We start from the raw sequence: 255,798 nt of genomic DNA, 5'->3' as shown, positions 1-255,798 counted from the left end.
ACCCCATGTGACCACATACAGTCCATGGAATTCTCCAGGCCAGAATACTGGAGTGGGTGGCCTTTCCCTTCTCCAGGGGATCTTCCCAACCCAGGGGTTGAACCCAGTTCTCCTGAATTGCAGGTGGATTCTTTACCAACTGAGCTATCTGGGAAGCCCATACAACAGAAGGGAACAGGACTAATACTTGGACTGTAGATCTCTCGCTCTCATACACTGGTGCTGTGATGTGGGGGAAAAAACAAAGCCAGTCTGTGGTTTGGTTAGAGTGAATCAACTCATCAGATCCTGATGACTCTTGGCTAAAATGAAAGCAAACAAACAAACAAACAAAAAAATAGAGTTATCAAAACCACAGGGCTGAGACCTGGACCCCAGCTCTGCAAGATTTGGTGGAGACGCAATCCCTCTCAGGCAAAGAGCCAAGCAGCCTGACTCATGATCTGTTTGGTGGTTGGCTTCTGGCCGGTATTATCACCACTCTCCTGTCTTTATTCTCTCTGCAGTTCCCAGAGGTTGAAGATGCTGTCTTTCAGGTCAGTTTACTAGAGAACTTTGGGCTCCCCAGGCGGCACTAGTGGTGAAGAACCCACCTGCCGATGTAAAGGACATGAGAGATACGGGTTTGATCCCTGGGTTGGGAAGATCCCCTGGAGGAGGGCATAGCAACTCACTCCAGTATTCGAATTAAAACATTTATAGCCATGCAGGTGGTTATGCTTCATGAATTCCATGAAGCAAATTTGGTTAGCTGGGATGTGGAACAGTGAGAAGGGTCAGGCACCTTGTCTGCTTAGACAGTCATAGGAGCTGAGCTTGCTCTGAGCCAGGCCTTTGTCTACTAAGGCCAAGTCTGCTGCGAAGGATGAATGAGGGAGGAGAGAAAGGCTTACTCTCACTCCTCTCCTCCAAAAGAAATGTCTCAAGAAATGTACTTTTTAAGTCATAAGCACCACTTGGTATTATCTGAGGTTCAGACAGGGGCTTCCCAGGTGGTGCTAGTGGTAAAGAACCTGCCTGCCAGTTCAGGAGATATAAGAGATGCAGTTTCAATCCCTGGGTCAGGTAGCTCCCCTGGAGGAGGGCAAGGCAACCTCCTCTAGTGTTCTTGCCTGGAGAGTCCCATGGACAGAGGAGGCTGGTGGGCTACAGTCCACAGGGTCATCAAGTCGGACACGACTGGAGTGACTTAGCACACACGCATGAGGTGCAGATAAGAGGCCATTAATAGGAAACAGGCAAAATGGTAATGGAAGAGAGGACCGATGTGTGTTTGATGTGACGTCATCTGACCTACACCAGGAAGGCCAATGTGGGCTATTTGCCAATAGCCTGCCAGATTCATGGCTAACTAGGATCACCAGTTCTACACATGCAATCGAGTGGTTATCTATCAGGTGAGTGGCATAAATTAAAACTTCATGAGGCGGAAAAATAGCATAAAACATCTCGGTATGTATCCTATTTGTCACTGGTACATTTTAAAAGTATTTGTTGAACATCTACAATGTGTCAGACATTGCTTTAGCACATGGCATCAATCAGTGAACACCTCTTACAATCTTGTAGTGCTAGGCAGAAGAGAAACCCAGAAGAAATGAACAAACAAATAGTATCCAGGCAGCATGTGATACTGGCCAAATGAAAGATTCATATTATAAATTCTATTGACTTTTAGGGGATGGGAAGATCACAGTCTGCTGAAATAGTCAAGAAAAGCTTAAATTTTGAGCCAGACATTTAGGGATGGATTTGATTTAGAAAGGCAGAGAAGAAAAGGAAACATATTTCACATAAGTTGGGGCAGCATAATAGCAGGAACTATGGTTTGCAGGGCATTTTCTCATCCATGCTATAGAGTGGAAAATGAGCAAAGTGTTTCAGAGCCAAGAGCTGAGATTAAGCTGGCTTAACAGAAGGGAACCCATCCCTCCTTTCGCCTCCACACTTTCTTCCAGGTCAGGGTTCATGGTTTCACATGGACTTGCTAATCTAGAGCTCTTCTACAGGGGAATTTCTCCCCACAGATGTGGCAAAGGGAACCAGGAAGCTATATTCTTCTGGGTATCACTCACGAGTGTGTGTGTGTGTGTGTGTGTGTGCGCGCACGCGTGCAAACTGACAGTTGGCATGGGGCACTGTATTTGGGGTGAATAAGACATTTTGCCAGAGAAGGCAATGGCACCCCACTCCAGTACTCTTGCCTGGAAAATCCCATGGATGGAGGAGCCTGGTGGGCTGCAGTCCATGGGGTCGCTAAGAGTCAGACACGACTGAGCGACTTCACTTTCACTTTTCACTTTCATGCATTGGAGAGGAACTGGCAGCCCACTCCAGTGTTCTTGCCTGGAGAATCCCAGGGACGGGGGAGCTGGTGGGCTGCCATCTATGGGGTCCCACAGAGTTGGATACGATTGAGGCAACTTAGCAACAGCAGTAGCAGACCTTTTGCAGCTTATAATTTCAAATTAAGTGACTGCTGGACTTTGAAGGATTTCTCTTTCTTAGCCAACCTTACCTCTCATCGCTTCCTGGTTCAGATCTGTTCTTCCTCCCCATTGCACAGCCCCCGCCCCTGCCCCCAGCTTTCCCCCTTGTGCTCTTGCAATGTACTGCTTGCTCCACCAAAACAGGTCCTACCGTCACCTTTCAGTTTTCAGGTCAAGCCCTAACCCATCACTAACTCCTTTCCATCTGTCTGTGCCATAGTGATTGTTTGCACCCAGTTCAGTTCAGTTCAGTCGCTCAGTCATGTCCGACTGTTTGTGACCCCATGAATTTCAGCACACCAGGCCTCCCTATTCATCACCATCTCCTGGAGTTCACTCAGACTCATGTCCATCGAGTCCGTGATGCCATCCAGCCATCTCATCCTCGGTTGTCCCCTTCTCCTACTGCCCCCAATCCCTCCCAGCATCAGAGTCCTTTCCAATGAGTCAACTCTTCGCATGAGGTGGCCAAAGTACTGGAGTTTCAGCTTCAGCATCATTTCCTCCAAAGAAATCCCAGGGTTGATCTCCTTCAGAAAGGACTGGTTGGATCTCCTTGCAGTCCAAGGGACTCTCAAGAGTCTTCTTCAACACCCTCCTCATCTCTATAATCGTTCTTACTATTAGGTGGAGGTGTGACATATCCTTTTGAAAATCCAATGAATGCTTTGGACACTGGACGCATATATGAAAAAAAAAAGTGTCTAATTTCAAGAGACTTATGTTTCCTTGAGAACTTCACTCTCATAGCACACATTTCTTTGATGCAAACCATATACTTCAATGCTTTCAAATATACTTTTCTATTATTTTGTCTAACATATATTTTAATGTCACAATTAGAAGTAACCTTGAAAATAAAGCTATTTCAGAATATTTGGTAGCCCTCATAGAATTAGGTAGAATACAGAGTACATGGGGGGTATACAATAATAGAAAAAAAGAATGGATAAACAAACTGTGGTACATCCGTACAATGGAATATCATTCAGTGATGAAAACAAATGAGCTATGAAACCACAGAAAGATGTGCAAAAACCTTAAATGCATCGTGCCAAATGAAAGAAGCCAGTCTGAAAAGGCCAGATGCTATGTAATCCTAACTGCGACATTCTTGAGTAGGCAAGCCCGTGGAGACATTAAGAAGCTCATTGGTTTCCAGAGATCCCGGGGGGAGGGCAGGATAACAGAGACGATCTCAGGGGATCTGGGGGGCAGTGAAACCATTCTCTCTGATACTGTAATGGTAGATACATGTCACTGCACATTTGTCAAAACCACAGAACTTATAACACCAAGAGTGAACCCTAGTGTGCACTGTGGACTTCAGTCAATAATATATCAATACTGGCTTATTAATTGTACAAATGTGCTATACTAAGGTTTGCAGTTGTTCTTTAGTCGCTAAGTTGTGTCCAACTCTTTCTAGTCGCTAAGTTGTGTCCAACTCTTTTGTGACCTCCGTGAACTATAGCCTGCCAGCTTCCTCTCTCCCTGCAATACCCCAGGCAAGAACACTGGAGAGGGTTGCCATGCCCTCCTCCAGGGAATCTTCCCCACTCGGGTATCGAACCCGTGTCTCCCATGTCTCCGGCACTGGCAGGTGGGTTCTTTACCACTGAGCCACTGAGGGAAGTCAACTAAGTTAAGATGTTAATAACAGAGGAAACTGGGGAGGGGTAATAATGGGAATTTCTGCTTCCTTTTTCTATGAAATTTCTGAACTTCTAAAACTGTCCTAAAAATACAGTCTATGAGTGTTTGACTATGAGTCTATGACTATTGGGATAGAGCATATGCAACTCCTAGCTGCGATGCAAGTGTTTTAGCTTTTCAGAGGCTGTATCTGTTGGTTTTAATGTCAATTAAACTTGCTGTTGGACATCATGGTGACATAATATCCAGGATTTTTAAATGAACTAACTGAATTATTAATATTAAGATATGTTCTCATGATATGCTGCGGCTGCTAAGTTGCTTCAGTCTTGTCCAACCCTGTGCGACCCTATAGACAGCAGCCAACCAGACTCCTCTGTCCCTGGGATTCTCCAGGCAAGAATACTGGAGTGGGTTGCCATTTCCTTCTCCAATGCATGAAAGTGAAAAGTGAAAGTGAAGTCGCTCAGTCGTGTCCGACTCCTAGCGACCCCATGGACTGTAGCCCACCAGGCTCCACCATCCATGGGATTTTCCAGGCAAGAGTACTGGAGTGGGGTGCCATTACCTTCTCCAGTTCTCATGATATAGGCTCAGTCCAATCCTAATGTCAATGAAGGATTCAACATGATTATTATCATTATTATTATTTTATCTGTACCATGCAGCAGGTGGAATCTTAGTTCCAGGACCAGAGATCCAACCTGGGCCCCTGCAGTGAAAGTGGAGAATCTTAACCACTGGATTGCCCGGGAAGTGCAATGATTCAACATTTAATACACATTTCAACGTGAAAAATCCCATTAGCATGTAATTAGTGAGTCAGACATAAACAGAAAGAAGGCCTACCAAGACATGGTAGTTGCTTAAGAGAGTTCTTTCTTGGTTTCCATCTATACTCCTAACAGAAGCTTGGAGGAAAAGCCTCATCTCTCTGGAACAAAATGAGTATTTGGGGGCACATAATATCAGTTTAGTGAGTAAAGGGCCAATACGGAGTCTTGTTCTCAACTTCGAAGGAACATAGTTAGAGGTGACTGACCCAGGAAACTTCTCCCCCAAGGTTATTTTTGCCTGAATTGATTACTCTGAGGTCAACCAAGGATTTTGGCCACAGTATTAGCCATTTGCCCCACATTGATTCTTACGTAATATCATCTTGTTTGGTTTTTTAAAAGCCTGAATTGATAGAGTGACCATTCCAAAGTCCTAGGATTTGGTTCCTCTTAACAAGTAAAGCTAATCGTGCAGTGATTCAGCTGGTTGAGTGGAAAGTGATCCAGTATGAGACGAGAAAAAAGGAAAGCTTTCCCTCTACTCAACCATCCTTTTCAATCCCAAACAAATGTCCCAACTCTCTTAGCTTCCTGTTTGCTTTTTGGCTTTGGGGAGAAGAGAGGGAAAGAGAGAAGTGTTAAGTCAAGGGTCAGCAAATGAAGGTTCCCAGGAGATCCCTGGGCCGCTCTGCTGTCCCCTGGGTCCACTCACACAGGACACAGAGGACGCAATATTCCAGCTTCCCAAGGAGAGCCATGCTGCCCTCTCAGTGACTTTTGACCTCAACCGCTGTTCTGGCCATGCAAAGTATTAATTTGATTCTGTTTATTATCTTCTTCAATAATTACAAAAATAATGTTTTCCAGATAAAAAAAGGACACTGCTTGCTTCGACTCTTCTCCTTGATGATTCGTGATATTCATTCAAGGTACATAGCCTGGGGGTCACCATTGTATACACGTAATAAATCTTAGTTTATCTGGAATCCAGGCAGTCATGAAGCTTGGATGACAAGGATTTTTCTTTCTTTCTTTCTTTTTTTAACAGACAGAAGTCAGGGAGGGCAGTCACTGCTCAGACAAGTGTTGTTCTGAATCTCTGAGCTCTGTAGGGGAGAAGTTGGGTGAGCAGGCAAACTGAGACAGACGACAAGTGAGCCAGAGGGAAAGAAAGAAGTTGTTGAAGCAGGAAGAGAAAAAGGCATTTAAGGGAAGGAAGATAAAACATGGAAGCTAGGAGGGAAGAAGGGGATTGTCAGCAGAGGGGGATTGGGGAGACTGAGTGGGTGGAGCAAGTTTTTGCTGTGCTATGAACAGAGGCAGCCAGGTATATTGTTCTGCAAACCACATTATTAGCTGCCTACCATATGGCTTCTGAGATAGGTGGGGAAAGCAAAGACAGAAAATAAAAGGTTAGTCAGCTGTGCTAACACTGAAAAAGAACGTGTAAATTTTGAGAAGGGAGAGAACAGGAGCCCTCTAAGGTAGAGATCAGTGTCTTTGTACATTTCATCTATCAAGGTTCAAAGAGGACGTTTTCCCAAACCACGTTAGTTCTACCTCAAAGTTTCAAACCAACCATAACTCATGTTCTTAATGGTGACCCTGAAGCATGGTAAGAACCTAGAGGAAACTTCTGAATTTTCAGAGATTAGTTATGTTGAGTATGGTTTGACTAGCAAATGCAGATTGAATGTTAAGTGAATGTTGGTGAATGTTAAGTGAATGTTGGTATCTTCACATTTTTGGAAGATTGTGAATCCACGTGTGAAAGAGAAAATCACCATGCAGTTCATTTGACAACCAGTTTAGACATCAGATCTGATGCCATTAACTGTGTTTATTGGCTGATGGACATTTCCGTCTGGGAGTCCTGTCATCATTTTAAAACATTATCGGAAATTGCCTCATCTCTCCACCTGTCCTTTTCTGGAACATTGGTATCATGCATCTTTCATTTCACCTTTGATTCTCTTTTCTTTATCTCCAAGGGCTGCCAACTATTTCTTCCAAATTTTTCAGTCACTCCTCAACATCCTCACCGCCCTAAATTTTGCCCCGGTGGGCTTCCGTGGTAGCTCAGCTGGTAAAGATCTGCCCTCATGGAGGGGACCCTGGTTCAACTCCTGGGAGAGAAAGATCCCCTGAAGAAGGGATAGGCTACTCACTCCAGTATTCGTGGACTTCCCTGGTAGCTCAGCTGGTAAAGAATCTGCTTGCAACGTGGGAGACCTGGATTAGATCCCTGGGTTGGGAAGATCCCCTGGAGGAGGGAGGCTACCCACTCCAGTATTTCTGGCCTGGAGAATTCCACTGTATAGAGGGGAAGGTGAAAGTGTTAGTCACTCAGCTGTGTCCGACTCTTGGACTGTAGCCCACCTGGCTCCTCTGTCCATGGGATTCTCCAGGTAAGAATACTGGAGTGGGTTGCCATTTCCTTCTCCAGGTGATACGAGGTTGCAAAGAGTGGGACACGACCGAGTGACTTTCCCTTTCATTTTCCTTACTTACTGGCTTGCCTCTCCACTCTTTTTATTCATGGCGCACTCATCCTAGAACAACGTTCTCAACATCGCTTTCATCCGGATCCAATCTCAGAGCCCAGAAGGTCTTTGTGTTACCCTGGCAGCCAGCCTTAGCCTGCCCTGCCTGACTTATTATCAAGTCTTATCTGTTCATTTCTGGGCACCCTCCAACCACATCTCTTCCTGCGGGGAGCAAGTTTTCACACTGGAAACTTGTGGATCACCCTGTACTCCTCCCTTTCTTTTATCCACCGCTATGCTCTGTGGGCTTCCCTGGAGGCTCAGCGGCAAAGAGTGTGCCTGCAATGCAGGAGACATGGGTTCCATCCCTGGATGGGGAAGATCCCCTGGAGAAGGAAATGGTAACCTACTCCAGTATTCTTGCCTGGAGACAAATGTGCCAGTCTGGTGGTACCAGCTCACCCGTGCCTTCTCACTGCACTTCAGATAAAAATTCAAAACCCTGCTGTCACCTCCAAGGTCCTACATGACTGCCTCCCTGCCTCCTTCCCCCAGACCTCACGTCACCTGATCACACTGGCCTCACCGAGCTGTCTCACCTCACCCAGGGTCTCCGCCCACTGCCCGTTTGGACCACGCTTCTCTCTGCTTGAACGGCAGGTGCCTTCTCACCTCTGGGCTCTTGGCTTCAACATCATATCTTCAGGGAAGACCTTCTGGGCCTCCCTAAACACTGTCATTGCTTCTTTCCACCATTATTCCTGTTGCCATGTTCATTTCCTCCAAATGTTTCATCCTAATTTGCAGTTATTTTGTGTATTTGCCTTTTGTCTGTCTGCCCTCTGGACTGTAAGTTCCAAGAGGGTCTAGACCATGTCTGTCTTGTTGACCATCATTTCTCCAGCTTCAGCGCAATGCTCAACCTACTAGGTTTGCATCAATTGAATACACTAGCTGTTATAATACTATTTTACTGTTTATGTTATTATGAATTTGTATATTATTATTATTATTAAATTTTTATTTATGTTTCTTCATGATTCCAGACTTTGTGGATAGGAACATCCTCTCTTCTTGTTAGAGATGTCTGTGCCTTTTCCTACCTCCCCTTGTCTCCTCTGGCGCATTCTCCCATGGGCATTCTCACTCTCCTAAATTTACAGTCTTTTCCCATCGACTGTTTAACTTTTTCTTTCACCTTAAAAAACTCTCATATGACTCAATCACACCTTTCTTCTTTTTATACAAACCTGCCATAGGAATAGTCTAAGGCATACATGCTAAGTCACTTCAGTCGTGTCCAACTCTTTGCAACCCTATGGACTATAGCCCACCAGGCTTCTGTGCCCATGGGATTCTCCAGGCAAGAATACTGGAGTGGGTAGCCATGCCCTCTTCCAGGGGATCTTAGTGCCTCAGGGAGCAAACCCATGTCTCTCCATCTCCTGTGTTAGCAGGCCAGGTCTTTACCACATCACCTGAGAAGCCCAGGAATAGCCTATACCCAACTATAGACTCTCATTTATTTCCTCACTCTCATCTGTTTCTTCCCTGTATTCAACGTCTTCCTATCAAGTGTTTTTAATTACTTCCAATTAATTTCAGAAGCACTTTTTAGAAAACTTGGAAAATAATCCCACTGGTATTTTACTTAGGATCACATTAACTTTGGTTAGCTTTGTTAGTTTGAGGGGAATTAATATCTTTGTAATACGGAATTCCTTCTAATCAAGGACCCAATACATTTTTCCATTCATGTATTTTTAAATTAAATGATGTTTTCTTTGTGTTGGTCCTTTCATATTATTGTTTAGTTTCCCCTCAATATTCAACAGTTTCAATAGAGTATGTCTAATCTTGGACTCTTCTTTATTAATTTTGCCTGACACATAATGAGCTTTGATCCATGATTGTAGGTCTTGCTTCAACTTAAAAAGATTTTCTTTTCTAATAGCCTTATATTATCATATATTATCCTTATAATATTATTTAAAAACTAGATTTCTGTTGTTTATCCTCTAATTCCAGACCTGGTTTCAGATAATTTTGACCTATTTGTCCTTTTCTCTATTGTGAAATAAGGCCCTAAGCTAGTCTTTCTTTTCATGGCTTGAATTTTATTTTGTGTCAGTTCTAACCACAGTTTATGCTAAATTCCTTCAAAATTCCACTGGCATTAAATGCTTGCTTTCATTATTTTCTTAATTCTGACAGCTCCCTTATATTACAAAGTTGACTCATCTCATTTTTTACCTTTTATTTCATGGAGCCTATACTTTTTATTTTGCTTTCTAGCAAATGTAACTTAAATTTACTTCTATTTTCTATGGTAGTTTTTTCTTTCAATATGTAATTTTAACATTTCTTGAGTGTTGTGTTTATCTTCATTCAAGTTACAGAATTATTTCATAGGTCACGTGTTTTTTTTTTTTTTTTCCTCTTCATTTATTTTAGAGTGAAGAAAGATCTGTCTTGACTAAACATTTGCTCCAGGTCTCTCCCTCCTTCTTCCTTTTTTCTCTCTCTCTCCTTCCTCTTGAAACCCTCTTCTTGGCCTTCTCTCTTGCTTCATTCTCAAAAGTGAGTCTCTGAATGAGCCTCTCCGTCCACCCCTTTTCCCTCATCGCCTTGCTTCTCCCCTTTACTCCATCCTCTGTCTGCTATTCTTTCCACTCTAGACACTCTCCTTGGCAGCCTCACATGCCCTAACATTTTCACTGCCATCCCTACACCGATGGTGTCCAGTCCAGGGCCCCAGCCCAGCTGCCTTTGAAGCTTCCTTTAAGCCACCAGTTGTCTGCAGGATATTCTTTCCCAGTACTCATGGACCAGACACCGAAAATTCAGTACCCTGGGCTCACAGAATACACCTCCCCCATGGTGAGCGAGTCCATCTAGCCCAGCAGGTGTCCCTGACCTCTAGTTCAGCCACTCTCCAGGTGGGTGATGCTCCCCGCTTCTGTGAGGATGATCACCCCTCTTAAACTTCCTTGACGTCTCCAGCCCCAGCTCCTCAAGGTGGCTGCAAGTTCATGTGGGGTCTGGCCTCCTATACCTTCCTCCTGCTGGGTTCTCTCCCCAGCTCTCCACTCAACTTGGAGGGCCCACCTCCCACCTTTATTTTTTGTGGTCTTGTCCTCGCCCGCTGTTAAATTACCTTCTGGGGAGGAAATAACCCCTGATCTGTAGCCCTTGTGTCTTTTCTGGTGTAAACATGGCCATCACAGTCAATTTCAGTCTAACCTGATGTGAGTTAATGTGGAGCTGGGAAGAGTAGCCTCCATTAGACAGTATTTCCATCATACACATATTAATACATTAGCCCTAAAAACCCTCGAGGCATAGATAATAGTAAAATGTAATACAGTAATTAGGAAGTAATACATTTTCAGTATTTGTTATCTTTGCTTTTCATATTATCTAATTGTAAATGAATATAATTCAATTGTTAATAATGACCATGTTTTACAACCAGCTTGCAAGATTCCTAAATATTTAATGATCAGTCCTAGCGAACTGGTTCGAACCAGCTCCAGGGTACCACTGACCCCTTTCCCAGAGCTCCCTCCTCCCCACTGACATCCAGGCAATGCATGTCCTTTTAGGGGTTAGCACTGCTTAGGCAGGGAAACCTGAGTCTCATTTGTCTCAACCATTGTTCTTACCACATTGAGTCTATTTATATACCCATCTCTCCTCCTATTCCATGAGCTTCTTGAGGGCAGAGGCTGTGTCTTTGTGATCCCAGTACAGTGCCTGGTACAAAGTGGACACTCAGTAAACCATAGTTCAAAGAATGGATGATGCCTTCCTGGTTGGTACCATCCTTTCCTCATCCATATCCCTTCCCATCCACTACAGGAAGGGCCTTTGGCTGCATGATGAAACAGTGTTCTGGGTCTCAATGAAAACAATGCTTGCTGATTGGATTAACTGACCAAGTGAACTAGACCATTTGCAGGTGAGAACAGTTTACCCACATACATTAGAGGTAGGAAAGGGTGTACTCTCCCAACAAGTCTCCAGACATGGGGCTCCCATGCCTATCACAGCTCATGTCTATAGGATGCAAATTCATCACTCATGGGTAAGTGGCCATTCAAAGAAAGCACTTGTACACATTTGATGTCCTGCAGCCTTTGAAGCTCAGACTTAGTCTTTTTTATAGAATGAAAATTACCATGCTAAAGCATCATTCTGACTGATAAACAAAATCAGACCACAGGGCTTCCCTGGTGGCTCAGTGGTAAAGAATCTGCCTGCCAATGCAGGAGACATGGGTTCAGTCCCTGACTGGGGAAGATCCCACAAGCTGTGGAGCAGTTAAGCCCATTTGCCACAACTGTTGAGCCTATGCTCCAGGGCCTGGCAGCCACAGCCGTGGAGCCCATGCCCCGCAGCTATTGAAGCCCACACACCCTGGAGCCTGTGCTTTGCAGCAAGAGAAGCCCCTGAAATGAGAAGCCTGAGCGCCGCGATCGGAGAGTAGCCCCCACTGGCCGCAGCGGGAGAAAAGCTCTTGCGGCAGTGAAGCTCCGGCACAGCCAAAAGATAAATAAATAAAAATTAAAAAAAGAGAAATCAGACCAGTCCACCAGGAAGACGGAACAGTGACTGAGCATTTCTGCATAACAAATACTGTACTAGCCACGGAGATGGATCAATGGAAAAGGAATCAGGAAATGTCCTGATGAGGTTTTTTCAGGTTTTCAACTGAATGCTTGTCGTCTTAATGACATAGACTCTAATTTCTCAGCATTTGCAGTCACTCACTTTTTTTTGTAGCTGATGGACCACATAGACTATGGTCTAGAGTGATATATCTGTAGATGTGAAGGGGTAGAAGTGCATTTTCTAGAACTGTTATTTCATACTTCCCTAGGATGATGTGTTTATACAAGGCATCTTTCTGTTTTCCAAGAAGATTCAACTGTTCCATTAAGCAGCAGCAAAAGCAAGAGTCACTTCTCTCTCACAGATTTCAATCTCAGCAAGATTTATATTTCACAAATAAATATTTAAAAGCAAATCATAACAGACTGACAACCAACATCACCACACATGCCCAAACTACGCCAGTTAGTCTGGGTCCCCTTCTCCTAGGAATTAGGTGTTTTTGAAACCTATGCCAATTTCACTGTCAGCTGAAAGAAAAGTCTATGTGTCTTTATGGCTCTGTCTACACACACACACACACACACACACACACACACACACACACATGTCTGAAAAGCAAAATCAGAAGACTGAGGTTACTCTGCTTTAACTCATTCAAGCAAATAGAATTTGAAAGAACTTGCTTTTTTGATTTGATCAGCCTAAACATTTGATATTTCTTGATATCTCCTTTTATCAACCCTGAATATTCATTGGAAGGACTGATGCTGAAGCTCCAGTACTTTGGCCACCTGATTCGAGGAGCCTACTCATCGGAAAAGATTGAGGGCAGGAGGAGAAGGGGGTGACATAGGATGAGATGGTTAAATGGCATCATTGACTCAATGGACATAAATTTGAGCAAGCTCCAGGAGATAGTGAAGGACGGGGAAGCCTGGCACGCTGCAGTTCATGGAGTCAAAAAGAGTTGGACACAACTTAGGGACTGAACAACAATATCTCCTTTTACAGGGGATATTATATCTTACCTATGAGGGGCACAAATCTATATATACTCTGCACATGAAGTCACTCTTTGTCACCTTGGATAACGGGCCCCCTCTGTGCTGGACAGATAGTACCCAAGAGTCTAAGGTTCACGAGCAAAGACATGTTGTGGGTGACAGCGGTGCCTCTTCTAGCTGGATGTGGCAAAAGAGAGCTGTGCCCACAGTTCATCTGGCAGCCAAGGGAGTTCATTGGAAGCAGACAGAATGGCATGGGTGGGCTGTTTTGCTTGTCTTTGGAAAGCGATATCTTTGGAGGATTGAATATCTCTGTTTCAGATGATTCTGGACTAGAAATGATTCCCTGGCATGACTGGGGCTCTGGAAAAGGGACTCTGCAGCACTTACTTCTAGAAGAAAGATCTAGACATGGTCTGCAGACTCAAGAATTAACCGTTAAAAGAAAAAATAAGGAAAGGAAGAAAAAAGGAAAAGGACCTTTTCATTCTGACAAGAACCTCAGGAGTAGTTAACCCTGAAGATGGAAATAGCAAATGACCTTTGGTGAGGGATATTCTCTGAGCTTTTCAAGCAGGATTGACTGCTTTATAATACTTCACAAGGCATGGAAAGTTCCCTTATCATGGATGAGAAATATCCCCTTTAAAATGAGCAAAGCCTTAAATTACTCCATACAACAGTGTCTGGCCAGGTGGAATATTTCAACCCTGCATTCCCAGGCCTGTACCCTTCAGAGCAATTGTGTTTCATAAATTAAAAGGAATGTGCCTGGAGAAGGTGGTTGAGACACGGAAACGGTCATAAATCTGGGGTTCAAGGGCTTCTAGCCCCCCAGATCAAGGCTCTCAAGTGCTGGCCTTGGCACAACTGAATTCCTGCCATAGGACAGTCTTATGGAAGGTGGAAGTTCAGTATCTTATGTGTATTTCTGATCATCATTCTTGAAAAGCTGCAGTGTATAGGAATGTTAAAAGACCTCTCTTTTTCCATTACACCATAAAAGGTTAGATGGAACCTCTTTCCACAGCAAAGATAAGTAGGTTGAAATGTTCTACACTCTGTGGCCAAGGCTGAATTCCTACTGAGCAAATAATACATGAGCACACAGAGGTGATGTTGACCCCACATTGTTGGAGTGAACTTCTCAGAGAGACTCAGACGGAACTAACACCTTCTCCCATGAACTTATGCAGCCCAAATCAAAAGTTTTCCCAGAAGTTTTTCTTTTCCATTACAAAAATAATACATATTCCAGCTAGATTTTTTAAAGAACTCCAGACAAACCTAAGGAAGAAAATTTCCCTTGCTTTCTCTTTGCCAAAACATGACGTTTGCCCTGTCTTGCATTTTGTGGATTAGGTCTTAAGAAAGACAGCACTCTTCCTAAAGACAGGTTTCAAAACGAGTAGGAGGGGCAGGAAAGGAGGAGCGGAGGTATAATACAACATTTCTCCACATTTCTGTTTCCTTTTTGGGAGGAAGGAATGGAGATCCTCAATGTTCCTGCATGAATAACGCGGCACTCGATCAGCTTCCCATGTAAAATCGAAGGCCAGGATGTGGTGTTCAGACATCTCCCAACATTGGGCCAATGATGTCCTTTTGCCCACCTTGGAGGTATCTTATCTTTCCCCTCTTGTGTAAGTCATTTCATGCCACCACAGGACTGTCTGCCAAGAAAAAACACTGCTAGTGAAGGGGCTGAGGAAAACTTACTGCCCACCGGGCTGTTTATAGCTTCCAGAAAAGTGTTCAAGATAAAAGAATGTCAGGGTTCCTTAGGTTTGTCCAAATGTTTAGCTATTTTGCATCTTCTTCTTTTGAATAATAACACCCATGACTAATGAACTATGTCCTCAGACCCTGGATTGGGTACCCAAATCCCATCATAACTACTTCTAATTATGTAAATTGAAGCCAAATCCATCTTAGCTGTGTCAGGAACCCTAGAACTCAAACTCTGGATTTTTACAGATCTTATAGCTGTGTTGTTTAGTTGCTAAGTCATGTCTGACTCTTTTCTGACCCCCTAGACTGTAGCCCACCAAGCTCCTCTGTCCATGGGATTTTCCAGGCGAGGATACTAGAGTGAGTTGCCATTTCCTTCTCCAGAAGCATCTTCCTGACCCAGGGAAAAATTGTGCTAAATGTTAGCAAATGCTAGGCTCATTGATGATAGACACAGAATGTACTTCATTTTTCTGCCAAAAGCAGGTGTAAATTGGAGTTATGACCTTTGGAACCCTATCTCCAAAGTAGCTGGGATGCATGAGGGGAGGGTATAATGGGAGCTTCCAAGTCCTATGCTCACTCTCTCTGCTCTTCAGGAGCGAAGTCTTCACTGCCTGTCTGTTGGTGCATCTTTCTTTCTTTTTAATATTTATTTATTGTTATTAATATTTTTTCTTTTTAATATTTGTTTATTTGTTTAATGAGACTTCCCTGGTGGCTCAGATGGTAAAGCGTCTGCCTACAATGCAGGAGACCCAGGTTCAATGCCTAGGTCGGGAAGATCTCCTGGAGAAGGAAATGGTGACCCACTCCAGTATTCTTGCCTGGAAAATCCCACTGACAGAGGAGCCTGGTAGGCTACAGTCCATGGGGTCACAAAGAGTCGAACACATATTTGTTTAATTCTTGTTTATACGTTCTGCACATGGGATCTTCAGTCTTCATGGCCACAGGCAGGATCTTGAGTTGGGGCATGCAAACTCTTAGCTGCAGCAGGTGGGATCTAGTTCCCTGACCAGGGACCGAATCCAGGCCCCCCTGCGTGGCGAGCGCCGAGTCTCAGCCACTGGAGCCCCCAGGGAAGTCCCTGGATGGTATTTCTTTTCTTTTTTTTTTTTAGAAATCTGGGATTACAATTTTACTAAAGGGAAAGTCGCTCAGTCGTGTCTGACTCTTTGCAACCCCATGGACTGTAGCCTACCAGGCTTCTCAGTCCATGGGATTTTCCAGGCAAGAGTACTGGAGTGGGTTGCCATTTCCTTCTCCATGGATGGTATTTCTATTGGACTATTCATGTGGCTTACGTGCCTCCCCTGGCATCACTGTCTCCCTTGTCTGCCCTGAATGGAACACTGCAATGTGAGGGTGTATCATCCCCTCAGTACAGACAAATCATCAGAGAGCGAGGTAGCCTGAGTCCACCTCCCTGCATAGCACTGTGAGGAGCAGGCTTCCCTCTGACCCTCAGCTTACTTCTCCATCTGCTCAGGCCACCACCTGGGCAACCACTCTTGTTCTCCATGAAGAGGAAACCCTGGAGCCCAGGGTTTCAGTCCTCACCCTGGCACACAGGCTCACTGGGGAGGTTGGCTGGTGGGTCCATGTCAGATTCAGGAAGCTGGACTCTGACCGCTCTCTGCTCGGTGCAGCACGTGATGAAAGTGCTGCCGGGTCAGCGGGCGAGCAGCCCGAGTTCTAGTCTTGTCTTTGTCAAAGTTCACTGAACCTGACCGAGCTGGAGTGTAACCGCTTGGTCAAGCAGGCACCCTCTGGCCCTGCCTAAACCTGAGGCCGCTTGTCACTGCATGCTCAGTCGTTTCAGTCGGGTCTGACGCTTTGCAACCCCATGGACTGTATGTAGCCTGTCAGGCCCATGGGATTCTCCAGGCAAGAATACTGAAGTAGGTAGCCTTTCCCTTCTCCAGGGGATCGTCCCAATCTAGGGACTGAACTCCGGTCTCCTGTATTGCAGGCAAATTCTTTACTGTCTGAGCCATCAGGGAGGCCCTAGGAATCTGAGCACAGGTGGGGAATTAGACGCAAGTTCTGACACTGTATAACAAGAGAAGGGCAGCTTTACCGAACTGTGCTCCCCAGAATTAGGGGAATTCAAGCAGAGATCCCGCGGACTAGCTTCCAGGGATGCTCTGAAGGTGGAAGGCTAGAGGAGGTGCCTGGAGTCTCTGCCTGGTTTTCCAAAGATTGTGATTCTCCAAACTTTCCCAAAGATGGTGATATGGGACTGAAAGAGGACTGACCCAGAGTCCTCATATAGACGCCGCCTCCTGTGGTCTTGACTGGGGTCTGATGTCCTGGGTCACCCAGTGGTGAGCTCCTTCCTTGGGACCTTTCTCATCCTTCTTCCTCTCCCAGACCCTGACCCTAAGTCTCTCACCTCGTGGGTGATCCAGAGTGTTCGCTAAAGGACGATACCACGCTTGGCTCCTCTGACCTCAGCTTGGAGCCCAAGTCCTGTTTCAAATTCAAACTGGCTTGGCCAGTTTACAAAACTTGTTGGGAGAAGGACGGCTTGCATGATATCGACAGTGAGCATGATTTGAATCTCAGTGTTGCCATCCAAGTGTTTTAGGTAAGGAAATGTGAATTTGAGGCAGACCTTAGCCTGGCTGGTCTGTATTGTACTGGCCTTGCTGTACTATTGCTGTGGAAGTGGCGTAGGGAGCAGGACAAATCGGAGGACAGGGCAGATATGAAAAAGAGACAGACAGATGGGAAGATGTTCAGTGAAGCAATCCATGGGCATAGGGCTTACCCTGCAGCTCCCAGGCTTCTTCTGGCAATTTTCCTAGCTTCCAGGTAGCTTGACCAAGCAGACAGAATAATGTGGCCACTTCCATGAAGAGGGTACCTCTTTCCCTACGTACGTGGGTAATCCGTGGCTCACTCAACAAAGCAAAAGCAGCGACTGACACACCCCAGCTGATTTTGTTGGTAAACATCATCCAACTGTTTTCTTATTAATTTACCTTGGCAATACCTCTCGATTATGTAATTATGTGGAATTTCAGACCCATATTTACTTCTATCCCACACACACCTTCTGTTCCTTCATCTTCCTGCCACCATATTGAGAGAAAGGACACACATCTTGTCTCAGCTCCTGCAGAACCTCAAATAGTCCTATTGGGAGAGAAGACAGATGTCATCCAAAGAGTGGGGTGAAACCAGGGCTGTGGCAGGAAGTGGTGACTGGAATGGGGGGATAGCGGTGCACACCTGCTCAGCAGGTGAGCTGGCCTGCCCGGAGCAGGCAGGATCCACCTACAGGAAATGCCAAATAGATACTGGGAACAAGAGCTAGAAAAGCAAAGTGACAAGTGCCTACTGTGAAACAACCTAGTTTGAAATAGTTCATGTTGATCATTAGGGAGGACTAGAGAATTCTGGCCAGTTGAGTACAACTGTCAGGGGAAGAGGGGAAGCTGAGATCTTTCCTGAGGCAAAGAGGAGGGCTTGAGAGACAAAACAGGGGATAACTCATAAACAGAAATCAAAGAATTGCTGATGCACTGCTGCTCAAACCCAGCAGCATCTTCAGAGCTTCAGCACCCAGAGGTGCTGTCTTCGAAGCCACTGTGTAGGTGGAGGAAATCCCTCTGAGAGAGTCTTTTCAGCCAGATCAGATTCTGGTGGTTTGAGTAAAGCGTCTGCCTACAATTTGGGAGACCCAGGTTCGATCCCCGGGCTTGGGAAGATCTCCTGGAGAAGGGAAAGGCTACTGAATACCTTCAGTAGTCTGGCCTGGAGAATTCCATGGATTGTATAGCCCATGGGGTGGCAGAGTCAGACACAACTGATTGACTTCCACTTTCAGGGGCCAGAAGGAAGCTCTGTTCTCTAGGGGCAGGCCAGACCTCCAGCATCAGAGTCACCTGGGAATTTGATAGACATGCAGATTCTCAGGCCCCAGCCCTACAGAATCAGAAACTGAAGGGGGTGGGGTGGGGGGTGCCCAGAAGTCTGTGTTTTAAAATCCCTCCCACGTGTATCTGATGTCCCATATTGTTTGAAAAGCACTGCGCTAGTGACATAGACACCTGGGGATGCTCCTGCACTCAAAAATGGCTCTCCCTCTATCTTTCTCATCTCTCTAGAACCACCATCCCTGTCTCTCTCATCCAGGCTGGGGACCTTGGTGTGTGTCCCACAGGGCTGCTGTGGAGGGGGGCAGCACGGAATAACTGAGTCAAGGGGTGCTGGTCACCCAGGAACTTGCTAGACAAGACAAATTATCCAGCAGGCGGAAGTGTCCTGGGGAAGGCAGGCCTTAATGCTAAGTTGTACAAAGTCAGGGTTTAGTTGCATGGTGGGGTTCCATCCCAGGCTCTCTTCACTCTCTTCTTCCCAATCCGTCATCGAATCCTCCAGGGGTTCTACCTATGGAGCATCTCCTGAATCCGCCCACCACCACCACCATCCTTCTCAACACCATCTGATACCTGTCCCTCTCTCCCCATTCCACTGCCCTTTCACGCAGGCACACACATGTGCATGCCCGCCTTCACATACATGCACAACACAGGAATCTCTGCCAGTAACTCTTGCCTGTGGGGTAAAGTTCATGCTCATCCTGGTATCCAGAGGTCTCCTGCCAGCCACCCCTGACTGCTGCCATGTTATCTCCTAGCCTTCTTCATGAACCCTCTGATCCAGCCAAACTGGTCTACTGGTAAACCCTGATAAGATAAGCTAGTCAAATTAGAGCCAGTGAACCCGGGACAGGTACAGGCAGCCACGAGGGTGTCTCGGTGGTACGGCTGCAGAAGCTTGAAGTACCTAGGAGTCCAGGTGGACGCTCTTTGATAAACAGTCCCACACTTAGATCAAGTGGAGAATGGTACTCACTTGAGTGGAAAGGGACTCACTCCATGGTGCTTTCTCTGTACCTCTTCCTTTCTTTTGTTATATCTTTCTTAGAAAGTCTAGCTTGAGAAATGGTTTTGTGGCTGTTTTTCAACAAGCAATATATTTTGTAGAAAATTAATCAAGTACTTGGATTATGGGAGCAAATCTCAGTTGATTTCAGTGTTCCTGCAGAAAGAACGTGACCGCCTATCTTCATGACCCAAAGAGCACTATCGCCATCTGGTGGCTGCTACCTGAAACACAGGCAGAAGTGCATTCATTCATTCGACAAACATTCCGTGAGTACCTATTGAGTGACAGACAGGCTTTCTACTGGCCTCTGAGAATACACTGTTGAATCAGAAAAGGTCTCTGTTCCCCAAACATTTACATCTACAGGGTAGACACGCAATTAGTCAGGCAACTTCAGTGGAGAAAGCTTGGGGACCTGTGGTAGGCCAGGGAACTCATCATCATGGGTGGTCCTGGAGGACTTCCTTGATGAGGTGGAGTCCAGCCCAAGTGTCTTGAAAATGCACAGGAAGGAGTTTGGCCTGTTAGAGGAGGGTGAGGATATAAGATGACACAGGGCTTGCCGTGACTCAGCTGGGCACAGGTACAAGGCTGGCTGGGACTTCAGTACACAGACCAGTGTAGCTGGGACCAGTACAGGCAGAAACTGGACAAAGAGTTCAAGGTACAAGGTTGACTTCTTCAGGCAGACTAAATGGTTTTGATTCACAGCGTCCACTGGGGCGTGGAGAACTGAGGCTTGACTCAAGCAGCACTAGAGTCTGGGAGGGTCGAGTTGGGCAGATTAGTCTTGTCTAGTTGGGTCTAGATGAGCATCACATGTAGGGGGATGGCATCAGTGGCCTCATGGAGCTGCAGGCAGGCTCCTGGCAGTGAATTAGCACAGAAACCTAGCTAGCAGCTGGGGCTTGGGTGGTAGGCTCAGTCTCCTGGAGAGAAGTGCAGAAACTTGGTCAGATGTCAGCACTCCATCACTGTGGAGGCCAGACCCACTTTCTCTCTGAACCCTGAACTGACTACAAGCTTTGACTCTTAGTGTAAGTGTTAGTCTCTAAGTTGTGTCCAACTCTTGAGATCCCATGGACTACACTAGAGCCTGCCAGGCTCCTCTGTCCATGGGATTCTCCAGGCAAGGATACTGGAGTAGGTTGCCATCCTCTTCTCCAGGGGATCTTCCCAACCCAGGGACTGAACTCACGTCTCCTGCATCCCAGACAGATTCTTTACCATCTGAGCCACCAGGGAGGCCCTTCGCTTTAGGGGGGCCTCAGTTACCGTTTCTCACCCTGTTCTGGCAGCCTGTTTCCTACGTAGGGGTTGTTGGGTGGGGAGCATGCCCGGGATGGGATCTGTCTGTGGCAGGAACGCTGTGTGTCTGCCAGCCTTGTTTCTCTCTCTTCCCAGGTCCGCTGCGTTTCTCAGCCCTTTTCACAGGCAGGTATGGCCCATGTCTGGATTCTGTCCAAGGAAATAAAGGTGGGCGTGTCGGTGCCACTTCGGAGTCTGACCTGTGAAGACCTTCCTCCCATCTTTTTCCTTTTGCCCATCTGTCAGCTGGTGTAGATGATCCAGCATCTGAGGGTCAGTAGGTGGGGGTGGGGTAGGGTCACAAGATCAGAAGAGCCTGCATTCCAGAGTCCCTGCCTGGAAGGCTGGCTACCAAATGCCCACTTTCAGATTGCTCAAGGTGAGCAAGAAGTAGACTTCTTGGAGATCTAGAGGGCTAGATCTTGTCTAGCCCTCTTGTCTATATCTTGTCTAGATCTTGTCTTCAAGCCCTTGAGATCTCCTTGTGTCTGTGTGTGTGTTAGTTGCTCAGTCGCGTCCGACTCTCTGTAACCCCATAGACTGTAGCCCACCAGGCCCCTCCGTCCATGGGATTCTCCAGGCAAGAACACAGGAGTGGGTTGCCATTTCCTTCTCCAAAAGGAACTATAGAAAGAAAGAAAGTGAAGTCGCTCAGTCGAGTCCGACTGTTTGTGACCCCATGGACTGTAGCCTACCAGGCTCCTCCATCCATGGAATTTCCCAGGCAAGAGTACTGGAGGGGGTTGCCATGTCCTTCTCCATGAGATCTCCTCATTCAACACTTATTCTATCCATTCCTCCCCTCCAGGAACCAATTCTTCTTTCTATATTGCTGTTCTGGGGTCTGGGGGGGTCCTACTATCTGCTGATGGGTGTATTTCCTTGAAGGCAGCTCCTGCTGAAATTTCTAATTATCTTCTGTTTGGGGGACTCCTCATTTGGGGGCCTGTGTCGTAGTGCTCTCTTTCCTCTATGCCGGGAGTTGGTGGTGCCAACTCGTTGCCTGGAATAGCACTGAGATCTGCTATCAAACTCTGTACACGCTGGATTCTACTTTCTGGGTGTGTCTCCACCATGCCTGCTTTACCTTCTGTGGCTAAGAGGTGAAAAATGGCTGTTCCAGACATTCACTTGCTAGAAACCTCCAAGACTTGCTTTAAGGCAGTCAAGCTGTCTGCTGACCTTCCATTTGCAAGCAGAAGGATGCTCGGAGTGACCACACTCTGCCATGAGAAGTGCCAAGAGAGATTTGACGACAGTTTAGGACGTATGAGCCTCTAACAAGCTGAGATCGTGGGTGACGTACATTGACAGGCTGAGATGTGAAGGAAACGGGATGGGCCATACCATTCCTGCCTGACAAATCCCATGAACAGAGGAGCCTGGTGGGTGATAGTCCATGGGGTCACAAGAGTTCAACACGACTTAGTGACTAACCCACCAGGATGTGTGATTAGCAATATGAAGAGCAGCTTGTGACTTTCCTTGTGGTCCTGTGGCTGAGACTCTATGCTCCCAATGCAGGGGGACTCGGTTCAATCCCTGGTGGGGGAACTAGATCCCACAAGCCACAGCTAAGACTCGGCTCAGCCAAATAAATACATATTTTTTAAAAAGAGCAGCTTGTAGTCAACAACTTCCAGTGATGATACAGTCAAGGTCTGGACGGTGGCACTGCTTCAGGATCCCCACTGTGTGACTGGGGACTTGAGCGATGTTGACATGCAGAGGTTAGACTATAATCTGATGAGCTCCATACTCATTTTAATAATGAAGCCAGAGGAGAAACTGTTGACCTACATAGAATCACATTACTCTCCTGCTTACAGGCCTTTCTTCAGTGGTTCCCCTTTTCTCTGGGAAGGAAAGAGTACATTTTACACACCACAAACCAGGTCTTGGGTGTTCTGACGCTCACTTTTCCTTCTCCACCAACCAATCTCATGTTTCCCTCACTCAGTGTTTCCCAGGCCTGTGTGCCAGTGTTGTCACAGGCACCGAGCACAAACCCAGCAAATAAATGTTGATGAATGGATGAGAAACAGGGAGGCTGTTAGGAGGCGGGGACCGCAGTGCCGCGATTTGGGTCTCGGTCTAGGTATTATACAAGCACTCTCTTTCTCTTTTTTCATATTGACTGTACTGGGTCTTCTTCGTGCCATGTGGGTTTAGTTGCCCTGATGCATGTGGGATCTTAGTTCCCTGACTAGCGATCAAACCCACATCCTCTGCATTGGAAGGCAGATTCTTAACCACTAGACCACCAGGGTACAAGCTAGACCACCCTAGACACAAGCTATCTGAGATCAGAAACTTCACCCGTTTGCTGCCCCAGTGGATTCCTCTTGCCTAGAACAGTAGCTAGCAGGGAGTAGAGGCCGATACATTTATTGAGCAAGTGAGATGAAGTGGAATGATTGAAAGAATGAATGGCTAAAGGGAGCAGTGGCCAGAAATGGGAGAGACTTAGTCGGCAAAAGCAATAGGTTTTGGTGATGAGCTAGGTGCAGAGGTGGCGGGCTGAGAGAGAAGGAGGAGGCAAGGATGAGCCCAAACTCTTGACTTGGGAGCCGAGGGGAGGGAGGTATGATTCACGGAGGTGAGGGACGTGGGATGAGGGAGAGGTTAGTGGAGGAAGGAGGCTGCCCTGATGGTCTAGATTTTAGACATTTGGAGTCTGTAACCTCTGTAGGGGATCTGAGAAGAGGTCCAGTGGGAAGCTGGATATATTAATCTGAACTCAGGAATGAGAACTGGGGGGAGAGAGCAGACTGCAGAGTGATCAGCCTGTGGGTGTTAATTAAAGCCAAGCCAGTGTTTAAGACAGCAATATGACAGGCAGCGTGGCAGCATGATGATATATAAAATATGGTCCCTGCCCTCATAACCAATACAAAATCAAGATTTGACACAGACCTTTAAACTGTTTACAAACTCATTCCTGTCTCCATAGCAACCTGGAGGAGAAGAGATAGTTCTGTCCTTATCTCAGGAGGGAAAGACACACAGATGGCGGCCGCGTCTTAACGCAGGAGACGTTCTGGTTTCACGTGGGTTCCTCAAACAGTGGCACCTGGAAATTCTACGCTAGCTGATCCAGACCTGTGCGTTCCCCCACATATCAGCCACAGGGCCAGAGAGATGGACGGAGAAGTCTGAATCAGTCCTTTCCAAAATGCCTTTTCTCTCCCTCTCTTTCTCTATACCCACCGTTCCACCAAAGCCATTCTGGGGGTGGCAGCAATGATCAAATTGCTGAATCCAAATGAGGATGCTTCAGGAACCGCCTCACCTGGTTTTTCAGTAACGTTCACACCCTTGGCCTTTTCCGGCTTCTTAAAACTGCCCCCCTGTGGCTTTGGTGGGACGATCGCAGACCATGTGCACAAGCGCTTCCCACGCGTCAGGGCTCCGCTGAGCGTGCTCCACGGGCACCTCGTCTTCCTCACAAGAGCCCTGGGCAGTATGTACGGGCATCCCCACTTTCCAGATGAGAAAGAGTATCTAAGAGATTAAGTAGCCTCCCTAGAACATCCAAGCTAGAGAGCTGAAGGGGTTGGGTTTGATTGAATCCAGGACTTGAAAGCAAAAAGCAATGTTTTAAGCACTAGAGAGAAAGTGTCCCTCGGGCACTTCCATTGCTCGCTCTCCGACCGACCTTCCTCTGCTTCTTTTCAGGCCTCTCTCTGCCCCTTCCCCGGCAAGGCTGCTCTTGTTAGTGTCCTTCCCATGGCCCACTTCTCAGCACTCTACCTGTTCTCTGTGGCCAATTTTGCCCTTATGGCTTTGCTCCATCTCTATACAATTGGCTCTCAAAAACTCCTTCTCTACTTCAGATTTCTCTCCCGATCTCTCCAGGGTCTGGGGCCTCCTGAGCATCCTTACCTGTCTGCCCACCAGGGACCTTGTGCTCAGCTTGGTCACCGTGGAAGCTGCAATAAATCCCCTCCACTTATTCCTTCCCCAAGCCCTTATCGTGTTACATGGGACCACAGGGGCTCCATCAGTGGAGCCAGAAATTGGAAGGTTATCTTCAGCAACGCTTCACCACCACACTCAAAGACCAAGAACTGTTGGTTCTGCCCTCCCCGTAATCTCAAAACCCAGCCCCCTCCTTCCCATTTCCACATCTACTGCTCCATTCAGACCATCCTCTCTTACTTAGCTGATCAGTGTCTCTTCACTGGTCTCCCATCTCAGCTGTAGCCCGATCTGCCTTCCGAGAAGTATTTCTGTTTAGAAATAATAATAATAATGTTGGTGCTCAATTTTTGGTCCTGCCCTGGCTTTTCACTGATCCTAAGATAAACTCTGGTGTGGCCCAACTGCTTTGCCTCACCTGATCCCCTCCACTCACCCCCAGCATCTGATGCCCGCAGGTAAGCCTTAGCTGTGTGCCGCTTGCTGACTCCGTTGGTCCAGTCTAAGCTCAGGTGTCATTTGTTTAAAGCCTTGACTAAGGAATCCCCTGGTGGTCTAGTGCTTAGGACTTCAATCCCTGGTCGAGGAACTAGGATCCTGCAAGCTGTGCAGTGTGGCCAGAACTTTAAAAAAAATAAATACAGCCTTTACCAATCTCCTTCCTCCTGATTTTGCCCCTTCTGTGCCCTGTCTGTCTATATGTCACAGTCTCTAGAACATAGACGGCAGGTAGGTGTTTACGTGTCTGCTTCCCTATCCTGGGAGCTGAGCTCCTTGGAGGCAAGACCTGCAACGTGGGGCCTAATATGCAAGGATTCTGTTCCCCAGTGCCAAGTGCATACAGACAGTCCAGTGCTTGTGAGCTGATTGAAGGAGTGACAAATGGAGGAACCTGCGAATCTGACCCCTGTTCTCAGAAGCTGGACAGAGAGCTTGTAATACGCTGGACGTTGTTGAGGAGACTGGACTGGATTGGAGCTAGCTGAGGTTTTCTGCCTTCCACAGAGTCCCAGCCTCTTCTCCATGGAGATAAAGCAGCTGCTGCACCCCCTCTGTCTTTAACTGCAGCAACTCTGCACCCCAGGGGCAGAAACACAGAATAAACTGTATCATACCAGGCTCTGGCTGGGTGAACTATGAATATTTAAATCAATATGTGATTTTAGATTTAGGGAACAAAACTTGGATTTTAAAGCCAGAAGATTGGGGTTTGAGCCTGACCTCTAGGATTTATGAAAAGTATGATATCAGACGGACTTCCTCAGTGGCTCAGCTGTCAAGAATCCTCCTGTAATATAGGAGATGTGGATTCAATCCCTGGGTCAGGAAGCTCCCCTGAAGGAGGGCATGGCTACTCACCCCAGTATTCTTGCCTGAAGAATCCCATGGACAGAGGAGCCTGGCAGGCTACAGTCCATAGGGTCTCAAAGAGCTGGGCACGGCTGAAGTGACGGAACACGCACGCACACGATCTCAGAAAGTCTTGTAACATTGCTGAGCTCCAGGTTTTCCCTCTGGGAACCCAGGAATGAAAAATCCTGCTCACCTACTGCCCCAGTTTGCTATGAGGCTAAAATGAGGTTACAGGTCAGTGTATGACCTGGTTACAGGTTACTTGATCAGTTATGATGCTGAGGACACCCCGCTGTCCTTCCCCTCAGGGTCCCATAGGGCACGTTCTGAGGCTTCAAACCTTGTCAGAGACATTGGGCTTCACGCAGGCCAGCTGGGAAGCTTCGGCAGAGGAGGAAGGCATTTGCACAGGCAGTTTTTAAACACAGGGAACATGGAGGAAATACCACACAATTTATGGATGAAAGCTTTAAAAAGAAACACAAGACTTAAGTCAAAACAGTTGACTCAACTCTGGGGGAGGCATCTGCCTAGATGTAGGAGACAAAAAAGCTAGAATTGGAGTGGGTTGAGACAGAGGGGTGTCCCACTGAGTCGGGTAAACGGACACGTTGATACACAGCAGGGGGCAGGTAGCCAACTGCCTCTCTAGAGGGTATCACCTACTAGCATTTTTGAAATTCCACTTCTGAGACTGTCGCTTGGGTTATCCTCACAGTGATATGTGTAAGGATGTTCACCAAAGACTCATTTGTAGTTGGAAAAACTCGAAAACAGCTTGAATGCCATTTAACAGAGGATGGACCTGTATGAATTACGACGCAGCCATCCAGGGAAATTCCAAGGAGCAAATGGTGCACATGTCTGTTGCTGCTGTTTAGCTGTTGTGTCTGATTCTTTTTGAGACCCCAGAGACTGTAGCCCACCAGGCTCCTCTGTCCATGGGATTTCCCAGGCAAGAATACTGGCGTGGGTGGCCATTTCCTCCTCCAGGGGATCTTCCCGACCCAGAACTCGAGTTCCTGCATTAAAGGCAGATTCTTTACCGTTGAGCCGCCAGGGAAGCCCCATATGTCTGAGTATGAACGTGGAAAGATATTTACCATAAGGTGAACGAGAAAGGCCAGTTGCACATGGCAAGGATATGATGATCTTGTTTTCATAAAACTAAAAATATACCAATGTTTGCATATGTGTAGAAAAAGATAGTGGGGGACATAGACAAGTTGGTTCACAGAGTTTACCTCTGGGAGTTGGGATTGTAGACTATTTTTTATACAGTTATGTAGAGTTGGCTGTTTTTATTTTCTATTTTGGCTGCACTGGGTCTTTGTTGCAGTGCTCAGGCTTAGTAGCCCTGAGGCTACTTAGTTCCCTGACCAAGGATCAAACCTGAGTCTCCAGCATCGGAAGGCAGGTTCTCAATCAGTGGACCACCAGGTGAGCCCTAAGTTGGTTTTAATAGACATGTATTGAAAAGAAAACATTTAGAGAATCGGTTCAGTTCAGTAGCTCAGCCATGTCTGACTCTTTGCGAGAATAAACAATCTAGAGAATAAAGGCCTAATATTTAATGATGGTATTTATTACAGCAACAGTCTCCTCCTCATTCTGGAAAAATCTCAACCAGCATGTCTCTGCATTGCATCACAGATACCCAAGCTGTAATACATCCTTAATCATGTTACTCTACTGATGCAAAGCCTAAAACCTCTCATGTTTGACCCTTCTGTTCCATCTGGATTAATTACTGTCCACAATTCACTGAATATTATCTCTGCTCTGAGGCGAGTGTTGAAAGGGGGTGATGATCTCTCTACGGCATTTAAAGCTTCCAAAAATCACACACAAAGGGCTCCAAAAATACTAGTTGAGGAACTCGTTGGGGTTCCCTCATGGCTTAGATGGTAAAGAATCCACCTGCAATGTGGGAGGCCTGGGTTCGATCCCTGGGCTGGGATGATCCCCTGGAGGAGGGCATGGCAACCCATTCCAGTATTCCTGCCTGGAGAATCCCCATGGGCAGAGGTGCCTGACAGGCTGCAGACCATGGGGTCACAAAGGGTCAGACAAGACTGAGCGAATAAACTCAGCGCATGAATAAGAGGAACTGGTGTCTCTAGGGGAAGTGACCACCCCTCGGGACATCCCTGAGCTGACTGCCAACAGCAAAGCCATCTCCGTAAACCGGGCAGGGCCTGTGACAGGTCCATCAAAGCCATCCCCATGGGAAGGGCAGGGCCTGTGACAGTCCCACAGCCCCATAGCAGGATGGGAGGCATGTCTTCAAGATGCAAAGTCTGAGAAGAGATGAGGGTCCACCCTGGTCTCTGTCCCCAGGTACCGTCACTTTCTCTTTCTGGATTTCCGTTTTTCTCTCCGTAAGTAAGAGCCCGGCTTGGTCAATATTTCTCCAAGCGCATTCCTAAGATTACAACATCCAGACTGTGTTCATACATGTCCTTTAAGAGGGATTCTGTGGTCTAATGCATTCAAGGAATGCCACTCTCTGTACCCCACTGTTGGAGAGTCACCGTGCATGTCGGTAGGTTCGAGTCTCCAAGAGGTCTTACGTAAATAAACTTATGTATCAACTCACTCCAATATTCTTGCCTGGAAAATTCTATGGACAGAGGAGCCTGGCAGGCTACAGTCCACAGGGTTGCAGAGTCAGACACAACTGAGTGACTGAGCATACACGCATACAGTACTGGTCACATGGGATGAGAGACATAGAGTACGGAGAGAGGACAGGACATCCCAAAGGGCTTGGCAGGGACATGGGGCACTGGTCCAGATAGGTGTAGCCATTGGAGGACACCCAAGTAGGGATGCAAAACAAGCAGGCAGGTCAAATTGTTAGAGAATAGGAAAGATGCTTGGAAGGAAGCTATTTGGTATTTGCATGGCTCACTCTCTTATTCGGGGCTGTCGCTCATCAGTGCATCTGGATTTAACTACCATTTGCATATTGGTGCCTTGAATGATGGACTATCACCTTTTGATAAAGAGTATGGGCTTTGGAGTCATACCCCCCATGCCTCAGTTTCTACTTCTCTAAAGTAGGATTAATAATAAGCATTGCCTCCTAGAGTAGCTTATGAGGATTAAGTGAGCTAATATGTCTGGATGTTCTTAGACTAGTATCTAGCACATAGTAAGTACTCCATAAATGGTACTGTCAGTAGTAAGGATTATTATTTGTATCTGCAGCCGAGATTCCTCTCTGACTTGACAGCTCCACTCCAGTGTCTCCTAGACATCTCAACAGCACCAAAACCCAACTTTTGACCCCAACAGTACCCCATCTTTTCCCAGCCTTCTTCATCTCTGTGAAGGGCTCTCCCTCAAGTCAGGAACATGGGGATCAGACATGCCGCCTCGCTCCCCTTCTGTCTTCCTCCAGTCCACCAGGAAATTCTGCAGAGTCTGTCCCCAGAATAGATTTCAAACTCATCTCCTTTTCTCCTCCTCTCATCCCTACTCTAGTCTGAGCAGCCTCGTCTCACAAAATCATCTTCCAAGCGGCTCCCTGCTTCTCTTTCCATGAATTCTTCACGCACAGCCAGAACAACTCTTACAAACAGAAATATGACCCCACTAAACTGCTAAGTGGCACATAAAATGAAGCCCTGGCTGCTTGCTGCGGCTCTGAGCTGTCTGGCCTCTGTGGAGTCTCCTCCTTTCCCAGCTGCTCCTCCAGCTGGCCCGCTGGCCTCTCTCCAGTTCCCACAACAAGGGGAGTTTGCTTCCACCTGAGAGCCTTTATCGGGTCACCTTTTGGCCCAAAGGCTTTGCCCATGGCGCTTTACCTGATGTCTCCCCCTCACCTGAGCCTCTTGGCTTCGAGTTGTCCTCCCCAGATTTCCCTCCACACTCTCCTAATGGGTTATCCCAGTTATTCCCAGTCACAGCCCTGTGTTCATGGCCTTCTCAATGCTGTTCTCAACATGCAATTTATCTACTTGTTTATTGTCTGTCTGTCCCCAGAGAAAATTCTCCAGAGCCCAGTGCTTCTTTCCAAGCACCGTAAACTCAGCATACAGCCTGGCCCCTCGACCCACGATGAATGAACAAAAGACTGTCATGATGAGTGAATGGTTTCCTCTCTGATACACCCTTCCTGTTACTAAAGGTGTCACCAGCTGATTAATAAGCAAAAAATAATCCAGTCCACCTTAGTCAGATAAGCTCAGAGATAGAACAAAGGGCCTTTACACAAACCTACAGGTACACTTTTAGACATTTAAGAAATCCTCCAACTCATGATGAGAGGGCTGACACGAGGCAAGATCCTTAGGATTCGAGCAGGGATCCCACTGAATCCCTAGGGGCCAGGGGACCCCATGGATGAAATGACCTTGAAAAGTGAAAGCACAAATTGCTCAGTTGTATCCGAATCTTTGTGACCCCATGGACTTTACAGTCCATGGAACTCTCCAGGCCAGAATACAGGAGTGGGTAGCTTTCCCTTCTCCAGGAAACCCAGGGATCTTCCCAACCCAGGGATCAACCCAGGTCTCCCACATTGCAGGCAGATTCTTTACCAGCTGAGCCACAAGGGAAGCCTGAGAATACTGGAGTGGGTAGCCTATCCCTTCTCCAGGGGATCTTCCTGACCCAGGAATTGAACCGGGGTCTCCTGCATTGCAGGTGGATTCTCTACCAATTAAACTATTAGGGAATCCCAAACGACCTTAGTGGGATGGATGTCCTCAGTGCAGCTGGCATTTTTCATCAGTCTGATGTCTGGCCTTGAATTTTTCTGGGACATTCAGTTTCCTGACCCATATGAGCATTTAATAACAAATTAATTTTTTTTTAAAGCATGTTCTTTCTTTAAGGAGTACTTGTCACGATAGAATTCTACGGTTGCAGCCATTCTCTTTCCCAGCAGACCTTGGGTCAGGTCTGCTGCTGCTTCTTCCAAGGGAAGTTAGCGTAAATGTTTATTGGCAGTACAGTCATCAAGAAAATAAAGTTGCTGATTCATTGCCTCACAATGAAACCCTTTGTTTTTCCCTCCTCTTCCTTCCTCTTTATAAGGAGACACTTCTGAGAAAGGGTACACTTCGGGGACCCATATCTTGGGATATTTTCTTGGTTGCCTATGTCTTCTGTCTGCAGACTGTGGGTTCCTGTAACAGCTGGGGGATCAGCCTTCCTCTTTCCTCGGCAGTATCACCCCTCTAGGGTCTCTGAGGAACAATGGAAGTCTTAGGGTTCTTCAGGCTGGAAGTGAGTGGCCCCATGGTGACGGTGGCCCTGTCCGTGGTCTTCTTGGCCCTCCTGAAATGGTAAGTGCAGCCAGTATGTCCCAACCATGGTGACATTGTCAGAAATAGCAGTCACAGAGCCGTGCTGGAACCAGGGTGGGGTCTGTGGGAGTGTGTTTTTCTTCCCCTTTAATCTGCAGGGAGTTGAGTATTAACACAGCTTCAGAATTAAAAGCAAACAGCCAGGTTAATCTTTTGCTCTAATGCATGTGATGGAGGTGTCAGGAAAGGCTGGTGATTCAGTGACTGAGAACGCTACACATGATTAACTTTGAAAGAGAGGGAGAAAGCAACAGATTGGCAAGGTTTGGGCAGAAGTATTTCCTTGCATCCCCGTCCTATCTCCCCAGGCTGGATTTACAGCAGATTCAGCCTCTTGGTTCTGATGACGTTAAAAGCAAAAAAAAAAAAAAAAAAAAAACAGATAAAGGAGCTGTCCGGCGATGTGGTCTGGCGACGTGCATGGGAAAGTCACTGCAAAGGGATTTCTGTAGGCTTAAAGATAAAGAGGTGGAACTAATTTCCTTGTTTTCTAATGTTTGATAGAAAGGGATGAATGTAGTGTGTGCAGTGCCACCAAGTCTGAGACCTGGGAGGATCTCAAATTTAAACTGGAAATAACTCCCCGTGATCTTGTTAATTCAACAGGTTTTCTGAAGTCTGACTTAATCAGAGACTGGATGTGAGGCCCCACAATATGCTTCATTTATGCATATTCACCTTGTCAGTGAAAGTTATTAAAATTACCCACTCCATCAAAAGCACCTGGATTTAGGCAGCTCTGGCTTTTGAAGGGAAACTGGAAAAAATAATGGAGAGTTTGAGTTTGAACAGAATTTCAATTTACGTTTCTGGTAGTAATAAAGCCTCCTCTCGATTAATAACTGGGAAAGCACTTTGAAAAGCATCAAGCATTATGCAAATGTGAGGTATTATTCTTTTGGAATTTGCATAGCTGAAAATGGAATTCACGTTTGATGTTCTATGATGATGAAATTACTTCTTGGAAATTGGCTCTGAAACCCAGCTTCAGTCCCAGTGCTGTTTTGCTTTCTAACTGGTTTAATTATCTTTTGAACTTTTCTCAGTGTGGCTTATCTTGCCTCGAAACCAGCCACGTGCAAACCCAGGAGCAAGTGGTATGCTCCCTCCCCGACCCTCTCCATCCTTCCATCCATCTCAGTGTGTTTCTGCTCAGAGATGGACTTAACACAGTGCCTGATGTGTTCTGGGTGCTTAGTAGATATCAGCCAGTATCATTAACTATCATTTAATGTGACCTAAACACAGAGGGAAATAAGTCTTTTGTGCTTCAGGTATATTTAAATTTTCTCATTAATATGCTTATTAATATTAATTTCTCATCAACAGTTGTGCACTGACTGTAATTCTCAAAGTGTGTTCTGTCTGAGGCCCCCATGGTCTCACAGCATCCATGTTTCTATTGTACACTTCACTTCACTTCCCTTGTTTCTGTCGTTATTGGGTCTTTTCAGTTTCCATAGTCTTAATTTCCAGCTCAGTGCCTGATATATATAGCATGGCTCCGATAAATGTCTGATGAATGGGTGAGTGAACTGCATACATTAATGCTGTGCCTCTCCTGGAAAGGGGCATGTGTCCTGAGTGATAAGCTGCTGTAACTGGGTGTTTCTAATCAGTGTAGATCAGAGTCACGGCTAGTAACACCATACTGTTCAGCAAGGCAGTTGTGCATTTGTAATCTGTTCTGGGGCCATGCTAATAACCTGGGTCAAAGACACTGAGATTAGAGAGAGGCATGAAGCAGAGGTGGTGAATAGGAAGCCAGAGCCGACTTCTATTTGTTCTTGCGAAAATATTTATCGATTTGTTCATGTGCGCCAGGCGTGGCGGGAGGCCCTGGTACAAGGTCAGAAAACAAGAGGTCTAGATCAGATGCCCAAGGTGGGGGAGATGTGAAGGTTGTGGCTGAGCTGGGTGTCTGGGGAGGATGATGCTGAAGAGGAGGAGCCTTGAGGGGCCGTGGATGTGGTTCCTATATCCTGAGTCTATCCCGGGATCAGCTCAAGGTCACCATCCCTGAGCTCTCAACACTCGTTTTCCAGGCAAGAGTCCTGAGTAAAGTGAAGTGAAAGTCGCTCAGTCATGTGTGACCCCTTGAACTATACAGTCCATGGAGTCCTCCAGGCCAGAATACTGGAGTGGGTGGCCTTGCCCTTCTCCAGGGGATCTTCCCAACCCAGGGATTGAACCCAGGTCTCCTGCATTGAGGTGGATTCTTTACCAGCTGAGCCACAAGGGAAGCCCAAGAATACTGGAGTGGGTAGCCTATCCCTTCTCCAGGGGATCTTCCTGACCCAAGGATCGAACTGGGGTCTCCTGCACTGCAGGCAGATTCTTTGCCAAGTGAGCTATCAGGGAATCCCCAAGACTCCTGAGCAACAGACATTGGCTTGAATGAGGCAGGGCCTCCCTCCCGCTTCATTTTCTTGACAAGAGGCATATGGGAAAGAGAAGGGCACTCAGAGAGAGCTGGGGGCAGAGAGACCCTCACAGCATCTGCCCCCAAGGAAGTCTTGTGCAGGGTGCAGTTTTGAAGGTTTAAACTCCATAGTCTTGCCTGTTAAGAGTTCCGCCTGCCTCTGGACCAGGAGAGCGTGCGATAAGAGCCTCAACTCTGGGAAGGTAACACGAGGAGGACTGCTTCTTGCTGGTCCACCAGCCTGGGGGTTCATTCAAGTCAGGGGCGAGGTCCCGTATCTCACTGCAGTTCTGGAAACCTCCGTCCATGACTTGCCTGTTCTAGTGTCTGGTTCAATGCAGGCAAAGTGAAGAAGTCCACATGTGTCAGCTCGGCCCCCGGGGTGTAGGCTTCGGTTCTCGCCTCCTTCAGCAGCTTCATCCCCCAGACCCTGACTCCATCCTGTGGGCTTGGCAGTTCCATGAATGGTCACATGCTCCACACACCCAGGCCTCTGTTCTTGCTGCTCTGCATGCATGGAATCCCCTTTCTCTCCTCTTTCCTTTGAGGAGCTCAGGGGCACCTCCTCATTGAATGTTCTGCTTGCCCACGGCACTGACCAGTCCCACTCACTGTGGCTTTCCTTGTTGTTCTCACCTCTATCCCCCGCTCCTCCACAATGCATGCATGCAGTTGGTGCCTAATGAATGTTGGCTCTAATCTCCACTGGTATTTTCTTGCTGGCTCTTCCCTTAGGCGTCACAGCTCAATACAAGTCTTAATTCTTCTGCCTACATGCATCATGCTTTTCCTATGGCCTTTTCCGTCTGAACCAGCTTGGGGTCCATGTTCTAATTGGACCCCAACAGGTGTGCTGTTTTTGGATCTCCACTCACCTTGCAGAGCAAGACTGTGGCATCTACTTAAACATTTCATGAAGAAGTAGATGTATGAATTTAGAAAGCAGAAAAGAATCAATTTCATTTTAAAAGAGACTATAATAGTATATTTTGATAGTTTTTCCCCAAATGGTATTTGATACAATTTTTTTGATGACAGTCACTAAAATTGATAGTTATGAGGCTGAACAGTGTGCACTGGGGTCTAAGGGGATCAGGGCTACTTCCCTGGGGGTTGGAGCTGGGGATGTAGGATGCACTAGCAAGAAGCCCATGAAGCTTGTGATCAAAACACGTGACAAAACATCGTAAAAACTCATTTTTCTGTATAAAGTTGTTTGAAATCCTGACTTTTGGAAGAGATTTATGTCCAAGAAGTAAGTGGTGTGAGTTGAATAGTGCTAGAGGCAATCTAAAGTACAATGTAATTAAATCTTGAAGAGCGCCTATGAGCTGGCAGCTTTTGGTAAGACGAGGATTTCTTTATTAAGAAAGAGTGTAAAGTGAAGTGAAAGTGAAAGTTGCTCAGTCATATCTGACTCTTTGTGACCCCGTGGACTATACAGTCCATAGAATTCTCCAGGCCAGAATACTGGAGTGGGTAGCCTTTCCCTTCTCCAGGGGATGGATATTCTCAACCCAGGTATCAAACCCAGGTCCCCTGCAATGTGGGCAGATTCTTTACCAGCTGAGCCACAAGGGAAGACCAGGAATACTGGAGTGGGTAGCCTATCCCTTCTCCAGTAGATCTTCCCAACCCAGGAACTGAACCAGGGTCTCCTGCATTTCAGGTGGATTTTTTACCAGCTGAGCTATCAGGGAAGGCCTAAGAAAGAGCGTAAGGATTCCCTATTTAATAATGTGCAAATTTACTTGCCCCATCCATACAGACACAAAGTAGATTAGTGGTTGTCAGGAGCTGGAGGAGGGGAGATGGGAGTGGTTGCTGGTAGGTGTGGAGTTTCTTTTGGGGGTGATGAAAATGTTCTGAAATTAGATAATGCTGATGGTTGCACAACTCAGTGAATATACTAAAACCACTGAATCACATACTTTAACAGGATGAATTTTATGACATATGAATTATATCACAATAAAAAAATTCATCTGTACAGGGGAAAAAAAAAGAAAGCGAGAGAAAGAATGTAAGGAAATAGCCCAAATATTAATGGTGGTGGTTTAATTGCTAAGTCATGTATGATTCTTGTGATCCCATGGACTGTAGCCTGTCAGGCTCCTCTGTCCATAGGATTCTCCAGGCAAGAATACTGGAGTGGGTTGCCATTTCCTTCACCAGGGGATCTTTACCACCCAGGAATCAAACCTGGGTCTCTTGCACTGCAGGAAGATTCTTTACCAACTGAGTTATGAGGAATAGTGGTAGGATTGTGGGTTTTTTTCTTCCTTTGCTCTTTCTGCATCTTCCATATTTTTAAAACAAATATCAATTACTGAGCAAAACTACAACAAAAAAGGTTTTGCTAAAAAGAGTAGGGAATTCCTCCTCTGTAGCAATGAAGAGGAAAGCAGTCTTATGCTTTGAACATGGAGGTTTCAAGACGTACTCTCCAATAGCAGAGTAGAACATACAGGAGAATTTGGAATAATCGGGAAACTTCCTGGCTGATGAAGCAGTGAGAAAAGTAAACTGTGGTTGGTGCGATAAGTGGCTAAAGAGAGAAGAGTTGTCTTGGGAAGGTGGAAGGGCTCTTAATGCCAAGCTGCATTTAAGTCTGAGGAGCCTGAGACCCAGAAGTATAAACTAAATGGACATTAAAATAGGAACAGGGTAAGTTAGGGTTCTGATCAAGTCTCATTCTCAGTTTAGTTCAGTTCAGTCTCTTAGTCGTGTCCGAGTCTTTGTGATCCCATGGACTGCAGCACACCAGGCTTCCCTGTCCATCACCAACTCCCGGAGCTTGCTCAAACTCATGCCCATCGAGTCAGTGATGCCATCCAGTCATCTCATCTTTTGTCATCCCCTTCCCTTCCTGCCTTCAATATTTCCCAGCATCAGGGTCTGTTCCAGTGAGTTAGTTCTTCGCATCAGGTGGCCAAAGGATTGGAGCTTCAGCTTCAGCATCAGTCCTTCCAATGAATATTCAGGACTGATTTCCTTTAGGATTGACTAGTTTGATTTCCTTGCTGTCCAAGAGACTCTCAAGAGTCTTCTCCAACACCACAGTTCAAAAGCATCAATTCTTTGGTGCTCAGCTTTCTCATTCTAAGTCTCATTCTAAGATCAGGTTAAATTAAGTTGTGAATAGTGATTATTTAGACAAGACGACAATGAAAGGTCCATCCCTGTCTGTACCTGGAAGTTTCTTTCTCACAGAGCTTGCTTTACATGTAGAAAAACTAGATTCTAATTCTAGATCTAAATCTAATTTCAGACATATTTAAAAGAAAACACTGGGACTTCCCTGGTGGTTCAGTACTAAGACTCTGAGCTCCCAGTGCAGAAGGCCCATGTTTAATCCCCGATCAAGGAACCAGATCCCACATGCCACAACTAAGAGTTTGCATGCCGCAACTAAAAATCCTGCGTGCCACAACTAAAGATTTCACATGCTGCAGCTACAGATCCCACATCCCTCAACTAAGACCTGGCACAGTCAAATAAATATTTAAAAAAGAGAAGAAACCACTGCTCCCAGGGCGCAAGTTGGTTCAATGTATGCAAATCAATAAACGTGATACACCACATTAACAGAATGAAGATACACCACATTAACAGCTAATCTACAATTATCTCAATAGATGCAGGAAATGCATTTGACAACATTTGACTTCCTTTCATGATAAAAACTCTCAACAAATTAGGAAGGAAAGTACCCAAACACAACAAAGGCCATAGTTCAGGACAAACTCACAGCTAACATCATACTCAAGAGTGAGAAGCTGAAAGTCTTTTCTCTAAGGTCAGAAACAAGACAAGAATGCCCACTTTTGTCATTCGGCATAATGCTAGAAATCCTAGCAGAGCAATTAGATAAGAAAAGGAAAACACTGATATCTAAATTAGAAAGAAAGAAGTAAAACTCTCTGTTTGCAGAGCACATGCTCTCATACCTGCAATATCCTAGACTCCCCCCGCAACCAAAACCCATCAGAAATAATGAATGAACTCATTAAAGTTGCAGGATACAAAATCAACACTAAAAAGTCAGTTGCATTTCTACAGACTGACAACAAACTTTCTGAAAAAGAAATCAATCCCACTGACAATAGCATCAAAGAGAATGAAATACTTAAGGATAACTTTAATCAAGGAAGTGAAAAGATCTGTATGCTGAAAATTTCATCAATAGGACATTGATGAAAGAAATGGAAAAAGCCACAAAATACATGGAAAAAATCCCATGTTTATATGTGGGAAGAATTAATAGTGTTAAAATGTTCATAGTACCCAAAGTGATCTATGGAGTCAATGTAATACCTATCGAAATTCCAATGGCATTTTCCACAGAAATAGGGAAAAAAAATCTTAAAATTTGCATAGATCCACAAAAGACTGAATTGTAAAGTCACTGTTGAGGAAGAAGAACAAGTTTGGAGGCATCACAATTCCTGATTTCAAACTATGTTACAGAGCTATAATAGTCAAAACTTGTGGTTCTGGAATAAAAACAGACACATAAGCCAATGGAATAGAATAAAATATCCAGAAACAAACAGTCAACTAATTTTGACAAAGAAGTCAAAATAGACAATGGGGAAAAGATAGTCTCTTTAATAAACGATGCTGGGAAAATTAGATAATCGTATGCAAAAGAGTGAAATTGGACCTTTATACCATAAATAAGGAGAAGGCAATGGCAACCCACTCCAGTACTCTTGCCTGGAAAATCCCATGGATGCAGAAGGTCCATGGTAGGCTGCAGTCCATGGGGTCGCTAAGAGTTGGACACGACTGAGTGACTTCACTTTCACTTTTCACTTTCATGCACTGGAGAAGGAAATGGCAACCCACTCAGTGTTCTTGCCTGGAGAATCCCAGGGACGGGGGAGCCTGGTGGCTGCCGTCTATGGGGTCACACAGATTCGGACATGACTGACGCGACTTAGCAGCAACAGCAGCAACCATAAATAAAAATAAACCCAAATCAGATTAACAACTTAAATGTAAGACCTGCAACTGAAAAACTCCTAGAAGAAAACATAGAGAAAAAGCCCCTTGACATTGGTCTTGACAATGATTTTTTTGGCTATGACACTAAAAACACAGGCAACGACATCACAAATAAGCTAGTGGGACTACATCAAACTAAAATCTTCTACATAGCAAAGGAAACAATGGACAAAATGAAAGGCCACCCAGTACCTTCTAGATTTACTCCATGACTGCTTCATCTGCTGACGGTCTTGCTTGGGCTGATCTGTACTGGATCTAGCTGCTACTTGTGCTGGTGAGAAACAAGTTGGATAAGACCCAAGGGGTCCGCCGGGACTGCTCCCTCTCCTGCCTGGACACCCTACTCTTCCTCCTTGGCAGTTCTTATGGTGCTGAGTGACCCAGGGCTCAGGAAATACCCTCAGGAGGCAGCTTTCGGGGGCCTCCTTGTAGCTTCATGCATGATTCTTGCGTCTCATCTTCCTGTCTTATTCCTTCAGCCTTTCTGGGTCACCAGCCAGGCACAGGCAGCTTTGGGAAGCAGGAAGGTATTGAGCTGGATCTTGAGATGCAGGGAAGCACTAGCAGAGAAGAGGAGGGTGGACACTTCAGGTGGGATGGTGTCAGAAGTGAGGGTGACATCGGGCTTTGTAACATTTAGTGGAACAGACCACTCAGAGTGTGATTAATGGACACATTTGAGAAATACATTTTAGAGGCCGTGGATAATTTCTGGTGCCCTAGAGCATCATAGAAAAGGATGCCTGCTGTTTCCTTATTTTTTTGTGCTTTTGTCTAGGATATGATGGGTACTTTGGTTTAATAATTCAGTGATGAGCTTGGAGATAAAATTGAGCCTGCTTATGAAACCTAGGTCTGTATTTCCTTGAGGACCATTTTCACAGAATATTATTTTTTGTTTTCTCTCTTTTAAATAGTTGTGCACAATATCCCCAGCCTTCTTCTTGCTTTATTGATTTTCCTGAACGAGAGGACGAGGTATGACTATAAAGTAACGTGACTGATTATTTTAGCATACGCACCAGAACTTATACAGCCAAATGAATTTTATGACCTTCAAAGGCATTTTCCTGATAGGCTGAAACCTATGGCGGATCTGCCATATCAGAAGACACATTCTCAGCACTTTTCTCTGGAAACGGTCCTCGGTGCGTGAATGCAGTCTTTTGACCACCCTCAAGGCGCAAATCATTGTCTTTGTTGAGAATGGATTGATTTTTTAAAAAACAGCCCACATTTTGGCAACTAGGCGATTAGACTGGGTAATATTATTTTTAATCCCAAGCAAAATGTGATTATAAAATAATAAGTCTTGCTGTCCTTTACCGAGAAGTTTATGAGCCATTTCTGGAAGCCGGGGGATTCTGTTGGGCCATACTCATTGGACATATGAGTTGCTCTTAGTCAAGCTTAGTTTCACTTTAAAGACAACAGCAGCAATCATTTTAACACTTATGGTCATACATCCTTTTATCTTGTAAGGAATTCAGGCTTCTGGAATTGGTAGCATCAGCTCTTTGGGCAGAGATGAAAGAAGCAGCTCATTCACTCTATGAACAAAGCAGACCATCCGATTTGTGTTTGTGCCTTACTGAGCTGTTTGCTGCTCCCCCCCTGGGAGGGCAGTGGTTCTTCCAGAAATAAAACTACTGCACAGACCCTCCCCTTCACCCCCGAACGTCATGATCACAACCAACCACACAGGCTGCCGTTTGCCTTTGAAGGCAAGGGCCTCACCTTTGGGAACCTGAACTGTGTTCAGGGACTTGTTTCTGCTGGCCAAAATGACACACATCTCCATAAGAGGGCAAGACTTTGGGGAGAGCGGGGATGGGGGCAGGTATCATGCAGGTAATGGATTGGCACTTCAGGGAGGAAGGGCCACCTTGTCCCTGGTTTGCCAGAAATACGTGATGCTGCACAGTGCCTGGGGGCTGGGGGACAGGAGGCACATCAGCTGAGAGGGGGGACCCCCGGAGCCCTGCTGTCTCACAGTCCCCACCCCCACCCCATCCCGGAAAGAGTCGAGAGCTGGGTGACCCTGCAGAGCCACCTTAAGGCCCCAGGTGGTCTCACAAAGATGTGTTAGCTTTCACCTCAGCACACGGCAGTTCCTGAGCTTGGCCCCAGAAAAAGGATGGCCCCCTCTTTTTTTGGCTCAAAGATTTCTGGGAAAATGGTGTCAGAGAATGAAGGCAAGGCTAACCACTACTGATGGCGGCTTCAACCAAAACCCTGTTTCCCAAGCTCCACCCAGACCCCCAGCAAGAGCCAGCATGGGGCACCAAACTCCGTGGCTGCCTCTGCCCTCTGAGCTGGGAGGTATGCCAAGATCCTCCCGAATCGCCTTCCTCCACATACGATCTGCCCCTTCTCGCCACACTCCGCACACCTCAGTCCCCGCTGCCTGATGCCTTGCCTCTCTGTTAAAGGAAATCCAACCCATCCCTCAAAACCTTGTCTAAACATTGCCTTCCTGAAGGTCTCTTAGCCAGGCCAGCCCTCAGCGGGCCTGGCTTCCTCTGAATTCTGCTGTCTCTACTGCGGTCTTGGCACTTGCTGTACTATTCTATCGTTCACGCCTGTGTCCTGTTTCCTGGCCTGATGATAAGGCCCTGAGGGCAGGGGATGAATCTTAAACCCATGAGTGCCTTGTGCAGAGGAGCTGCTCAGTAAACTTTAATGACCACATGCATGGCATGGCTTCTAAATGATCGCTGTCGTGTGTGTGTGTGTGAGCATCTGGGTGTGCTCTGATGGATACATTAGTGGCAGCATGACCTCAACATCTGGAAGAATGCCTTGCACACGCGTCATTGAAAGAGTAAATTCCTTCTTTGTTCATACGCTCACTGACTGCTGAAGGCTTTCCAGGCTGCGTGCTGGTTCTGCCTCATCGATGGGCTATGGATCACATGACTGTGAACTCAGATAAAGTAATTATCACATTAGAAATAGAGAAGCAAAGCTCTGATGCAAAAGTAGGAGATGGGATAGAAGGCAGGACCCAGCCATTTAGAAGATGAGGTATGTGGGCAGCACAGAACACCTGCTGTGCGGGTATCCTGACCACAGTGTCGGGGAGGGGAGGTCCAGCCTCCAGGAGAGGCATAAAGGACAAACCCTTCATCCTTCACTGTTTTATTAACCGCTAATCCCCATAGTACAAAGCAACGCTATCTAAACTCTTCACCAGCATCTCTGTTTATACTATTTCCCCAAAGGTCTCGAGTTCTATTGTCCAAACAACGATGTGTATTTATGTAATGATTGATTTATTTTCTCATTTTAATTACTCGAAGACAGGCTGATGGAAACCCTGCCAATGAGTATAGCGATCAATGAGAGAACCGGCATTCGTATACCCAGTTATAATTCTACTCCAAAGCAAAGAAACTTGACATTTTTGTTAACCTGCACAATCTGATTGTCAATAGAGGCACAATTTCCACTGAGGCTCTTTGAAATGTTGGAAATATCTCATGTACCCTCTTCCTATCTCTACAAATCAATAGGCATCTGGGAACCCCAGGCTGTAAGCATTGTGAAGGATAGTCATCTATACATTAGATGGTTTGAGTGCTATCTGTACACAGAGTGACTGAACTTGGTAGCATCGTCTCATGATGTAAGGGACGATAGAAGGAGGTAATTTGGCAGTTCTCAGGAGAAATATGGCACAGTGTGAGTCAGCAAGGCCTTTCTAGTTGAGGGCAGGTACACTTTCCCCCTAGAGGAGCTTGGGTACATCCATCTTTGGGAACTCCATCCTTGCCAGATTTTTCACTGATAAGAGAGAGCTGACTGTCCAAGGCTCTCCGAATATGGCATCTTCTCCACCCAAACCCCCAGGCCAGCTCTCCCTCACCTGGATAGTCAACCGACTCTTGTTTCCTAAGTGGTCCTTGAATCATTCTTTTCCCTGTATCTGCTCTTCTACTCCTGGAGTTGTGGATTTCAAGAACATCTGGAAATAAGCACCCATCTTGTTTCCCTGCCTCCTGTCTTGTGCCCCTCAAAATTGTCCTTTACATCTGCAGCCCGAAGAACAACCAGCCTCTCACTGCTGGGGCAGAAAGCCCTCCCATGGCCCTTCCTGCGTGCAGAATTGGTCTCCTCGGCTGGCACAGGAGGCCTGTCCCACCTGGTCCCCTCTTCACCTGCCGCTTTGCTCTCTGGTCCCTCCATTCCGTCCACACACCGTGTTGGATGCCATTCATTTCCTCCCCTCTCCTGGGATGCTCTTGATTCCTTCATTCTGGTGAGAGCCCTGCATCCCTGTGATCTTTGCCCCACCACACCTGGTGCCTTCTCTCTCTCAAACCACTTCCCTGGCTCCCCTGTTAGAAGGTAGGCAGGACTGGATCTTAAGTGCCCAGCACTGTGCTTGTACATTTCTTTTGGGTAATAAACAGTTATTTGCTGACAAAGTTGAATTAAGAGGGACAGTATATAGGATTTTGTGTGGCACATGCTTGGCATATATAGACACAAATTCAAGTTCTTCTTTGCAGCTATGAATATCCTCATAGAGAATTTCCATTTATTTCTAAATGCATATCACTGCAACCAAGCTGCCACCCTCACTTGTTATATAACAGAATTTCACTGCATTGAACTCTGGTTCTCAGTGAAGGATTTCATCTTTATAATTCAGGTGTCACTGTGCTGTGGGTTGAAGTTCATCTCTGTACAGTGTATGAAGGAAGGATTGCGAAAAAAACCTTACTGCAAAGGTGACTTTTGAACCTCTTTAGGAAAATAAACTATTCTCAAGCACTTTCACTGATGTTAGTTCATCAACACTGCTTTTAAAAACACACTAAAAATACTTCACTCTTGGCTGCCTTTCCCCCATGTATGTAATGTCCCAGAGCTTGGACTTTGAAATCTGATTGCCTGGGTTCAAGTCTTGGTTAGCTTTGTGATCTTAAGGAAGTTGGTAAGGTCACTGTGCCTCGGATTCCCCCACTGTTAAATAGGGATAATAACAGTACTCACCTCATAGCATGTTGGAAGGATTATTTGAGTAGACTTGGAGCAGTGCTGGGCACGGTTAGTGTTCAGTAAGTGTCAGCTATTGTTGCTGCTGTTTAGTTGCTAAGTCGTGTCCAACTCTTGCAACCCCATGGACTGTAGCCCACCAGGATCCTCTAACCTTAGAATTCTCCAGGCAAGAATACTGGAGTTGGCTGCCATTCCCTCCTCCAGGGGATCTTCCTGACCCAGGGATCAAACCAGGATCTCCTGCTTGGCAGGTGGATTCTTTACCACTGGGAAGGTTAATATTAGTCAGCATGTGTTAAATGAATGACCCCAAACTTAGCAAACAGAACACAGGAAGATGTGGATTAACTGTTTGTGTTTACAAAGCACTACTTCCCTGGTGGCTCAGACGGTAAAGTGTCTGTCTACAATGCGGGAGACCTGGGTTCGATCCCTGGGTTGGGAAAATTCCCTGGAGGAGGAAATGGCAACCCACTCCAGTACTCTTGCCTAGAAAATCCCATGGACTGAGGAACTTGGTGCAGGCTACTGCCCATGAGGTCGCAAAGAGTCGGACACGACTGAGCGACTTCACTTTCACTTTACTGCATACTTCAAAGAATTCACTGCCAGGATTAGCCAGGTGACGCTGGCGGTAAAGAGCCGCCTGCCAGTGCAGGAGGCCTAAGAGACACGGGTTCAATCCCTGGGTCGGGAAGATCCCCTGGAGAAGAAAATGGCAACCCACTCCAGTATTCTTGCCTGGAGAATCCAATGGACAGAGGAGCCTGGTGGGCTACAGTCTATAGGGTTGCACAGAGTTGGACACGATGGAAGCAACTTAACACACATGCACACACCCCATTATTAATTGCAGGCTTGTACTCAATAATAATTGCATAGGTCCTAGGTTTTTATTTATTTTATTTATTTTTTTAAAACACTATTTGGAATTCTCATATGATCTTGAGGACTGCATTGAAGTGAAAAGTAAACAGAAGTAAAGTTCAACCAGTTGGCCTCATTTTGAATGGTCCTGGGCTTATACCATTAGGGAGCTTCTGATCTTGAGCAAGGTAGATGAGGTTTAAAAAATAAGTACTGGATTTAGCAGCTAAGAAGTTTTAGGTGATGTTGGAATTGAGGGTGGTGAGAACAGAAGCCAGAATGCAGCAGGTTTAGAAGTGATTGGGAAAGAAGGTCGTCAAGGAGGAGGGGGTGCCCTTTATCTCAAGAAGAAGGTCTGGAACATCAGCTGCCATTCTGAGCTTCAGTTTCCTGTGGTAAAGCGGAGACAGTCATCCTTTTCCTGTCTCCTTGACAGGAGGATGAATACTTTGCTAATGGTAAATTTTACATCAATATGTATTATTATTAGCCTATTGATGCAGCCGTTTGTCTCTTAGCTGTAGGCTTCCCTGGTGGCTCAGATGGTAAAGAATCTGCCTGCACTGTAGGAGACTAGGGTTCGATCCCTGGGTTGGAAAGATCCCCTGGAGGAGGGTATGGCTACTCACTCCAGTATTCTTGCCTGGAGAATTCCATGGACAGAGGAGCCTGGTGGACTACAGTCTATAAAGTCACAAAGAGTTGACCTGGCTAACACTTTCACTTGTAGGTTTTTAAACTTAGAAAAAAAAAAAACCTGTTTCTTGAAAAGTGCTCTATAAATGAAGCTTTAAACTCAATTTGCTTTTCAGAAAATTTTCACATTTTCCCATGACGACATTTACATTTATCCTCTGATTTGAGCAATAACAGCACAATTCTGTTGGGTTAGCCGAAAAAAGTTCATTTGGACTTTTCTGTAACATTTTACTGAAAAACCCAAATGAACTTTTGACGAATACAACATCTTTCATTCGGCCTTTGTTTCACTGGTTGACGCTTGCCTTGTCCTTGGGTTTGAGAGCTTGACATGGAAATGATGCCTAGCAAATGAATCCTGGTCAGTTCTCACTCTAGTCTCTCTCATAGACCAGACCTCTGCTTTTCTGCACACTCTGGTCCAAGATCTGGCCTTCATTTTGCCTCTATTATGACACTGGAAATGTATTTTTGCAAGTTCAATTCTCTCCCATCTTAAAGCATGCAAGTAAGCCAGCCAACCAACAACCACCTCTTCTTGGACCATCGATTCCATCCCCACCTCTGCTCCATCCCACCCTTCTCTTTCCAGAGAAGACCCCACACTCCTCGCTTTCTCACTTCCCATTTACCCTCAGCCCTGCAATGGGGCTTCTGCTCCATTGACCACTGAAAGGACTCTCTCCAAGGCTACCACTAACTCCTTGGTTCCTAAACAGAAGTCACATTTCCCAGTCCTTGCCTTTCTTTAGCACTTTGCAGTATTTGACTCTGATATGCTTAGTCCCTTACTCTTGGGTTCACAATAGGAGTCTCAGTTGCAAAGTTGTGCAGAAAAGCCTGAGCACCTTGAATATGGTCCAATGGCTTCATTTTACAGATGAGGAAATGAAGGTCAAGAGAAGCAACATGAATTGACCTCTATCAGTCAGCTAGTGCTGCAACAACATTGTGTAACAAACCACCCCAAACCCATTGGCAAACAACAACATTAATTTTTCTCATGGTCCCGGTGTTGGGTGGGGGATCTATGTTCCAGGTTGTGGGTGGGGTTCATATCTGCTCCACATGGGTTTGTAATGGGGCACAGGCTGAAGAGGATACTTCAGGAAAGTTCTACTTCTGGTAGATCATAGGAATGCAAGAAACACAAGAGGAGGAAATTCCCTGGTGGTCCAGTGGTTAGGACTTTACACTTCCACTGCAGGGGTTCAATCCTTGGTTGGGGAACTAAGATCCCATAACCCATGTGACATGGCAAAAAAAAAAAAAATGCTAGAGGAAATAAGCAATGTCTCTTCAGGGCTCAGCCTTAAAGTGGCTGAATGTCACTTCTGCCTATATTCTTTGGTTAAAGCAAATCACATGCAAAAGCCTAACATGAATGAGGTGAGGAAGAAGACTCCACTGAAGTGGGAGGTATTGATACTTCAGAGAATCGATATTTTCCCTGATGATGTAGAATTTTGGTAAGGGGGGGAGGGGCGTGATGAATCGGGAGGAATGACTCAGTCCGCCACATGCCCAAAGATCACCCATGTGGATTCTGACCTCTGACAAGGGAGAAAGAGGACATGAGTGAGCAGACACAACAAAAGAAGAAACAAAGATAAAAACAAACGAAGAGCAAGCAAAACAAAAACGTAAAGCTAATGGAAGTTTGGATTTTTATTGTAAACGACAACAATGATGTTTTCTGGAAAAAGAACAGAAACGGATGGGGAGTTCGACAAGACTCCAAGGTGGTGAGTCACAGTAGGTCTTGGCTGTGAGGAGCTAGCTCCGGGAGGGCTGAAGCAGGGTCGTGCGCCCAGTGCGGGGGCTCAGCTTGGACCTTGACTGAGCCTGGGGGTGAACCCAAGAATTTCTAGCTGAATAAGTGATGGAGATCAGGAGCTGACCAGTGATGGAGCCACAGCTCACCCTGAGAAGGGTAAATACTGATTCAGGGATGGGGTGGGGAAGACAGTAGCTGCTACATAGAGGATCCAACTTGAGTTTGAAAAAGCAGGATTGAAGGGGAACATTTCTGAAGTACTCTGGAAGCCTGAAAGCTGCAAGTCTGCTGTGTTCACTATACCCTGAGCTATAACAACCAGGGGACATCCTTGTAGATTGTGAGCTCCATTGTTTGGGACAAATTCATTGTTTCATACGTGGCAATACATTTATGTAAGACATTATGCCAAGACATGGCTACAGCTGGAAACATAAACAGCTCCAGAATTACTATAAATATTCTCATGGATGCTGGGGCCCTACTGAGTTATTAAAGAAAAAAAAAATGTTTTAGGATGATCACTTGCCCTTCCAGAAAATTTCCTGTGATGCTGGCTAGAGGCTGAAAGGAGAAAGGGTGTGTCTCAGCATCACAAGGCATGTGAGACAATGTGAACTGAACTTGGGCTCTGAAAGATCAGAAGAGGCATGCTCCTCCCTGTCACGCGCTTTTGCAAGTTCTGCTCTAGGAAGTTATTGGTAAGTCTCAACAGGGAGGTGCTCTTGCAATCCAAAATCAGCCATCAATTTCATTTCCTTTTTTTCCTATAAAAAGGGTATGCTGACTCAAACAACTAAAATATAGATTAGTTAGCATACTAATAATAAGACCAAAAAATCCCCAATAGACAAAAATCCCCATAAACACACACACACACACACACACACACACACACAAATAAACCAAAGCCCAACATTCAGTGAACCAGGAAAAAACTGTTTTTGAATTAGCATTTTCTTTCGTGAGAGTCAGTTTCTTTCCATGTCACCTCCTCCGACTCCAGGGTGGACGAAAAGACCTGTCCCCATCCACCTACCCATGTGTTGGCCTCTTCCATGGCTGGTGACAGCTCTGATGGGCTTTATACTGGATTGAGTGGTGTTAGTGTTCCCCCGCCCTCCCCACATTCACAGTCACTTCGCACCTCCGAATAAGGCCTTTATTGGAGACAGTGTCTTTATAGAGGCAATCAAGTTGAATGCTAATGAGTCCTAATCCAAGACTGATGTCCTTTTACGAGGGGATCTGGACACAGAGACACACAGAGGGGAGGTGATGTGACTGTACAGACACACGGGGAGAATGCCATGTGAGGATGGAGGCAGAGACCGGAGTGATATATCTGCACAGCAACCCCAAGGATTGCTAACAACCCCCAGAGGTGAGGAAGAGCCAGGGAGAGGCTTCCCTTAGAGCCTCAGGGTGGGCAAGGCCCTGCCGACATCTTGACTTCAGACTTCCAACCTCCAGAACTGGGAGAGAGTAAAAGTCTGTTGGTGTAAGTCCCCAGTTTGTGGTACTGTGTTATGGTAGCCCTAGGAGATGACTGTGGTCTCCTTCCCCTCATTGGCCTTGCTGATCCAGAACAGACCAGTCAAAGGCCTGGCTAGAGGCTCAGGCCCTTCAGTCAGGCAGACTAGGATTGGGCTGCAGGCTGGCCACTGACCAGTGGGCTCAAAGTCTCAGTTTCCCCATCTTTATGATGGACATAACAAGGATGTTGGTGGAGATTAAAGGCTACCATGTTTATAAAGTGTTTGGTACAATGCCTGGCCCATAGCACATGTTTAGTAAATGTTAGCTGCTATTAGCCATTGGTTTTCACCTCGGGGTGAAGTTTTCCTGATTTTACTCTTTTGGTAAAGGCCACGTGGACATCTATTCCTTTGGGGATGTACCATGGCATCTAGCTCAGGGCTCACACTAAAAGCATCTTTATGGAGTGAAGAATGGAACAACTCCATCTCATCATAGAAGGAAATGGCTTATAGGCTTCATGAGGTTTAGTACTCAGCTCAAAAAGTCCAAAAAGAAGGAATATATTTTTATCAAATTAGGTTATGAAAGTTTGAGGCTTCCATCATGGGCTCTCTCCCCTGGGTTTCTTGCTTGCAGGGAAGCCAGCTGCCACATTGGGCAGCCTGATGAAGGGCCCACAAGACGAAGCCTGCCAACAGCTACATAAGGGGACATGACTGTGATTCTCCAGGCCCAGGCAAACTTTAGATCACTGCAGTCTCAGCTGACAGCTTGACTTACCCTTACGAAAAACCCTCACCCTCAACTGCCCGGGTAACACACTCCCAGGTTTCTGGAAACTGTGTAAGATGATAAATGTTTGTTGTTTTAAGCCACTTAGGTGTTGGGGCTAATTTGTTACACAGCATTAGATAACCAATATAGGTGATGAGATAAGAATGGCCAGGATGAGCCAGGGCTGAGACCAGGGACTGTAATGGGAGACTAAAACAAAAGGGGCAGAGAAGAGGTCAGACCCAGATGGGTTGGACATGGAGATGAGCAGGAAGGTTCTGTGGGTCTGTGCCTCTGGTCCAGAACCCAGGGCAGATAAGAGCCAGAACCAACCACATCACTGAGCAGAAGGCACTATCTTGGTGATCTTAGACTACAGTATTGCCTTCTGACACAATGTTACACAATTCCCAGTTGGACCTTTAGCTGATCACTGTAGCTATGAGGTGATCAAAGACCAATGAGTGAATTTGTCTAGAATTAGGCCAATACAAAGATCTGCGGATTCCAGTAACAAATAAAACGCAATGGGATTATAAATATTTTTGAAACACTCACAATATTCTTATGTTATTTTGATGGCCTTAGCTCTTTAAGTTGTCCACCAAGCTGGGAGGCAGAATTAAGTTTCCTAGGCCTGTTCCAGGCTGTTGGGCAGGTCACAGTACAATAGAAAGTTAAAGATATTCCCTGGGTTTATAAAGACATACCTCACATCCAATTGGCAAATGTTTTCTGAATGCTTACTAAGCTCATTATAAAAGAGCTTGGAGTCATTCTTTACACCTAGTAAAAGTACCCACTGCTCCTTATCCCACCTGTGATTACTCATGAATATGAAAACTCAATGGATCAGAAAACAGCTCCTCTATTCTTTGCACAGGCCAGGTCTCCCCTTTGAATTGACCTTTGTCTCAAGTCTTGGAGCCCTGCTGACTCAGTGGCAATCACTTGAAATTCAAGGGATAACAGGATCCTCTGAATAGCATCTGCTTTTCACCAGGAAGTCAGAGTCCTTACTCCATAGAAGTGAGCAAAGCTTCCCGCAGCCCCTGTCTTGTCGAAAGGTTGAGCTCTAGGCAATTTGCTGCTCTGCAAATCCAAAATGAGAGACTGAGGCTGCTAGCTAAGGGCACAGGCTCAGAGCCAGACAGCCTGGGTTTATATGTCAGCTCCACTTCTTCCTAGCTGTGCAGCCTTGGGTGAATGACTTAATCTCTCTGAGCCTCGCTTTTCCCATCTGCAAAATGATGATCATAATAGCACCTCCCACACAGAGCATGGAGAGGAATAAATGAGTTGATGTATGAAGCACTTAGAATGGCTCCTGGCCCCTGGGAAATAGTCTGTAACTGTTGGCGATTATTATGCAGGATATGGAGGCAAAAGTATCTCCCTCTGCCCTCTCTGGGCTCAAATGTCATTGTCTGTTGGGGTTCACGCCAGGCAGATGTCTCTCTTTCACAATATGCAAAGGGTTCTTCAAGGACTTCATGAAAACAAAAGGATTAACTACAGATGACTAAGTCCACATGATGGAAACAGAACCAGGTACAGTAAATAATGACCTTAGGCAGGATTATATTCCTACAAACAATACGCTGAGTTCTTCGGCTCTCGGTCTACAATCCCTCTACCACAAGGGAGCCGGGGGCCAAGGACAATGTTTCCGTGTGCCCAGGATAGTCTGGGTGGGCTCCTGGAGAAGGCAGCCCTCAAGGAGAGAGTTGAAGAATTCAGGACTTGCCAGGTGGAGAAAGAAGATGGGTATACCAGGCAGAGAAGAGTGTGCTGGGACCAGGGTGAGATAAGCAGGTACCTGGGACACAAGATTTAAGGGGGCACTCACTCTCAGGGCCCTGTGAGAGCAGGGTCAGCATCTGCACACCCCTGGGATTGAGCGGCTAAATTTTGTATCCTAAATGCCTCTGTTATGTCATCTTAGTCCTGGCCCTGGCAAAGAGCCTGGTAAAAGCCTGGAAAGAAATGTCTATAACTAGAAATGCCCAAGTCGTGAAAGATGGCTTGAGGACAGAGGTCACTTGGAGCGAGCCTGAGAGGTCAGGCTGGGGTGAGATCATAAAAGGCCTTATGCTCCAAATAAAAGAATTAAGAGTTGGTCTAAAAGTGTCAGGGAGCCAGTGAAGAATTCTGAACCGGTCTACAACATGGTTTTCCTGTTAGCAGGATTCTTCGGGCATTGGCATGAACGGCAGATTGGTGGATGAGGGAAGAAACAGATGAGGAGGCCAGTTCAGGACTCCCCTGAAGAGTCTATGCCCAGGGGAAAGACAATGATGGCCTGAAACCGGGCATGTGGTTAGAAAACTCCCTGAGCGTTCTCGAGAGAGCTGGTTTGAAGGTAGAACTGACAGTCCATGGTGACTGAGGGCAGATGAGGGTTGACGGCAAGAGTCAAAAATGGCACAGTTTAGGGACTTCCCTGGTAGTCCAGTGGTGAACAATCTGCCTGCCGATGCAGAGGAAGTGGGTTTGATCCCTGGTCCAGGAAGATCCCACATGCCATGGTGCAACGAAGCCAGCGTGTCACAACTACTGAAGACTGCACCCTAGAGCTTGCGCTCCTCAACCAGAGAAGCCACGGCGATGAGAAGCAGGCAGGCCACAAACTAGAGCGTAAGCCCGCCCGCCGCAACTAGAGAAAGCCCCAGCGCAGCAGTGAAGACAGAGTGAAGCAAAAAAGTACAAATAAATGAATAAAAATGCTTTCCAAATGGCACAGTTTAGAAGCCACAGGGAGCTATTAGGTAAGATAGAAGTATACTGAAGGCGGTCAGCAGGGCTTCCCCAAGTCCAAGGGAAACCTCCCCACACTCCTCACTATTGGTTTTCCATAGGATACAGTCTCTGGGGGTCAGACATGTCTTACCCTCTGGATGGTACCCACAATCTCTTAGCATCACCGACCTGAGCTGAGCCACTTCCAGACCCCACTGGCTTTCCAAGCAGTCTTAAGGTTGTCAAAGTCCTTTTAAAGACAATCACACAGCTGGGCTCACACCAACACTCCACCATGCCCAGCCTCCCATTCTGGACGTGTTGACCCCCAGGGCGCTGACCTGCCCCATATGACCTGGCTGGGTGCTCTGGGAGGTGGAGGGAGGAGGGGGCGAGGGGGAGTGAGGATCTGTCCAGAGGCTGGGAGTCTTCAGCCGCCTGTGAAGAGCCTTGTGAGAGACGACGTAGACCAGAAAGGCAGCTGGAGGGTGGCTGGGTTTGGAGGCGCTGTCCGGAAAGGCGGAGGCAGCAATGCTGGGAAAGGAGGGCAGTGTTCAGGGGCCAAGCCCGGGGCAGGGGAAGTACTAGGTCTGCGGGACTGCCCGCGGAGGCAACCCTGGGACTGATTTCCTCTGACCCCGCCACAGATGCGCACGCTGACCTTGTGGTCCACTGAAGCCCTCGGATCTTCTTCCATGAACTCGAATGAAGCCAGGTCGCCTGCCCTCCCTGCGCTTGAGAAGTCTGGAGAATGCTGGTTCTGCACACATTTCTCCATGTTCTCATAAAAATCAAGGGAGTAAAAGAGCAAGTCTGAGCTCTTTGAAACATTAATTAAAGACACCATCGTTTCCTTATTTCACGGAGGGTTGCTACCCCATTTGGGATTATTAGCAAAGCCAGACAGCCTTTGTTGTGCTTGACAAAGTGATTAATTCAGACTCTAGGTGAGTCTTGGCTTTCTCAACATCTTTTGATGTGCTAAGAATCCCAAGCGAGGCAAAAAACATCATCAATTACTTAAACAAGCCATTACCTTGAGAGCACAGTTACCGGTGAGGCCCAATCTACTAATTGGCAGATGAAGAGAGAGAAATGAACTTGGGCTGTGCCCTGGACCCTTACCTGTCCAGTGGTAGTAAGAGTCCTTTCAATTGCGTCATGGCAGTGCTCCCGCTGATCTGGGACTGCCTAGAAATTTTTCCATCTCCATGAAAATTCATTTTGGCCTTCCAGAAGCCTTCCATCCAAGAACTGCATTCTCGTGGGCGAAGTTGTAGGCCTCAGCGCAATGGGAACACAGAAGTGTTCACAGTAGTAAACTTCTTGCTTGAAGGGAGCTGGGAAAAAATTCTTTGGCTTGCTCTTTTCCTCAAAAGTCACAAATTCTCCAGCTCCTTGGGCAAGCAGGGTGGTGGGGTCTTCTACAGAATGCTACGTCTGAGTGGACAACCCCTGACACATAAGGAATTCAAGGCCTAAATAAAAGAGGCAGGTTTTCACTGTAAAACATGTAAACATATAAAATTAAATTTATAAATTCAAGTACAGTGTAATACACTTAAATATATCTTATTTTAGAAATACTTACTATAAATATACCCTTTAACACACTAGGTCATGACTGTTTTTTCCCCTCTCCTCGCTAAAAGAGAGGTTTAGGGAGAGATCTTTTGCTGTATTTATATATGTCATTGGTTTTTCTGAATGGGGAGGGGGAGCTCAGTCTAGTTAAATTCAGTCACATAACCAATACATAAAAAATCCAGAAGTGTTCCATAAATATCAGCCACTGCACCGGCCTTGTCACACAATTCAATTGTTCTGTCCTATTTTTAAAATAGAAAGATGGGCCGCATGCATGTTCATATTGTGAAACTACTTTGGGTACTACCTCGATCGTTCTTCTCTAGTTCTCACTGGCACCAAAGGGCAAGGCGCCTCTCAGAATTCTTCCATGAGAAGCGGTGGAGAACTGGGGGGTGGGCGCAAAGGCAGAGGTGGAGGCTGTGCCGAGGCCTCACTCTGAGACCCTTCCCTGCTTAACCACCATCTCCCACTCGGCTGGCTCCACTTTCTTCCTTAATTCCCGAAAGATGTCAGCTGGGTGGGGCCGGGCACCAGAAGGCACGCCTGGGGAAGCAGAGCGCATAGCGCCCAGGGCTTCCTCCATAGGAACCCCCAGAGCTGGCTCTTCCCGGGGCGGGGGGCCCCCTGGGACACCCCTCCTCTCCAAGCAGCAGCCTCTCCCAGCTCCTTCGCCTGCCATGAGTGACACAGTTGTTTCTCGCACCAGCTTTCGCACCGCTGTCCTCAGTTTCATAGATTTTTGGAAACTGGTCTGCTTTGGAGGGCCCTGCTTTTGGAAAACTAGCCTTGGGGGAAAATAATAATAAGCCTAAGGACCACTTGCCTTTTTTTTTTCAAGTTCAACAAATATGTCCCATCAGTAGCTGGACAGAAGAAGTGTTCTTAAGTGATCAAAACACAGTTCAACTGGCACACCCTCTGACACGTGGCGCTTCTCTGCTGCAAGGGTCATCACGTAAATACTGAGTTGGCTGCTTGTCATTAGCCACTGGGTGCGTGCTGGTCCGCAAGGCTGTAAGCACCGCCTCCCTGTAGCTTCCCCCGGTGCTTTGCACATGCCTGGCTTGTAGGAGACAACGTGTGTCTGCCTGATCATTTTCGTAATGTGTCACTTGTAGCATGAAGGTTACCATCAGCTGACAGTGATGAAGGGTGTCATGCCAGGACTCCTCCCCTTTGTGAGGGTGAACTGCTATCACAGTTTGGAGTAAATCCAATGTCAAAAGCACACCAACTCTCTTTAGTTCTTAGAAATGAAATACACGAGAGTCATTAGATCTAATTCTCCACATCTCAGTCCTTTGAGAGAGGACTGAGATTCCGTCATTGCTTTCCAGCTGTGGCGTTAGATTGTCAGCTGAGCCAAGGCAACCTAGATAGAGCACATTTGAAAATGTGGCCCATTTGGACCAGCCTTGAGAGCCCCATCTTCCCGGCATCATCCTTGTGGATCGTCCATGGCCAGCAAGATCACCGTAGGGAGTTCCTGGGCTTTAAAATGTCCCATGGTAAAGTGTTTATTTTTACTCTAAGTTTTTCTTTTTGGAAGTGGTAATGGTTTTCATTTATGGTCATGACATAAAGTTACCTTTTATTTATGTCTGTATCAAAGAAAGCGGGAAGCAAGTGCTAGCCTAGGTGATTTGCAGATGTGGCAAAAATTGTCAAGATGTTGATTTAGAAGGTTAACCTCTTGATGCCGACTGAGATTTGTTGACTCAACTCTCCTGCCCTGGCAAGGTGAGATAAAGCTGGAAAAGTTGGCTAATTCTATGCACTACAATAACCAACAACTGGATGGCATGAATGTTTGTAAACTTTAGTCTTTTCTTTAAAATACTTAGCTGTTTGGGTGGTAGGGCCCCCAACCCTGGTTTAGTGGTGCCTGAGACAGAGGCTGAGTGTTGTGGTAGCTCTAGGCAGCCCCTCCCCGCCCTTCCCCAGCAGCTGGCTCATCAGTTTTCTCTAAACAGGAAGCCTTGAGAACCTCAGCCTCCACCCCAGCCACTTCTTATTTTCAAGCACACTCCAAAAGGCAGTCATCTGTATACAATAGAAACTGGTGTGGGAGATGAATAATGGCCTCGAAAGATGCCCACATTCCACATCCTAATCTTCAGAACCTGTGAATGCCACTTTACACAGCAAAAGGGACTCTGAGGATTGCTTAAGGGTCCTGAGATCAGGAGAGTATCCTCATTATCTGGGTGGACCCTCAATGTGATCAGAAGGGTCCTTATAAGAGGGAGGCAGGAGGAGTCAGGTAGAAGGGCTGATGTGACGTCTGGGAGCAGAGACTGGAATGATGTGGCCGCAAGCTAAGGATGCAAAAAATGGATGCTCTCCAGGAGCCCACAGAAAGAACCAGTCCTGCTGACATCTCAGCTTCAGGCTAGCGAGACTAATTTTGGACTTTGGGCCCCAGATCTGCAAGATAAATTGTGTTATCTTAAACCACTACACCTGTGGTTACTTGTTTTAGCAACCATAGGAAACTAAGGCAGTTGAGAAAGATTAAACAATTCCTTAATTTCTGATAGGATTCACCACATTGGTCCTTTATGTAAGGTATCACTATACATTTAAAATAATTCTAATTACAAGAGGTTCAGTTAACACGTTTTAAAACCTATTTAAGTTTTTGAATCGGCATCCACGTGGTTGACATCTCAAACATAGTATCATGAAGTATTACCAAGATAGAGTGAGAAGTCTTCTTCCTGTTATGGCCCCTAGACAGTTTTCTACTGAAAGGAAACACGGTTTCTCAGGAAAATGGCTGATTCAGGTCTAGGGCAAGAAATGTACAAGATGTACCTGGGAAAACTTGTCATTTCAGAAAGTGGGGAGGCTGTTCTCCCCAAAAGTACTCAGGAACAAACTTATACGTGCTCCCCCTAGCCAAAGATGGGACAATCTGAAAAATCTAGAAAATCATGAAATCTAGATTTTTAAGATTTTTTTTCCTGAAAAATCTAGAAAAATCGTGGCAGTAGATCAAAACACATCAAAATACTCTAAAACACAGTCATCTGTACACCGTAGAAGTTGGTGTGGGAGCTGAATCATGGCAGTGGATCAAAACACATCAAGTAAATTTAAATTCATGAGTTCATAATGATACAAAAATAGCATGTGTACCCAATGTAAGATGCTACAGAATCAACTCACTACTTCGAACGCTAACAATAAAAGCAAAGCATCAAGGCTGATCCTACTTTTCTCGTGCGAACTGTCCCTAGCAGAGGAGGGCCAATTCAGAATTATTCTAGCTGGTAAATGGAGAAGGAATAACATGACTTTGCATGAATGGATTCAGGTGATAATCCTCACAGCTGCTCAGGTCATAATAAAAGAGACAAGAAGATTATGAACCTCCTCTGGTGTCGTCTTGAAGAAAAGGCCTCTGGATCAGTGGTTCCTAAACGTGGCTGAACACTGGAAACACCTGAGGATCTTATAAAAATTCCAAAGCCCAAGTCACACCCCAGGCAATTAAGTTACTGCCTCGGCGTATGGGTAGGGGCGGGGATGGGGTGAATGGGACCCCACAGGCACCTGGAAGGCTCAGATGGTAAAGAGTCCACCTGCAATGCAGGAGACCCAGGTTCAATCCCAGGGTCGGGAAGATCCTCTGGAGAAGGGAATGGCAACCCACACCAGTATTCTTGCCCGGAGAATTTCATGGACAGAGGAACCTGGCAGGCTGTAGTCCACGGGGTTGCAACAGTCAGGCACGACTGAGAGACTAACACTTTACTTTTCACTAGGACTGAAGAACGGGTTAAACTACACCATGGGAGGCAACCAGCAGAATTTAGACTGTGGGAAACCCTATGAGACACCACCTGGTTTTGTTGTGTAAAAAATGCAAGGGGGAAAATGGGGGTCGGGGGTGGGATAGGAAGGAGGATTTAAAGACTTAAAGAGACTTACGAGACATCTGACCCAATTCTAACATCTAGTCAGTGTTTCAGTTTCCTCAATTGTCTCACAATTTTTCTTTGTAGTATGTTTACTGAGTGAGAATCTAAAGTCAGATGACCCAATTCAAACTATAGACCTTAGATTCTCACTCAATAAACATATTATAAAGAAAAATTGTGAGACGACCGGGGGAATTGAAACACTGACTAGCTATTTGAAGATACTAAGGAACTATTGTTATTTTTAATTCTAATAGTAATACTGTGGTTATTTTTGGAAAGAGTCATGTTTTAGCAAAGGGGTACAGAAATATTTACAGTTGGAATGATATGATGTCATAGATTTGCGTCATAAAAGTCTGGGCATGAGGTGGGTAGGAGTGTAAAGCTGAGACAAGATTGGCCACAAGTTGATAATTGTTAGAATGGTAGGTACATGGGAATTCATTTCACTCTTTCGTCTCCTTTTGCACTTTCCACACTAAAACATCAAACTAAACATCTCCTTCCTGCCCACCGTCATCCCCACTGTTCCTTCCATCTCTGCAACTGGTAACCTGTTCAATTAACTCCTTATTTATACTAATAGAGTTATTTTTAATAAACGTAAAAGCTAATATAAATAATGTTAGGTTTTTTTCTCCTCATTTTTTTTTTACATAAATGGAAGCACACTAAACTCAATTTTCCGCATCTTACTACTTTCATGTACTAGCGTATTTTGATGACTTTCCATCTCCGTTGCATAGCATATTATTGAACGGATGCATCATAATTTATTTAAACAGATGGGCAGTTAGGTTGTTTCCAATTTTTTGCTGTTATAAACACGTTAAAAATAAATACCTCAGTACATATTTATGTAAAAGTGTATGTGTAGAGCAAATTCCCAGGAGCAGATTTGATGGCTCAGTGGATAAATGCATATGCAAGATGCTAGCAAATAACCCTGGCTTATACCAGGGTAGAAAGAGATGGAGAGAAGTGGGCAGATATGAAGATGGAGCTAATTTGAAGATGGAGCTAAAATTATTTGCTGATAGATCGTCTGAAAAATAAAAGAGAAAAATTAAGCATGTCTAAAATCAGTCAGCTTCAGATAAGTTCTGCCTGGGTAACAACTGACTCCCTTCATGCCCACAGCAAATCTCATTGATTTACATACTCAAATATTTGTTTCTTGGTCATCTGTCATGGACCACTTCCTTCTTTACCCCTCATCATCTCCATTGCAGGACCCAGGCTTCAGGAACAGCTCTCATCTGGGAGACTACAGGCCTCAGGGCAGACAGAAAAGGACAAAAGGCTCATCATGTGTGGCTCTCAAAGCTTCCACTTGGATATAGCACACATGGTGTCTTTTCATGATCGGTTGACCAAAGAAAGCCACATGATCAAGCCTTATGGAAATAAGGTGGAGATGTGTAACCCTCCAGTTGGGAAAGACTGTCATATTTTAAATAATTACACACCCCACTAGTGAGAAAGATCCCACCTGCCAATGCAGGAGACCTAAGAGATGAGGGTTTGATCCCTGGGTTGGCAAGATCCCCTAGAGGAAGGCATGGCAACCCACTCCAGTATTCTTACCTGGAGAAACCCATAGACAGAGGAGCCTGGTGGGTTACAGTCCATGGGGTTGCACAGAGTCAGACAGGACTGAAGCGATTTAACATGTCAACACGCACCACATTTCAGAAGTTTCTGGCTTGAGCAATTGGTGGGCTGTGGTTGTAATAGTGATATAAAGATGAAAGAAGAGATAGAGTTCTAGGGGGAAAATTGAGTTCAGATTTAGATATAAGTTTAAAACACCTAATAAAACCATGATCACCCAGGTATTTTGGACACTAGATGGGTAGACAGCAGTGCATTTCCAGGTTCCCCTAATGTCGGGGCTAGAACTTCCAAAATGCTCCAGTGGGTGACCCCACTGCCTTGATACCCAGGGGCAGCTTTACTGGACAGTATCCAATCCACCAGGCTGGCTCGGAGAAGGCAAGTTTAGGCAGGACCGGCCAGGGCACAGTGAGCTCTCTATATTACCACTTTAAGAGCCCCAAACAGTTTCCTGGTTTTGAACTCAATGCTTCTGTATACGCCTATGTGACTGGAAATCAGTAGAGTTTTGAGGGACAGTTTTCAGTATGTTCAAGGACCTTTAAAGCCATGATAGCTTTGATCAATCGTGTAATGACTTGAAGTCTAACTTAATTTTAAAAGTCATATGGTAAGATGCTTCATATGCAAAAGATATTTGTTGTAGAATTCTGTATTGAATTGAATTATATTGAATTGAAAATAAAATTTACATGTCAACAACAAGGGAATGGTGATGGTTTAGTTGCTAAGTCATGTCTGACTCTTGTGAACCCATGGACCATACCCCATGAATCTCCTCTGTCCATGGGATTTCCCAGGCAAGAATACTAGAGTGGGTTGCTGTTTCTTTCTCCACGAGATCTTTCTGACGCAGAAATCAAACCTGGGTCTCCTGCATTGCAGGTGGATTCTTTACTGATTGAACTACAAGGGGAGCCTAACTAGGGAATAAGCAAACAAATTATGAAATTTAAAACATGCCTAATAAACATCAAAAGAGGGCAGCCAAGGTGATGTCTGGATAGACATGAGTTCAGTGGAGAGAATGGGGCTAGAGATAGCAACATAGAAGTTATTGACATATAGATGGTGCTGAAAGTGATGGGGCTAACTGAAGGAAAGGAGCCAGAAAAGATTCTGAGGGCCAGCCCCTGAGGTAGGAAGTGTGATGTCATGGAAACCAAAAGAAGAGAATGTTTCAGGAAGAAGGAAGTGTTTATCTGTATCAAAATGCTGCCGAGAGCAAGTGGAAAAAATAAAAACTAAACTAGCTAGAAATTACTAGAATGACAAGATCAAAACATTGGACACGTGACAAGTGACCTTGACAAGGCGACTTCCACTCGAGTGGTGGGTGCAGAAACCTAGTCGGGAAGATGGAGAAGAGAATAGGGTATAGAAGAGGAAGAGAACATGTCTAGATGATGCTTTTAAGAGGTTTTACTGGGAAGAAAAAAAGAAAAATATGGGAAAATCAGAAAAGGGCTGGAATCACAGGAGTCTGCTTTACTTGTCTTTAAAATAGAAGACACTAGAATATGTCTGTATACTGATAGCAGTGATCCAGTAGAAAAGGAGAAATTGGTGCAACTGAAAAGAGAAACAGTTGAGAATTCTGAGTAAAAGCAGAAGTGAAGCGCTGGCTTTAGAAAGGCAAAGACGCTCTCATTATGGTCATCAGTTAATTAGCATCTGTTATAATTATACCTTTGGTTTCTAAGAAACCTGCCTGCTCTTGTTCTCAGTATAGCCTCTGCTTATTCTCATGCGGTGGTTTGTCAACAACACCCTACCTTAGAGGACAGGAAGAAACAGGATAGTAGGGTTCACACGGCACCTGCTTGAAATGTGGCAGACCTGGGTTCCTCTCTGCCTCAATCTCTTAGCAGCCCTGCCACCCTGGGGGTGCTAATTCATTCCCTTAAGCAGTAATTTCTTAGTTATATAAGAAGAATATTTATGCCTACGTTTATATAATTGTTAGAAGGCTCATACAGGAGAATGTATAGAGAGTTCTTCACATAATCTCTGGTACATAGGGAAGGTTAAAAATTATAATAATGGTGAGTGTGCATGTTAGTTGCTCAGTCATGTCCAACTCTTGGCGACCCCTGTAGCCTGCCAAACTCCTCTGTCCATGGAATTCTCCAGGCAAGAATACTAGAGTGGGTTGCCATTCCCTTCTCCAGGAGATCTTCCTAACCCAGGGATTGAACCCAGGTCTCCTGCATTGGAGGTGAATTTTTTACCGTCTGAGCCACTAGGGCAGCCTCTCTTTGTTGATATAAATGTATTTTTCTTGTGCTGTGACAAAATTGTTGTCAGACTAATAGCTAAAATGAGCAAACTTCGGGAGACAGTGAAAGACAGGAGGACCTGGCATGCTGCAATCCTGGGGTCACAGAGTCGGACACAACTTAGCGGCTGAACAGCAACAACGTTTTTGTGGTTCTTCTATTATTGGAGAAAGAACTGCACATCAGGCAGATATTTGTGTATTTGTTCAGAAGTCCTCTATTTTTTTTCCCAGAGGACTGAAGATTGTAAACAGTCTCCTTTCCTGAATCTTTGGGAACAAATTATAATGACTGTTACTTAATTTCATGGATAGGGTTGAACAGAATTGAAAAACAATGTGAAATACAACTCCAGAATATTTGTCCCACTGAGTTTTGCCTGTGTACATCTTACAGCTTATTTTGTATTCAGAAGTCTCCTATTAAAATGCAACTATTAGACAATGAAAGTAGTATGTTTCAAAATGCATGGGCTGCAGCTAAACAAGTAAGAAGAGGGAGATTTATATTCTTAAATGAGTTTGTTAGAAATAAAATAATATTGAAAATAAGTGAGCCACATTGTTAACTTAAGAAGCTAAAAGAAAAAAAAAAAGAACTAAGAATAAACCCAAAGAAAATAGTAGGAAGATCATAATAAAAAATAGGCATAAAATTATGAAACAGACATAAAAACAGCAAAAAGAGAAATATAGAAATGAGTGACAAAAGCAGAAAGTTGGGGCTTTGAAAAGATAGACAAACCTATAGCAAGACTCTTCAAGGAAAACTTTTCCAAGCAAACTAGGAATGGAAGGAATGTCCTTTATAAGAGGTGCCTGCTAAAAATCTATGGCAAAATCTTACACTTAATTTCAAAACATTAGATACATCCCTATAGAGTCAGGAACAAGAAAAAGATGTTCTCTCTTACTGCATCTTTTAAACGTTGTACTAAAGGTCTTAGCCAGTGTGATAAGAAAATGAAAAGTGAGATTAAGGGATTAGGGAAAAAAGAGAACAAAGTGATACTGTTTGTATAAAATATAACTGTCAGTGTAAGAAATCTAAGAGAATCCACATGTAAACCAGAAGAACTAATAAGAAATTTTAGAAGGATCTTGATTACAAGACTGACATAAAGCACAAATGATGTTCCTACACATGAGCAATAAAAATAACTGAATTATATGTAAATAGCAAAAAGATACTCTCTGTGCACAAAATTAGAAAATGTTACAAAGGACAGAGAATCAGTCAATGGAGAGATATATACATAGATGAGAAGACTCAGGGTTGTAATAACATTGGTACTAATTTATAAATTTAATACAATTCCAATAAAAATTCCTTCATCAAACTAGACTAATCAATTCTAAAATTAGTGGCAGAAAGTAAGATATTACAAGGTGTTACAGAGTTATAATAGTTAAAATAGTGAGGTACTGGGACAAGTCAGACAAACAGTATAGATCAGAGCTCCGATATTCCTAGGGTGTAGGGTGGAGCCAGGGCTTCCCAGGTGGCATTAGCAGCAAAGAAATTGACAGCTAAGGCTGGAAACATAAGAGTCATGGGTTCGATCCCTGAGTCAGGAAGATCCCCTGGAGGAAGGCTTGGCAACCTACTCCAGTATTCTTGCCTGGAGAATCCCGTGGATAAAGGAGCCTGGCAGGCTATAATCCATAGGGTTGGTCACAAAGAGTGGGACATGGATAGAGGCAGCCTTATAAATCAGTGGAGAGAGGGGTGGGTCTCTCGGCCAACCCTTAACAGAAGTGCACTCAGCTGTGGGGCAGGATTATTTTTCCCAGGGTCCCAGTGACATATGTTTTCTGATGAGCCACCTCTTATTGTAGAACCTGCCTTAACACATCACCCTCTGATGACTGATTTGACTTCTCAAGTACCTGAAAAGGATGTACTCTGAGTAGATACATCAGCATCTTGTTCCTGGAAAAAGGACACCTACTCTTATAAGTTAATGAACATTCTGCTTTGCAGTTTATAATCTTACGTGTTTCTCTAACTGCTACTAACTGACACATGAGTGAACGCACACTGGATGGTTTCCAGTCCTGAGGGCAAGGTCTTAAGGGAACGGGTCTCAAGAGAGGGCACCAAATGTGAAGATGAGGATGTGAAAAAAGAAATGAGGCACTAAAAGAGGAACTGAGACAATCTCGTAGAGAAATTCTATTTCCAATGAACTCCTGTCCTGAGACATGATTGAAGCAGCAATTTGTATACTTACAGTTCCTTTAAGTGTTGTTGTAGGGGAAGAACAGGGGAAGAAGAAAACAATTCAGTCAGCTAACAAGGCTGCAGCTAGTTATTTGCTAAATAAAAGCTGTTCAGAATTCATCTGCGTGTCCTCCTCTCCCTACCCAAATATGTGCTTGCCGTCAGCTTGCAGTCACCTATTGATGACTGCTCGTTTCCCAACTAATTCTTTAACCAAACGGTGTAGCATAATTCTGCCTGCCCCCTAGATAAACTGTAATGGGAATAAGGGGGAAAGATAGGGGAATTTCAAAGTTGGAAAATATTTTTGAAATTGGAGGAAAAGCAATGGCAAAAAACATTTTCTCTCAAAAAAAGTACAGACATCGAGATGTTGATACATGGATGTATCTACAAAACTCGGAAAAATTTAATGAGAGTGTTTGGTGAAATGAATGTACACTGACGCTGAGACTAACTGGGGCAAACTTGCTGGAAAACAATTTGGTGCCAGTGTTCAAAATCAGTGACTCAGGGATTTCAGATCCAGAAAAGCTTCATGTGTAAAATATTGGAAGAGTTTGATGTATAAGGTTGTAGTGGCCTAACTTCGCTGAAAACATCCTAAATATTTAACAATAAAGATAGTTTAGTAAACTTTGATATGTCCACAAGAGGAATATACAACCATAAAAATAATATTCATAAGGGATTTATAATATGGAGATGTCTTCCTTATTTTGAGTGGAAAAAGTAGAAAAGGAAAGAAATAGAAAAAAATTACAGAGACTAGAATCTCAAATACATAAAAATACACTCAGAAAAAATTTACAATTTTAATAAAATGGGAATAAGCTTTCTCCCTGCTATTTCTAGCTCTTTTGCCCAAATTTCTGTCAAGCATTTCAAGATTTATTTTCTGGAAAGCTGGCAAATCTCATCTTCTGCTCCTGTGTCTTAAAATCTTTTGAAGAGCCAAAAATGTAAGTCCTTATCTAATAAAGTTTCCCATGTGGCCACACAGCCTTTTATGGAACTGCTGGCTAAGCATTTAATGGCTGTGTGTGTCACAAGGATAGCGTAACCATGACAAAGGCCTTTTCTTCTCCAGAGGTGGGACAGGTGGGTTACCTGGCACCCTTGGGCTTCATCTCTTCCTGGCACACCATGATTTTTATCCCAGGGAAATCGCTATTTGCCAAAGGAATCTTCCACTATTTCAAAAAATATCAGTAGCCTCCGAAATTTCCAAAAGCAGCTCACTAAGTAGAAATTCTTTGATAGGGATCGTGAAGACATAAAGAATGGACTGAGGATCTGTGGCTCCCCAAAGCAGGGAAAAGCCAAGTCCTCTATGGCTGTGGCTTAAGACAAACAGTGAGGGAAACTTGTAGAGCAGACCATGATTGATTCTTTACTGCTTTGGCTCTAATCTCAGCTTCCCTGGTAGTTCAGATGATAAAGAATCTGCTTGCAGTGCAGGAGACCTGGGTTTGATCCCTGGGTCAGGAAGGTTCCCTGGAGAAGGGAATGACAACCCACTCCAGTGTTCTTTCCTGGAGAATCCCATGGACAGAAGAGCCTGGAGGGCTACAGTCAATGGGGTCGCAATCAGACAGGACTGAATGACCCTTACTTCAATTCAACCAGCTCAGTCATCTCTATAATACATCAGTGTAATATACAATTTATCAAAATATCCCTCAGTTTATTACGAGTGGCTTCTTTGGCTGAGCAACTGGCTGACCACTCTTGTTGAATACATCAGGAAAGGGCTTTGTCTTGCAGAAGACAAAGTACTGGGGAATTTCTTATGTTGAAAACAATCCCATGTGGTTCTATGTGGGGTTTTTTTTGTTTTTTTGTTTGTTTTTTGAGAATGGACAGTAGAAGGAGCATCACTGGGACTGCAGAGTTTGAATCCTTTGGGGATAAATGACACTTTGGTTGTAAGCATAAAACCAAAGAATGCTATTTGAAGCTACTTCATATATTTTCCATTGTCATTTTCCAAGTTAAGTATCCTTAATGTAAACAATGATAGATGTTCAAGATCATAATTGTGGAATATACTTGCACTAATTCCCGTCAGATAAGCTGTTCTAAATATCGCAACATGGCAGCCACAGGATGGCTGAATATTATCTGATTTACTAGCATCCTAGGGCACCAGAACTGTTTTGTTTTTTTTTTTTTTGCTTCACCATGTGGCATGCAGGATCTCAGTTCCCAGTCTAAGGATTGAACACACGCCCCATGCAGTGGAGACATGAAATCTTAACCACTGGACCACCAGGAAGTCCCTGCCAGTTCTTTACTAACAGCTCAGGACTTGATGACATAATTTGAGACAAAAAGAAATTTCTTTCAAAATGATAATTTTTAAGGTAACAGGAAATTTTTCAGAAAATCTTTTTTCATTGACTCTAAACTCATTCATGGGTATTCCTGGTGTACCAGCTTCCTAGGGCTGCCATATTAAAATAACACAAACTGGGCTTAAAACACCAGAGTTTGTCTCACAATTCTGGAAGCCAGAAGTCTGAAACCAAGGCTTTTTGCAGAGCTATGTTCCCTCTGGAGATGAGAATCCATCCTTCTTTTTCCTAGCTTCTAGTCATCTGCTGACAACCTTTGATATTTCCTGGTTTGCAGCCACGTAACTCCAGTCTCTGCCTTTGTTATCACAGGGCGTTCTCCCTGTGTCTCCGTTCACGGGGCATCCTCCTGTAAGGACACCAGCCACAATGGCTTAGAGATCCACTCTACTTCAGTATGACTGTCATCAGTCCTAAGTTGCTTCAGTCACGTCCAACTCTGCAGCCTCATGGACTGTAGCCCCCCAGGCCCCTCTGTCCGTTTGATTCTCCAGGCAAGAATGCTGGAGTGCCTTGCCATTTCCTTCTCCAGGGGATCTTCCCGACCCAGGGATTGAATCTGCATCTCTTTCATTGCCTGCACTGGCAGGTGGGTTCTTTACCACTAGCACCCCTGAGAAGCCCCTCATCTTTAACTAATCACATTTGCAACCACCCTGTCTCCAAATAAGACAGAATTTTGGGAACAGGAATTCTACTGATTTTTGGAGGGGTGACACAATTCAACCCCTAATTCCTAGAGTCCATGGATTCTGGGTTAAGAACCTATTGAGACTGACATAGGAGAGTCTGGGAGTGGAGAACATGAAACATGGATGCAGAGAAGGAACTGCGAGCAAGACAAATGGAGCGCACTTAGTAATTCTGCTCGGAGGTCTGGAGGCAGTGGTCTCTCTCTGTTGAATCTAGTGCGAGGTCTCTAGTTACTGATGGCAACATTTGGCCCATTCCTAGCTGAAGATGCTTCACTGCTATACTTGACTCCGGGCTGCAGAGTGAAGTTTATGGTTATGTCCAGAACATTCTCTGCTGATGCCATATGTTTGGAAATGTCTGAATTTTGTGCAGAGACACACAAGCGGTATTTTTGTAAGTGGAGTTACATAATTAGGGCATGGGCTTGCATGATAATTGGCATGTGTAATTAGGCACAGACTTCTTGTCCTTTAATTAGACAATCAAGACATCTAATTACAAAATTAAGATGTAATTACGTGGCCTAAGATCGACATATTTCTTTCTACCCATTAGAGATTACATTTTAGAAAATAATTCATAAAAATTGATGAAAAAATGAACCAGAAACCAGATTTGAGGCCACTGAGGGAAGTGTTAAGTAGACTGGTAAGCCACCTTTGGTCTTTCGTCTTAAGTGTGAAGGGGGTTATTTAAAACATCACAGTCTACTTGAAATACTTTTACACACTCTGCTGTCATCCTTTGGCATACACACTAATGAAGAGGAATGTGGGCATGACTAGTCCATGTAATTCACACGAGGCTCTTGAGTGTGGTTTGTAATTACCCTTGAACGTGGACTTAAACATGATGTCCTGGGGACCCATTCAAACCCAATAGTGCAGCCACTCAGTGGAAACCTTGGTCTGGAGAACTGGGAGCAGAACTCACCTTCCCTTTTCACCCTGGCTTGATTCTCCCTGTTGCTACTTTAAAGGTAGGCAACACTGCTCAAAGTAACGCAAATCAACAATTAACCTGTTGCCCTTTCCCTGAATATTTGAGTATTCATTGCAATGTGCTTAACTGCTCCTTATTGGACTGCAGGCAAGAACAGGAAGGTCAGAGTCTACAGCAAACATTCCATCTTTCTAATGATAAGTGAGGCTTGGAGCTGCAGGATTTTTCAAGTTCCAGTGCTCCTGTGAAGTCTGACTGAATGGATATTCTCTATATTTTCCCTTGCTCCAAAATTGAGATTTGGCTGATATTTGTATGATGCTAAACACTCAGTTTGATTCATTAATTTTTCTGAAATAACTGAACTTTTGACATAATTGGCTGGCTGATTAGGGATTACAGCCATATGCCCAGGTTTTTCTAAGCTAGTTCTGACTTTCACTGTGTTATCCCTCTGTTCCCATAAACTGTTGAAATATCCTAGTAATTCCAATGTTTTGACAGCAACACTGCACTTCTCAAACTGTCGCTTTCTCCTGGACGGTGGCACAGACATCTGTGGGGCCATATTTCCTGATTTGGGGCTAGGAAAATATGCTTCCCATATGATCTCAGGCCATGGAAACAAAGACATAGAGGGTTTGCAAGTGGTTGGTGATGAGGTCTTGTTCCACAGAGTGTCCCCTCCTTCCTTGTTTTTTTATTTTTCTCTATTAGGTCATGGAATGTGATGAGGGATAAATTATGTGCAGGGGTCAATTTGACCAAGAAAAACCACAGATTTGAGCAGGGAACTGATTTTTGCCATGGTTACTTTTTTTGCCTCAACTTGTGAGAGAATTGTTGATGGTAGATTTCAAGGTTGAAGAGCTGAAATGGGCAGAGGTGCAGCTTTTTGGAGGTGGTGTGGGGCCATGCTGTGCAGCTTGTGGAACCTTAGTTCCCTGACCAGGGATCGAACCCAGACCCTTGGCAGTAAAAGTGCAGTCGTAACCACTGAACTGCCAGGGAATTCCCAAAGTGCAGTTTTAAATACTATTTATTGACAGAAATTGTAGGTGTGTTTGGACTACACCATCTCTAAAGGGACTTTCAGCTAAGACATCTGAGGATGTCTTAATCTCTAGCCTGTTAATCAAGAGGAATTTACTGAGCTCAAGCCACTCGCACACCTCTAGGCCTCCACCTCTTCAGTCCTAAGATGTCACCTGGAAACTTCTACCCTTACATCTGGACAGCTGATATCTGATACGGCCAAAAGTGTGAACCTGTGTCTCAGTTCTTAAAACGTGCTTTTTCCCTCAGGTACTCCACATCAGCGTTTTCAAGACTAGAGAAGTTGGGCATCAGACATCCCAAGCCTTCTCCTTTTATTGGAAACTTAGCGTTTTTCCGCCAGGTAAGGGTTGCCTTGCACTGGCTTCTGATATAAGATGCTCTGAGCCGAGAGCAGCTTTATCCACAAAGCATTGCTTCCATTCAGGTTGCCCACACTCAGGGAGGTCTATGTGTGAATTGCATCAGTTCTTATGTGATGATAACGATCCATCATCAACGCATATAGAGTCCTGGTATCCTGTCATTCATGCAAAAGCCCTTTTAATGAGTGTCTAAGTGTGCCGGGCCCTGGGATGTGGAAGAAAGTAAAATTTGCCCATGCCCTAGTGCTAGTGTGGGTGGTAGACATGGCAGCTGTGGTTTGTCCTTCAGAGGAGGGGGAGATCCATTAGGGCTAGAATCATCCTGGAGGATTTCCTGGAGGAGGGGGTCTTCAGGAGCGATAGACACAAAGACAAGGAGACCCACACCAGGTGGGAGCAATGATGTGCATGATGGCACCATATGAGAAACAGGGCACAGCTTGGGGAGCAGCCTGGACGAAAAAGCGGAGATTGGGGAGCACCAGGGAACACTGCTGTGAGAAAGAGAGAAGAGCAGGCTCCCCAGGTGGTGCTAGTGATAAAGAACCCACCTGCCATTGCCGGAGATGTGAGAGATGTGGGTTCGATCCCTGGGTTGGGAAGATCCCTGGAGAAGGGCACGGCAACCCACTCCAGAATTCTTGGGTGGAGAATCCCATGGATAGAGGAGCCTAGTGGGCTACAGTCCATGGGGTTGCAAAGACTGAGTGACTAACACTTAGATCACTGACAGTTCAGAAAGGCAAGTGAAGAGCTGGGCGTGTCCCAGCATTGGTGAGTAGGAGGGGGGCACCAAAGGGGAAGATTTCTCTGCAAGATTTAGAGCAGGTCTGTAGAATCCAGCAGTTGTTGAGCCCTGGCTGTGAAGCAGTGAGGGCTTGGGCAGGGTGGAGATGAGAGCGAAAGAGAAGAACTTTGGGGGCAAAATTAGTAACTCTCATGGCGACTTAGATGAGGAGAAGTCAAGGCAGAATGAGCCAACTCGTCTTAAGTTTGGAGCCAGACAACAGGGAGAACGGCCAGGAGTCCATGAAAATAAAAGGTCGGGAGGTCAGCTGGTTTAGGGAGGTGCCTTGATTTGCCAGAATGACTCGAATGCCCTCTGGGCATTTGGAGATAAAGTCCTGGGACTTTATCTTCACAGGTTATTTTTGTTTCCCACGTTGGGTTTTCTCAGAAGCCAGATGATTTATTCTGCCAACTCCTGTGGGGGGTGCTGCCACCAGACCCAATATTAGGAGGCTACAGATCCTACATGTGAAGCCACTAAGCCAAACAAAGGCAGGAAGGACTAAATTGGGGCCAATCCTGATAACACCCCTCTAAGATCTCTTTAGGCTTTCCCCACCCCTGCTCCCGGAAAGGCTGGCCCTTGGCGTCAGGTAGAAAACAACAGACGCTATTTCTGTCCCTTTTCTTTCTCATCAGTTTCTCTTCTCTTCTCTTCCGTTTTGTCCCTTTCTCGGTTTAACACCCCTCCCCACTGTTTATTGTTGTTTCTCTCTTCCCAGTGTTTTTTTTTAACATCTCCTTCTCTCCTCTGTAGCTCAGGGGTGGCCAGGCCACAACTTTCAGCCCACAAACAGCATCGTAGCAAGGCTCCCCATCAGCTCCATGAAGCAAGTATGAAGACATTTCTAAGTGTCAAAACACAACAACAAACCAGATAGGAAATTAAAGCAAATCCATTTCACAAATTTCTATGGGGGAAATGATCAGTCGCATTCAGACTTGACTGAATTAATTCAGTATCAACATGTTGAGTTAAACCATATCCCTGTTGATGTGCCGAGAACACTGTGCCTGCCTTTGGCTAATTTCCACATATGCTCCTTTTTAGCTGCTCATTCTCATATGGGCAAATCCTGCCAAGTTCTTGCTAGAACATAGTCATTTCATTGACTGTTTTTATAGTCATATGAGCTTTCCTTGGTATTAATATATGGCAAGCTTAGATAGAGGTGGAGCTATGGCTTTTCCAGTAGTCAGGTACGGATGTGAGAGTTGAACCATAAAGAAGGCTGAGCACTGAAGAATTGATGCTTTCAAACTGCGGTGGTCGAGAAAGCTCTTGAGAGTCCCTTGGACAGCAAAGAGATCAAACCAGTCAATCCTAAAGGAAATCGACCCTGAATGTTCACTGGAAGGACTAATGCTGAAGCTCCAATACTTTGGCCACCTAATGCAAAGAGCCAACTCATTGGAAAAGACCCTGATGCTGGGAAAGATTGAGGGCAGGAGGAGAAGGGGACGACAGAGGATGAGATGTTTGGATGGCATCACTGATTCAGGGGACATGAGTTTGAGTAAACTCTGGGAGATAGTGAAGGACAGGAAAGCTTGGCACGCTGCAGTCCGTGGGACTGCAGAGTCAGATAAGACTGAGCAACTGAACAGCAGCTAGATGGTGGAGCTACCGTGAAAGAGCCTGGGATGGATTTTCATTAAGAACATCCACCTCTTCTACTTTCCCAACTCTCTGCTCTCACCCACCCTTTCTGTGTCTACCTGTCCACTCCATTCCCACAGCACAAGTCTAGGGGTCTCTTCTCTTCCACTTCCATCCCAACTGAAGGATGTTTTCATGTCTATTTCTTTCCCATAACACAATGGATCAAGCCATTTTCAACCCTTAACCCATACTTTCCCCCTGTGTATATCCACACACAGACCCCATCTCAACAATACAGTGAGTCAAGCATTTTTCTGACCCTACTCCAAGCTGTGTATGTATCCTGGAACCCTCCTTTCCCACCCCCAAAACGTGTCTCATATATAAAGTAGCTCTAAGGTTCTTATGCCTTGAATATGTTGATTTTAGTTAAAATTTAACTTGGATCATAATTCAGAGTTTGTGATAATTTGAGTACACTCAGCAGACATTTATGCCTATAGTGGCTGTGAAAAAAGGCTCTGCCAAAAATAATAATAATATAAACCAAATTGCAGAGGGGAATGTTAGCATAGTTGAGAAAGCAAACATTTTTCAAATATTTTAGCAGCAATTATACACAAATAGTATAAGTACAGATGATCTCATCTGTCCATTACACAGAGTTGACAGCGACTGTCTCTTGGCAATATTATTTTTTCAAGCCATTAGTTTATTCTAATACTCCAAAGTACTGGAGTACTGAGAACTGAAACAGTTCTGAAAACAATACCACTTCGATTATTTCTTTATGGTTGATGTAATTGTGTTCTTATGATTGTAGACTTTTTTCCTGAAGAAGTTTAAATATTTGAAATTCTGTTTCATCTGATTTTTACTATAGTGCTTATTTTCTGCAGGGTTTCTGGGAAAGCCACATGGAGCTCAGAAAGCAATATGGACCTCTGAGTGGGTAAGAAGAAAACACCATTCTTCTCCCATGTATTTTGATTTGTGTGTGTTGAAGTGACATGGAAGGAATGACAAGAATGGGCATCTTGCCTGTGTTTATCCCTTTTGAGGATCCACAAAGAGTATGCCCAACTGTACAGCTGGATCTTCTCCTAGAGAAGATCCCAGGTGGCCCAGGGTGCATGGTGCTAGCCTGAAAAACACCGTTTCCCAGTCTTTAAAGCCCAACCAGCTGGTTCAGGCGCTGTGTGCCTTGACCATCTCTGATCATTGTACCAAAGGCGTGTTGCAGGGAGGTGGTAGCCCTCCTCACTTCAGTCTAATTTGCCTTGACCACCCATAGCAAGTCTTTCCCCGTGATCTTATCTAAGCTTTTGTTGCTGTTGTTTTTTAGTCACCCAGTTGTGTCCGACTCCTTTTGGACCCCATGGACTGTAGCCTACCAGGTTGGCATTTCCTTCTCCAGGGAATCTTCCCGATCCAGGGATCTAACTCACGTCTCCTGCATTAGCAGACAGATTCTTTACCACTGAGCTACCAGGGAAGCCCCTTATAAACCTTACTTGGGCCCATTTTATTCAACTCTGTGGGTAAAATACGCATCAGCTGTATGGCCATATCATCTATTATCCGACACTGTACACATTTCAGAGTAACAGGGGCTGCTACTCATTCTTACTGCAGGACAACAGTGGAAACCAAGACTGACCTGGATAGACAGGGTCGAACGGTCACCCTAATTCTCAGCCACGTAGAGTAATATAGGCCTTCCCCTTCTTTTTCCTGTATTTTCCCTTTTAAAAAAATTTCTTCATGTTTTCTTTTTATTGTGAAATATATATGCCAAAGAGCATGTAACATGTAGAATTTAAAGAATATTAGTAAAACGAACAGGTATCTATCACCAAGCTTAAGAAATTGAACACCAGTATCCTATGTAGATTTTTCCTTTATTTATTTTAATTGGAAGGTAATCACTTTTACAATGTTGTGTTGGTTTTTGCTGTACATCACTGCAAATCAGTAATAACTATATATATATATATATATATATATTTGCTGTTCAGCCACTAAGTCATGTCTGACTCTTTGAGACCCCATGAACTGCAGCACGCCAAGCTTCCCTGTCCTTCACTGTCTCCCAGAGCTTGCTCAAACTCATGTCCATTGAGTCAGTGATGCCATCCAACCATCTTCACTCTCTGTCACCCTTATCTTCTATAGCCCCTTTATTTTCCCTTTTTATGCTTCAGAGTATGCTCCTTTTTAAAAAAAAAAAAATTCTGGCATCTGACAAATAAACCCATGATCAGACCATTTACCCTATTCAAGATTTAATAGACTTGAATCATACTGATTCTCAGCCCGTGTCCTTCTAGGCTGGAGTCCTAATCATCTTAGTCTGCTCTCTTGCAGCTTCTCCTCAGTTGCTGGATGATTTGAGGTAGCTTTTTTCCAGACTTTTAGGTCTCTGATAACTTTTCTAGGGGAAGCAAAGTGCTACGGTGTTCCTATTGTATATCCTAATGGGGTGCACTTGGTTTGTGAGCCCTTCTATCCATGGGGCACGTGATGCTGGTCTCAGTGATGATTTTCAAGAGGGATTGACATGTACTCTTTGTGAAAATGCCAGGAGACCCACGGTTTTGGCCCAGTTCTTCTCATCACTCTTGAGTTTGCTGTGTAACCCTGAGAATGTGGTACATGAAGATATTCTACTCGGTGGTCTTGGATTAGTTTGTCATTGCTGGATAAGAAACTACTCCAAAATGCAGTGACTTAAGGACCAAGCTATTATGGATGGTGTGCCTACGGGCTGGCTTGAGTTGGCTGGTCTGAGCTCGCCTGTCTGGGAAGCCCAGCTGGGCTTCCTGGGGCTTCTGTAGGTTCAGTGGGGGCAGCTGTGCCCCACACTTCCCTCATCCTCCTTGGAAAGGCAGGAGGGCCAGGGCAGGCTCGTCTTGGGAAGGGAAAGTATCAGGAGAGCAAGCCCAATGGTGCAAGAACATTGTAAGTTTCTGCCAACATCCTATCAGCCAAACCAAGTTACATGCAGAAACCAAAAGTCTGGGCAGAAAGCACACTCTGTGTGCAGTTAGGCCAAAGCAGGTTACTTGGCCAAGCTTGACACTGGTGGAGCAGGGAGATGTACTCCTCTAAAAGAAGAATGGGGAGATGGTGCCTACTTTAAATAACAGGCAATTCCATCTCACTCTCTGTGATCCCTTTTAGCTTGGTCTCCTCCCACCCCTTGCCCCATTTCTTTTAAGTGCATAGCTTCTCACACTGAGTATGATAGGAACTGAAGAACGTATCTTTCCAACAGTCTCAATCTGCTGTTGACTTGACATTGACCTTGGAGACTGTCATATGTTTCTGAGACATAGTACTGACTCAGAAGGATGGTGGTTTTCCCAGAATTAGAAAAAGGCCTCTCTAAGTCTGATTCCAGGAATCACTCCCTTGAAGTAGTTCTGTACAGATTTTCAGAGTAGAGCTCTTGAGTACTTTAAAATAATTTTAAAACAATGGCCCTGTATCAATTGGTGGATTGTGTGGTGGTGGTGATGGTGATGTGTGTATGTGTGCATGAGACAGAGAGAGAGACAGATTGATTTCCTTGACGACAGGATGGCCAATCAACTTCCCACTCCCCCAACTTTAACTTAACACAATTTACCCTTTTCATTTCAAGAAAACTTGAATCATAGAGAACGATCTCAAATGAGGTTGAAGAGAGAGAAACTGCAGTATGCTCTTTGGTAAAAAGGGAAAAAATGAAAGGTGATGGCATAATTTCTTTATACAAAGCTATCAACTTTCTCTGCTTTAGAAAAATTGATGAGCCTTAAAATGCTGACTTCTTTTTAAATGTGTCCACTGCCAAATTGAGAGGCACTGTAGTGGTGGGGTAAAGTCCTGTTTGAGCTCTGTGAAAAGTGAAAGTCACTCAGTCATGTCTGACTATTTGCAACACCATAGACTATAGTCCTGACCCCCCCAGACTCCTCTGTCCGTGGGGATTCTCCAGGCAAGGATATTAGAGTGGGATTATGCCATGCCTTCCTCAAGGGGATCTTTTCAACTCAGGGGTTGAACTCACGTCTCCCACATTGTAAGAGGATTCTTTACCAATTGAGCCACCAGGAAAGCCCAAGAATACTGGAGTGAGTAGCATATCCCTTCTGCAGGGGATCTTTCCAACCCAGGCATTGAACCAGGGTCTCCTGCATTGCAGGTAGATTCTTTACCAACTGAGCCACCGGGAAAGCCTGCTTGAGTTCTGTAGACTGGGTGAGACTCAGTATGTTCACCCTTTCAGACGAAAGGGTTAAACTAGTCTGTATTTAAGGGCCTTTCCAGCCTTAAAAATTATTTTGTTACTTTTAAAATTTGAACAAAATGGTTTCACTGATTGGGAATGGCAAGAATGGACCAAGTTCAACAAAAGACCCCTTTCTTTTGGGAAATGATTTGGTTTGAATTGTCTTAGCTTTTGGATTCCTTCTGTCATTAGGAAATGTTATTGATCCCAGATTGGTCCCGTGAACATTGAAGTGATAGACTGATTCATCATTTGATGAGGGAAACCCCAGGCTGTTGATGCCACACGGAGATGCATGGCAGAGCGTATATGTTGAAAGTGTGGGCAGAGAGGATCTCTTTACTCTGTACCTGAACACCAAACATGATGAGTATTTATGCTTATTACCTGTGGTCATCGTAGCAACTCAGTCAGAGTTTGGGTCCCCAAGCTGGAAACCTGCCTCTTACCCTTTTCCCTTTCCTGTTATGAGGAAAGTAAATTGCTGGAGAAGCCCTCTGCCAAGAGGGGTTGAGAGCACCAATGTTTGTTACAATCACCACCACCACCACCGAGAATAAAATGACTTCATCGAGTGTCTAATTTTGCAACCTGCTCTGTGCAAATAAATCTATGCACATTGTCTCTGGCTTCTCTGAACTTGAATGTAAAGCAGGAAGGCTGGCACACACACCTATACAACTGTTATGCACAACGCAACATGACTGAATCGATTTAACACACACATGCACACACAGTAGCCTCTAGGAGTACGTTCCAAGACCCCCAGTGGACACCTAAAACCACTGAACCCTGTATATACCATGTATATACATACGCACCGAAGATAAAATTTAATTTATAAATTAGGCACAGCAACAATAATAAAAGAATCAACAATAATAATAATTAACTAGAACAATTATGGGCTGCCCTGATAGCTCAGTTGGTAAAGAATCCGCCTGCAATGCAGGTTCAATTCCTGGATCGGGAAGACCCCCTGGAGAAGAAATAGGTTATCCACTCCAGTATTCTTGGTCTTCCCTTGTGGCTCAGCTGGTAAAGAATCTGCCTGCAGTGTAGGAGACCTGGGTTCAACCCCTGGGTTGGGAATATCCCCTGGAGAAGGGAAAGGCTACCACTCCAGTATTCTGGCCTGGAGAACTCCATGGACTGTATAGTCCATGGGGTCGCAAAGAGTTGGACACGACTGAGTGACTTTCACTTTCACTTTTCAGAACAATTATGAGTGTCAGTTGCCCAGTTGTGTCTAACTGTAATCCCATGGACTATAGCCCACCAGGCTTCTCTGTCCATGGGATTTCCCAGGCAAGAACACTGGAGTGAGAAGCTATTACCTTCTCCAGGGGATCTTCCTGGCCCAGGGATCAAACCTGGGTCTCCTGCATTACAGGCAGATTCTTTACCAGCTGAGCCACCGGGGAAGCCCACTATAACAAAATATTTAATAAAAGTTATGTGATTGTGGGCTCTTTCCCTCTCTTTCTTAGAAAAACTTACTATACATTGAGTGCCTTTTCCATCTTAACTAAGCATTTACCATGCACTGTGGCTATAATTTTATAGTTTGCGGTGCAACTGAAAAACTAGCAGAAATTTCTTTTTCCTTCTCCATACTTTCACGTATAAATGATTTCCCCTTACTGTAGATCTTAGAAGCTGCTGAATATGATTTTTTTTTCTATCCTTATTAAGTGGAGAACTTCCACATTTCACTTAAAGTACTTTATGGCTTCTCTTTAATGTATCTAATCGCAATACAGGAACACTGTTCTTGTATTTGGGGGCTGTTATTGAGTAAAATAAGGGATACTTGAACACAAGCATTGGGCTACCAGGACAGTCAGATGATCTGAAAACTGATTTGGCTACTAAGCGACCAAAGGGAGGGCAGGATATGCTGGACAAAGAGATGACTCACATCCTGGGTGGGATGGAACTTAATGGTAGGAGATTTTATCACCCAGAACATTCTAACACTTAACAATCTAACACTTATGAGTTGCTTATTTCCAGAATTTTCCACTTAATACTTTTGGACCACAGTTGACCACAGGTAACTGAAAACAGGTAAAGCAAAACTGCAGATAAAGGGGGACTAATGCACCCTTGGCAACATAATACGGAGAAAGAAAGGCTTCGTTGATTCAGATAACCTCTGATTAAAGATTACTGGTTATCTTCTTTAGTCTGAGGTTGAACCCCAAGTTGGATCTATACTCCTTCCCAACCCCTAAAACAATGGTATCAACATAATATGTTTGTGATTGGGCATGGCAGCCCACTCTAGTATTCTTTCTGGGAAAATCCCATGGACAAAGAAGCCTGATGGGCTACGGCCCATGGGGTCACAAAGAGTTGGATACAACTGAGGTGACCGAGCGTGCATAAACAGAATAGAGATTATGTCCCCTTCAATTTGTGGCAAATTTTGTAATCCAGTGGGTGATGAGGATTTATTGTGCCAATACTAGTAAATTACTTCTACTTACACAGCGACCTAACTTCAGTGCATGTGCAACTCCTGAAGGCTCCTATTCAAAGTCCCCTTTCCCCTATATCACCTCTCTTGTAAGCGATGGCTCTGCTGTTATTTTTTATTAATATAAAAAGTGTATATATATATAGTTCCAATCTGAGAACGTTTTTGTATTGTTGAATTTAATCTACTTTAATGGTATCTACATTTTGTATCTTGCTCAGTAAGGCTTTCTTCACTAGGATATATTTTCTTTAACTTCCATTTTTTTTCCCTAGAGTTTCTTTGTTTTATTAAAAAAAAACTTAGATATTTGACCCATCAGAAATTTATTTGAGGGCAAGGGTGGAAGTAGGGTGGTGTTCCTTCTGGAAATGCATCCTTTCCCAATTGATTTAAAGTGTGATTTTAAAAAAAAATAAAAAAATTTAAAAAATCATCTCTTGGTTCCTGTATGTATTTCTAACTTCTCTGCTCCATCTCTCTGCCCAACCTCACGCCAGCAACACATTGAATACCCTTTTTTGGTACAGATAGTGCCTTCTTGTATCTAGCAGCACTAGAGTGCTCTAAGAACAGCGTTGTAAGTATCAGCATCTAAAGCAGTCTATCTCCCAGGGAACCCTGGGTCTTTGCACTTAAGTCAATTTAGCAAATAAAGAAAACTTTCGTTTGGACATAAAGGACCTGGCACTTAGAGCCAACGTGCCCTCCCAGGGGAGGTAGATGTGCCTCAATGCCTCCAACCTGGAGGTTCTTGGCACCGTGTTTTATTTAACTAGTGGCTCTCGTGAACTCATAGCACCTGGTCAGCAGGAGTGAGGAAGCTGAGAACTTTGGGCTATATACGGAATGTGGCATCGGCCAAGAAAACAGATACTTTTTTAAGCTCAGCTTCCACTGCGCCATCCATGAGGGGAGCGTGTTCTCTGGAAGTGACTAAGGTGTGAACACTTCTCTGTAAGTGCTCTTCACCATCGTGCTTATGTACTATTTAGATGAGGTTGAAGAGCCGCATAGAGATGGTTTACTAAAGGCAGTCAGCTGGCTCTGTCATCATAATGTGGGAGGTTTGCTGGCCTCCTTCCAGAGAACCCCAAATCCTGGGAACAAAAAGGCTCCTAAGGACTCAACTTGGTGCACTCCTCTGCCACGGGACCAGTCTTTGTTTAGAAGACACTGAGACATCTCAACATGCTGGACTTGAAAACAAGGGAGAGGATGCGTTAGGGTGGAAACTATGCCGATTTGTTCAAGAAAATACAAATATTCAGACCCACACTGGGCAATGGATACAGGGAGATTGTTTTCATTTTTAAACTGGACTGAGCTCAATAAAATCATAGATGTGGAAGAATGGCAGAAATCTTAGGCAGGAATGGAGCCACAGATGCAGAAGGGCCTCAGACAACGTATAGGAGTCCAGCTCCGATAAAGCTCCTGCTGCCAATATGGAGCACACGCCTCAGAATGAGATTCGCTTACTAAGTGACCTAAAAATGTGACTCTGTTTTAAGAGGAACTGATGTGAATGAAAACACAGTACCCTTGAAAATATGGAATTAAGTACAGAAATGCTAAATTACCCTCACATTTGCCCAGAAGGCCACCATGGGGGCAATATTTGGGTCCCCAAGCTTGGTAAAGATTTGGACACAACTGAGCGACTGAACTGAACTGAACTGAAGCTTGGTAAAAGTTGAGTCTTTTATGAAAGTGTTGAAAGCAAAGCTTAGAATCACTAGCTTCAAGTAATTTGAGTCTGAAACCAAAATTAATAGGAGATCTGATGGTCTCTATGCCACAATTATTGAGAATCATTCAATGAGTTAGGTATCAATACTCACTGGTCAACATAGATCAATTCTGATGCTCTGCCTTTTAGAATACATGTTCAAGTGAGTGTTTATTAAAGTGATACTGTACTTTAGGGGGCCACATTATTAAAGAAAAGCAAATACCCTGATAAGATTGGCTGTTCTTTTCAGGAGATCATTGAGAACAGGAAGAAAGCTGTCAGAAGGAACATATTTGACAGTTACCACCAATCCAAAGGAACTTCCCAGGTGGCTCAGTGGTAAAGACTCTGCCTGCCAAAGCAGGAGACGCAGGTTTCATCCCTGGACTGGGAAGATCCCCTGGAGGAGGAAACGGTAGCCCATACCAGTATTCTTGCCAGGACAATCCCATGGACAGAGGAGCCTGGTGGGCTACAGTCCATGGGGTCACATTGGCTGAGCAACTGAGCACGCATGCACGCACACCGATCTACATGCCTAGCCCAATCGGGAGGATTATTGAAAGAACAGCTGTTCTCAGACAAATGGGCGATTTAGACCAAGAAGAGAGAGATTTCTGTTACAGCCCCATTTTTATCAAATGAAACTTTAATAGACTCGTCGCCCCTATCTGTCCCTCTCATGGTCTCTTGTGATCCCAAATGGTGAATTATTATAGAACTTTCTTCTTCTGTGCAGTTTAAGACTTTCCCTCTTCCTAAAAGTCATCCAAAGACCCCTCTGAAATTTACCCACTTTCCTGGACCTCTGACCTCCTCTTTTACCCCTTATTTCACACCGCTTTCTTGCCCTCCCCACATCTTCATTCTATGACAACCTATAGGTGAATTTTAGTGGCTACTGATGTCCAAGTCTTAGTGACCCACACTTCTAAACATCAACAGCCTATATAAATTCCTCTTGTTTGGCTAGAAAAACATCAAATAGAGCATGCCAACTAACAATAGAAAACTGAGGTTCACATTTCAGCTCCAACTCTCTTTCTATTACGACCTGTTGGCTTCAACGATTTGGGCCAGTCGCTTCCCCTCTCAGAGTCTCAGTTTTCCCAGGTACAAAATGAGAGGGTTGGGACAAGATCAGGGACTTTGACCCCTTGTTTAATTATGAGCCTCAGTAAATAATGTATTTTACATTATGATCCAGTACACACGTACACCTGAAATCCTTTACTATGTAAGATATCCAAGATCCACTTTGATCCAGTCTATTCTCCTCTTTTCTTCTACTGTATTCCATGAAAAAACAAAACAAATGCAATCTGATCACGACCCACGAAATCGGTTTCATCAACACTGGTGAGTCAAGATAAGCAATTTGAAGAGCAAAGGGCCAGATGATAACTGCAGTCCTTTCCAGTTCAAAACTAGGTGACTGCAAACCGGATGACTCAGCTCCAACCGTCTACATTAGAAACATTTTATCAGCCCCTGGTTTTATTTTGCTCCGGTGTGGTTTAAGATTCTGAGAAATATCTGACAAAAGAGATTTCGTCAGCTGGAGTAGAATCAAAGATGAGACACTATTTCTCCAAGGATGGGGCTCCCGAACAATGTGGACCTGAGCAGGGCCCTGGCTGCTCAATAGCTTTTCCTTCTTTAAAATCTGAAGTTAATTAATTAAAATTAAGTCCCAGAATTAACACAGAATATTTCAAGCTAAAAAGCTTACCAAAACATACATAATTTGTTGATAATATGATTAGTTGACAATGTAAAACATCTCTCCATAGGATTGTTGCTCATCCCCTGGGGTGTCTGGGCATGGACACCCAACCAGGCTGTGTAAATTAAGAGAGCGGGTTCCTGCTGATGAGCAAAGCATAACATTTACAGGGGAAAAAACTGACAGCTCCATTCTAGTACTCACTGGACAGTCCAGGAGAAAACCACCCATTGAGAAGGTGCTGGCTGGGCAGTAGCCAGGAGTCCAGTCAAGCAGAACTCAAAAAGGCCCGTTAGTGGCCATTAGGGCCTAACTAGGGGCTGGTTGGGCCTTCCCAGGTGCTTCAGTGTAAAGAAACCACCTGCCAGTCCAGGAGATACAGGTTTGATCCCTGTGTCGGGAAGATCCCCTGGAGGAGGAAATGGCAACCCTCTCCAGTATACTTGCCTGGAGAATCTCAGGGACAGAGGAGCCTGGAGGGCTACAGTCCATGGGGTCGCAATAGATTTGGACACGACTGAGTGACTAAAAACAAAATAGGAAACGGGATATTCTTGGCCCTGAGAAGAGAGTCTGGCAGGAGTCCAAGCAGGGCCTCATGGGGAGGGGCCTAGGGAATAAATCTTATGCAGATTCTCAGTCCTGAGACTGAGAGCACGATGTGAGGCTTGGGACTCAGCAACCAGACCCAACCCCTGTGACCAGCTGGGAACAAAAGGTCCATCCTGGCTGGGACAGAGTGAGGCCGAGGGTGCTGGCCATGACTTCACCTCTGGGGGTAGCCAGACTGCGAGTGGGAGATGAGCATCCCTCTGGGAAGTCAGCCATGGACCTTCAGCTTGGCATTCCTTGATGTGTGTTTCCAAAAAATCCACCAATACACCAGGTTCAAGGTGGAAGGGGGCTTCTGCTCCATTGGTGACAATCAAATATGGCATCAGTAACTTCTTTATCCCCCAAATGACAGCCCTGTGAAGATGCATTCCCAAACAATAGAATATCTTCAAATGAAAACCACATAAGAGCTGTTTCCAGCTAATACTTTTGAATAATAAACTCCATATTTAATTGTATTGTACCTGCAACAAATCCAAGTTGTTCAACCCGAAATAGAGTTATGTAACATAGTCATGAATCACTGTGGCATTTGCCACAACATTCTCCCATCTGGAAGCAGGTCCAGAGAGCACATGGCACTAGGCATGTATCTTCTGTCAACAACTCTTTTGCGTAGATAATTCCCCAAATGGCACACGCTCACCCAGTTCTCATGGCTCTTAACCCTAATAACTGAGAATGCAAATAGCTTCCCTATTCTATTCAGAGAAGAATGACAAACCCACTTCGATTTCATAATTTAAAAAACATCTTTGCTAAATTTAATTTCAGTCACTTGGTCATGTCCGACTCTTTGTGACCCCATGGACTGCAGCACACCAGGCTTCCCTGTCCCTCACCAACTCCCACAGCTTACTCAAACTCATGTCCATAGAGCTGGTGATGCCATCCAACAATCTCATCCCCTGTCGTCCCCTTCTCCTCCTGCCTTCAATCTTTCCCAGCATCAGGGTCTTTTCCAATGAGTCAGTTCTTTGCATCAAGTGGCTAAATTAAAAGAAGCAACTAATTCCTAGTTCCCATGGAGCTTCAAGTTCCTCTTTGATCACCATTTTGTAAGCAGAAAAACTTTTCTCAAGTAAGTTCTCAGAACCCTTGAATGATTAAAAACAACAACACAGTTTTAAAGTGTGTTCCTCACAGAGGGCAAAAGGCAATGCAAAACCAAATTAACTCTAGATCCACAGTATAAGTTGTCAACCAAAAAAAGTCAGATACTGCACACATTTGAAATTCTACTGAAGTCTGAGTAATCAAAGTTTATCTTTAAAATGGAACATGTTCTCCTTTTTTCCTCAGGACCCTTAAATCTTTCAGAGTTTGGGTTGTTTACTATACATTCCCATTCTTCCTGGCCAGTCTTCTGTGTAACATTTCTGCAGCTGTGGACACGAAGTAATTCCCAGCAAGGCACTGCCAGGTTTTATGATGCCTGCAGGCCTGGGGCAGATCATAGAAACTTAATTACTCAAATAAGTCCCTTGATCGTTTCTCACATCTCAAGACCATGTTCCTAACAACTTCTCCCCCATCTCACCCCCAAGATGCAAGAATTCTGCAGCCTACTATATCAACTTTTCCACTCTGGGTGAGGCTCTCAGTTTATTGGCCTGTTTCAAAAGGTCTGACTCTCTGACATGTTTACCACGCTCCCCACATTAACCACTAAGGAGGCACTGTGAGCAGATGATTCTATTTTTGCCTCTGCTTAGACAAGAACTCACTAATCTTTGCTCTGAACACACGGCTGGTGGATGGCCTGTCACCACATGGTAGGTGGACGTGGGAAGTGTGGTCTGTTGTGGTACAACATCCACCAACACCCCTTGATGCTACTCAGGCTACAGGGGAAATGGGCATCCTGGTATTAATCAAGACCACAGCCCTTCACAGCAGCACCTCCGGGAGAAGGGACTCCAAGCCCTCCCTAGCTTGTCCCTCCCCATGTTCTCTGTTGTGAATGTAGTACCTGGATCATAGGACCCACCAGAGAGGCAGTGCTTGAGTGGACCTTCCATTTGCCTTTGAAAGTTGTCTGTAACTCCTCAAGCTCTCTTCTCCATTTCACTGCTGGACCACAGGTTGTATCTTACGAGTGACATGGCCCCTGGATCTTTGCAAAAGACTCCAGCCCAAAGATTCTTAACTGATGCCCCCAAACCTTAGACTTCTCTGCTAGAGGTTGGGTTCTCCTGCACAGGCTCTAGGCACGTGGGTTCAGTAGCTGTGGCACACAGGCTGTAGAGGACAGGGTCAATAATTGCCCCGTGGCATGTGGGATCTTCCTGGATGAAGGATCGAACTCTGGTCCCCTGCACTGGCAGGCAGATTCTTAACCACTGGACCACCAGAGATGACCCCGTCCTAGCCAGTTTTAAGTGCAGAGTTCAGTGGTATGAAGTACATTCACATTGTGCAACCGTGACCACCATTCTTCTCCAGAACTCTTTTTCATCTTGAAAAATGGAAACTCCCTACCCATTAAACAATAACTCTCCATTCTTCCTTCCCCTAGCCCTGAGAAGCCACCATTCTACTTCCTGTCTGTATGAACTTGACTAGTCTATGCCTGACATAAGTGGAGTCATACAGTATTGGTCCTTTTGTGATTGGCTGATTTCACTCGGCATAATGTCCTCAGGGTTCATCCATGGAGCATGTATAAGAATTTTCTTCCTTTCTAGGATTGAATAACAATCTATTTTTTGTATGTACTACATTCTGTTTATCCATTCATCTGTCGATGGACACTTGGGTGGCTTCCACCCTTGAGCTATTGTGAACAATGCTGCTATGAACACCAGTGTACAAATCTCTCTCCAATACCTCCTTTCCATTTTTTTTTTTTTAGATCTATATCCAGAAGTGGAATTGCTGGGATCCTCTGTTAATTCTAGGCTTAATATTTTTTTATTAGCTAATTACTTTGTTTTTGGCTGTGCTGGGTCTCTGTTTCTGCAAGGGCTTTTTTTCTCTAGTGGCGGATGCTACACTCTAGTTGTGATGCACAGGCTTCTTGTTGCTGAATCTTCTCTTGTTGCAAAGCACAGGCTCTAGGGTGTGTGGGCTTCAGTATGTGCAGCACGTGGGCTCAGTAATTGCGATTCTCCAGGCTCTAGAGCGCAGGCTCAGTAGTTGCGGTGCGCGGGCTTAGTTGGTCCGCGGCATGTGGGATATTCCTGAATCAAGGATGGAACTCGTGTCTCCTGCATTGGCAGGTGGATTCTTGATGGCTGAGCCTCCAGAGAAGCCCTGTGTTTAATTTTTGCAGAACTGCTGTGCTGTTTTCTGGAGCAGCTGCTTTTGGAGTGGCACTGCTGAATTTTTCCTTTTGACCGTGATTGAGTGGCTGTCACTTCTTGCTTCTAACCTCACAAGTGACCTCCAGAAGAAATGTAAGCCCCTCCCTGTGCTCCGGAGCCTTGCTGGCCAGCCTGAATGACACATTTCTGATCGGAATGCCCGGCCCTTGTCATCTTGCCCCGGCTTCCTGCTGACTACAAGCCAGTGAACACATTCTTTACCAGACTCGCCCCGTTATCAACAGATGCTTGTACTGCACCATAAATCCAGTTCGTTTTAATAAATTCCCAGTAGTCCTTACCCAGAGCCCCTTCTCGCCTTATCTCCCTCCTCTCTGCCAAGCCTTTTACAATTTATGTGTTTGCTCTTCAATTCTGCTTTCAGCCCCCTCCAGGTTTCCTCTTTCCCACCACGTTACTGTGGCCTTTGGGTCTCATTTAAACGTAACCTTCTCTATCTGGAACTCTTTCTCGTTCACAAGGCCTACTCTTCTCTCCCTGGTACCTTCCATCTCCAGGCTTCCTACCTGCAGCAATTTGTCAAGATCAGGTCCCTGTCACTTGTAGCCTCTGAGTTTCCTCCCTCTGTGCTTCTTTCACACAGTCTTTTAGCTAGTTTTCAAGGCCTGTGTTCCAGCTTTGTGGCCGTTTGCTGGAGGAGACGCGCTGAACTTCCCTGAGTCCTCCCCAGAGCACAGCGTGTGCTTTCATTGAGAGGTTAGCTACCCAGGTAAGGGAGAGCTGGCAGGTGGCCTGTGGGCCCAGGCACATAGACTTGGAAGGAAGTTCAGAGGTTTTAGCTGAGATATTGAAAGGGAGACTATAGAGGCCAAAGGTGTGCTAAGAAAATGTGATGGTTTGGACACTGGAGAGAACAACCTCTCTGCAGTGGCAGGAGGGGAGATGGATCTAAGGAATAGTGCTAAGGAAGTGGGTTATTTGAAGTAGGTTATTGCACAGATGCACAGAATGGAGAAGGGCAAGGTGAGGAATGAAGGCTGTGTGTGTGAGTCACTCAGTCTTGTCCAACCCTTTGCGACCCCATGGTCTGTAGCCCACCAGGCTCCTCTGTCCATGGAATTCTCCAGGCAAGAATACTTGAGTGGGTTGCCATGCCCTCCTCCAGGGGATCTTTCTAACCCAGGGATCAAACCTGGGTCTCCTGCCTTGCAGGCAGATTCTTTATCATCTGAGCCACCAAGGATGAAGAGGGAGGATGGAATTTATAAAAGACAAGCAGACAACCATTCTAACAACCCCGGTGAGTGACAACAGTGATTTGGATCATCAGAAACATCAGGAAAAGAGAGGCAGACTTTCATAAAGGAGAGCAGAATTGAACTACTAGTTGGTTACAAGGAATAAGGACTAGGCAACATTAATCACTGATGTTGGCTTTGAATTCTAGAGAGAAAATGATCATTCCCTACATAATGAGGAGATGGAACATAGCAGAGGGGAGGACAGCACCAGCCTCGCCACCATCAGTTGTAACTATGACTGAGACTTTGGGTCCAAGGTGGCTTGGGAACAGAGCCCTGGAAGGATTGCCCAGCCACGCTGGGATAGAGTAGTGGGTGGGGGAGCCCCAGGCTACACTTGGAATCTTATCCTCCAGTGGCATTTCCCACAGTGCAGCCTTTGGACCATTTCCATTGACAAAAATAATAGTTACATGGAACTAAAGTGGGGAGTTCCCCTCGGTCAAAGGCTGGAAACACTGGGTTAATCCATGGAACACAGGTCTCAGAACTGTTCACGTAATAATGTGCTTGGAACATCTCCAAGAGGGAAATTTAGTATGCAGTGTTTATTTGACCACAGAACTCCCCCCACCCCCCGCCTTTTCTGAAACATCTCTTGGGACTAGAATATGGAGAACAGGCAATGAAAGGAAACGCTGATCTAAAAGCAGCAGCATTTTACTTCTAAAGAATTCCACATGAAAAACAGGCATTGATAAGAGGAGTTTACTTCACCATTGTAAATCATCAGTGTTGCCGCCAGTGATTATTAATCACCTCCCTTTGGAGGTTGTGTGGGTGGGAGTGTGTTTATTCTGTGGCGCTATGGAGAACTGTGGACACAGTTTTGCATGTTTGATTCCCTTTTATTTCCACACCTTTCTCTCTGGTCCCTTCCTGTTCCCAACAGACAACCATTCCATTGTGCTTAATGTGTATTTTGGGAGGGGGGTGAGTGTTGCAAGTTCTTGCACACTGGGTGTTGTGGTTCATGTGTGTTTCCTTTGTTGTTATTCAGTCGCTCAGTCATGTCTGACTGTTTGCAACTCCATAGACTACAGCACACCAGGCTTCCCTGTCCTTCACCATCTCCCAGAACTTGCTCAAACTCATGTCCATTGAATCAGTGATGCCATCCAACCATCTCATCCTCTGTCATCCACTTTTCCTCCTGCCCTCAATCTTTCCCAGCAATAGGGTCTTTTCCAATGGGTTGACTCTTTGCATTAGGTGGCCAAAGTATTGGCGCTTCAGCATCAATCCTTCCAATGAATTTTCAGGGTTGATTTCCTTTGCGATAGACTGGTTTGATCTACTTTCTGTCCAAGGGACTCTTCAGCTCATGCCAATGGTAGTGTCATATCACTCATTTATCCTTATTTTCTTTTCTTCGCACTACGCTGTGAAGCTCCATCATGACGCTGTGAAGCTCCATCATGACGCTGTGCACCCATCAAGTCTGTTACCTCCAACTGCTGCCTGTCATTCTGCAGTGCAACCCCGCCCGGCTTTCCCATCCACTCTCCCAGAGGGGGATATCCAGTGGCCTCCAGCAAACAAGGCCGCGGTGCACGTCCTCTTCTGGGCCCTTTCTGGACCTGTGTGTGCATTCTATGGGCTGTGTGGCCTGCTTTTAAGACCATAAGAAAGAGAGATCTTTGTTCCCTGGGGCCACATGTAGTAAAATGTTATTAATCCGTAACAATTTTCCAGTCCTCTGTCTGGGTCTTGGCCTTTCAATACAGTATCTCATGTGACTATCCCAAGAAAACTTCAAGTTTACCTGGTCTAATTGCATTAGCTTCAATTTATTGGGGTGACCAAAAAGTCTGTTTTGGACTTGATGGACTTTTTGGTCAGTCCAATATGTGGAAACATCAGTGACTTTAAGGCAAGAATGACATGTGGTTAGTAAGAGGTAAGCACAGGGGAGGGCAGGTTCTCCTTGTTATGTACATACATGCGTGCTCGGTTGTGTCCGACTCTTTGCAACCCTACAGACCCCAGGCTCCTCTGTCCATGGAAGTCTCCAGGCAAGAATAGTGGAGTGGGTTGCCATTTCCTCTTCCAGGGGAATCTTCCCGACCCAGGGATCGAGCCTCTGTCCCCTGCATTGGCAGGCGGATTCTTTAACACTGAGCACCTGGGAAGCCCTTGTTAATCCAAAGCCTTTTCTGTTCCCCTGTCCCCTTTGTTGCTCCTTGGACACTCCGTGCACTCCTGCCTTAGGCTAATGGCCCTAACAGTGGGGCGTGTCATTGTTTACTGTCCTGCTGTCCTGTTAGCCATGCCCGCGGGGCAAACTAAGATGGGCAGTCATGGTGGAGAGGTCTGACAGAATGTGCTCCACTGGAGAAGGGAATGGCAAACCACTTCAGTATTCTTGCCTTGAGAACCCCATGAACAGTATGAAAAGGCAAAATGATAGGATACTGAAAGAGGAACTCCCCAGGTCAGTAGGTGCCCAATATGCTACTGGCGATCAGCGGAGAAATAACTCCAGAAAGAATGAAGGGATGGAGCCAAAGCAAAAACAATACCCAGCTGTGGATGTGACTGGTGATAGAAGCAAGGTCCGATGCTATAAAGAGCAATATAGCATAGGAACCTGGAATGTCAGGTCCATGAATCAAGGCAAATTGGAAGTGGTCAGACAAGAGATGGCAAGGGTGAACGTCGACATTCTAGGAATCAGCGAACTAAAACGGACTGGAATGGGTGAATTTAACTCAGATGACCATTATATCTACTACTGCAGACAGGAATCCCTCAGAAGAAATGGAGTAGCCATCATGGTCAACAAGAGTCTGAAATGCAGTACTTGGATGCAATCTCAAAAACAACAGAATGATCTCTGTTCGTCTCCAGGGCAAACCATTCAATATCACAGTAATCCAAGTCTATGCCCCAACCAGTAACGCTGAAGAAGCTGAAGTTGAGTGGTTTTATAAAGACCTACAAGACCTTTTAGACCTAACACCCAAAAAAGATGTCCTTTTCATTATAGGGGACTGAAATGCAAAAGTAGGAAGTCAAGAAACACCTGGAGTAACATGCAAATTTGGCCTTGGAATGCGGAATGAAGCAGGGCAAAGACTAATAGAGTTTTGCCAAGAAAATGCACTGATCACAGCAAACACCCTCTTCCAACAACACAAGAGAAGACTCTACACATGGACATCACCAGATGGTCAACACCGAAATCAGACTGATTATATTCTTTGCAGCCAAAGATGGAGAAGCTCTATACTGGCAACAAAAACAAGACCAGGAGCTGACTGTGGCTCAGATCATGAACTCCTTATTACCAAATTCAGACTCAATTGAAGAAAGTAGGGAAAACCGCTAGACCATTCAGGTATGACCTAAATCAAATCCCTTATGATTATACAGTGGAAGTGAGAAATAGATTTAAGGGCCTAGATCTGATAGATAGAGTGCCTGATGAACTATGGAATGAGGTTCGTGACATTGTACAGGAGACAGGGATCAAGACCATCCCCATGGAAAAGAAATGCAAAAAAGCAAAATGGCTGTCCGGGGAGGCCTTACAAATAGCTGTGAAAAGAAGAGAGGCGAAAAGCAAAGGAGAAAAGGAAAGATATAAGCATCTGAAAGAGTTCCAGAGAATAGCAAGAAGAGATAAGAAAGCCTTCTTCAGCAATCAATGCAAAGAAATAGAGGAAAACAACAGAATGGGAAAGACTAGAGATCTCTTCAAGAAAATTAGAGATACCAAGGGAACATTTCATGTAAAGATGGGCCCGATAAAGGACAGAAATGGTCTGGACCTAACAGAAGCAGAAGATATTAAGAAGAGGTGGCAAGAATACACAGAAGAACTGTACAAAAAAGATCTTCATGACCCAGATAATCATGATGGTGCGATCACTCTTCTAGAGCCAGACATCCTGGAATGTGAAGTCAAGTGGGTCTTAGAAAGCATCACTACGAACAAAGCTAGTGCAGGTGACGGAATTCTAGTTGAGCTGTCTCAAGTCCTGAAAGATGATGCTGTGAAAGTGCTGCACTCAATATGCCAGCAAATTTGGAAAACTCAGCAGTGGCCACAGGACTGGAAAAGGTCAGTTTTCATTCCAATTCCAAAGAAAGGCAATACCAAAGAATGCTCAAACTACCGCACAATTGCACTCATCTCACATGCTAGTAAAGTAATGCTCAAAATTCTCCAAGCCAGGCTTCAGCAATACTTGAACCGTGAACTTCCTGATGTTCAAGCTGGTTTTAGAAAAGGCAGAGGAACCAGAGATCAAATTGCCAACATCCGCTGGATCATGGAAAAAGCAAGAGAGTTCTATAAAAACATCTATTTCTGCTTTATTGACTATGCCAAAGCCTTTGACTGTGTGGATCACAATAAACTGTGGAAAATTCTGAAGGATATGGGAATACCAGACCACCTAACCTGCCTCTTGAGAAATCTGTATGCAGGTCAAGAAGCAACAGTTAGAACTGGACATGGAACAACAGACTGCTTCCAAATAGGAAAAGGAGTACATCAAGGCTGTATATTGTCACCCTGCTTATTTAACTTATATGCAGAGTACATCATGAGGAACGCTGGACTGGAAGAAACACAAGCTGGAATCAAGATTGCTGGGAGAAATATCAATAACCTCAGATATGCAGATGACACCACCCTTATGGCAGAAAGTGAAGAGGAACTGAAAAGCCTCTTGATGAAAGTGAAAGAGGAGAGTGGAAAAGTTGGCTTAAAGCTCAACATTCAGAAAACGAAGATCATGGCATCCGGTCCCATCACTTCATGGGAAATAGATGGGGAAACAGTGGAAACAGGGTCAGACTTTTTTTTTTTTTGGGCTCCAGAATCACTGCACATGGTGACTGCAGTCATGAAATTAAAAGACGCTTACTCCTTGCAAGAAAAGTTATGACCAACCTAGATAGTATATTCAAAAGCAGAGACATTACTTTGCTGACTAAGGTCCGTCTAGTCAAGGCTATGGTTTTTCCAGTGGTCATGTATGGATGTGAGAGTTGGACTGTGAAGAAGGCTGAGTGCTGAAGAATTGATGCTTTTGAACTGTGGTGTTGGAGAAGACTCTTGAGAGTCCCTTGGACTACAAGGAGATCAAACCAGTCCATTCTGAAGGAAATCAGCCCTGGGATTTCTTTGGAAGAAATGATGCTAAAGCTGAAACTCCAGTACTTTGGCCACCTCATGTGAAGAATTACTCATTGGAAAAGACTCTGATGCTGGGAGGAATTGGGGGCAGGAGGAGAAGGGGACGACCGAGGATGAGATGGCTGGATGGCACCACTGACCCGATGGACGTGAGTCTGGGTGAACTCTGGGAGTTGGTGATAAACAGAGAGGCCTGGCGTGCTGCGATCATGGGGTCACAAAGAGTCGGAGACGACTGAGCGACTGAACTGAACCGAATTGTCCTGTTAGAGTATAAAGTCCAAGAGGACAGGAACTCTGTCTCTTGTTTGCTCGGATACTCCCAGGGCCTAGGCTGCATAAAAGTGCTCAGGAACTATTTGCTGCATAACCAAACTAATCTCCATTGAATATGTGCCTTTAAGGACAAATTTGTCCCCAAGAAAACCTCAAACGGGAAGGTCTTAGGTTTTGGTGATTTTGGTAATTAGTATTATTTCCCCGGAACATAATGAAAGGACTTGGGGGAAGTCCTTCATCCTAAAATCAAGGGTTTGGGTGGCAGCATCTGTAATCTTTCCCCATCTGTGACTTATGAGCCATCCCTCCAGGAATTAGCCCATAAAATATAGAATTGATTTAATCCCACATCAGACCATCTTGGGATCCATAGGATAAGGTGAAAGGCAGACTTATAATGCACTCCACTGGGCTAGGCTCTGCTCTCAGATCATTGGTTTCCCTCCCCAGGGAAACCTTTTCTCTAGCCCTACTCTTAGGAGTCTGCCTAAGGTGACAGAAAGAGCACTGGATTGGGAGGCAGAGCTGGGTCTGGTCTGAGCTCAGCTCTTCCCAGCTGTGGGACTAGAATGAGTGACTTCACCATCATCCTCACTTTTAACAGATACCCAAGTGCCTGCCCGCCTCCCAGGCTGATGTGAAACCAGAGGAACTGTCAGTGGTCTCCACCAGCAGGCCCCCATCCCTGCAGGGAGTAGGGATCCTGACCATGATGCCTCAGCCCCTCAGGGTGGGCTTTCAAAGGTCCTCTTGCAGCCACCTGCCACCCCAGAGGAGTACCCACTGCAGGAGCCCATCCCTAGCTAACTCTGGGATGAATTTCCCCAGTTCTGCATGTGGATATTCTCTGGCCTCTTACGCCTCCTGGTGCACAGGGGCTGCTCCAGGGCAATGACCTGTCTTCAAGTGCTGCCCACCCAATCATCTCACCTCTTGCGACCTCTGTTTTCCTAGCTATGAAATGGGGGTGTTTGGCTAGAATGATCATCGTCAAGCTTCCTTCTGTTCCTGAAATACTATGATCTGTGCTTTAATTTCCATCCCCTCACTGCCCCACCTCTTATTTTTCCCCAGCTGTGTCTAAAATTCTTTGGCCATTAAATCCTCCTTTCTTGACAGTTCCACATCTGGGCTTTCTAATAATACCTAGCCCAAGACAGCGCATTCCTCGGGTGGCATGGAGTTCCAGGCCACACCGTCTTTTCAGGACTCATTCTAGCTCTTGCCAAGCCCCTCAATTCATATTCTGGGTTCACACATCATTGAGGGAGAGGAGATTTTGCTACATACTCTCACACAAATATCTGTCCTGAACATATTCTGTGTAATAGTAGGCATATGCACTCTCTCTCTCTCTCACACACACACACACACTTCCTTCTGAGGCCTGCAAATCTACACACTTGGGCATAACCGTGTGGGCGCAAATATTCTGGGACAGCCAAATGACTATTTTAATGTTTCTTTGTCCCTGCAGTGCCATCTAACTATTTATTTAGTAGCTTGACGCTGTTTGCATCAACAACTTTGCCTTATAGGCTCTTCTTCATGTTTATGATTCTTACTGTGAAAAAAATTGCTTGCCTAACATCTGTTCTGAATTTGTTTTTTCTTCCTTTTTATTTATCTGTTCCCTACTGAATGAAATTTGCACCAAGGACAGTAACTCGAATTGGAAACTTCAGCGTCCTTCAGGATTTCTGTATACTTCAATACATCTCTTAATTACTCTTTTTTTATTGTTATGAGATATACATATATATTCATGCTCACACAGGCAGATTGGTTTGTAGCTTACCTCTGCCTGTCCCCCTCTGGGGAATAAGTTTTATTAACTGAATAAATTAAATGGGCGGGTGTATCCAATAGAGTAGAGAGGTTTATCGTTATAGGTTTGCTTCAGATAATTTTCCCCCATTGCGGCCCAATTCCCTCCTTTAGCCACAGCTCTGTTTGGGAGAAAGCTGGACTAGAGCTTGACGCAGCCACAATTCACCAGGAACTAGAAGGGCCCTTTGTCTTCCAGGCCCACTTATGTGAACTCAGATCCGATTCCTTATTAAGCCCCTATTCTTACTACTTAGAAAGCCACACAGGGACCAAGAAAGCATGTTCACAGCAGTAGAAGGTCCCTAAAGAAGAGTAATGAGACCTGCTTTTCCACCCGACATCTCTGCCAGGTGAATAGACTACGACCCCCAAGACTCAAGGAAGTGGCCCCATGTCACCCAGTCCTAATTGCAAATGCAATGCCCTCTCTACCATCAGGCCCTTGCTCGTTCAGGGAGGGCTCTTCATTCCTCCCCTCTTTCTGAGCTTTCCCACACTCACTTCCGTCTGTGTCTACGTCTTCGGATGGTACAAAGACCGACAAGACGGTACCCCCACATCTGAAGAACTAGCTCCCTCTCGGCCCCGCCCCAGACATCGTCCACTCAGCAGATAATTCGGTTTCCTCGGAGTGTCTATCCCTGGGCTGATGGTGGGAGAAACCGCTCCACTCTTCTCCTAAAAATATCACTCATATCTCTTTTCCTGAAGAAAATCTGGCACCTAGAAGAGAAACACAGACCTGGGCCAAGTCGCACAAGAATTCTGGGTAATGAGAGGCTGAATACGCCACACTGAACAGACAACCTGAAGCCAGGAATTGGGTAGAATCACGGGCCAGTGAAAGCAGAGAAGGCTTCCAGGAGGAGGCAGTAGTCAAGCCCAGTCTGGAATAATGGGGACATGAGGAGGAGAAGAGAACAACGGTCTACCCAGTGAGAACAGTCAGAGAAGGACCTTAGGGTGGGATGGTGGGAGGAGGGGTAGCTGATGGCTAGAGATGGACACACAGAAGGGGCGGCCAGTTACTGTTAGATGACCCTGAAGGGACGTGGAAGGCTCTCTGCCAACTGCACTCTCTGCTGGAGCAAGATCTCAGTGCCAAAACCTCAGGAAATCCCTGATTCAAATGAGATCTCTGGCAGAGCCATTGGCTTGCAACAGGAGCCTGGCTCATCATAGTGATTCCACACACAGCCAAACCTGGGATGACCACAAAGATTAGTGCTCAGGTAAAGAAGCCAGTAGGGTGGACACAAAGGTGATGCCCCTGCCAAGTGGTAGAAGAGAAAGACAAAGATTTAGCCACACATTTCAGAGGGATGGGGACCAGTGACTTTAAGAATGCAAGATAAAGGCCAGTAAAGAGAAACAAGGTTCAAGTCTGGCTTCAATCTGCCAGTAGCAGGGACTGAGAACCCGGGAGGATAAGTGATTTCTTAGAACTAGAAAGGCAGCCACAGAATCGTCTTCCCAGTTACCTGTTGGTACGAGGTGCTCTGCCAGCTTCTCGGGGATGAAAGACAAACAAGACAGGGCTTTGTCCTCAAAGAACTCACAGAGTAGTGAGGAGACTGTCCAGGAAGCCCAAGAAATAAAACAATGAGATGCAAACCAATAGATGAATGGACAAATGCCACGGAAACTATGGGAAATGAAGGGTCCGAGAAGACTCCACAGAAGAAGCGACAGGTGACCTGACTGTCAGAAAGGTTTTTCAGACAAGATGCAGACCAGGGCTTTAGAGCGACAATCATGTGCAAAGGAACGGAAACATAGAGAAGCAGTGCAAACGAAGGGAACCGCGAATAGCAGTTTCATAGCAGCAATGTATGGTTACAGGTCCCAAACTGTGCGCTGAGGCACCCAAAGGTGCTATAGACAATTCACAGGGGCTTCCTGGGATATCTTCAATATTCATGGCGAACACAGCGACATCTGTGGGTCATGATGAGAACTACCTTCAGTGCAATAAGTGCATTCTTTTTCCAAATGTTTCCTCAGTTGTTAGAACATGTGTTGTTGTTGCTGTTCAGTCGCTCAGTCGTGTCTGACTCTTTGCGACCCCATGGACCTCAGCACGCCAGGCTTCCCTGTCCTTCACTGTCTCCTGGAGCTTGCTCAAACTCATGTCCGTTGAGTCGATAATGCCATCCAACCATCTCATCCTCTGTCGTCCCCTTCTCCTTCTGCCCTCTATCTTTCCCAGCATCAGGGTCTTCTCCAATGTCAGCTCTTTGCATCAAGTGGCCAAAGTATTGGAGCTTCAGCTTCAGCACGAGTCCTTCCAGTGAACATTCAGGGTTGATTTCCTTTAGGATTGACTGGTTTGATCCCTTTGCTGTCCAAGGGACTCTCAAGAGTCTTCTCTAGCACCACAGTTTGAAAACATCAGTTCTTTGGTGCTCAGCTTTCTTTATGGTCCAATTCTCACATTCATATGTGACTACTGGAAAAACCATAGCTTTGACTAGACGGACCTTTGTCAGCAAAGTGATGTCTCTGCTTTTTACTACACTGTCTAGGTTTGGCATAGCTTCCCTCCCAAGTAGCAAGCATCTATTAATTTCATGGCTTCAGTCACAATCTGCAGTGATTTTGGAACCCAAGAAAATAAAATCTGTCACTGTTTTCAATTTTTCCCCTTCTGTTTGCCAAGAAGTGAAGGGACTGGATGCCATGCCCTTCATTTCTTGAATGTTGAGTTTGAAGCCAGCTTTTTCACTCTCCTTGGTGGAAGAGAAGTGGGACAAGGAGAGCGTTCTTACAGGGCTCCTCATTGCAGTTAAGAAGCTTGGACTTTTTTGCTTCAAACATTGGAAAGTCATAAGAGGTTTGCTGGTAGTCGGATAGCACGGTCAGCTTCTGTTTCACAAAGGTAGACTTGGCCTTGATGGGGCTGTTGGTCTGGGAGCAGCAATCCGTATAGGGAGCTACTTCAGTGTCCTAGTGAGAGAGATGGGCCTGGGCTCAGGGGCTTAAGAGTTTGGGCCTAGATACAGCCTGCTCCTCTAACATTACAAAAGTCCTGTAATACATCCAACCCTGTGATACAAATGTTAGGCATCAATATTAGAAAAAGACCAGATCCTTGCATTTAAACCACTCAAAACCAAGTGAAAATGTAGCCAAGAAAAGAACTACAGTTAATGGAGTACTGCTAGAAGTTAACCTGGCAAGATAGAAGGAAGGAAGACTGATCCCAGGAGGCAGAGGACCAGCATGTGCAAAGGCCCCCGTGGATGTGAGAGGTGATGGAGAGTGTCAGGAAGAAAGGCTGATCATTGGTGCTGGCTCTCGAGTGGTGGGCGATAGGGAGGGATGAGGCCAGAAGCAAGGCAGGGGTCGGGCTGTTTGCACAGCGTGCTCAGGACTCCCAGTCTTTCGTGGAGACAAACCACCGAAGGAGCTACAATCAGATTGGCTTTTTTTTTTTTTTTTTTTTTTTAACCGCAATGAGAGGCACACAGGATTTTAAGTTCCCTGACCGGGGATCGAACCCAAGTCCCCTGCAGTGGAAATGCAGTCTTAACCCCTGGAACACCAGACAAGTCCCCAGACTTGCATTTCATAAAGCCCTGGTGGATAAACAGAATCAGGGCCCATGTGCAGATAAGCAGCTGGTCAGGAAGACAAGTCAGAGGGGTGGAGGCATACATCTGAGCGCAAGGTCCAATGTCCAGCTGGGAAGTGAAGAACCAGAGAGCCCACCAGCGTCTGAGGGCAGGAGAGGAGAGCGGATCCGGCTCCAAGTATCGCAGAGAGGGAAAAGGCTGACTCAGTCCTTGTGGCTCTGAGGAGCTCTGTGAGGTCAGGGTTCGCCCTTGGGCACCACCACCCTGAAGCTTCCCTGGGCAGGTAACCATACCCTGATCTCAGTGGTAGTAATTAGCCAGAAGAAAGCAGCTCCCCACTCCAGGGACCTATGTCTGTCACTGGCTCCTCAAGAAAAGCATCCCCAGCAACTTGAGTGAGCTCCACCTCTCTGCTAACTCAAGCCTGCCTTGTTCTAATGACAGATTCAGGTTGCTAATGAGAAAGGGCAGGATGCTCCACTGAGCCAAGCTGGGAAGGAGCCGCAGGACTGCGAGGCCATGGTTTCTCTGCAGGACTGTGGGCTGCCCAGACCGCCTGGGGCCCACTCCCAGCCTTGGATGCCTACTTAGCTCCCTCAGAACATTTTAGAGACTGATCACTCACGTGGGATCTCCAGCACTCAATTCCCACTCTTCCCCACTGAGCTGCCCACCACCTTCTCATCCACAGCCCAGGTCAGAGGTCAGACTGAAGGCCAGGACGACAGTTACCCTATTCGCCTCCTCAACCTGCTGGGACGTGGCCCTGGCACCGAGGCAAGGAGTCATCTGATGCTTGCTGTTGAGCAGTCGTCAGATGCTAGAGGCCTGCCTCTTTGGAAAAGACCCTGATGCTGGGAAAGATTAAGGACCTGAGGAGAGGGGACGACAGAGGATGAAAGGTTGGATGGCATCACTGATTCAAGGGAACATGAGTTTAAGCAAACTCAGGGAGATGGTGAGGGACAGGGAAGCCTGGCAGGCTGCAGTCCATGGGGTCGCCAAGAGGTGGACACGACTGAGCAACTGAACACCGACAAAAGAGGCCCCCATCAGTTCTTCAGTCTCTACCTGGAAGCCTGAAGTCTCCGGAAGTGCATTCGGGTTCTTTGTGCTAAAGCGAGAGAAGGGAGTGGCATGTCACCTGACCTTCCAGGGACGTTTCTCACCCAGCTTCTTCACTCCCTACAAAGTGACACCAGCAGTCACCCAACCCCCATGAGCAGGGGCCTTCACGCCTGATTGGGAGGTTATCATGGCCAGCATTTGCCTAAAACCTTACTACAGACAAAGCCTTCTCTTGTTTCTCTTCTGACCCTCATAACAGCCTCTTTATCCAGGAAATTAGCTCAGGAAGGTTGTGGTTTGCTCAAGGTGACACGGCTGTTAAATCACAAGGACACGGCCTTGAACCTGAGTTCTGACAGCTGCACCACTGCCAACACCCACCTCAGCTCTTGACAAGACAAACCTCTTTTTTTTTTCTTATTACAAAAGCACTCACTGTAAACTAGTGGAACATTAAAGAGATTTGTTTGTTATTCAGTCGCTGTCATGTCAGACTCTTTTTGTGACCCCACGGACTGGAGCCCACCAGGATCCTCTGTCCATGGGATCCTCCAGCTGAGGAAACTGGGGTGGGTTGCCGTGCCCTCCTCCAGGGGATCTTCCTGACTCAGGGACTGATCCTAAGTTTCCTGCGCTGGCAGGCAGATTCTTTGTCTCAGCACCACCTGAGAAGCCCCTATTAAAGATACACAACGTGAAAAGTAAAAGTCCCCATAATATGCACCGTTAGCTAATATATCTTCCTCCAGAGTTTTTCCAGGGATACTGTTAACATACGTGAGCCTAGTGCCTGACAGTTTGTGCTCAATACACGCTTGTTGAACGAGCTATCAAGTGGACTATTATTTATTTCCACAACTGTATGTGCTATTTCCCAATGTGCTTTTCCATTCAGCTGTTGACTTAGACATCTTTTCATACTGATGCTTGTAGGTACCTCCCGATCAACCACCCTTTACAGCTCAGCCACCCTGGACGGGGGCAGGCCTTCTGGAACAGAGCCAGGCAACCCACAGGCTCAGAGCAGCAGTCCACCAGGCCTCGATTCCCAGAAGGCAATTGTGAACTATTTTGGTTGAGCCGACTGGTCAGTTTTTTTAAAAAAAAAAGAAAACAACGAATTAAACAAGCATTATTTTTGCCTGCACAATACTTCACTGATTTGCCTAAATTTTCTTTTCCACCAGGTGCTTCAGAGTTGAGTAAGAACATTCTTATGTGCCTAAATAAGTATAAATGAGTAACTGGCTAAGAATTTTTTGCCCCTCAAAGTGACGATCCAAACATTTCAATTAGAAGGGAGCAAGAAGTTACCTTCATAATTGGGCTAGGGTGGAGGGTTGTTTCTGGGCCATTAAACAAGAAGCCGCTCTGACTTTCCACCTTTAAAAGACACAGTCTGCACAACTAGAAGCCTGGCTGTTCACACACCTGCTCGGCCTGGGGAAGAAGTGTCGCTGGTATAGACGACGGCAAGGTCATGGCCACAGGCCCAGACTCTGGCAGCCATCAGATTGGGATCAAATCCCTATCTTGGGCAATTACTTAACATCTCTAACATCTCTTAACTTAACATCTCTTGTCAGGTTTCTATTCTGACAAGTGGGTATAGTAACTACCCCATCTATTTCCTATGAAGATTACGTGAAATCCTACAGGCAGTGCACTCAGAACACGGCTGGTAGGTAGTAAGCACTCAATATACACTATCAATTGTGCTTATCAAAGATTCTGAGAAGGGTCTTCAAGTCATTCAAATACTTCACTGACAAATACTTGCACTGTTAACAGGATGTGTTTTCAAGCGCTATAGTTGTTCGGTCGCTAAGTCATGTCTGACCCTTTGCAGCCTCGTGAACTTTAGCATGTCAGGCTTCCCTGTCTTTCACCATCTGCTGGAGTTTGCTCAAACTAATTTCCATTGAATCAGTGATGCCATCCAACCATCTCATCCTCTGTCATCCCCTTCTCCTCCTGCCTTCCATCCTTCCCAGCATCAGGATCTTTTCCAATGAGTTGGCTCTTCACATCAGGTGGCCAAAGGATTGGAGCTTCTGTTTCAGCATCAGTCCTTCCAATGAATATTCAGGGTTGATTTCCTTTAGGGCTGACTGGTTTGATCTCTACGCCCTATAGAAAGTAGACTTAAAATTCAAAGACCATTGTTTAACTTCCTTTTCAACTCATAAGAACTACAGGATTTAAAGCAGAGCAAACTGCTGAGATTGCGTGGTTTTACTCCCATGTTTCAGGGGCAAGGAAGCTGAAATGCAGAATTTCCAGAGTCTACCTCTAAGGCTTGTATGAGTAAGCTGCAGAGCTGGGTGATCCTGGATCCTGACTCCTGGCCCTAGGGCACGTGGCTTTGCAGTATTCCACCCCCTCAGGGCTTCTTGGTGGCTCAGATGGTAAAGAATCTGCCTGCAATGCAGGACACCCAGGTTCCATCCCTAGATTGGGAAGATCCCTGGAGAAGGGACTGGCTACTCACTCCAGTATTCTTGCCTAGAGAATCTCATGGACAGAGGAGCCTGGTGGGCTACAGTCCAAGAGATCAAGAGAGTCAGATACGACAGCCTCTAACTCTTTCACACCATCTCAGGAGGCAGTAACATGTGGCCATACATTCATACCAGCGTACAAAACTGAGATCAGACTCTCTCTCTTTTTTTAAAGTATTTATTTATTTATTTGTCTTTGTTGGGTCTTAGTCATGACATGCTTCATTGAAGCATGCAGGACAGAGCATGGGAGCTCAGTAGTTGCAGTTCATGGGCTTACTTGCCCCAAAGGATGTGAGATCTTAATTTCCTTACCAAGGATCAAATGCATGTCCCCTGCATTGGAAGGCAGATTCTTAACTGCTGGACCCCCGGGGAAGCCTCTGAGATCAGAGCCTCTTGGGGAAGTATGTTTTGAGAGGCAGAATGGCATTAGGTAGTCACAAGGTTGAAAAGGAAAAGGAATACCTCACAATGTTTAGGACTTCTGGATTACAAACGATAGAAACCCAGCTCAAACGCACTTAAAAGTGCAAGCTAATTTAAGCTAGAAAGATGCAAGGAACACTGCAGGAAGCATACTTGACCTGGAGTTTGTGCCAGCATGTGGTACAAAGATGGCCACGGACTGTTCTGGGTTCATATATTCCTAGTTAAGCACCTTCAGGAGAAAAACAGAGCTTTCCTCAAGCAGCCTCCAAGTATACTTACACATACACCCAATGAAGGAGTCTGACTGGTCCTGACTCAGTCATGCACCCACCCTGTGGACCAGTCACTGTTGTCAAGGAGATGAGATGCTGTAATCAGCCATGCCTGATGGTGAGTTCACCCGCATGACCAGAAGGGCAGGCTCTGTCATCGACAGCTCCTCCAGAACTGGTAGAATGGGGGAGGGTGCTTCCTCAAGGAGGGCTGGGCAGACAGAAAAAGGACAGCCATCCAGACATTCAAAAGGAAAAACAAACTTCACTTAAATGTTTCTCTGATCAAGATCTTTCCAGGAGCTCCTCAAGCTACAGATGAGTGTTAGTATAAATATAATTCCATAAGATTACACAATTTACGTGTAAAATGGGGCCAGTTTTCTCACGAGGCTCATAAACCAGCTCTGAAGCAATTCTAAAGAAATGGTGACAAAATTGTTTTAGTATTAGCAACATTACTAGAAAAAAGCTCAAAGGCTCCCAAGGTGCCCACTTGGAAGGACAACTTTCATTTGAATGTAGAAGTATTATTTTGGGTTTTTTTTCCTTTGAAAATCCAGATTATATGGACATGAGTTTGAGTAGGCTCCAGGAGTTGGTGATGGACAGGGAAGCCTGGCATGCTGCAGTCCATAGGGTTGCAAAGAGTCAGACACAACTGAGCAACTAAACTGACTGATGTAAAATTATTGTGGTAATAACTAAATCAATACAAATGAATCGTTACCAAAATAGGTGTGCATCTCAATGTAAATGCTTTCCTTTTAGAACTAAGAGTTTAGGGAAATGAGAATCACAGCGTGAGCTTTAGTTAAATCTAAAGTGGTGTTTTTAACACGGGGTTTGTGGGTCCCCCGATCTGGTTACTGTCAATCAATTGTCAGTACTGGTTACTGGAGAGCTTATTAAAGTTAGAAGGGACTGGGTCCCATCCCAGAGATGCTGGTCAAGAGGTCAGGCATCACTACTTTTTGAATGCTTAGCCAGTGCTTCTGACCAGTCCTTGAGGCTGAAACCATTGCCCCAGAACAGCATTTCTTGAATTGTGGGAGTAGTCAGAATCTGGAGAGCCTGTTCAGATGCAGATTTCTGGGCACCCCCCACCCTACTAGATCTGCTCTGGGGAGGAGCAGAGCTGCGGCTATAGTTTAAGTGCCCAAGTGACTTTTAAACATTTGAATTTTTTGAAATAATTATAGATTTACAGGAAGTTGCTAAAAGAAATGTACAAAAAGATCCTGTATACCCTTGACCCTGTTTCCGCCAATGGTTACCTCTTGCATAACTACAGTACATTATCAAGACCAGGAAATTAACATTGATACACTCCATAATGGGCTTCCCAGGTGGCTCAGTGGGTAAAGAATCAGCCTGCAATGCAAGAGACACAGGTTCAATCCCTGAGTCGGGAAGATTCCCTGGAGGAGGGCATGGTAACCACTCCAGTATCCTTGCCTGGAGAATCCCAAGGCTGAGGGAGCCTGGCAGGCTACAGTCCATAGGATCACAAAGAGCTGGACACAACTGAAGCAATTGAGCACACACAGCATGATCCATAATACTTATTCAGATTTTATCAGATGTTCAAGCCTGTGTGTGTGTGTGTGTGTGTGTGTGTGTATGTAGAATCCTCTGAAGTTTTATCAGATGTGTAGATTTGTGTAACCACAACTAAGATACAAAACCGGTCACCACAAGGCTCTCTTGTGCTACCTTTTACAGTCATATCACCCCATCATACCCCGTGCATCCCTAGAGTTTAGAATCTACTCATCTCTTTTCCTTTAGAAACAACTAATCTCACTGCTGTTTCAAAACATACAAATGAAATCACATAATGTGTAACCTTCCTAGATTGGCTGTTTTCATTTCAGGGGTCAAAGAATCCCTCAAATTTCATTTTAAAATGCTGTGAATGGGAAATGTCTTAGGGAAATGTCCACAGTTTTTACCAGTTTCTCAAAAAAAATTCTATGACATGCCTCATAAAGTTTATAAAAGCATTGGTTCATGGTTTTATTGGGTTATTTCTGGTCTTCTTGGCTAAAATCAATAATAAAAAAAAAAACTAGTGAATATTTTTTCTTCTACCACATCTGTTGAATTCCTGTGTCCCAAAGATTTCTCTAACAGTTTGGGAAATATGATCACTCAGATGAACATTTCTGAGTGCCTGACTTGTGCCAGACAAATATTATTTTTTCCCTAGTTAGTAAGAAGGGGAAGAGTTAAAGCATTAAAGACACTTTTTGCTTATGAAAAGTTCTAAGTAACTAAGAAATCAGAGCAAACGTTGCTGCTTTCATGCCATGTGGCTTGAACTGCTCTGCTCTTTACTGCTCTGAACTGGATGTGCCAGTGATCAAATAACATCCTGAAAAATTATCCCGTACACTGAAAACATGGCATTATGCACGGGGGCTACTTGTCATCACTCTGGTTGGCTTTATACAGTTGCTAGTCAAGCGCTCATAGCTCCTCCAGGCACGCTTGTCCCTGGGCCATTGTCGAACTGATTCCTCTGCTTGCCACACCTTCACTCCCCTTTGCCACCCACCTGTCTGGACTAACTCTTGCCCATCCTTTGAAACTCACTTCAGGAAGTACCACCTCTAGGAAGGCTTCATTCTCTCTTCTCCAGGCTTTCAGTGGGGTGTGCCCAATGTCACCCATGCTTGCCAGATATCACAGTGGATGGTGATTACTTAATTGCCACTGCCACCAGGCTTTGAGACCCTTGAAGGCTATGACTGGGTCTTGGATGCTTTTATGCCCCCCTTAACTTCAATAAATAGCAAGATTTAATAAATAAAAAACAGTATGTCCTTAAACAGCTTCCTGTTGGCGTTCACCACCACTGCTGATTGGCTGAGATTTTCCTCCATTTCTTTTTTTTTTTTTTTTAGATTTTTTTGATGTGGATCATTTTCAAAATCTTTATTGAATTTGTTACAATGTTGCTTCTGTTTGATGTTTCGGGTTTTTGGCCCCGAGGCTTAGTGTGATCTTAGCCTCCCCAACAAGGGATTGAACCCGTATCCCCTGCATTGGAAGGCTAAGTCTTAACCACTGGACCACTAGGGAAGTCTCTCTGTTTCTTCATTAGGGTCATAGTATCTCTTAAGCGCCTTCACATGTAGGTTAGCACTCAGGCGTTCAGTCTTTCCCCAGCAGGTTTAATCGTCCCTGAATTCTCATAAAGGTTTGTTAATACACTTCAGGCTTTTGCCCAAGTATCAGTATATACAAGTCGCTGATCTTCTCTTGCTAGAATGCTTGTCTCCCCAATTTTGGAAAATAGGGACAACACTGACCTGTACCATTTTCCTTCTTGGTCTTCCTACTAGATCCTATAAATTCTTTATTATTGTGTTTAAACATACAAATCTGTCTTTCCTATCAAGGGGGTGAGTTTCCTGGGGCTAAAGACTGTCTCTTATTCATCCCAGAGTCTCCAGGGACTGGTACCAGGTGGGATTCCATAAATGTTTGTGGAATGAAGTTTGGTGTTAGGTCATCAGAGCTCTGCTGTTCCTCACGCTTAGCACATGAATTTCCTCATCTTCTCCACACCTTTACTCCCTATTTATCCTTTATCCCTGATTCTAAGCCACTGTGAACTCTTTATGAAAAGAAGAGAGCAGATAAATACGACTTTTATCATTTTAAAGTAATTTTAAGTTAAACATTTTAAACTAATTCTCTTATTCCTCCCAGGTACTATCTTGGTCGTCGGATGTTTATTGTTATCTCTGAGCCAGACATGATTGAGCAGGTGTTGGTTGAGAAGTTCAGTAACTTTACCAACAGAATGGTATGTAATTTTCTTTCTGCATATGGATGGAGGGGGAATCCTTCTAAGATGCAAAGACCACACATCACATCTAACAGGGACGTGACTGGGCCTCTTACAGGGTTTAGATCAGTTCAACTCAAAACAGAGCTCCCCAGTGAATTCGAGTTTTCAAAAGGGATGGACTGTTACAAAAGAATAGCGTTTACATTTAAAAAATGCTTCAAGAAAGCAAAAGCTCAAGAGAAGTGGTAGCTGATAAAAATGCTGAAATCGGGAGGGTTTTTAAAGCTGTGTTCAAAGCTAGAGGAATCCAGAGAGCATAGGTCAAGCGTCTGAGGAAGACCAAGGAAGGTTAATAAATATCAGAGGGAAAGTAACATTTCAAGACTCCCGTGCTTACATCTTTCCCGGAGAGTATCAACGTCTTAAGACTGGAAAAGGAAGACAAGTAACATGACGAGGGAAATTCATCCCCAAGTAACAAGTCTCTAACCCACTAAAGGAGGTATATATTCCATCTTTTTTTTTTTGCAAAGTACATATCTTACTCTTGGTCTTAAATGAGAAAGCCCAAAGAATGGAAGAGATGACAGAAAATGGCACAGGTCAGGGCTGCCCATATTTTCAAAAATGAGGAGATAAGAATCCTAATAGAGATGGTTAACAGCCTTCATGCTGATTTTTGGAAAATAGTCTAAAGTGAATGAATAAACAGTTGCTTGTGAGAATTCAGAGAATCTCTATGTGCCAGTTGTTTTTTGTTGTTGTTGTTGTTGTCAAATTAAACTCATCTTCCATTCTTATAGGAATAGTAAGCAATGTGTTCACTCTTTTGTTGGTTATTTGACCAACCTTTGCACACTTGTGATATATACCAGGCACTGTCTAGGTACCGATTAGAAAGAGACAGAAAACTCAGTATTGTCCTCGAGGAGCTCATAGTCTAATGACAGAGGCAGAGAGGAAGGAAACCAGTATAATACAGAATGGTGAGCATGGAAAGCACTGCTCCACCCAGAATGGAAAAGGGAAAGGCTTATTAGAGGTGAGGTGGCTGAGACTGTCTTCTTAAAGAAATTGGCAGTGCCTGCCTGCGTTCTGTACTGGTTGAGCTGTCCAGAGTGTTTCTTCGCATTAAATTGCACAGAAACTTATGAGACTGGTACAGTTATCATCTGTATTTTACTGACAAAGAAATAAGACTCAGGTTATAGGAGGGAGACCAATAGAATCCATGTGCCATCTCCCAACTCAAGTCCAGGGCTGTGTCTACTGCCATCATTGTAACAGCTGCCTAGGCGATGTTTCTGGATTGTCAAGGTTTCACGGAGTAACTGGTTTCTTGCCCCAAACACATTCACCTTCCTGTCCCAAAGCATCATGTCCAATTGCTATTAACAAGAGAGTCCCCCACCTTTCCCATACCTGTCCAAACCCTTGGTATTCTTCCAGGCTCTCCTCAGATTCTTTCTCCCCCATAGAACCTTCCCTACTTCAACTCTCATTTACTATTTCCCCCTCTTTTAACTCTAACAGCATTGGTATCTGCATCAGTGGTACCCACCCTTTTTGGCACTGGGGACTGGTTTCATGGAGGACAATTTTTTCAACAGGCTTGGTGTGGGGAATAGTTTCAGAATGATTGAAGCACGTCAGATTTATTGTGCGCTTTATTTCTATCATTATTACATCAGCTCCACCTCGGATCATCAGGCATTAGATCTCAGAGGCTGGGCACTCCTGGACTATGTCACTCCCATCATTTTCACAGTCACTCCCATTGTGCCTTCGACTATTTACTGTAAATGAATGCATGACTTTCACCCTAACTCAATTAACTTTAAGCTTATCCTTCCATTTTATACCCCAGGGCCCAACCACATAATGACTCCTCAGAATCCAATATACCCTTGTTCAAACTGAACTGACTCTCCATCAACTTAACATTCTCCCCAGATGACTGAGGTAGTACTTGGAGATTCAATATACACTCTTCCTCTTATAAGTCATTCACAAACATGTAAGAAGATCCATCAAGGATTAGATCTCTAGGAAACCCCAATGTTTATAGTTTTCCATCTGGGAATATATCTACTTATCTTCAGTTTAGTTTATGGTCTTTAAGCCAACCCCATATTCATGATAAAAACAATCCTTAGTGACTCAATTTTTAGAAGACCATCTTTAGAGTGGGATTTTCTCACAGGTTTTGAAAGTCAAACTAAATTGGGCTCTGCGGTTCCCTATTATATGCTTATGTATCCGCTCAAAGAAGTCAAGGAGATTAGCGAGATGTGATTTCTTCTTCCTGACACCATGCCGCCTCCCCTGGAATAAGCCATGTTTACTTGAGTGTTCAGAGATTCAGCTTTATTACACATTCATTCAGTAAACACTAAATGCTTACTCCATGCAAGCCTCTACCAAATGGTCCCTCGTGATACAGAAAAGACCTCCACATATTAGTTTGATGCATTAAGTGAAAAGGAACTTAAATAACGCATGGTTTCATTTTCCAACTGTGAGAACCTGTCTCTGCTCACAATCCAGGCTTGACTTATGTGTACGCACGACAGCCTGGTGGAGTGTGGCGGGGATGCGTTCACCTTTGAATTCGGATGTTGGCTGTAGGCATCCCATGAGGGACTAAATAGGGCACATTTGGCTGGAGGTGGGGTGCCACCAATGGGAACTCCCTGACATAAGTCAGTACTGAGCATATATTTGAATTAAAAAACTGTTCAATGATACGTTTTCTTTTCCAGTTTAAGAACACGGGGCTGAACAAACTCTATGGGTTGGACCTAGGGTGGCAGCTACTATTTCGCATTTTCCAATTCACGTTTTCAAGGCACTCAGTGGAATGTGACTGCTCTCTCCTGCCTGTCTTCCAAATGGACCCCTTGGGCTTCTCTTACCCTCTCAGCACTTCCTCCAGTTGCTTCCGGATGGGTGCAAACACACTTTCTCGTTAAACCCCAATCATTCTCTTTAACATATACAGAACCTCAGTTTTCCCAGCACTTCCGGTCTTAGTTATTTTTATGCAGATATTTTTACTTAGCTCCTCATAGCTATCAGGTATGGTGAAGCCATGAGGCAGCTCTTTCTTTTTTTTTCTTATCTGCAGAAACTGGAGCTGGGTCCATGTGACTCAGCAGAAATGGTCTTACCAGTAGTAGACCACTTCATTTCTGGCTTGTCATGAAGGCTCAGGGTTGGGAAGCCATGGGAAGGGTGATAAGAAGAAGGGGTGGGGGGTCTTTGGCCCACATGAGGTTGGTCTAGCTGGATGCAGATCCAGACTGGGGGAGCTTAACCACTGAAGCTGCCACCAGGAGCTCTTGAGTTCTGGTCTGAAATGAGCCTGGCAAGTGGGTCAGGCAGCAGATGTGCCCATTGCCAGGTTTTGTTATGTGTTTGGAGTGAACTGGAAGGTGGTGGTTGTCACACGTGTGTGGGGTGGGGGTGCCAACCCTCAGGTCCTTGCAGGCAACTCAGGGTCAACCATCCAGGCACAGGTCCAGCTACACTGTTAACTCACATCTAAAACTATGTGATGGAGTTGGTGAGTGGTTTCATCCAGGACCATAAAACCTGTTTCCCAGATAGCACGAGTGGTAAAGAACCCGCCTGCCATGCAGGAGACAAAAGAGACATGGGTTCGATCCCTGGGTTGTGAAGATTCCCTGGAGGAGGGCATGGCAACCCACTCCAGTATATTTGCCTGGGAAATCCCATGGACAGAGGAGCCTGTTGGACTACAGTCCATAGGTTCACAAAGAGTCGGACACAACTGAGCGACTTAGTACATAGCACGCACATAAAACCCCTGGGCCTGACTCCCCAGGGGCAGCCTCTTCAAGGCTACCTTCGCCATCTCACTGCACGGACACTGGAATCTTAGAACGAGTTCGTGTGAAGCCACAAAGCCCTTGGCACCAGCAGAGAGTGCTAAAGTTCTGAGGCAAATGCGTCACTGCGGACCTTATAACCCACTGCATCTGTAGCCAGGCCCCATCCCAGGAGCAGGAGCGTATGGCTGGTTGTAGAGCTCAAGAGCAAGGCAAACTCCACCCAGTGCTCCAGGTGAGTCAGGCCACCTGAGCTGGGCCCCCAGGGACCAGCCTGCTGCCACTCACTGAGGACAAAAGAGCCTTGGCCAGCTAGCCAAAACGTGCCACCTCCACCTGCAGCCAGCACCTCTTCACCGACAGCTTTGGAATCTTCACTCACCTAGAGTTTCTGGGCCCCTTTCTTTTAAATAAAACATTGAGTCAGAGAAAACATTCCAGTTTTCAAGTGGATACAGGAAGATTTAACTTGTGAGGATGGTTTTGGTCCATAACAGGGAAGCTCTCATCACTGAGTCAAACACTGACTACTTTTTTCAGCTTTGCATTTCTCGAGAAGGGTCAACTCACATGATGGATCCATAGCTCTGGGGACCATTCTTGCTTAAAGCCTAAACAGACTGCATAGAACTAGAAGCACAGGTGTGTGACCTAATTTGCCTGGCTCCTGTCTGTTTTGAGGCAGATCTCATTGGGTTTTTAATATATAATTGAATTTATTTATTTTTAATTGAAGGATAATTGCTTTACAACCAACCGATTGTATTGGTTTCTGCCAAACATCAACGAATCAGCCATAGGTGCACATATGTCCCCTCCCTCACCAGCCTCCCGCCAGTCTACCTCCTCTCATTGGGTTTTTGGCTTGTTTTGATATTTATTTGACTGTGTTGGGTCTTAGTTTTGTCATGAGGGATCTTTCATTTCGGGCACAGGCTCAGTGTTTGTGGTACATGGGCTTAGTTGCCCCTTGGCATGTGGCATCTTTGCCCCTCACCAGGGATCGAACCTGAGTCCCCAGCATTGGAAGGTGGATTCTTAACCACCAGACCACCAGGAAGTCCCAGGTCTTATTGTTTTATTGAAACACTGTACTGTGCACACGAAACCCTGCAGCCTGAGCCAAGCGCGTCTCCTCCCGGGCTGCCCCACCCACGGGAAGGCCCCATGGGAGTGGCCACGGTGGGATGCCTGCAACCTGCAGGTCTCTCCTCTCTCGAGCTTTTCCCATTTCTAAAAAAGCCAAAGCTGGGGAATCGCACTTGATGATCTCAAACATCTTCCAGGGCCCCGGGTGTTCTGTGAAGCCTCAGTAATGTAGGAACAGTGTGCTAAGTGGTATTGACTGAACCCTCAGCTGTTCTATCAGTGCCTTACAGAGCTTTTCTAAACTTCAAAATCTTGTTGAAAATAATGCTATATTTTTGTCTTACTAAACCTTTGGTTCAGTGGGAAGCCATCTTGAAATTTTTTAAAGAGAAATAAATAAAATCTTAGAGTCATATCTTCCTTCTCTGACTTTTGTGGTGGCAGAAGTAAAAACAAATGTGTAGGGACTTCCCTGGTGGTCCAGTGGTTAAGAACCGACCTTCCAATGCAGGGGACATGGGTTCAGTCCCTGGTCAGGGAACTGAGATCACACATGCTGTGGAGCAACTAAGCCTGTGCACCGAAGACCCAGAGCAACCAAAAAATTTTAAAATGTGTAAACTAGGAGATTAATAGCTAGAATTCTGGGAAGAGATCAGGAAATAAGCCATAGATGTAATTCTGGTCTCTCAGTGGTTGTGTTCCTGAACTTTCTCAGGCAGGACTGCCATAACTCAGTTCTGGCCTTTGTTCAAATTAGAAGACTCCCCACCCTCTCACCTTTCATTGGCTGGTGCTGAGTTGGCAGATGGAGCCCAAGTTGGGGTTAGCCCCACCTGTCCCCTGAACCTTAAATAAAATGTACTGGGTCCCCTTGAGCCAAGAACATGCCACATCCCTTACTTGCAGGCCATGCTTTGGGGCTGGTCACAGTCTGAAGCCAAGAGAGGGAAGACAGTGTGATGTTCATGACCATCTTCCACTGGCAAAGAGTGAAGGGACAAAAATTGTCTTGTGGAGATGCAACACTTTAAATATTTCAAAACACCAAAATAAAAGCCCTGCTCAGTTGGCTCAGTTGCTCAGTCTTTGTATACAGCCAGATAGCAGTAGTCATACGTTGAAAATAGCGTATGTTCTCAGGCCTAGGATTGTGCGTTCCCCTGGTGACAGAATCCTAGGGTTTTCATTGACTGTAATAGACTAAGGGGCAGGGCATGGTGTTTCACACCCCTGGGGGTAGGAGAGAGATAGGCAGTAACCCTCTGCATCCTTATCTGTGCAAGGTTGTGTGAGGAAGACTGTAACCACGGACTTGGCCTTTCTGCGATCATGGCATCCTTTCTGATAGCAATATTTCTGCAGCCTCCTTGACAGACTTACGTGAAGTGGAGTCGCTCAGTCATGTCCGACTCTTTGCGACCCCATGGGCTGTAGCCTACCAGGCTCCTCTGTCCATGGGATTTTCCAGGCAATAGTCCTGGAGTGGATTGCCATTTCCTTCTCCAGGGGATCTTCCCAACCCAGGGCTCAAACCTGGGTCTCCCACATTGTAGACAGATGCTTTACCATCTAAGCCACCAGGGAAGTCCTGACATACTTAACACCAAGCAAATCAACAACACTGTCAGCCTGACTACTGAAGTAGGACAGCATCTCTTGAGTCTTTAAATCACCTCGCTCTGTTTACCCGCTGCCTGCAGCTCCGTGTGGTCATGTGAGAACTGTGGACTGCCCTGCCAGGATATCACAGAGCTGATACAGGCCTTGTGTCAACTCTCTGCCATGTTCCAAGACACAAGGAAACTATTTTTGGCTATGGCTTTATATGTGCCTTTTTCATGGTAACACACATGCCCATTTACATCAAATGTGCATTGCATGCATTTGCAGCACTCTGGGAAGAGGCTGGCAGTTCTTACGTAGCTCCACTGGGCCAGAGGAGAAACACTGGTTTAGCCTGTGATAAATCACCCAATGTGTGCTTCTTCACTTCATGTGAGCACAGAATGCAGAGGAATCGGCTTGAATAATCTGCTCCTCAGGATTGTTTGATTCTTCAGTGTTTGAAGTTTATGCTTAGCTGGTCTGAGTTAGACTCTATTTTAAAGTGTTCTTAATTGAGGAACTTCCTTTGTGGTCCAGTGATTAAGAATCTGCCTTCCAATGCAGGAAACCCAGGTTTGATCCCTGGTCAGGGAACTAGGATTCCACATGCCGAGGGGCAACGAAGCTCGTGCACCGCAACTACTGAGCCCATGTGCTCTGGAGCCCATCTCCACAGCTAGAGAAAGCCCACATGCCCAGTGGAGACCCAGAGCAGCCACAGACATTTTTTTTTTAAAGGTCTTAATTGAAAAGACAAACACTTTCAACTGTCCGAGGGAAATTTAGCAAGGGAGCCATGAGGCCACTGCTGAACCACGCTGCTTGTCAGGACAGTTTCCTAACTGCTGGAGTCCAGCTCCAGCAGCCAGGGGATCAGCCTGAAGGGATGAGCAGTGTTGGCGGGAAATGATGTAGCCTCTGACTCAAGGTACGGGACTACATGTTTATTTCAAGCATCTATACTTTTTCAAAAGCATTAGGTCAGAGGTTTGACATTTTCAGTTCCCCCTCACCCAGATTATTGTCTCATTGTTGCCCTTGAAACAGAGTTCCTGCTTCAGCGATTCTCTCCGACTTGTGTTTACTTGTGATTGCATTGTAACTCATGCTTATGTCTGGGCTGCCTACCACATTCCTCAGTTTATTTCTTATCTTTCTAAATCCTGCTTGCCCCTAGTATCCTAAGCTCACTATCTCCTAAAAAGGCTTCTTCTTCTGCTGCTGCTGCTAAGTTGCTTTAGATGTGTTTGACTCTGTGCGACCCCATAGACGGCAGCTCAACAGGCTCCCCCGTCCCTGGGATTCTCCAGGCAAGAACACTGGAGTGGGTTGCCATTTCCTTCTCCAATGCATGAAAGTGAAAAGTGAAAGTGAAGACACTCAGTCATGTCTGACTCTTAGCGACCCCATGGACTGCAGTCTACCAGGCTCCTCTGCCCATGGGATTTTCCAGGCAAGAGTACAGGAGTGGGGTGCCATTGCCTTCTCCAAAAAGGGCTTCTAGCTATTCTTAATTATTCCTAAACCGTAAACTCAGCAAACTTCCTTTGCCATAAACATATCCCTCACAAACAGGTCTCAGATAACAATCCTTCCCATGGCCTCAAGCTGCGGCCTACGTGCTCATCCTGGTACATTGTTTGTAAAAATCCTTGAACAAATGTCAATGGTTACTTTATAGATTATTTTCTGGGCACAACTGCAGAAGGCTTTGTGCTTTCTCACCCTTCTCTCAAGAACAATAAGCACCTTAACATTCTTTCCAGCCAGCTCAACCAAAGAAAGGAAGAAACAAGTCAGAATCACAAGAGCTAACTCCTTCATCCCGGGTCCGTGCCTGTGGAATGAGGAGAGGGGGCTGGGGCCATGCCTCCATTTTGTCAGTAATGCCTAACGTGGCTCCCGACACCTAGCTATTGGAGAATTATCCCCAAACTAATGAAATAATGTGAACAGCACTTTGACTCTTGTGAGATCCACAGTATTGGTTATAAACCCCATCTCTATTTCCAAATCAGCTGTGAGCTCTTTGAGGACAAGGGTTCCATTCTTTGACTCAATAGTTTCAGAGCCACCACGGCACTGGCACATATTAATAGTAGGTGCCCAATAAATGTGCTCAGCTTGGTAGCATGGTGACCAACACGACTTCAGCTGAGGGTGAGGATGTCTCTCAGGTTTGGGGTTAGAGTAGGGTTTTCAAACGTTTCTGACTGTGACCTCCAGTACAAAATGTATTTCACATCAGGATGCAACACCGAATGCTTTCTCTCTCACATACACACACTCACATACTCCCTCCAACATTCTCACAGACACACCCATAAATACATCCCCATCTTGAACAAAATTTCGACAACAAAACCCTTCCCCTTGCTTCACGAAATGTCCCTCTAATATTTTCTACTCTGCCCCATTCCTTGTTTCCCTCTCTTTTCTTCTTTTCAGTGCTGGTTGCCATCCACAACATTCATTCATGACCGGTTATGGCCTGCAGTCTGGAAGCCCCTGACCAGAGTCTGAGTGGAGCCTGGTTCCCTTGGACCTCCCTTCCTCAGCTGGGTCTTCCTTTCCTGCCTCAGCACTCACAGTCCAGCCCCATCAGTTTTATCAGTCTCATTCCTGCAGGGCAAGCCCCCTGTGCCTTTCAAAGGCCTCGCTCAGTACATCTAATCAGTGATTATGTGTAGACTGGGCTGGGGGAGGGGGATGGATGGGGAGTTATTGTGACACGGGTGTGGAGTTTCAGTTATGCAGGATGAAGTTCTGGGGATGGATAGGGCAATGGTTGCACAACAATGTGAATGTCCTTAACACCACTGAATTGTCCACTTAAAAATGGTTAAAATGGTAAATGTTACATTATGTGTATTTTGCCACAACTAAAAAATACATGTATCGTGTGTGTGTGTGTGTGTGTGTGTAAACAAACAAACTGACTTCCCTGGTGGCTCAGACAGTAAAGAATCTGCCTGCAGTGAAGGAAAGCCAGGTTCTGTCCCCGGGTGGGGAAGATCCCCTGGAGAAGTGAATGGCTACCCACTCAAGTATTCTTGTCTGGAGAATCCCATGGACAGAGGAGCCAGGTGGACTATAGTCCATGGGGTTGCAGAGTCAGACGCAACTGAGCAACTTTCACTTTGAAACAAACTAATTTTAAAATAGCTGTAGTGGTTTAGAGAAGGAACTTATGGTTCCCAGGGAGAAAGAATGGGAGGAAGGGATAGTTAGGGAGTTTGGGAAGGTTGTGTACACACTGCTGTATTTTAGATGGATAACCAAAAAGGACCTACTGGATAGCACCTGGAACTCTGCTCAATGTCATGTGGCAGCCTGGATGGGAGGGGAGTTTGGGAGAGAACGAATACATGTATATGTTTAAACTATATCTGGTGTGGTCATCAGGAGGTTAAGTCCTTGAGGTTGAGAAAGTTCTTAAAAGTCATTTAGACTCCCTCCACCATCAGAACCCCCTCAACCCCATGTGACCCCATGGACTGTAGCCTGTCAGGCTCCTCCATCCATGGGATTTTCCAGGCAAGAATACTAGAGTGGGTTGCCATTTCCTCCTCCAGGGGATCTTCCTGACTCAGGGATTGAACCCAAGTCTCCTGCATTGCAGGCAGACTCTTTACTGTCTGAGCCAGCAGGGAAGCCCATATTTTAAATGGATAACCAACAGGGACCTACTGTATAGCACCAGGAACTCTGCTCAAGGTCATGTGGCAGCCTGGGTGGGAGGGGAGTTTGGGGGAGAATGGACACATGTATACCTTTAAGCTATGTATACCTGGTGTGGTCATCTGGAGGTTAAGTCCTCAGGGTTGAGAGAGTTCTTAAAAGTCATTTATACTCCCCCCTCCACCCAGGCCACTCAAACCTCCCGTGCAGAATTTCCAAGAAGTAGGATACAGTCTCCAGTGACAGGGGCTCACCACTCAAGGCAGGTTATTTTTATCCTGGAACCTTCTGACTTCATTGGGAAGTTCTTTAGATGAGCTGGAATTTTCCCCACAGCTCCCACTATTGACCCCAATTCTACCACCCAGGGTCAAAAACCAAGCCAAGTTCTTCTTCCATGTAATATACATTCAAGAAACAGCTTTTGAGCACAGATTAAGGACCATGACCTGATCTCCCAAGCTTTCCAGCTATTCATTCCTAGATCTGTCAGCTTGTCCCCTCACCGTCCGACCACTCTTCTGGAATGACCAACTGGCTGTTTCCCTCTTCCAGCATCATATCTAGAAATGAAACCATTACTCTAACCACGGCCCCTGAAATCCTCCATCAATGAAGGAAGAATTCTAATAGAAACTGTAGGCCCAGGGGACAGTATTGTTGTGGCAGGCCGATAAGGGAGACCAATGCTGACATATTGCGCGGGTACTGGATTTCTCCTCTAAGTGCAAGGTAAAAATTTTCATGGAGACAATCCTTAGGTCTGAAGGACAGACACGAAATCCAATCAACTTTGGCTCATCTCCAATTTATTCTATTTCATCAGAACCCCATAAACCACCACCCAACTTTCCTTGAAGTGAAATGCTTTATTACATGTACGTAGCACAGGACTAGCATTTGCCAACATATAAATAAACATAATGTATGATTTTCTCCTTTGACTCTGGAACCTAAACAAATGGGTTATGTTCTAAAAATTCCATAAAACCACAATTCAGTATAGTGACCACGGTACTCCTAAAGAATTTTATTCTAAATATAGAGAGGTATTCCTCTGCAGAAAAATATCCCAGCAACTTGGTTCTATTTAATAACGTATAATTAAGTCCCTCCAGATACTTTGCAGTTATGTTTTATAGCTTATTTTGAGTGTTCATATTTTATCAGAAAATTATAATTTTCTTCTAAACAGGAGTTCTTACAAGGCTTTTGAGTTGTGGTGGCTGGCTTCATGTTTCAACTATAATTAAAATAGTGAAAAGAAATAGCAAAACCATAGATCACATGTGTGGTTCTGAAGAAAGCTTGGTCCTCCAGTCCCTCTACTTCCCCTCACCCTGCAGCCCTAGGGCTAGGGGTGCTCTGAACAGCCATGGAGGCCCCCCAGTTTTGACCACTTGGTCAGAGTGTCTGGTTTTAGGAAGGAAGAAAATGGCCTGGGAAGAAGGGATGATGAGAAGGGATTTCCCTGGTGGTCCAGTGGTTAAGAATCCACTATGCAACGCAAGGGATGTGGGTTCAACCCGTGATTGGGGAACTAAGATCCCACGCGCTATGGAGCAACTAAGCCAGCACACTACAACTAGAGAATCCGTGCTCTGCAACTAAGACTGCAGCAGCCAAATACATTAAATTTTTTTTTAAAAGAAGAAGGGATGAGAAGACCTCATTCTTTGCATGCTTCCAGATTCAGCAGGACTATCTTCTCCTCAGGGAAGCCTTCCTGGCCATTTAATCTCCTATCATTTTCTCACCTTGCTGCTCCCACTCCACTCCCTTCATAAGGGGCTTCCCTGGTAGCTCAGTTGGTAAAGAATCCGCCTGCAATGCAGGAGACCCTGGTTCAATTCCTGGGTCAGGAAGATCCCTGGAGAAGGGATAGGCTACCCACTCCAGTATTCTTGGGCTTCCCTGGTGAACAGATGGTAAAGAATCCACCAGCAATATGGGAGAGCTGGGTTTCGAAGATCCCCTGGAGGAGGGCAAGGCAACCCACTTCAGTATTCTTGCCTGGAGAAACCCCATGGACAGAGGAGCCTGGTGGGCTACAGTCCATGGGGTCACAAAGAGTTGGACATGACTGAGCAACTAAGCACATCACTCCCTTCATAACACATACTTTCCCTTGAACTATAACGATAGCTACTTGTCGGTTTAGGAGCCATCTTCTTCCCCACTAGACTACCAACTCAGTGAGAGTCAGGGCAATGTCTTCTTTCTTTAGCACTGTAGAGGCAACTTCTCACATAGACATTCAACAAACATTTGCTGAATGAGAAAAATGAATGAGTGAATGAGTGAAAGGACACACATACATGGTGACAGGCCTTCTCTTGGGAGCAGCTCTGTTGACACGTGCTTCTTAAGGACTCTCTTCCTTCCCTTCCCCTTTCCCACCCACATTCCAAGGACCCAGACATCTGGCCCAACCTAACCAATCTAGCCACACAAAATCCCTTGCCACATAGTTCAGACACTCAATCCCAGGAAAGACCAGCCCACCTCCAAGAAGCCTGCTGCTGGGTCTCCAGGGAATGTTCACTCAGCAAGGGGCTACGCAACACACAGAAGCCACTGAGTCGTCTGTGGTGATGACCACAGAGTAACGAGGTAGAACTGGGTCAGAGGAGCCTCCCCGTCTGCTCCCAGGGGGCCTCAGCCATGGATCTTGAGATCACTGTCCATGAGACTTTATATTCCTCATACCCTTGCAAGAGAAATCTAAATGTTGGTCATGGGTGACTTTAACCAGAGTGTTTATTGTGGACTCTGTGACTACCGAGCTGGCTTGGGCATCCTGGAGTCCTAACTCTCTGCTTGTCTCTTTCCAAAAGGCAATGGGTTTGGAGCCCAAACCAGTGGCTGACAGTGTCCTGTTCTTACGTGACAAAAGATGGGAAGAGGTCAGAAGTGTCCTGACTATGGCTTTCAGTCCTGAAAAACTGAGTGAGGTAAGACACAAGAAATGCAGAGTATTTTCTGTAAGGAGCAGGTTTCCTCTCTACGATTGTGAGGGAAGGGGGTTCGCTTTGCATCACTTGTCCAATGTCCTGCCCGCTGTGCCCTTCAATCCTGTTATCCAGAAAGCACATGAAACTGTCCTGGAGAGTCCTCCCTTTCTCCAACCTATCACAGCCCCAGTTGCCATGAACCTGTAGCGAGTCAGCACGCACACAGGGCTCTCCTGCTGAGTCCCAAGCTCTGGCCAGGGCACTCTGAGGGCATCCAGGAGAAAACTGGAGGGGCTCTCCCCAGACTTTCCTGTATAACAGATCACCTGGAGATCTTGTTAAAATGCAGATTCTGATTCTGTAGGTCTGGGGTGGGCCCTGAGATTCTGAATCTCTTACAAGCTCCCTGGTGATGCGGATGCTTCTGAACCGTGAGCCACACTTTACATGTTGTTGTTCAGTCTCTCAGTTATGTGTAACTCTTTGCGACCCGATGGACTGCAGCTCGCCAGGCTTCCCTGTCCTTCACCATCTCCAAGAGTTAGCTCAAACTCATGTCCTTTGAGTCGATGATGTCATCCAACCATCTCATCCTCTGTTATCCCCTTCTCCTGTCTTCATAGTCTAGATAGTAAGGAACTAAAGAACATCCTGAAACAAAGGGAAGCTTTGAGTCAAGTCTGAAATAGGGAAGAAATGGCCATGGATTATTAGGGAGGGGTATGAGAACGGCCTTGACAGGCCTCCAGGCAGCCAGGCACACCCAGGCTAATCCTCATGGCCAAGTCAGAGGGAAGAATCTCACTTACAAGATGGCATTAAACCCAGGCTCCCTCCTTCCCCCAGCTAGGGATCCACCCTTCCCTACTAGTTGTACAAATAAAACCTACTGTTTGTCCTGCTTCCTGGCCAAGTTCTCTCACTTGATCCTCACTGAAGGCACCTCAACTGCTGGTCTGACTTTGATGTCTGTTCTGAATTCTGCAACAGCTCAGGCCTTCAGCCCTTCCAAAGAGAAATGGCCAAGGGGCTGCTATGGTTTTTCCAGTAGTCTTGTATGGATGCGAGAGTTGGACCATAAAAAAGGCTGATCAGTGAAGAATTGATGCTTTCAAACTGTGGTGTTGGAGAAGACTCTTGAGTATCCCTTGGACTGCAAGGAGATCAAACCAGTCAATCCTAAAGGAATCAGCTCTGAATATTCATTGGAAAGACTGATGCTGACGTTGAAGCTCCAATACTTTGGCCACCTGATATGAAGAGCTGATTTATTGGAGAAGACTCTGATGCTGAGAAAGACTGAAGGCAGGAAAAGGGGATGACAGAGGATGAGATAATTGGATGGCATCACCGACTCAATGGACATGTGTTTGAGCAAGCTCCAGGAGATGGTGAAGGACAGGGAAGCCTGGCATGCTGCAGGCCACAGGGTCACACGACTGAGCAACTGAATGCCAATGGAAGCTCACATCCCCTGGAGAAAGATAATGGCAACCCACTCCAGTATCTTGCCTGGAGAAGTCCATGGGCAGAGGAGACTGGCAGGCTATTGTCCATAGGGTCGCAAAGAGTTGGACACCGCAAAGTGTTGGCAACTAACACTTTCACTTTTGCTTCAAAGCTCACACAGTTCTTACCACGTGCCAGACAACACTAAGGGTTCCTGCTTGTTTCAGAGAGAAACGTCCTTTCTCTCTGGTAAAGCTGTTTGAGAAATAAACTCTGCCTTCAGGGAGTGTGGGCTTGCTAATGCTTCTCTATAAGCAACAGCAGCCTATCCCGGGAGAAGGGCGTGGACCCCATCCCTCAAGAGCAGGCCCGCGCATGCTCAGTGCCTCCTTTCCGCGCCAGGGCCTGATACGGGAGGGAGCGTAGAGCCGGAGTGGGTATGCAGTCGTGTCACCTGGGGAACTCTGCAAGCTGTTGCTGTCTGGGCCCCACATGGAGACGAAATTGGTTTGGCTTGGTTTGGAATGCAGCCTGGTTTTGAGGGGACTTTACAGCTCCCCAGGCAATGCTGATGTAAAGCGGGAATTGGGAACCACCGATGGTAGAGAAGTTCCCCACAAGGAAATATGAGAAGGGGACTGTCTTTCTATAGGTGGAGCCCAGAGCCCTGCTCCACAGTCAGCTGTGTTATATAGACTGAGGATTCATGTGAGAATTAGTTTGAAAGAAGGGCCTGCTTCTTTAAAAAGCTGTAAAGCATTATCTGGATCACCTTTATTACACCTGGTCACTAAAATGTTGAGCTAACCAGAAGGAGGGGAGGGAGGAGCAGAGATAGGTAAACCATGGGCTTGCATCAGGAGCTCAAACAGGTTGCCTCGTCACACTTCCTTATTCGTCAGTAAGCAATTACTGTAGATGCAGAAAGAATCTCATCATTCCTTAAAGAAATTGATGAAGGGTATCTGATTTTTTTTTTAAGTAAGAAAGAAAGATTTTGCTTGTTTTTGATGGTTTTGTGCCCTGTTTCTTTGAAGGAACAAAAGAAAAAAGAGGGGCTTTTTTGGTGGTCCAGTGGTTAAGGCTTCGACTTCCAATGCAGGGGGTGTGGGTTCAATCCCTGGTTGCAGACCTAAGGTCTCATATGCCTTGGGGCCAAAAAAACCAAAACGTAAAACAGAAGCAATATTGTAACAAATCCAATAAAGAATTTTTTAAAATGGTCCATATAAAAGAAAAGATAAGACCCTTATCAGGGTCTCAATTTCTTTAACATTTTACAGGGTACACTCTGGAAACTGATACAGTGTCATTAGTTCAGTTCAGTTCAGTCGCTCAGTTGTGTCCGACTCTGTGACTCCATGAATCGCAGCACACCAGGCCTCCCTGTCCATCACCATCTCCCGGAGTTCACTCAGGCTCACGTCCATCGAGTCAGTGATGCCATCCAGCCATCTCATCCTCAGTCATCCCCTTCTCCTCCTGCCCCCAATCCCTCCTAGCATCAGAGTCTTTTCCAATGACTCAACTCTTCGAATGAGGTGGCCAAAGTACTGGAGGTTCAGCTTTAGCATCATTCCTTCCAAAGAAATCCCAGGACTGATCTCCTTTAGAATGGACTGGTTGGATCTCCTTGCAGTCCAAGGGACCCTCAAGAGTCTTCTCCAACACGACAGTTCAAAAGCATCAATTCTTCAGCGCTCAGCCTTCTCCATAGTCCAACTCTCACATCCATACATGACCACAGGAAAAACCATAGCCTTGACTAGACGGACCTTAGTCGGAAAGTAATGTCTCTGCTTTTGAATATACTATCTAGGTTGCCCAAACAAATTTAGTGCTCCTGGGATCCAATGAATTTTCTCCTTTTGGTTCAGAAATAAAATTCTTAGTGCCTGAATTAGCTGCAGAAAACAGAGTTCCTCTAAGAGGTTCGTAGCATTAAGATGTCTAGGAGAAAGGGGCTGGTAAGAAATAAGAGGGAGGGTGAGGAGAGTGGAGGAAAGAGAGAGGGGGAAGAAATTTCATAGATTCCCTAGGTTTTGCTTCAGATCTATCTCATTGTTTAACATATTCTACAAGTAAACTTAAAGCTCCTTTGGAAATCGTCTTTTTACTCAATACAGTTCAGTTTAGGTTTCTGGGTTCCCATAAAAAGGATGCTGTTCCCAGGCAGAGGGAGTCACCTTTGTCCCCACCTGTGGAGAGTTTAGACCTGCTGACTTTAAGGTTTCTGGGGGACATCTAAGGCAGAAGTTGGCAGCACATCTTGAGCTCAGGAGAGAAAGGTAAGAAAGATGGGCCATGGGGATGTAAATATACAGTGTAAGGACTATGATCAATAATACTGTAATAACTTCATATGAGGACAGATGGTTACTAGACATAGGATAATCATCATTTCATAATGAATGTGAAAGTCACATCAGCATGTAGTACACCTGAAGCTAACATAATATTGTATGTCAACTATATTTCAATTTTTAAAAAGAAAAGAAATTTTTTTTAAAAAGACAGAAAACCCAGACATGGGTGAGCTCACCCCAGGAGTGTACAGAGAATGAGAAGAGAGTTGCAGGGAGAAGCATAAATAAGTGAGGGGCAGAGGAGAGATCTATTAATACACAGATGACTTGGGAAGAACAGTTTGACATTGAAGTCTAGGAGAGTGTGGATGGGAAAATGTTTTTCGAGGAGGAAGCAGCCGCCAAAGGTGTTAAATGCTGCTTAAACAGAAAGAAACATGAGGACTAATAAGCGCATGACAAAGGTAATATTTTTCAAATGTTGAACCAATGTCTGCGTGCTTCACGCTCCATAAACCATGTCCTGGATTTTCTCTCCCCCACTGAATCCTTGCTTCAGAAGTAGGTGGCAGGCACCATCTTGGATCTGGGAGCTTTGTAGGGAGTAAAGTTTTCCTAATTCCCAAAGCAGCTCTCTCTGCATATGAAGAGCAGAGTTTGGAGCTCTGAGTAAGGAGTGTTACTGTACACCAAGGTGTAGACAGATGCATGCTTTTCTATCCTATGGAAGTTAGGTGAAGGAGAGAAAAAGGCAGAGCTGGCTGCCAGATATCAGTGTCCTGACTGCCTCCCTTCCCAGCCTCCGTGACCCTCAGGGTTTCTGGATGCTCCCCTGGACTTGAGCTTCTCATTGGCTTTTGCTTTCTAGACTGGTTCTCAAGCCCTGTGTGACCAGGAGCTGTATGAAAATGACCTAATATCCTTGTTTAGAACAGTTAATTCCAAGGACTTCTCCATGGGTCCAGTGGCTAAGACTCCATGCTCCCAGGTTTGATCCCTGGTCAGGGAACTAGATTTTATATGCTGCAACTAAAGACGTCCTACACTGGCAATGAAGACTCAGTGCAGTCAAATAAATGAAGAAATAAAAACATATGTGCTTCCCAGATGGTGCTAGTGGTAAGGAACCCACCTGCCAATGCAGGAGACGCAAGAGACTTGTGTTTGATCCCTGAATCAGGAATATCCCCTGGAGTAGGAAATAGCAACCCTCTCCAGTATTCTTGCTTGGAGAATCCCATGGACAGAGGAGCCTGGGGGGCTACAGTCCATAGGGTTGCAAAGAGTGGGACATGACTGAGCATCTTAGCATAGCACAGCATACCCCAGGACCTGCAGAATGAGGATTTCTAGCGTGACTGAGAATCTATATGCTTTACAAGTTCCCAGGCAGGATTCTTGGTTAAAGCCAAAGTGGAATGCACTGGTGGTTCTAGTCTTCCTCTTGGTCCCTTGTCTGACCTTCTCAACCTGTAGTCTCCCCAGGCTTGCAAGGGCTGGGCCCCAGAACCCCCCACTCCCTTCCCAGTTTTATTTTTCTCTGTGGTGCTATCACCAGCTAACATTCCATTTATTTTATTTATTTTTCTCCTTTATTGTTCATTGTATAGCATGAAGCACAAGATGGGCACACAATAATGATTTGCTGGATGGATGGATGGATGGGGAATCAAAGAATGTACAACTAAGATAAAAAGGAAACGAAAGGGAAAGAGTTTCATCGAAGAACAATTATGTAAGAGGATGCAGCCAATTTTGGGCTCTCTCTTTAGAGGGTCTCAGGCCTACGCATGCAGAAATAGAGAAAGCAGCTCACAGAGACACAGAGAGGGGAAGGAGGCTCACCGTGGGCCTGGCGTGGAGGAGATGGAAGAGAGGAGCTCGGGAACCCACAGGAGCCATAAGTCCACTCAGTCGAGGGTACCTGACTCAGCTTTCCCAGAAATAGCTTTGAAATATCAATATAATCTCCAGTCCTTTCTGGATTTGTAAGTTGCTTTTGAACTTTTATTATCAAACCCCCGAGTCTATTATTATCATTATTTCGCTGCACTGTACAACAAACAGGGGCTTAGTTCCTTGACCAGGGATTGAACCCATGCCCCCCGCATCGGGAGTGCGGAGTCTTAACTACTGGACTGCCAGGGAAGCCCCACTTCAGTGTTTATTCTTGAAATAGAGATTTGTTTTCCCTTGAATTCTGAGGCCTTTCCCTTCAGCCCCTGGCAGCCTAAGTCCTTCTCTTCCTGCGTCTGTGTCATTAATATTGAAAAAGCTTTGGATGGCACCATCTTTATTTGTTGGATATTAGGCTCCCATGGCCAACAAGGCTTGAAAGTTCCTTTAAAATCAGCATTCTTTCATGAATCCTTAGTTTTATTTAAAATAAAATTGGTTTTTGGTTTACATCCTACCAGGGATAATATATATAGAGAGAGAAGGGGTGAAATTTGATTGACGCACCCCTGGTTTCAGAAGAGACCATTGCAATCACGGTCCAGTGACAGACAAGTTATTGGGGTTTATATTAAAAGATGGCTGAGTGTTACTGCGAAAACAACTTTTTTTTTTTTTTTAGAGAAAATATTGTCTGATTAGCCTGCCAGATTTTCACCCTAAAAGATTGTTTTTTTTAAAGGGGGCAATGAGCAGATTTATGTGAATTTTTACAGACTCTTTGCTAGATTCTTCCCAAAGACTATTAATAAGTAACCCTGGGATTGTGTAAAAATTTATTATGGGTCAGAAAGTAAATAGATTTAATTTCAAGGAACAAAACTGGGAATAAATTAATCCTTCTCTGAGGGAAATATATAAATAATAGGATTCACTGGGGACCCAGGTTAGTGCTAATTTTATTTTCAAATTTTATAACTCATCTGAGAGAGGGAGAACACCATGAAATTTATGCATTTGTATATTTCTCCAAATTCTTCTGATGTGAAAAATATTAAATCACTTGGGATAAGTTTCTAAGACTCTTCTAAGATTTGTAAGTCAGCATGAAAGCGACAGATAACCTTCAGTGTAAGCAAGAATAAAATAGTACATTTAGGACACAAGCATTTAAATGGTACTTATATGATGATGAACTCCAAGCTATGAATTACTACCAAGGAGAAGGATTTGAAATCATTGAGGACTGGGAAGGCCCCGTGGTCATCTAATTCAGCAAAATATTGCAAACCAGATTCCTCTATGCATAGGGATTCACTATGCATATTAAATACTTAGGGGAAAAACTGCAGTAAAGAAATATGTTTAATTTTGTTTATTCTGGGTTCAAATAAGTTTCTAATAAGTGAAAACAGGCGTTAACATCAGAATTGACTATGGAAAGAAATGAGGCGTTGAGCACTGTGCCTTTGGAAGTAGATTCTACCAGGAACTCTATGACCAAGCACCTCTAGCGAAAGCCAAGCTCCAAATTAGCTGGACCATGGATCCAACCCAGTATGGCAGCTTGAATCTCATCTGTCCTTAAAGCCTAATAAAGGAGATGGGTATTTGCTCATCACTCAGATAACTAGGCCCATGGTGACCCACGGAGCAGATAGAAAGAGACGTGGCAGCTCCATACAGGAGAGCCTGAAGCTGGGTGTGTCACTCAAGAGTAGGAGCCCATCATGTGTCTGCACATGGAGGACTCGGTAAAGAAAAGTCAGACCTACAGGGAAGTGGCTGTGAATCTAGCTCCGACGCCTAATTGTTCGCTTTCATCCAGATGTGCCCTGTCAGGAAGGCACCGTCAATAATGTATGAATCTTGAAGGCGGAGACAGATGCGGTTATTATTCCCTCTAGGCCTTTCCTGCCTTGGAGAAGACATATGACTCGGGAATGACTACAATTTTAAAAAATTTAAGTTGATACCACCAGCTTATGAGTAAATGCGTAGCTCCGATCATTTCAAAGCAAACGTCTTTGCAGAATTCCAGTCATCTTCGCAGTTTAGTTTGGCCTGTAAATTTTCACAGTAAATGCTTCAGACAATAACACACAAGAGCTTCTCGAAGAGAACACAGCCTTCCTGTGGGGCTGGAGCAGGCAGCTTTCTCTGAGCTGCATCAGCCTCCAGAAGCCTATTTTTAATATTTGCTTTTATTTCTTAATCCTTCCAGACAATAAACATGAAAGTCATTATAGCCAAGTGTGGCTGGGGTAATAAATACTTCAGAGTCCAAAAATACATGGTCCCTGCCTGACCAATTGCCCATTTTCCAGAAGGTCTAGGTATTTTTCTAGCAGCAAGAGACCATTATCTTGCCACACAGTTTATTCTGCTGACACCTAATCTCCTAATTAAAATCGGTATAATGATGGACTGTTTAAATTCTGGTTAAACATGTTCCTTTTCCATTTGCATTCGAAAGAAAACACACTCCTCATCACGGGCACCCCATCCTGGGTTCTAATTTGGTTTTCCCTTGCCGGCATCATCATGGCACTCCAACGTGCTGCTGGTTAAATCTAAAAAAGCATCTAAATATGCCTCCCAGCTTGCCTGTTGCTTGGCAACACCAGCAGCCACCTCCTCCTCAGGGTGAGTCCTAATTGGTCACAACTCTTGACAGAAGCCACTGACTTGTTAGAAATGACACTTGATTATTCACCTAGATGGCTAGAGCTAATATTTATCAGCAGGAAATTTTGTGTAAGATAAGTCATGGATGTTTTTAATTATCTGGGTGGCAGAAGGAGGCCATAAGTTTCATTAACTGCTGTTAATTTTACATTTGTTAGTCACCAGTTTACAGTACTCTTAACATATTACTTTTTCCATTATCCAACAATATGTTTAAATACCATCTCCCTTCCCTATTAGCTGACCCTCATTTATTCAGGAAATCCCCCTTCTGACATCTGTTCCCAAAACAGCATTACAAACAGGTCTAAGAAAGTCACACAGAAGGAAACACTGAATTCATACAATTCAACCAATACTTATCAGCTCCTGCCCCTAAGGGGTTTATCATATAGGAGGTGCAGAAATTCCTACACTGTTACAGATTGTGACACAGCTCAGGTCTTCTCTTGAGCACCAGAAGCTGCTTTAGGAGCGCTGGGGGTGAGCAGCATTGCAACTGAGCCTTGATGCTTTTACTGAGTTTTAATGGAGGGAGAAGGTGCATGGCAGGCGGAATGAGAGGCAGGAACAAAGACATCTAGACAGAAAGCACAGGGTGTCTTCAGGGACTGGAGGAGTACAAATGGGCTGGAACACAAAGCACGTGTAAGGGATTAGTGAGGGGAGACTGGAAGGAGGGGTGAGGCATGACTTCGGCTGTTCTGTGCCAGGGCAAGGCTTGGTGGGAACTTCACTGGAGAGTGCTGCTGCTGCTGCTGCTGCTGCTGCTGCGTCGCTTCAGTCGTGTCCAACTCTGTGTGACCCCATAGACGGCAGCCCACCAGGCTCCCCCGTCCCTGGGATTCTCCAGGCAAGAACACTGGAGTGGGTTGCCATTTCCTTCTCCAAAGCATGAACGTGAAAAGTGAAAGTGAAGTCGCTCAGTCGTGTCTGACTCTTAGCGACTCCATGGACTACAGCCCACCAGGCTCCTCCGTCCATGGGGTTTTCCAGGCAAGAGTACTGGAGTGGGTGCCATCGCCTTCTCCGTCACTGGAGAGTGAGGAGCTGTTAAATCATTGAAAGCAGGGGAGGGAGGAAAAGGGGCTTCCTCTTCAGCTGTTTAACCTCCAAGATGCCACCTTGGACCCTGGGTTGGAGGAGGGGCCACAGTCTATAGAGTCTCCACTGTGCTGTGGCCCCCAGGCAAGAGACTCCCGGGAGTGTGTTTGATCTGAGGGGTGTCCTCTGCTCAGGCTCTTCTCTGTGTCCCTCTTTGTGGGTGGACACGTGTCTCCCAGCCTACACACCATCTATGTGGGGGACATCTCAGTTGACACAGGAGGGACCCTCTCCTTCCCTTCCCCTGCTCAGGAATTGTGTCTTCCTTAGCACTCAAACCTACTCCATTCGCCAAACTTCCAGGAGCTCCGCAGGCTTCATGGCGTGTGTTTGTTTACTTTTCAAGTTCATGGCATCAGAGCTGCACTGAGCAAAATTATAACCTAGAAGTTAATTAACAGAGGAGCAAAAGGAATGTGGATGCTGACTCTGGAGAAAAAGGCAACAAGCCAGGAGTCAGTGGATCTGGAATTTTAACTCTCACTTTTATTGAATTATTGAGCATAAATATAACCAATTTCTTCCTTTTAGATCTTTATGTAATTCTGAAGTCAATGCATCAAAGAGCTGTCAAAAGGCCCTCTTAAGGATGTTGTTGTTGGAGATTTTGTTGGGCCCCACTAGGAAGCTGCCTGCTCTTTCCATGGTCCCCAAGCAACTGTCTCAGCTGCTGTTTAGTGACCTTGGAATCCTAGAATGTCCATGGAAAGGGACTCTGTAGCTTATTGCAATTAGCTCCTCACTTGGGAGTGAGGACTTAACTGCAGAGAGAGTCACAGGACTTGTCCACAGTAAGAGAGAGAACCAGCATGGGTATCAGGTCTTTCATTCAGGGCTGGCTCCCAGCAAACTGCACTACATCCTTGCTACAATAGAAAGAACACTTCAATTTATTAATGTTTCTTACATTGCTTCTGTGTTAAAGCCCTTAAGGAACATTGGCATCATGTTCTAGAGAAGCCACTGAATGTGTTGCCTTGTGCTCCTTTCTAACAGAGCAAATACTAAAACCTTCAATCATACAGGACAGCATACACTAGTTGCCAGAAGAGGGTGACGCTGAAGGTGTGTTAGTTATCTCTTGCTGTGTAATAAATTACCCCCAAACTTAGTTTAAAACAACCACCTTTTAGTAGTTCATTGATTCTGTGAGTCAGGAATCTGCGTGGCTTAGAGGGGTCCATCTGCATCAAGGTCAAGTAGCCAAGTTGTTGGCCTGGGCTGTGGTCTCATCTGAAGTCTTGACCAGGAGGAAATCTGTTTTCAAGCTTATTAACATGGTTATTGCCAGTGTTCAGTTCTTAGCAGGCTTTGGAAAATAGGAAACTTGTTCTATGCACTTCAATCAATGGGAATCTCCACAGAATCTCAGCAATACATTGCTCAGATGACAAGTATTTTCAGAAGACCCAGCTGGTGACTGAATATAGAATAGATTGGAAAGTGAAAAGACATGAGGCATTTTCAAAAATTGCTTTCTTAGTATACCTATACCCCAGGCACTATACAAGGCATTGCGCGCTCAGTCGCTCAGTCGTGTCCGACTGTCTGCGACCCCATGGACTGCAGCCCGCCAGGCTCCTCTGTCCATGGGATTCTCCAGGCAAGAATACTGGAGTGAGTTGCCATGCCCTCCTCCAATACAAGGCATTAGGACTATTAATATAAAGATGCTTAAGATACAGTTTTGTTTTCAAGAAGCAGATGTCAGCTCTGTTCCAAGTGATGAGTAGCAAAGCCTGAATCAGAGTGATCACTGGGGAGATAAAAATGAAGAAACAGATGCCAGAACGGAAGTGATGTTAACATGGTGAGGAAAGAACAGGTGACTCCAAAAGGACTTTTCTGGGAGGAATAAGAGATGCCAGGCATCCAAACAGTCTGGGAGCATGGGACTGTTCCAGAGGAAGACACTCGGGGTACTCACTGCATTCTAAACCATTTACACATTTTGTTCTTAATCTTTGACACAAGTTTTCAACAGAAATATCATTATTCCCATTCTGCAGATGAATAAATAGACTGACTAAGGTTAAATGATTTGCCCAAGGTCACACAATTAGAAAGGGCCAAGGAGAGGAAACCTATTCATTGGTTTTGAGTGTTTTCTCTCCCCAGGTCAAGTGTATTTAACAACTTCAGAGTCTTGGCCTCAAGAAGACCTCTCTACCTCTTGGAATTAACTCTGTTATGCTCTGTCCACACCTTGAATCCAGTTCCTCAGACTCAGTCCATAAAGATACCATTTGTTTTTAACTGGACAATTGAATAATGCTGTAAACTCCAGATGAGCAAGGACTTCCTTCTTTGTGGAATTTCCTTCCCAGACTGATGATGGTGTTTTGCCCTTGATGACTACTAAGCTAAGCAGCCACACACTCAGCATCACCGTATAATAAAGATAGCCAACGTGAGAGGTGAGAAAGGCAGAATGGGAAAATTTTCCCCAGGCTTGGCTGCTGGACAATCACCCTTCCCCCCAAAGCATTCTTTAAAAAATTAATAACATTAATATTTTGTCTGATTGTAAATATAACATGTATGCTGTATGAAGAAATGTGGGATAAACAAAAGTAGGAAGCATTCATTACCCCATGAAGAAGAGAAACCAGAACAAATGAGAGTCTTTTGTTCAGGCCTGTGAGATGATAGCACAGTATGCTCCTCTGTGCCTGTGTGTTTGCACAAGCCACCTAGGCCTGCTTGTCTGCTAATCTAGGGAAAGAACTGAGGGGTTTGTGGATTGTATAAAGATGATTGCAAGCCCAGCAAAGAGAGCTTTTGTTTGTATGCAACTCGTGTAAGAGTAAATATTCCATAACTGCTTGGGTACAAGGAAGAAAACCTGAAATGGTGGCTATTGGCGAACAGACAGATTACGCTCCACTGTCTTATAATATTTTCTCCACACTGTTTTTTAAAACATTTTTCGTATTACATGCCCCATCTCATATCACATTAACCTAAATAAAAATGTCATTATCCATTCAGTTCGACAGACAGCAGGCAGAGTATGGTAGAAATTACAATCACGCCAGCTGACAACAAAGCATTCTAATCATGAGCACACAGAAGAACCGAGGGTGGGCAGCCGGTCCAGCCCCCATTCTGCACTGTCCAGGCATGTGATTGCGGTCAATGAGGGGAGACCCTTCTTTATACACAGGACATGCTTCTGAAGAGTTGCGTGTAAATCAAATTCCATGTTGCATCCCAGTTTTGTTGCATTAAGGAAGCTTCTAGCTTGATATCTAAAGAGACTTCCTTTCAAATGGCATTTTTCTTTTTACCATGTTACTATTCCTCTGAAATAAGTCGAAAAGATATTTTGGCATATGAAATTATATTAAAGCATGGTTCATTTGAACTACTAATTTTATTAAAATAATGGAAGGAAAGGTGGTCAGTGAGCCAGTCATAGGAATGTGGCTTAGACAGTATTGAGTTCTCCAACATTAAGTAAGTCTGAGATTTACTGAGAGTAACAGCCTAGAGGCTATTAGAAGTGACCCCTTGGCCCATACTTTTGTACTAATGGATTATTAAATTGATGGTTTGTGAAAATTTAGAAACGAATGCAGTAGTCAAAAGAGTCCGCTCATAATTAATTACCAAGATAGCAATTCAGGGTAGTCATCCTCATTTCTTTTCTCCCTTTCTTTCTTTCTCTCTCACTCTTTTTTTTTTTTTTTCCTTTTGTTTAGTGGACTTCAGGATAGATAGATGAGACAAATTACATTTCTGTTTTGGCAAATCACTTCACAAAGTCTTCCTATGCTAACAACAATAAGACGGTGCCTGATAGAAGCTTTATTTAGATTCACGCACAGCTGGTCAAAGAGCTGGAAACAGTAACACTGACCAATTCCATGGCTGCTGAAAGCAGAGGGCCATAGCTCTGTGTCTGATCCTGTGTATACAGTGACAGACCAAAGGCTTACAAGGCACACTGACCAGCCTTCACATGGAACAAAGAAGGAATAGCCAAGGATACAGGAGATGAGTTTTGAATGCGTGAGTACACCCTTGGTCCACCCACGCCTAGTACAATTAACCAGCACTCTAAGCCCTTATGGCTTCATGAGCAGAAAATTCTTCACTAGCTTTCGTCTACAAATGTTCCCTCCAAGAGTCTCTGCAGCAGGGAACATGGGAAGGGTCTCAGATACTCTGCCATCTCTCCACTGGGTGTGTAGGTGAGTTGTGCTTTAAGTGTCTACTCCTTGACCTGCTGCCCGGCTGCCTGCAGGCTCCCGCACTGAGGAACCCATGCGATCCTGAGCTCAGGCCAGCTCACTGACTCTCACTCAACAGACGTGCCCTTCTGCTTCTATGACCATCCCCCATGGCCAGCAAGGGGGCTCCTGGGGACACAGCACTTTCATTACACCCCAGACCACGTAGGGCTGGCTTGGAGGAAGTTATGGGAGTGAGGGGTCCAACAAGACTGTGTGCCCCTCCCACCTTGGGCGGCAGCAGCAGCCCAGGCTGGCCCCCCTGCCAGGCCTCTCCAATCACCTGACTGTCTCAGGGCAGGGAAGAAATGCCTCTGCTCAGAACAGATGGTAGGACAACTTTCTACAGAGGTGCATGTTAGGTAAATGTAAAGCCTTTCTAATGAATGGACACTCAAGCGTCAAAAAACCAACGGCACCTGATGATGACTCATGGAAAGAAAACTTGTGGTTTTTGTTGACCTGAATCTCAGTATTTGCCTGTGTTATGTGTCTTATCAAAAAGTCAACACATACCTGGCTTTGCAACTGACATGCAGGGAAGTGATCTCTGCCTTTCAGGAGTGATGCTGATTAGAGAGAGAGAGAGAGAGAGGAGTGGAGAGTGTAGGCAAACTATGCAGTACCCAGAGTAGCTGAAGGGCTAGGGAAGGCTGGCCCAGTGGATGCTGAGGGTGAGGGGCAAAACTTGCTGTCCAGGTATCTGAAGCACCCAGGGGGCTCAGTGGTAAAGAATCCACCTGCCAATGCAGGAGACTCAGGATCAGTCCCTGGGTTGGGACGATCCCGCTGAGGAGGAAATGGAAACCCAATCTAGTAATCTTGCTGGGAAAATCCCATGGACAAAGGAGTCTGATGGACTACAGTCCAAGTTCAAGTTCAGTCGCTCAGTCGTGTCCAGCTCTTTGTGGCCCCATGGACTGAAGCATGCCAGGCTTCCCTGTCCATCACCAACTCCCAGAGCTGGCTCAAACTCATGTCCATCGAGTCAGTGATGTCATCCAACCATCTCATCCTCTGTCGTCCCCTTCTCCTCCTATCCTCAACCTTTCCCAGCATCAGGGTCTTTTCCAATGAGTTAATTCTTTGCATCAGGTGGCCAAAGTATTGGAGTTTCAGCTTCAGCCTCAGTCCTTCCAATGAATATTCAGGACTGATTTCCTTTAGGATGTACTGGTTGGCTCTCCTTGCATCCCAAGGGACTCTCAAGAGTCTTCTCCAACAACACATTTCAAAAGCATCAATTCTTCAGTGCTCAGCTTTCTTTGCGGTCCCACTCTTGCATCCACACATGACTACTGGAAAAACCATAACTTTGACTAGATGGACCTTTGTTGGCAAAATAATGTCTCTGCTTTTTAATATGCTGTCTAGCATGGTCATAACTTTTCTTCCAAGGAATAAGCATCTTAATTTCATGGCTGCGGTCACCATCTGCAGTGATTTTGGAGCCCAAGAAAAGAAAGTCTCTCATTGTTTCCATTGTTTCCCCACCTATTTGCCATAAAGTGATGGGACTGGATGCCATGGTCTTAGTTTTCTGAATGTTGAGTTTTAAGCCAACCTTTTCACTCTCCTCCTTCACTTTCATCAAGAGGCTCTTTGGTCCCTTCTCTTTCTGCCGTAAGGGTGATGTCATCTGCATATTTAAGGTTATTGATATTTCTCCCAGAAATCTTGATTCCAGTTTGTGCTTCATCCAGCCCAGCATTGCCCATGATGTATTCTGCATATAAGCTAAATAAGCAGGGTGACCATATACAGCCTTGATGTACTCCTTTCCTGATTTGGAACTAGTCTGTTGTTCCATGTCCAGTTCTAGCTGTTGCTTCTTGACCTGCATACAGGTTTCTCAGGAGGCAGGTCATGTGGTCTGGTATTCCCATCTCTTTAAAATGGGCTACAGTCCATGGGGTCACAAAGAGTCAGCCACAACTATGTACACACTCACAGGGAAGCAGAAAGAAATGAAACCAGCCAGCAGGTGTTCGAGGGAATCAGATCCTGCCTCAGTACAACAATATAACTTCTAACAAATAGATTAACACTTTATAACCTTTCCCAGCGCCTCAAGCCTTAACTGAACAGTGGTCTTATGTAATCATTAAAACTCATTCATTCATTCAATGAATTACTATGTACCAAGTGCTGTTCGAAGTGCTGAGGATACAAAAATGAACAAACAGACAAAAATCTCCCCTGAACACAGAAACTGATATTTTAGTGTCAAAAAAGTAAAATCTAAACGTAAGCAACATTTCAAAGGAAGTTTTCCACCGGAAATACTCAAAACACTAGATAACAGCATGTTGCTTTAGCTATGGTGTCAGTCCTGATTGTGACCTGGTTCAAAGGATTCCCCCTGATGTTTCCAGCTTGGCTTTTCAAAAATACAGGAGAAAATAAAAGGTCATGTGGGTGCCCATTGGGTTCCACAAAGAATTCCACTCACTGCAGTCAGACTTTTAGGGTCAACGTGGCGGGTGGCCAAAATGAGAACTAAATTTGTTGAAGGTAGATCATGGTTACATGAATGTTCATAATCCCAACCATTCTTTCTGTGTATATGTTAGGTATTTTCCATAAGAAAGATATTTTCTTATTCAAAAAAGGAATTCAGGGGACTTCCCTGGTGGTCCAGCAGCTGAGAATCCGCCTTCCAATGGAGGGGACGTGGGCTGGATTCCTAGTCTGGGAACCAAGACCCCACATGCTGCAAGGCACCTAAGCCCACATGCTGCAACTGAAAGCCTGCTCACCGCAACAAAGACCCAACAGAGCCAAACAAATGAAAAAACAAAAAAGAAATTCAGCAGTAGTCCTGGATATCAAAGGCCTCTTGAAATCAAGGGTTCCCTATATTCAAAGTTTTAAACAGCTTAAGCAGAAATGAATAACCATCCATCCACGTGCTCTAAAAATGATTTTTGTATTGAATAAGCAGTAGAAAGGGATGAACCGTAGATTCTTCTCAGTACTGAGATTCTACATTCTAGTGGAAGATCTAAAGTATAATTGGAATCAAGTAAACGTGGATTTGGGCTAATTCCTGAGTTAGTACATACGGATTGTGGTCTATTTACTCTCTAATGCTAACCAAATGTCAGAAAACTCAGTGCTGATTCTCATTTCTAAGCATGTAATGATCATTTTCATAATTATTTCACAGTATTTCCTCTAAATCCTTTCTTCTTTTCGCTTTCAAAAAAAAAAAAACAGATTGTTTGAGCTGAAATAGGCATTTACAGCGATTGTATTTTACAATATTTGTGAATTTTAGATCTTATTCTCAGGTACATGAAAGTCACGTCGAAATGATAACCGTTTTCACAGGAAGCACCGTACATAACCTCTTCATTCGCTGCTAATTTAGGTGTGCTCTCTGCATGCTGTCCTAATTGCACTTCGTTATCTGTTCCCAGATGACTCCTTTAATCAGCCAGGCCTGCGACGTGCTTCTGACTCACCTAGAGCATCACGCACAATCTGGGGAGGCTTTTGACATCCAGAGGTAAGGGCACTACGTGGCTATATTATAGATGAGAAATCATATTTTTGAACTGCTGTTTCTTGTAACTGTACATAATTGCTGAACAATTACCTTGGGACCAACAAACTGTGGAAATGCTTACAAGCTCCAAAAAGTGTGGGTAGACTGACTATGAAGAAGAAAGGAAACCCATGGAAAATGTGAGGCAAACACAAATGAAGCCCTGGGGGCTGTGACGTGTGCAGGGAACGCTGAGTGGGCGTGTTTTGTGAAGGGACGTGCCCTCCGACCTCTGCAGACCCAGGAGGTGGCAAGATATGTCTGGGCAGAAAGGACAGGGTCTGGAGGGGCACAGTCCATGCAGTTTTAATTCAAGAAAAACTGTGCCCACCCCCCTCAGCCTGGAAGCCATAACTTAGTGGTGGAGCCTCAGTTTAAACGACTGATTGTCTGGCTTTTTGCCTAATTGACCTCTGCTAAATTATGGTTTATATCAGATTAAGAGTCACACAGCAGATCAGCCAGAAGCCAACTTGCTCTCATTATCAATGTTAATAAAATCATAACATAATCATCACCAGCATTTACATTCTACCATATTGTTTACAAAATTGTCTCCTCCACATTCTCTCTGGTCATGACATTCTCTCTGGTCATGACATTCTCTCTGGTCATGAGCTGGGTGAGGGTATGGCTTCACCCAACTCACTGAGTTGGGTACTCAGTTGCTGAGCTCCTGCTCAGTTGGCCCAGCAGCCATAAAAGCAAAGTTAATAACTCTTAAAACCTTTACATTGTCAATGTTTAGGATCAGATGAAATCACATTCAGCAGTCACGTTGCTGTTTTTGCTGTCACCGGGCAATGTGTCATCAATTGTAGAGATGTTCTCAGTAAGAGGTCAAAATAAAACACATCATCTGAAGATGTCATGTAGTCCTTAATGATAAGTGGCTATAGAATTTGTGAAGAAGAGGAACTAAGTGTATACCTACGTCAAGCCACAAAAATAGACCCTTTCGTTAGCAAAGGATATGAATTCCCAGCTGTTAGCCTTTTTAGAAGCAACTTAACTATCCCTACAAAGAAAACAAAAAAAGGTTATTCTCTTAGAGCTTAAAATGGCCATTTGAGGGGCAGGTTTCCTAGAGCCTAAGAGGTTAATTTTTCTGGAGCTACTGCCAGACACTTTTCCTTCTGTTTGTTTCTAAAGTGCAACGTGTGTTTCCTGTAATAATATACATATGTTCATGAAACTGCTCCCAAAGTTTGTCTTGTGTTTATTTGAGTGTAAAAGGGCCCTGGTTTTTTTACTTGCTGCTCCAATGAAAACTGTAAAACCATTAGGAGGAAGAGGGAGACAGAGTTAATAAAACTAGACAATCAGCTTGCTATTAATAATTTCATCAATCATAACTTGCTCTATCTACATCAATCAGTCGTTAGACCTGGCCTTGGAAGGGCTCTGCACAACTTTGGAGTAAAGCACATAGACTCTGGGTCAAGTGTTTTCTTTCCTTCATGGGGAAGAAAAAGTAAAGTGTATTTCTTGGTATTTGACTTTGCCAGGATGACCCCATCTTTGTCTAGATCGGCTCCCTGTTAACATATATATGTCTTCCCTTGAATGGGCTTCCCAGGTGGCTCAGTGGATAAAGAATTTGTCCACAATGCAGAAATCACAGGAGACCCGGTTTCGATCCCTGGGTCAGGAAGATCCCCTGGAGAAGGGAATGGCTGCCCACTCCAGTACCTTGCCTGGAGAATCCCATGGACAGAGGAGCCTGGTGGGCTACCGTCCATGGGGTTGGACAGCTGAACAGGACTGAAGTGACTGAGCACACACACACACTCCCCTTGAATTCTGCTGTTGTCCTCCCAGGATCTCACCCCAATGTGACAGAGGGGAGGGTTCCTCGCCTACCACCCCACTCCAGGTCTGCTGGAGCCCCCCTTTGAACAGGTAGATGGTGCAGTCGTGCATTCCAGGAGGAGGTGGATGGGGAGGCTGGTGGCCACCTCCTTCCTGAGCACAAGTGGTTCCCTCCCCTGTAGAACCTACTGCTGCTACACCACAGACGTGGTGGCCAGCGTCGCCTTCGGCACCGAAGTGGACTCCCAGGAGGCTCCTGAGCACCCCTTCGTGGAGCACTGCAGGCGCTTCTTTGCATCGTCCATCCCCAAACCTCTCCTGGTTTTACTCTGTAAGTGCAGCTCCTGCCAACAGGGGTAAACTGGGCAAGTTGGGCAGACCCCGTGGTACCACACTCTGGGTGTCTCTGAGAGTCACCCTGTGGAGTCTGCCCTGCAGAGCCCTGGTCTCCCTGGAGATGCCCAGGCTCCTCTGCACCAACCTGGGGCATCTTACCCACACAGGCAGGCATGGCCCAGCTTACTGGCCCGCAGTGAGCACGGTCACAGTGCACAGGGCTGAGAGGCCTGCTGTGCTGCCTCCGCTAGTGCTTGTTTCCACCGCGTGAGGAAGGCATTCTCCTCCCCACTTCACAGATGAGAAAACTGAGGCTGGAAATGCTGAGTCAAGATGGGAACCTAAAACCTTTCATTTTTTAGGACATATGCCTCCCCTCCAGCAAAACTCTCTTTAGAACACTACGCTGCTTGAAGCCCAACACATAGTGAACTGGAAACCATGTGATGGGTGACTAGCAGATTACCCAATGAGGGGGAGACCAGTCCATTGATCTTATTTCTATTTTAGAAGTGAGTGTTTGCCCTCTGGCCAATTCCGGTGTCTTCTTGCTTTTATGGAAGCACGGCGGTGTTGTTACTATGGTTATTGATTATTGCCATAATTCCAAACCATTCTGCTGGGCTGGTAAATTCTATTTCCTTCCTTGGTCAGTTTCATTCTCATTTCCGAGTCAGCTTCCGTGGTAGCCCCTGTCACCTCCATCTGCTCTGCACTGACACTGTATAGCACTTGTCGCTATGGCAGTCAAAGCACAGAGGGTCACCCCTCATCCTCTACACCCCAGGGGAACTGGTTCCCCTTGCCATCAACCACAGGGCATCCTGTGCACTGCAGGGCACGTGGGTCCACTTCCCATGGTGGCTGCCACTCCAAGCTCTCCCTCCCTGCTGTGTCATTTTGGTGCAGGCCCCTGCTCTTGAAAATGGGCAGAGCCTGCTGAGACATGCATGGATCAGAAGGGTCCTCTCCCCCAGCTCACACAGCTCCCGCGTGTGCCTGTGCACAGGAGACCCACTGTGAATGCTGAGAATCTGAACTGAGCCGCACTCCCCAGGGACAGGCTTGGCCCCACGGTCCAGGCTATCATCCAGGAGGGAATAAGTGGCAGCTCTGGGGAAAATGATCCAAAGGAAAAAACAAAAAATGCAAATGACCAGAAAGTTAAAAAAGGAGATCGGCTTCCACCACTTGCTAAGACTTGAAACATGGGCTGCAATCTCTTCTTTCCTGATGAAATACAGAAATCTTGGACCCTCCTATCTAGGACTAGGGAAATTAACTTATAAACATGAGACTGGCTGCTTGAGGGCCAGGTGGAAGTGGACCCTCAATTGAAGCCCCACTTCCATCGTATAGACGTTTATCGAGCGCTTACTTCATGCAAGGAAGGGTGAGGAGTCCAGAGGTAGAATCCCGCTCTGAGCAGCGGCGATTCAGAGGGGGAAGACAAGCCTTCAAAAGACTAATTCAAGGCCAGGGTTTGCTTCCTGGCAACAGGCATCTAATAGCCCTGGTTTATTCTCACCCTCTTTTCAATGCCACTTTTGTTTTTCTCTTTCAAGTATCATTTCCATCCATAATGGTCCCATTGGCCCGGATTTTGCCCAATAAGAACCGAGATGAACTGAATGGCTTTTTTAACAAACTCATTAGGAATGTGATTGCCTTGCGGGACCAGCAAGCAGCCGAAGAGGTAATGTATTTTAATAGGACACGGCGTCGGAATGGAATAGAAGCTAATTTGGCATCGCTGTCTGCTTTCTCTCCCTCCCCTCCCAGCCCCACACACTCATGCCATGCGGACAGCAGCGGCCTAGTGCTTAGAGCTTGCCGGGGCAGCCAAGAGAGAGAAGAGGGGCGGGGGAGGGAGGCTGAGGAGGAACGAATAAGGAGAGAGAGGTGAAAGCAGGCAGGAAGGACGGCGAGGAGCAGCAGCCCGGAGCAATCTGTCCACCCTCTGACCCAGGGGAGTGGAATTAAAGCTGCCCTCCCCTCAAGCTCACAGGCCGCCTTACTTCAAGCATCACCCCCAGCACAGGTTACAGCCGCCCCAGAGAATTTTCTAGATAAAGCTGCCCACATGTGCTTTTCATCAGTATATTCTTTATATTGAAAAACAGCAAGATGGAGCTTTACAGCATGAACAGCATCGTTTTGAGAGGGAAGATCAGGCAGCTGTCACCAATCCCACAATCCCTCTCTGCACGGAGGGATGGAGGGTGTTACTGCAAAACGCATGGTTGAGGGCCCTCGCGTGCTTCACTGAGAACTAGAAATTTCTTTCCCCTTTGTGGATATGCCCTAAGCTTGGCACACAGTAGGAATCAAGTAAATATTTGTTGATTGCACTTGGCTGAGAATAGAAATAGGAATGTTCAGTGTTAAGGAAACTAGTTTCAATATCGGATATGCTCGTGCACGTATGATGCTATTCTTTATGGGCCTTAGTCTAGTCAAGGAAACGACTGAAAAGGAAAAAACAAGGCTGAAATGTCTCTTCCTGAATTGGCTTGCATAAGATGTAGCTTTAAAAGTGTTTGCCGGGCTTCCTGAGGCACTCAGTGGTAAAGAATCCGCCACCTAATGCAGGGGATGTGGGTTTGATCCCCGGTTTGGGAAGATTCCACATGCCACGGCGCAGCTCAGCCGATGCACCACAACTATCAAGCCTGGGAGCTGCAATTACTGAGCCCGAGTGCCTCAACTCCTGAAGCCCCTGTGCCCTAGAGCCTGCACTCTGCAACAGGAGAAGGCACCACGATGGGATACCTGCCTATCCCAACTAGAGAGTAACCCCTACTCTTGTAGTGAGCCTGCACTCACTGTAACTAGAGAAAAGCCCACGCAGCAACGAAGACCCAGCACAACCAAAAATAAGAAGAAATAAACAGGGGCCTTCCCCGGCGGTCCATTGGTTAAGAATCTGCCTTCCAACGCAAAGGACGCAAGTTTGAATTCTGCTTGAGGAAATAAGAGCCCACATTCCACCTGACCACTAAGCCACAACTAAGACCTGACACAGCCAAATAAACAAACATTTTAAAACATAAATAAATTTAAAAAAATTTTTAAGTGTTTTCTCAAAGACTGGGGAGGTTAGAGAGATTACCAAGAGAAGATGTGTGGTCCAGTGTCGCCGTGATGGCAGACGATGAGATCAAGGCAGATGCAGTCAGTTAGTGGCCAATCGCAAGGAGTAGCCTCTACCTGCCCAGCTTCACATTCTGGACACTGTGAAGCAAAGGTGTCCTTGTCCAGAAGGTGGGGGAAGGTGCAGACAAGCTTGCCCTTTGGCCCATACCACTGGGAACTCAACCTGCCACCCTTCGAGGTGTGAGAAGAATCAGTTCCTGATGTCCTTGGCCCAGCTCTGCCATCTGAAAGGACAGAACATTCTTATCCAGGTCCATGCTCCTCCAGGGTAAGCCTGGGGAAGGAGGGATGAGGAAAGTCCCGTTTTCAAACCTTAATACTACTGTGAAGGCCTTCCTTCATGCGCATGAGGTTTGCCACACACCCTTTCTACCCCCAGCCTGAAACCCACTGGTGGAGGAATCAGGCTGAAAATTTTCAGACTGTTTGCACCAAATAGCTTGCTAAGAGGTGAAGGGTTATTAAAGATCCAATTACTAAGATTGCCTCAAGCTTTTCCTTTTTTAAACTCAAGAGCTATTTGTTTCAAACAACGAGTTGATCTGAGAAAAACCTCCCAACCATGAATCCAGGACTGCCCATGTCAAGACAGAGCTATATGGTTACTAAGAAAACTTGCTTTAAACCCATCTAAACTCCGTAGACATTCCATCAAGCAGATGTGTGTTTGCGCAGTGGAAAATGCAGCACAGATGTTAAAAGGTAAATATTTTTCTAAGCTCTCGCCAATGGGTGGATTAGACACCTACATCTATCAGGGTTCGTATTTTTCTTGGATATAACCATAAACCAGCACTGTTGCAGGCCTAAATGGGCAGTGTTCAAATAGCCTCTGTGATACAGTGCAAATAAAAGGAACCCATCAACACTAATGCTCCTCTCCAGTGCACAGGCCCCAGAGAGCCGCCCTTTCCTCTGGCCTCTGGGGTTGGAGGTTAAGACAGATTTCTATAAGGCTCAGCAGCCCTGAAGCAGCCTGGCTGAGCCAGGATGAGGGGAAAGGATGCCAGCTGCAGCTCTGCCCCAGGGTAGATCCAATGAGGTGGATGTGGCTTTGCCCTCCCTTCCACCATTGTCCTCACGTGACTCCAGCAAAGCCACAAGCAAGCCTCGGAGATTGCGACCATTAGCATCTGAGGAGTTTCAAATGGGCAGGTCAAGAGAGAGCCTGGGATGCTCTGGGGTCCCCGAATGGCATCTGGAATCCGAGAGAGTTCACCTCCCACTCATGCCATCGTGCCTGGCCCTGGGACCAGAGTTAGAGTCTCAGATGTTGCCCAGGCAACAGGAAGGAAGCTGGGGAAAGTCAGCCCTTGTGGATGATGTTTGGGAAGCAGATTGAGCAGGGTCAGGGTGGAAAGAGGGGGGCAAGGGCCATCCTCTCAGCCAATCCTATGCAAGCAGGCTGGCAATATGTGGGGCCTTGCCTCCCTGAGTCTCAAGATTCTTGTGGCCCACAGGCTGAGCTGTGAGCCCCACTAGAATCTCTGCAGAAGACACCTTCCAACCAGTAGAGCTGCAAGGGTGTCATGACCCAAGGGTCTCATGATTTAAGGGGGTCACGACCCAAGGGTCTCATGATCTAAGGGTCTCAGGATCTAAGGGTCTCATGAGCCAAGATTCCTGCTCCAAAGCATGCAGTTACAAGTAAATCCAACACAGCCTTCCTCAAAATACACTTAGGAAAGGCAGGCTTATTAGTATTTGTGGAGTTGTTGATTGCAAACCTAACATGTGCTTGGCCCAATACAGGCATGGGGTGGGGTTGGGGGTGGGGCACAGGATCCTGCCCTGGAGATGCAAGCAACCCTGTGTGACCTGACAACGCTGTGTGACCTGACAACTCTGTGTGACTTGACAACCACTTTTGTTGTTGTTGTTGTTTAGTCACTAAGTCGTATCTGACTCTTTGCGACCCCATGGACTGTAGCTCGCCAGGCTCCTTTGTTCATGGGACTTCCCAGGTGAGAATACTGGCGTGGGTTGCCATTTCCTTCTTCAGACAACCTCCTTAAAAGATGTTAATGTGTGTGACATAGATTACGGATTTGATAGTAATCCAGAAGCCAAAGGACTGAGAAAATGATGCAACAAGTCAAGAACTTTGAAATGATCATTTTTTCTCTTGGTGGTTCTAATACTCGCCCTTTTGGTGTTGAGTCCCTTAGACTTCAGAACAGAGTGACCCATCAGTGGTCCTTCATCACATCCAAGAGCTGTTCAAAGATGAGATGTGTCAGGGACACACTCTGTCAGCGTTAAAGTGAAAGTCGCTCAGTTGTGTCTGACTCTTTGAGACCCCATGGACTGAATTCTCCAGGCCAGAATACTGGAGTGGATAGCCCTTCCCTTCTCCAGGGGATGTTACCAACTCAGGGATGGAACCCAGGGATGGAACCCAGGTCTTCTGCATTGCAGGCAGATTCTTTACCAGCTGAGCTACCAGCAGTGTCAGAGCTAAAGTAATACATAAACACTCCATTGTTACACTTGTAAATGGGGTAGTGTAAATAGAGAGGATCTGCAAAGTACTGATAAGGAAGGAGGGGGAAATGGTAAGAAAGCTCTAACTTAAGTGGGGCAGGAGATTACTGAGGATAGAGGGACCCAACCTGAGGAGGATGAGCAAAATGCAGGCTGGAGACTTGGAAGGCAGGCTTCTTCAGATGAGTTCCCTCCCCACCCCCACGTCCTGTGAACTCCCTGCTGTGACAAAAACTAGACACAGAAGTCCACCCTGAAGGGTGGGATGTGAACAATGGAGCACTTACTTTGATTTATATTTTAAATATTTATTTATTTGGCTGCACCAGGGCAGGCGGGATCCTTAGTCGTGGCATGCAAACTCTTAGTCACAGCATGTGGGACCTAGTTCCTTGACCAGGGATTGAATCCAGGCCTCCTGCACTGGGAGCACAGAGTCTTAGCCCCTGGACCACCAGGGAAGTCCCTAATTTAATTCTTTACGATGCTTGAATTGCTTTATTATCAGAAAAACCAACCAACCAACGATACAAACGCAGATGAAGGAAAGTAATAAAAACCTCCCTGGTTTTCCCAGCTCCTTCAGCTTACCATGAACTGCTGGGTGAGTGAGTGAATGAAGTCGCTCAGTCGTGTCCGACTCTTTGTGACCCCCTAGACTGTAGCCTACCAGGTTCCTCTGTCCATGAGATTTTCCAGGCAAGAATACTGGAGTGGGTTGCCATTTCCTTCTGCAGGAGATCTTCCCAACCCAGGGATTGAACCTGGGTTTCCCACATTGTAGGCAGACGCTTTACTGTCTGAGCCACCAGGGAACTGCTGGCAAGGATGTTGCTAAACATTTTCTACATGTGGACACATGTAACCACAGACATTGTCCAGGTGCCATTCATACAGACATGAGGTTCTGCTATACACACTGTTCAGCAACTTGCTCTCTTTACTTACCAAAGTGGCTTAACATCTTCCTGAATCAGCCCAGCAAGAACAGCCTCATGCTGTACCGGCAGCAACACAGCCCGCTGATGGCTGCACTCAGTGCTGTAATGAGGAACGGTGGGAGGGGGTGGTCCCAGGCTCCCCTCATCTCAGACAATCCCGCAAAGAAAATCCTCGTTCCTATTGACTCTCTGAAAGCTGCGTGTGCTCGTCTTCTTCTGTGCTGTGAGAGCGCTCTCTTGTGTGACTCTAAGGCCCAAATGTGTGTTTTCTTCTTTCCTCCCTTAGAGGAGGAGAGATTTCCTCCAAATGGTCCAGGATGTGCGCCATGCTGCCGCCACCGTGGGCGTGGAGAACTTTGACATCGTCCGTCAGGTCTTTTCTGCCACCAAATGCCCAGCAAACCCTTCCCGGCGACACCCACCCAGACCCCTGTCCAAGCCTTTGAGTGTGGATGAGGTGGTGGGCCAGGCCTTCATCTTCCTCATCGCTGGCTACGAGATTGTCACCAACACTCTCTCTTTCGCCACCTACCTCCTGGCCACCAACCCTGAGTGCCAAGAGAAGCTTCTGGAAGAGGTGGACCGCTTCAGCAAGAAACATGTGAGTACAGTCATCTGTGTGGCTTTGTGTCCATCAAAGTGAAACTTATTTTTGATAACCATCTTGCCAAAATCACATTCTAAGTGTATAAGCGTGCCATGGCCCAACTTCTCCATCTCTCTGGGTTAACAAGTAAAATGGAGTATTCAGAACAACACGGAGGAAAAAGAAAAAAGAATTGTCACATGCCTTCACTGCCTGGGAGGGTCCATGAACCAAGCCTGGCTCAGGGAAAATGCAGAACCCCAGGCAGTCAGAGGTCAAAGGTAAGGGAAAGGGAAGGAGACCTGGTTTCTCAACACTCTGTCTGCAGATTCTCCATGCTCTGGAAGGTGGGAATCAGCCAGAAAATGGAGCCAAGTGGAAGACAGAAGCAGGCCTAAGGATAGGCCAAGTCAACGCAGGAGTGGAGATGGGGAGAGTGCTAGGGAAGGGGTCTGGGATGGAGCGACTGAAACAGGGCTGGATTCTAGATATTCCTTCTAGATGGGGCTCCTCATTGCTAGACCAGAAGCAAACTTTAGGGTGCAGAGCTTGGCTACTTTTTCACATCATTTTTTCCTGGATGCTTATGTGTACATTGCTTTAACTTATGAGCTGTTAAAGAAAGTAATTTTAAAAATCTGTGCTTTCAAAGGAAGACCACCATAATAGAATCCTTTCTAATACATTCTGATGATGTAAGGACTATTACATTCACAATGTTGGGAGGAGAGCTGTTCCATTATAATAACTGTCAGAATTTTTTTTCATATATTGAGTTGAAAATTGATTCCCAGGAAATTCCACTTCCTTATTCCACCGGGGAAAGTATTGGGTTGGCCAAAAAGTTTGGGTTTTTTGATGCAAGGTTAGCTTTTCTTTTGAAAACTGTGTTAACTATGTTACTAGTTGCCTCAACTTCTGGCTCATTGACAGCTTCAGGTCAACTTAATGTCCTGTAATGTCTTGACATCTGCCAAGCCAGGTTTCCCCTGGAGAAGGCAATGGCAGCCCACTCCAGTACGCTTGCCTAGAAAAATCCCATGGACAGAGGCTACAGTCCATGGGGTTGCTAAGAGTTGGACATGACTAAGTGACTTCACTTTCACTTTTCCTTTCATGCAGTAGAGAAGGAAACGGCAACCCACTCCAGTTTCCTTGCCTGGAGAATCCCAGGGACGGGGGAGCCTGGTGGGCTGCCATCTATGGGGTCGCACGGAGTCAGACATGACTGAAGTGACTTAGCAGCAGCAGCAGCAAGCCAGGTTTCCCCAATCTATTGCTTGGACTATTGATTTTCTGAGCCTAGATACAAGAGTTTATATTTATCCTTATTACTGCTCAAGTCAGTCAAAATAATTTTGAATCTTGATTCTGGCATCTGTCATATTATAATTCCTCCAGCTTTGTGTCATCTGGGACTTGCTCAGCATGTCTCCTATTTCATCCAAGTCATTGATTAAAGTGTTGAACAGGACAAGTCTTCCCTCCAGGTTGACATTGATCTATTAATCAATATTCTTTGGGCAGGGAGTCTCAACAAGTCATGAATTCAAATAATCCTACCACCTCCTCCCATCTCATCCTATTTCATACGTAGTTGTGTTTTTGTTTTCAGTTGAGACGGGGATGGAGGAAGGAACAAAGATAGTTGGGGTACATTACTGCAAGAGAAAAATGGGGAGCTGAAGGTATATTAGGATGCTGTTAGGGGCAGGTAACAAAACCCCAACCCAAACTGACTTAAGGACAAAAAAAAATAGGAGGGAGATGCTTATGAATACAGATAATTGAGCAGCTTAGGAATAGATGTTGTTGTTTAGTCGCTAAGTTATATCCGACTCTTTGTGACCCCATGGACTATAGCCTGCCAGACTCCTCGGTGCATGGGATTTTCCAGGCAGGAATATTGAAGTGGGTTGCCATCTCCTTCTCCAGGGGATCTTCCTGGCCCAGGGATCAAACCTGCTTTTCCTGTATCGACAGGCAGACTCTTTTTCGCTGAGCCACAGGGAAGTCCAGTAATAGATGTGGCTTCAAACAAACCTTTACCTCGGCTCAAAGATGGGCTCCGTTCCTAGTTTCTCCCCACTTCTTGGCTGAGCTCTTTTCATATTGGTCCCATTCTCAGGTGTTCCCTTCTCTTGAAACCCCAGGCCACTTGCTGAGAACATCTGGGAGACAGGCTTCCACTCATAACCAAAGGAGAAGAGTCTGTGACCCCAGATTCTCAGCAAGAGTCATTAGGTCCACCCTGGTCAGAATGCTTAGGTCACTGCCCATTCTTGAACAGACTATTGTGGCCAAGAGAACAGGGGCATGGGTGGGCTTAAGTCAATCCATCCTACCCTCAGAGTCAACTGTAGTCAAGTCCTATGACTAAGAACTTGGGAGCAGACATTCCAGCAGTTACTCCAGGAGGTGGTCAAGGCAAGAGAGGGAATTCGGCCCCCTGGTCTCAAATAAACCAGAAGGCAGGTCAAACTAAAGACTTTCAAGCATCTGGAGAGTGGTCAGCCATGTAGTGGACGTGGTGGTGGTTTGGAGAGGGGGCAACAGCTCTGAGAGGCAGAAGTCATGACTCACCTTCAGGGAATTTAATTGCCAATTAAAACAGTAGTCTATGTCTATTACAACAGCACCTCCTTCCAAGTGAAATTCTCCAGGGCAACAGAAGGCAGCACTTGATCGAGTCTAGAATGAGTGATGTCATGCAGAGAGCTTGGGGCTCTAGCGAAGGGAACACCAGCTACTCTGTAATTCCATCTTGTTATGTTCATCCATCAGGAGGATACAGACCTGAATGCAGGTCTGAAAGCAGACACAGACCTGCATTCAGAGGCCTTAGACACAACGCCTTAACTCTGAGGTGGCCTAAACTGACCTTGACCTTGAGGAGGGCGAACCTATCTCAGTTTACCCTGCGCTCCTTCAAATCCCTCTAGCCTAGGATGGGAGCTTTTTTCCTCAGAGAACTACCTCTTATGGGCTGTGCAAAAAATGTGTGTGTGTGTGTGTGTGTGTGTGTGTGTGTGTGTGTATGCATGCGCATTCATGCTCAGCCATGTCCAGCTCTTTGTGACCTTCACGGACTGTAGCCCACCAGGTTCCTCTGTCCATGAAATTTTCCAGGCAAGAATAGTGGAGTGGTTTGCCATTTCCTTCTCCAGGGGAACTTCCCCACCCAGGGACAGAACCTGTATCTCCTATGTCCCCTGAATGTTGCCAGTCAAATAAACAGATTTTAGGAGGTAAAGTTTCTCAAACTTTAGCGTACATAAAACCATCTAGGAAGTCCATTAAGATATAGAGTCCAGGGCCCTTTACACAGAGATTCTCCTTTCATAAGTCTGGGCCAAGGCCAACGAACTCCCATTTTAAATACACATCCCAGGTGATTGTCATGCAGACAGTCCTTGTTTCTACCTTGAGAATACAGCCTTTGTACCCCATGCCCTGGCCCAGCTGTGCAGGCTCCAAGGTCATTTTCTCTCTCCAGGTAACAGCTGGGACTGTCTCTGAAAAATGGGACTATATAGAACTGGTCTATAAATTAAATAAATTTGGCAGTCACAATAGTGTTAATAGTTGTATAGCCTTGCACATGGTATACATGCAATAAATATTTTCAGGTTCTCTCTTTTTTTTTTCCCTATAATCAGAGTTCTGTTAATATGGGCCATCTGTCAGAACATGGAAATGCAGATTAGCTGTTCACACATTAGATATTTTCCTGAAAATATTCCTGAAAATTTGCATGTAAAGTATGACTTGTGATAATTTTCCTGCTGGTTTCCATTCAACAAATATTTTTTGAGTGCCAGTTAATGCCAGAGCCAGGCTCCAGACATTGCACCCAAGAATGTTCCGACCAAGTTCTTCCATAATATACCTGAGACCCCCATGCATCTCATTAGATGGTCTTCTCTTGTATTTGTCAATGAGATCATTGGATTTGAGCTTTTGAGTTTCTCTTCCCTGAGCCTACCATTTTTTAGCAATGCCCTATGAGAATCCAATGAAAGCTAAGTTTTCTTCCCATGAAAAAGCCTATGTGCACTGTATCAGGATTCTTTCTGCTGACAGTGACAGAGAATTCAACCCAGGTTGGCTCAGGAAGTTCATTTACCCATATAGCTAAAAACTGTAGTGTAAATCTACCTTCAGGTATGGCTTGACACGGGGGCTCAAACTCTGTCACTGAGACCCAGCTTGTCCTCTCTCCCCCTCTCAGCTCCAGTCATGCTGGGCATATGCCATTCTCACACAAGATCTCCCCTAATGGTCTCAAGACAGCTGTGTAACCAGTTTGTTCAATAGCCTGAACTAAGTGAAGTATTAATACAAACATGGAATCCTTTGGTGCTTTCCCCCCCCCCCCCAATTATTTCTTTTAAAAATGCTCTGATGAATCGCCTTCCCTCTCCTAGATGATATCTTGGACAGATTGCAAAGGTTTCAATTCCCTTTGGCACTGAATAGTTCAAAACAGTCTGGTCCAGTTTACAACTGCAGTCTCAGACCCAATTCAATGCCCTTAGCTCAGGATGACCTGTGGTCTGAGGAAGCTGTCTAGGGGAGGGTACTTGGTCTGTTCTTTCACCCTCTTTCCTCTCCTCCCTCTGATTCCTGGACCTCCATCTCCCTTCAGGGGTGGGCTTCTAACAGATCCCCAAATCCTGTCTAAAGGGGTCGTCTCTCAGCCCTTCCCCTGTGTTGCCCTCCGGTATGGAGTGGAAACAGGCTGTCTCCTGAGGCCACCCCTTCCCCACAGCTCCCTGACAGAAGAGGGGCTCCTGCCTCACAGCTTCTGGGTGCTGGGGTCTCCTGGTGGCAGCCAACCCTCTTAGTGCTGGCAAGATGGCTCCAGCTGACCCATGATACCTTGCACAGAATCTGAGTGGTCACACACCTTGGCTGTACCAACAGGGGCTGCTCCTGTTGTCTCCTCTCTGAGCCCTGACGTCTCTCTCCCGTTACTTAGCCTTTGCTCAAATAAACAGAAAATGAACAACCGTGCTGCATGGGCAGGAGGCTCCCTGGAGAACCATAGCCAGACTCAGGCGGCTGCCCCACTCTCTAGGTACGGCTCTTTTGGACCCCCTTCCCCCCTGCTGCCGTTTGACTCAGGACAGGAGAACTCTTCTCTAGGCTGAAGAATCCTTGCTCTGACAAGTCTTCCTTAAATCCCTCTCATCTTTCTATGGGCTGAGGATAGGGACAGTGGGAGAGCCCACTCAGCTCCAGTGTGAAGAGTCTCTTTCCTGGGGATCTCAATTGATTGGGTCGTGTGTGCACCTCTCAGCCAATCACCTGGGCTCGGGGGAATACAACGCTTTGATTGGCTCAGACCTGGGTCACTCTCCTGGTCCCTGGACGAGGACTCAAATGGAGTCAGTCCCCAAATGCCTGCTACAAGGAACCCGCAGTTCCCTGACAGGGGAGGGGCTTCTGCCTCACACTTACTAGAGTGGGGTGAATGGCTGCTGGGTGCCAGAAAACAGTGTCCATCCCTGTACCTAGAATCCGTGGTTTCCGGATGAAGCTTCTTTCAAATTACGTGTTCTGCAATCACTCTCACCTTTGCGCTGAGGTTCTAAAAACTAGTTTTCCAGACTTGAAGGTACAAGTCCAACAGTGCTCAGTACTGCAGCTCTTTTGCATTACTTTAAATAGTGAGTACTCCTAGCAAATGACGTGACCACTTCATACCAAGTGTCTGGTGATGTCCACAAAGCCAGCCAATGCTTCTTTATTGATTAGAATGACACCCAGGTTGGCAGTTGGCCTTGTAGCATCCTTTCCCAGTGAAGACGAGAAATTGTCCTTGGTAAGGTCACTGATGCAGAAGGCAATGGCACCCCACTCCAGTACTCTTGCCTGGAAAATCCCATGGACGGAGGAGCCTGGTGGGCTGCAGTCCACGGGGTCGCACAGAGTTGGACACGACTGAAGCGACTTAGCAGCAGCAGCGACAAGGTCACTGATACAGGGACTCTCCTTGAACAGATTGAATGTCTGGCAGATAAAGGACTACTCCAAGGTCTTCCTTCACTATTGAAGATTATCTTAATACATGTTTTAAACCCACTTATTTAGTCTGGTAATACCTCACCTCTCACCATCCTTTTTGATTCAAGTGGCCTTGATTACTTCTCTCTTTTCAGGGCAGAGATCTCTGTTCCAGATGTCAAACAGCTATGTGTGTACTCAGTGGCTCCATCATGTCTGACTCTTTGGTACCCCGTGGATTGTAGCTCGCCAGGCTCCTCTGTTCATGGGATTTCCCAGACAAGAATACTGGAATGGATTGCCATTTCCTATTCTAGGGGATCTTCCTGACCCATGGATTGAACCCCCGTCTTCTGCATTTCCTGCATTAGCAGGTGGATTCTCTACCACTGAGCCACCTGGGAAGCCATTCTCTAATGCATGCCTAGGGCTACTTCTTTTTAGAACATGTATGTTTTCTCCAAAATCATCTGACGTTGGAATTGTGTGTTTGGCTTCCCCTCCTTTCACAAAACGTTCTTTCTTAATTCACCAGTCTCTTAGAGAACTCTTGCTTTCCCCATGTGTTTCCTTATTCATCTTAAAGAGGAGGTACCTTCATTAAATTCAGTAGTGGAGGAGCAAGGAAAAATTTGTACCATTTGGCCCACTCATAAAATTGAGAAAACACGCCAATTATTTAATAAGACCTCTGTCCTGTGGATGCTTCATTGTGTTCTCCAATATCTAAATTTGACAGGGATGAGAGGAGGGGAAAAAAAGCTTCTTTCCATATAAATTGTTTTTGCTATAGCTTTAGCACTTTATGTTGAAATTATTGACTTTTGATCTGGCTAAACCATTCTCTTCTCTTCTTGTTGGTGCCGGACCATGCCAGCCAAAATTTATGACCCATTTTCCTTCTGCTTAATTGTTGTTATAAATCTGCTGTGAAGAACCTAGTTGTAAATTTATCACAAATTGGACTAGATTGATATACAGCCTCTCTTTAGGATAATTTGAGCACAGTTATGCCTTAGAAGGAAGGCCAAATTCTTAACTTCTCTTGAGGAGCTGCTTTGTAACCATTATAAATACCTAATTAAAATACAACTTACTCTTTCTTTTTCTCTTAAGGATAAAAGAGCATTTCATGCTGGGTATTTCAGCTGATTAGCTCATACTGCTAATATGAGCAAGGCTGAAGATTTGTTCCTTGAAGTAGCCAGAGGATCTCAAAGGAAAACAAAGCATATTGTGTGGCTACACACACACACACACACACAGTGATTTCACTCCAACCACCTGTCCTTTGTCACAGCGGGTAGGATTGGGTGGAAAAAAAAGTGACTATCTTAACACAAATTCTTACTATGGAAAAAGTCTCCCAGTTTGTATTTCATTCAGGATTCTTGTCATAGGGAGTGTGTGTTCAGTCACTGAGCTGTGTCTGACTCTGTGCGACCCCATGGACTATAGCCCACTAGGCTCCTCTGTCCATGGAATTTTTCAGGCAAGAATATGGGTTGCCATTTCCTTCTCCCGGGGATCTTCTCGACCAGGGATTGAACCCACATCTCATGCCTCTTCTGCATTGGCAGGTGGATTCTTTACCACTGTGCCACCTGGGAAGCCCTCACAGGGAGCAGGTGACTTTAAGATTCAGGTGAAAAACTGGAAATGGGTTTTTCCCCATTGAGAAGGTTTCCTGCCTTTGTCCAGGTCTGCTGGGGTCCTGCTGTTGGACGCTTTAGAGGGAGTAAGCTGAGGTGTTCCCCACAGTTCAGTTACTCAGCCACACAGGGCTTAGTGTCTCTTCTGTAAGCTTCCCTTTCCAACACATCCCACAATAGTACAACAAAACGCAAAGCAACAGGGTACAGAGGAAAAGACATGAACAAAGAATAGCTTATGCCCCAAAGTCACACTATGAAACAGACGAGAACTGGGACTTCAGCAGGCTGAGGGTAGCGGCAGTAGATTGTGGTACCAGCCTCAGAGTCTCAGAGTATGATAGACATCAGAATCCCCAGGGGCTCTTGCTAAACTGCAGGTTCCTGTACAGTAGGTCTAGGGTGGGGCCTGAGACTCTGCATTTCCAACAAGTTCCCAGGTGATGCCAATGCTGGCAGTTCATGGCCCACACTCTGTGCAGCCAGGTTTTAAACCTAAAGGCTTCTCTCCCTCTGTTGTGATGCACATAGCAAATATTTATTCCCTGTGGCGGTTTAGTCGCTAAGTCGTGTCTGACTCTTGCAACCCCATGGACTGTAGCCCACCAGGCTCCATGGGATTCTCCAGGCAAGAATACTGGACTGGGTTGCCATTTCCTCCTCCAGGGATCTTCCCAACCCAGGGATCGAACCCTCACCTCTTGAGTCTCCTGCATTGGCAGGCAGATTCTTTACTGAACCACCAGTTTCAGTCAGTAAAGAATAAGTAAATAAATAAATTCATTTATTCCTAATGATAGTTAAAGTACTGATGTTCTGCCAATGATTAACCTTTTGTTAATAAAGTAAAACAGATTCAAAATTCCCCAACAACAATGGCGCCACTCTCACTTGACTGAGTGAGGGATAAAGTGATGCAGGAATTGCTCAGTCCTGGATGTGTCTTTAGTAGCGTATTACCCATAATCCTGGTGGCTCAGCTGGCAAAGAATCTGCCTGAAATGTGGGAGACCTGGGTTCAATCCCTGGGTTGGGAAGATCCGCTGGAGAAGGGAAAGGCTACCCACTCCAATATTCTGGTCTGAAAAATTCCATAGACTCTATAGTCCACAGGGATGCAAAGAGTCGGACACAACTGAGTGACTTTCACTTTCATCCATAATCCTAAAATCATCTCAGTTCTTTAAATACAGTTGACCCTTGAACAATGAGGGGGTTGGAGTTGCCAACACCCTGCACAGTCAAAAATCTGAGTAGAACTTTTGAATTCCGCCGCCTCAAATTTAACTACTAAGAGCCTCCTGTTGACTGGAAGCCTTACTGATAACATAAGCAGTCAATTAACATATATTTTGTATGTTAGGTTGTACACTATATTCTTACAGTAATTTAGAGAAAAGAAAATGTTAAGAAAATCATAAGCTTTCTAATTATTTTCATAAGATTCATAAAAAATTTAATAATACTGTCCTGTATTTATCAATACTGCAAGTTTACTTCATCTGTTTACAAGATGAATCATCTGTCAATACCTACATCAATATTGTCTTATATGATACAAAACACTGTAGATGTTATAGGTACTGCTAACACTGTACCTATAGGAAAAGAAATTCAAATTTATTTACAGGTATAATGATTCATACATTGATAATGAAGAAGTGGCAATATGCTTGCTGTATGGTAGCCTACCGTAATCAATATGATGGCTTCACAGTTCAGTTCAGTGGCTCAGTTGTGTCCAATGCTGTGACACTATGGACTGTGGCACACCAGGCCTTCCTGTACATCACCACCTCCCAGAGCCTGCTCAAACTCATGTCCATCAAGTCAGTGATGCCATCCAACAGTCTCATCCTCTGTCGTCCCCTTCTCTTCCTGCCCTCAATCTTTCCCAGCATCAGGGTCTTTTCAAATGAGTCAGCTCTTCACATCAGGTGGCCAAAGTATTGGAGTTTCAGCTTCAGCCTCAGTCCTTCCAATGAATATTCAGAATTGATTTCCTTTAGGATTGACTAGTTTGATCTCCTTGCAGTCCAAAGGACTCTCGAGAATCTTTTCTAACACCACAGTTCAAAAGCATCAGTTCTTTGGTGCTCAGCTTTCTTTATGGTCCAACTCACATCCATATATGACTACTGGAAAAACCATAGCTTTGACTAGACGGACCTTTGTTGGCAATGTAATGTCTCTGCTTCACAGCAGCCTAACCTGTGTACTAATCATTGTAAAGTTTTTTGATATATAGTATTACAGTCATATTCATAATACAGTATTGGAAACATTGTTACATTTTTTGAAATACCACTGACCTGTGATGCTAGGCTGATACAGTATCTTCAGTTATGGGAGAAGCATACTATAGATAATGTAATTCTTTGAAAGCAAAGTTACAAAACAGCAAGAAAAGATTTTATATTAAATATCACCCTTATGGCTATGGAAGAATAGACTAATATCTATCCATCTACTATCTATATATATTTTTGGGGGGGCAGTGCCATGTATCATGTAGGATCTTAGTTCCCTGACCAGGAATCAAACCCGTACCCGCTGTGTTGGAAGCACAGAGGCTTAACTACTAGACTGCCAGGGAAGTCCCAGTATCTACATATATTTCATGCATGTGTGACATACCTTTTTCTTAATTTTTTCAATATTACTAGGCTGTGTGGTTTTGAGTTTTTTCAAATTGTCACAAATCTCCAAAAATTTTTCCCAAAATATTTATTAGGAAATCTGCTTATAAGTGGACCTGCACAGATCAAACCCGTGTTGTTGAAGGGTCAACTCTTAATTTCCTCCAGGGGGTATTTTGGAGGTGGGGGTAGGTTTTGAGTTGATTTAAAGTTGTTTTCAAGGCAGATAAAGGTGGCAACCAGAGCCTTCTCTCTGGATGCACGTATAGACTGGGGACCTGTCACATCCAGTAAGCACCCCGTAGCAGCTGCACTTTTTGGGCAGGCACCATCTAGACCACAAACACCCCTTACCAGCCCTTGGTGTATACAGCAGCTCTGGGTGCCAATTGAGAGGCCATGGCAAAGGATCTTGGTCAAAGAGAATGTCCTTGATGCTCTCTCACCAGGGGGCTATACTGTTTTCACTGCAGGAACAGGAGCTGCAGTGGGGGACCCTGGGATATGTCCAACTTGCCCACTTCCTGTCCTTCTCTCTGGAAGTGTCTGACCCAGAGAAGCAGACTCTCTCACCCTCCCCTGGCATCCCAACAACTAATATCAGAGCAGAGAAGTCCTGACAGTCTCCCAGGTGTGTGCGTGGATCTCCATCTTGTTAATTAGGGTTTGTGGCTACTGCTTCCAAAGCACCAACTCTGGGAAGGAAGAAGGAAGACAGGATAGGAGGCATCTCTGTGCTCATCATTAGACAACTCAAGAATCCCCAAAGCAAGGTGAATAGCCAACCTGGATCGGGGGGACAGAGGCCCCAGTTTTCAAGTTCTCAGATACACGCACCACCCAGGGCTCAAATGCTTCTGCACTGACTGAAGATGTCCAAAGACACAGCATGTGTCTTTACCATCTGATGGCCAAAGCAACCTGTGGGGAAACTGACCTGCCCTGACTTTAAACTGCCCCCAGGGACCTCAGCAATGGCAGCCACATCCCCAGGACTTGTGCCATCCAGAACTCAGAGATCTGGGCGGCTCCTTGGCCTCTTCCTCTCTTTCCAGTCCCTTCTCATCTACCCCACTTCTCTGTTTCCTCTCCTCTCTTCAATGGCTACAGCACCTCTTAGCCTTCTCGCTCTCTCTTTCCCTGAGTCTTGTTCTGGCTCTCTTCCCGAGATCCAGAGAGATACAGAAGCTTTCCCACTCTACCCCATGACCCACTGCCCACTTGGGAGCCTCTGGCCATCCCAGAAGCCTATAACCGCACGGCGATGTCCCGCGTGCATGCACTGTGGGTGGGCAAGTGGAAGGCTGACTGAGAGCCGGAAGGACTGGCAAGTATGTTTTCTGGGCCGCCTGGCCAAGTGTGGCATGACAGCACAGTGAAGTGTGGTGAATTTTCAGCAGTTAATGCTCCGACTCCCACCTCCCCTGAGTCCCTGCAGAGCAGTTCCATCTCGGCAGAGGAGAGGTGACCTGCAAAGAGATGCTCCCCCTGGGAATGGGCCCCACCAATCAGCACAGATTTTGGTGTCTTTCATGTGGCGACTCAGAGTATTTTATATTCAATATCTGGGCCTCTAGAGGGGCCAGGCTTTGCAAAGCAAATAAGCCAGTGGTGTTGGTTCACATCAATCCAGAAAAGCAAGAATTTAAAAATAAACTTGGGAAGGTGAACGCCACAGGTGAAGCTCAGTGTTTGGCGGGTCCACTTGGCACTGAACTGGGTTCTCAACTGCACGGCTCATTTATTTAACTACTGCTCACATTATGGGCTTTTAAGACATCAAAAGTCTGTGTTTTATTCCCAACAATTAGATTCTGAAATAATAAATAAACACACACTTAAAAAAACACACACACACACTTCAGTGAACTCTATTGGCCAGTGGTGGAGCAGGAACCTCAGAACGGTGACCTCCTGGGCAAATGTAAAGGCTTTCTTGATCCACCCATCACTGGGCATCACATTCTGCCATTAGGAGGTGCTTCCTTTGTCTCAATGCTCATCCCTTATTAAATGCCACTGCTCCTGGGAGGGGTGCTGCAATCAAGTCCCCACCAGGATTGTATTCCCATGATAGCAGGGACTCTACTTGGCATGCTGGTGTATCCCAGGCACTCCAACAGTGCCTGGCATGCAGGAGGCTTGTGGCAAATAAATGTTGATGAATGAATGTATGTTCATGTGTGAGTGCTTGCTTAGTTGTGTCTGACTCTCTGTGACCCCATGGACTGCAGCCCACCAGGCTCCTCTGTCCATGGGATTATCCTGGCAGGATAATGGAGTGGGTTGCCATTTTCTTCTCCAGGGGATCTTACCGACCCAGGGATCAAAAGCCCCGTCTCTTGAATCTCTGCAATGGCAGGTGGATTCTTTACCGTTGAGCCTCCTGGGAAGCCCAGATGAATGTTCGCTCCTTTCCTAACTGGAGACTAACTGAAAGCAAACTTGAGGTGGGGAGGCACAGGGAGGTTCTGGCATGCTGGACGGAAGGAAGCAGACCAAGGTCAGAGAGAGAAGGCACTGCCGAGGGATATGCAGGCAATTGAGAGCAGCGCTCAAGGCCCCTGTAGACCTACAGTCTTGTTCCCACAAGGCTCCCATGGGACCCAGAGCCTGTCATGCCAAGGAAAGGATGGAACCTGAGCCCTCAGGCTGCAAGGGGACCTTAGAGGTTAGGTAGAACGGCCTCCCACCCAGAACTAGTATCTGAGAGAAGATCATGCCCCTTTGCTTGAATGCTCCCAGGAACAGGGATCTCACTGTCTATCATCTTCCCTTTAGCCTTGATAAAGCTCTTCCTTATAGAAGGTTGAACTCTGCCTCGGCTGACAGCCCACCCACTAGCCCTTGTTCCACTTCTCTCTCAGTTCCTGGTATTTGTCCACTAGCAGTCAGCAAATTAATAGTTTCTGCCAGGAGGCAACTTCCACACTCACTAATAGCCAATCACTGGGCATCTCAGAGACAGAAAGGGGAAGGAAAATTGAGAAATCAGTAGAGAATAAAGAGACCTTTCTAAAATGTTTGCTTTTGGTCCAGACATTCAATTTACTCTGTTTTCTGGTAAGACTGTTTTGCCTCAGGACTGTGGGCAGTATTATGGGTCGCTTTTTTTTTTTCAGCATTATAGCTGAATATGGTATGTGTGAAAAATATCAACCACGTGAGCCTGTTACTCCAGGCATAGGAATATTCCAGATCACAGGGACTGTTTGGCTCCCCTAGGAATTACAATGTGTAAGGTTTATAAAGTTAAGCACTTAAGAATTCTGTCTTTAAAATTTAAATATTTAGATTGGATCTCTAGGACACAAAAGGCAATGCCGGTTTCTCGCTTGCTTCATTTGATTTCTTTTTTCTTCCTTTTTGGTAGCACAAGTTGTTTTTCAAAGCCTCATTCTTTGAATGTTCCCTATAGGAGGAATGTAATTAAACTCCACTGGCCTCCCCCTGCTGGGACCAAACTGGGGCCAGAGCTGTAGGAAGCATGAGGCAGATACCCTGCGAAAAGATGCCTTATTATAAAGATGAGAAGGGAATCACTTTCCCTCCGGTTATGAACAAGATGCTTTAGAAAGCCACCCAGGCTCCTTTTGCAGTGGGCTTAGTCTCCAAGACATTTTAATTAGTCATTTAAGACTGCAAGAAAGAGGATCAACTCCTCACCTCCTTAGCAGTAGACAGGGACTTCAGCTCCACGAGAAACTGGTTCAAGTGGCTGAGGAGATGGGAGGCCCGGTCGGAGGGGGTTCTCGACAAAGGACAGACTTTTTCATGGAAACAGCACAGCTAGGTATCGTGCCCTGTCATTCACTGTGTTTGAGGTCCCATTTGTTGAAGGTGGTTCTCAGCCTTCCTGGGGGACAGGCATCACCTTTTATTGGGACACCTGGAGGAGGCAGAGCCAAGAATCACTCATTGAGAGAGGGGCTCCCGATCACACACAGACCAAACCTCAACTTCTCTCTGATCCAGGAGCAATGCCACTCCACCAGGAAGGGCTAGGCTCAGCCCTGCCCAGTGTCCACACGAAACACAGAGCTGCCACTTGCTAGCAGTGTGATGTGGTGACTGGCATCATCTCTTTGTTCCTCAGTTTTTCATATCTGTGAAGTAGGAATTGCAGCAGTGTGTAGCTCATAAGGCTGTTGAAAGGGCTATTGGACCAAATCCATGTATGATTCTGGGCACAGTGTCTGGGTATGTGTATGTGGGTATATGTGTGTGTGTGTGTGTTTATTGTTGTTGTTTAGTTGCTAGGACATGTCCAACTCTGTAGCCCACTAGGCTTCTCTGTCCATGGGATTCTCCAGACAGGAATATGAGTGGCTTGCCATCTCTTTCTCCTGGGCATCTTCCCGAGCCAGGGATCGATCCCATGTCTCCTGCATTGCAGGCGGATTCTTTACCAGCTGAGCCCCCAGGGAAGCCCCGTATTCTTTGGTGAAGAGCAGGAAATGAGCATCTGAGATGTTTGTCTTGCAGCCTCACTGCCAGTCTTCTCCCCACGCCCCCACCCCGCGTCTGTCAGTGCCCGGTGCTGCGGTGGAGAGGAGCATTGTCCTCTCTCTCCCTGGGTCTCTATTAGATGCTCTTAGAGCATCTAGCCGATGCTCTCCCAGCCAATCGCTAACAGCTGCTGAGGCCATTCATTTTCATTTCTGTTAAGGAGAGTCCTTGGATGGTCAGGAGCCAGGGAACAGCCCTGCAGCCTGAGACTGGGGAGATACTGCCCTCCCTTCACCCAGAGTGAAGCTCCTCATCTGACCCCTCCCTGACATCACCACTGCACGTGGCTGATCTCCTTGAAGGCCATCAGAGCAGGACCACCCCCTCCCCAAATTCCCAGAGCCTCTGACTGAAGTGGGCTGAGCCCTGGTGTTACAGAGCACAGCCCAGCCCACCTCTAGGCAGAATCGGACTTCCAGCAACTAGAGACTTCCTCACACTTCCTTCTCTTACCCATAGGGCAGCTCGGAGCAAGGACCCAGTGCAAATCATGGCCCAGGGGTATCTCACCTCCCCGAGACTGTCCTAAAAAAACTCACCTGCTGGGATCCACCTCCCAAGGTTCTGACTAGTTGGACCAGGCATCCCTTTCTTTAAAAGCCCCCAGGTGACTCTCAGATGCAGCCAGGTGAAGAGCCCTTGCCATACTCCCGGGAGGTATATTTGTTGTTGTTCAGTCGCTCAGTCATGTCTGACTCTTTGCAACCCCATGGACTGCAGTACATCAGGATTCCCTGTCCTTCACCATCTCCCAGAGTTTGCTCAAAGTCACATGCATTGAGTCAGCGATGCCATCCAACCAACTCATCCTCTGTCACCCCCTTCTCCTCCTGCCTTCAGTCTTTCCCAGCATCAGAGTCTTTTCCAATGAGTTGGCTCTTCACATCAGGTGGCCAAAGTATTGGAGCTTCAGCCTCAGCCTCAGTCCTTCCAAAGAATAGTCAGGGTTGATTTTCTTTAGGATTGACTGGTTTGATCTCCTTGCTGTCCTAGGGACTCTCAAGAGTCTTCTCCAACACCACAGTTAGAAAGCATCAAATTTTTGGCATTCAGCCTTCTTTATGGTCCAATTCTCACATCCATACATGACTATTGGAAAAACCATAGCTTTGACTACACAGACCTTTGTTGGCAAAGTGATGTCTCTGCTTTTTAGCACGCTCTCTAGGTTTGTCATAGCTTTCGTTCCAAGCAGCAAGCGTCTATGCAAACTTAACTTTAATAGTGACCTTGGGTTGCTTTCTTAAGTATAAGACTAATTTTATAAATACAATGCATAATGACTGGAGCTGCTTTTTGGTTTTTGGACAAGTCACTCATTGGACCACCAGAAAGTAGTGGGTTTTCTGTGACTGTGCTGTCATTCAGATCCAGCCCATCTAGAGAGCAAAGAAACAAAGGCCGTGCTGGGAGAGAACCACTCGGTGGTTGTTCTGAAATACTGAACAGACCAGCTTATTTGATAGCACCACCTAGAGTTACGGTCCTTGGATCTGGAGGCTACCAAACCCAAGAGGTCACCTGGTCTGTGCCCCACCTCCAGGGGCAGGATGGGCTATTTCTCCATCATACAGACAAGAGGACGGAGCCCCAGGGAGGTTCTCTCAGGCCAAGTGTAATCTCTGAAATGAAAGGGGTGTGTTTCTGGCTGCTCTGAGCCTTCCCCTCCTGCCTCCTCTCACCTTTCCGTGAAAAGCTCCTTTAATGATTCCTTAGCCTGCACACACATTAGTGATTTGTAGACCTGCAAGATACTAATTACGGTGGTCACCACCATCATCATCATAACAGTAAACATTTATGGAGCACCATAATTATTCATCATAAATTTTACGTGGTAAATAAACCTGATCTAACTCTATAAAGAGGCCCTTGCAAACCGAGAATACCACATTAATTAGAAAACTCCCAGAAGTTTTCTAATGCGTCAGGTTCCATGACACACAGGGCACAGGGAATGCGTCAGTTTCCATGACACACATACCTACCATTCGGCGGTTTTGTTTCTGGGCCTGATTTCCAGTGAGTCCCTTGCACGGTGTCAGGACCGTCGTCCATCTTCCCCGCTCTCAGTCTGTGACCTGTGGCCAGTGGTAACCCTCTGCTGTTTATGTGAGCTGTGTTAAGGTCTGCTGCAGAAACACTTGTGGCCAACTTGTTTTTTTCTTTTCATTCATTCATGCTTGCACTGGATCTCTGTGGCTGCACTGGGGCTTTCCCTAGCTGCGGAGAGCAGGGGCTACTCTCTGGTTGCAGCGTGAGGGCTTCTCACTGCGGGGGAGCACAGGCCTTAGCAGCTGTGGTATGTGGGCTCAGTAGTTGCGATGCACGGGCTTACTTGCTCCATGGAATGTGGAATCCTCCCAGTCCAGGGATCGAACTCACGTCTCCTGCATTGGCAGGTGGATTCCTATCCCCTGTACCACCAGGGAAATCCATCCAACTTGTTTCTATCCAGGAGTGATCCTTAGGGATCAAGTGTTCAATACTGACTAATATTGATCGTAATTATGATGGAAATAAGAAGAATCACTATTCACTGGACACGCACTCTGTGTCTGGTGCTGGGCCAAGCAATTTGAACAACCAGTTGAATAAATACAGAAAATAATTTCCATTTTAGAGATTAGGAAACTGAAACTCGAAGATTAAGTGTCTCACTCAAAGTGGAAGCAGAATCCAGATTTGAACTCAGATCCACGGGCTCAGAATTTCTTGGTGCTGTCTTGGGAATGGCCACTTGGTCTGCAGAAGATTGTTCTATGAGAGCAGATGGTTGGCCAGAGTGGTTTAGCCACCTTTGGGACACATCTGTGACCATTTTACTAGCATTGTAACAGTGGGGTCTCTGCCAGGGTGTTCGGGAATCCCCAAAGTCATCCTCTCTTGGGCGTTCCCTCCCTGTCCTCTGCCAAGTACCTAAGGACATTATCAGAATAAATGCCTTTTTTACTTGGATCTTTGGCTTTGAGAAACTAAGAAATCCTAGTAAGTCAAGGTGTGTTGGTCTTTGCCATAAAAACAACAAATAAATCAATTTACTTCAACAACAAATAAACAGATCAAACAACATAAAAATCCATAGCAAAAGAAAGGGAAAAAAAACCCTAAGCCAAGAATTACAATTTCTTTTCACTCAACATTTGACCAATTTACAATCTCATCTGCCCTTAGGTGTCTCAAAATAAAATTCTATTGATATCTCCATGTAAAAAAATTTTTTCCATGTAAAATCTACTACATCATGAATCCCTCTATCATTCTGTCCCTTGAGTTTCAGAGAGACAGATTCTTCCTTTGGGAATAAGTCATGTGTCAAGCTTGTCATTTATCACCATGTTTAGTAAAGTTTTTCTTCCTGTCCCTCAAATTTTAGCTTCAAGCCCACTTAATAATGTCTGTGACTATCCTGACAAACATCCTTCTTAGGTGCCATGAGATTTCTGGTGATACAGGCCATAATCTAGCAACAACAACAACAACAACAACAACAAATCCTATCCCTTGTTGGCATCAAAAGAGTATCCATGGATTTTCCTTGAAGTCCAGTGGTTAGAATCCATCTTGCAATGTAGGGGACGAAGGTTTGACACTTGGTCTGGGAATTAAGGTCCTATAGGTATATACAAATAGTTGTTGTTCAGTTGCCTAGTCATGTCCAATTCTTTGTGACTCCATGGACTGCAGTACGCCAGGCTTCCCTGTCCTTCACTGTCTCCCAGAGTTTGCTCAAACTCACATCCATTGAGTCAGTGATGCCATCCAACCATCTCATCCTCTGTCAGCCCCTTCTCCTCCCACCTTCAATCTTTCCCAGCATCAGGGTCTTCTCTAATGAGTCGGCTCTTCACATCAGGTGGCCAAAGAATTGGAGCTTCAGCATCAGCCCTCCAATGAATATTCAGGATTGATTTCCTTTAGGATACATGAATACTGGAAAGACCATAGCTTTGACTATACGGATGTTTGTTGGGAAAGTGATGTCTCTGCTTTTTAATATGCTGGCTAGGTTTATCATAGCTTTTCTTCCAAGGAGCAAGTGTCTTTTAATTTCATGGCTGCAGTCACATTCTGCTGCAATTTTGGAGTGCAAGAAAATAAAGTTAGTCACTGCTTCCATTTTTTCCCCGTCTATTTGCCATGAAGTGATGGGACTGGATACCATGATGTTAGTTTTCTGAATGTTGAGTTTTAAGCCAGCTTTTTAAAAATAAATAAAATAAAAATAGGAAAAAAAATGTAAAGAGTATCCTGTTACATGTCCATACTTACTTTCCTTTTCAACAACTGGAATAAGGATGAAAACATCACCCATGCCTCCAAATCTTTTTCCTACAACTTGAAAGCCTTGGAGATGCAATCAACTTTCTTCTGAAGAGGTCATTCATGTCCAGGTGAATCAGTTGAAGTGAGAAGTGGCCTATGGGTTTAATCCATCTCATCAGGTGCTCCCTCTTGAACGAAATTTCTAGAAATCAGCACGTCCTAGTTGTCCAGGTTAGGTCATTAGAGGCCTCTCCCTCATCAACTGGGAAAACCAGTGATCAGAAAAACAACAGATTTCCCCCTTAGAACTTGTCTTCCTTAGTCATTTTCAGAAAGTCAGGAGTCAGCAACCTTAGAAGGAATTTCACACATCCTCCCCTTCCTCCTCCTCCTCTCATTTTCTTGGGCAGAATGACATGCTTCTGCTTGTTGACCCCTGGACAAGCTCAGCTGTTGACACCCTGAGTGCAAGGTCCTCTCGGTCCTTACCTCTGGGCACAGTGTAGGTGCCCAATGCTAGTTGAATGAATGAAACCTAATGTGGAAAAAAAAACTTATAAATCATTCAACCTAATCCCTTTATTTGCAGATGAGGAAACTGGAATAAAGGAAGTTAGGAAACTACCCATGCTCTTTGGGAGAGGTTTCGAACTCCCAGGCCCGTCCTCATTTCTCCGTGCATTCTAATAGCCTGTTCTCTCCTAGGACAGAGTGTAGATGGATGCTGCACCCCTGTCCCTACCCCCACCACTGGGGCAGAGACAGTTGGCATTTGCAGTGGGGGAGTGAGAACGGCACAACCCCAGAACACCAATTTGAGTCCTTCCTTGGCATCTGTATTTTCTCTTCTGGATGAACAAAGAAGAGAAAAGTGAAAGTGTCATTTGCTCAGTTGTGTCCAACTGTTTGTGACTCCATGGACCATAGCCTGCCAGGCTCCTCTGTCTATCAGATTCTCCAGGCAAGAATATTGGAGTGGGTTGCCATTCCCTTCTCCAGGGGATCTTCCTGACCCAGGGATCAAACCCAGGTCTCCTGCATTGCAGGCAGATTCTTTACCATCTGAACCACCAGGGAAACTGTGAATCGAACAAAGAATCACTTTTAAATTGCATAGGCATCACCTGCCTTCCTCCTGCCATTTCTGCTGCAAACAGCCTGCCTTCCAAGCCTGGCCTGGCGATCTTCACAGATTCCTTAAGGCCATCTGGCTCCCTTGTCCTCCTGTAAGCTTCTGCTGTCAGGACCCCTTTGAGGGATGTAATGTACCCTTAGCCAGATTTTATCCCTCCTTTCCAGAACAGACACAGGCAACTCATCCACAAATAGTATTCCAAATTAAAAAAAAATTATAAATGTTAAAAAAAAAAAAAAAAACTGGTGGTATACCAGGAGCCTCCAAGAGGATGACGATCATCAGGTAAAAAATTCAGCACGTCAGCCTAAAGATAAGGCATATCGATTATGCTCTAAATATTAACTTAGCCAACTGGTGGCCATTTCTACAGTGATGCAATAGAAAGGAAACAGCAGAAATAGCTCCCCCCTCCACCCCGTGTATAATCACCAAGAAACATGAAGGCAGAGATTAAAAATGAAAAAAATTTTCCCTTCTTGCTTGTCCAGTCACGCTAACCTTCTTAATGCACAGTGTTTATTGGTGCATGTGTGTGTTCAGCCACATCTGGCTCTTCGCGACCCCACAGACTGTAGCCCACCAAGCTCCTCTGTCCATGGGGTTTTCCAGGCAAGAATACTGGAGTGGGTTGCATCACCCACTTTAGGGGATCTTCCCTACCCAGGGATCGAACCCTCATCTCTTGCGTCTCCTGCATTGGCAGGTGGATTCTTTGCCACTGCGCCACTGGGAAGCCTGGCAGTTCATTGGTGGGAAACCGCCAACTTCTAGGTGAGAAGCAGGGGTCTTCTGGCCTGTTATTTCACCACCAAACTGTGTTTTCTTCTGAAAGGCATTAGAATGGAGGGAAAACAACCACTGGCCACTCACTGGGATTGTTCTCAAGGATTCTAGACACACTATAAGTAATTCAGTGAGTCACTCAGAAGCCAAAGGTAATCAGTGCCACCGAAATGCAATGCAATACTCTGATCAGAAGATGTCATTTTTCTCTAAATGTCATATATACAATTTTTATTCGAGCGTGATGACAGATAGTGAATAACTTAACATAAATTTGCATAATACAATACAGCTGTTAATTTATGAGCATATTAAAGCACAAAGTTTTGTAGTTTGAGGCACTTAAAAATCTTACTCTTTTGCAACTTTCTCTCCTGTTTGCTTTCTATTTATTACTTACCTAGGGTTGCTGGATAAAATACAGGTGTCTGGTTAAATTTAAATTTCTGATAAACAATGATTCATTTTTTTAGTATGAGTCTGCTTCATGCAGTATTTGGGACATACTTATATTAAAATATGATTCATTGTAGATCTGAAATTCACATTTAATTAGATGCTTGTATTTTTATTTGATAAATCTGGTACCTTGATTCTTGCTTCATGAACACATTGGCCTCCATTGGCTCCTTGGCTGGCAGGGGAAGAGGGGCTGTTGTGGAGGAATCTCTGGGCCCTTGGTATCTTCATGCAGATTCAAAAGGGTCAGGTTATAGAATAGCCAGTGCAAAGGGAGAAACTGAGGTAGGCAGACACCTATGCTTTTCTGGGAGTGCTGGGGGTGTTCATGCTATGTTTTTCAAACTTTTTTGACCACAACCCATCATAAGAAAGAATTTATTTTATTTTTTAAGATAAATTTGTTAAATTTCAAGAAATATTTATTTATTTACTCAGCTGTACCAGGTCCTAGCTGCAGCATGCAGACTCATAGTTGTAACATGTGGGATCTAGGTTCCTAACCAAGGGTTGAACCTGGGCCCCCTGCAATGGGAGCACAGTGTCTTAGCCACTGGACCACCAGGGAAGTCCATGGAAATATGATTTATAATTCATCCCAATACACACATAGCTTTGTCACTTAAAACTTTTATGAAGCAATAAGTAGTGTTCTGGTATCCCCGGGTGGCTCAGTCGTAAAGAACCTGCCTGTCAATGCAGGAGCCCTGAGTTTAGTCCCTGGGTTGGGAAGATCTCCTGGAGGAGGAAATGGCAACCCACCCTTGTGTTCTTTCTGGGACAATCCCATAGACAGAGGAGCCTAGTGAGCTGGAGTCCATGGGATCATAAAGAGTCAGACACGACTGAACATGCACAAAAGCAGTTTTCTCCATATGATAGACTCTGTCTTCTATTCTATTTCATTTTTAAAAATTCTGGTCTTAATCCTCTAAATTGAATTCATAATTCCCTAAAGGATCATAGCCCACATTTTGAAAAACACTGGGTTAGATGGTGACAGCCCAGGAAAGTGAATGAGGAGATTAAAAACTCCACTTTATGATGAGGAAACGTGTCAGATCAATTAAGAGTCCTTCCAAGCCATTTCACTGATTTGTGGCCAAACTAGGAATGAAGCTTATGCGTGCGTGCATGCTCAGTCGCTGCAGTTGTGTCTGACTCTTTGTGACCCTATGGACTGCAGTTCGCCAGGCCCCTCTGTTCATGGGATTCTCTAGGCAAGTGTACTGGAGTGGGTTGCCATGCCCTTCTCTAGGGGTCTTCCTGACCCAGGGATCCAGCCTAAGTCTCCAGCATTGCAGGCTGATTCTTTTACCATTGAGCCACAGGAGAAGCCCCGGCATGAAACTTGGGTCTGCCAGCTCCCAAGCCTGTGTTTTGCTTTCATTCTATCACAGTTTCTAGCAACCATTTTCTTTTTTTTTTTCTTCTTCTTCTTTCTTTTATTTTTTAAATTTTTTAAACTTTTTAGTTTTTTAATTTTAAAATCTTTAATTCTTACATGTGTTCCCAAATATGAAACCCCCTCCCACCTCCCTCCCCACAACATCCCTGTGGGTCATCCCCATGCACCAGCCCCAAGCATGCTGCATCCTGTGTCAGACATAGACTGGCAATTCGATTCTTACATGATAGTATACATGTTAGAATGCCATTCTCCCAAATCATCCCACCCTCTCCCTCTCCCTCTGAGTCCAAAAGTCCGTTATACACATCTGTGTCTTTTTTCCTGTCTTGCATACAGGGTCGCCATTGCCATCTTTCTAAATTCCATATATATGTGTTAGTATACTGTATTGGTGTTTTTCTTTCTGGCTTACTTCACTCTGTATAATCGGCTCCAATTTCATCCATCTCATCAGAACTGATTCAAATGAATTCTTTTTAACGGCTGAGTAATACTCCATTGTGTATATGTACCACAGCTTTCTTATCCATTCATCTGCTGATGGACATCTAGGTTGTTTCCATGTCCTGGCTATTATGAACAGTGCTGCAATGAACATTGGGGTACATGTGTCTCTTTCAATTCTGGTTTCCTCGGTGTGTATGCCCAGCAGTGGGATTGCTGGGTCATACGGTAGTTCTATTTGCAATTTTTTAAGGAATCTCCACACTGTTCTCCATAGTGGCTGTACTAGTTTGCATTCCCACCAACAGTGTAGGAGGGTTCCCTTTTCTCCACACCCTCTCCAGCATTTATTGCTTGCAGATTTTTGGATCGCAGCCATTCTGACTGGTGTGAAGTGGTACCTCATTGTGGTTTTGATTTGCATTTCTCTAATAATGAGTGATGTTGAGCATCTTTTCATGTGTTTGTTAGCCATCTGTATGTCTTCTTTGGAGAAATGTCTATTTAGTTCTTTGGCCCATTTTTTAATTGGGTCGTTTATTTTCCTGGAATTGAGCTGCATAAGTTGCTTGTATATTTTTGAGATTAGTTGTTTGTCAGTTGCTTCATTTGCTATTATTTTCTCCCATTCAGAAGGCTGTCTTTTCACCTTGCTTATATTTTCCTTTGTTGTCTAGCAACCATTTTCTGATCTCCAGGTTATAATCCACATTCTGAGAGCCACATTTTTTGGTTTTATTTTCTCTAATTATATTACATCTATACCATTTTGTTATGACTTCAGGTTCTTCTAAAATTCCCAAGATTTATATCAATTTCTGATCTAAACTGACTACATCATTGCTTGAGACATCCATCTGACTTATATTGACATTTAAACTAATTCATCTTGGTACTTACCCTTTGATCTTTAGCATCTGCTGCCCTCCTCCCACACCGACCCCAACCTAGTCTAGTGAGAAAAATGTCTCAGGACCTCTTTTCAGTGCATCTTCCTTGGCACCCCCGGCCCCAGAACTGGCACCGTCAGAGATGTGTGGTGTGTGGTTTAGTTACTAAGTCGTGTCTGACTCTTGCAAGTCAAGGGACTGTAGCCAGTCAGGCTCCTCTGTCCACGGGATTCTCCAGGCAAGAATACTGGAGTGGGTTGCTGTTTCCTTCTCCAGGAGGTCTTCCCAACCAAAGACTCAAACCCGGGTCTCCTGCATTGCAGGTAGATTCTTTACCTACTGAGCTATGAGGGAAGCCCGGCAGAGATGTAGAGAAAACATTAACTATTAGCTGTTGGCATTCGTCCTCCCTAATCGATGAAGTTGATAGACTATCTGTTATGAACATCCCCTTTTACAGAGTTGAGACAACATTGGCTCAGCAAGGTTAAGTATCTTGCTCAGAGTCACACAGCAAATACAGAACTGACTTTCTTGTTCTGACTCTTACGCTCTGTCATCAGGACATGGAGGTCTGCTAAGATCCCTGCAAACTGGCAGGAAAAAGACATCAGTCTAAGAGATGTCCATATATTGCATCGTTTTCTCACATGCTAAGTCTAGATATTGAAAGTACACACAGAAGTTTTCGCATCTTATTCAGTTTACTATCCTCTAGATCCTCTCCATGGCCACCCACCCCACATATTTTTTTACCTAGTTATAGTAGACAAATTCCAGGGAAATGCATGGTCTCTGAAGCACTGCTCCCATTCCTCCTCTTGCAGCTCTGCAAGAGTACATCTTGGCTTGCAGAATGCAAATTCAGGGGCTCCTTCCAATATTTTTGTTAGCTCAGTAGTCAGTCAATTTACATAGGAAGTCAGTCTGGTGCTCTCCCATCACGTGGAATGAGCTTGCCATTTGGCTCCTCTTGAGCTGCCAGTGGAGAAGGTGGTTCTGGGCAACCCCACAGGGCTCAGGGCAAGGAGCCTCAGCCATCCCTCCAGGGAGGTGCAAAGCAAGACCCACAGACAACATTCGGGAAGTCCCACTGCCCTTTCACCAACTGACCTTCACCCACCCTGGATGGAGCCAGGCTGACAGCTAAGAACACAGGCTCTAAGTCAGACTCTCCATCTTAAAGCCAGGCGGAGCCCGCAAGGCAGCCATGTGACCCTAAACCTGTTTCCTCAGCTGTAAAAGGGGATAATAATCGTATCTGATTAAGTGAGACAACACGGAAGTGCTCAGCACAGAGCCTGGCATCTAGGGGCTCTCCAGAAACCCTCATTTCTATTTTCCTGTTGTTTCAAACCTTCCCACTATCCTTATCTTATGGATTGTTTCAGAAACCCTGCCTGTTTGCATGCTCAGCCGTTCGGTCGTGTCCGACTCTTTGCAACCCCATGGACTGCAGCCCACCAGGCTCCCCTGTCCATGGGATTCTCCAGGCAAGAATACTGCAGTGGGTTGCCATTTTCTCCTCCAGGGGATCTTCCTGACACAGGGATCAGATCTGCATCTCCTATGTCTCCTGAATTGCAGGCAGATTCTTTACCTGCTGAGCCATCATGCAAGCCTCAGAAACCCTAAGCTGTCACATGTCCCCTCCGAGTGTTTCTCCCCACCCTACAGCCAAGCTGCTACTCCACTCAGGGTCTCAGAGTCTGCTCCCCACCCCTGCCGCTCCCAGGTCCCTCACGGCATGGTTCCTCTGAGTGCCTCTGCCCCCCACTACCACTTTCAGCTCAGAACATTTCTGCCCTCATTCTATTCCAACAAAACTCACTCTTTCAATACCCCAGTTGTCAAGACACTATTTTCCACTTGGACATGGAAGGATTTCAGAGATTACTGGTTGGTCCCAGACACCAGGCCCTGCAGGAGACTGATCCTCCAGCCACTTGCTCCAGGAATGCAGACTCCTCTCTCTCATGTCACATGGCTGGACAAGACCATTAACCCATTGATCCATTTTCCTATAGCTTCCGATCATGGCTTCACACTCTGGGACCACATAGAACAGCCTTTTTAAAAGTTGGAGGCTACAGTCCCTCTGGCTTCTGCCCTGTTTCCCATGTGGCGAGGTTTCAAGCCCCCTGCCTACCTGAGACCCCCGCCAGCCTGACTCTGTCCCTCTTGGGGGTGACATACTTGGAGTGGTGGCAGCCACTTCCATGAGAGCTGTTTCCCAGGACCAACATGGCCGCATTAATAACCGACCATCTAGTGACCTCCCCTGAATTTACCAAAATCTATCTCAATCATTGCAACCCTGTAGTGTAGTAAGTCCTGTAAGTTTAAAATACGCTGGATGGAAAGCATAGCTCCTTTTATTTGCTCCCCAAGGTTAACTCTTTCAAGCATTCTGCATGCTCAGTCGCTTCAGCTGTGTCTGATGCTTTGTGATCCTATGGACTGCAGCCCACCAGGCTCCTCTGTCCATGGGGATTCTCCAAGCAAGAATACTGGAAAGGGTTGACACGCCCCTCTCTGGAGGATCTTCCTAACCCAGGGATGGAACCCGCATGTTTCACGCATCCTGTGCTGGCAGGCGGGTTCTTTACCTCTAGCGCCACCTGGGAAGCCCTCACACGAAGCAGGGCAAACAATCGCACATTTTACCCTCCTCGGATCTTTTCTTCAAAACCCTTAGCTCCATTGTGGTTTTACATTTATCGACAGGATTGACGTCTCCTGCACTGGGCTGGGAGCGCCACGTAGGGAGGGCCTCACTACAGCAGCCCCCATGCAGCACAGGACTGGGGGCGCCTGGAGGACCCTGAGGAAAGAGCGGGGGAATCGTTCCTCTAGACTCTGATGGACTCCATCTGCTTCTGTCTTGTGTCCCAGACAGTCAGAGATACGGCCAAGCTGAGGGGTGGAACTGAGGGGACCAGCCTAGATGCACCCAGGGAGGCCCTATAAGGCTACAGCTGCCGCAGCAACAAACGCTCGCCAGACCTGGGCAGCCCAGGCCACATTAAGTGCTATCCACGAGCCAGGCTCTTGGCCGACTACAACTTGGCGGAGGAGAGCTAGTACTGTCCCCATTTTACCCGTGAGAAACCGAGGCTGGCGGTTAAGCTGACCACAGCTGCATAGCAGGGTGGTGGTGAGAAACCAACTCAGACTCGGGCAAAATGACTCCTGTGTGCGTCTAAGTACCACGTGACCTTCTCCCAGGGTGGAAGTTGAAAGTGGGAAGCAGGGGTCAGGGCCTAGAAGAATTCCTCAGGCTCTCTGCACAGGGCTAGACTTTCTACCACGTTCCAGAAGCGGTGGGCTTGAGCAGTGCCCCAGGAGGTTACGTGTACAACCTTGAGCTTGGGTTTCTCTCAAGGCTTCCCTCTGGGACAGCGCAGGGTCCCCAGTGATCCCGGGGTGAACCACTGTGGTGCTCTTTCCACAGCAGAGCCCAGAGGCCTGGGGGAGTCCACAACCCGGGTCTCACTTCCATCCCCCAACAGAAGCTAGTTTCAAATCCACACACACTGAGAGGCCAGAGTTACCGGCCCTGAAGGCTGACCAACAGTTCTGATAACCTGGGCCAGAGATTGGATGCATTTTCTTTCAACCATGTTTCACTCTTTTCAATTCATGTGGCCATTATTCTCACAGGGATCCCAGGACCGAAGGCCCCTTCCCTGGCTACATACATATTAAGCCTCACCTCATGCTTCCCGGTTTCACTCGCCATAAGTCAGTTTTCAGGGCCTCTGAGCCTAAAACAGTCATCTAATTATAAAACATGTTTGATTATAACATGAGCCTTCTGCTAAGATTACTCATCAGAAAGATAACCCACGGAGACATTAAGAGCTTTCTGAAATCAGTTCCAGACATTTTGACTTTAAATCCATGTCACTGTTGCCCTACATTTTAAGTTATCTTTTAAAAAAGTCACTGGGAAAATAAGTAATCTGGGGGTCCCAAAGATCGGAGCAGGTTGACCAGGGCACTTTTTGCCTTGACCTAGAAGATTCTCTGGGTCACAGGCCCTCCTGGAGCTCCGAGGGTCGTGGCATTCATAAAGGAGTGGTGCTTTTCCTTCAGGCAGATTTTTCCAGTTTTACACAGTTCAACTCCAAAACCAGAAATCCAACTCTGCTTCCCGTTCAGCTAGGTTTTTGGAAAGGACTCTCTTTTCTTCACTGGGGTGGTGCTCACGGCATCCTGTGGGCTGCGCCAAGCAAACAGATTCGAGCACAATTTCTGGGGAAGTTGATGGCTCCTTAGCGGGGTCCACAAGCCTTGAGAAGTTCCCAAGGGTGCCCCTCCTTTGGCTAGATTTAAGTCCATTTCCTCCTGCCGAGCCCTTAGCAGAAATTAAGAACAGCTGGGCACCATGCTATTTTCAGTAAACTTTGCAAATAGGCTCCCTGGTCTGGCCACGATCCTCAGGGGTGGCCCCTTTGGCCTCTTGTTCTTTGAGAAGACTAGTGGACAGAGCAATGGCTGCCTGAGGGCCCAGTGCCTCCCCAGACGCTCAGAGCGCTTAAAGGTCAAGTCCAAGGAAAGCAATAAGACAGAGACTCTCCAGATCTAACACGTGAGAGCAGCTGCCTGAGAAATTCTCTGTGGCTTCCTCTCCCTTCCTGGGAGCAGAGGGGTGAGACGGGGCCTCGCCAGCCCGAGCGCCCTGCCGGCACCCAGGGAACCAGGAGGTCTCTGTGAGGCCCTGTCTGCTCCTGGCCTGGGTTTGGGGACACTCAGGATGCGCCCAGGTCCTCCCACTTCCTGGCTTCTCCCAGCTACCCCTCATGCGCTCTTGCTGGGTTTCTGTCCCCGCTTCTGAAGCATCCACCCCTGATCCCAGCTGCTCCTCCTCTTCCTCCGATGCCCTGCTGAATAAGGAAGGAAAAAGCCTGCCTTCCCTGTTTGTCGTTTTTTTAATTTGTGTATTTTTGTTTAAAACTTTTTGTGTTGGGGGATAGCCGATTAACAATGTTGTGATAGTTTCAAGTGAACAGTGAAGGGGCTCAGCCGTGCATATACATGTATCCCTTCTCTCCCAAACTCCCCTCCATCCAGGCTGCCTCATAACATAGAGTTTCTTGTTCCTGTTTGTCTTTACTTGGCCTTATCATGGCCTCTGGAATCGACTAAACGGGTCCTTCAGTGGGCCCTATGAAAATGAAAGTGTGAGTCGCTCAGTCTTGTCTGATTCTTTGTGACCCCGTGGACTGTAGCCCACCAGGCTCCCCTGACCATGGGATTCTCCAGCAAGAATACTGGAGTGGGTTGCCATTCCCTCTCCAGGGGATCTTCCTGACCTAGGGATGGAACCAGGGTCTCCTACATTATAGCAGATTCTTTATCGTCTGAGCCAATGAGCCCTATGAGCCCCTCTTTCTGTCAGGCTCCATCCCCTCTCTGCCTACTGACTTTCCGCACAAACCCCTCTGAGCCTCAGTTTTCTCAGCTGTAAAATAACAGCTCAGGGGGGCTCCCCTGGTGGTCCAGTGGCTGGGACTGTGTGCTCCCTACGCAGGCGCCCTGGGTTCCATTTCTGGTTGGGAAGTTGGGTCCCACATGCCGCAACTAGGGATCCCTTGAGCCGCAACTGAAACCCAATGCAGCCAAATATATATATATATATATAAAATAACAGCTCAGTGAAATGATCCACTGAAACTCACCCTGTGCCCACCGCCAGAACTGGGTCAGGAATGCTGGGAGAAGCTGCTGGTCTCCCATCTCCCTCCCCAACCTTGCCTCCACATCTCCCCACTTCCCTGCCTTCACTCAGGGCCTTGGCTCCAGTGGGAGATGGACCAGCTGCAAGGTCACAGCTGGCGGCCAGGGGCTTGGGGGAGTGCTTTGCCTGGCCCGCCTCTCCTGCCTCATAACCGCACACATGCGTCTGGTGTTTATGGGCAGATTCACCAGCTCCAGCAGGAGAGCCTCCAGCAGCCTGGGCCTCCCGGAGCAAGTGGCGGCCTTGAGAGAAGGGAACTGGAGGTGGCAGCTGGCCCCCAGACCCGTCACCATGAGGCACACGGCCCTCATGGTGTCCTCCGGGGAGCCCAGCCTCCTTTGTCTGCTTCGAGGGCATCCTACAACCTCTGGTCCTGACCCCCCCCGCCCGGGGTTGCCAGGCTGTGAGGATCTCAGCCCAGGGGCTCCAGGGGGCCGCTCTGCCGTCACCCAATCAAAGGTGATGTAAATGGCCTTGCCCGGCTCCCCTGTGCCCACCCTCTCAGGGCGGCTTCTCTGTCCCCCGGGGTGTCCAAGTGTCCATCCCTGCCCTCTCAAGGGTCCCCACCTGGTCTACAGCTGAGGTCTTGGCCCCAGGGCCCTCTGCACCTATGATCCCACAAAACCACTCCAGCCAGTTGGTCCCGTCTCTTTTGGGGCCTCCTGGTGTGACACTGTCACCTGGAGGAACCCCAGCCTGTCCCCACCCTAAGGTTAAGTCCCCCTTGAGAAGCCTCACTGCTGTGCAGGGGGAAAGGCAGTCAGGCCATGAGGCTGATGGAGACTGTCTGACACGAAGCAGCAGGCACGGAAGACAAAAGAAACAAACGATTCCTTAAGATCCAGGGCCAAAACAAATTGCCATAATTAACACGTGCCACTGCAACCAGCTAGCGACTGAGACGTGGCAGCGTGAGGCAGAGGCATGAGCCGCAGAGAGCACGCACTCCAGTAAAACGGCAATAAATGGTGCGGCTGTGATGGAACGCGTTTCAATTTGGTTCCAAAACCTTGCTTAAGTGCTTTTATTGTTTCTGTGTGAAAGAACAGAAAAGCTGTTTGGAAACGGCTGCTAAAGAAACCGCACCACCCCGGTTTTCTGACCCCCTAACCCCCACTCCGCACAGGTTCCGTGGCCCCTAGGATGGCCCCTCCAAGTTCCCAGGGCACCCACGCTCCCCTCAAACACAGCCTTGGCACCCAGGTGTCCCCTGGGCTTCTCTGCCTCCAGGGACAGAGCGCTGCCCATCTCTGCCCCGGCCCCAGGACCCGCCCCCGGGGCCCTGCAGGATACACAGCAGGCACTAGGTGACAGCAAGCCCAGAATAATGATGGTCATGGAAGCAGCCCTTTAAGAACATCAAGGGGACCCCAGAGGTGGCTCAGGGGGGCCCCTGCAGGACCAGGGAAATTCCTTAATAGAAGGGATCTTATGAGAAAGTTCCCTGAATACTAAAAATAAAAGCAGAAACATAGGAACACGTGCAACTCAATCTTATTTTCATGGGAGGAGGGATGGGAGGGGTGATTTGCCATCTTGTGGCCACAGTCACCCTTCTGGGGCTTGTTCCACATGGAAAGTATGGCCCAATAGCAGAGGTAAGGAAACCAAAACCAGATTGATAAGTGTGGGGCCAGGGTGGGGAGGGATGGAAGCCCCCTGGGTCTGGGCAGCTCTGCTGGCAGAGCCAGGGGCAGGGCTCCTAACCCAAGCCTTCCTTGGATGCCTCCAAAGGGAGGCAAGGAGCGTGGGCTGGGAGCTGCTCCGTGAGATGCCGCACGCCCCCCACTTCCCCACCCCTGATTTCATGAGATGGAGCGCATGGCTCTCATTTTGGGGAAGCCATTCTGTGACCTTCTCTCCCTCCTGCAGGTGTGGTGGGGCACCTGAAGGGCAGAGGATGGTGTGAAGTAGCTGTCATCTGCCCCCATGCCCACCCTGGAGGGGTGAGCCCTCCACATCTGTAATGTGGTTAGAGTGGGTGGGTCTTCCAGGCCCCTCCTGAGGGGCCGGGTGCAGGGGGTAGCGGGGGGCCACCTGCAGGCCAGCTGGCAGGAGCCTGGCCTTCTGGCCTCTGCAGACCCCCTCCACCTGGGGCCCCAGCCTGCACCCAGCAGACCAGAGCCGAGCACAAATGCCTTGGTCTCAGCTCCTCTGAAGAGCAGTCAGCTCTCAAGGCTCTAAGCACAAGCCATCTGTGATTTAGTAAGTCTCCTCCCACCCTAATTCAATTTAAAAGAAAAAAAAATTCCTTCCTATGGACCTCATTCTTATCCAAACCTACTCCTCCAGCTGCCAGTAAAGGAGAGGGATGCGCTTTTGTGTACCTGGGCCCACAGCAGTGAGGATGCTCGTGTCAGCTATTACTCTGGGACCCATTTTCACACACTTTGCCACTATCAAGGACATTCTTGGCAAGGCAGTGAAGTGAAAGTCGCTCAGTCGTGTCCAATCCTACAACCCTATGGACTATACAGTCCATGGAATTCTCCAGGCCAGAATACTGGAGTGGGTAGTCTTTGCCTTCTCCAGGGGATCTTCCAGGCCCAGGAATCAAACCAGGGTCTCCTGCATTGCAGGTGGATTCTTTACCAGCTGAGCTACCAGGAAAAGGAGCCTTTTCACTAAAAGCCACCTGCCGCAGAAAAGGGGATACAGTTAAGCTCGCCTAGGGTGGAAGAGAGGAGGAGGTGGTAAGATGGTCCTCAGGAAACTCCAGCTCTCCCAGGGCCTGGCTGTGTGGCTCGGGGCAAGCTACCTGAGCTCCAGAAAGCCCATCTCCTCCTAAGAAAAGTAGGGTCTTCTGAGGACCCGTTGAGATGACGGGGAGGCCCTTGGCTCGGAGCCTGGCAGAGGCAAGAGTTGAGAGGGGGGTTTCCAAGGATCAGCCACGGCTCGGCTGTAGCCCCTGCTGTGTCTTTTAGGGTGTATCTTCCAGCCTCCTCTGATGAGAGGAATGGAAACTTCTCACCAGCCTCTCCCCTACTGCCCCCAGGTAATTTCTTAATTCTCATCAGCATAGCTGTTTCCCTGTCTCCTGAGATGACCCCAGGCTCGCAGCTACCACTCATAGGGTCGTGCATGTACCAAAGCAGGAGAGTTATAAACCCAACTTAAGAATAAATCCTACAGGGCACTCATGAGGAATCCTCACTACAACCTTCAAGTTGTGGTTTCTCCCCATTTTACAGATGAGCAAACTGGATGTTGACATAGCTTAATGACTTGCCGGCTGTCCTCCAGCCTATGTCTAATGAATTCCACATCTCTGCTCTTCCTGTTTATAATTCTGCCTGCCGCTCACAAATTTCAAAATCTCAGGAGTTAATTGGGGTGAAAGTGTTAGTCGTTCAGTCATGTCTGACTCTCTGTGACCCCTAGGACTGTAGCCCGCCAGGCTCCTCTGTCCATGGGATTCTCTAAGCAAGAATACTGGCATGGGTAGCCATTCCCTTCTCCAGGGGATCTTCCCAATTCAGGAATGGAACCTGGGTCTCCCACATCTGCAGGCAGATTCTTTACCATCTGAGCCAACAGGGAAGCCCTCAGGAGTTAATTATTACACAAATAAAACAAAACAAGCAAAAAACAGTAAATTGCAATTTAGACTTTTTTGCTACTTCAAAACTTAACGCTTAACTAGGGTTGGGTTTCTATTAAAGCTGAACTGGTCTAGCAGATCTTTTTAAAGAATAATAAGTGAGAATTTCTGTGTGGGCAAAAGTGAAGGTAGGTCCCCTCAGCTCTCCGGGCTGCGGCTGCTCATTGGAACAATGGAAAGGTTGAACTCGTTGCTTCTTAGTCTCTGATCTTTCCTCCCAGTCACGTGCCAGCTGAGAGTACTGGGTGACTCTCCTTTCCCCTGAACTGGCCACCAGATAAGCCTCACTTCCAGCATTTGTTACAGTCTGGTACCAGATGCCACTTGGACCTCTGGACATCGTTCTTAGGAAAAGAGATTTTTTTTTTCTTTTTTTTTTTTTCAGTTCCAGCCTAGCTTTTCCCACTTACATCCTGAACTGTGAAAATGGACTGAGCAGGCAACAGAGAATTTAAAATGAGCTGGGGGAAAAAAAAGTCCTGCGACAATAAATCGCATCACAGTGGCGATCTCTATCTAACCAGAAAATTCTCAGCCCAGACAATGGCTCATTTATTTCCAACAATATTCAATACAGCGGAATTCCAGGCCCACAAAAGGATTTCTACAGATTCTTGGAGTTGCTTGCAAAGGGGTTTAACCTACATAGAAAAGAGAGCTGTTCAATTATAGATTCCCAGGCGTGAGGGAGACCTTTGTAAATAAATTGTAAGGTAGTCTGCTGAAAACGTGGCTTCTTCCCTGGGGTCGGGGGAGAGGGGTGGCGGGAATCTCACCTCCTGACAGTGCAAGGAAGAAGCACCAAGCCTCACCTGGGGAGGGTGTTTGGGTGAACATCTGGGTCGAGATGTCTGCTGGCAGGGTTGGGGGCAGAGCCCCTACCGGAGGACAGGAACCCCCTTTCCCAGGCCCTCAGCTGATACATTTTATAAATATCCAGGCAGGGCAGCCTGGCAAGACTCTTGGGCTTTACAAATACATTTCAGATTCCACGGGCAGCGAGACCGTGTTCTGAGCATGGGCGGGAAAGAGGCGGCAGGAAACAGGAGGGCAGGGAGGGTCTGGAAGCAGCCTTCTAAATTTAACATGCAGTTGCTTTTAGGCCAAGTGGAGGAAGAGTAAATTCCAGCGCTTAAAGCTCTTATCTTTGTTTACCATTTCCCCAAACAGTAAGTGACCTGGGCTCTGCTTTCAGCCTGAATTAGCAACCAAGATGGACACAGGAATGAGTGATGGGACGCTGGGGGCTGGGCCAGGGGGATAAACAGGGCAAGCTGGCCACTCCCCACCTTGATGGGACATTTGCCCGAGTGACCTGACGAGACATCGCAGGCTGTCCCTGGGCAGGCAAGGGCGCGGTCGCGATACGTCAGACCATCCCAGATCGGGGAGGACCATGGCGCCTTCCACCTCCTTGATAAGGCAGCCATAAGCATCCTAGAGCGACCTTTTCTGGTGCTCAATAACAGCTTCTCAACATCTCTCCAGCAGGCATGGAGCATGGCTGCTTTATTGCTAACTTCTAGCCATTTGAAAATCCCTCCGTGTATGTTGAGGCATAATTTTTTCTCTCTGGGACTTACCACTGGGCTTGGTTCCCTCCTCAGTCACGGTAGGAGCAGCGTGTCCTTTTTGTCACACGCCCGCCACTCAGACAGGTGGCCGTGCCCTCACGTCTCCCCGTGGTTTGCTCTGTTCTCCTGAGTTCTCTGAGTGCCTCACTGAAGCAAGCTGGTCCACTTTACTCGCCCTGGTCCCAGCTCTCTCCCTGCCATCCCTCAGCCTCACAGATGCTGACTTTGGCCTCACCTCTCTCCCCAGATGACGGCCCAATGGCCTTTCCAGCCCTCTGCCATCTTCGCCTGGACAGTCCTCCCATTTCAGTCCTGGCTACATGTCAGTCCGCGGTGCCCTGCTTTTCTCTCCTCCCTCCATTCCCTCCATACCGGTGGGCTGGTGCATGCACCGTGGGTTGGACTGGACACCATCCCCCGCTGGGGCCCCCGACGCCGCCCTCCCAAAGCCAAGATCTTCCTGCAAGAGGCAGCCCCAGCCGGGGCCATTCCGCTGCCCTCATTTTTTTTTTTTTTTTCAGCCACCCTGGGATGAAATCTGAAAATCACTTTTATCTCTTGGTTCCCTGACCCCTTATATCCAGAGACTTACCTGCCAGGCTAGTCATCCTTTGTACCAGTGACGCTGAGAATTACCCGGGAGCTTTTAAAACCACATTAATTCATGCGCCCAGTCCAGACCAATTAAAGTGGAATGTTTCCAAGTGGGGCTGGGCATCAGCTGAGAACAACCAGGAGGGGGAGTCACTGCCAACATTCCTCCTGTTCCTACCCAGTTTCCTGTTCTGACAGCTGACACTGTCCTCAGAGCTCATCGTCTCTGCCTGGACTCCCGTACAGTCTCCCGTTTTATTGCCTTACCACCCCCCCCCCCGGCTCCGACACTTCCAACTATCCCTCCATGTCATTATCAGGTCACAAGATATCATCTTCCATGTGTTACCTCCACGGATCAAACACCTTCAGTGGCTCCCTAGTACCAAAATAACAAATCCTTGAACAAGGAGACTGATTCCTGAGCATATAGTAAGTGGTAGATATGGGACTGTACCTCCACCCCCAACACTCTGCTAAGGGCAGGTCACGTGCTCAATGTCTATCTGAGGGGAGAATGAACAACAAAAAAATATTTCTCTGCAAATTAATGCCATACCTCCCTCTGCAAGGGCAGAGAAAATGGGCTGGGTGTTTAACTATCATTTACTAAGGGGGTTATTTCTTTAAACATCACCTATAATCAACTGTGGACAATCCCTGCTAATGGAGAGAACCAAATCCTAAATATTACAACACAGCAGATAATTCAAAAACCTGAATCTGGTTGATCTGGGAATGTGTTTTACGCTTATGAGGGCTTGCGTCTGATAACTGAGATGATTTTAAAATTAGGTAATTAGATGTGTCTTATTTGTTCCTCCGCCTATCCAGTCCCCATACACACTCCAGGAATAAATAACTGAGCTTCCAAAATAATATGCTATTTTTTTCTCTCAACCCTTTCCTGAAATAGAGATAGTGCTTACATTCCAGGGTCCTGAAGAGGGCAGACAGATGAAAGAAGGCAGAAACCCACAGTGACAATAAATAGAGGGGATGGGACGGGGGGGGCTGTCAACAGACTGCCCTTCAACTGATCCACCATTAAACTGTAGCCAGTACACGCGACCAGCCTGCAAACTGTTCACAGTATCTACTAAAGCTGACCACACACATCCCGTGACCCAGCAATTCTACCCCTAGGTACATACCCAACAGAACTGTGACCTACGTTCACCAAAAGCCACATATAAGAGTGTCCCGCTTTCTTCATAATGGCCCCCGAACTGGAGCAGGAAGGGTGAACAGGTGTGGAATGGACACACAACTCCACCCCCACCACCAGGGAGTCTCAAAGACACAGCAGTGAGCACAAGAAAGCGGGCGCAGAAGCCGAGGTTCTGGATGTTCCATTTACGTATAGTTTTTTAAAAGGCAAGATAACGTCTTGTTTTAGAGGTCAGGATGATGGTTACTTTTTCTGGGGGGAGCAATGATGGGAAGGGGTCACCGAGGTCCTCGGGAGTGCTGGAACTGTTCTGCATCCCGATCTGGATGCTGGTGACGCAGGTGCACTTACTTCGTGAAAATTCACTAAGCGCTGCGCTTTGGTTCGCATTGTATTGAATATTTTCCTGTGTGCGTGTTATTCTTCCAGAAAAGATACAAAGGAAAGTAAGGGAGGAAGGAGGGGAGGGGAGAGAGGATGAAAGGAGAGCGGGAGGGTGGCAACGCTTGAAGGTAAGATCCTTGGAATCTGAAGATCTGCGTTTAGTTCTCACCCTGCCACGTGCTAGCTGTGTGACCGTGGACAAGCCACTAACCTCTCTGAGTCTTTTTTTTTTTTTTTCATCTATGAAATAGGAAACAAAAATGCCTACCTGCTTCACAGTGCAGTTGCGAGGACCAGATGATGTAAGGGATATAAAAATTCTTCAGAAGGCAGTAGAGTACTGCAGGAGAGGAGTACTATTATTGTCATAATAGAGCTCTGCAGACAGAATTCCTGCAGAGTGTCAGTACCATCAGTAAAGCTGAACCTAGGGCAGTCAGCGGGGAGGGCTGACATGGAGGCGGGGTATGTGTGTGTGTGTGGGTACAGGCAGGCTGGTTTATGGTCTTTCATTACATCTCCTCATCTAATCCCTTAATGGCCTAAACCTCAGTGTACAAGAGCACCTGGAACAATCCCTGTGTTTATGTGAGATGGGTCTGTCTCATTCCTTTTAAAGCAGATATAAATAGATGCCACACACACCCTCCTAATTACCTTTCCTAAGGTAGGACGCTTGTCTACTTCTAAACCTGCCAAATTCTGTAGATTAGCATATGCAGGACTGTCTGGGAATTAGGAAGGCAAGCCAGCCATGTAGAAGAACCCACCCCCACCCCCAACAGCTTTCCCCCCATTACTTCTTGCTCCAGGCCTGAAACAGCTCTCAGAATATCTATGGATGTCAAAGTTGAGCCAGAAGAACCCCAGCGCTCCAGTTTAAGTGGGCCATGAGGAACCCAGGCCTGGGCTCAGCCTCGCCCTGGGGACTCAGCACTCTGCCTGGAGACTATGGGTTTTCTTCTGGGTCAGGGGGCAAAAGGGAAAAGTGAGAGTTGCCACACTTTCCCTGGGAGGATTCCATCTCGTGGTCCACGTCCCTTGGAGAAGGAGCGCAAGTGGAAACCTTGAGTCTTCCCGGGTCTCTGTCGTTCCTTCTGTCCCTAGGCTTGCACTCCCTAGGCCTTATCTTACGGGACACCAGGGTCCCAGCTTCTAGTGGGCGGGGCCTGACCTGACCCCACCCACTGCTTGCAACACCAAGTCTGCTGCATGTGAGTGAGCATTTAGCAAACCCAGCTGATGCTGGTACTTCTTGGGAGGAACAAATTGAGGCCTCCCCACTTCTATTTCCTTTAGAAAAATAAGAAAACATAAATTTTTCTATTAGACCCCTGAGCCTCCAGGAAAAATCTTTTTGAAAGCAATGACATTTTAATTTTCTTTTTATCATTCTACGTCCCGTGGTATCAGCACACACCCAGAGTGAGGTGTACATGTAGGTGTGAGTGACTCAGAGTGTGTGTGTGTAGCTTGCAGAGAAAATGGTACACAAAAATCCAAATGTAGCAAAGTGAGGTTAACAGGCAAGGATAGTATTTCCCACTGAAAATTATTTATCAGTAGAGTTTCCCATAGAGTTCCCTTGTGTTGCTTGTTCTCAGTCATGTCTGATACTTTGTGACCCCATGGACTGTAGCCCGCCAGGCTCCTCTGTCCATGCAATTTCCCAGGCAAAAATACTAGAATGGGTTGCCATTTCCTCCTCCAGAGATCTTCTAGACCCCGGGATTGAACTCACATGTCTTGCATCTCCTGCTTTGACAGGTAGATTCTTCACCACTGTGCCACCTATCAGATTTAGCTACCACATTTAAATATTGGTTTGCAGAGCCTAAACTAAATGATAGAAAGACCAAGAGACTGAGCAACTTAGACATAAAAGTAGCAGTTATTGCCCATGGAAAAATCAAATGTAGATGAAAACATCTCTCTGAAAATGAAAGAACTCTGGATTGAGAATGCAAACCATAAGGCAAAGATTCCATTCATGTCTTTGTTTCTATTTTCCCCCAATATTTAAGATTTAATCAATATTTCCCAATATTAAATGTTAGTAAATATTCATTTTCAACCATCTAAGAGTATGTGTGTGTATGCTAAGTCCCTTCAGTCATGTCTGACTCTTTGCAACCCTATGGCCTATAGCCCTCCAGGCTCCTCTGCCATGGGATTCTCCAAGTTAGCATACTCAAGTGGATTGCCGTGCCCTCCTCCAGGGGATCTTCCCAACCCAGGGATCGAACCCATGTCTCTTACGTCTCCTGCATTGGCAGGTGGGTTCTTTACCACTAGCACCACCTGGGAAGCCCATCTAAGGGTACAGTTGCTTGTTTTGCAGAACTGGTGCCCACTGAACAGGATTCTGTAAGATTGTAGAATGGCTTTCCTCCTTGACACATCCTTCCAGGGTAGTTTAACATGGAGAACAGAGGGCCTCATGATGAAATGTGCTCCTGGCCTCTGAATATTATGTTTAAACAGAAGTCCTGTCTGCCTGTTTGGTACCTTAGTTTCCAGAGACCTTTCACCTTTACCATCTCGTTGGCTCTGCTCCAAGAGATGGGTGGGGAAACATCAGGACCTGAAACTCAGAGACCAGGAGACATGTTGATGTTGCCTTGGTGACTGGCCCAAGGCCAGGGCTGCTGGGCAATGGACACGGGGCAGAATCCCTGGCGGGACAGGATGACCACCCCGAGGCCTGGCCCAGGCCAGCCAGAGAGGCTGCAGGGGCATCCTCGTGGGGTGAGAGGCAGATTGATTGTAAGGGCTCTCCCAGTGCTTAACTCTGGTAACCTGGCCTGTGTTACAGGCTTTGAGGGGAGTGGGTACCCTTGGGGATCCAGTTTTAACATTATCTCTTGGAAACCCAAATGCTTAAAGTGCTTCCTGGCTTAAAATACTCTGCTCAGATCCCACTCCCCGCAAGCGCCTCAATACTCCAGGCCAAGCAGACCCCCTCAGCCCTTGCCAGCGCAGACAGAGTGAGCCGGCCAAGGGGGAGAGCCCAGGGCTGACTAGTGCAAATCTCAGCCCCAGCTCCCCAGGCTCTTCCCTGCAAGGCCTTCGCTTCTATTTAAACATCTGGGCCGAGCTCACCAACTTTTTCTTCCAAGGAAAAGCACTTCCTTGACTAAACTTTCCTTTCTTTCTCTTTTACTTCAAATAAATTCTACTCCCACCCCCATTAAAAAAATTTTTTTTATTTATTTGGCTGCCCAGGGTCTTAGTTGAGACACGTGGGACCTAGTTCCCTGACCAGGGATCGAACCTGGAACTCCTGTGTCGGGAGAGTGGAGTTTTAGCCACTAGAACACCAGGGAAGTCCCCCACCCCCATTTTTTTAATGTGTCCTTTTTTTTTTTCTAGATGGAAAAGAAAAACATGCCACCTCTTTCATTTCATTTCCCCCATCGTGATCCATGCCTGCTGCATTTCGTTCAAGTCTGCCCCAGACCTGGGTGTCCTGCACAGAGGCCCTTCTGTCTTCTGTGCCTGGAGCTCTGCTCTCTAGCCTCCAAGACATCCCAGAACAGCCCCTCTCCCACTCAGCCAGCCTAACACAACCATTTCAGATTCTTTCACGCATCTCAGAGTCTTTACATAGGCTGTTCCACGCTCTATTGTCATTTAAATTTCTATCTACTACCTTAATTTCTTATGAAGGAAAACTTTAAGCTATATAAGTTGGAAGAATAGCTGAGTGAACCCCTGTGTACCCATCACTCAGCTTCAACAAGTGTCAACGGTGGTCATTTCGGTTCCCCCGCCCTCCCCTACTCTGCCATTTTCTTTTTTGGTTTTTAAATCCCGGACGTCATCTCACGTTTTTCGTCTCTATTGTGAAGAATTTGGATTCAAGACTGCTGAGGTCCTTTTGGGTTCAGTTTGAGCAGAAGCGCAGGTTCCCTCCCGGGGAGTCCCCATTTGCCATTCGCTTGCTGCCCTCTGCTGGCCGGGCTGGCTCAGGACACCTCTGCCCCCAGGAGGCACGGCGCGGCGCGGGGGTGGGGAGGGGGTGGGCGGTGGTGCGGCGCGGGGACCGGGTTCTAAGGGGTGAAGGGGAGTCTGAGTGGGTGGGTGGGGACTGCCTCGCCTGGGTTTGGTTAAAACGCTGAGACCTGAGCGCCCCGCTTCAACCACATCCGTACATCCATGCAGAAAAGATCACTAGGGCAGGTCAAACAGTCTGCAGCGGTCTCACCCCCTTGGCTGCACAAAACCAGCATCCAGGCCCCACCCTGGACCAACAGTCAAACCCCTGAGGGGCCAGGGATCAAACATCCTTATACACTAAAAGCCCCCGGGCTGCGTCTAACGTTCAAGCGTGTCAAGAACTGCTGGGCCAACACGCTGATGTTGGTATGCATCTTGAGCCCAAAGCTAAGAAATAGTGATTAAAAAAAAAAAAAGCTCATGGGGAAAAGAATAAATGAAGACTTGACCTCACAATACAAATTACTCTTGGCCTATCTTAAAAAGTTCCCTTCCGAGTGCTGACAGCTTCCAGCCAGACACTTCTGGTTGAGTAACCAATACCATGGCCTTGCTAGGGATGCTGCTCCTAAATCTGGTTTCCTTTTCTTTTTTGAGATATAGTTCTACATTTGGGTGAACAGTACCACTGTTCTGTTTTGGCTTTTTACATGTCTGCATTTGTTAAGACTCCTTTCTTTGCAGATAACAGAATTCGGCTGTCACTAAGTTAGGTCAAAAATGAGAACTTGCTGGAAGGGTACTGAGACGCCACCCACAGGGCTCCTTGCCAGGAGCAGATGGCAAACAGGACACAAGGAAATGGACTCTGTCCTTTGCCTGTGGTTCTCTGCACATCTAATTCATTGCTTCTTTCTCATGGCAAACATGTTTACTGCTCATTAATCCGCATGGCGGTACATGGCCACCAAGAGATCATGACTCACCTGTGTTCAGCTTCCAGCTGCTGGAGAAAAACTCCTTTTTCCTCTGCCTAGGTCCAAAAGTCCAGGCAGACACTTTCACGTCAGAGCCCCACTCGTGAGCCAATCAACGGTGGCCTGCAGGGCTGACTATGTAATTTGTCCAACCTGACACCAAATGGAAAAAAGCAAGGGAAAGTGCCGTTAACAGTACATAGAAAGGCTCTTCCTTTCTTCTCCCATCTCACACTCTCACAGTGTGTTTTATTTTCTATTTAACACCAGTCTAAGTAAAGAAAACTCTAAATTTTAAATTATCAGTGTGAATTTTACCACTCATCTCTGGATCACGCAATGCCACTTTTAAATGGTAATATCAGAGCATTTAACTCACATGCAGAACCACTGAAATTACGTAACTAGTATTTTGTGACTCATGGGCCAGAAGAGATAAAGACAAACCAAAGTCCTCAAGATTGGAAGGAAGATGAGGGGGTGCTCCAGGTTCCCCCAGAGTGTGGGGGCACAAGATGAGTTGAGAGAGTCAGGAGCCTGGGATCTCTGCCCCACTTCCAGCCACCAAGCCCACCTACAAGATGGCACCCCAAGACCCCGTGGCAGGGTCTAGGCAAGATGAGCCAGGTGTCCCTCTTTCCCAGATCCAGCCCCCAGACCCACAATAGGCTGTCACTCGCCAAAGATCTTTAAACTCCTGTGCCAGGAAACATGCAGTATTAGACCAGGAGTGGGCAGAGGCTTGCCCAGGCCAACACACAGCCACAATGCTGCCTGCCCAGGGCAGGGATGGCCAACACCATGCCCACTCCAAGATGCTTCAGGGTGAAAGCACCCCATGCCTACCTTCACACCTGAGCCTAGGCCCCTGAGGAATGGAGGGCAATGGTGGTCAAAGGGAAAGCAGAGAAGGGTGGCCAGGCTGGGCCCAGGGCACCAGGGGCAGGAGAGCAGACAGCTGAGAACCCACCCTGGGGAAGAAGCCAAGGTGGGAGGCCTCACGGGTGAGGCTCCAGGCCCCAGTGCCCGCTCCAGTATCCCCTCCGACTCTGCTCCCTAAACACAAATTCAAAGACATGGTGACTAAGAATCTCCTCAGGGGACTCCCCTGGCAGTCCAGGGCTAAGACTTCACCTTCCAACGCAGGGGATGTGGGTTCCCTCCCTGGTCTGGAAGCTAAGATCCCACCTGCCTCAACAGCCAAAAAAAAAAAATCAAAATATAAAATAGAAACAGTATTGTGACAAATTCAATAAAAATTTAAAAAAAAAAAAAGAAGAAGAATCTCCACTTGGCAACCACAGAGCATTAAACCCCAAGCATTAGAGCCCCTTTCCCCAGTCATGTGTTTATCGGGCGGCCCTGGTGGCCTGGGATGGAGGTGGAAGTGTGGGGTCAGGAGATACCCTTCTAAAGAAACAGTTCTCAGAAATGAAGGAGAATGTTGGGAAAGCCAACTGTTTTCATTTTTGCCTTTCAAATTTGTAAACATTAGGCTGCACATGTTTTCAGCAACTTGACACTGTGTGTGTGTGTGTGTGTGTGTGTCTGTGTGTGTGTTAGTCACCCAGTCGTGTCCAACTCTTTGTGATCCTGTGGACTGTAGCCCGCCCAGCTCCTCTGTCCACGGAATTCTCCAGGCAAGAATACTCGAGTAGGTTGCTATTCTCTTCTCCGGGGGATCTTCCCAACCCAGGGATCCAACAGGGGTCTCCCTTGTTGCAGACAGACTCTTCACCATCTCAGCCACCACGGACATTTTTCACTCAGCAGTATTTTATGCACTAATGGCTACCGTATATTGAACAGCTATAGTCTTTAACAGATTAGCTAAGGTATTTACCATGGACTTCAGAACGCCACATGTTCTGGCCCACCACTCTCCCCTCTGCCTGTCTGCGCCTTGCACACTAAGCATTTAGTGCTTACGCATTTGCTCCTGCCAGCATGGTCCCCTCCCTCATGGGGACAGCCTATTGGCCTTACCTAGAGTTTTGCTTCTGTCCTGGTGTGTGATACTACCCAAGGACAGGTGTTTCTAAGGCAACCCTGATGTTGCTGATCCAGGGAGTTCTCTCTTACAATCACTGGTTTAGACCCCATGCAAAGTGGCCGCTGCAGGCTTGTGAGCAGCTCCCAGGGGTAAGATGGGGCCTGCAGAATGGACTTGCCTCAAGTGCTGCCCCCTGCTGTCCTGAGAGGGGAAGACAGAAGCAAGCCAAAGAGGAGAAGAAAAGTCCTCCCAAACTGAGGACTTCTTTGAATATCAGTAATTGATTTACGACTACCCAGGTAGCACGAGTTGTAAAGAACCCACCTGCCAATGTAGGTAGCATGGGATATGTGGGTTTAACCCCTGTGTCAGGGAGATCCCCTAGAGGAGGAAATGGTAACCCATTCCAGTATTCCCATGGACAGAGGAAGGAGCCTGGTGGGCTACAGTCCATGCAGTCACAAAGAGTCTAACCAGAGTCGAACACAGCTTAGCTACTGAGCATGCCTGCAACTAATTTAAAAAGATGAGACTGTCATCAAGCAGGTAACTTCACTCAAGCACTGTAGGGAGTGGACAGACAGGATAGGAGAAATGGGGGGGGGGGCGCGGATATCCTCCAACCAGCACAGCAGCTAACAAACTTCTATAACCCTGCCCTAACTCATCCCACCCACAGGGTGCCCACACCTAGCTTCTCAACATCCCGCCAATTCACTATCACCCCTTCCTCGCATTGTGGGTGACGGCAGAGGGTGACAGCGTCACCCGTGGAAGTCATCCAGGGGATGTTAGGGCTCCCCAACACTGGGTGCTGGAGTTGCGCTTCTCCACACCTTTGCCCTAACCAATATTTTCCAGCTTTTTATAATCTGATGAGTGAAAACCGAATCTCATACTATCAATTTGTATTTTTCATCAAGGCGACTCATACTCGTTGCCTCTTCATTTCTCTTGACCACTTTTCTGATGAGTTTCTTTTCTTACTGATTTACTGTAGCTCTTGGAGTTTGGGGGCTTTCTGCATAGCTCAGTTGGTAAAAAATCTGCCGGCAATGCTGGAGACCTGGGTTTGATTCCTGGGTTGGGAAGATCCCCTGGAGAAGGAAATGGCAACCCACTCCCATATTCCGGCTTGGAAAATCCAAGGACAGGGGAGCCTGGCAGGCTACAGTCCATAGGTCGCAAGAGTCGGACATGACTTAGTGCTATCTTTCTTTTCGAGTTTTTGTTACCATTGATCCTTTCTAGACATAGCCGTTGTTTTTGTTTTTGTCTTTTAACTTTATGATGTGCCCATTACTACCCTGTGGCAACCTCCCTGAGATTTGCTAGAGGACAAGTGTTGACAAAAATAATCAATATATGATCACTAATAAGAATAGAAAAGAGTTTTATTTGAGCCAAACTAGTCCAGAAGCCCGCTTCCCAGATTACTCTGAGAAACTGCTCTGGAGAAGTAGGGTTTTCAGCCCAGTTTTATATCTCATCAGAACAAAGAACATTAAACAAGTCAGGGTTACATTTCTTCAAGGTTTCAAAAAAAACAAAAAGACCAGTGCATACATAGCAAGTCAACATGGCCTTGGCACCTGGGAAGGGAGTCTTATCATCAAAGGAGAACCAGCATTGGCTTCCCAGGAAGAAAGGCATTTAATCTTTATTTTTAACACAGACATTCTTTGCTCCTGGTCAATGTGCTGGTTTCTTTAATAATTGAAGCAGTTGTACAGTGTATGTTTGACAGGCCACAAAGGGGCTACTTTAGTTAGCGTAAAATTCAAGTGAACTCATGTATAAAGCCAGAATGACTTCCCTATATCTTGATATGAAAAAATTTCTTTTATCATGAGTGTGTACAATATGTAGCCTGCCACATCATCCACTCTCAATAATCGTTAGCAGGGCAGCGGCCGCCGTTGTTTTATAACACACGTCTGACACCCAGAGGCCCTGCAGTCCCAGGCCTGCTGGTCTTCAGTAACGCTCAGCACTGTGAAACCAGCATAATAGACTCTGCAGCCTGTTCTGTGGAGTGCTAATCTAATGCCATTTGGATGGGATCATGTTTCATCTCGTGGGGTTTCCATGTAAGCGTTTGTGAGCATTGAAGCTGGGCTCTAAAGTTAGTGGGAAAGACTGAAAGCTGCGTGGCGCAATCTAACTCAGCGTTCCTCCTTTGTCACCACCCCTCCTTCAGCCAGCCCCTGAGGACTGCAGCCTCCAGGAAGGTCTGCCCTACTTGGACATGGTGATTAAAGAGACCTTGAGGATGTACCCACCGGCTTTCAGGTAAGCCTGCACCCCAGGTCTTCAGTCACCACCTGTGTTGTGAAGAATGCTGGACCCAAGCTCCTGCAGGGGAAGGTCTGAGTATTGGGGGTCATCTCTGGGGGGCACTGGACACCATGCCTGACACACGGTCACCATGGAAGTAAATGTCTGGCCTATATTCCTATATGTTAACTATCTTTGCAAAGCGTCATTGCTGTTTTCTTAACACGACCTTCCTCCCCAACCCAAGCCAATCTCTTTGGCCTCCTAGCCTCAGATGACTTCTGCTCTTTCCCTGGCCTGTTACGCATTCATTCACCAGCTACTTATTAAGCATCTACTTTATGCCACGCGTTAGGAAATCAGCCAAAACAGATGAAGCATCTGCCTTTGGAGTTGACAGTCCAGAGGGGAGCGTCCAAGGCTTGGGAAGCTCCTTCATTCTCTCCAACGATCCGCACCCCACCCCATCCTCAGAGCTCCCACCCAGGACTTAGTGCTCCAGGAGGCCTGACTCAGCCAGCCTCACCTGTTCCCCACTGGCTCTCTCCCCACCACAGCACTCTGCACACTGACTCTACTTCCTATTATATTTTTGGACACTTTTCAACTGCTCTGCAACATTTCACCAAAGTACATCCAGCCACACCAACCTGTAAATGCCTTGAGAGCAGGAATCAGGTCTTCTGCTTCTTTCAAATTCCCCCTAAATGAGATGCTACCAAATTCCAGGCTCATTCGCCCCAATCACAGTAAGCCAAGAGCTGAGATGCTGAGGTTTTTAGCAGAGAACAGACACGTTCACAAGGCAGCCAAGCGTGGAGACAGAACAAATCTCCAGGCTGCCTCCCCCACGTCAAGGGGCCCAGGTATTCCTGGGATAAAGCGGCAGCTGAGGAGCATGGGGAAAGGTAATGACTGGAGATGAGAAAAAGGTGAGGCAATTGTAGTTCTAAACAGGTGCAAGGGAGCTATAGGTGTCTCCATGGGAAGCAAGTTCAGAATATGGCGGCCTTAGCGTCAAAACAAAAGATAGTTTTGAGCCCTCTGAGGTCAAAAGGTCAGCAAGAAGCCACTTGCACATGCCCAGTTGGAGCGTCAGAGGTCTTAACCAGTCTTAACTGGCTCAAGCTCCAACTAGACAGAGCTGTCTCCAAGTTCCTGAAAAAAAAAAACAACTTGGGAAAATACCTTACTGTTGAAGCTGCCTGGTCCTTACAGTACGTGCAGGTTGTTGTGTAGCAACAATTAAAGCAAGCTTCATCAGTGAAGGCAAGCTGACTGGATCTAACTGAGGACTACCCTGAGTTTCAGAGGCGGCCCATAGAGCACAGGGTCTTAACTTGGGTCTCCAGACCCTCAGAGAGTGAAACATTGCCAGAGCTCAGGCTCTAGGAACAGAGGCAACCCAAAGCATGTAGCATAAATTCTACTCTGCGTCTCTAGGAAGCATTGTACCACATAAACCATATGGAGGTAACTTTTGCCATTTTAAAAAGAGAAAATGTGGATGATGTGAAGGTATCTCAAAATTATATTCCAAACCGAAAATATCCTAGCAAGTGTGATTGTAGATATTGTCCAAAACGTTCAGACCCAGAGCCAAGAGAGAATTCCCAGGGTGTGAGTCAAATCACATCCTTCTCAAGCACACATGCTTTCAGTCTCCTGGTCCAGGAGCAGACAGGAACGCCAGGGCTCGCCTCATTGCTCTGCTGACACCAGTATTAAGACCTGATCCTGGGCCTTCCCTGGCGGTCCAGTGGTTAAGACTCTGCGATTCCACCACAGGGGGCACAGGTTCGATCCCTTGTTGGGAAACTAACAGTCTGCATGCTGAGTGGCCAAAAAAAATAAAAGACCCAATTTCACAGGCCTTACCTTACTTCCTTGGGAGCCTCAGAGCAAACTCATCCGGTCTATTTTTTGTTTTTGTTTTCGTTTTTTAATGATTTACATCAGCTTCCTTCCAAGGGAACTGTGGGCAGCTGCTATACACATGAAATTCAAAATAAGACATTCAGTGATATAACAGATCAAAGACTGTTCAGAGGAAAGAATCCTTGACAGGACACGAGAGATGGTGACAACAGGGGTCAGGCTTGGTGGCTGAGGCTCCCAGGAGAGAGGAAAACTGGTTGAGTTGAACCATCCTGTTCTCTATTGGGAGGAAAGTGTAGAAACTGATCAAAGACACATCATTTCCCGGATCTAAAGTCAATCAAGCATTCATCACATGAGACCTTGCATAGATGACATGTTGAGCGACGAAGTCCACAGTCTCTTCAGCACTAAAATTCTGCAGGCAATTCTCCTCCTGATCTTTTATAAGTAGCAAAGCGTAAAAGGAAGTCAGTGAAGGCATTGTTCTAGGGAACCAGGATGCTGCAATCTCACCTGAGGGCAGGACAGAACCCAGGGTATCTAGATGGATTTGTTAAAATTCCCACTATATAAAAAAAATAGATCCAGGTTTCCCTAATAACAGAGCCAGCCTGGACGGAAAGTCAAGACAGTCTCGGTCCTGCCAATAGTTTACTGTGTGATCCTGGGTAAGCTCTGGGCTGTCCTGGGCTTCTGTTTCCTGTGCCTTTAGAGGGCACTCGACACCCGCTCTGCCTACTCTGGCGGTGTTGGGAAGTGAGACAGCAGACGGAAACACGGTACCCCTGCAGGCAGGGTGTCATGCGAGGTATGAAGTAAAGAACAAGAAGCATTTGAGTTGAATGGCCTCCACCCAGTCCGGCTCCAGTCTCAGGCAAGCCATGGTCTCCCTCCCTCCAGACCTACTCCACTGGTGGTTTAAACCCAATCACTCTGTTGACTTCTGTCATCAAACAGAAGTGAGAGAGGCAGAAAAGAGGCCCATTTGCTTTAGCCCAGGCATAGGATCTGGGGGGTGAACACAGAATTTTGCTTTTTAATTTTTTTTACTTTATTATTTTCATCTCAGAAAAACGCTTGACTTTTCCCAAGCACTGACACATTTGACTGATACCCTTATTCCTAAAAACCTAAACCCTCAAAATTGCCTTTGTGGAAAATTTAACAATTCTCTTTGAAGAATTATTCATGTCGATCCAGGAATCTATGCAGTATAATTCAGCAGATTCTGGCCTGGTATGCAGCACCAATATTTTGGCCACCTGATGCAAAGAGTCGACTCATTGGAAAAGACCCTGATGCTGGGAAAGATTGAGGGCAGGAGGAAAAGGGGACAATAGAGGACCAGATGGTTGGATGGCATCACCAACTCAATGGACATGAGTTTGAGCAAGCTCAGGGAGACAGGAAAGGACAGGGAAGCCTGGCGTGCTGCAGTTCTTGGGATCACAGAGTTGGACATGACCTAGCAACTGAACAAACAAAAAATGCGACCTAGTCTAGCCAGATAGGAGGCCGGATGATGTACAGAAGGGAAGGCCCCCTTTTCTGGCTTTTAGGGGGTATTGCCTTTAGATCCAAGCTCTTTCTGGTAACTGAAAAGGAAAGAGGTTGGGGTATACCCTTATCTGCTCCCCTAGGACTGAGGGTGCACACATCGGAGCCCCCGCCTGCTCCGATTAGAGCAAGAGTGTTTTGTGGCCAGTTCCGAGCACACGATAATTGCATTCGTTGCTTAGGAGTCTCACAGCCTTGGCCTTTCACGTTCCTGATACAGTGAAGGCTAGTGACAGAGTGGCAGATGCAGCAGGGAGCCACGAGTTACTCTTAATTTCTTTTATAAGCAGGAACAGGGTACAACAGTGATTTGTGTAATAACTTTGTCTCCTCTGAGATATTTAGGGAAACCTAGTTCTGCAACCTGAAGTAAAAGCCAGCATAAATTATTTTTAATTTTTAAAATTACCAAAATAAAATTGCTTATACTTAAGAATGAAGAAATACAGAAGGATCCAAAGAAAAAGTCGGCCCCCCTCCCTGGTCCCCCACCATCCTCTGCCCTAGCACCACCCCTTACGGGAGGTTATGGTAGAAGTTTAGGTATTCTTCCGTAAACATTATGTTCATAGGCAGACACATATGGTCTAGCCTTTTCAAATAAGATGTAAATGGTATTAAGCCATTGTCATTTGGCAAAAGAAACAATCTGATCAAGATGCTTTCCTCTCCAGTAGAAGTTCTCCATAGCCACACAGACAATGAAGGGGAACAATGTGCAAACCCAAATTTCCTGTAGGTAAAGCAAGGGTGTGGCCCCGACGGGAATGGGAAGAGGAAGGCATGGTGGCTGGGGGACGATCCCTGCACAGCTTCCAATACCGAGGCTCTCGTGCACCTCAACACCAGGCATAAGACAGGTTCTTCAGGCTGAAGGAAGGGATGGATGAACCTAGAGACCCCAGGGTCCAGAGCAACGTAGGGTTAATAGCCAAAGCTGGGGTGGGGTTGGTGCCTGTCCGGGTCACCCCAGGAAGAAGACTGGACCTCCCATCCGCCAGCCCCCTCCCACACTGCAGACATGAGCCCCAGCACAGCCACCACCCCCCCCGGGCTCTCCATCTTGTCTCTGCTCTGCCTCAAGGTGGGGGTGACCTGTGTGTCCCTGCAGGTTCACACGGGTGGCGGCACAGGACTGCGAGGTGCTGGGCCAGCGCATCCCCGCGGGCGCCGTGCTGGAGACGGCCGTGGGCGCTCTGCACTACGACCCTGAGCACTGGCCGAACCCCGAGAACTTCAACCCTGAGAGGTGAGTACTGCCCTCCCAAGAGGGCTGGTCGGGGAGTGAGTGTGAGGATTGGGGGCAGCGGCCAGGGGACAGAGACTTAGTGAAGTGCCCCCAAAGTCAAAAGCTGCGGCAATCAGAGAGAAGTTTTTGAGGCATAATTTCTAAAGGAACTAAGTGTACCATTTTTGAAGAGCTCAAAACACAATCCAGAGGTTTAGCCATTTCCATAGCACTGCGTGCAAGTTACAAGGCACTTTCAGGTGGGTGTCCGCTGTTTGTTCACACCAAGAAACAGGACACCTTTCAGAAACACGTTAAGATGTAGCAGGATATCACTTCCTTTTTTAAAAATTGAATGCCTGTTCCAAAACAAGAGTATCAACAATTTCTTCAGGAATTCATGAAGCCCAGCTATGCTAACATGGTAGACCTGAACACTCCCTTCTGTCCCCCGCATGGATTTGGTCCATTGTCTAAATTTCATTTCCAGATTCCCAATTTAAAATGTCTGAGCAGGCATCTGCACTTCCTCCTCATGAGAGTGGATGCATGCCGCCTCCTGGTTGATCTGGCAAGTGAGGGGCTGGCCAGTTGGCAGCTGTGTTTCCACCGTTAGTGGCTCCATCTTCCTGTTGACGCAGCCCTGACTCTACAACCCCGGTCCCTAGGAAACCATGGCAGTAGCACCCAGATAAGCAACACTGTGCTGCTCAGCAGCTCCTGGAATTACGGTAGAGATCCAGACACATAAACAGCAGCTGTAGGGTTTACAGCATCACCTTTGAAAACAAATGGCCTTGAAACAAAAAGGGGTTCCCTGGTGGCTCAGGCCGTAAAGAGTCCCACCCACAGTGCAGGAGACCCGAGCTGGATCCCTGGGTCGGGAAGATCCCCTGGAGAAGGAAATGGCAATCCACTCCAGTATCCTTGCCTGGAGAATTCCATGGACAAAGGAGACTAGCAGGCTACAGTCCATGCGATCGCAAGGAGTCGGACACGATTGAGTGACTTCACTTGAAAACAAAAAGTGCCTTAATATGAAAAGTGGGTCAAAGATTCTTGGGCCCATAAGTTCCAAAGGCAGTAATAAGTGAGCTGGCCACTATTACAAAATAGTGGTTGTCACCTAGCGTTACTCTCATGGAACACGTGTGGCAAATGTTGTCATTTGGAGCTGAAGAAGAGCTTCCAGTGAGTCAAATACTGCCACCTCCAGAGGTTCAAGTTGCGTTCTTGAACCAGAAAGGCAAATGTGGGCAGGGAGACAGCTCCCATCATGGCATCAAGAGACAAACTGGTAGGACAAGGCCGTCAGAGGGGGCTGGTGCCCAGGGACTCTGCTTAGGAAGTGGATGCCGGCTGGCTAGGGTCACCCTCTGGGTGCTGGGGAAACTGGAGCCACAGGTGAAGCTAGGGCTGTGGTTTCTTGGAGACTTTCATCCCGGATTCTAGTGAGTCTGCTGGCACATTAACCACGCAGTGAATTCATAAGGAGAGGCAGAGAGGGCAAAGTTGATGTTCCCGGTGATTCTTTGAATTAAACAGTGTCTGGAGGGCTTGGCAGGACAGGAGGAGCGGAGCCCGGACTGCACCATGTGGAAGGGTGGCCACCTGCTCCGGAGCCTTGGGGACTGACGGGTCCAGCAGAAACCGATCCTGCAGACCCCTGGGGGCGGGGCGCGGGGCACAGGGGGTGTGGAGGGTTGAGGCCCCACTTGCCTGGTAGGAGGAGCATGAAGCTCTGTGTAGGGCGGCGGTGTTCCAGGCCCATCCTGATCGTGCTGCCCTGCAGGTTCACAGCCGAGGCTCAACAGCACCGGCGGCCCTACACGTACCTGCCGTTTGGGGCGGGCCCCCGGAGCTGCCTCGGGGTGCGGCTGGGGCTCCTGGAGCTCAAGCTGACGCTGCTCCACGTCCTGCGCAAGTTCCGGTTCGAAGCCTGTCCTGAGACGCAGGTGAGCCCCGCCCACTGCTCCGGGCGCAGGGGTACCCACTGCACCCCAACTTCCCACTCCGAGAGCCTTCCACCCGCCGCACCTCCTGCCTGCTCAGGCCGCTTCCCTTTCCGGAATGCCATCCCTCCCCCTTCCCCACCCCCAGTCTAATCCCATCCTCCGAATCCAGATTGGTGTTCCCTCAGACCCCAAAGTGGCCCCTGAGAAGTCCTGCGCACAAGGCCTCTCCCATTCCTAGCCCTACCCCAGGTGCCAGTTCCTCCAGGAAGCCCTCCCTGAGGACTTTGCCAGCCACAGCAGACTGCTACTTCTTTTGAAGTCCTGTTTCAAGTGTGCTCCATACCTGCACTGTCTGGTATTACAGCCACTAGCCACACTTTGCTATTTATGTTATTAATTAATCAACACAATTAAAAATTCAGCCCCTCATTTGCATTAACCACACTTCAAGCACTCAGTACCCACTTTCACTAGTGGCTGCCATAGAGGATAGGACAAGTCTAGATCATCTTGTTTCTTGAGCCTCTAACTGGTCTTCCATCAGGACTCAAAGACAAGATCGGAAAGCCTGCCTGCCCCTAGCACTAAGGCCTGGTAGCACTTCTCTTCCTGGAGGTCCCATGGTAGCCACTGAACAGTCCTTTCACATGCAGCTGTAGAGGATACCCTACTTCTAGAGTAATTCTGTGGCTTTTCTTCCTAATCTCCATCCCACCATCGATCTGCCTAAATTGGACATAAGGAAAGCCTTCTGAATGGCAGCGGACTTTCAGCAGGAAGCTCTCCCCAAGCCCCTGAGAAAGGGAGAGGGGGTCCTACTCAGTTTCTGGCTGGGCCCCAGGGTGAGAGATGAGATATGAGGAAGGTCTGGGGTTTCGTTCACCACTTGGCACTCTGTGCCCTTGGGCAGGTCGGGTGGCCTCCCTGAACCTGTATGTTTTCATTTGCAGTGCTCTGCTCCCACCTTACAAGCAGGCTTGTTAGAAGGATAACTGGGGGACCCCTCCTCTGCGAGATTCCCTGGTAGCTCAGCTGGTAAAGAATCCACCTGCAATGGTGGAGACCCCTGTTTGATTCCTAGGTCAGGAAAATTCCCTGAGGAGGTACAGGCTACCCACTCCAGTATTTTGGGACCTCCCTGGCGGCTCAGTTGGTAAAGAATTCACCTGCAAGGTACGATACCTAGGTTCAATCCCTAGGTTGGGAAGATCTCCTGAAGAAAGGAATGGCTACCCACTCCAGTATTCTGGCCTGGAGAATTCCATGGACAGAGGAGCCTGGCAGGCTACAGTCCATGAAGTTGCAATGAGTCAGACACAACTAAGCAACTTTCACTTTCCTCTGCGGGATGTTATTAACATAGGAAAGGGGTGAGTCCCTGTCCAAAACCAGGCCCGAGACACGACTCTGTGGCCTCTCAGAGTCCCCCTGGGGAGGCCACTTTGCTCACTCTCAGACCTGCCCTCCCTCAGCCCTCAGCCCAATTCCCACAACCTGCCTCAGGCCCATTCCCAGGGAACTTTCTCATCAACAGGGTTAATTCTGACAGATATCTTAATTTCCTCTATTTTAGGTACCACTGCAGCTAGAATCCAAATCTGCCCTAGGTCCAAAAAATGGTGTCTACATCAGAATCGTCTCCCGCTGACACCACCTTCTCATCCAAAGAAAATCCTCATGTGGAAATGTGGATTTTTGTTAGAACACCAAAGCAGCAGCTGAAAGCATGCCTGGCCTATGAATATAAAAGTGGTCATTTATGTAACGTTTTCTAAATGCTTAATAAATGTGTGTTGCATTTAGTTTCAGAGAAGGCGATGGCACCCCACTCCAGTACTCTTGCCCGGAAAATCCCGATGGAGGAGCCTGGTGGGCTGCAGTCCACAGGGTCTTGAAGAATCAGACACGACTGAGCAACGTCACTTTCACTTTTCACTTTCATGCATTGGAGAAGGAAATGGCAACCCACTCCAGTGTTCTTGCCTGGAGAATCCCAGGGATGGGGGAGCCTGGTGGGCTGCCGTCTAAGGGGTCGCACAGAGTCAGATACGACTGAAGCGACTCAGCAGCAGCAGCAGCACTTAGTTTTGACTTTGCTAATGGTGTTTAAAAAACAGATCCTCCTCTCAATAAAGGACTGGTGCTAAATGAGTTAATACACAGTTTGGACAAAATGACGGAGAACTTGGGGTTTTGGAAGAAATTCCGGCCTCAGGATGGAAGGCATCTATAGGGTAGGAGACACACAGATGCTCAAGCGGTCCTGATGGCCCAAGTATGGGGGTCTTTTCAGCGTCTGGTGCATTGTGATGTTTAAGTTAAGAGAATAATGTTGACCAGAAGCTCAACTTTAAAACTGGTTCAAAAGCTTTATTATGCTTTTGATTTTTCTAGGTAGAGTACTACCAGCATTCTAAGTTTCAATACACAGAAAAGTGATGAGGCCAAAATGTACTTTTTCTTTTAAAGAATATCCTATCTTAATGCTCTGTGGTGACCTGAATGGGAAGGAAGTTAAAAAGGGAGAGGTTGTATGTATATGTATAGCTGATTAATTTTGCTGTACAGTAGAAACTAACACAACATTGTAAAGCAACTGCTGTTGCTGATCAGTCATGTCCAACTCTTTGTGACCCCATGGACTGAAGCACACCAGGCTTCCTTGTCCTTCACCGTCTCCTGGAACTTGCTCAAACTCATGTCCATTGAGTCAGTGATGCCATCCAACCATCTCATCCTCTGTTGTCCCCTTCTTCTCCTGCCTTCAATCTTTCCCAGCATCGGGGTCTTTTCCAATGAGTCAGCTCTTCGCATCAGGTGGCCAAAGTACTAGAGCTTCAGCATCAGTCCTTCCAATAAATATTCAGGACTGATTTCCTTTAGGATGGACTGTTTGGATCTCCTTGCAGTCCAAGGGACTATCAAGAGTCTTCTCCAACATCACAGTTCAAAAGCATCAATTCTTCAGTGCTTAGTTTTCTTTATGGTCCAACTCTCACATCCATACATGACTACTGGAAAAACCATAGCTTTGACTATACACACCTTTGTTGGCAAAGTCATGTCTCTGCTTTTTAATATGCCATCTAGGTTTGTCATAGCTTTTCTTCCAAAGAGCAAGCCTCTTTTAATTTCATGGCTGCATCACCATCTGCAGTGATTTTGGAACCCCCCAAAATAAGTCTGCCACTGTTTCTTTCCATTTTCCCCCATCTATTTGCCATGAAGTGATGGGATCAGATGCCATGATCTTAGATTTTTTTAATGTTGAGTTTTAAGCCAGCTTTTTCACTCTTCTTTCACCTTCATCAAGAGGCTCTTTAATTCCTCTTTGCTTTCTGCCATAAGGGTGTGTCATCTGCACACCTGAGGTTATTGATGTTTCTCCCATCAGTCTTGATTCCAGCTTGTTATTCACCCAGCCCAGCATCTCACATGATGTATTCTGCATATAAATAAGCAGGGTAACAATATACAGCCTTGACATACTCCTTTCCCAATTTGGAACCAGTCTGTTGTTCCAAGTCCAGTTCTAACTGTTGCTTCCTGACCTGCATACAGGTTTCTCAGGAGGCAGGTTAAAGTGGTCTGGTATTCCCATCTCTTTAAGAATTATCCAGTTTGTTGTGATCCACACAGTCAAAGGCTCTAGCATAATCAATGAAGCAGAAGTAGATGTTTTTCTGGAACTCTCTTGCTTTTTCTGTGATCTAACGGATGTTGGGAATTCGATCTCTGGTTCCTCTGCAACTATACTCCAAAATTTTAAAAAGAGCATTATAATTTTGTTTCTGGCTATGCTAGGTCTTTGTAGCTGTGTGTGCTATGGGCTTTCTTTAGTTGCAATGAGTGGGCACATGGCCTTCTCTTGTTGCAGAGCACAGGCTCAGTAGTTAGGACATGCAGGTTTAGTTGCTGAGAGGCATGTGGGATCTTCCTGGATCAGGGATCAAACCCGTGGCCCTTGCGTTAGCAGGCAGATTCTTAACCACTGTACCACCAGGGAGGTCCCCATCCTATCATAATTTTGATCAAAGAATCAAAATACAGAGCTGAATTTATTAAAAGTAATTATTGTGTTGCTGAGAAGTTCAAATGTAACAAACAACTTGCAAACTGAAACTCAGATCTGCCGGCGGTCTTTTCACCTCTGTGCCGTTTCCTCATGTATAAAACAAGGATGCTGACCTAGATCACCAGCCCCCTCCTCCGTGCAACACCTGAGCAGCATCACAGGGCTGATGTTGTATAGGCAACAGAGCAGGAATCTGCAAGGATGTGGTACCGAGGCTGACCCTCCAGTACGAAGTGCAGGCTGTTGCAGGAGAGCCTCCCCATGTCCACCGCTGTGATTGCGGCTTCTGCTATTTTTTCTCCCTGCCTCCTGCCCCCAGCACCCCCATGCTTCCCCCGAAGTGCCCCACCTGCAGAGTTCCCTTCCCTGTCTGGCCTCTTAGAATATAAGCGGCCAGCCTCATGACTATTTATTGTCAGTCTCTCTCACACACACACACAAGCATGCTCTGCATCCCACTACCTCTTTGCATGGGAATTCTGAGAGGTCTTTTTGACTTCTTCCCATCACAATGCCCACTCCCCTCCCATGCCCACAGGAATAATTGCCCTCCACTCCCACCCACAATCCAGCTTCATGGACCCCAGCCCTTTCCTCAATGTCCAGTCCAGGCAGGTGACAATATGCTTTCTCAAAGGTCAGCAAGGGTAGAGACCTTGGCAGACTCCACAGTTCACTTGACTTTCCTGGAGCATTTGATCACCTGCTGTTCTCCTCACCCATACCCCTAACGAAACCACTCCTGCTGCTCCCCACCACTCAGCTCCTAGCAGTCTCAGATCTGAGAACCGCAGGCAGAGGCATCATGTGGAAACTGGACACACCGTATCAGGAGGCTGAGGGATGGAAAGGAACGGTGCAGGGGAAGGGAACACACCTTGCTGAGGACTGAACTAAGGCCAGCGGGCACAGCCACCGAAGAGGGGGTGGAGGGCCTCAAGAGGTGGAGCCATCCTGCCAGCCCCTCCAGCCCCAGTCAGAGACCCTACCAACCGCTGTGTGTGCAGGAGACACAGAACACACCACCCACTCCACGTCCAGAACATAGTGCATAATAGTGGATCTGGGTTTTGTGGGGCTTGAAATCTGAGTTGAGAGAAAGAAAAAGAAACAAATATGTAACTTTCAAGTTTAACCAAAATGTATGATCATGCAGCCAGGTAGCAGTGGTTCCCCTTGAGGGCTGTAGAAGGAGCCCCAGTAAATGAGGGGCTGTGAAGCTTCAGCTTCATCACCTTCATGATAAAACCATGCACAGCCCTCCTTGAGGCGAGAAACAGGGGCTCTGTTTTATCTTGACACCCAGAAAAGTGACTTAGCCCACAGGCGCCCAATAAACAGACACTGAAAAATGAACCGCAGCTGTCACCCATGTCAGATAAGTATTTTTTTATTCCCAGACTCTGCTGTGACACTGCAGCACAGGTATTCAGATCTCACGGGGACATAAAAGCCTTATTCAGAGGGTGTTCTGTGCAGAGGCAGGGGCAGGCATTCACACGCCAGGCCAGGTCCTGGGGGAGCCACTCATTCCTGTCACCTGCCATGACTAAGGGAAACCAACAGGGACTCAATGACACTACACAGTAGCCACTGGTCTAACAACTGGTCTAGCCACTGGTCTAACATGGGCCAATTTCAAGGCCAGAAGCCCAGGAGAAGCAGCAGCAATGCTGCCCGGATTAGACACACCGCAACAGACACAATGACTGTGCACTGCCAGGCCCACAACCCAGGACTTCCTGTACCAATGGCTACTGTGTCATTCTGAAAAAAACAACTCTAGGTGCCACAAAGACCCTGAAATGTCAAATCACTGAAGGGACAGAAATTGTTGCAAATTAAAACTAATCCATAAAATAGTGTCTGGAAACTCTGTGCTTGATGCCGATCTGCAGCAAAGTCAACAAAGAGTAAAAAATAAAACTTTAACACCCGAATAAAAAGCAATAATGGATTCGCCTACCATCATTACTGGCGAGTCCAAAAGTGATTTAAAAGTGAAAATATTATCATCAGCCAGAGATTAAGAATCTTCGTAACTTCATCATGAAGCAATGTTAAATGAACAGTTCATTAAAAGTTTTTTTTGTTTAAAAAAAAAAAACTTTCCCTAAACAGCTATTTCAAGTAAGATAAGCCAGAAAGGCATAAAACCATCGGGGTGCTCACTGCCGGCCGCTGAAGAAAGAAGCCAAGGAGAAGAGGGCGGGGGCGGCGGCCGGGGGCTTGGTGGAGGCGGTGTACTGGATGATGTACTCCGGATAGGCCTGGTGCTTCTCGAAGATCACAAAGATGGAGGGTTCGGACATGCTGTTCACGCAGCTGTCGTACAGGATGTTGCCTTGGGCCTCCTTGATTGGGGGGCGGACGTAGGCGGTGCTGCCCCGGACGAACTCGCCCACCAGCACCCGAGCCAAGAACATGGTGTGGGTGTTGCTGTCGGTTTTGCTGTAGTGGTGGGAGTATGCAGCATCCCGGGCAAAGTAGCTCCCTACAAGGATACCAGCGTCAGCCTGTGGCCGGAAAAGGCATGCCCACTTCCTGCCAACAGGGCAAGACCTATAGCCTCTACCCTCCCTCTGCTCCTGTTTTCACAGCTTCTTCCTCATGAAGGGCTTCAGAGGGATCATGAAACTCTGAGATGGAAATCTCCTTTCAAGTAAGATCTGTCACTCCAACTCTAAAGGTCTCTGGGCCCCTCACTACTGACTCCCTCCCTGAGAAGGTCAGCTTCCTGAGCCATAAAACAGGGCTGTGGCCCAACTTCGCAGGGTTAGTGTGGAAAAAGATCAAGACCCCACCCATAGAACACGCTGCAGACACCCACCGCCTGATACATAGATTCATGGATGAGAATCTGAGTTGGAAGCTGCTGCCTGCACATTCAGATTTACAACCTACCACCAGCTCCCATGCACCCTGACCCCACAGCTGTCAGACTGAAGCTAACGGAGAGACCTGGCCGAGAAGCTGCTGACTACAGATCACACCACTATGAGGTTCTCTCAATTTAGCAACCACTGAAGGGGAGAGGAGAATGTTCCTGTTCTCAGGAGGTGTTTAAGGGTAAAGTGGTATGATACATGCCACCTACTTCCAAATGGTTCAGAAATAAGAGACAGGGTGATAAATCCAATGTGAAGTGTTAAAGCTGATGAACTGGTAAAATTTATGTGGGAGGGTTTTTTAAATATTATTCCTGCACCTTTCCTGTGAGTTAGAAATTATTTTTAAATAAAGTTTAAAAATAACTAAGAGACAAAACCAGGTAACATATTATAGCAAGAATGACATGTTTACCTGAGCATATCTGAGCGTTCAGATTTTTACTCTAAGGTAACAGCATGGACAGGTGGGGACCTGACTCAGGGCTGGGAAGGCGGCTCTGTCTCCTCTTCCCACTCCCCAACATGGATGCAGGTTCATCTCCCAGGGAAGCCAAACCTCAGCCTAAGCAGGGGGTCAGGCCTGTGGCTGCACACAGCAGGGAGGGAGAGTCAGGTGTTGACAGCTGGGTCCCCCACATCCAGGCCTGTCCTCCCTGAGTCTAACTACTGGTGCAACTCATGCTGGTTCCCCCCACGCCCTCTGTCAATTTGTTTTAAGGTGGTTTCTGGGTCCTAGACAGTGAGGCCAAGATGATTCTGCCAGCAGGGGCGCTTACCTTTGCCGTAGGAAGTACCATGGAGACCACTGACCCGCCAGTCAAAGTTCTGCTGGCAGATGGCATCAACAAAACCAGTGCTGGTGCCGTGGAACAGCTGCCTTTCGTCCACCATCTTGCCACCGTTCCTCTTCTGCATCTGCTCTTTTTGCCTAAAATCACGAAGTGAACATGTGCTAGAGGCAGAGGGCACTTGCCACCAAACACAGGCTGCCCAACCCAAGAAAACATGTCTTATTAGAAGTGCCTTAAGACCAGGAGCCATGAGACTCCAGTCACGGGCCAGGAGCCTGGAAAGCTGAGAGTAGGACCTGGGTGAGAGCAGAGGGAAGCCCTCCCTCCTGGGCTCTAGGCCTCCACAGCTCCTTGAACCCCCAAAGCAGATGGATGAGCCCTTAGAAGGCAGGCTGCTTCTTCCCAGTATCCTGCTCCCACCTGGAGCCTAGCCAAGGGAGCTGGAAGATGCTGGACAGCGGGGGCATCCTCCTCCCTCTCCTCTAAGTTCCCTGATCTCATCACCAGGCAGGAGTTCAGATGACCCTGCTCCAGCCTCTTGTGGGAAAAGGGGAGCAGGACCCCAGGCCCACCAAGGGCACCTGCTGTGGATTTCCTTCCCACATGGACATGTCAGTCCTTAGGCACAAAAAGGAGGCCCCTGCCCTCTAGCTGCCGGGACAATAGCTTTACATTCCCCAGGGTGAGGGGTGGCTTCTATGGACCCTCCCCTGTTGATCTCCAGGGAGGCAGTGTCTACTGCAGGAGCTGGCTTTGTCCCTGGGGAAGCCACAGCACCCGCCCCCCACTCCGCTCTGTCTCTGGAGGGACATGCTGGCACTGAGTTTTACAGATGAGGGGGGCACAGAAGAGGGATGCAGCTCCTGATCCCTGTGGCCTGGGGCAAGCAGCAGCTGCTGTAGCGGATTGTTGCTGCCGAACCGGCATGTCTGGGAAGCAGCTGTCTGAGGGAACAAGGGACCAGCCCACCAACAGCGAGCCCTGGACACACCACTGATAGACTTCCCAGAGGGCGGGGTTCTGGACCCGTTCAATCTTCTGAATGGAGTAGAGAGGCATCGTACAGGTGAAGAGGTTCCAGACCTTCTGAAACTCTTCTGAGGAAGAAGGGACGGTGATCCTCTGTAACAGACAAACATTTTTACTCTTATCATCAAAGTGTAGAATACAGCTCTCTTCCCAAGGCTGCTCATGAAACGCCAGAACCACAAGCAAACACAGACATCTTTCTGTGTCTCAGAGTAAAGGGGAGCATTTTCCTCGCTTCCCTTAACTCCAAGGGGCAGTCTCTCCAGGCTCAGATGTGTGCAATTTGTGGTCACTTCCCTCCTTTCCCTGGCAAAGCCAGCCAGCCCGAAGGACAGGCAGGCATTGCTATGTCAGTACCACCCCGGGAGTTCAAGCACAGTCCCTGCTCTTTTCCCGACCCCACTCAGGGCCAACTACACAGGGTCTACGAGACCCAGAGCTGGTGCCGGTGAATGTAGAACACACACGTCTGGCAGAGAAGGGGCAAATCCGGCATGAGGCCACGCACGACGCGTGCTGAAGGAAAGGCCAGGCTGGCGGACAGCACACAGCAGCTCAGGAGCTCAGTGAGACCAGAAGCATCCCTCCCTCCCAGAGGCGCCCGCCCCTCCCCCTAGCATCTGGCTCTAGGAAACCACTCTTGATGAGCCCACAGAGGCCCCTGATTGTCACACAGAGGGACAATGCACAAATCCCTGCTCCTGCTGTCTGGACCCCAACCAGCTCACCTGTTTCCAGGTCCACGAGGCTGGGCTCAGTGACCCTGTTCCAGGATCACTGGGGATTCTCTCTGCATCATCCTTTCCTCCACCCAAGTGCAGCCTTATAATAACCATCTCATCCCCGACAGACCCTGAATTATCAGGGCTGTGTGTGAACATCCATGGCTCTCTGCAACCTACAATCTGACTCTGGTTTCCCTGCTCCTGTCTCTCTGGAGGCCACCATGCCCTCTCCCTCAAGCCTGCCCTCCCAGCCCAGAGCCCGACAAGGACTCCCGCACCTGTCACAGCTCAGCTCCCTGACCAGGGCACTCCACAGCAGGGCCTGACTTCCCTCTCCTGCGCCCCCACATCTATGCATGCCCTCCACCCGAGACACTTCATGTCCTGTCTTGGGTTCCTTCCCCATCCAGTTCGCATCCACCAGCATGTTTCCTCCCCAACCTCTCCCGTGTAAGCGCCAGCCGTCACCAGGTATGGACCCAGTGAAGCCTTCCTGGATCCCTGAAATACAGCCGCCTGGTCCCTGGTGGCCAAGTACTGCATCTGCAGTCCCCCAGCCCTCCAGTGTCCTACCGGGGCTGCTGGTGTCCAGGTGTGCTTTGTGCGTCTCCCAGGCAGGGGCTGTCAAGTTGGAAAAGCCAGTCTGCACAGTGCTTGCTGGGTCAGAGGCCAGAAGCTCCATGTACACCTGGCGTCACCAGACCCCGGCCTGAGCTCTCTACCCAACTCAGCACAGCGCCCACTGTAAGCTGCTAAACAGAGTGTTCATTCTCTCGTCTTCCAGTAAGTTCCTAGTATCTGCCTCCCAACTGCAACTCTTCTTTTAGATGGCTCTCATCACACTGAACCTTCTCCTGGCTTCTTTCCCTTTTCTTCTTAGTAAAACTTTTATCAGCTAAGCAGCTTATTTACACCTTTCCTAGAAAATTTCCAGTTCATCTTCCTCCCTCCACCATACATCCTTCTCCCCTCAGGCCACAGCCACCTACCTGAGTAGTCATTTAGCTGTAAATAAGCCCCAAGATCTGAAAGACACCAAACTTAGGACTCACCTCTCAGCGGCAGAGGACACAGCACGGTCTGTTCACACTTACCTGTGTCTAAGAACACCCTCCTCCCAGCCTAGGGTAGTGCCAGTCTCATACCTTAAAGCCAGTGTCCGGCAGGGCCGAGCGATCCCAATGGTCAGGAATGTTCTTTAGGCCTTGAGAATTGATGCTGCTACAAAATGTAAAGAAAAACACTTAGTCTGTTCTTAGACATAAGTAGGCCTCTCAGAGGTGCCTCCAGCAGCCTAGGCCATCAGTCTTGAGTCTCAGCATATCATCTATAAAGTCAGGGAGGAGGCAAGGAAACACATAAGCATGCTCTCCACCATGGGACAGCACTTCCATCTTGGCCTGTGTGGTCAAAACCAATCGGGCACAAAGGATCTGTTTCTCACCTGCCCCCTAACTCTGCCACATAAGGGAGAGAGCATTATGACTAAGGCTGCACACATAAACCCTCCCCATAATTTTATAAAATTCAAAGAGCATTGAAACTTTCATTAAAAACAGCCTCAAGGCTTCCCTGGTGGTGCAGTTAAGAGTCTGCCTTGCAATGCAGGGAACATTGGTTCGAATGCCAGTCCAAGAAGATTCCAAATGCCATGGAACAATGAAGCCTGTGTCCCACAACTAATGAGCCCATACCCCTCAACTACTGAAGCATTTGGGTCCTAGAGCCTGCACTCCACAAGAGAAACCCACGCACAGAGGAGCCCCAGCTTGCTACAAAGAGAGAAAGCCCACATAGCAAAGAAGACCCAGCAGAGCCAAAATTAACTAAATAATTTTTTTAAAAAACAGCCTCAGTGAAACTAACACAACACTATAAATCAACTATACTCGAATAAAAAACAAATTAAGTTTAAAAAAACTCAGCTTCAATGGTGTATAGTTGGCAGAACTATATATGTTTACATAAACATATGTAATATTTAAAAACATTTTTTAAAAATATAAAATTGACGTCAAAATTCACTTGGCAGTAGAAATTTGACTTGAACTGCTAAGAGGCTACTTGTGGTCTCTCTCCTCCCTTCTTAAAGTGACTATGCAAAAATATTAACATGTTTCATTGCATGGGTCACATAATACAAGCAGCACATGCTCTTTTTAAAAATGAAATAAAAACTGAGTTCTAAAAAACATGTGGACCAAAGGGTTTAGAAATAAGGACTGTGAAACTAACTCCAAATCACTCCTAGTCAGTTTCAGAAGGCTCTGTTCTTCCCACAATAGATCTACCTTCTGTTTCTGCTGGCACGAGATATGTACCTTCTTCCTAAGCCTCAAAGAACTCCCACAAATAACTTTCCTAGGAAAATGGCACAGTTTAAAAATAACTTAAAAAGGTCCCACAAGCAAGAATCAGCCAGAAACAGACCCATGTAGATGTAAGATGCTAAAATTAGCAGGCAGGTTATAAAACAACTGCCTGCTAATTTCTTTCTATGTTTAAAGAAATTTAAGACCAACTTTAAAAACATATGCAAGGAACAGAAAACTATAAATAGGCCTGGAGGATTTGGAAAAAAAAACTGTAGAAATGAAAAAAAAATCTTTGAAGTTCAATGGATAGGCTTATTAGCAGATCAGACAATCTAAAGAGAGGTGAGCTGAAAGGTAAGGGCAGTGAAATTATCCAGAATGTGGGGCAGAGCAGTGAGAAGATGAGCAAGGAGAGGAAGAAGCCAAGATGTGGAGAACACAGTGAGAAGGCCTGAATCTGGTCACAGCCAAACTGAAGTGCCAAAAAGACAATATCAAGAACAGGGTGAAGGCAATTTTCAAAGAGAACTAACGACACGCAACAACCTAGAAATTGAAGAAGCACAAAGAATCTTCAACAGGACAAATAAAAATGCTTATCTAGACACACCAGAGTGAGAGTGCATGATACAAAGACAAATGGAAAATCTTAAAAGCAGCCAGAAGGGGAGGAAAAAAAGTGATTCTGGCAAAAAGCTTCAGTTAGACCAACAGCTGACTTCTCAGAAACAGCAACGGAAACCAAAGGACAGTGGAGTGATATCTTCAATGTTCCAAGAGAAAAAGAAACAAGTAAAACATCTATACTTGCATAGATCCAATGTGGAAATCATATTCTGTGACCCCACTAACTGTGTAAATAAAGCATTTCTTTCTAAAACCCACCCACACTAGAGTCCCAGTGGCCATGGAGGACCAAGCAGACTCACTTGCTGGAGTCATGACCACCAGCTTCCGTCACACAGGATAGAGGGAAGCACCATGCACTTTCCTGCATCAACATGTGCAAGAGAGTAAGAGGATCCCAATCCCTCATGTTTTAGTCTGAATCTCACCAAAATGACCACTCTTATTTCTGACATATGGTGTCTGCCATGGTCCCCTGAAAACAAAGTAGAGTAAGGACTAAAGAGACCCAGTTTTAGAAAAGAGACAGGTTTTTCTAAACTGTACCAAGGGTAGGCTCTGGATAGGGAAGGAAAGAAAAAAAGACGTCCAGGACTTCCCTGGTGGTCCAGTGGTTAAGAATCACCTTCCAATGCAGGAGACATGGGTTAGATCCCTGGTCGGGGAACTAAGTTCCCATGTGCTCTGGGGCAACTAAACCCACGTGCCACAACTACTAGGCCTGTACACATACCATAATCAAAGATTCCACATGCTGCAACTAAGACCTGACAGTCAAGTAAAACAAATATTTTAGAAAAATGATATCCAGAAGTAGGATCACTCATCATTAACCAAAACTAAATCCAGAAGCAATCCAAAGAGAAGATACAGATACATTTAACTAAATGATAAATATTTCTGCATGGTAAAATACTTCATAGACAAAGCCAAAAGGCAAACAACAAGCAAAGAAAAAATACTGCAACTTACATGACAAACTAAGGGCTGATATCCCCAACAGAAAGAAGACTCAGTGTTTAAGAAATATACCAAAATGTTGGCTGAAGAATGAACAAAAAGACAAATGGTCCCCAGAAAAAGAAATGCAAATGGCCCTTACATGTTAGGAAAGAATATTAAACCTCACTCATAAGAGAAAGCGAATTAAATACACTGAAATATCCTTTCCCACCTTTACTGAAGAGCTTGATGACTTCTTCTGTTTTCACGGCTGAAGGAAACAGGCACCTCACACATTCTGGGGTGAGTGTACAAGGTTAAACCCACAAACAGGAACTTGCATTTACCATCTAGGACTCCAACCTGATGGCTCACCTCCACAACTAACAAATAGCACATACAGCACACATTCTTTGTGGTATCATACTCATACTAGCAGATCACAAAAAGGCAAGCATTTCTCAAAAGGGGACAGATTAAAGCATGGCAAATACACATGATGGAGACTCATGAAGACAGAAACAGAATTCAGAAGACTTCAATTAACTGAAAAAGAGTAATTTCTTTTTCTCCCAAATTTGTATAATACTCTAAGTGAAGCTTTCATGGTGGTTCAGATGGTGAAGAATCTGCCTGCAATGCAGAAGACTGGGTTTGATCCCTGAGTCAGCCCTAGAGAAGGAAATGCCCAATCCACTCTGGTATTTTTGGCTGGAGAATTTCATGGACAGAGGAGCCTGGAGGGCTACAGTCCACGGGGTTGCAAAGAGTTGGACAAGACTGAGCAACCAATACACATACTGAAGTGATCACCACAGTTAAGTCTAGTAATGAAGTATTAAGTGAAAAACAAAAGGTACAGAATAGTATAGATAGAACGCTACCGTTTATTCAACAAAAGAAGACACTTTTACATACACTCATTTGCTCATTTTTGCAAAAAGAAACACAGTAAAGCTAAACCAAAAATTGATGAAAATGGTTGCCCACCAAGGAAACAGTACAGAGATATAAAGAGGAGAATTCTAACTACTGAGTAGATCTTTTCACAGTTTTGACTTCTAAATCATGTTTTACACATAGCCAAAAATAAATTTTATTAAGAAAGGGAGGAAAGAAGGCACAGCTGGCTTCGAGGAAACAGGGAGGGGCAACCCCAGGAGGTTACTGCTAGACTCACAGGCACTCTATGTGCTTGGATTGATAATACCTTTTCCCTCTAGCTTCTTTAAATGGCCTTGCCATGCTCCACAAGTACAACCATTGAAGTCCATATGTGACATCTTAAAATAAGAAACGGAACCACTCTCAGTCCTCTGTGAAACAGAAATGAGCCAGATTTCTCCAGCTAATGGAAGAGGCAGTCCGCTTGACAGCAGCACTGGCTACAGTCCTGGCCTGGGCTGTCACACATCAAACTAAATGGGCACTGTGGTACCTCTCGCCATCCAAGCCACCATCCCCCAGTAACTGGCAATGGGGGTTGGAGAGAACTGACCCCTCCCCCAGCTCCAATCCCAGCCCACACGCCTCATACCTAAAACTACCAATTCAGAGTTGTCTGATCAGTGCAGAGCTCACAAATTTGTCCCCGTCAGCAGCAGGAGGGCCCTGCTCCTAAATGCTCTTAAGGCCAGGCACAGCCCTACCGGCTTCTGGTAGTCTGATATGTAAGGGAGCTCACTCTGTGGATGAATTTGGCCCACTTGTGCCTGCAGCATCTGCTTTTGGTATTTTTAATATTCCATGATATTCAAGTATTAAAATAATGGAGTTTTGGAGGCGTATTCCATTATTTCAACATTTACAAAAATTCAAGTCTGTCATTTAATTATTCACTTGGAAAGACAACCTGATAAGCTAGCTTCAAGTCACACTGGCCTGCAGATCACAACAAGCAGCCTTGTAGTCAGCTATCCCAACACTGCTATCCATAAGGATAATTCTTTCTCTGGTCCAATGCCTTTGCAACTAGTGGAATATGTATGCCAGTAATTAAACTGCTCTAGATGACTCTGAAGTGGAATTGCCATTCATACATAACACAACTGGAGGACAAAGAGGAACTTTAAATGCTTTATCAGAAACAAAAACCACAGTTTGCTACCAGTGGGGAAAAAAACCAGCCCTGAAAAACGGTACTGATGAACCTATTTGCAGGAGAGGAACAGAGACACAGAAGTAGAAAACAGACTTGTAGACACAAGGATGGAAAGACAGGGTGGGACGAAATGAGAGAGTAGCACTGACATGTATACACTACCATGTGTAAAACAGATCACTAGTGAGAATCCGCTGTGGAGCACAGGGAGCTCAGCTCTGGGCGTTGTAATGACCTAGAGGGGTGGAATGGGCGTGGAGGGAGGTTCAAGAGAGAAGGGGTGTATGTACACATACAGCTGATTCAAAGTTGTTGTACAGCAGAAACCAAGACAATGTTATAAAGCAATTATATTCCAGTTAAAAAATAAAAACAAACATACAAACAGAAAAACCCAGAGCTGTTCAAACAGATATCTTCCAAGTCATAAAGCAAAAGATATAATCACTTGAAAATGGAACCAGAGAATTATCAGAATTAGATTATTATTATTTCTTCACATTCTCTAAGTTATGTCTAAACTAAGTAAGAACTTTCTGGTTTCTGGAAAAATCTGCACAAGAATACCTTCATGTCACAGTAACACCAATGGCAATCTTAAAGGTAAAACATCTAATTAAGTGATTTGGGGAATATCTTTTCCTTTCTGTGTGTTTTGCTTATCATTTAATGCTTTGTTAATTGTATCTGTATCATCATTAAAACAACTATACATCAAGCATTTACCTTTTTATAACTTTGTTAAATATTATACCTTTATAACACATTTTTACTTGAAGTATGGTAAATATACAGATTTTTGCAATTCATGAAGCCTCAACCTTCTTACAGATCACTCATATAAACAGCAGCACTTTGGTATTAAGTGAAAAGTAAAGTAGCTCAGTTATGTCCGACTCTTTGCGACCCCATGAACTATACAGTCCATGCAATTCTCCAGGCCAGAATACTGAAGTGGGGAGCCTTTCCCTGGGATCGAACCTAGGTCTCCCACACTGCAGGCAGATTCTTTACAAGCTGAGCCACAAGGTAAGGCCGGTATTAAGTGAAGGAAAGTACAAATATACTCAGAGGGCAAGGCATAGGAAATAGAGACAGAGTGCCAGGGCATAAGACTGCAAGCCAGCTAACCCTCTTGGTGCTATAGCCAGTCTGAGTAGGTTTAGTATCTGCAGTTGGGCACATATCAGCTGATACACATATTACATGACAAATTCCCTAAATGCCACCTACCAGGTTTGCTTCATCTTCACATCTTGGGGAGACACATATTTGGGTCTTCGGCAAACCTTTCTAACTGTGCCATAGATCACGTTTTTCTGAATGAAGGCTGGTGAAAAAAAAACACAAATATACACACAGGACGGCAATGCTTTATAAACACAAATTAAACAGGTTGTAAAGCTAATTCAAATGTTAAAGCCCACAATCAGTCTGTTAAAAATAAGGCAGTTTTACACATTTCAAATATTCATAATAGGTATCTGTAGGAGACTGGATTTAATGAATAGATGAATGATTAGTAATTGACAAATCAATTATACATGAGTGCTTTTAAATTGTTCCTTCCAATCTTGTTTAAACTATTATTTTGCTCAGCAATTTTTCCCAGCTTGGATATATCAGCCCAGCCTGAGACCAAATTACCACATCTTGAGCCAGTGGGATTTAGAGTTAATATAATAATTTTACGAGTAAAGTTTTACTTAGTTTGACTAAACTTACTCAACAGCAATATTTCTCAACCTTTTAAAACCTGTATCGTCTTTAATAAATGAAATTCTTACTCTATGCCAACCCGCAAGATTCTTATATTCATCCTGAGGGCAGGGAGAGGAACCTGTCTTTCAGGCTGAAAAGTCATGAAACCTATAGATTACATGTCCCAACCACCAGGAAATCTCTGTCAAGTCTTACTTTCTGCACATAAACAATTTATTTGACTTGAAAAACTAATTCACCCTACTGCATTTAAGCATATACCCTGTGATCACCTAGGCGTGTGTCCCTCATGCCAGAGTCCAGGTAGTCAAGAATGGGCACTCCCCGGCAGTCCCCAACATTCTGATCGGGAGACCATACTCCAGACATGGCTACCACAACCTCCTGAGTTACCCATCACTTCGCCTCTCACCAATACTCTGCTAATTAACTTACTTAAACAGGTTTTTCACTAGTCTGTTGACTAGCATTGCAATGACTCTTAAATAACCTTTTATCAGTTCAGTTCAGTTGCGTCCAACTCTTTGCGACCCCATGAATCACAGCACACCAGGCCACCCTGTCCATCACCAACTCCCAGAGTCCACCCAAATCCATGACCATCAAGTCGATGATGCCATCCGACCATCTGATCCTCTGTCATCCTTCTCCTCCTGCCTTCAATCTTTCCCAGCATCAGGGTCTTTTCCAATGAGTCACCTCTTCACATCAGGTAGCCAAAGTGTTAGAGTAGCTTCAACATCAGTCCTGCCAATGAACACCCAGGACTGATCTCCTTTAGGATGGACTGGTTGGATCTCCTTGCAGTCCAAGGGACTCTCAAGAGTCTTCTCCAACACCACAGCTCAAGAGCATCAATTCTTCGGTGCTTGGCTTTCTTTACAGTACAACTCTCACATCCACACAGTTCAGTTCAGTCGCTCAGTCATGTCCGACTCTTTGCGACCCCATGAATCGCAGCACGACAGGCCTCCCTGTTCATCACCAACTCCCAGAGTTCACTCAAACTCAAGTCCATCAAGTCAGTGATGCCATCCAGCCATCTCATCCTCTGTCGTCCCCTTCTCCTCCTGCCCCCAATCCCTCCCAGCATCAGAGTCTTTTCTAATGAGTCAACTCTTCACATGAGGTGGCCAAAGTACTGGAGTTTCAGCTTTAGCATCATTCCTTCCAACGAAATCCCAGGACAGATCTCCTTCAGAATGGATTGGTTGGATCTCCTTGCAGTCCAAGGGACTCTCAAGAGTCTTCTCCAACACCACAGTTCAAAAGCATCAATTCTTCAGCACTCAGCCTTCTTCTCAGTCCAACTCTCACATCCATACACGACCACTGGAAAAACCATAGCCATGACTAAACGGACCTTAGTCGGCAAAGTAATGTCTCTGCTTTTGAATAAGCTATCTAGGTTGGTCATAACTTTCCTTCTAAGGAGTAAGCGTCTTTTAATCTCATGGCTGCAATCACCATCTGCAGTGATTTTGGAGCCCCAAAAAATAAAGTCTGACACTGTTTCCACTGTTTCCCCATCTATTTCCCATGAAGTGATGGGACCGGATGCCATGATCTTTGTTTTCTGAATGTTGAGCTTTAAGCCAACTTTTTCACTCTCCTCTTTTACTTTCATCAAGAGGCTTTTTAGTTCCTCTTCACTTTCTGCCATAAGGGTGGTGTCATCTGCATATCTGAGGTTATTGCTATTTCTCCCGGCAATCTTGATTCCAGCTTGTGCTTCTTCCAGCCCAGCGTTTCTCATGATGTACTCTGCATATAAGTTAAACAAGCAGGGTGACAATAGGCAGCCTTGATGTACTCCTTTTCCTCTTTGGAACCAGTCTGTTGTTCCATGTGCAGTTCTAACTGTTGCTTCCTGACCTGCATATAGGTTTCTCAAGAGGCAGGTCTGGTGCTCTGGTATGCCCATCTCTTTCAGAATTTTCCACAGTTTATTGTGAGCCACACAGTCAAAGGTTTTTATAGGTTAAATTAAAAGGTATTCAAGATACGTGAATGGGCTAAGTATTTGTGAGACCTGTTCCCTACGTCCCTCGAACAGAGTAAAGCATGTGGCCATCTCCCTGATTTACCGTTAAAGAGGATACACTAGGCGAAGTCCTAAACAAGCCCTGACCATGGGGATTCTGCCAACCGATACCAGCTAACAGACATCAGGATTCTGCCTCTGGAGTCTTGGCATTCGCCTTTAGTGACTGTTCTATGACAGGAGTCCCTGAAAGGACAGAGTCAAGTCTTCCCTGATGCTACAGAACTAGTCATTTGACCTGCTGTGTGTGTCTGTGAAACGAACTTGCTTCCTGATAAATATTTGGTAAATAAATCTGAGTGGCAGACTGCCGTCTGAGACTTGCTTTTACTCTGCCGAGTAGTGACGTTATGGAGGGAGAAGTTAAGTCACCTGAAACTTCTGTGGCTACTGTCATCTACCAACACACAGACCAAAGAGTTTTGCCCACCACATGAGCTTGGGGCAGTCTGCAAGAAATATGCTTTTCTTGAGTTTGCAGTAAACTCAGTGTGTGTTCTTCCCCACCCTCATCTTGACTATTCTGTCCCCTGGGGCAGCTGCCTGTGTTGAGAGGCTGCATCTGACATTTCTGATTTGTTTTGATAGTGTTGAGATACTTTAAAGAAATATTTCAAACTGTGATCAGCAGCAGTCAGATGGGTGCTAGTTGTATAGACTTGATCTTCAGGCCAGTCCCAACTTATTATTCCATAGATTTCTCACGATCCCCTTGAGTGCACTTGTGTTTTATCAGACTGTGGATTGTAAAACCACCTCACACATGATTGATGCTTCCCAGCAGATACTGAAAGCTGTAAGCAGTTCTCACTGTAGAGTAGAAGAAACTTTAAGGCTCTTTGCACAGGCACATCAAGGGGGCAGCGATTCTACCTTAACTAAAATTACAAGTACTACAAAACCACAAGCAAAACTAACTGGATAAAAGTAGGCAGATAAGAGTGGACTTAGGATAATTCACCAAAGACAGTTTGCTGCCCTCCAAACAGATGGTCCACAAAAGTAAACAATAAGCAGTGCTTAAAGTGCTGTTTAAAAGTGCTTAAAAGGAGGTCCACTTAATTTCCTTAAAAAAAAGAAGGCTGAAAACTCATAAGGATTCAGAGATTAAAATGTAAACTTCAAGGCAAAACTGAATTGGTCATGGATGAACTGATAAATCCATGTGAAAATGGCTTGAAAGAAGCCACAAGAAACCGAAACTAAAGGAAAAAAAAAACACCACACCTCACAAATAAGTCACTGGAAGACCTGACCAAAGGGTGCTTGGTCTGCTTCTGTCTGTCTGTCAAGGCAAGCAGAACAAGCCATTAAGGCCTGGACTCAGGCTACCACAAGCAGAGCACCTGATAATCCGCTTCACAGCAATTTTCAGCTGACGTGTGTGTCTACCATGTGTTTCCAGCCAGCCACCAGTGCTGAAGGCACCTACAGAAAAGCGGACGTGGACTCTGCAGCTGGGAGCAGGAGGAAGAGCAGCACAGCAGAGCCACTGTGACGTGTGCTAGTGACTAAAGTTAATCCGTGGACACAGGAACTTGCCCGTGCCCAAAGGACCCTGCTCCAGTGCTGCCTACACCGCCACTGCCACAGGCTGATGCTACCTGTCCCTCCACACGGGGTTCCCGTCGCCTGCCATCTACCCCAGGCAGCTCCCCCTGCATCCTGCTGGCTGGCTCATTTGTTGACGGGTCTATTCTACCTTCTAGATCTACAGCACTTCAGAACAGGGACCACTGCATCCTCTCTTTCCTGGCCCTCAATGTGTGTGCAGAGTTTCTCCACAGGTAAGACGGAAAAGGCAGAGCCAGCAGAAGATCAGGCCCTACTGGGTGAGTGCAGTGGATCAAGAAATACCTTCTCCCAATCTCACCCTGGCCATGCCACACAGCTTGTGGGATCTCAGTTTCCTGACCAGCGACTGAATACAGGCCAAGCAGTGAAAGCCCAGACTCTTAATCACTAGGCCACCAGGGAACCCCAGGAAGTACCTTTGAAGTCTAACTCATATGTGTGCTTTCCTGCCTGGAACCTCAGGGTGGCTGCTTGGGGGTTAGACCCCGGGGCACAGTACGCCAGGTAGGCCTTCTCCAAATCACTGCTGGTGACGCTGGTCACAGGGTGATCCATGCCCTGTGAAGGGAAAGCCAGATAGATATATGGTGAAGGCAAGAAGACAGACACTGGGGGCCATCCACACACCCTGCAGACAAGCCCACAGTGGATGTCCGTGTCCTGGGGGAGGCAGACGAGAGGAGCTGGGGGTGGGGCTGTGGTAGGAGAGAGAGGCACAGAACAAGAGCCAATAGGACTGCCTGCTATAAGCTGCTCAGGAAAATGGAAGACAGCCCACGTGGGCCCAACTAACCTGGATAACCATGACGGGAGCAATGGAAGAGAGGGTGTTCAATTACTTATAATGGATAACACAACCCTTCAAGTGCAAGTGAACTCACAAACGCTATTTCACTGAGGGCCTGAGCACCGCAGCCTCTTCTGTCCATTGTTTTGGCCTCATCCCTCCCACTCCTGACCAAACCCAGGGCCACACTAGAGAGGCTCCCTGTACAAATCCAGGGAAGATGGAAGAAATCCCAGGATGCTCGGGGGGAGGCAGGTGGGGCAGAAGATGGATGGAGCAGTGATGCAGGAAGGCTGGCACTGGAAGAAGAGGGAAGGAGGAGGGCACAAGTCATCTGCTGAGAGTGCCCACGTCCACCTGGCCAGCGGGTACAGAGTGGCAATACCTCTGTATTTCAACTGGCCAATGTCCTTCTCCTGAGGGCCTGCTATGCACAAACACTGTCCTCAGCCAGGGGCACGTCAGTGGCCAAAGCCCCCACAAAGCTCACATTACAGAGTTTCCAGAGAAAAAAACATTTCAAATGCAGTCAAGAGCATGAAACTAAAGCTTTAACATAGCCTCTCACAACCCAGAAAAATACAAATGTCTATTAGACCACATAGCCCAACTGTCATTTGGGAGAAGCTGTCACTATAGAAATGGTGACCTCCCTACACATGTATCTCTACAGATAACCGGGGCGGGGTTGGGGAGCTCCCTCTAATCTTGATTCATCTATGAACATCTCTGAATAGTTGACAGCAGCAGTTACTTGACCCAGATACCAAATCAATAGCTGAAACAAGTTAATTTCATATACTTGTCCACCTTTTGTAAAGTGACTACTATAGATAAAGCTAAAAGCCAGCTCTGAAAAGCCTTAAGCTTTATTCCACAGCTACATAAACACTCCTGCACACCCAGGCACTCGCTCTGGAGCTACCTGTTCAACAGTAAGAGAGACATTTTTCTACCCCTATTTAACAAACTATGATATCACTACAACCAAAATTACTCAGTCCTCATGAACTAACAGATAGCTAACTGTTCCAAGATGTGACCTCATACAAATGAACTCTAAATTATCCAGTTCTGCCATAATTCCCCCAAAGCAAGCAAGTCATAAGGGGACCTGGGGATCTTTGGCTCTGTCAAGGGCTCCCTGGAGCAGTTTTTGTGCCCATGTTTGGAAAGACTCCTCCATCACGGACCCACAGGAAGAAACACTCCCACACTTTCCGTGACACTTACTTGTCGTCCATATTCCTGCCAAGAGCCAAACTCATCAGTCCAGTACCAAACCCAGTTGGTGGTGAGGATGAAGTGTGGAGGTTTGGTGACCGAGGAGGCTGTGGAGAGACGGCGAGCCTGGGTGGCACCAAACTTCATGGTGTCAAAGTTCAGAAAACCAATGAGAAAGCTACTGGATGTCTCAGTGCACGTGACCCTGCAAAAGAACACAAGAAGTAAACTGAAAGTCCAGCCACATGAACGTGGGCGCTTCAGCTTCTCTCGTGGTCTCTGAGTCACTTGGCTGAAATATGTGAACATACATGGGACCTGCACATTTAAAACAATGCATCAGGGTGGGAGGGGACTTGCTTTAAGATCCATTTTGCTGTGTGAAAATAATAAAATCACAATACTATGGAAAAGAGCCCCTGGAGGAGACAATGGCACAATACTGGAGTGACAACCCACTCCAGTATCATTGCCTGGGAAATGCCATGGAAAGAAGAGGCTGGCAGGCTACAGTCCATGGAGTTGCAAAGAGTCAGACACAACTGAGCAACTAAGTGCACAAACACACACACACTATGGAGAACCTGTTATCATGACATTCCTTTCATTACACAAAAATGCTAGGTAAAACAACTTTTTTAAAAATGCATTGCTGAGCTGACAAGAAACAAAAATCCTTAGAAGCCAAAAATAGTTAATATACACTGAATGTATGTGGGCTGGGCCAGTCCCCCTACTAAGTACTTTATACATTTTAAGGGATTAAGTCGTCATTGTACCAAAGCTGCGACTTATCCCCATTTTCACAGATGTGAAAATAGAAGCCCAGGGAGGTTCAGAAACCTGTTTGAAGTTAAACTGCTAATAGACGGCAAAGATGGGGTTTAAGTTAAACAGTTTGGCAGAACAGCCTGCACTCTGAGCCACCACAATCTACTCGCTTTCCAAATGCTGTACTGCCCCAAGAGCAAAGGGAAGGTCTGTAACTAGTGAGGTGAATGAAAACTAAAGCCAGTGGCTGTCCAAAGGCAATGTCAGTGAGTAATGACAACAGCCCTATTTTCAGTGGCAATGAGGAAACAGGAAACAAATGTAGAATCTGAATATGGTCAAGGGTTAAATCTCCAAAGAGATATTTCAGCATAAAATCATGATTCTAAAAGACTACACATCCTTAGTGAAGGGAGCTGGGAAAGGAATCTGCTTTGCAAAGGAAGTCAGCAAGGAAATTTGCCTATGTCAGAGTTGGCTTTGGAAGGAAAGGAAGAAAACTTCCACTGAGAACTCATAAACTGCTCACACCTCAAGGAAGTTGATTCACACTTCTTTTGTGAGAATTAAATTTAGAGATCCATAGTGGCAGTTCCCATAGAAGCAAACACAAATCCTCTCTGGAAGGAATTCACCTTCAACTCAGGCCTCAAAAGAATTTCTATAATGCTGAAGAGGGTATAAAGAGAAGAGAACTCTCCTACACTGTTGGTGGGAATTTAAATTGGTACAGCCACTATGGAGAACAGTATGGAGGTTCCTTATAAAACTAAAAACAGAGCTACTATATGATCCTGCAATCCCACTCCTGGGCATGTATCTGGAGAAAAACATGATCCAAAAGGATACATGAACCCCAATATTCATTGCTTCACTGTTTATAATAGCCAATACATGGAAGCAACCTAAGCGTCCATCGACAGGAATGGATAAAGATATGGTGCATATATATATAGATATATATGAATATTACTCAGCCATTAAAAAGAAATGATGCCATTTGCAATATGGCATTATTCTGGGTGGATGGACCCAGGGTGTCATTCTGAGTGAAGTCAGTCAGACAGAAAGAGAAACATTGTATGACATCCCTTATATGTGGTATCTAAAAAGAAATGACACAAATGAACTTAAAGAACAGAAAAAGACTCACAGACTTAGAAATCAAATTTATGGTTGCTGGAAGAAAGGGACAGTTAGGGACTTTGGGAAGGTCATGGACATTGCTGTGTTTAAAATGGATAACCAACAAGGACCTACTGCATACACATGGAACTCTACTCAATGTTATGTGCTAGTCTGGATGGGAGGTGCCTTTGGAGGAGAATGGATACATGTATGTATGTGTGTACAAATATATATATACACACACACACACACACAGCTGAGTCCCTTTGCTGTTCACCTGAAACTACAACATTGTTAGTCAGCTATACCCCAATACATAATAAAAGATTTAAGCTTTTAAAAATTTCTACAGATAAAGTTTCAGCAAACATGAGCTTGTAATCAAATAAACCAGAAACGAGACACCATAAGCAAAATTCAGCAAAAACAGTCCGCTAAAGACAATAAATATTAAGAGTTGTTGGATATAAATATACAATATGAATAAAGTGTTTTTTAAAGTTAATATTGAGTATCAAAAGTATGAGTACAGATTAAGAAACTATAAGAATTAAGCAGATAAAATTTGAAGGAAAAAACAGAATCTTTAGAAGTAAATAATTATAATTTTAAAATCACAGTAGACAGGACACAATTCATCTCAGACAAGGCTGAACTGATGAACTAGGTAACCAACTGAAGAAATTTCCCTGCATACAGCACAAAGGATGACGTGAGAGAGAAGTCAAAAGACATAAAAAATAGAGTAAGAAGATCTTAATATATGTCTAATTAGAAGTCCAGAGAAGCAATATTTTTGAGGAACTTTCAGAACTGATTAAACATAAAACCTCCCACTCAAAAAGAATGAATTATAAATAGACTAAATAAAAATAAATACACATATAGACAGATCTTAGTGAAACTGTAGCACCAGAGTCTGACTGTATGTTTATCAGAGAGAAAAAAAAACAGATTACCTACTGTAATGTGTTGAACTATATCCTCACTCGTGGCAGCTGAAATGTGACCTCACTAGGAAATAAGGTCTTCTCAAATATAATTAAGATGAGGTCATACTCAAGTAGGGTAAGCCCTAATCCCATGACTTGGTGTCCTCATAAAAAGAGAAATTTGGACACAAAGACACATAGGAGAAAGCCATGAGACAAAAAAGAAAGAGATTAGAGTAACGCAGCTATAAACCAAGGAATGCCAAGGAATATGAAGGACTGCCAGCAACCACCAGGAGCTAGGAAGAGGCAAGAAAGATCTTCCCCTGGCGTCTACAGACAGAGCATAGCCTTGCTGACACCTTGACTTTGGAATTCTAGCCTCCAGAAACATAAGAATAAATTCTTGCTCCTAAGACAACAAGTTTGCGGTCATCTGTTATGGCAGCACCCCAGCCTCAGGCCAAACAATGTATTTATACTGATACCTAACTTCTAAATAAGCAATGGAAGCCAGAAAACAATGGAATAATCTTTGAAGAATTGAGAGAAAATACCCAATAAAACTATTTTTCAAGAATGAAGATGAAATAAACACTTTCAGACAAACAAAAAACACATCTTCCACCAGACTCTCACTAAACCAACTTCTAAAAGATGAATTTAAAAGAAAATGATCCACAAGGAAACATATGAACAAAGGATTGTGTGCAAAAATCCAAAATGATAAATGTCTAAATTTAAACAAATACTGACTATATAAAACGATGTTAATTTCTAACTCCTGGGATTAAGAAAATAATAGAGCAATTTATACAACACATTTTATATGCCTGGCATTGTTCTGAGCGTTTTACACATTAATTTTTTTAATTCTCAAAATAATTAATCCTTTAATGTAGGAACTATTATTTTTATATCATTTTATCATTCTTTGGTTTTCCTTGTGGTTCAGCTGGTAAAGAATCCGCCTGCAACGCAGGAGACCTGGGTTCACTGTCTGAGTTGGAAAGATCCCCTGGAGAAGGGAAAGGCTACCCACTCCAGTATTCTGGTCTGGAGAATTCCATGTGGTCACAAAGAGTCAGACGCGACTGAGCAACTTTCACTTTCACAACAAAATTCAAAGTATCTGTTACTATACAGCCTGACCACAATGCAATTCATTTAATTTTAAATTTAAAAATTAATTTTAAAATATACTTAGAAATAAACCATAGGTCATCTAATCTATGGGGTCAAAAGAGGACAAAAGTCTGTTCCTCTAAAAAAGGAAAAAAAGAGTAATAAATCTCTGCAAAACTGATGAACAAAAAAGGGGAGAAAAAAAGATTAAAAGTGTAAACAGGGAAAAAATTAAAGATGGCATAGACACTAACAGGGATATTACAAGTAACTTTATGACAGTGTATTTTAAAATAAATAAAATGACCAAACTCCTAGAAAAAAAAATCAACTTACCAAGTGACTCAAGGAAAAACTGAAAACCTGACTGGTCCTATAATAATTGTAAGACATTGGGTCAATAGTTTAAAATCTTCCCAGGAATTAAACATCAAGACTAGAAACTTTTAAATGCATAATCATTCAGGAAAAAAATAACTCTAATTTCACATGGCCTTTTGAGAATAGAAAAAATATCCATCCCAATCTCATTTTTATGAAGCTAGTAATTTCATAAGATAAAAACCAGGCATCGTTATACTGTACATCTGTAACTTACATAATACTGTACATCAACTATACTTCAATTTTAAAAAACAGGCAAAGACAACAGGAAACAATTATAGACCAATCTTATTCAAACATAAATTCAAAAATCTTAAACCAAAGAGTGGCAATCCAAATTCACCATTGTGTGTGTGCGTGTACGTGTGTGTCTACATATGCACAGGCATGACTTAGGCCTGGGAATGAAATGGACTTAACATTAGAAAATTAACGTAAATCACTGCATTAACAAGCAAAACAGAACAAAACATAGGCTTTTAATGCAGAAATTGTACTCAATAAAATTTAATTTCCATACACAAAGAAAAACTCCTGGCATATTAGGCATAAAATCAGAATTGATTAGCAATGATAAAGGTTCCAAACATTCACATATGCTTAAGGGAAAACATTTTAAAATTACTCCTTTCAAAATTAGGAAAAAAAGAATAATCTTCCTGTTATTATCACTTCTGTTCAGCATGAGGAGTCTTAGCCACTATAATAAGGCAATCAAAAGAAATAAAATTTTTAAAAATTAAAAAGGAAAACTTAAGACTGCTATTCACAGATATTAATTTCTAAACATGTATCAAGTATATCAAGAATTATACAGATAATTCAAATAAATTATCAGTAGCTAAGATATTTCAGTAAAGTTTCAGGAGATAAGGTAGAAAAGTCAACTGCCTTTCTACACATCAGCAGGGAGAAAATAGACAAAAAAATTTAACTAGGGATGCAATGAAATGTTCCCTTGGTATCTCTAATTTTCTTGAAGAGATCTCTACTACTGCTGCTGCTGCTAAGTCGCTTCAGTCATGTCTGACTCTGTGCGACCCCACAGACGGCAGCCCATCAGGCTCCCCCGTCCCCGGGATTCTCCAGGCAAGAACACTGGAGTGGGTTGCCATTTTAGTCTTTCCCATTCTGTTGTTTTCCTCTATTTCCTTGCATTGATCACTGAGGAAGGCTTTCTTATCTCTCCTTGCTATTCTTTGGAACTCTGCATTCAGATGCTTATTTATATCTTTCCTCTTCTCCTTTGCTTTTCGGTTCTCTTCTTTTCACAGCTATTTGTAAGGCCTCCTCAGACAGCCATTTTGCCTTTTTGCATTTCTTTTCCATGGGGATGGTCTTGATCCCAGTCTCCTGTACAATGTCATGAACTTCATTCCATAGTTCATCAGGCACTCTATCAGATCTAGTCCCTTAAATCTATTTCTCACTTCCACTGTATAATCATAAGGGATTTGATTTAGGTCATACCTGAATAGTCTAGCGGTTTTCCCTACTTTCTTCAATTTGAGTCTGAATTTGGTAATAAGGAGTTCATGATCTGAGCCACAGTCAGCTCCTGGTCTTGTTTTCGCTGACTGTATAGAGCTTCTCCATCTTCGGCCGTAAAGAATATAATCAATCTGATTTCGGTGTTGACCATCTGGTGATGTCCATGCGTAGAGTCTTCTCTTGTCTTGTTGGAAGAGGGTGTTTGCTATGACCAGTGCGTTCTCTTGGCACAACTCTATTATCCTTTGCCCGGCTTCAATCCATACTCCAAGGCCAAATTTGCCTGTTACTCCAGGTGTCTCTTGATTTCCTACTTTTGCGTTCCAGTCCCCTATAATGAAAAGGACATCTTTTTTGGGTGTTAGTTCTAAAAGATCTTATAGGTCTTCACAGTAACGCTGAAGCAGCTGAAGTTTCAGCTGCTTCTGCGTTACTGGTTGGGGCATAGGCTTGGATTACCATAATATTGAATGGTTTGCCTTGGAAACAGAGATCATTCTGTCGTTCTTGAGACTGCTTCCAAGTACTGGATTTCGGACTCTCTTGTTGGCCATGATGGCTACTCCATGGGATTCCTGCCCACGGTAGTAGATATAATGGTCATCTGAGTTTAATTCACCCATTCCAGTCCATTTTAGTTCACTGATTCCTAGAATGTTGACGTTCACTCTTGCCATCTCCTGTTTGACCACTTCCAATTTGCCTTGATTCATGGACCTGACATTTCAGGTTCCTGTGCAATATTGCTTTTTACAGCATCTGACATTGCTTCTATCACCAGTCACATCCACAACTGGGTATTGTTTTTGCTTTGGCTCCATCCCTTCATTCTTTCTGGAGTTATTTCTCCACTGATCTCCAGTAGCATATTGGGCACTTACCAACGTGGGGAATTCCTCTTTCAGTATCGTATCATTTTGCCTTTTCATACTGTTCATGAGGTTCTCAAGGCAAGAATACTGAAGTGGTTTGCCATTCCCTCCTCCAGTGGACCACATTCTGTCAGACCTCTCCACCATGACCCATCCATCTTGGGTGGCCCCACACAGCATGGCTTGGTTTCATTGAGTTAGACAAGGCTGTGGTCCATATGATCAGATTGGCTAGTTTTCTGTGATTATGGTTTCAGTATGTCTGCCCTCTGATGCCCTCTCGTAACACCTACCATCTTACTTGGGAACATTTCATGCAAAGGAGGGTACAATAAAGGGCAGAAATGGTATGGACCTAACAGAAGCAGAAGATATTAAGAGGAGGAGGCAAGAATATACATAAGAACTGTACAAAAAAGAGCTTCATGACCCAGATAATCACAATGGTGTGATCACTCACCTAGAGCCAGACATCCTGGAATGTGAAGTCAAATGGGCCTTAGGAAGCACCACTATAAACAAAGCTAGTGGAGGTGATGGAATTCCAGATGAGCTATTTCAAATCCTGAAAGATGATGCTGTGGAAGTGCTGCACTCAATATGCCAGCAAATTTGGAAAACTCAGCAGTGGCCACAGGACTGGAAAAGGTCAGTTTTCATTCCAATCCCAAAGTAAGGTAATGCCAAAGAATGCTCAAACTACTGTACAATTGCACTCATCTCAAATGCTAGTAAAGTAATGCTCAAAATTCTCCAAGCCAGGCGTCAGCAATACGTGAATTGTGAACTTCCAGATGTTCAAGCTGGTTTTAGAAAAGGCAGAGGAACCAGACATCAAACTGCCAACATCTGCTGGATCATGGAAAAAGCAAGAGAGTTCCAGAAAAACATCTATTTCTGCTTTATTGACTATGCCAAAGCCTTTGACTGTGTGGATCACAATAAACTGTGGAAAGTTCTGAAAGAGATGGGCATACCAGAGCACCTGACCTGCCTCTTGAGAAACCTATATGCAGGTCAGGAAGCAACAGTTAGAACTGCACATGGAACAACAGACTGGTTCCAAATAGGAAGAGGAGTACATCAAGGCTGCCTATTGTCACCCTGCTTATTTAGCTTCTATGCAGAGTACATCATGAGAAACGCTGGGCTGGAAGAAGCACAAGCTGGAATCAAGATTGCCGGGAGAAATAGCAATAACCTCAGATATGCAGATGATACCACCCTTATGGCAGAAAGTGAAGAGGAACTAAAAAGCCTCTTGATGAAAGTAAAAGAGGAGAGTGAAAAAGTTGGCTTAAAGCTCAACATTCAGAAAACGAAGATCATGGCATCTGGTCCCATCACTTCATGGGATCGGGAAACAGTGGAAACAATGTCAGACTTTATTTTTGGGGGCTCCAAAATCACTGCAGATGGTGATTGCAGCCATGAAATTAAAAGACGCTTACTCCTTAGAAGGAAAGTTATGACCAACCTAGATAGCATATTCAAAAGCAGAGACATTACTTTGCCAACAAAGGTCCGTCTAGTCAAGGCTATGGTTTTTCCAGCAGTCATGTGTGGATATGAGAGTTGGACTGTGAAGAAAGCTGAGCACCGAATAATTGATGCTTTTGAACTGTGGTGTTGGAGAAGACTCTTGAGAGTCCCTTGGACTGCAAGGAGATCCAACCAGTCCATTCTAAAGGAGATCAGTCCTGGGTGTTCTTTGGAAGGACTGATGCTAAAGCTGAAACTCCAGTACTTTGGCCACCTCATGTGAAGAGTTGACTCACTGGAAAAGACTCTGATGCTGGGAGGGATTGGGGGCAGGAGGAGAAGGGGACGACAGAGGATGAGATGGCTAGATGGCATCACCACCTTGATGCACATGAGTTTGGGTAAACTTCGGGAGTTGGCGATGGACAGGGAGACCTGGCGTGCTGTGATTCATGGGGTCGCAAAGAGTCGGACACGACTGAGAGACTGAACTGAACTGAGGGATGCAATGCACAGTATAATTAACTATAGTTAATGATGCTATATAGCAGTATTTGCATGTTGCTAACAGAATGAATCCTAAAAAATTCTCATCTCAAGAAAAATAAAGGTATTAAAGAACATTTAAATGAGTCACTATATTATGATGTCAGTTCTCCCCAAACTGGTAATAGACAATGCAATTTCAAGTTAAAAAAAAATCGCAGCAGTTTTTTTTTTGTGAAAACCAACAAGCAGATTTTTAAATTTCTCAAGAGGAGAAAAAGACCAAGAGGTAAGACAAACTGAAGGAAAACAAGGTGGGAAACTGCCTTACCAGATGCCTAAACTTACTGTAAAGCTCTTCTACATGAGACAGTGTGATACTGATAAGAGACCACAGATCAATGAAGCAGAAGGGGCCAGAAAAAGCAGGCTAACTCAACACCTAAGACAGACAGCAATGAAAACAGGTGCAAAAGAGATGGCCTACTTACAAAAGTAGTACTTGGCATCTAAGTCTGAAATTAATGTATAAAATACATTACATTTTGTCAAATCTGACTCAGTTTGGGTGGGTTTAAAAATCGACTGACTTCTGGAAATGAACAATGTAAGACCGCTGAACAACATGAATGTATTTAATGTCACTGAACCTTACACTTAAAAATGGTTAAGATGGTAGGTAAATTTTATGTCTGTTTCATCACAATCTTTTCTTTTGCTGAGTAGAGTTTAACATTTGGCAGGGGATGTTGTTCTTTTGTCCATAAGATACAGAGGTGAATTACAAATGTATTTTTTAAAAAATCACCTGAAATACTTCTCTCTCTCTCTCTCTCTCTCTCTCTATATATATATATATATATATATATCCCAAATATATTTTGGCTCACTTTTCTCAGTTTGGTTATTTTGGTGTTTTTTCCCCACATGGACGATTTTTGAAGTCTTTACTGAATTTGTTACAATATTGTTTCTGTTTTATGTTTTGGTTTTCTGGCCACAAGGCATGTGGGATCTTAGCTCCCTGACCAGATGGAACTTGTACTTCTTGCCCTGGAAGGTGAAGTCCTAACATTTGGACTCCCAGGGAAGTCCCTACCTCACTGCGATTTACTTTTTAAATATTTTTTTATGTTTTTAATCTTAACTTGTTATTTATTTTTTAATGCTTTACTTGTTTTAAAATCTTTCATGCTGGAGTGTGTTGGTTAACAATGTCGACTTAGTTTCAGGTGCACAGCAATGTGATTCAGTTATATATAAATATATATATACACACACACATTTATCTATTGTTTGTCAAATTCTTTTCCCATTTAGGTTATTGCAGAATATTGAGCAGAATTCCCTCTGCTCTACAGTAGTTCCTTGTTATCTATTTGAAATACAGCAGTGTGTACATGGCAATCCCAAACTAAATTTTTAATTGAATATATTTTTTGAAGTGGTCTTTGGAAATTCATCTGCATAAGAATGAAACTGGACATATACTCCATCACAGGCAAGGAGAGGTTAATGCAGTCTTTAAAATGTTAAGAATTTTTGAAGAAAATTCAGGACAATTCTTTGATGGTCTCAGGATAAGGAAGAATGACACAAAAAGTAGAAACCCTCCAAAAAAAATGAAAAGAAAAAAACAGTATAAAACCATAAAGAAGAGGATAGAAAAATACTTCCCTTCATTAACAGATATCATAAGCTGACAGGAGGAGTTCATTTATTTTCAATATATACTTAATACCCAGACAGTTGAATTCCAAAACTAAGGAAAAGCACAACCTTTCCCCTCAACAAAACAGGCAAACTACAAACACAGACATTTCACAGCAGAGAAAGCACAAGTGGGCACTGAGGAGACACCTTTCCTCACAAGGACTCAAGGATATGCAAACAGAGACCTCACTTTACACTGAAGACTAGAAAAGCGCAGATATCAGACTGCACCAAATGTGAGAGAGCCACGTCATTACAGACCGCTAATGGGGGTAGGAAGCGGTAGTCACTGTGGAAAACAGCCTGGCACCCGCCAACAGAGCCGAGGAGGGACCAGCCTGGCTCCCAGCTGGCTCATCCCCAACACCTAACCCACAGAAGCACACGTGAACACATAAACACATGGGAACCGTCCAGAGCAGCTCCCTTCAGACCAGGTTCAAGGACAGGCAAGACTATCTGTGCTGACAGACGCTGGAATAGCAGTGGTTTGCAGCGTGGACACTGACTGGAAGAGGGCTGGAAGGGGGGCTTCTGGGTGATGAAAATGGTCTACAGCTGGATCAGGGCACTGGCTGCACAAGTTATGCCTTCCTCAAAATTCACTGACCTATATGCTTAGTAGCTGTGCATATCACCAAGTATCCATTTTAACTTAAAAAGCCTCAGAAAAGGAGAGGAAGAGAAGGGGGAGACTTAGATAAGGGCTGGCTACGTGAGCCACTTAATCTTCCAAAAGGGGGATAATTTGTTTCACATACTTTACCAGCATCAGGTTGCACATAACTGTACCCTAAGCACAAATTTATTTTACCCACTCAAAAAACAGGCTCAAATTCTCTTCTTGGCAACATATGTTCCAAGGAATCCAAGATACAGTAAGCATTTGAAAATAAAGTTACTCAACACTTCCCCTTTTACTCTAAGTGAAAATTCTAGAACATACGTAGAAAAGTAAAAAAGACTGAATGATAAACAGCAGTTCAGCTGCATGACTTTACAGGCAAAGGCTAAAATTTCACAAATGACTACTTCTTGCTTTTCTAGACTAATCACTGAGGATATATTTACGTGATCGATCCCAGCATCAAATAATTCAGAACTTACTTGGTACCCCTCCCTCACTCCTCTCCCCATAGCTCCTCCCTGAAAAGAGGAAGATGAGGGAACAGAGGCATCAACCACCAGCATGACCATCAGTCCTCAATTTCCAGCCCAGAGCCTCCGCTTGTAGACCAGGTAGCCTGCTTCATGTATGTGTGTGTGTCTGTGTCTGAAGCCCATCAAAACTCAACCCCACTGTGTCTAAACTTCTTATACTGCACACAAAAGCCCATGCACAAACAGACACAGATGATGTATTTCATACCCGTCTCTTGCAGGATTGCTATATGCCTCTTCAATAAGCTCCATTTTGTGCAAATCCTTCCACTTGCCTCCATCTAAGACTTGCCATCGATATGGCAAGTGGAAATGAACTTTACTGCACTTATCTGAAATAAAAATATAAAGAAGTAAGCACATTGGCAGCACACAGCATGGTCTAGCCCTGTGGTTCCCAATGGGTATGGTGCTGCCTGCTGACCTGGCAACATTTTAGCAATCTGTGAGGGAGCCTTTTTTAATGAAGTCATACCTGAGCACTTAGATACTGAATTTTATTATACACACTTTCATGTCTCCCTTTTTAACAGGACATTAAACACATCAAACTTATATTTTAAAACTGTGTGTTGGTAGGTTACATTATGTATGAATTACATTTCACGAGAGTAAAGCAGCTGATCACAAGATGGTCAAAGCTACCATCCCTGCAGGGGGCAGTCTGTCCATGCATTATTGCCATGTATGTGACATCTGGATGGAGAGCGATCACACCAGAAATGGAGGCAGGTTTACCTCTACTAGAACCATCCCAACCCAAACAGGTCCTACCACAGGTGGGTCAGCAGCACGGTTCCAGTCTGCCTTGATCTTCGTGCCTACCAACATGCTCGCCCCTTCTCAACATACCCAACTCCTGGAATGTATTATACACATGGCCTGAGTCTGTGGTTACCAGCCAACTGCTCCCACTGCCTTCCCTGTGTTCCTCAGGTCTGTCCCTCCTAGTACCTCCGGCCTGCTGTGCCTTGGCCAATGCCAGCAGCTCACCTGGAACGCTGCTCACACCCCCCTATACCTGCAGAGGTTCTAGTACATCCTGATGGAGGAATGTTGTGAGAGGAAAGGGAGAAAAGAAGTGCAATGGGAATCTCCACACTCTTGATACCTGAAGGATCTATATACTATTAAGTAGAAAGATACACAGCTGTGGAATGCCTCTATTTGGGTGAAAAAATAGAAGACAGGATTAGATATCTTCTCACTAAATACACATGTGGGAAGGGGAAGACTAGGTGGCTGGGCACAAAGGTATGAGCAAAGATTTGTTTTGAATTTTGAAATGAAAATATAGTCCACAAAAATCAAACATCTGTATCATTTGAAAAAAGGTACAAAACAGTGTGCATAGTGACCTTGTACAAAGAGAGACTAGATATACACTTCTGCTTGAATAAAATCTTTACGGAAGGATATTCAAGGAACTAGTAATAAGGGCTGTTTCTGGGAATCTTGGTGCTGGGAAAAAGGGGTGTGAGGAAGACATTTCTTACTGTCTTTTGTACATTCTTAATTCATCTTTCAAAGTAATAACAATGAAGTCTGGCTAATTTGACACCTGTCAAAGATGTGAATAAAGAATATTGAAAACTATTACAAATCAATAATGAGATCAAACAACCCCATAAAAAATGGGCAAAACAGTCACAAAAGACCATATACTGTATGATTCCATTTATATGAAATATCCAGGCAAACCCATAGAGACATAATGTAAAGACGTAGTTACCAGGAGCCTGGGGGTGTGGAGAAGGGCTCCCCACCCATTAGTGACTGCTAATGGGTTTCTTTGTGGGTGATGAAAATGTTCTAATATTGACTGTGATGATGGTTGCACAAATCTATGTTAAAAACCATTAAATAAATTGTATACTATGTGAAATATACTTAATATCTTAACAAAGGTGTTATTTGCCTGCAAAATAGGCAAAAGATTTAAACAGATACTTCACAGAAGATACGCAAACAGCCAAAAGGCACATGAAAATAAATGTTAAACATCATTACCTATCAGGGAAATACAAATGAAAGTCACAATGGATATCACTACTCATTTCCTAGGATGGCTAAAATTTACAGGACTGACAATACCAAGTGCTGACAATGATGCAGAGCAACCAAAACTCTACTACACAGCTGGTGGGAAAGCAAAATGGATCCACTTTGGAAGACAGTTTGGCAGTAACTTGTAAGGTTAAATACATGTTTACCATATGATCAGACATTCCACTTTGAGGACTTTACCCAAGAGATGAAGACATATATCCACATGAAAACTTGTACATGAAAACTGACAGAGGTTTTATTCATAAAAGCCCCAAACTGGAAATAACCCATATGTTCATCAATGTACATATGTATAAACAAATTGTAGTTAATCAATGCAACAGAATACATGATTACATTTATTTAAAATTCTGGAAAAGGCAAATCTAGTCCCCATCAACAAAAAGCAGATCAGGGACTGCCTTGGGTCAGGAAACTGGGTGGTGAGGATCAACTGTATGGGGGCATAAGAGCAATTTTTGGAATGAGAGAACTGTTTCACATCCAGACTGTAGTGATAGTGATATGGGCAAACATATTCACCAAAACTCAAAGGGTGCATTTTATTTTGTATTAATTATATCTAATAATGCTGGTTTTTTAAAAACATATATATACATACACACGTGTGTGTGTGTGTGTGTGTGTGTGGTGTGTGTGTATCTCACACACTGCCTGACCTAGTATTCCATTTCCAGGAATCTATCCATGGTAAAATACATGTATACTCAGATGTTCAAGGAAAAATCATTCTAATCAAATACTAACAGAGAAAAAATCACCAAGACACACCATTAGGTAAAAGAAGTAGGTTAAATAACGCATATCACATGTTCCCACTTGTTGAAAAATATGTAAAACAAATATGACCACAGTTCCATGATTGGAAGGCTGAAGGAAGACTTCAGGCCTTACTCTGTACCATTTCACTCATTTACAAAGTGAAAGTATTCATGAATTGCTTGGGTAGTTTTTTAAAGACTGAAAACAAAACAGGAAGTTTGGGTGTTTGTGTTTTTTTAAGAAGAGTCACCAAATTTGAGAAGGAATCATTCTTTAGTCAAAGCCAGGACATCAGCAAGAACAAAGATTTAGTAAAAATACAGTCTCTCTCACACACACACACACAAAACATTTGCTATATCTTATAAGAAAGAGAGTATTGAGAGAAACTCCAAACTTAAATTCTCATCCCCCGAGAGTGCACACAGGGGTCTCCTCCTGAGAAGAGGGTGTTCCTAGGTTCTGAGGCATCTCTGAGACTACAACCTCCTTCTAGAAGAAAACTAGACTGGGCATCCGAGAGTTTCTGTGGGTTTGTGACCTCACACTAAGCTAACCAAGGGGCAACACCTGACATTCGTTTGCTGCATGAAACAGTCCCCCAAACTCATCTACAGTTTGATTTTTAGAAACTCAAGTATTCAATAATTCTTACCACTCTCAACTCCCCAACAAAATCACTGAAGTGCCACCAGCTTGCAAGTAAGAATGCCCGAACCTCTCTGGATGGGGGAGAGGACCTTGAGGGGTGACGTCAGAGCAGAGCTCTGGGAACTGGAAGCAGCTGTCCCTCCTGCAACTGGACGAAGGGGTTCCCCCCACTCACCTTGAAAGCTACAGCTCTTCCAGATATGGAACAAGCAGATCTGATCACTCTCCTCTTGGGTGGCAGTGTTTAGGGACACAGAACCTGTGTCTCTTCTTTCTACAAAGAAAGACCACAAAGATGTGTCACCAGTGCTTCTGATAGGGGGCTGGAGTAGTTCAAGGTACAAAGGAGAGAGAACAGAATTCATTCATTCCTCCGCATGAGGCAAAAGTGGGCAAGGCAACCTCACAAAATCTTATAATGTTCTAGATGAAAGCACCCTCAGACACACAGGTGGACCCTCTCCGCCTTCTAGGGAGGAATTCGGGAGCCCAAGGCCATATGACTGCTGCCAAATCCAGGACATCATCGTCGGGGTTAGCTTTTTCTCAGCTCTGGCTGTGCACTCAATTAACTAGGAGACCTGTTTATAAACACAAGTGCTCAGCTCTCCCTCAGACTGACTCAATCAGAAGCTTTCAACAGTGGAACCTGGGACACTAATAGGGAGGGGTGGGGAACCACTAACCAACACATTTTCCTTCTGTATCTACTGCTGTGATTACCCCACAGAACAAGTGAAGGCTGCATTTTATGAACTAGATTTGATTCCAAAAGCAAATGAACTGTGAGAACTGGGTTCCAATACCAAGAAAAAATAATTAATGGAAAGCCTACAATTCAAAATGAAACCTAATTTAGGTTAATTGTAAGAATTTCCCAGATGGCATAATGGTAAAGAATCCACCTGCCATTGCAAGGAGACACAAGAGACGCCAGTTTGACCCCTGGGTTGGGAAATATCCTGGAGTAGGAAATGGCACCCCACTCCAGTACTCTTGCCTGGAAAATCCCATGGACAGAGGAGCCTGATAGGCTGCAGTTCATGGGGTCTCGAAGAGTCGGACATGACTGAGTGACTTCACTTTCACTTTTCACTTTCATGCAGTGGAGAAGGAAATGGCAACCCACTCCAGTGTTCTTGCCTGGAGAATCCAGGGACGGGAGAGCCTGGTGGGCTGCCATCTATGGGGTCACACAGAGTTGGGCACGACTAAAGCGACTTAGCGGCAGCAGCAGCAGCAGACATCCACAGGCTGGACCTTAAAGCTCACACCTGTGGCACTTTAGAGGTTGCCTCCCTCTCCCTCCAGGGGCAGGTATCCTTCCCTGCCTTTTTAACAAGGCCATAATCCAACTGATACTCTTTAACAATCTATTAAAGCAAAATCGTTTGCTTCTAGGCTTCCTACTATTCGAAGAAACTAACCTAAAGGAATTGAAGAAAATGTAAAGGAAACATACAGTGAGGACACCTTTCAAATATAAATCTCAGATAAGTTTAGAGTGGTAAGTTAGTTTGCTGGTCATCCTGGCATTAATAATTTAGGAAGTGGTCTATTAAAAATCCTAGGTTATCAGTACAGCTAACAAGTTGGGGGAGCTGTGTCTCAGAGACAACAAGGTAGAAGCAAGGCCCAGGACACTGCCAGGACATGGCAAGGACTCAAATTTGTTGAATGAGAAAATGGACTATCAGGAAGGCCAGCCAGCAGCAGATAGTGTGAAATTCACAGGACACCAAGGCATAGTTGCCTCCCTGGTACTGAAACATGGTATTCACTTCCCACAGTGTAACAGGTACTCAAGAAATGCTTACTGGGACTTCCCTGGTGGTCCAGTGGTTAAGAATCCACCTTGCAATGCAGGGGACAGGAGTTTGATCTCTGGTCAGAGAACTAATAGCTGACGTGCGGCAGAGCAACTAAGCCCATGCAAGGCAATTAGAGTCTGTGCTCTGTGACCAAAGATCCTGTGTGATGCAATGAAGATCCCACATGCCACAACTAAGACCCGACACAGTCTAGTCACAAGCTTTATATAAAAAGAGAAATGCTTACTAAAGAAACAATCTCTGCTCAAAATTCCCCCATATGCCTGTCGCTAAGCATGACATTCCTCAAAAAATAAAAATAAAAAGTATCCTGGCAGGTTCACCATTCAACAAATCAGTGACAACTGTGGCCCAGCAGGTACCACTTGGAGATGAGCACTGAACTAAGTAAGTTTGCAATGATGAAAAAAAATTCCATTCATGTCAAAAGAGAGCCAAAATTAAAATATGCTTCATTCAAAAAAATAGATAAAATGTGACTCATGCACTTATCAAAAAAAAAAAAATCTCAACAGAACATAATGCAAAGGATGGCCCCAGAACTGTAGAGCATGGCATTCTTAACTGCAGGGTCCTTCACAGGAAAACAAGCTCTCCAGGGCAGAAGAGGGAAGACTAGATAGGGAGAAGCAGTATCACTCATTTCCATGCAGATCTCAGGCCCAGAGGGAATTCACCCACAGTCCACACCAACCCAAATTTGTTTAAAATGTGTTTGTTCACAGCTCTGATTTCAACTCATCTTCACAGCCCCCACTGCCTGGAAAGGGGTGGCCAACTCCCTTTTTCTCAGAGCAGCATAGACTTGCCCAAAGTTACACATTCCATTTGGCAGCCAGCTGGAATCCAGGAGCCCCAGCCCAGAGCCTTACCGGAAGTCCCCTGTGACTGCGAGGGTAGAGGTGGCACCCGGATGGAGGCAGAGCTTTTACTCTTGATGTCATGAGCATTTCTGTAAATGGAAGGCAGCTTGCTCACCAGCTCCGGCCTCATACCCAACTTCTCCAGTTTTTCCAGGTTCTCAGAATTAGAGAAATCATGGGATCTCTTACAGCCAGTGCCAAACTTGCATTCACCCTGTGAAAAATACTGGCAGACATGGAGCTTGATACAGTGCTTTTTAAAGGAACAAGAGCCATACGGTCCATCTCCTTTGTTGTAATGAAGGCAGATCTGTTAACGAAGAAGGAAAAAAGACAGGAGCTTAGAAAGGCCTCACATGACACTACCTCCTTACTGAGCAGTCTCTGGTTAACTGATGTTCCTCCAGAGACCTAGCCAAGGCTGTGACCCTCTCGTGACATGGGTCACAAGCTCTGAGAACACCCCTCACTCTAGATGGACAACTGCCCTTGGTAAATGGGAACCAAGAGGACAGCAGACTGCCCAGAGCAAGCCTCTCTGGTTGGGAAAAAAAAAAACAAAACTTCCAGCTGATCAGAGCTGCTCCCTTCATGAGACAACATTTTAATGTAACTCACACAGGAGCATCCTAACAATCCCTGCATTCTACTGACTGACCCCAATTCACTGATTCACCAACTCCCTCTAACCCAGGACCTAGCTTCTCCCAACTCTTTTTTTCTCCAATTTAAGGTCAAAGAGGCTCTGAGGGTTTCAAGAAGGCCAAATACAGCCCTTTCAAAATAAGACTCAGTGAAGTTAACAGGCTTGCTCTGAGTCACAGTTATCTAGTACACCTGGCACAGGTGGTGTCTGCTGAACTGGGTTGTTGGTAAGGTGGGGCTTGAACTTCAATAAGCTGTTCCTTCTCCTCTATATTCCACATTCCTAGAGCTGGGAACCAAGCCAGAGACCATCATGGGCCCACCCACTCAACTCATAGGCATCATATCAAACAGAGCGCTGCAGAACTCAGACCTAGATCATCAGGGACCACCTTCTGGGGATGGAAGCCCCGGGGAGAAGATCAGCAACAGCTGGGCCCTAACTTTGATCCAGTCACTTACAAGCTGCCTGACCTCAAGCAGGCCACTCACCAGCTCTGAGATTCTGTTTCTTAATCCCCTAAATGGGACTAATGCCATCTACAAAGCTGGGCTATTGTGAGAATTAAATGAAAAATATATAAAGTGACTAGAACCAGTGGGTGTTCAGTTCATGGCAACAACCCCTCAACAGTCATCTGATGATGAGGGGACTAGCCTGAGAGCAGCAGTCCTGAAGGAAAGCAGTACTGGATCCAAGCTTTTAGCCCGTGTGATAGCACTGTGTCCTGAACCACCTCACACAGCCCAGGAGACAGACTGCACATTCCAGATGATTCACTTCTGCTGATTCACTTCTCAAACCACTAACAAGGTGATTGCTCCAAAAAGTTAATGCCTACCCTCCCAACACAACCTCGCTCCAACTCCCTCCTGTGACACAGGAGTCTGTGCAGATGAACCTCCACCCACCTAGTTCTCTCTCTCCCTCCCACCCTAAATCCAGGTCATGCTGACGTACACACTGTGTCCTGACCAGGCAGGCTCTCTGCCTCCCTCTTCCCAGACCTTCATCCTCCACTCATCCTCTAGCACTCAAAGCAACCACCATCTGCTCCAGGACTCCTTCCCTGGTGCCCAAACTGTGCCCCTGAGACCAGAGCACCAACTCCCAACTAAAGCAATGACAATCCCACTAAAGCACTGACAACCAACAGCACCTTGCTATCAACCGCCAACTTGTCCCACCCAGTAGCTGTGCCCCGCCTGGAAGAGCAGAAGGGGCTTCTCATCTCCTTAATGCCAGTGCCTCACCTGTAGTGGATACGCAATAAAGATTAACTGAATTAAATTGATACTAATTTTCAAAAGGCAAAGAAAATCAATTAATACATATTATGTACCAGTCATTTGCTCTATAGCATCTTTCTCAAATAAGTGATTCAATTGAATAATAATTCATTAAAATATAAATATTTTGTTATTAAATATCATTAACATATATCCATCTCATCTCTGTCGCCTCATCCAAGGAGGGCCAGAACAGCCCACAGAACCCATGCTGGCCAGAGAATGACCTCTCAGATCTGCTGCAGAGCGCAGCCAACACTCGGCCTGGCTGCCATCCTGCGTACACAGAGTCCCCGCCCTCAGAGGCAGGCCATTCTGGAGAGACACAGATGTTGCCAACAGGGACTTCAGCTCAGAACTTTGTGCTGGCTGGGCAGAAGCTTATGGGGAACTGCAGTGCAGTCAGGATCCTTTCTGACCAAATCTCCTTTCCTTCCCCTCTCCTGCCACAGATTTCAGGGCACTATCACCACATGGAGGCTCCCCCACCTTCCTCTGCTCCCCCGAAATAAATCTCTCCCACTTTCAATTACATCTTGGTGTCCACTTCTCTTAGGACTTGAATTCGTCCATGACCACTGCAGTGAGCTTCAAAACAAGTAGTTTCTGTCTGAAGTGCAGTATGAGAATTCACAATGACCCAAGTTAGAAAACTGCCCCACAGACCTCCAGAGCCCCGTGGTACCTGCATTTTTCTAAGTCCTGCTAGACAAGAAGGGGCTGGCTGGAATCCCAACCCCCACTAAGCTCTGTGTAATAACTGGCTGCAATCATTGGCCAAACAATCTCCCCCAACTGCTGGGGTCCAGCCTCAGCAGAGTCCAGGGATACCCTCAAGATGAACGGCATTGGCAAACGAATGAATGACACGGGGAGACCAAGCTTCGGTGAGCGAGGCCCGTAACTTTATTTTCAAAAGGGGCTTTTATACCCTGACTTGTACATAGAGGAAAATGAAAGATGCAAGGTCATGCAGAGTCAGCTCAAACACTCCAGCGGTTTTGCCCTTATTGAAACCAGGATTTTTTTCTGCATACCTTTCCTATAAACAAGGGTCCTATGTTGTGTACATTATCTTCTGGCCTTGGAGGCCTGTTGACATTTTATGACCCTTTTTTTGATAAAGGTTGATCAACCAGAAAACTTGTTTTCCCTTGAAGTGTTTTTTCTTTATACCTCTAATCTGTGTCAGCCTCAGAAAGTACTAAACAAAGTTACATTCTCATGGAGCAAAGGTGCAGTGGGTTACAACAAAAAAAAAGAACTTATTAGCTCAAAGGTCTGATGTGGTTAATACCAAGGCTACTACCTGTTTTTCTTACATTCCAACTATATTAACTAATGCACTCCCAGGCACACAATGGATAAGGGATATGGGAACCTGGCAGCAAGCATTGGCTCAACAATGAAACCCTTCACCAGTATTATTTTAATAAAACTTTTTTACCCCTCAAAGGGCTCTATATTTTTAGAATGCTTAGGGTTCCCGTGTCATGGTTGGGATGTTGTGAACAAGCATATGCATAGGTATAAGAGTCTGGATAAACCTGCCAAGCAAGCTAGAATGCTAACAGTGGGGTTTGAATTGAAATGCTCCTTTCATGTCCAGGAGACTTATCAACTAGAGCACTAAGTTGATTTTCTCCAGAGAAAGGTGGTCGGGGATAGCCCCCTGTTAATGTCAGAAGAGTTGGTGAAAGCATAATATAGTAAACAGTAGACAGACAGATTTTGGTTTGGGGTAGATGCTAGAGCAGGTCCAGGGAGTCCCTCAAGTCCTGATTTGCCTTGCTTGTCAGGTCTCCTCCACATGACCTTGTCATGGGTGGGATCTCCCGTGCTGGCTGCCGGCACCCAACCTCACAGAAGCCCTGCTTAGGAGGTACCAGCCCAACTGACATAGAAGGAAAGAAGGCTTCAAGAAGTGGCAAGGTTGGTGCAAGGTCACAGATCTAAAAATCAGCAGAGGCGGGAATCCAGTCCAGGGCTCCCAACAGGCAGACCTCAGTGATCACTGTTGGGCCCTTGGAGTTTCTTCTGCTATAGTGTTTCCCTGTCTTCCAACTTCCTGGCCTCTTCCTCATCACTTACCCTCGGGCCCACCCCTCCTGGCACTCACCTCTGGCAAGAGCAAGGGGTCGTTCTGAAACAGGAGCATGCAGAGCTCACCGAAGTTGAGGTGGTCCAAGCCATGTGTTTTCAGCACGCTTATGTTGTGATTGGACATCAAGTTGTGGCCGTTCCTACAGTCCTTCCTGCAAACAAACAGGGCTAGGGTCACAGCTGAAATGTCTCCCCACCAAACTCTTATGCTGAAGTCTTAACCCCCAGTACTTCAGAAGTGACTGTATTTGGAGCCTTTCAAAAAAGTGATCAAGTTAAAAATGAAGTCACAGTGGGGGTGGGAGTTGGGGGGAGCAGGGGCTAATCCAATCTGACTGGTGTCTTTATTAAAAAAAAGGCAGGGGGATCAGGACACAGAGAGAAGACAATGTGAAGATACAAGGAGAAGATGGCATCTACAAGCCAAGGAGAGATGCCTCAGAATATGTTGACAGCGTGACCTCTGACTTCTAGACTCCAGAACTGTGAAAAAATAAGTTTCTTAAGCTACCCAGTCTGTGGAACCTTATTACAGCAGCCTGAGCAAACTGAAACGACTGGCAAAATCAATCTTTAAGATAATTTTTCAGGAATAGTTCCTGACATTGTTTAAAAACATCAGAGAAAACCTGCATGTCCATTAAAAATCATAGTGCTCATCTGTAAAAGAAGAGATGGTACCTTGTGAGTTTTAGGCCCAGGGAAGCACCTCTCAGCAGGTATTTAGTGAGACTTACAGGGCCATTTCCCGAACAGTCAGTGTGCCAGTCACTGAGCACTTACTGGCATTTAACATTGGCTGAATAAATGAGTGTGGATGGCTTATGATTACAGGTGTGTATACACACACGTACACAGACACACCATTGAGGCCCAGCCCTTTTTTCTGCTCCCTTCTTCCAGTCTTTTGATCAACAATTGCCTCTTGAAAACTCACTGCGAGCCAGGAACTGGCATTATGCCCCAAAGAGCCAAAGATAAGCCTTCAAATGATCACCTGGGTCAACAGAACCCAGCAGAGTCACGTAAATCACACCTGCTTGACTCAGACACTGCCATACCTATGATAAGCATCTCAAAAGAAAATTGAATCACTGACTAACCCGTACTTCCCCTGGGCTCCCCCAACTTAGTAAAGAGCAACTTCCCTCTTGCACTGCACAGGCCAAAAACCATGGAGTCATCCAACCCCGCTCCTCTCTAGTGGATACACAGACATTGAGAAGACTCTAAAATGTGGGAAGCGCAAGGTCAGCTGTGCTCAGAATCCATCAGCAAACAGAGTGGCACCTGATCCTGACAGGAGTGGGGAAGCAATCAGGGAGGGTGCCTGAATGGTATAAAGTCTAAGCCTGATACTAAGGGCTGAGGAACCAGGCACTGAGAGCAGCAAAGACCATTCTAGGCAGAAAAGTGAAAGTGTTGGTCGCTCAGTAGTGTCTGACTCTTTGTGATCCCATGGACTGCAGCCTGCCAGGCTTCTCTGTCTATGGAATTCCCTAGACAAGAATACTGGAGTGGGTAGCCATTCCTTTTTCCAGGGTATCTTCCTGACCCAGGGATCGAACCCAGGTCTCCTGCACTGCAGGCGGATTCTTTAAGATCTGAGGCACCAGGGAAGCCCCATTCTGGGCAGAGGGGCTTCATAATTACAATGATGATGATGATGATGGCTACTAAAAGGGCATTTATCACAAACCAGCGTTTGCTTAAAAGTTTTGTGAGTTAACTCACAGTGTCCTCAACAAGCCTATAAGGTGGGTAATACAATCCCATTTTGGAGATAAGAGAACTGAGGCTCAGATAAAAACTAATTTGCCTAAGATCACTCAACTGGCAAGGGGCAGAGCCAAGGCAGAGACAAGGCAGGCTTGTCTTGGGGCTGGGTTCTTGACCACTTGCTCACTGTCCCCTAAGCAAAGGATGGAATAAGGGACCTGGGACCCTCTCCAGAGGTCACCAACAAAAGCAGCAGTGATGATCTATGTCTGCAACAGCTGATCCTGCAGTTGAGGAGGACAGAGAGCTTCACAGGGAAAGCACAGAACATGCAGCTGACCACACCCTTTCTCTCTTATGTGATCCGGAAACAGTCAAAGAAGGAAGGTTCAAGAAACTGTCCTGTGTAAACCACAAAGAAGACGGAAAAAAAAAAAAAAAAAACCAACAACACAGAACTCAAGATCATCCAGGCCTATAAATACTAGACTTCCAAGACAAAATCTGACCCCAACTTTGGGAATTAGCCTATCTAAAGATAGCAGGTCTGTTATCTTTATTTTACCAACTACAGACATCAACAAGACCCACTAGTGATCTGTCATTAGATCCCTCCATCTACCACCTACTGTATCTACCTTCCTCTCTGCATGCTGCTCCTCCTTCCACCCTGAGATGCTGCCTCTCCACCAGCCCCTGAAGGCTCAATTGCCCTGGCGCTCCACCCTCAGCTTCCACCTCAGATTAGACCCACCCTTGCTGCTGCAGCCATAGTAAATGCTGCCCCAAAACTCCCAAAACCTGCATCTCAGTATCCTGGCAATCCTCCCAAGTTTCAGACCTGGAGAGCTACCCTCTGGGCACTCTTCAAAACAAAACCCTCTCCCACTCTCTGTCAACAGTAAGAAAGATGTCATCTCCTAGTGGACGATAATAAAGAAAAATGAGTCATCAATTATCGAATCCTGTCACCCTCCTCTTACCAGCTCTCCCAAATTTCTCATACATACATCCATTCCTCATAAGGCCTTATCTGGGTCTTGAAATATCTGAATCTAAGGATTTCTGGGCAGCTGCTTCTCAGGGACATTTACCAGCTCCTTCTGCATCCAGGCAGAGACATCCTGTGGTGCTTGGGTCATGGACAGAAAAATAGCTACCATTCCAGAACTGGCCCATAAAAATCTCCCACTAGCCCTCTACTATCCATCTTCTGTACCTGCTCCTTGGAACCTGATACCCAGACAGCCTGTAAGAGTCATGGGTTGAAGAGGACAGAGTCTAGATCTGCCAGCCTGGGTCCCTAAATGACTATATGGATCAAGGTCCATACTTCACGCTGTTAAATCTCACAATTAGACCTGATGTGAGCATGAAGTAAGGTCTATCCTGTTGAGGCAGAAAAAAGAAAAATAACTAAAATTCTTCCAGATGACTGGACTAGCTTCCAAACGGAATCATCGTAAGTAAGTAAGTAAAGTCACTCAGTCGTGTCCGACTCTTTGTGACCCCGTGGACTGCAGCCCACCAGGCTCCTCAGTCCATGGGATTCTCCAGGCAAGAATACTGGAGTGGGTTGCCATTTCCTTCTCCAGGGGAATCTTCCCAACCCAGGGATCAAACCTGGGTCTCCCGCATTGGAGGCAGACGCTTTAACCTCTGAGCCACCACTATGAGCATGCATACCACTATCTAAGCTATCTTCCTACAATGCACACCTGATGGCTGCGCTCTTCTGCTTCTTGACGGGCTCCCATTACCTTCAGGGTGAGGTCCCAATTCTTTAGCATTTACCTCTTGAATCTACTCCACAAGCGCCTCACTGAGCGCCTGCCAGGTACAGAGCACAGAGCTGAGGGCCGGGAGAGGCCAGCCAGGACGAAGACGGAGGGGTCTCTGTTCTCCTGAGTTTACGTTCTACTGAAAACAGTGGGGAGGCCATGATAGGCGCTATGAGAAAAGTAAACAGAACGTGATGGAGAAGAAAGAAAGGGGCTCAAAGGAAAGAGATGCCTGAGTCGAGCTGAAGGATACACCAGGCAAACTAGGAAAGGCGGTCCAGGAGAGCAGAGGTCACCCGATGAGCAAAGGCTGGAGTTATACCCGGGCCGGAAGGGCACCGTGAGGAGCCCAGGATGGAGGGCCGGCGAGGACCCGTTCAGTTCCCTCAGGGGCACTAGGGGCCAGGGTTAGAAGCTTGCATTGTATTCCAAATGCAACGGAAGCCGCTGGCGTCTAGTCAGCAGGTGAAGAGCTTTCAAAAGATCCCTTCCGTGGCGGGGCAGAGAGCGCTGAGCGGCCCTCAGAGCGGGCTGTGGGCCCCGGGGGCCGCGGGCCCACCCCCACCCCGGTTCGGCCACTCCCAAGCTGTCCCTCCCCGTGCTGGGCCCTCGGTCCCTCTCCGAGGCCACCGCTCGACGCGGAGGCCCACGCCCAGTTCCACGTATTCAGAAAGCGCTCAATAAACTTTCGCTGAAGAGAAAGGAGGGGGAGGGGCGCAGGCCAAGGTACAGCCCCCTCATCATCTCTCCCCAAAAATGACGAAGGGCGGGGAGCGAAGAAGACGCCCTCCCCGCGGTCGGGCTCCCGGCGCGGCGCCTTACCCGTCCCTGAGGAACTTGCACTTGCCGTAGAACAAAAACTTGCAGAGGTGCAGCTGCGCGCACAGCCCCGCGCAGCCCGGCTTCGGGCCCAGATGGGCGCCGCAGAGCCGCAGCGGCGACACGGCCAGCACCACGCGCTCGACGGCCGCCGCGCCCGCCCCGGCCGCCCGCTGCGCCACCACGAAGCGCCCGCGCTCCCGCAGCAGCCGGTCCAGCACTTCGCCGACGACGCTCGGCCGCACGCGGCGCCGTAGCTCCTCCAGCTCCAAGGAGCCCCCGGCCGCGCACAGCACCTGGGTCACCTCACGGAGGAGGGCGGCCGGCGCCATTGTCGTCGGGCCCGCGACTGGAGGGGCGCAGGCGGCTCCCGCGGGGAGGAGACTGCGGCTGAAAACGAAACTGAAAGCTCCCCCCGACCGGGGGAGAACAGAACCCAGTGGCTTCGCCACGCCTCCGGCTCTCAGCTGAGCGGAGCTCGGCGCCTTCCGGCACCGGGCCCCTCAGCTGTGCGCGCCCGCCCCGTCGGAAGCCCGCAGGAGCTTCTTCAGCGTCCGGGGGACTCGGCGACGAGTCCCCTCAGAGTGCTGACAGGAAGAAAGTCAACCCAGCCTAGGGGTCGCGCTTGGCGTTCTGGTAGCGCCTTCGCCGGGACGAGGCTGGGTGGGGCCGCCCGGGAGCGCGCGCCGCCCGCTTTTGACCCGGGCGTCGGGAAATAGCGCGGCAGGCGGACCGCGCACCTTTGCGCCGGGCGCTGGGCGGAGCGGCCTGGGACGCGCACTTACGAACCGCCAGGCGGCGTCGCGCGAGTCAAACGCTAGGCGCTGAGGGAAACCGCGAAGACGCCCTGGGGCCCCCTCAGGTGGAAGCAATCGCCCAGAGTCGCGAAGGCGGCCTCAGTGTTACTTTCTGTTCGGCGCAGGCTGTGAATCGCTTGTTTTAAACGCGAAAATCCCTTCTTTTCAAAGGAAAACCATTTCTCCCCGCGCCTGCTGAATGGGCTATATTAAAGGCCATGGGGGCACAGGAACACCTCACGGACATGGCTGACTGACATGTGACGTGTTAGAGCCCTTTGGGAAAATAATCCCGAAACAGTTACTAATGTTTAATGTGCGTGATCTTTTACCCATTTTTCTGAGAATCTTCTAGAAGTAAAAGGAACGGTAGGTAAGGTACGTACAGAAGCATTTGTGTGGAGGAAGTAGGGAGATGGGAGCAACGCGGTTGATCGTTATCCAGACCGGGACACAGCTCTAACCAGCGAGCGTTAAATCTGTGCCTATTGACCTGGAAAGACATCTATGATGTGTTGTGAAGTGAAAAAAGAAAGCTGTATAAAAATGTCTAAATCGGTAGCAAGAAGCGAATCCCGTGTGTGTGTGTGTGTGTGTGTGTGTGTGTGTGTGTGAGAGAGAGAGAGAGAGAGAGAGAGAATGTGAATGTGGTGGAATATTTTTGAACTGGCGGAGAAAGCTGAGGCAGGACCAGGGCTGTGGGCACTGATATTGTAGGAAGTATGCAGTAGGAGGTGTTAGCAAAGTGGGAAAGAAAGTTGAGGGGCGGAAAGATTGTGCGGGAAAAAAATACTTACCGTAGTCTATTAACTTAAAATGAACATAAAATTCTAGTTTTAATATTACTACCAAAGTGCTATTAAGTGCTGTTAAGCTACCAAAGATCTATTAAGTGTAGGGATGAAGAGTAGATAGTAACACGGACAGATGAAAATGAATGTTAGGGGATGGAGTGAGGAGCAGTTTTTCTCCTGGATTTTAATTGCTTAAAAAATTGTCATTGTGTATTTTTTTAATAAAACTGTATTTTACGTTCAGTTTTATTTATTTTTGGCCATGCTATGGGGCTTGCAGGTTCTTAGTTCCCTGAACAGGGATTGAACCTGGGTCCCTGTAGTGAAAGTGCTGAGTCCTAACCACTGAATCACCAGGGAATTTACTAAACTTTTAAATTTTAATTGTGGTTTTAGTACAGTTTGACAATAAAATAACTTTTTTTAAAAAAGGTGATTTTGCTATCTGAAAGCTTGGTTTGCCTCTTGGTGAGTGTTGAGCCAAAAGACACAACCAAGTCAAAGATCCATCAGGAGAAAGGATTTATTACCTGCAGCAAGTAAGAACACTGGTGATCTTTCCCAAGGCAGTGTCTCCCCAAACAGCAGAATTGGGGAAGGTTTAAGCTAAGGGTATATGCATATTCATGAAAGGACTTGAGTAGAAGTCAGCATAGAATTGGGGTAGACTGACAGAGCCCAGGCTTTAATTGATTGCAGTCATGAGGTTCAGAAGAGATCAGCAACATCAGGCCTTAGTTTCCAGTTGATCTGCTGGTTGAGCACCTGTTGTTGCTTAGTCGCTAAATTGTGTCTGACTCTTCAACCCCATGGACTGTAGCCTACCAGGCTCGTTTATCCATGGGATTTCTCAGGTAAGAATACCAAGGTGGGTTGCCATTTCCTTCTCCAGGTTGAGCACCTGAGGGGTGGTTAACTTCTGCAGAACAGCTCAAGAAAGTGCTTCAGACTCATCTTTACCATTGAAACAGAACTGGGAGTCTTTACAACTGCTTTGTTATCTTTGCTGTTGTTAATTCTCTTGCCTGTTAACAGTTTGTCCTTTTGTTCCCTTAAGATCATTATTACTGAGACCTGTTCAAGGGCAAGCATTGTGGCCAGAACTAGATCTCAAAATAGCTTAGGCCTAAAATGGCTTCAGCCAAAATGGCTTCTCTTCTGTCAAGGAAGCCATGCTTGGTTTTCTTTCCCCAGGGATCCCCTACCTTATCTGCTTACAGGATAACAGTGGAGGCAGAGGTTGTAATATGTACAAATCTAGGAATGCTAAAGATTTCCATCAGTCATTAGAGGCTTGGAAGATGCAAGGAAGGATTCTTTGGAGCCTTCAAAGGAAACACAGCCCTGCCAATGTCTTGATTTCAGATTTCTAGCCTCCAGATCTGTGGGAGAATAGATTTCTGTTGTGTTAAGCCCAGTACTTTGTTATTGCAGCCCAGGAAACTAACTTAGGCTTCTATTTTCCCAGTAGGACATGGAGAAGGATTATCAGCTGCAAGTGGGGCTAGAGTAGGGGCCAGGGAGGGAGAAGATACGACCCAGGGATCATATCAATGGCTAGATTAGTTGCTTCCAATTTTCAGGGAAGTTGGGTTCAGCTTGGATTTGGGTTTTGCCCTTTGAATTCAACCTTGAATGGAGATCAGAGCAAGTTTTGGAGGGCTTTTGCAAAGGATAAATTGTATTAATAGATCATGAAAACCAGTCTGGGTTGAAAGGAGAGGGAAGGTGAAGGGAGTGTAAGAGATAATAATTGGACATCCAAGTTAGAACGACCCCTGGGGCGGGGGGAAAATTGCAGGGATGAAAACTTGGGGAATACATGACACAGAGTAGATAAATAAGTAAATAAAGACAATAGACAATAGTGAAGGCATAGAAAGTAAAAAGAGTTGGGAGGATAGAAGATGGTGAGCAGAAAGTGGTGACTTGAAACTTAGTAGAATTTGTCTATGAGGGAATTAAATCCTTATATAAGGATTGAACTTGTTTTGAAATGTCCTGCTGCTGTTTATGGGAAGTTGAAGTCACCTCATTTGTTCTAGGAACAATCACTGTGTAACCCCTCTGTAGTGTGTATTATAGGGAACATGGGAGTCTCATTGTCTGAGCAACCCTATAACAAGACCTTGTTACTTTGTGGCTTGACCACACTGCCCTCCCAATACCCTGGGTTACACAGAGCTGGTCTCTGGGGAGGAGGAGAGGACAGCAATTCCTTCCTTGATCATCACCCTGCCCCGGAATTAAAGCAGAAGGAGCAGCACCCATGAAGGACCCTGCCTCAGAACTCTGGAAATCTTGCTCTGTGGAATCCAGTAACACCTTCAGGAAGCACCTTTTCCTTTTGATAGAAAAAAAAAGTCCTCTCATAATCTAATCTGTTTAGTTTTACACAGTAACCATTAGAATAATCTGTATTTCAAATCAAGTCACATAAAGTTTGCAAAGCATTACCATAAAATTTTCAGTTTTAGGTTCTAAGGGAGGGGGAGATTGGGGAGGGAATGATGAAAATGAGGACTATCCATATTTGTTCACCTGTTTATTCAATGTATTTTTAGTATGCTAAACTCTGGGGATGCAAAGAACTAACTCATTTGAAAAGACCCTGATGCTGGGAAAGATTGAAGGCGGGAGGAGAAGGGGACGACAGAGGATAAGATGGTTGGATGGCATCACCTATTCAATGGACATGAGTTTGAGTACACTCCAGGAGTTGGTGATAGACAGGGAGGCCTGGCATGCTGCATTCCACGGGGCCGCAAAGAGTCAGACACGACCGAGTGACTGGACTGAACTGAACTGAAACTCTGGGGAGGTGCTGATGATAGAAAACACATGTAGTCCCAGCCCTAAACTCAGGCTGCTAGTTCAGACAAAACAAGGGACTCTGCAGAGTGAGAAATGGAGCACAGACATGGCTGAGAACAGGGGTGGAGGGAGTGTTTTCCCCCTGGTGACTGGCTCTGTGTCCCATTCAGCATCCTGACCCAGCCCATTCCTGCTAGGCTGCACCTGCTGCTAGATTGCACCCCGGGGAGCAGAAGTGATAGGGCCAAAGAAAAGGGACAAAGTAAGTGATTAAATAGTTATTCCCACTGGGGGATTGTAAGTAGAAAAAATATGGGAAACCCCTGTAAGTTAATGGTTACTCAAGAAAGCAGGGTTGCTTAGCAACAAAATGCTAAGAAGCTTGTTAGCAACAATGCAGCAGAAGCATGAGACATGCCCAGAAACAATAAAACAATGGTGGCATGAGACCTACATACTGCCCGGTGAGCTCAGTAAGTTAATGATCCCTAGGATATGCTTTCTACATACTTAAAAAACAATTTGTGGACCTAGCTTGGCCTTGTAGAGACAAGAAAACTCCCCTGCTCAACCTGGAGATGATGATGGAAGCATAAAGTCTACTCAAGAAAAAGTTATTCTCCCCCTCCCCACTTTTCCTCTGACTATAAAACTGTAGCCCAATAAGTTCTTGTGGCCTAACATTTCTTGCCCACCCGTTTGTAAGCTTCACAAGCGTCCTATTCTGATGAATCACTTCTTATCACTGCCTCTGGTTGAATTCTTTTCTGCACTAACACTAAGGACTATGGTATAGCAGAGCTCTTCAGAGCCCCTGAAACGACACCTAATGGGTGATCATGGGTAATCAAAAGGGCTAATTTCTGATGGGTGTGAATAGATACATGGTATAATTAGCATCTTGGGGCAGCTAATCTATAATGCGTGATTTGTCTTTTTTAATTACAAAATTGAAGTGTTACTTGAATTAGAAAAAAAAAAAACCCAAATGTGTGCAGATTCCCAGCTTCAGTGACCCCTCTGTCCTATTCCCATTCCCCAGAGGTCATCCACCACCCATGGGAGTTATTCCAGAACCTGAAATGTATCTCAGGTTCCCTAGGTAGGACAGCTTCTAGAATAAATGCTTAAGGGAAAGTCAAAATACCATCTTAATATTACTGTGAACCTTTTGTTGCAAGTTATATCTGCCACATGTATTACTTTCTGTTTTTAAGCTTCATTTTTTCCTCTTTGTCCAACTCTGGCATAGAAGGAATATCAATCTACAAAACTTCAGAACTGTCTTTTTAATAAAGCATACAGCGTTATCTCTGGGCCCAACAGTAGCAAGAGTCCAGGAAGGAAGGAGAGTATGGGGGACTTAAAAGTGAATGATGATATGTGGATGGTGATTGGGGTGGGAGTGGGAGGGGAGCCAGGCTCTGGAAATCAGAGCCTCTCTATTAGCAGGTGCAGGCAGAGCGAACAGTCTTTCTCCTTCCTCATCTGGGCCAATCCCCTCACGGAGCCAGCGGCCAAGGGGCAGAACAGGATGGCAGAGGCCAGGGAAGGGCTTCAGGGGCAGGGGCAGCGCATCCCGCAGGGGGTGCTGGCCAGGCTGGTGGAGGGTGTGCAGGCATGGCCTTTACACAGACCCTGAGGGCTGCGACTGTGGGGATTCAAGCTTGCTTCCTGCATCACGTGCCCCTTGTTTACAGCCAGAAGGTGGGTCCCTAGAAGAGAAACCTCAGCCTTTTTATGTGCACCCAGCCCCTGGGAAAGTACAGACTCAAAACTTCAGTTGTGTGACAGGAAACTTCTGTTAAAAAATATGTTTTGGATCCCAAATGGATGCCTACAAAGAAAATTTTAGAACACAACCATTCCTAAAGACCATCTACTCCTTTTCAATAATTCAAAGTATATAATAATTTAAAATAATCAAGAGAAATAAGATGGCTTTTAGATTTGGGCTTTGATTCCAATCTCAGTTGTACTCATTAGTGGTGTATTATTTACCCTCTGGCCTCAGTTCCATCAGTAGGGTGGGGAGGACAGCACCTTGCTCGTTGGATGATTGAGGAAGAAATGAAAATAAGCCTTGCCTACAGTAAGTACTTAATGAAACAAAGGTAATGAGGGCTTCTGTTCAAAACCCTGCCTGCCGTGTGGCACTTGTTCCCCCCACTCTCCAACACCCATATCCTGCACTGGTGTATCTGTCTCACTGCTTGGTAGAAACGCAAAAATCAGGCTGAGTCTAATAAGTGCAGGTCCTGATGATCAGTCCCAACAGACAAACTGGAGGAAGGGTGAACACCTCACAGACTAATAGAAAGTATGTAGATTTTTTTTTAAAACAACAGCTTTCTTCAGATCTAGGTTTTCATCAGTTGGACGAAAGCAGGCCAGTCATAGAAAGAGGTGGTGTAAACATGGCTTGAGTAGCACTCTGGGAAGGCTGTGGGGGTGTGCGCCCTGGGGACCTCTACACTCTTGGGCAGGGGCAGAGCAGAAGCCTCTGCCCTTCTGTTGCTTTGGTCTCCAGGATCCTCCTCCAAGGTGGTCTCTCCACCCACTTCCTGCCCCGCGGCCTGAGGCACTCCTGCGTGGCTCCTGCCTCCGTGCTCTTCTCTCTGACACTCTCAGATCCCACCAGGCCTGGCTCTCAGCGTCCTCAGAGCACCTGTCCAGGACTGCATTCTCCTCAGTAAAGCCGCCCCTCCACTCCTGCCTTCACAAGGCAGCCAGGCCCCAGGCGCCGTGTTCTCGCTCACCTTTCACAGCCACAGAAGCTTCCGGAGGAAGAGAACAGGTCTGCTGTTGTTTGTTCACCTTGTAATGCTCTAAAGGGTGTGTGTGTGTGATACTGCGGGCACTCTAAGAGGGGTGTGTGTGTGATACTGTGGGTGCTCCATGGGGGGGGGGTGTGTGTGATACTGTGGGTGCTCTAAGAGGGGTGTGTGTGAGTGATACTGCGGGTGCTCTAAGAGGGGTGTGTGTGTGTGTGTGTGATACTGCGGGTGCTCTAAGAGGGGTGTGTGTGTGTGTGTGTGTGTGATACTGTGGGTGCTCTAAGAGGGGTGTGTGTGTGATACTGTGGGTGCTCCATGGGGGGGGTGTGTGTGTGTGTGATACTGTGGGTGCTCTAAAGCGTGTGTGTGTGTGATACTGCGGGTGCTCTAAGAGGGGTGTGTGTGTGATACTGTGGGTGCTCCATGGGGGGTGTGTGTGTGTGTGTGATACTGTGGGTGCTCTAAAGCGTGTGTGTGTGTGATACTGCGGGTGCTCTAAGAGGGGTGTGTGTGTGATACTGTGGTTGCTCCATGGGGGGGGGTGTGTGTGTGATACTGTGGGTGCTCTAAAGCGTGTGTGTGTGTGATACTGTGGGTGCTCTAAGAGGGGTGCGTGTGTGTGTGATACTGCAGGTGCTCTAAGAGGGGTGTGTGTGTGTGTGTGTGTGTGTGTGTGATACTGTGGGTGCTCTAAGAGCAGTGTGTGTGAGTGATACTGCGGGTGCTCTAAGAGGGGTGTGTGTGTGTGTGTGTGTGTGTGTGATACTGTGGGTGCTCTCAGAGGGGTGTGTG

General features: G+C 45.9%; 2 protein-coding genes across 4 annotated transcripts; one reads left to right on the top strand and one right to left on the bottom strand.

The window, feature by feature from the left end:
* TBXAS1 (thromboxane A synthase 1) lies at positions 31,295-200,705 on the top strand. 2 transcript variants are annotated; one of them, XM_018046871.1, is made up of 13 exons: positions 31,295-31,540; positions 69,280-69,373; positions 72,687-72,739; positions 106,015-106,111; positions 119,163-119,279; positions 136,380-136,468; positions 138,502-138,650; positions 140,221-140,351; positions 145,523-145,837; positions 192,199-192,290; positions 196,825-196,962; positions 198,734-198,896; positions 200,470-200,705. In XM_018046871.1, exons 1-13 carry the CDS (start codon positions 31,452-31,454, stop codon positions 200,542-200,544), a joined length of 1,602 nt encoding a protein of 533 aa, XP_017902360.1. In that variant the 5' UTR covers positions 31,295-31,451; the 3' UTR covers positions 200,545-200,705. The 2 variants fall into 2 exon arrangements, with proteins under 2 accessions (XP_017902360.1, XP_017902361.1); XM_018046872.1 differs by lacking the exon at positions 69,280-69,373 and having other exon boundaries at positions 31,482-31,540.
* On the bottom strand, positions 204,346-249,222 carry PARP12 (poly(ADP-ribose) polymerase family member 12). 2 transcript variants are annotated; one of them, XM_018046870.1, is made up of 12 exons: positions 247,828-249,222; positions 243,522-243,657; positions 239,477-239,777; positions 236,948-237,046; positions 233,498-233,621; positions 221,754-221,949; positions 220,150-220,291; positions 215,626-215,722; positions 209,553-209,625; positions 207,645-207,775; positions 206,639-206,790; positions 204,346-205,465 (listed from the first exon to the last, which is right to left on the bottom strand). In XM_018046870.1, the coding sequence occupies exons 1-12, from the start codon at positions 248,154-248,156 to the stop codon at positions 205,140-205,142; spliced, it is 2,106 nt and encodes a 701-aa protein (XP_017902359.1). In that variant the 5' UTR covers positions 248,157-249,222; the 3' UTR covers positions 204,346-205,139. The 2 variants fall into 2 exon arrangements, with proteins under 2 accessions (XP_017902359.1, XP_013818987.1); XM_013963533.2 differs by having other exon boundaries at positions 209,553-209,628; positions 247,828-248,940.

This window comes from Capra hircus, chromosome 4 (assembly GCF_001704415.2).
Source record: "Capra hircus breed San Clemente chromosome 4, ASM170441v1, whole genome shotgun sequence".
Lineage (NCBI taxonomy): Eukaryota > Metazoa > Chordata > Mammalia > Artiodactyla > Bovidae > Capra > Capra hircus.
The sequence above is the reverse complement of the archived record's forward strand: the minus strand, read 5'-3'. Positions and strand labels throughout refer to the sequence as shown.

Coding starts and splice junctions, on each gene's coding strand:
- TBXAS1 (XM_018046871.1), top strand. CDS start 31,452: ATGGAAGTCTTAGGGTTCTTCAGGCTGGAAGTGAGTGGCCCCATGGTG. Junction 106,112..119,162: donor GTAACTTTACCAACAGAATG/GTATGTAATTTT, acceptor TCTTTCCAAAAG/GCAATGGGTTTGGAGCCCAA. Junction 136,469..138,501: donor GAGGCTTTTGACATCCAGAG/GTAAGGGCACTA, acceptor CCTCCCCTGTAG/AACCTACTGCTGCTACACCA.
- PARP12 (XM_013963533.2), bottom strand. CDS start 248,156: ATGGCGCCGGCCGCCCTCCTCCGTGAGGTGACCCAGGTGCTGTGCGCG. Junction 233,622..236,947: donor GAAGAGCTGTAGCTTTCAAG/GTGAGTGGGGGG, acceptor TTTTTATTTCAG/ATAAGTGCAGTAAAGTTCAT. Junction 206,791..207,644: donor CTCTGGGAAGTCTATCAGTG/GTGTGTCCAGGG, acceptor TCGTGATTTTAG/GCAAAAAGAGCAGATGCAGA.